The sequence below is a fragment of the Salmo salar genome, chromosome 13 (assembly GCF_965601325.2).
Source record: "Salmo salar chromosome 13, fSalSal1, whole genome shotgun sequence".
NCBI classification, from domain to species: Eukaryota; Metazoa; Chordata; class Actinopteri; order Salmoniformes; family Salmonidae; genus Salmo; species Salmo salar.
This window is the reverse complement of record NC_138303.1, coordinates 34,415,959-34,704,316: the sequence shown is the minus strand read 5'-3', so window position 1 is coordinate 34,704,316 and position 288,358 is coordinate 34,415,959. Positions and strand designations below refer to the sequence as shown.

General features: G+C 42.9%; 10 protein-coding genes across 17 annotated transcripts; 4 read left to right on the top strand and 6 right to left on the bottom strand.

The window, feature by feature from the left end:
• The first annotated feature begins 52,259 nt into the window (after positions 1-52,259).
• On the top strand, positions 52,260-81,444 carry LOC106566904 (pleckstrin homology domain-containing family G member 4B). Of its 2 annotated transcripts, none has more exons than XM_014135477.3 (24): positions 52,260-52,566; positions 62,919-63,116; positions 63,353-64,802; positions 68,267-68,455; positions 68,549-68,672; positions 68,807-68,900; positions 69,308-69,394; positions 69,513-69,629; positions 70,428-70,526; positions 70,631-70,782; positions 71,127-71,265; positions 71,424-71,546; positions 71,708-71,902; positions 72,078-73,027; positions 74,827-75,076; positions 75,230-75,319; positions 75,430-75,654; positions 75,835-76,005; positions 76,242-76,419; positions 76,645-76,761; positions 76,865-77,119; positions 78,914-79,161; positions 79,321-79,378; positions 79,481-81,444. In XM_014135477.3, exons 1-23 carry the CDS (start codon positions 52,564-52,566, stop codon positions 79,360-79,362), a joined length of 5,496 nt encoding a protein of 1,831 aa, XP_013990952.1. In that variant the 5' UTR covers positions 52,260-52,563; the 3' UTR covers positions 79,363-79,378; positions 79,481-81,444. The 2 variants fall into 2 exon arrangements, with proteins under 2 accessions (XP_013990952.1, XP_013990951.1); XM_014135476.3 differs by having other exon boundaries at positions 79,285-79,378.
• A 243-nt stretch (positions 81,445-81,687) lies between these two features.
• Positions 81,688-90,288, top strand: tgm2a (transglutaminase 2, C polypeptide A). The gene is made up of 13 exons (XM_014135480.3): positions 81,688-81,803; positions 82,173-82,355; positions 83,318-83,545; positions 83,640-83,758; positions 83,906-84,034; positions 84,148-84,325; positions 86,484-86,613; positions 86,709-86,812; positions 87,316-87,558; positions 87,648-87,923; positions 88,019-88,179; positions 89,387-89,523; positions 89,793-90,288. Exons 1-13 carry the CDS (start codon positions 81,794-81,796, stop codon positions 89,938-89,940), a joined length of 2,046 nt encoding a protein of 681 aa, XP_013990955.1. The 5' UTR covers positions 81,688-81,793; the 3' UTR covers positions 89,941-90,288.
• A 2,339-nt stretch (positions 90,289-92,627) lies between these two features.
• Positions 92,628-93,752, bottom strand: ct077 (CT077 protein). The gene is given in 1 exon segment (NM_001141455.2): positions 92,628-93,752. A coding segment is annotated over 1 exon segment (204 nt). The 5' UTR covers positions 93,676-93,752; the 3' UTR covers positions 92,628-93,471.
• Positions 93,753-94,480: 728 nt separating this feature from the next.
• LOC106566905 (TELO2-interacting protein 1 homolog) lies at positions 94,481-106,186 on the top strand. Its single transcript, XM_014135479.3, has 8 exons — positions 94,481-94,738; positions 95,070-97,397; positions 97,578-97,745; positions 98,096-98,241; positions 98,404-98,544; positions 100,419-100,623; positions 101,683-101,770; positions 101,953-106,186. The coding sequence occupies exons 2-8, from the start codon at positions 95,093-95,095 to the stop codon at positions 102,173-102,175; spliced, it is 3,276 nt and encodes a 1,091-aa protein (XP_013990954.2). The 5' UTR covers positions 94,481-94,738; positions 95,070-95,092; the 3' UTR covers positions 102,176-106,186.
• Positions 105,505-142,887, bottom strand: LOC106566903 (V-set and transmembrane domain-containing protein 2-like protein). Its single transcript, XM_014135475.3, has 4 exons — positions 142,541-142,887; positions 123,910-124,076; positions 120,101-120,145; positions 105,505-107,210 (listed from the first exon to the last, which is right to left on the bottom strand). Exons 1-4 carry the CDS (start codon positions 142,656-142,658, stop codon positions 106,815-106,817), a joined length of 726 nt encoding a protein of 241 aa, XP_013990950.1. The 5' UTR covers positions 142,659-142,887; the 3' UTR covers positions 105,505-106,814.
• An 8,055-nt stretch (positions 142,888-150,942) lies between these two features.
• Positions 150,943-187,885, bottom strand: LOC106566902 (beta-catenin-like protein 1). 2 transcript variants are annotated; one of them, XM_014135473.3, is made up of 16 exons: positions 187,731-187,885; positions 185,691-185,876; positions 183,104-183,210; positions 179,441-179,580; positions 179,147-179,244; positions 178,153-178,246; positions 177,379-177,470; positions 177,111-177,183; positions 176,595-176,653; positions 174,810-174,958; positions 171,994-172,175; positions 164,294-164,391; positions 163,821-163,901; positions 155,283-155,420; positions 153,887-153,959; positions 150,943-151,271 (listed from the first exon to the last, which is right to left on the bottom strand). In XM_014135473.3, the coding sequence occupies exons 1-16, from the start codon at positions 187,758-187,760 to the stop codon at positions 151,183-151,185; spliced, it is 1,689 nt and encodes a 562-aa protein (XP_013990948.1). In that variant the 5' UTR covers positions 187,761-187,885; the 3' UTR covers positions 150,943-151,182. The 2 variants fall into 2 exon arrangements, with proteins under 2 accessions (XP_013990948.1, XP_013990949.1); XM_014135474.3 differs by lacking the exon at positions 155,283-155,420.
• Positions 187,886-230,478: 42,593 nt separating this feature from the next.
• LOC106566900 (protein-glutamine gamma-glutamyltransferase 5) lies at positions 230,479-239,976 on the bottom strand. Of its 2 annotated transcripts, none has more exons than XM_014135471.3 (14): positions 239,608-239,976; positions 237,855-238,034; positions 237,455-237,688; positions 237,249-237,367; positions 237,008-237,136; positions 236,634-236,811; positions 236,376-236,511; positions 236,113-236,216; positions 235,748-235,987; positions 235,628-235,651; positions 233,476-233,685; positions 233,196-233,356; positions 232,009-232,148; positions 230,479-231,163 (listed from the first exon to the last, which is right to left on the bottom strand). In XM_014135471.3, exons 1-14 carry the CDS (start codon positions 239,642-239,644, stop codon positions 231,013-231,015), a joined length of 2,043 nt encoding a protein of 680 aa, XP_013990946.1. In that variant the 5' UTR covers positions 239,645-239,976; the 3' UTR covers positions 230,479-231,012. The 2 variants fall into 2 exon arrangements, with proteins under 2 accessions (XP_013990946.1, XP_082816130.1); XM_082960004.1 differs by lacking the exon at positions 239,608-239,976 and adding an exon at positions 239,041-239,568.
• Positions 239,977-240,088: 112 nt separating this feature from the next.
• On the bottom strand, positions 240,089-244,655 carry e2f1 (E2F transcription factor 1). The gene is made up of 7 exons (XM_014135472.3): positions 243,195-244,655; positions 242,917-243,019; positions 242,562-242,781; positions 242,220-242,372; positions 242,024-242,138; positions 241,653-241,881; positions 240,089-241,525 (listed from the first exon to the last, which is right to left on the bottom strand). The coding sequence occupies exons 1-7, from the start codon at positions 243,438-243,440 to the stop codon at positions 241,290-241,292; spliced, it is 1,302 nt and encodes a 433-aa protein (XP_013990947.1). The 5' UTR covers positions 243,441-244,655; the 3' UTR covers positions 240,089-241,289.
• A 392-nt stretch (positions 244,656-245,047) lies between these two features.
• On the top strand, positions 245,048-253,193 carry znf341 (zinc finger protein 341). Its single transcript, XM_014135469.3, has 15 exons — positions 245,048-245,132; positions 245,592-245,702; positions 245,871-246,061; positions 246,286-246,435; positions 247,814-248,029; positions 248,266-248,449; positions 248,577-248,670; positions 248,782-249,014; positions 249,190-249,398; positions 251,080-251,288; positions 251,467-251,563; positions 251,654-251,786; positions 251,879-251,990; positions 252,148-252,218; positions 252,354-253,193. The coding sequence occupies exons 1-15, from the start codon at positions 245,102-245,104 to the stop codon at positions 252,710-252,712; spliced, it is 2,400 nt and encodes a 799-aa protein (XP_013990944.1). The 5' UTR covers positions 245,048-245,101; the 3' UTR covers positions 252,713-253,193.
• On the bottom strand, positions 253,108-273,064 carry LOC106566898 (E3 ubiquitin-protein ligase Itchy). Of its 5 annotated transcripts, none has more exons than XM_014135463.3 (25): positions 272,888-273,062; positions 271,941-272,044; positions 268,230-268,316; positions 267,736-267,877; positions 266,450-266,574; positions 264,331-264,468; positions 264,143-264,185; positions 263,834-264,036; positions 263,439-263,649; positions 263,031-263,126; positions 262,692-262,875; positions 261,816-261,885; positions 261,612-261,696; positions 261,274-261,402; positions 260,597-260,669; positions 260,330-260,401; positions 260,165-260,253; positions 255,921-256,080; positions 255,675-255,808; positions 255,373-255,513; positions 255,179-255,299; positions 254,957-255,061; positions 254,736-254,832; positions 254,560-254,632; positions 253,108-254,469 (listed from the first exon to the last, which is right to left on the bottom strand). In XM_014135463.3, the coding sequence occupies exons 3-25, from the start codon at positions 268,297-268,299 to the stop codon at positions 254,370-254,372; spliced, it is 2,661 nt and encodes an 886-aa protein (XP_013990938.1). In that variant the 5' UTR covers positions 268,300-268,316; positions 271,941-272,044; positions 272,888-273,062; the 3' UTR covers positions 253,108-254,369. The 5 variants fall into 5 exon arrangements, with proteins under 5 accessions (XP_013990938.1, XP_013990943.1, XP_013990939.1 ...); XM_014135468.3 differs by having other exon boundaries at positions 263,439-263,646; XM_014135464.3 differs by having other exon boundaries at positions 268,230-268,312; positions 272,888-273,047.
• Positions 273,065-288,358: the final 15,294 nt, after the last annotated feature.

The window sequence follows — 288,358 nt, the reverse complement described above, 5'->3', positions numbered from 1 at the left end:
CTGTTTTTAATCTTTGCTTTGCTGTAATAAAGACTTTACACTTTTTTTCCCGTTAGAACAGCCTCTCTGGTATAATTTATTTAGTGTTTACACTGTTTCAAATTGTGGGAAAAATAATATTTATAATAATAATAACGCTCCTTTTGCTTGATCTCCTTCTGAATTGTTATTATTATGATCATAAGTAATGTCATTATCATTTGTAGGCTTAGTATAGCAGCCTTGTATAACCACCATCGAGCTGTAGGCCTAAGAGCACATCCTGTTTAGTCTTAATACCGTAACTTACTGAGGCCTATATTCAATACTTCTATAGGCTATTGTATCAATCACTCATTCGTTCATGTAATCACACAACATACGAGTCATTCATGATTAGTTTGAGGCTAGACTGTGATCTGTAAATGTCTACTACCCTTTTAAAAAAGTTGTTGAGTGAAATTAGCACTATCCAATTGGTAGTTACAGTCTTGTCCCATCGCTGCAACTCCAGTACGGACTCGGGAGAGGCGAAGAGCCATGTGTCCTCCGAAACACAACCCTGCCAAGCCACACTGCTTCTTGACACACCGCTCGCTTAACCAGGAAGCCAGCTGCACCAATGTGTCGGAGGAAATGCCGTACAACTTGCGACCAAAGTCAGCATGCATGTGCCCGGTCCGCCGCAAGGAGTCACTAGAGCATGATGTGACTAGGACATGCCGTCCAAACCCTCCCCTAACCCGGACGGCGTTGGGCCAATTGTGCGCCACCTCATGGGTCACCCGGTCGGGGCCGGCTGCGGCACAGCCCGGGATGGAACCCGGGATTGTGGTGACGCCTCGAGCACTGTGAGGCAGTGCCTTAGATCACTGCCCACTCGGGAGGCCCGAAATTAGCACTGTTTCTATTCGTTTTTTGCTACTGTCTGGTGAGGAAGTAGGCAATATGGAATACATTGGAGAAAGGGAGAATTAATGAGTAATCTGTTAATGGATGTACAAACGGAGGCCATCTTTAAAAGACATGGACAACGTCAGGGAATAAGCAGGTAAATGTAGAGCCTATCAATGACAAAAGTGGTGCAGAGAAATAACAATTATTTGGATAACATTAGATAGTAGATACATATGTTATGTACTGGACAGGGCTAGCAAGCTGTTTTCAAAACATTGGATCAACTTGAGCAATGAGATCTCAGCTTGCTAGATAGCAGAGCCAACCAAATATACACCTAAGCAAACATTACTTTTGTAAACTAATGTTAGCTTCAACTAATATGGCAAGTACACAGACCTTTTTCTCTGTAAATACAATGTTAGATCGAGTCTATGATATTAGCCAGAAGGCTCTGATGCTAGCTAGATAAACCAGTCAAGTCTATGGAAGAGACTAGCTAGCTACAGTAGCATCATCTTTGTAGTGGTTCTACTATGTTGAAACAATCATTTTCAAATGTTCTTAAATTTAGCTAACAAGCGCATTGCTGTAGCTTTTAAATTCTGTGAATTTAATTTAGTAATTTTAAACAATTTAATCCACATTTAACAAGATCTCCTCCCTGTTGCCAATGCCTGACAACGCATCGGAAAACGGCTCCCACGATACGAAGAGGAATTGGATATGAATAGGACTTGAAACGTTCGAGTTTGGAATGTGCTTAGTCCGCATTAGGTTGCCCAGCAGCTTAGCAGTAACAGTCACTGATTATGTCAGAGAGAGAGATGACAATAACATTCGTATATTCGCTCTGGCTATCTACTCTGATTTCAGAACACTCTCATCTGAGAAAAAAAAGCATCATTAAACTGTTGCCAGCAGCACAGTTACAGTCACCAACGCTCTGGATAACATGACAAAAAGCCTAACTAGCTCTGCTAGGGTGAGAAAAATGGTTACCATGGAGATTACCCGATTCACTGACTGAACTTCTAGTCAAAGAGATTGCATTTATTTTGGGAGATCGCAAAATAGAACTTCTACATTCAAGACAGGAGAAACAAATTGTTTCAGAAAATAAGAAAAGAAATAAAAGTAAATTTTTTCTCAATTTGTTTCTATTCCTACATTCTGAAACTCCCCAACGGGCTCGGCAAAGGCGAAGGTCGAGTCATGCGTCCTCTGAAACATGACCCACCAGTCCGCGCTCCTTAATAATCACCCGCCCGCTTAACCCAGAAGCCAGCTGCACCAATGTGTCGGAGGAAACACCGTTCAACTGACGATCAAAGTCAGCCTGCAGGCACCCGGCCCGCCACAAGGAGTCGCTAGAGCGTGATGAGCCAAGTAAAAAAAAAACGGCCTAACCCGGACGACGCGGGACCAATTGTGCACTGCCCTATGGGACTCCCGATCACAGCCAGTTGTGACACAGCCTGGCACCGAACCGAGGTCGGTAGTGACACCTCAAGCGCTGTGCCACTTGGGAGGCAAAATTAAGGAAGCTTTAAGGGAAAAGATGAGGGGGAAATTAACTTAAGATGTTTTATGCAACTGGGACTTAGTCTTTGCATTGGTGAGACTGAGGTTGGTGAATGTCAATTATTCATATTCTGTTTTCCTCCTCCCCCTATGAGCACCACAGTGGAACATAAATCAGCCAAGCCATCTTTTCATGCATAATTTGCTTGCACAAGTGTTTTTCACCTTACCATTGACTGACTTTACTTGGCTGTTCATCTTGGAAAATTGATAGCGATAGCCCATCGCAGCAATGTTTTTTTCTCTTCTCTTCGAATGTGATGAAATCCTGGTACATCAACCAGTTGCCATGGCGCCCTGGTAGCAGCCTAAGCACAGAGCTCCTGTAAATTTGTTCGTATTTAGTTCTTTTTAGGTGTTTTCAATTGTTGTTTTTTAATCAGCTCTTTTGTTTTTGATAACATCTGTTTTTTATTGCATATATCTGCTGTTTTTGAGCCATGAATTTGCAGACTGACTGACAGGTTAACACTTTGTGGCTTGGCTAGCTAGTAAAAAAAAAAATGCATCTGGACACAGTACGATCTATTTTGTTTCATCTGCCAATTCCAGATCTTTTGAGAACATAATTTGAGGAGTCGCCTGAAGCGTGAGAGGAATGGGATATAGAGGAATACAGCAATGCCGAGGCAGAGGGCTCGTAATGAGGACGACTGGCTACTATGGTGAACTTTGTGTGCTTTCTGGTGCTGCTGAGGAAACACCCAAGTGGCTGCTACACAGAGTGGAAGAATAGAAGTCCAGTGGCTATAAGACTACAAGATCATCAGCAGACTCCATCACCATCATCTACCATCCTCTGTCCAGCTCCTTTCGCTCAAGCCATGAACTGACCCTCTCTATCTTCAGAGGATGCAGCTTCCAAAGACTAAGCCTCTATTGGTTGACCTGTCATGATATAGGCCTATTGCTTTAGAAATGTCATCAATTATTATTCATTATTGTATAGTGTCCTTTATGAGATGTCATGCCATTTCTACATAATGGCCAGTCAGAGGTTACATGCCATTGGGGCTCATGAAACCTGATTAAATGTATATTACAATGAACACTCTATAACCATGGAAAGGGAGAGAGTCAAACCAAAGCCCATGGATCTCATATCGCAGAAGAAAATATTGTCACTTCGAGCAATTACTAATAAAACGTCGGTCCCTAAAGTCATGATATGGAATGATTGTGTTTCGCTGTACTCATCTTGACTAAGACAACTGCTTGAAAAACAACCGCCATTCTGGATTTAAGCTAGCTCCAGTTTCCCTAGTTAAAGCTCACTAGCAGTAGCATCATTGCTGTTGATGCCCTGCTGTCAGCAGATACTGTAGAACATTGGCAACCCAGTGACTAAGCAGAGAGAGAACCTTCAGCAGAGAGGGGTGTTTTAATTAGTCACTTCAGCCTGATGGAGTAGAAGCCTTCAAACCTCCAGTGGCTCCTCAACGTACAGTATTGTACTGTATGTGCATGGTGGGGGGAGCTTGTATGTTACATTCGCCTGAACCTGCAGTTATAACATTTGAATGGAAATGTTCAGCACATTTTTTCTTTATGTTTAAGTAATTTAGATAGCATTTTTACAGAAAAAGGTCTAACATACAGACATGCTATGACCTATTCACAGCAAATTCAACCCAACAATTTATTCAAACATAAATTTGCAAGGATAGCAGCAATATTTCACAGGGTTAAAACATGCATAAGCAGCGATTCCTTCTGAAATGTCATAGAGCGGGCATCCGCTTAGCAGTCGCAGGGCTATCACAGTTCACAGCTGCAGAGGTGACGCCACGGCAGGGCCTTGCCAGATTGAACACTGGCCCGCGCAATCAGGCTGGCTTAAAATATGTAACAACATTTTTTTTAAATCTATATTTTCGGCCTCCCGAGTGGCGCAGTGGTCTAAGGCACTGCATTGCAGTGCTAGCTGCGTCACTATAGAACCGGGTTCGATCCCGGGCTGTATCACAACCGGCCTTGATCGGGAGTCCCATAGGGCAGCGCACAATTGGCCCAGTGTCGTTCTGGGTTAGGGGAGGGTTTGGCCAGGGGGAATTTACTTGGGTCATCGCGCTCTAGCGACTCCTTGTGGCAGGCTAGATGCCTGCAGGCTGATCTTGATCATCAGTTGAACAGTGTTTACTCCGACACATTACGAAGCGTGGTTAGGCGGGTCAGGTTTTGGAGGACGCATGACCCGACCTTTGCCTCCCGAGCCCGTTGAGGAGTTGCAGCGATGAGACAAAACTGAAATTGGGGAGAAAAAGACTAAAATAAATTTAAAAAAAAATAATATTGTACAATATTTATTTCCCCTTTTCGTAGGCCTAGATTGTATTCAAGGCAAGGCCGTTTTTATTGATCTCAGGTTGTCAGTGTCGGCAGAGTAGGCCTACAGTTTCATTTTTGTAGTATGCATATAGCCTATTATTAAAGATTCTGATAATATCTCCAGAAATGTGAAGTGTCGTAGAATTGCATGAAATGTGTTTATAAAAGGCACATTTTTCCCCGGATCCTCCTAAACAATGTTCCTCTAGCTGGGGCTGAGCTGCTTCCCCGCCTATGATGTGTATTTCATTATGTTTGTTTACAGTCTTCCTGTTTTGTCAGCGGTGTTGTTGTAAGCAGTTGTAACTTGTGTAGTTTCTACTTGACAACCGGCCTAGTAACGGCTTGTTTGCCAAGGAAAAATGGTGGTGTTTCTTAGTCACAGTTATCTTGTGTTATGTGTTAAATGATGCAATGTGATTGCACAAATTTTCACTTTAATATGTCTGGGTAAGTTTGCTGTATTTTTGCTGGAAATGGTTGGCCCAGTAACTTTTACTCATGCCCAGCCACACAGGAATTTCTGCCTACACCTCTGCACAGCTGCCCAGAGCTCACTGAAGGCCTGCCTGCAGCAGCAGCTATGGTGGGCATCAGCGTAGAGCACCACCAAGCTGTCACACTGTGACACCCCTCAATATGCTCTGTGAGGATTGGTTGCCAACTCGATCTGCGGATGACTTATTATTCACTCCTCCAATGACAAAATGGGCTTTTAATTGCGGGAAGTCCTGTCGGGCAACAACAACGGCTCAGGCCTCAACCAACGCAAACTCATCCCATCGATCTACCTTGACTTCCCCTGGCCTCCTCTGACTGAGGTGAGTGAGCCAGATTACATTAAGACATCTACCAAGGGAAGGCTGTCCTGCAGTCCTTCTATACTGTCTCAATAGGTCTGTGTGTTGCCGTGTTAGATCTCATACAGGCTACAGTATGTTTCTCGAATGTTATGTTATGCTTCACCCACAATTGGGATTTGCTCTAAAGCTTTTTTGTTATTACATTTGCAAAATGTCAATAACAGTAAACCTCAGATAATTGAGCTGGAGTGCAAGGATTTGTCTCTTATAAAAACAGAACCACTTTTTCAACTACTCGATCAATTGGAGTAGAGATGGGACAGGATAGAGAGGGGGTAATAAAAAGAGAGAGATATTGTGCATTACTGAACCTATTTACATTGCTTTTGAGGATTTGGATTACCTGACAGTAATTAGGGGAAATTATAGCATATTGAACAGGCTATAGGCTTAGAGACAAACTGACATCAGGGAAAACTTCTGGGTACATAAGGATACATTACCTATATCCACACAAATTTGGACATTCTATTGATTTCCCGGAGTAAATTATGCTCCTTAGTTTGACAAGATGGTGTGGTATATACACTATACAGTACAAGCACCATACATTGAAATCAAAGGTGAATACCGTCACCATCCAAGTCTCAATCACCTCTATTAATGCGCATTATAAAACAGGTGGTTCGAGCCCTGAATGCTGATTGGCTCAAAGCCGTATACCAGGGGTATGACTAAACAATACTTTTTACTGTTCTAATTATGTTGGTAACCAGTTTATAATAGCAATAAAGCACCTCGGGGTTGTGGTATATGGCCAATATACCACGGCTAAGCGCTGTATCCAGGCATTCTGCGTTGTGTTGTACCTAAGAACAGCCCTTAGCTGTGATTTATTGGCCGTATACCACAACCCCTCGGGCCTTATTGCTTAATTATACTTTGTCCAATATCAATAATAAAAACGTCACTGTTAAATTGGATGGTATTAGCTGCAATACTAATTAACTGCACATAGTGTAGAGACGTGTAAATATCCATAGGCTACTTATTGTTCATACATTATTGTTACATACATTATTCGATCCCATGAACGTAAAGTTATGTGAAATGTAGCCAACTTAACTTAACATCAGATCACCCGCAGTCTGTCAGCCTATCCATGTATCTCGACTGCAAAATTGTAACACAATTCGGATATCTCACAACATTCCTCACAGAGGCGGCCAAACATTCAATAGCCTACCTTATTTCATCGTTGACTGTTCGATGTTAGATGGGTGTCGGTCGCACAAGATTTGATATTCTGTAATTCCGTTTTATCTGCAATATGAGTGATGAGAAGGAAAACGGTACTGGTCTAAAAGATCACGCAGGTTAGATTGGCGGTCCTTCTCATTCGAATCAACAATGTTTTCTGGTGCCCGCCGTATTGCCCCACTGCGTGTTGAAGGATAAACGACGCTAAATTGGAGCTCGCCGGCTCACGGTGGTAAATGCAGCACAGAGGCTCATTCACGTTTGCATTGGAGATGCAGTTCTGTGGCAGTTGGTGATGCTGCTGCTGCGCTGGTCGTTTGGTCCGCGCAGACATGGGATTAGAGGTGGGGGTGGGGGTGGGGGCAGTGGGCAACACAGGGCCCTGAAACAGAGCATTTCAAGAATCACTATCAGCTCAATCAATAGCAAGCTGTCCTTTACAACAACAATCTGCATTTTGACACGACAGTCATGGCAATCAATGTTGAAACAAAATACTGCATATATGTTTACTTAGCATGTACAACATAAAATATAGGGAGGTGGATGTCATTTTCTGAGCATTCTCAAATTCTAATGTGAATGTATGACCCTTAGATTAAAATAATCTGCATTGTCAGGGTTTATTTTAGCAAAAGCACACTTTGAAGTGTGTGTGTTTGGTATTCCTATCCTTGTGGGGACCAGAGGTCCTCACAAGGATATTAAAACAAGATGGGGACATTTGCCGGTCTGAAAAAGGAAAAGGTGTGTGTGTGTGTGTGAGAGAGAGAGTGTGAGAGAGAGTGGTGGGTAATAGAAAGGAGAGAGGGGGATATGTTTTACTAAAAACATTATAAATATTCAGTGATGATACATTTTGGATGGGCAGGGGCATTCCAGGTCCTGAAAGATAAACCAGGTTTTCTTTTTATTACTACTAGTTCTTTAATACCATCCTCAAGTCACATATCCATAAGAAAAAATCATAAACGGTATTTGCCCTGGTCTAACCACTTTCATCATGTTGCATTACAATAAAGTGCCAAACCCAGTTTCGTCCATCGGATTGCCAGATGGTGAAGCGTGATTCCTCACTCCAGATAACGCATTTCCACTGCTCCGGAGTCCAATGGTGATGAGCTTTACACCACTCCAGCCGACGCTTGGCATTGCTCATGGTGATCATATGCTTGTGTGCAGCTGCTCGGCCATGGTAACCCATTTCATGAAGCTCCCGATGAACAGTTATTGTGCTGACGTTGCTTCCAGCGCCGTTTGGAACTCGGTAGTGAGTGTTGTAACCGAGGACAGATGATTTTTACGTGCTTCAGCACTCAGCGATCCCGTTCTGTGAGCTTGTGTGGCCTACCACTTCGCTGCTGAGCTGTTCTTGGTCCTAGACATTTCCACTTCACAACAGCACTTACAGTTGACCGGGGCAGCTCTAGCAGGGCAGAAATTTTACAAACTCACTTGTTGGAAAGGTGGCATCCTATGATGGTGCCACGTTGAAAGTCACGGAGCTCTTCCGTATGGCCATTCTACTGCCAATGTTTGTAGAAGGAGACTGCATGGCTGTGTACTTGATTTTATACACCTGTCAGCAACGGGTGTGGCTGAAATAGCCAAATCCACTAATTGCAAGGGGTGTCCACATACTTTTGTATATATAGTGTATAGCTCAGCAATAATGTCATTTCTCCTTGAAGCAGCAGCAAATATATACTTTGCGAGATGAAGGGCTTCAATTGATTAAATATTGATTTGATTATGTGGTGATCATTTAAATGGCTAATTTCATAGAGCAACAACAGGCTTGCCTTAACCCTAAACCTAGCTTCATTTCCACATCCCGTTTCCACCCTAACCCTCAACTTTAACCCTAACCCTAGCTTCATGTCCACATCCATGTTCAACCCTAATCCTAGCTTCATGTCCACATCCATGTTCAGCCCTAACACTAGCTTAATGTCCACATCCATGTTCAACCCTAACACTAGCTTCATGTCCTCATCCATGTTCAAACTAACACTAGCTTAATGTCCTCATCCATGTTCAACCCTAACCCTCAACCTTAACCCTAACCCTAGCTTCATGTCCACATCCATGTTCAACCCTAACCCTCAACCTTAACCCTAACCCTAGCTTCATGTCCACATCCATGTTCAACCCTAACCCTAGCTTCATGTCCACATCCATGTTCAACCCTAACACTAGCTTCATGTCCTCATCCATGTTCAACCCTAACCCTCAACCTTAACCCTAACCCTAGCTTCATGTCCACATCCATGTTCAGCCCTAATCCTAGCTTCATGTCCACATCCATGTTCAGCCCTAACCCTAGCTTCATGTCCACATCCATGTTCAGCCCTAACACTAGCTTAATGTCCACATCCATGTTCAACCCTAACACTAGCTTCATGTCCTCATCCATGTTCAACCCTAACCCTCAACCTTAACCCTAACCCTAGCTTCGTGTCCACATCCATGTTCAACCCTAATCCTAGCTTCATGTCCACATCCATGTTCAGCCCTAACCCTAGCTTCATGTCCACATCCATGTTCAACCCTAACCCTAGCTTCATGTCCACATCCATGTTCAACCCTAACACTAGCTTCATGTCCACATCCATGTTCAAACCTAACGCTAGCTTCATGTCCACATCCATGTTCAACCCTAACACTAGCTTCATGTCCACATCCATGTTCAACCCTATCCCTAGCTTCATGTCCACATCCATGTTCAGCCCTAATCCTAGCTTCATGTCCACATCCATGTTCAACCCTAATCCTAGCTTCATGTCCACATCCATGTTCAACTCTAACCCTAGCTTCATGTCCACATCCATGTTCAGCCCTAACACTAGCCTCAACCCTAACCCTAGTCAGACAAACATTTGTTGTCGTTTCCAACTCAGTGACAGTCTCTATGGGCCATTCTTTTTACCATAATAACTTTTTATTTTCCCTCTATTTTAAGTCTATAAACTTTACCTTCCAATGGCCTGTATACAAATAATTTGTCACTTGTATAAGCAGGTAGTTTGTGTTTTTTTGTCAGGCATCTTGCTTTTTTGTAACCCTGGGGAATGCAATGTAAAAAATACTGTGTCGGTGAAATACTATCCCATGGTTCTTTATGTGATTGAATTTTCTACGATTTTAACTTTATTTATGAATCCTGACATAATTGAAATCCTGACACACACGGTTGGACAGTGTTAGCTTGCACCATTCGCCTGCAGTGTGATTAATTCCCAGTTTGAAATTGAACTGACAAACAACGACGATCTATCCTCTCCTGAGAAATGCCCTTTCGGCGGAACATTAAGGATGCTTGATTTGATAAGACCATGACTAACATCTTGGCATCTAGTCTGAGGGTAAATATGTAAATTGGCCAAGTAGCAGCCAATGGGTGAGTTATAAACTAAAGGGTGATTAGACAAAGTTTTGTCACGTCCCTTACAAAGACACACAATTAATTCTCCCTTTCAGCTTAGCTGAAGAAGAATTGTTGCAGAGAGGTGGAGAGGTAGACAGACACAAGCACAGCTGTAGCAGGATGCATGATTGTGTCAGCCACATCATGTCTCTGGTCACAGATCTGGTTATTGCTACATAGTCTCTGCTTGAGTCCAAAAAATGTAGATGTACAGCCCGTACATCATACAGTACAGCAGGGATGGGCAACTTTGATGGGGGTGGGGGCCACAGAAAATCTGAACTCATCATGAGGGGCCGCATGTCACGTCCTGACCCTTGTAAGATGTAATTTTCTATAGTAGAGTGGTCAGGGCGTGACAGGGGGTGGTTTTGGGTGGTTTTCTTGTTTTCTGTTTCTATGTTGTTTTTCTAGGTCTCTATTTCTATGTTGGGGTTGTTGGGATGATCTCCAATTAGAGGCAGCCGGTTCTCGTTGTCTCTAATTGGAGATTATATTTATGTAGGGGTTTTGCCATTTGGTTTTGTGGGTTGTTATTTTGAGTAGTGTGTTTTCTCTCTGCGTCACGGTTTGTTATTGTTATTTCAAGTATTTGGTGTATTGCATTACGTTTCACGGATTAATAAAGATGTGGAACTACAAACACGCTGCGCCTTGGTCCGATCCTTTAAACAGCCGTGACACCACAGTGGCTCGTTGGTCCGCGTACCCACATCCATACCCACACATGCAGCCAGTGCCGGCTCTAGCCTTTTGGGGACCGTAAGCAAAATAATGTCAACGTTTTTTGCCATAAAGTGGAGAGAAATATTTGCAGTTTTTAATATGATATCTGAGTGAGAGTGACTCACAAAATCAGCCCCCAGTCGGTAATTCAACCATGATTAAGTTTAGATAGCTGTCTAGACTAATTTACCAATCCAAAATGTTTTAGCTGACATGGGATAATTGAGTGACCATCAGTGACTGACATAACAAGAGAAAAGAAAAACTGCTGATGCACAACCAAATGTCCAAATTGCACCTTGTGTACTGTACTATTCTTTCTCTCAACAGTAAGTTGAGACCCTGACTGAGTTCCTAAAAACTCAACAAATGTTGTTGTTTTTTTATGGGGGGGGGGGGGGGGGGAGCATTTATCCACAGCCTACAGAAGGGGGGCCCCCAGCTGCCCATCTCTGCTGTAGAGTAATGCAATTAACATTTCAAAGTGCTGCAAGGATTAAGAGTAGGGGAGGGAGGGAGGGAGAGACGGTGCTCTGTAAGGTTTCAGCATCTAGTACAAACAGCATTGCACAGTGATCAGCAAGCTCTGTGCTGATTGGATGGGAAACCAAAAAATGGTTGACAGTTGACAAGCTATAGGGTAATCAGACTTGTCTTCTCCATTTCTCTCCACTGCTTTATTTTCCCAATTTGTGTGCACTGGGTCATGTGCAGAAACCCTGCTATTGATACCTTGGACTTGTGAAATAGACCAATTCCCTTTCACAATCTATTTCAGTGGATATACAAATAGGTAGTTGGCTTTGCATAGGAGCATATTGATTTTTTATCCAAGGCTGTGCTGTTTATCTGTTAGCAGATACTGTTTCTCCTCCGACTGAGGTGGCACTGGTTCACTGAATACTGGCATGACACACATCCACAATTCATGTGGAATTAAATTGTTATATGCCGCAGTGTATGACATCATTAGCAGTGTGCTACTGTAGGCTACCTACCTCCAAATACCGACTAAAGATGAACTAACCTTAGTGGTCAATCACCTACAGCTATCACAATGGTTCACACACGGAAGCAAGGCTGCTAGGCTGCTTTATAAAGACCTTACATTGAGCACAAAACTCAGCCCATTTGAGTGAGATATTGTGAAAGGAAATAGAGAAATTGTTTTTTGCACTGATTCCAGGAAGCTCTCCTTACAGCAGTACAACTCCAGCAGGAGTTGTACTGCTGTATGCAGCCAGTGCGGTCCTGACATGCGTATCAAGAGACAAGCAGACCTTGGCTAATTAGTTTAGTGCCAACAGCCTGTGTAAGTCAAAATATAGTCATACTTTGGTAGACTCAGGTGTTTGCAAAGTAAATGAGTCATTGTTGTGTTTTTCTTGCCAGGCCTTACTAACACAACGTTTGCTCAGTAATTGTATATAAATTTTTGCAGTTCAGCATAATTACGTTCATGGATGGGTAAGGAAGTACAGTAATTCATTGCAATTCCAGCATTTTTCCACTTCCAGGCATGTGCTCAACAAAAAAAGGGCACCCCCAAAAAAATGCACAGGGGAAAGCAGCACAATCTGATGAGTAAAGAATTTTGTTAGATCATTTTGAACTGGAATAAATGCTGCACTTCTTAACAATGGCAACACAATTCTACTAAGCTAACATATGGAATTGTTTTAAGATGGTCATACCATGGATCATTTAGCTACTTGATTTTGAATTTTAGGACCACTTTAGGTCTAATTATAATTGTATTTTTTATCATTGATAAAATATTGAATTTGGCCCATAGAATTACATTGAATAACACATTCATAAATGGCAAAAAAAAAGACAGTCCAAAAAAACAGCATAAGGAATAAGGTTTTGAAGTGTCTATCCTATACCTAGAAAATATAACAAAGCTCAGAAAATGTATTTGTTTAAATGAACACATATTTAAACCCCTTTTTTTAAAGAAATCTCAGGAAATACAGTACTGTGCAAAAGTTTTAGGCAGGTGTGAAAAAATGCTGTAAAGTAAGAATGCCTTCAAAAATAGACATGTTAATATATTATATTTATCAATTAACTAAAGGCAAAGTGAGTGAAACGAAGAAAAATCTACATCAAATCAATATTAGGTGTGACCAAGCTTTGTCTTCAAAACAGCATAAATCCTTCTAGGTATACCTGCACACCATTTTTTAAGGAACTCAGCAGGTAGGTTGGCCCAAACATCTTGGAGAACTAACCACAGGTCTTCTGTGGATTTAGGCAGCCTCATGTGCTTCTCTCTCTTCATGTAATCTTAGACAGACTCAATGATGTTGAGATCAGGGCTCTGTGGGGGCCATACTATCACTTCCAGGACTCCTTGTTATTCTTTACACTGAAGATAGTTCTTAAAAACCTCTTACATCTAGATGTTCCGCTAGCGGAACACCTGCTCCAATATCCAATGATGGGCGTGGCGCAATACAAAGTCCTCGAAAATCCGAAAACTTCAATTTTTCAAACATATGACTATTTTACACCATTTTAAAGATTAGACTCTCCTTTATCTAACCACACTGTCCGATTTCAAAAAGGCTTTACAGCGAAAGCAAAACATTAGATTATGTCAGCAGAGTACCCAGCCAGAAATAATCAGACACCCATTTTTCAAGCTAGCATATAATGTCACAAAAAAACTAAACCACAGCTAAATGCAGCACTAACCTTTGATGATCTTCATCAGATGACACTCCTAGGACATTATGTTATACAATATATGCATGTTTTGTTCAATCAAGTTCATATTTATATCAAAAAACAGCTTTTTACATTAGCATGTGACGTTCAGAACTAGCATACCCACCAAAACTTCAGGTGAATTTACTAAATTACTCACGATAAACGTTCACAAAAAACATAACAATTATTTTAAGAATTATAGATACAGAACTCCTTTATGCAATCGCTATGTCCGATTTTAAAATAGCTTTTCGGTGAAAGCACATTTTGCAATATTCTGAGTAGATAGCTCGCCATCACGGGCTAGCTATTTTGACACCCACCAAGTTTAGCCCTCACCAAACTCAGATTTACTATAAGAAAAATTGGCTTACCTTTGCTGTTCTTCGTCAGAATGCACTCCCGGGACTTCTACTTCAATAACAAATGTTGGTTTGGTTCCAAATAATCCATAGTTATATCCAAATAGCGGCGTTTTGTTGTGCGTTCAAGACACTATCCGAAGGGTGACGAAGGGTGACGCGCCCAACGCGTTTCGTGACGAAAAAATTCAAAATATTTCATTACCGTACTTCGAAGCATGTCAAACGCTGTTTAAAATCAATTTTCATGCAATTTTTCTAGTAAAAAAGCGATAATATTCCGACCGGGAGTCGTTGTTTTCATTCAAAGACTGAAAATAAAAACATGGAGTCTTCTCGTGCACGCGCCCCCAGTCTCATTGTTCTCAGATCGACCACTATCCAAATGCGCTACTGTTTTTCAGCCAGAGACAGCAGAGTCATCATTCACCGTTCTGCCGCCTTCTGAGAGCCTATGGGAGCTGTAGGAATTGTCACGTTTCAGCAGAGATCCTCAGTTTTCAATAAAGAGAGCGTAGAAGGCCAAGAAATGGTCAGAGAGGGCACTTCCTGTAAGGAATCTTCTCAGGTTTTGGCCTGCCAAATGAGTTCTGTTATACTTACAGACACCATTCAAACAGTTTTAGAAACTTTGGAGTGTTTTCTATCCAAAGCTATATGCATATTCTAGTTTCTGGGCAGGAGTAATAATCAGATTAAATCGGGTACGTTTTTTATCCGGCCGTGAAAAACTGCCCCCTATCCATAACAGGTTAATGACTTTCGCTATATGTTTGGGGTCGTAGTCATGCTGCAGAATACATTTGGGGTCAATCAGATGCCTCCCTGATGGTATTGCATGATGGATAAGCATCTGCATGTACTTCTCAGCATTAAGGAGACCATTCATTCTGACCAAATCCCCAACTCAATTTGCAGAAATGCAGCCCCAAACTTGCAAGGAACCTACACCATGTTTCACTGTTGCCTGCAGACACTCATTCGTGTACTCCTCTCCAGCCCTTCAGCGAACAAACTGCCTTCTGCTACAGCCAAATATTTCAAATATTTTGACTCATCAGTCCAGAGCACCTGCTGTCATTTTTCTGCACCCAGTTCCTGTGTTTTCGTGCATAGTTGAGTCGCTTGGCCTTGTTTCCACGTCGGAGGTATGGCTTTTTGGCCACAAGTCTTCCATGAAGGCCACGTCTGACCAGACTTCTCCAGACAGTAGATGGGTATACCAGGGTCCCACTGTTATCTGCCAATTCAGACCTTGCTGATGTAGTATAACTACCTTGTGTCTTGTTGCTGGGCTCAGTCTTGCCATGGTGTATGACATTTGACAGTAAACTGTCTTCAGCAACCTAACCTTGTTAGCTGAGTTTGGCTGTTCCTCAACCAGTTTTATTCCTCCTACACAGCTGTTTCTGTTTCAGTTAATGATTGTGTTTCAACCTACACATTGAATTGATGATCATTAGCACCTGTGTGGAATAATTGTTTAATCATACACCTGACTATATGCCTGCAAAATCCCTGACTTTGTGCAAGTGTACCTACAAAAATTGATGCTGTTTTGAAGGGTGGTCACACCAAATATGGATTTGATTAAGATGTTTCTTCTGTTCACTCACTTTGCATTTAGTTAATTGATAAATATAATCTATTAACATGTCTATTTTTGAAGGCATTCTTACTTTACAGCATTTTTTCACACCTGCCTAAAACTTTTGCACAGTACTAAATATATAAACAGTCGTGGCCAAAAGTTTTGAGAATGACACAAATATTAATTTCCACAAAGTTTGCTGCTTCAGTGTCTTTAGATATTTTTGTCAGATGTTACAGTGGAATACTGAAGTATAATTACAAGCATTTCATAAGTGTCAAAGGCTTTCATTAACAATTACATGAAGCTAATGCAAAGAGTCAATATTTGCAGTGTTGACCCTTCTTTTTCAAGACCTCTGCAATCTGCCCTGGCATGCTGTCAATTAACTTCTGGGCCATATCCTGACTGATGGCAGCCCATTCTTGCATAATCAATGCTTGGAGTTTGTCAGAATATGTGGGTTTTTGTTTGTCCACCCGCCTCTTGAGGATTGACCACAAGTTTTCAATGGGATTAAGGTCTGGGGAGTTTCCTGGCCATGGACTCAAAATATCGATGTTTTGTTCCCTGAGGCACTTAGTTATCACTTTTGCCTTATGGCAAGGTGATCCATCATGCTGGAAAAGGCCGTGTTCATCACCAAACTGTTCCTGGATGGTTGGGAGAAGTTGCTCTCGGAGGATGTGTTGGTACCATTCCTTATTCATGGCTGTGTTCTTAGGCAAAATTGTGAGTGAGCCCACTCCCTTGGCTGAGAAGCAACCCCACACATGAATGGTCTCAGGATGCTTTACTGTTGGCATGACACAGGACTGATGGTAGCGCTCCCCTTGTCTTCTCCGAACAAGCTTTTTTCCGGATGCTTTTTTCCGCAAGCTTTTTTCCCCAAAAAATCGGAAAGGGGATTCATCAGAGAAAATGACTTTACCCCAGTCCTCAGCAGTCCAATCCATGTACGTTTTTGCAGAATATCAGTCTGTCCCTGATGTTTTTCCTGGAGAGAAGTGGCTTCTTTGCTGCCCTTCTTGACACCAGGCCATCCTCCAAAAGTCTTCGCCTCACTGTGCGTGCAGATGCACTCACACCTGCCTGCTGCCATTCCTGAGCAAGCTCTGTACTGGTGGTGCCCCAATCCCGCAGCTGAATCAACTTTAGGAGACGGTCCTGGCGCTTGCTGGACCTTTTTCACAACAATTGAACCACTCTCCTTGAAATTCTTGATGATCCGATAAATGGTTGATTTAGGTGCTTACTGGCAGCAATATCCTTGCCTGTGAAGCCCTTTTTGTGCAAAGCAATGATGACGACACGTGTTTCCTTGCAGGTAACCATGATTGACAGAGGAAAAACAATGATTCCAAGCACCACCCTCCTTTTGAAGCTTCCAGTCTGTTATTCGAACTCAATCAGCATGACAGAGTGATCTCCAGCCTTGTCCTCGTCAACACTCACACCTGTGTTAACGAGAGAATCACTGACATGATGTCAGGTGGTCATTTTGTGGCAGGGCTGAAATGCAGTGGAAATGTTTTTTTGGGATTCAGTTCATTTGCATGGCAAAGAGGGACTTTGCCATTAATTGCAATTCATCTGATCACTCTTCATAACATTCTGGAGTATATGCAAATTGCCATCATACAAACTGAGGCAACAGATTTTGTGAAAATTAAATTTGTGTCATTCTCAAAACTTTTGGCCACGACTGTACACTATCGGTCAAAAGTTTTAGAACACCTACTCATTCAAGGGTTTTTCTCTATTTTTACTATTTTCTAGATTGTAGAATAAAAGAGAAAACATCAAAACTATGAAATAACACATGTACTGAAGTAAGCAAAAAATGTTAATCAAATCCCAAAATATTTTAACATATTTTACATTCTTCAAATAGCCACCCTTTGCTTCGATGACAGCTTTGTGCACTCTTGGCATTCTCTCAACCAGCTTCACCTGGAATGCTTTTCCAACAGTCTTGAAGGAGTTCCCACATATGCTGAGCACTTGGTGGCTGCTTTTCCCTCACTCTGCGGTCCAACTCATCCCAAACCACCTCAATTTAGTTAGGGTCGGGGGATTGTGGAGGCCAGGTCATCTGATACAGCTCTCCATCACTCTCCGTCTTGGTAAAATAGCCCTAGAGGTGTTGCGTCATTGTCCTGTTGAAAAACAAATGATAGTCCCACTAAGCCCAAGCCAGATGGGATGGTGTATCGCTGAAGAATGCTGTGGTAGCCATGCTGGTTAAATGTGTCATGAATTGTAAATTAATCACATACAGTGTCACCAGCAAAGCACACACCTCCTAACAACACCTCCTCCTCCGTGCTTTACGGTGGAAAATACACAGGCGGAGATAATCCGTTCACCCACAAATTTCCACCGGTCTAATGTCCATTGCTTGTCTTTCTTGGCCCAAGCAAGTTTCTTCCTTTCCTGTGGCGGTCCTCATGAGAGCCAGTTGCATCATAGCGCTTGATGGTTTTTGCGACTGCACTTGAAGAAACTTTCAAAGTTCTTGAAATTTTCCGTGTTGACTGACCTTCATGTCTTAAAGTAATGATGGACTGTCGTTTCTCTTTGCTTATTTGAGCTGTTCTTGCCATAATATGGACTTGGTCTTTTACCAAATAGGGCTACCTTCTGTATACCACCCCTACCTTGTCAAAACACACAACTAATTGGCTCAAACGCATTAAGAAGGAAAGAAATTCCAACTTTTAAGAAGGCACACCTGATAATTGAAATGCATTCCAGGTGATTACCTCATGAAGGTGGTTGAGAGAATGCCAAGAGTGTGCAAAGCTGTCATCAAGGCAAAGGGTGGCTACTTTGAAGAATCTCAAATATTTGTTTAACTCTATTTTGGTTACTACGTGATTCCATGTGTTATTTCATAGTTTTGATGTCTTCACTATTATTCTACAATGTAGAGAATAGTAAAACCCTTGAATGAGTAGGTATTCTTAAACTTTTGACTGGTAGTGTATATATTTTGGATGCATATTTAACCCCTTATTTTTGTTGCCACAAAGCTACCTCCATACTTCCCTTATTTGATATTGGTAGAGCAAAACGGAGAACACCATCGGATTGATTCGAAAGAGTTTATGAGAAGACCGATTTTCAGGATGTCTCATGATCTGACAAACACAGCTGTAGCTCGGCCACCTTCCATGGCAGATGCGGAAGGCCGACATCGACGGATGAGTTGAATTGAAATGCAGCCCATGCAAAAACAAGATATTTCTCTAGCTTAAACTGACAGATTTTCTTTTATTATGTTACTTAGATTGACGCACGGGTGTGATGGGGGCAATTAGACAAAACTATGAGAGTGAGGTTGGCAATGAGACAAAGTTCATTATTTGTTGCTAAATCAACTTAAAGTAACTACTGTACCAACCAAGTCAGAAAGTTGAGTCAACATTTGAGTTGATTTGACCGTGCAATTTTGAACTTTGTCTAATTGCCCCATCACTCTCATTCTTTTTTTCTATTTTTTATTTTTATTAGCTGAAGTAAGTACTGGCTATTTAAACAACTTTAAACCATGGATTACAGTTTATCCTGGCCCATTGACTTATTTTAGGGTAAGGAACCATCTGACTATAAGGTGGAAAAAAGTGAACTATCCCTTATTTTAATTTACAAATCAATTAATGCAAATAAGGCATTAATAAGGAGTTCTTATTAAACTGAATCAGATTTTTTTAAATGAGGTGAAAAGTTTATTTACTTTATTAAATAAATTCATGAATTGCATGAATTGACCCCAACCCCTAACTTTTCTATGTGCCCCTTGTCTTCTATTTGTTGCTTTCACCCCACAGATACCATCAATAGCGCTTCCCGGTTGCAACAAAGGGACAAGTAGGAATGGCATAAAACAGTAAAATGGCCAAATTGAGAAGCAAAAAAAAGAAAATTGTGTTTTTTTGTGTTATGTCATTTTAATTCTGATGTTTTATTACCATGACAACAAGTATCACTGAAATAATGCTCCTGTAACATACACTCACACAACAGTTTATTAGGTACACCACCCCGTTCACGAAAATTGATCGCTTCTACAGACAGAGAGTGACCTGGCTGTGGTTTGCTATAGAAAGCAGGCAGACAGGCATCAAGTCATTCAGTTACTGTTTGATTGAACTTTAATTTGGGCAAAGCGAGTGACCTAAGCAACTTTGAGGGTGGTATGATCGTCGGTGCCAGGTGTATCTTAGAAATGGCTGCATAGAGCATCTTTGGGGTGAGATGGAATGGGCTGTTCAGAGAATGAATGTACCACTGTCCAATCTGCAGCAAATGCATGATGCCATCATGTCAACATGGACCAACATCCCTGTGGAACGTTTCTGACACCTTGTAGAATGCCTAGAAAAATATATGCTGTTCTGGAGGCAAAGGGGGGTCCAAGCCAGTACTAGAAGGGTGTACCTAATAAAAAACAAAACATTTCAGGTCTCTCCAGAGATGTTCGATTGGGATCAAGTCCGGAGTCTGGCTGGGCCAACCAAAGACATTCAGAGACTTGTCCCGAAGCCACTCCTGCGTTGTCTAGGCTGTTTGCTTAGGGTCATTGTCCTGTTGGAAGGTGAACATTTACACCAGACTGAGGTCCTGAGCACTCTGGAGCAGGTTTTCATCAAGGATCTCTCTGTACTTTGCTCTGTTCATCTTTCCCTCGATCCTGACTAGTCTCCCAGTCCCTGTCGCTGAAAAGCATACCCCCAGCATGATGCTGCCACCACCATGCTTCACCGTAGGGATGGTGCCAGGTTTCCTCCAGATGTTACGCTTGGCATTCAGGCCAAAGAGTTCCATCTTGGTTTCATCAGACCAGAGAATCTTGTTTCTCTTGGTCTGAGAGTCTTTAGGTGCCTTTTGGCAAACTCCTAGTGGGATGTCATGTATCTTTTACTGAGGAGTGGCTTCCGTCTGGCCACTCTACCATAAAGGCCTGATTGGTAGAGTGGTGCAGAGATGGTTATCCTTCTGGAAGGTTCTCCCATCTCCACAGAGGAACTCTAGAGCACTGTCAGAGTGACCATCGGGTTCTTGGTCACCTCCCTGACCAAGGTCCTTCTCCCCCGATTGTTCAGTTCTAGAAGAGTCTTGGTGGTTCCAATCTTCTTCAATTAAAGAATGTTAGAGGCCACAGTGTTCTTGGGGACTTTCAATGCTGCAGAAACGTGTTGGTACCCTTCCCCAGATCTGTGCCTCGACACAATTCTGTCTTGGAACTCAACGGACAATTCCTTCGACCTCATGCCTTGTTTTTTGCACTGACATGCATTGTCAACTGTGGGACCTTATATAGACAGGTGTGTGCCTTTCCCAAATCATGTCCAATCTATTGAAATCATGTCAAATCATGTCCAATCTATTGAATTGACCACAGGTGGACTCCAATCAAGTTGTATTAACATCTCAAGGAGGATCAAAGGAAAAAGGATGCACCTGACTGTCACGATTCCCACCGACGGTGGCGCCCCCTCCTGCTCGGGTGGCGCTCGGCGGTCGTCGTCACGGGCCTATTAGCTGCCACCGATTCCCTTTTGCTTTTCCCTTTTTTTATTTTAGACACCTGTAGTCAATTAGCCATTAGAGGGGCTATTTAGTTTAGCTGGCCCGCTCCTTGTTGTGCAGGATTAATTGTTGTAATTCGACTGTCTTGTTCGTGTCGGCTTGGCATTGTCACACATTGTATTTATTCCCCTGTGTTTGGGAACTTTGTTTTTCCTTCAAAGTGTTATTAAAAACACCACTCCCTGTGCTCGTTGCTTCCTGCGCCTCATTCCTACAAACGCGACTACCAACGCCGTTACAGAATCCCGCACCCTCGTAAAGGCATGGAATCAGCGGGAGCAGCGGGCACTCCTCTGCCCTCGATGGAGGAACGCGTGCTCCACCACACGACAGTCCTACATCGCATCGGATCGGCAATGGACCAGATGATGGAGAGGATGGACCGATGGGAGAGAAGTGGTATCCTCTCTCCACCTCCACCTCCCCCGATACAGCCCTGTTCGCCTCCCACGATGTCTGGCTCTGGCGCGCTTCGTTTGGCGCTCCCGAGGGAGTACGATGGGGCGGCGGCTGGGTGCCAGGGGTTTTTGCTCCAGCTTGAGCTGTACCTGGCCACCGTCAGACCTGCTCCCATGGGGGAGGAGAGTGTGAGTGCCCTCGTTTCCTGCCTGACGGGCCGAGCTCTGGAGTGGGCTAATGCGGTCTGGAACGGTCCAGACTCGGCGAGGGACCACTACCCAGAGTTCACCCGCCGCTTTCGGGCCGTGTTCGACCACCCTCCGGAAGGAAGAGCGGCGGGTGAACGGCTGTTCCACCTCAGGCAGGAGACGAGGAGTGCTCAGGACTTCGCGCTGGAGTTCAGGACCTTGGCTGCTGGGGCGGGGTGGAACGACAGGACCCTCATAGACCACCTCCGCTGCAGTCTCCGGGCGGACGTCCACAGGGAGCTGGCCTGTCGGGACACAGCTCTGTCCCTGGATGAGCTGATAGACATGTCCATACGTCTGGACAATTTGCTGGCTGCCCGCGGGCGTTCGGAGAGGGTCCTGCCCGTTCCACCCCCGTGCACCCCCGCCCCTACCCCTATGGAGGTAGGGGGGCCATGCCAAGGGGCACCGGAGGAGCTGGCTCCTCCTGCACCAGCTGTGGTCGGAGAGGACACACGGCCGACTGGTGCTGGAGGAGCCAGTCTGGGAGTTGAGAGGGCAGGCAGAACACTTCTCGGTCACCTCAGGTGAGTCAGCACCAGATTCACCCAGAACCCCCTGTTGGTCACGTGTTTTTACCTGTTTTGTTTACAAAATGTTTTCCCTCTTCCCAGCATAGGGCGCTAGTCGATTCAGGCGCAGCTGGGAACTTTATGGACCGTGGACTTGCCATTAAGCTGGGCATTCCGCGGGTGCCGATAGATTCCCCTTTCCCCGTGCACTCCCTAGATAGCCGACCATTAGGGTCAGGGCTAGTCAGGGAGTCTACAGTGCCACTGGACATGGTAACGCAGGGGAATCATATGGAACGCATTAGTTTTTTCCTTATTGATTCGCCTGCGTTTCCGGTGGTGCTGGGGGTCCCCTGGCTGGCTGGTCACAATCCCTGTATTTCGTGGAAACAGGGGGTTCTCCAGAGGTGGTCAGAGGAGTGTTCAGGGAGGTGTCTAGGAGTTTCCATAGGTGCCACGTCGGTGGAAAGTCTAGACCAGGTGTCCACCGTGCGCATTCCCCCTGAATACGCCGATTTGGCGATCGCTTTTTGTAAAAAGAGGGCGACTAAATTACCACCTCATCGACAGGGGGATTGTGCGATAGATCTCCAGGTTAACGCTGCGCTTCCCAGGAGTCACGTGTACCCCTTGTCACAGGAGGAGACGGCGGCTATGGAGACATATGTCACGGAATCCCTGGGACAGGGGTACATTCAGCCCTCCATCTCACCCGCTTCCTCGAGTTTCTTTTTTGTGAAGAAAAAGGAGGGAGGTCTGCATCCGTGCATTGATTATAGAGGTCTAAATGCTATCACGGTGGGGTTTAGTTACCCACTACCTCTCATCGCTATGGCGGTGGAATCATTTCACGGAGCACAGTTCTTCACAAAACTGGATCTCAGGAGCGCGTATAATCTGGTGCGTATCAAGAAGGGAGACGAGTGGAAAACTGCCTTTAGTACCACATCAGGCCATTATGAGTACCTCGTCATGCCGTATGGGTTGAAAAATGTTCCAGACGTCTTTCAATCCTTTGTTGACGAAATTCTCAGGGACCTGCACGGGCAGGGCGTGATTGTCTATATCGATGACATTCTGATATATTCTGCCACCCGCTCCGCGCATGTGTCCCTGGTGCGCAAGGTGCTTGGTAGACTGCTGGAGCATGACCTATACGTTAAGGCTGAGAAGTGTGAGTTTTCCAAACGAGCCGTCTCCTTTCTGGGTTATCGCATTTCCACCACGGGGGTGGTGATGGAGTGTGACCGCGTTAAGGCCGTGCGTAATTGGCCAACTCCAACCACGGTGAAGGAGGTGCAGCGGTTCTTAGGCTTTGCCAATTACTACCGGAGGTTTATCCGGGGTTTTGGCCAGGTAGCGGCTCCCATTACCTCACTGCTGAAGGGGGGGCCGGTGCGTTTGCGATGGTCGACGGAGGCGGACAGAGCCTTCAAGAAGTTGAAGACGCTGTTCACCGACGCACCCGTGTTCCCGGACCCGTCTTTAGCGTTCATAGTGGAGGTGGACGCATCCGAGGCTGGGGTGGGTGCCGTGCTAGCAAAGCGCTCGGGTACGCCATCGAAACTCCGCCCCTGCGCTTTCTTTTCGAAGAAGCTCAGTTCGGCGGAGCGTAACTACGATGTGGGGGACAGGGAGTTGCTAGCGGTGGTCAAAGCCCTGAGGGTGTGGCGACACTGGCTTGAGGGGGCTAAGCACCCCTTTCTCATCTGGACCGACCACCGAAACCTGGAGTACATCCGGGCAGCGAGGAGACTGAATCCACGTCAGGCGAGGTGGGCCATGTTCTTCGCCCGGTTTAGGTTTACCATCTCCTATAGACTGGGTTCCCTGAATACTAAAGCCGACGCGCTGTCCCATCTCTATGACACGGAGGACCGGCCCATCGATCCAACTCCCATCATTCCAGAGTCTAGGCTGGTGGCACCAGTGGTATGGGAGGTGGACGCGGACATCGAGCGGGCATTGGTGTTGGAACCTGCGCCTGCACAGGTGCCCGTGGGGCGCATGTATGTGCCGCTCGGTGTTCGTGATCGTTTGATTCGGTGGGCGCACACGCTACCTACTGCGGGTCATCCTGGTGAGGCGAGGGCAGTGCGGAGTCTAAGGGGGAAGTACTGGTGGCCCACCTTGGCTAAGGACGTGAGGTCCTATGTCTCTTCCTGTTCGGTGTGTGCCCAGAGTAAGGCTCCTAGGCATCTACCGAGAGGGAAGTTACAGCCCCTCCCCGTTCCACAACGACCATGGTCGCACCTGTCCATCGACTTCTTGGCAGATCTTCCCCCCTCTCAGGGGAACACGGCAATTCTGGTGGTTGTGGATCGGTTCTCTAAGTCCTGCCGTCTCCTCCCATTGCCCGGTCTCCCTACGGCCCTGCAGACTGCGGAGGCCCTATTTACCCACGTCTTCCGGCACTACGGGGTGCCGGAGGACATTGTCTCTGATCGAGGTTCCCAGTTCACATCCAGGGTCTGGAGAGCGTTTATGGAGCGGCTGGGGGTCTCGGTCAGTTTGACCTCCGGTTATCACCCCGAGAGCAATGGGCAGGCTGAGAGGGTGAACCAGGAGGTGGGCAGGTTCCTGAGGTCGTATTGCCAGGACCGGCCAGGGGAGTGGGCGAGGTATATTCCCTGGGCTGAATTAGCCCAGAACTCACTTTGCCACTCCTCTACTAACATATCACCCTTTCAGTGTGTGTTAGGTTACCAGCCGGTCCTGGCACCATGGCACCGGAGCCAGACCCGAGGCTCCTGCGGTGGAGGACTGGGTCCAGCACTCCAAGAAGACCTGGAGAGCCGTCCAGGACTCACTAAAGGAGGCCAGTGCACGGCAGAAGAGGAGTGCTGACCGCCACCGCAGTGAGGAGCCCGTGTTCGCACCGGCAGACAGGGTCTGGCTCTCGACCCGGAACCTGCCCCTCCGCGTGCCCTGCCAGAAGCTGGGGCCGCAGTGTGTGGGGCCCTTCAAAGTCCTGAGGAGGATAAACGAGGTGTGTTATCGGTTGCAACTCCCTTCCTATTACCGTATTAACCCCTCGTTTCATGTGTCTCTCCTCAGGCCGGTGGTAGCTGGTCCCCTTCAAGAAGATGAGGTGCCGGAGGTCCCTCCGCCCCCTCTGGACATCGGGGGGCCTGCAGTACCTCGTGGACTGGGAGGGGTACGGCCCGGAGGAGAGGTGCTGGGTGCCGGTGGAGGACGTCCTGGACCCATCTATGTTGAGGGATTTCCACCACCTCCGTCCGGATCGCCCTGCGCCTCGCCCTCCGGGTCGACCTCGAGGCCGGTGTCGGCGCGGTGCGGGAGCCGCGCGTCAAGAGGGGGGTGCTGTCACGATTCCCACCGACGGTGGCGCCCCCTCCTGCTCGGGTGGCGCTCGGCGGTCGTCGTCACCGGCCTATTAGCTGCCACCGATTCCCTTTTGCTTTTCCCTTTTTTTATTTTAGACACCTGTGGTCAATTAGCCATTAGAGGGGCTATTTAGTTTAGCTGGCCCGCTCCTTGTTGTGCGGGATTAATTGTTGTAATTCGACTGTCTTATTCGTGTCGGCTTGGCATTGTCGCACATTGTATTTATTCCCCTGTGTTTGGGAACTTTGTTTTTCCTTCAAAGTGTTATTAAAAACACCACTCCCTGTGCTCGTTGCTTCCTGCGCCTCATTCCTACAAACGCGACTACCAATGCCGTTACACTGACCTCAATTTCGAGTTTCATAGCAAATGGTCTGCATACTTATGTAGATAAGGTATTTGTTTTTTTTCCACTTTGTGATTATGGAGTATTGGAGTATTGTGTGTAGTTTGCTGAGGAGGAAAAAAAAATTTTAGATCCATTTTAGAATAAGCCATAACAAAATTTTGAAAAAGTTAAGGGGTTGGAATACTTCCCGAAGGTACTGTATAACCATATATTGGCACATATATTTCCACCATACAATATATGCCCATATAAGTAATATATCTATAAGTAATATATCTATTGCCATTTATTACTTTTCCGTATGGGCACCCACACTAGGCATACAGTTGCAAGAAAAAGTATGTGAAGCTTTTGTAATTACCTGGATTTCTACATAAATTGGTAAAAACAAAAGTGATCTGATCTTCCTCTAAATCACAACAATAGACAAACAGATTGTGCTTCAACTAATAACACAAATTATTGTATTTTTGTTGTCTATATTGAATACTTAATTTAAACATTCACACTGTAGGTTGGAAAAAGTATGTGAACCCCTAGGCTAATGACTTCTCCAAAAGCTAATTGGAGTCAGGAGTCAGCTAACCCAGAGTCCAATCAATGAGACGAGATTGGATATGTTGGTTAGAGCTGCCCTGCAATATAAAAAACACTCAGAAAATGTGAGTTTGCTATTCACATGAAGCATTGCCTGTTGTGAACCATGCCTCGAACAAAAGAGATCTCAGAAGACCTAAGATTAAGAATTGTTGACTTGCATAAAGCTGGAAAGGGTTACAAAGTATCTCTAAAAGCCTTGTTGTTCATCAGTCCACAGTAAGACATATAGATATTTATCACTCTATCCTGGAAATATGATAACACTTTTGCTCAGTTTTTCTTTAATAGCTAACCCAACACTCAAGTATAGCTCCATGGTTGACATGTTTAAAAATGTACATCAGAGCCTTGATTCAGCTAGATATGAAGCACTCAGATTTACAACGGACGCGAGGAGCTTGCCATGCCAGTTGTGATAGTTGAGAATGTTTTTATTGTGATGAAATATACATGGCTCCAATCTCATGGCTGCAGGTCATACTGTCACCTGGAATATCCACATGCAGACACAATTTTCCAGGCAATATAGAGATTTGTCGAATCATGTTTGTCTACAGATTTGTAATTTTTTTTCAGGGTTGACATACAGTACTGAGGCTAGTACGGTGTACACTTAAATGTTAGACCAGTTTGTCAGCTTTGTGTGAAAAATGAGCAGCCAAATATTTTATTTTTCAATTATTAGTCCAAATATATTCCTGTAAATCTGAAACATTGATTCAACCCAACTACCCGTTATTTTGAGTTCAGTCCTGACTCGAGTTAGTTTCTCTAAACACAGTCCTGAGAGTGTGCCTGTTGGCGTGTATAACTCCGTTTTTCCTGTGGAGGGTTGGCATTAAAATGCAGAATGCTCCTCATGCAAGTGCCCCCAAGATGTCACGCCAATTATTTGTCTCTGTGGGAGCAGCCTATTTGTACAAGCTTTTCTTAAAATAAAAGCAGGAAGTCACAGCCTCTCTGTATTCTCTCCTGCTCCTGAGTGGACAGATAGTAGGGCCACGTGTCACCTCTCGCTGTGGGTCCTGCGGGGTCAGCGTACCAGATCCATGGCATGGTCATTGTGACATCACAGCCCACGTGAACCACAACTTATTTCTTCCATTCTCACCCCTGCAGAGTCATACATCAGTCACACCGTGGTCGTGAGCTTCACTGCTGCTCCATTTAGGCCTGTCTCAGAGAGATCTTTTACCACCTACTCAAGGCTCTGTTAAATATCAAGCCTCCCACTCCTCTGCCAGTGGGCAAATTTGACGTTTCCTCAGTTGACTGTACCTGTACTGGAGCTAAGCATGTAGTAGCAACATTCTGTACCCTTCCACAGTGACATCCCTTTACCTGTGACCTGGAGTAGCTCATTAACCCCAAACTATGAAAGCTGTGGTTTTATGGTTGATAGCACTGTCGTTTATGTGACACTTGTCACAATATATGATCCCCTATATTCAACTTTAAGACAGGAGTATACTAAGAAGGGTAACAGGGTCACAGCTAGATTATACAACCCACCGGAACATTAGACAAAGTAGAATGCTTGACTAATAGGTAGAAATGGGAAGCAATGGTATGCCAGGAGCAGCTGACGAGGATGTTAGGTAGGCAAGTTACATTTTGTCATGGATTCCAATGTAATGACCACTCAACAGTGAAGGAAAGACAAGGACAAGAGGACTGGAGAGGAGTGAGAGAGTCAGTTGGCGTGTCAGATAAAAGCAGTGAAGGAGAAAAAAGGAAACTAGAGAAGGCTGCAGGGGAAAGAGTGCAGTGGATAGGGGAGCCAGAATCCTAGGGAGAAAGGGAAAGAGATTAAAGTGAACAGATGATTATGTAAGAGATTGGTCGACAGGAGGAGACACAAATAATAGAGGAAAAGAGGCCATGGAGCATTTGGCCAGGCTGGGGAGCCCGGAGCACACAACATACAGGTCCTGACCGACTCTATAATCTGGCTTTCACTGATTGCTCTTCATATCAGAGTGGGACTATTTTAACCTAATTAACAGGCCTCATGTTTCATGATGACCGCCAGGGACAGTCACGGGTAGTGAGGCATGGTAACTGAGATAGACAGACACACTCTCCAGCTCACAAAAGTACAAGTTATTCCGTCTTTGACGGTCATAAAGAGATATTGAGTATGCACAAAAAATGAACAATCCTTCCAAGGAACTACTATAGGGGAGAGTGGGGAAAGTTGAGCCAAAGGGGTAAATTGAGCCACCCTTGTTTCTAGGAAAACAAAATAAACCATTTGACCAGATATTTAGGAAAAGGTCATCATTTCATGGAGTCTGTGAAGAAAGAAACCACATGGGAAAAGTGGTAAGCAAGTTAGGTAACATTTTTACCATGTCAAATTCATCTGTGTTAGAGGTTTCATGATGCCTGTATCTAAACCAAAGTAGATTGTTTTAAGATTGTTCTGTACATCAGTTGGGGTCTCTATCAGCTTCAATAGGAGGTCCTAAACCTAGCATGAAAGTTCATCCTTGTAGCTGTGTGGGTTAAACATGGGGTAGGTTGAACCAATGGCAAGTTGAGCAAAGTGTTTTCTTCCCAGGCATAATGCAAGGCATTATCATTGGGATATTAGGTAATAACAGGGCCTGGCCTATGTTAAAAGTGTTTAAAAAGTGTGTTAGGTGTTAAACCTGTGTTAAAAAAAATATATATTATTAAAATACAAAAAGTGATTGTGATTGTGTCGAATTGTGTTAGGGAAAGAAAGACGGACATCGTTTTTAAAAGGTAGTGCTAATATTTCATTCAGTACAGAAATGTGTAGGTGGCTTAATTTACCCTGTCCCGTGGCCCAACTTACCCCATACCAGGTGTAAATTGTGCCAAGATACCACTTTCTTTGGACAAGCTATATTTTTCAAAACTGTAATGTTTACATAATTCTGATTATTTCCAGGGATACACAACATCCTGAGATATATGTAGATATCTTAGAAATAATGCTATATTTCCCTTGACAGAGTGATGCTGAATGTAAAAAGTGGCTCAACTTACCTCACTCAGCCCTAGAAATGTAGTCTTGCCATGTCTGCAAGGATCAGTGTTTTTTTTATTATAGTGTGTTTTCATTTGTTTCTCATAAATTCATTTTTCCACCTCTTTTCCATCTGTCCTTGTGGTCTCTTTTATGTTGGGGCTGACCTGTGTGCTCTCTGTGTAGTTACAGTAAGTACCTAGAGCTGGTCTGTCTCAGTTTAGGGTTGACCCAGCAGCCAATGGTTCTGTCTCAGTTTGACCCAGCAGCCAATGGTTCTGTCTCAGTTTGACCCAGCAGCCAATGGTTCTGTCTCAGTTTGGGGTTGACCCAGCAGCCAATGGTTCTGTCTCAGTTTGACCCAGCAGCCAATGGTTCTGTCTCAGTTTGGGGTTGAACCAGCAGCCAATGGTTCTATCTCAAAAACAACATCAGTTGTGTAATCCTGGCACCACTGAGCCAGTAACACAGATGGCTCTGTGAAGCCAGCTCCAATATCTAATTCATGTTGGAAAAAATAAAGGGAAAGAAACGCTATAACAAAATGCTATAAAATCATAATTGAATTGAGGTATTTTAGATCCATGAAACAGATCCATTAAACAGCTTTTAGATCATGATCCAGACATGAGTCTTTCGGAAACACCTAGCTACACCTAGCTAGTCCTTCATGGACTGTTGTATTTCTGACCAGCACCTTTTCTATAGATTAGGCATGTGCAAGATTAGCTATGGCTTTAGCATGTTTATTTTAGAGTTTATCTTGTACCAGATACAGAAGAATACAGAAAAAGCTACTCTGTCCGTTAGCTAATATAATGGTTGCGCTGCAATATGATGTGTATCAGAGGTGGCTAATGAGCATGTGGTGGGGGAGGTCAGAGTTGGGTTTTGTTTGGTTTTTATTTATGTTCTCTCCACATCCACATCACCCTTAATCTTACCTGATGTACAAAACTGTACACACAATTCATTACATTAATTACCACATCAATCATCTGACAAAACAGCTTAACATCAACAGCCTAAACAAAAAACAAAGTAATCCATCATAAAAAGTAAAGTCATCAATCAGATAGTGAGTGACCGAGACGGTAGCCTTTTATGATTATACCGCCTAAGTGAGGGGGCTGGAGTTGGTTAATTTTGGGTCAGAAGGTCAAGTATTGACCTCATTGTGGAAACTTTTTAGTTTGGATTAGATATACATGTATTTTCCTGTGTCTAGTTTGTTGTCCAAACCTCCCATTGTTTCTAGCCTTGCTTGGTGAAAAGGACACAGGGTACCCAAACACTGGAAAGAATACACACACTAATTGATGTTCCTAACAATGGTGAAGTTGAACTTTCTTCACAATGTCAAGCATAGCTGGTCTTTGTCAGGCAAGCTTTTGTCAATTAAACCCCCAACCAGTTGTCTCATTTTGCCTATTGGCATAATGGCTAAATCAATGGGCTAAATCAATGGGCTAAATCTTCCCTAAAAGACTCTTGCCATCAAAGGCAGCCTCTGAAGAGACCCTCTATCCTCACCATATAAAAGGCAGGATATATATAGAAATATACCTCATTACTCAACCCCTTAATCTATTCTACACTATTTAAATGTATGTGACATTTTAATGCATTTCAACGTTCGATCCCATACATTGAGAGTAAAATTGTTGGTAGTTTTTGCCCTTTTTTCACCCCAATTTTGTGATATCCAATTGGTAGTACAGTCTTGTCCCATCACTGAAACTCCCGTACGGACTCCGGAGAGGCGTAGCTCGAGAGCCATGCATCCTCTGAAACATGACCCTGCCAAGCCGCACTGCTTCTTGGCACCAATGTGTCGGAGGAAACACCGTAAAACTGGCGACCGAAGTCAGTGTGCATGTGCCCGGCCCGCCACAAGGAGTTTCTAGAGCGCGATGGGACAAGGACATCCCGGCCGGTCAAACCCTTTGTAACGCCCTGGCCATAGAGAGGGTTTTTTTATAGAGAGGGCTCAAGCTGGGGAGTATCCCCGCCCGCAGTGGGAGATCGAGGCAGCGAAAGCTGAGAGGCGCTGGTATGAGGCAAGGGAGCGCAACAGGCACGAGAGGCAGCCCCAAAAAATGTTTTGGGGGGGGCACACGGGGAGTGTGGCAGAGTCAGGTTGGAGACCTGAGCCAACTCCCCGTGCTTACCGGAAGCAGCGTGGTACTGGTCAGGCACCGTGTTATGCTATGAAGCGCACGGTGTCTCCAGTGCGCACTCATAGCCCGGTGCGCTATAGGCCAGGCCTCCAGTGGGTCTCTCCAGCCTGGTCTATCCTGTGCCTCCTCCCAGGACCAGGCCTCCAGGGGGTCTCTCCAGCCTGGTCTATCCTGTGCCTCCTCCCAGGACCAGGCCTCCAGGGGGTCTCTCCAGCCTGGTCTATCCTGTGCCTCCTCCCAGGACCAGGCTGGTCGCCCGCTAGCCAGGCGCAGCCAGGGTCGCCCGCCAGCCGGGCGCAGCCAGGGTCGCCACCTAAATGGGCCAAGCCGAGGGTGGAGTGGGGTCCACGTCCCGCAACAGAGCCGCCGCCGTAGGAAGGCCCACCCGGACCCTCCCCTTTAGAGTCAGGTTTTGCGGCCGGAGTCCGCACCTTTGGGGGGGGTACTGTAACGCCCTGGCCATAGAGAGGGTTTTTTTGTTCTCTATTTTGGTTAGGCCAGGGTGTTACATGGGTGGGCGTTCTATGTTTATTTTTCTATGTTGGTTTGTTTCTTTGGTTTGGCAGTGTGTGGCTCTCAATCAGGAACAGCTGTAGATCGTTGTTGCTGATTGAGAGTCATACATAGGCAGCCTGTTTTTCCTTTGGGGTTTGTGGGTGATTGTTTTCTGTTTAGTGTTAATCCTGAGAGGACTGTTTGGCTGTCGTTTCTTTTCGTGTTTCGTTTGTAGTGTTCATTCATTTATTAAAATTCCTAATGATGAACACATCCTCCGCTGCACCTTGGTCTCATTGCGACGAAGCTGGGCCAATTGTGCGCCGCCTCATCGATTTCCCGGGCGTGGCCAGCTGCGACACAGACTGGGATCAAACCCGGGTCTGTAATGATGCCTTCAGCACTGCGATGCAGTGCCTTAGACCGCTGCGCCTCTCGGGAGGCAGAGTAAAATAATTTGTACATTTAATCTCATGTATTGAGAGAGAAAAATCTATAGCAAAACGTGTACAGTAGTCTTGTCCCAGTTAACAATATTCTGTGCTTTGTTATTTGGTCGTGATATGATTCAGTCTCCCATACTCCGCTCTCTTCTTTGAGCCCTTCATACTGTGTATACTGTAGATGAGCACAAACAGTTAACCTGCAGCTACAGGACCTAACATGGGAAAGGAGATGATAGGAGAGGGGAGGAGAGGATTGCTGAGCGATCGCAGCCCGACCGACCGGCTCCCCTGGGAGAGACATCCCAGCCGTGGAGGGTGGGCCTGATCTTCGAGTGATGCTAGCTCCAGTTGAGACAGCGGGGAAGAAGCTGTGCATTTCCGATCCCTTGCCTTATTTCTTCCTCTTGTGGTTCTTTGCACCTATTTGTGCCCACTGGGAGCAGGAAGCTATGGACAATGGGTGAGAAATGGAATTTAATGGTGCCCATTTCAGGGAAGGACACATTACTGCAGAGAACCTCATTATTCATATGCAGCATTACGTGCAGTTGTCCGTACTGGTTTTAGTAGTTATCATAAGCCTGTCCTGCAGAATGCATTGGATGTGTGTGTGTGCATGCGTGCGTGTGTACACAGATATTCTCATCCGTCTCTCTGACAATGACCTTCATTGGCTGTTAATCAACTATCATTTCACTGAGCCTGCTCCCTGCATAATCCATTGGGTGAGGTTAATGGTGAAAACATCTGGAAATATTTGGCTCATGCACCATACTCACTAGCTACAGTACATGTATTATATAACATTGTATAGTACTATATAATTATAATTCCTCACATAATACATGTAACAGCATTATATTGCTAACATAACATGCAGTAACATGTCATAGGTTAATATTACACATACAGTTGAAGTCGGAAGTTTACATACACCTCAGCCAAATACATTTTAACTCGGTTTTTCACAATTCCTGACATTTAATCCTACTGTCTTAGGTCAGTTAGGATCACCACTTTACTTTAAGAATGTGAAATGTCAGAATAATAGTAGAGAGAATGATTAATTTCAGCTTTTATTTCTTTCATCACACTCCCAGTGGGTCAGAAGTTTACATACACTCAATTAGTATTTGGTAGCATTGCTTTTAAATTGTTTAACTTGGGTCAAACGTTTCGGGTAGCCTTCCACAAGCTTCCCATAATAAGTTGGGGGAATTTTGGCCCATTCCTCCTGACAGAGTTGGTGTAACTGAATCAGGTTTGTAGGCATCTTTGCTCGCACACCCTTTTTCAGTTCTGCCCACAAATGTTCTATGGGATTGAGGTCAGAGATTTGTGATGGCCACTCCAACACCTTGACTTTGTTGTCCTTAAGCCATTTTGCCACAAATTTGGAAGTATGCTTGGGGTCATTGTCCATTTGGAAGACCCATTTGCGACCAAGCTTTAAATTCCTGATTGATGTCTTGAGATGTTGCTTCAATATATCCACATAATTTTCCAACTCATGATGCCATCTATTTTGTGAAGTGCACCAGTCCCCCGTGCTTCACAGTTGGGATGGTGTTCTTCGGCTTGTAAGCCTCCCCCTTTTTCCTCCAAACATAACGATGGTCATTATGGCCAAACAGTTATATTTTTGAATTATCAGACCAGAGGACATTTGTATGATCTTTGTCCCCATGTGCAGTTGCAAACCATAGTCTGGCTTTTTTATGGCGGTTTTGGAGCAGTGGCTTCTTCCTTGCTGAGCGGCCTTTCAGGTTATGTCGATATAGGACTCGTTTTACTGTGGATATAGATACTTTTGTCCCTGTTTCCTCCAGCATCGTCACATGGTCCTTTGCTGTTGTTCTGGGATTGATTTGCACTTTTCGCACCAAAGTACGTTCATCTCTAGGAGACAGAACGCGTCTCCTTCATGAGCGGTATGACGGCTGCGTGGTCCCGTGGTGTTTTTACTTGTGTACTATTGTTTGTACAGATGAACGTGGTACCTTCAGACGTTTGGAAATTTCTCCCAAGGATGAACCAGCCTTGTGGAGGTCTACAATGTTTTTCTGAGGTCTTGGCTAATTTCTTTTGATTTCCCCATGATGTCAAGCAAAGAGGCACTGAGTTTGAAGGTAGGCCTTGAGATACATCCACAGGTACACCTCCAATTGACTCAAATAATGTCAATTAGCCTATCAGAAGCTTCTAAAGCCATGACATAATTTTCTGGAATTTTCCATGCTGTTTAAAGGCAGTCAACTTAGTGTATGTAAACGTCTGACCCACTGGAATTGTGCTACAGTGAATTATAAGTGAAATAATATGTCTGTAAACAATTGTTGGAAAAATGACTTGTGTCATGCTCAAAGTAGATGTCCTAACCGACTTGCCAAAACTATAGTTTGTTAACAATAAATTTGTTGAGTGGTTGAAAAACAAGTTTTAATCACTCCAACGTAAGTGTATGTAAACTTCCGACTTCAACTGTACATGCAAAACTGAGCAGTGTTTAAAATGGCCTTTTAATATCAAGTTCTCTTTCAATGATGTCCTGAAAAAGCCATTTTTAATGAATCGTGTTTGATTGAGTTGTGTTGTGATTAGTGTAGTGTGTGTTTTCTGTGAAAACTTTTGTATCCATATTTCGAGGCCAAACGTTGACGATATACTGTAAATGTCAGTTGTCATAGGGAGACAGATTTTTCACATTTTCAAGCTCTGCTGCATGAAGAAAACATTCCTTTTCAGCAAAATATTCTGGAAAATGTCACACAGAAATGAATGCAATACTCTGTTGGATGATTGGTAAATATGAATTTATTAATTGGATAGTTGTGAATTCAGTAAAATTACATCTGGTGAGTTTGCTATTGCTAGAAACATCACCATACTGCTCTCCCGCTTAAAATATATTTTGGATGAATCATTTCACAAATGGACTTATTATGCTCTCATTTGTTGTTTTATAGTTTTCAATCAATCTACAGACACGGTATGGAGAAATGAACCACATGGCTACATGCTGACCTCAATATTGGCTGTTGCCTCTACACAGCAAATCATAGTTCTGTCAGCTCGCTACTATCTTTCTCTTTATCTCTTGGTCATTCTTTAGAATTGGAGGATGAAGAAGAATGCTGTACGTGTGTCTGTCTCAGGCCAGAGGGGAAAGTTTCACAACACAGTCATGAGTTGAATCACAGGATAAATGTCACAAAGCCAAGGATTCAATCATTTTCTATTTTTAGACTGTAGTCACAGAAAGTTAAGGTGAGGAAAATCTGTAGCATCCATAACAGGTTTACAAAAGTTGTGCAGGATCAGTGACTATGTAATACAACTGTCATAAAAGCTTTCAAGACTTGCAATAATGTCCCTCAGTTTGGACGACACACCTGTTAGGCCGAGGGATGTTTACACTACTAATTATCCCATTCAGGATAATAATAGTCTGAATGCATGAGTGGAGAAACTCAGTATGGTTGGTCATGCATATTGGACAGCTGTGTTATGACAGAAAAAGAACACTCAGTTCCAATTACGACATACACCGAGTGCACAAAACATTAGGAACACCTTCCAAATATTGAGTTGCTCCCTCTTTTGCCGTCAGAACAGCCTCAATTCGTTGGGGCATGGACTCTACAAGAGGTCGAAAGCATTCCACAGGGATTCTGGCCCATGTTGACGCCAATGCTTCCCACAGTTGTGTCAAGTTGGATGTCCTTTGGGTGGTGGACCATTCTTGATACACAGGGGAAACTGTTTTGCAGTTCTTGACACTCAAATCAGTGTGCCTGGCACCTACTACCATAACCCGTTCAAAGGCGCTTCAATCTTTTGTCTTGTGCCTCTTAATTGCACACACACAATCCATGTCTCAATTGTCTCAAGACTTAACAATCTTCGTTTAACCTGTCTTCTCCCCTTCATCTACACTAATTGAATTGGATTCAACAAGTGACATCAATAAGGGATCATAGCTTTCACCTGGATTCACCTGGTCAGTCTATGTCATGAAAAGAGCAGATGTTCTTAATGTTTTGTACACTGTGTACACTACATGCAGGTGCAGGAAGGAAGATAGCCAAACTGCATCGTCATCTCTTAAAACAGCTCATTCCACATTTTATTGGGTGACCAAAGTAACCACCAATTGCAGCATAGTTTGTGTATTTCGTTCAATTTTGACCAGACATGCAACCTTATATTGCCATCTGCTGTTTTTATATAGGACTGCAACACACAGTTTGAGAAACAGTTATATTTGGGACAATTTGAGAGACATTGGGATAAATAAATTGCAGTATTATATTGTATCTAAGTGAGGGGTTTGCAGCAGGTATCATTTTTAATCTATAAGACCAGATCATATTACTTGTATTTTAGGGCAATGTAGGTATTTTAATGTACAGAAATAATTTAACTGGCAAATCCAATAATTTAAGATTATTAAAGGTTACTGAAAAAATGGAAAGGGTCTGGGTGACCTCTACTAAACACTATGTACTGATTCAGGGATGTGTGAAGGACCACAGGGATGTCGGCAAGAACAGAATCAAAGATTACAGGGAAAATGTTTTTTATTGTTGCCACACAACAACGCACTTTCCATTTTGTGTGCTTATACAACAGGGTGTGTGGTTTCTAGGAGAAGAGACAAAAATGGAAATATAATTTATACACATGAAAGACTATACAAGGGAACTAGGGCTATATATACATTCACACTACTGCATCACAGAAGTTAAGCTAAATACAGTAAATAATCTTCTAAATGGCACACTATAAAGCTAAACATGCATAATATTGTCACCACTTCCACCGAAGTCGGTCCTTCTTCTTGTTCGGGCGGCATTCGGCGGTCGACGTCACTGGCCATCTAGCCATCGCCGATCCACTTTTAATTTTCCATTTGTTTTGTCTTTGTTTTACACACCTGGTTTCAATTCCCCAATTACATGTTCATTATTTAACCCTCTGTTTTCCCTATGGTTTTTGTGCGTGATTGTTTGTTGTATGTTCGGTCCGTTATTGTGGGCTCGGTATTACGACATGTTATTGGAATATTTGAGTAAAGTTACTTGTGTTACTCATCTCTGCTGTCCTGCGCCTGACTCCTCTGCACCAGCTACACCCAGACCACTACAGAATCACGCACCTCAAAAATGGAGTCAGCAGGAGCAGACAATCCCCCTTTGGCGGTCGAGGAGCGCGTCCAGCAGCATGCGACCATGTTGCAACGTCTCGGCACGGTCATGGATCGCGTGCTGAAGACGCAGGACCAATGGGAGACAGGAGCAGTTCTTCCAGCGCCTCCACCGGCATCACTACAACAGGCACCACTGTTCACCCCTCCTTCACCCGGTCCCAGTGGGATTCGGCTCGCGCATCCGAGGGAGTAAGATGAGACGGCTGCTGGATGCCAGGGGTTCCTAATCCAGCTGGAACTCTACCTGGCGACCGTCCACCTGGCTCCTTCGGGACGTGAGAGCGTGTCTGCCCTCGTCTCCTGTCTCTCAGGGAAAGCCCTGGAGTGGGCCAACGCCGTATGGGGGAAAAGAGAAGCGGTGTTGGACCATTACGCGGAGTTCACCCGCCTGAGGGTAGAGCGGCGGCTGAACGTCTGTTCCACCTGAGGCAGGGGACGAGGAGCGCACAGGAGTTCGCCTTGGACTTCCGGACCCTGGCCGCCAGAGCGCGATGGAACAACAGGGCCCTGATCGATCACTACCGGTGCAGTCTGCGCGAGGACGTCTGTCGGGAGTTGGCCTGCAGGGACACCACTCTCACGTTTGACCAGCTGGTGGACCTGTCCATCCAGCTGGATAACCTGCTGGCTACCCGCGGACGTCCGGATCGGGGCCTGTCAGTTCCATCTCCCAGCACCACCGCTCTGACGCCCATGGAGCTGGGAGGTGCTGCACTTAGGGCGACCAGAGGAGGGGCCGTTCCCTGTACCATCTGTGGCCGCAGAGGGCACACTGCTGGTCGGTGCTGGGGAGGTTCCTCTGGGAGTCGAGGCAGCAGGCAGGGCACTCTCATGTCACCCCAGGTGAGTCAGCTCCAGGCTCACTCAGAGCCCCCTGTTGCTCACATGTTTTTGTTTATACATTTTCCTGAGTTTTCCCCGCATTCCCAGCATAAGGCGCTCGTAGATTCAGGCTCAGCTGGGAATTGTATTGACAGAGCATTTGCCCATAGTTTAGGGATCCCCATTGTTCCTGTAGATATGTCCTTCCCTGTGCACGCCCTAGATAGTCAACCATTAGGGTCAGGGCTGATTAGGGAGGCTACCGCTCCACTGGGCATGGTTACGCAGGAGGGTCACAAGGAGAGAATTAGTCTTTTCCTTATTGATTCTCCTGCGTTTCCCGTGGTGCCGGGCCTACCCTGGTTGGCCTGTCATGACCCCACTATTTCGTGGCAACAGAGGGCTCTCAAGGGGTGGTCACGAAAGTGCTCGGGGAGGTGTTTAGGGGTTTCTGTCAGTGCTACTACGGTGGAAAGTCCAGACCAGGTCTCCACCGTGCGCATCCCCTCTGAATTTGCCGATTTGGCTCTCGCCTTCTGTAAGAAGAGGGCGACTCAATTACCACCCCATCGACGGCGGGATTGTGCGATAAATCTCCTGGTAGACGCAGCACTTCCCAGGAGTCACGTGTATCCCCTGTCACAGGAGGAGATGGCGGCTATGGAAACATATGTCTCCGAATCCCTGGGGCAGGGGTACATTCGGCCCTCCACTTCACTTGCCTCCTCGAGTTTCTTTTTTTGTGAAGAAGAAGGATGGAGGTCTGCGCCCGTGCATTGACTATCGGGGTATCAACCAAATCACTGTGAGGTACAGCTACCCGCTGCCTCTCATAGCCAGTCCGATAGAGTCAATGCACGGGGCGCGCTTCTTCACAAAATTGGATCTCAGGAGCGCTTTCAACCTGGTGCGTATCCGGGAGGGGGACGAGTGGAAGACGGCATTTAGTACCACCTCAGGGCACTATGAGTACCTCGTCATGCTGTACGGGTTGATGAATGCTCCATCAGTCTTCCAGGCCTTTGTAGACGAGATTTTCCGGGACCTGCACAGGCAGGGTGTAGTGGTGTATATCGACGACATTCTGATATACTCCGCTACATGCGCTGAGCATGTGTCCCTGGTGCGCAGGATGCTTGGTCGACTGTTGGAGCATGACCTGTATGTCAAGGCTGAGAAATGTCTGTTCTTCCAACAGTCCATCTTCTTCATAGGGTACCGCATTTCCACTTCAGGGGTGGAGATGGAGAGTGACCGCATTTCAGCCATGCGTAATTGGCCGACTCCCACCACGGTAAAGGAAGTGCAGCGGTTTCTAGGGTTTGCCAACTACTACCGGAGGTTTATCCGAGGCTATCGTCAGGTAGCGGCTCCCATTACCTCACTGTTGAAGGGGGGACCGGTGCGACTGCGGTGGTCGACTGAGGCGGACAGAGCAATTGGTCACCTGACGGCTCTGTTTACCTCGGCTCCCGCGCTGGCTCATCAGGATCCCTCTTTGGCATTCATAGTGGAGGTGGACGCGTCCGAGGCTGGGATAGGAGCTGTGCTCTCTCAGCCCTCGGGTACGCCACCAAAGCTCCGCCCCTGTGCTTTCTTTTCGAAGAAGCTCAGCCCGGCGGAGCGAAACTATGATGTGGGGGACCGGGAGCTGTTGGCTGTTGTCAAGGCTCTGAAGGTGTGGAGACATTGGCTTGAGGGGGCTAAACACACTTTTCTCATCTGGACTGACCACCGCAACCTGGAGTACATCCATGCGGCGAGGAGACTGAACCCTCGGCAGGCAAGGTGGGCCATGTTCTTTAACCGTTTTGTTTTCACCCTGTCCTACAGACCAGGTTCCCAGAATGCTAAGGCAGATGCACTGTCCCGGATGTATGACACAGAGGAGCGGTCCATAGATCACACTCCCATACTTCCGGCCTCTTGCCTGGTGGCACCGGTGATGTGGAAGCTGGACGCGGACATCGAGCGGGCGTTACGTACAGAGCCCACTCCCCTCCAGTGTCCAGCTGGGCGTCTGCCCGTTCCGTCTGCTGTCCGCGACCGTTTGATCTATTGGGCCCACACGTCACCCTCCTCTGGTCATCCTGGCATCGGTCGGACAGTGCGCTGTCTTAGTGGGAAGTACTGGTGGTCCACCTTGGCCAAGGACGTGAGGGTTTATGTTTCCCCCTGCTCGGTGTGAGCCCAGTGCAAGGCCCCTAGGCACCTGCCCAGAGGGAGGTGACTGTCAGAAAAGCATTCCTTCAAGACTGTCAGAAAAGCATTCCAGGTGAAGCTGGTTGAGAGAATGCCAAAAGTGTGCAAAGCTGTATCAAGGAAAAGGGTGGCTACTTTGAAAAATCTAAAGTCTACATTTTGATTTGTTTAACACTTTTTTTGTGTTATTTCATAGTTTTGATGCCTTCACTATTATTCTACAATGTAGAAAATAGTACAAATAAAGAAAAACCCTTGAATGAGCAGGTGTGTTAAAACTTTTGACTGGTACTGCAGGTAAAAAGGTTTTCCATGCAAAAGTGATTGCTTTTGATAAAAACACTTTATCTGCCTTCCCAATGAAGACTAGTTAGTAAATTCAAACCTTTATTTTATGGAAAAGAGACGTTGTATGTTTCTGGACAATCAACCATGTTGCCCTGTTGACAACATGACCGAGCGGCACAGACTACTGATTTGAGAAGGGTGCTCTTCCCTCCCCGCTTTTGCCCTATGACGTGACGGGCCATTGGTCGATTCAACCCGGGCCAGCGTAATAGATCTCCCTCAGTTACTGTATGTTGATGACTAACCTATGTTATGAGAAAATGTTATCTCTAATAAAATGTTCTTGTTCCCACGAGAAAGGCTTGACTGATATAAACAGTGTTGGAATGTGAAGCATCATCATACTGTACATGAGGGAAACTATGCTGCATGTAACTTAAAATAATACACAAAGGCAATAGAAATGCCGTAATCAACAAATCATGTTGGCTTAAGCTTTGGACATGCTGATCTACAGAAAAAATGTCATTTTTGGGATCCTTCAAGGATCTGAGATAATCTGTCATTGTCCTCAATCATATCCTATGTTTTGTATAAGATGATAACATATTTTACAACATTGTAGACCAATACAAACTGAACCAATAAAGCCAGGCAAAGGAAGGGAGAGCTTCAAGAGAAGAGAGATAATGTATAGTTAATTAGGAATACTAACCAATCCATGTTTGGCAGTGCATTGTTTATTTAGGGGAGAGACAGAACAGAATGCCCTTGTTTGGAATGGAGTGACCTAGGTTCAGAAACATAATCTTTTTGGAGAAAAAATTGCAACATTCTGAACCACTGAATTCCCACACTCATATCCTGTTCCATTAATAACTTAAACTCACTCACGCTATGCACGTTACCATGACTATAAGCATTTTCAGTTATATTTGAAAAGCTCTAAATTCAGCAGAAGGACACCAGTCACATTCAACAGCTGTATGTTTCAACAGGTCAGCTCTAGTACGATGATGATCTCACAAAACCGTTCCACGCACCTCGAAAAAGACGTTGGAGACACCATGGCACCAGACGGGTGGGCACCAATCGTGACCTGAACAACAGGGCCTGTCAGCCAATCATAATTGAAGAGCCTCGATGACCTTCCACACTTGCTACTGTGACTGCAAGCATTCCCGCGGCGCAGATGGAGACACACAGGCCTACGTCGGGTCTGTAGCCTACTGAGCAGCAGCAGAGATGTGTCTACCTGTCGATTAGGTTGCAGCAAGGTTTTCTTCCAAATCAAGCCTCTGGGATTGGTTATTAGTCTGTCGACCGCTCATGGAACTTGATGAATATGAAATGAAGAGCAACATAGACACGTTAAGGGCTGGTAAGAGTTTCACTCTAACATTTTGCTCACACAATTTTCTTCAGAATTGATCATGCATTCATTCAAAACGTTAGTCAGATCAATAAAAGCATATATCAGTGTAGGGTTTATATATACTGTACTAATGTGCTATTATAGGCCTAAATTACTCAAACCTATTGCAGGCTACTGGTCCAGAAAAGGTTTTGTATGTGGTTGTATTTTGTTTGGCAAAGTTTTTGTGAGAATGAAGATCAGTTGCAAGCAGGAGCTGTAGGATATAGCCTACTCAGGACAGAGTCTGCTGCTCAAACTTCAATGTTTACTGTTTGAGATTCGCACAGCGGTAAATAAAGGCATGTTTGCTTGTCACGTAAAGGAGTTACATTGAACACAAGGGGCCTTATTTAATTTTCTCAGGTTTAAAATTGACTCCTGTACAAACTGTCTACTCTACAAATCCCATGTCTCCTTTGTAAAAGGGTACAGAAATGGCCATCAATTCATTTTCTAGACACGTTCAGCATCACATCCATGTCTCAAGACTGAAGCATATTAATGATCATCACCTTTACATTGGCCTATAGAGGGCTATGGTACATAGAGTATTGTGTTAGTCCATCCCATGTGTCTTGGTCAGGTGGGATTTTAACTGGGAGAAATATGACTGTCACTGATGATGAAATGTTGAATAAATCATGATGACCATTGCCGCACACTTTTCATTATGCACTGTAAAAAAGTCTAGATGTTGCAACTAACTATTGTTAAGTAACTGGTTCCACTGCTTTTTTTTGTTTACTCAACTGTTTGGTCAAAGTGTTACCTTAATTTCATATTTTTAGTTGGCCCAAACTTAGCTCCAACATGAGAAAATGTAGGAAAAAATGCAGTCAATAAAAAATTCAACTACAAATTATTATTTTACACACAAAAAAAGGCGTTAGAACTAGTTACCTAATGCTTTTAACATACAATGTTTTCAATTAACATATTTCACAAACATGATTACATTGTGCATGCGTACAGTAATTAGTATTCAACATGTCCTCACCTGAGATTTGACCTCACAACCGCTTCGTTCACAGCATTCCAATCTTCCTGCTATGCCACTATTGCTACACTTTGTACATCAAAGTAAATCTCGTCTCTGTTAGAAGTGCACTCAAGAAAAACTATTTTATTGATCATAGTGATTAAGGAATAACATTAAAACAGAGTAATATGCCCCACCAACATAAGACAACTATACAGAAACCCCCCAAATTACTGAAAAAAGTCAATCAAATCAATGATGAGAGAATAGTCAGATGAACTGATAATTGATACAGACATGGTGGCATAGCAGGATGATTGGAATGCCATTACTAAAGAGGTTGTGAGTTCACATTTCAGGTTAGGACATGTTTAATAATGATTACTGTATAAATGAACAGACACAATTGAATTATGTTTGTCAGCGTGTGTCAAATATGTAAGTTGAGAAAATGTTAAAAGCGCTGTGTATATAACTAGTTCCACACCCTTTTTTTAGGTAAGATGCCAAAAATAATCATTTCTAGTTGACTGATCATATGAGACAAATTGAGCAAACACATCATTTTAAGTTGACAGAATTTTTGCCTACATTTTCTCATGTTGGAGCTGAGCTTGGGCCAACTAAAAACGTCCCTGGCTAAGGAAACAGTGCTGAGCAATTCCACAAAACTCTCCCATCATCCCACCCTCTGAGCTTACAGTAAATATGTTTCCTACATTTCTGATATCAAGCCAACTTGGCTGGATCAGTTGAAGAAGTTACATGCTAACTTTGAATGCTTGGATTCCATCTCTGGGAAATTACACGATAATGGAATTGTGCTCAGACTCAGATTTTTCACTTAAAATGTATGCCAAACAAAAAAGATTGATTTCAAAGTTAAACAAACCATCCAACTCTATGCACAAGGACTACTTTTAACAATTTACACAAAAACAAAAACATTTACTGGAAGAACTGTGCAGATGTAAAGTTTGGTTACAGAATGTCTGTAAAATCTCCCTCAGTTTTTGTGTGTCCACGTTTTCCAAAAACATAGTTAAATATCTGCTCCCAATGAAGATTCAACTATGTCTGCAGAAACAATGGAATGTGTCAGCTATTGATCTTTTGGTTATTGAACTACAGTAAGTGAAGTGGATTTACGGAATTGTAGTAACGGAAATTCATCATGGGTCCCTGATCTGTACTACACAGAAATGCCTAATTATGCATATGAATGTCATTCTCTTCATGGTGATGTATCCTAAATAGGTACACAAAGGTAGTAATATGCAATATGCCTTAATATCCAAAAAATATAGACTCTTAGCTTTTATTTGACACCCAATTTGACATGCTCCTATGAACTTAACATGTTGGTGCTCTACGTCAACGTCTATTCCACGTTGGTTTAACGTAATTTCATTGAAATGACAACCTTGATTCAACCAGTGTGTGCCCAGTGGGGACCCTCTGGCGGTGGTATTTAACACTATACTATTCACACCATTTGTTGGTCACCAGATAATTTGTAATCAATATTTACATAAATCATTTATAATTTAATCTCTTGCTATCCCCCACCAGAATACAGAGTAATACTAGGTCTTATATTCATCAGAAGCCCAGTAGAGGGAGCTACAATTTCCCTATAATCCATTACAACTAACACCAGAACTTTCCAGGTATGACAAAATTCGTGAGTTGCTTCACAAGCTCAGATGAAATATGATGATTCAATTCTTCCTTTCCATTTTCTTTCTATGTCTTACTTCTCTCCAGTGTTTCCCAATATCCCACTATACCACTTTCTCTGTTCCTTGCCAGCTGTTGCTGTCTGTATCTCTCCACTAGGACTGCCCCTGTGCAGCCGGTTATAAATAAGGACCCAAGGAGTGCATCCCAGCAGCAGAAAGACATTCAGCCGTTGTGTTGTTTAAGCAGCTGCACACTGTCAGTCCAATCGTTCTATTAGAGAAGGAGAAGAACAGCTAGGGGGGAGCTGGGGTGGAAAGGAGGAGGAGTGGAGGAGGTGGAGGGGCCAGTGTGAGTCAGGGAATAGACTTGTCCCTGGCAGGCTCCAGGGAGAACATGCTGGGAGAGCCAGACTGAATGTGTGAGGGGAAGAGACAACCAGTAGGCTTGGCAGTCTATATTATCCATGAAAAGGGTCATATTAGATTTAGTTTCAGGGTATGAGGTGGGTTGGGGTCAAAGTGATGGCTTATCACCAACAGATTCTCCAGTTAAAATGAGATTGGCTTGTCTATGGTGATTAATAGTAGAGAGGGCATCTTTAGAGATACTCTGGAGGACATGTATGAGTCAAAGACAAGGCTCCATGTGAATTAGCCTGAAGGACAGACACTGACGACTCAAGGTTACCCTGAGGTGAATTGTCCCCTAATGCAACATGGAGTCTTCATCCACCAGTAACCCCTGCTTAGATAAAGGGATGTTATATTAGGCATTTCAGCTGGATGTTGTGAGTGAAAATTGCCTAATGCCTCCCTTTCCCTCAGTACTGACCACATCTAAACTTTCTTGTAACTCACTATCGTTACATTCCTACTCATCAGTTTTGTAATTTATTGTCATCTAGAGATCTGTTGTGGTCTCTGAGTTTTTTTCCCCCGGCGGTTTACTCTTGATGCTTAAAAAAAAAAGAAAGTTCATGCACAGCTATGCGAGAACTTAAAAATGGGATGCAGCTGCTTTTAAGGCCAGACCGTTTGAAACAAATACAAACAGGAGGGTGATTTACGATGACAGGGTCAGGGTTCAGCCTAGGATCTCGGGTCAGAGGCTCACACAGCCTTTTAGATGAGTGCTAAAATAGACCTCTCCCACTGAGTCTATTTTTCTCACTCATCATATCTGTCATAGTGAAACAAGTGTTAATGTTAAAGTGCTTTGAGTTTCCTTATTAGGCCTCCATTGTAATTATTTAGCCACTGATTGCTTATTCAAGGCATTTTGTCTCCTATGTTAACTGCTTTATAGAATGATAATGAGGTGTTGGTTGCTTTAGATAAGTGTTTGGTTCTTACATGCCATTCATTCAATGGATTTTCAAGTCAAAAATAGTGAGGAGGTGCGAGGTCAGTTTGTTTCCATGTGACCAGCATTAACAACATTGCAACTGTAAACAGTCCATTCCACAGCCACTGAAGCTACTGTTGCAGAGACCTGCAGACTACTGACAGTGTTCTTTTTGTGGACTGTCTGTGACTGTTGACTCTACTTTTGCGTCACAGTGGAACTGTGGTCACCCGTGGGCTATCAGGTCAATGATACAAGGTCAACCAAGCCTTGGCCAACTAATGCATAAAGCCAGGGACAACTCCCCTGGCCATAACATGCTAACTCTGGTAAGTCCATATGCCAGAGATGTGGCATGACATTTTTCGTGTTGGCCAGGGGCCTAGCAGAGGATGATGTAGGGAGAGAGTTGAACAAGGACAGAGGACCATGCAGCAGTGTACTTTTCATCCTCACTTCCCCAGGGTTATGTGTTATAGTCAGAGCAATGCACTGCCCACCAGTACGAGCAACTAAGCAAAGAAGGCCAAGGGAAAGTGACTAACATGTGCTTATTACACACATATTACAGGCAACAGGAAAGCCTTGTGTAGATAGGACACATTGGCTGGTGACCGTCACAAGGTTGCTAGGTGAAATGCAACCATATGGGAGTATAATCATCACATGCTCATCCTCACTATAGATTAGGATGCTCTCTCTGAGGGTCAATTGACTTCATTGCCCCTTGGCCAGTCTGTGGGTTGTTTGATGGGATAATGGAGAATTACTATATGCTTTATGCCTGCAGGTACATTTAATAACGGCTCATTTCATTTTTGTGGAAGAATGGTTTACCAGGCCCTGGTAAGCACTTACATGTTGTCCACAAGGGAGAAGCTGTATCCTTTATTGAGTAGAAATGCTATCGTATGATAAGACCTGTGGAATGAACCTGCAAACTGGGAAGCATGTACTGCCCTACTAAGCAAAAAGGCAGTAACTGCTCATAGCGTGGAACTGAGAAAAATGGCTTTTATTTACCTTGGTTTCACAGTAACTTTATGCAGTTACTGCTAACATGACCCCAATTTTCTCTAAAACACAATACAATGGAGGCAGGATACTTGTCCACATGATTAAGCATGTATTTTATGTTGCAAAAATGACATTAACTCATTTTTGAACAAATGAGCAGTTACTGCCTTTTTGCATGGTAGGGCAGTGTAGATATATCCATCTCTTACATATACTGTAACCACATACACACATACGTCTTGTCCTTTGAATGTAATCTGTGTAGAGGAATGTGCTGGTTGGGGTCCTCTCTCCAATAGTCAGGGTTAGTATGAGCCTTCACTCTCCCCTCCCAGGTTTGCTTACTCAGCCAAACAGAACAGACATACTTTTCACTTTTTTAAGAAGTTACTCTCAGTGGCTGTGTGTTTTAAGGCTTTTCATCACACACCGCTGTCTCTTTGAACAGCTCCACCCCTCAGACCACAGTTAGGGCAAGGAAATGACCTGATATGTCTCCGTTTCTCTCCTATCTTCTCCTTTTCTCTCCTATCTTCTCTCTTCTCTTTTCTCCTTTTCTCTCCTCTCTTCTCTCTTCTCTTTTCTCCGTTTCTCTCCTATCTTCTATCTTCTCTTCTCTCCTTTTCTCTCCTATCTTCTCTCTTTTCTTTTCTCCTTTTCTCTCCTCTCTTCTCTCTTCTCTTTTCTCTCCTATCTTCTCTCTTCTCTTTTCTCCTTTTCTCTCCTATCTTCTCTCTTCTCTTTTCTCTCCTATCTCCTCTCTTCTCTTTTCTCCTTTTCTCTCCTATCTTCTCTCTTCTCTTCTCTCCTTTTCTCTCCTATCTTCTCTCTTCTCCTTTTCTCTCCTATCTTCTCTCTTCTCTTTTCTCCTTTTCTCTCCTATCTTCTCTCTTCTCTTTTCTCCTTTTCTCTCCTATCTTCTCTCTTCTCCTCCCTAGTGTGGCTTCCTGTCTGAGGTTTTGGTACATATTGTGACTGACTGTGTAACGGATTGGCCTGATAATGCGCCTGGTAGTCTAAACAAGATCTATCCACACAACAAACATTCCAATTTAAGGCAGGGGAAAATGGTCCAGTTAGTGCACACTAAGAAGGGGCTGAGGGAGGGAACGTCTGTCAGGCTGTAGTTTTAGATGGTTATCTAGTTAATATGTTTCTTCAAAGAACTACTATTTATCTCTCAACACACTGCTATTAAGTACAGGATGTATGGGCATACATTTGAGATATCTGTCTCTGTGTGCTCTGCAAATAGAGATATCTAAGAGCTGGTCCATGGGAGAGTGTGTTTGCACACAGATCTTTATACCGAGATAGTAGGGTAGCTGGGAGGGCAACAGCGACTGTCCAAGTCCACATACTGTAGATGTCATGTATCATTTTGGTCTTTGTCTGGACCTGCAAGTGCTCATCACCAGTAAGGATCCCCAGTCCGTTAGCAGTGGATCAATTACAGCAAATTCCTCAGCAGCGTAACTCTTTCACTCTTAAATGTCTCATAGGCTATCAGACATTGTCTTTCATTCTATCTTAGTGATGAAAATAGAATAGTTTCTACTGGTATCTATCTCTCACAGCTGTGATCGGAAATCCTGTTCAGATATTGTCCATTAGTTAATGTGCCAGGACTGGAGGGAAGCAAAAGTAATGAGGATATTAGTGGTCGATATTGCCACTCCTTTTTGCCATGTCTTCAATTTAGCCTACTAGAAAGTGTGTGCCCTCAGGCCGGAAGGGAAGCAAAAGTTATTCCACTACCTAAGAACAGTCTTTGCTCCAGAGTGGCGCAGTGGTCTAAGGCACTGCATCTCAGTGGTAGAGGTGTCACTACAGACGCTGGTTCGATTCCAGGCTGTATCACAACCGGCCAGTGATTGGGAGTCCCATAGGGCGGCACACAATTGGCCCTGCGTCGTTAGGGTTTGGCCGGGGTAGGCCGTCATTGTAAATACAAATTTGTTCTTAACTGACTTGCCTAGTTAAATAAATAAAATAAAAAATAATAGTAAAGCCCCCTTTACTGGCTCAAATAGCAGACCAATCAGCCTGTTACCAACCCTTAGTAAACTTTTGGAAAAAATTGTGTTTGACGAGATACAATGCTATTTTACAGTAAACAAATTGACAACAGACTTTCAGCACACTAAAAGGGAAGGACAATCAACAAGCACAGCACTTACACAAATTACTGATGATTGGCTGAGAGATATTGATGATGAAAAGATTGTGGAGGCAGTTTTTGACATTATTGATCATAGTCTGCTGCAGGAAAAACGTATGAGTTTTGGCTTTACACCCCCTGCTATGTTGTCGATAAAGAGTTGCCTGTCTAACAGAACACATAGGGTGTTCTTGGAAGCCTCTCCAACATCCAGGTAGAATCAGGAATTCCCCAGGGCAGCTGTTTAGGCCCCTTAATATTTTCAATCTTTACTAACGACATGCACTTGCTTGCGTAAAGCCAGTGTGTCTATGTATGCGGAGGACTCAACACTATACATGTCAGCTACTACAATGACAAAAATTACTGCAACACTTAACAAAGAGCTGCAGTTAGTTTCAGAATGGGTGGCAAGGAATAAGTTAGTCTAAAATATTTAAAAAACTAAAAGCATTGTATTTGGGACAAATCATTCACTAAACTCTAAACCTCAACTAAATCTTGTAATGAATAATGTGGAAATTGAGCAAGTTGAAGAGACTAAACTGCATGGAGCAACCGTGGATTGTAAACTGTCATGGTCAAAATATGTTGATACAACAGTAGCTAAAATGGGGAGAAGTCTGTCCTTAGTAAAGCGTTACTCTACTTTTTTTTAAACACTGTCAACAAGGCAGGTCCTACAGCCCCTAGTTTTGTCGCACCTGGACTACTGTTCAGTCGTGTGGTCAGGTGCCATAAAGAGGGACCTGACCATAAAGAGGGACCTGACCAAAGAGAACAAGGCAGCGCGGCTGGCCCTTAAATGTACATGGAGAGCTAACATTAATGATATGCATGTCAATCTCTCATGGCTCAAAGTGGAGGAGAGGGCCTCCCGAGTGGCACAGTGGTCTGTGTCACTAGAGATTCTGGGTTCGAGTCCAGGCTCTGTCACAACTGGCCGCGCCCGGGAGATCCATGGGGCGGCGCACAATTGGCCCAGCGTCGTCCAGTTTAGGGGAGGGTTTGGCCAGCAGGGATGTCCTTGTCCCATCACGCAATAGCGACTCCTGTGGCGGACTGGACACAGTCCACAGTCGCCAGGTGTATGGTGTTTTCTCCGACACACTGGCTTCCAGGTTAAGTGGGCATTGTGTCAAGAAGCAGTGCGGCTTGGTTGGGTTGTGTTTCGGAGGACGCACGGCTCTCGACCTTCGCCTCTCCCGAGTCCGTACGGGAGTTGCAGCGATGAGACAAGACTGTTATTACCAATTGGATACCATGAAATTGTGGAGAAAAAGAGGAGAGATTGACTTCATCACTACTTGTTTTTGTTAGAGGTGTTGACAAGCTGAATGCACCGAGGTGTCTGTTTAAACTACTAGCACACAGCTCAGACACTCCCGCAAGACATGCCACCAGAGGTCTTTTTACAATCCCCAAGTCCAGAACAGACCATGGGAGGTGCACAGTACTACATAGAGCCATGACTACATGGAACTCTATTCCACATCAGGTAACTGATGCAAGCAGTAGAATCCGATTTAAAAAAAAAACAGATATAAAAACACCTTATGGAACAGCGGGGACTGCGAAGAGACACACAAACAGGTATAGACACACGCATACACACACGGGCGCTAGCACACGCACTCTACACGCACGTACAATGTAATATTGCTGTATAGTGGTATCATACATTTTTTGTTGTGGATATGTGGTGGTGTGACAGTGTTATATGATGTACTGTTTTATATTTTGTTTTATGTGTAATATAAGTGTCTTAATGTGTTTGGACCCCAGGAAGAGTATTTGCTGCCTTGGCAGAAGATAATGGGGATCCCTAATAAAATACAAATACAAATGTGAGGTCAAGTTATCAGGTCAGAATGGAATTACCGATATTGAAGAAACCACAGCTTGTCCTCCTGAATGAAATTCTCTGTATCTATATCCACCATCTTCACATTCTCTCTGCTCACAGTGCCATAATAACAAGCCTATTTAGTTCATTTGCAGGACAAAAGAGGACAGGAATGTGGAATGGAAGCCAAAGGAATGGAAAAGTGGGAAAGGTGCATGTGTGAGAGAGAAAGAGGAAGAGAGAAGGGGATGGGGAGCGAGAAAGAAAGAGGGAGGGAGAGGTGAGATGGAAGTTGAGAGTAACCCCGAAGAAAAGTAAGAAAGAATCTTGAAGGGATTTCCTTCTGAGAGGGAAAACTTCTCCCCTCCCCTCTAACTCCCTCTCTCTCGTTCTCCCTCTCCCTTGCTCTTACATGATTGCATGAGTTGCTTGTGTCATGCTGCCCCCTCTCAAACTGTGGGCAGACAAACATAACACCAGAAGAGAGAAAGCAGACAGGGAGAGTTATTAGCAGCAGCAGAAGAACATTCGGGAGCTCCAAGATTTAAAAAAGATATATATATTTTATTCAAGTTTTCCTGTTTCTATAAGTATTGTCCTCTTCACTAAGCAATGAGAGACCATGTGGATACATTGGAGAATACTGTGGTCAGTTTGTCACCTTGTGAGACCCATCTGTCTAAGGATTATCCTCTTGACTGGACTCTGTACATCCCTGCTTAACTGGATAACCAACACACTGTAGGAAACATGGTACTGTAACTGCTGCTCAAAATGGCTTAATTTGACTGTATTTCATTCAATTTCATATGTGTGTAGTTTTTGTATTTTCTTTTTTGATAGGATTTTCATCATATTGGAAATCATTTAAAATATATATTTTTTAAATGGACATGCTTCAAATGTCTAAATTGGCCCCATAATCTCTGTCATTACAAACACACATGTAGGTCTTCCTGTTTGCACACCTAGCTAGCTACACAGCAAAATGCTTTGACTCAATGGGAGGGTTTCAGGTTACTGTGGATTCGCAATTTCCCAGTGATTTCACAAAACACTCACTGAATCTGTTGCCCTGCGTCTCCTCTTAGAGTCCAGCACATAGAATTGCACAAAGGATCCCTTTGGGAAAAAATAACTGAATTAATGTTTTGCTGTTTCAAGTGCTACTCAGGCTCTGGAGAGGGGATGGCTATATGTTTATATTCTTTATAGCTCAGGATGAGAGTACATTGGAGAGGTAGACTTAGGAACTGAAGTGACCATTATACCGGTATGTTTCCGTTGAATCACAACCTGAAAACAAGAGTTATTTCTTTAGCATTAAAAATGATGTACTGTCTTGCCTGGTTACCTCAGTAAGTTCTTAAACATTGAGGTCACTCATGGAACACTATACAATTCAAGCTCTCTATGTACTTGTTATCTCTGTGATCATGCGGGGGAGGGAAAACTGCCAGTTAGAATAAAACTATGTTCAGCTGTGACATAATTACAGGTAGGAGGATGAGTAAAGATGATGAAACTGATCCCCCACTTTTAATTAAATGTTTTTAAGCTCACTACTAATGCCAGACTACTGGTCTGCCACCAACTTCAAACCATTCTGCTAGACAAGGCATCATAATTAGTATTTGCATGCAATAAATGCCCCATTTGCTGAGCTTGTGAAACAACTAAATATAACGTCTGCTTCTCAGTGGCTCAGTGATGGTTGACAGTAGATCCACACAGATTAGGCCTGTGTTTATTTTCTCTCACTGTAATTTGGCATGTTCTCATGGAGGGCGTTAGCACGTTCTGATCTGAGGTGGTGAGTCAAGATGTTGAGATATTCTCTCAGAATAGATCTACTGGTGTGTAATTGAATGCCTGTCTGTAAATTCTGCTGTGTAATGCAGGATATTTGCCCTCAGCATTTTGTGGGTCCCCGGTCCATTTACGTCAGGGAACATGTATCATGACTTTGTTCAGGTGTTATCAAGGAGAGGTTATATTTCAATTCTGCCCTCTGTTTAATTACACTGGGTATACCAAACATTAGGAATTACATTCCTAATATTGAGTTGCACCCCAACCTCATTTTATCGTCAAAACAGCCTCAGTCAGGGCATGGACTCTACAAGGTGTCAAAAGCGTTCCACAGAGATGCTGGCCCGTGTTGACGCCAATGCTTCCCACATTTGTGTCAAGTTGGCAGGATGTCCTTTGGGTGGTGGACCATTCTTGATACACACGGGAAACTGTTAAACGGGAAAAAAGCAGCAGTGTTGCAGTTCTTGATACAAACCGGTGTGCCTGGCACCTAATAGCATATCCTGTTCACAGGCACTTAAATATTTTGTCTTGCACATTCACCCTCTGAATGGTACACATACACAATCCATGTCTCAATGGTCTCAAGGCTTAAAAGCCATCTTTAACCTGTCTCCTCCCCTTCATCTACACTGATTGAAGTGGATTTAACAAGTGACATCAATAAGGATTTATAGCTTTCACCTGGATTCACCTGTCTATGTCATGGAAAGGGCAGGTGTTCTTAATGTTTTGTATACTCACTGTACATAGCTTGCTTATCAGTTTAGTTCCATGATTATGGACACAAGCACCGTTTTTAAAGAGCCAATGTCAAAAAATACATTTATGGACATTTACCTGAACAGTTGAATTAGCATGTAAATGTGCAGCAGTCAGTCTCCTACACTCAGGGCAACCATTTATGGAACCCAAAAGGGACTAAACTGAGACAGATACTGATTAAGTATCTGTAGTGATACGACAGTGAGACCCTTCTATTAACTGGCCTGTAAATGAAAACAATGTTACAGTGACATTGATTTATTTAGATCACAGATATGAATCTCATTTCTGCAACACCACACCGGTACATTTACAGTAAGTAGTCTACATCTGGGCACAAAGCCCAGAAACCTCAGCTGATTGAGGTTACAAAGGAGGAAACTTGCTGGGTTTATCTTCACAGTTGGCTGTGTTAGTTTGCAGTTGGCTGTGTTAGTTTGCATTGTTTGCCATCTCTATAAGACTAAATGCTCACTATCACAGGGACTGTATAATGACCAACACTGTACTTTTCTTAATTATTCACATATTTTATTGAAGGAGTTGCCTTCTAAATACAACTACACTCTTAGAAAAAAGGGTTCCAAACGGGTTATTTGGCTGTCCTCGTAGGATAACCCTTCCCACTGGGCACATATGTCAATTCAACGTCTATTCCACATTGGTTAAATGTAATTTTATTGAAATGACGTGGAAACAACATTGATTCAACCATTGTGTGCTAAGTGAGTTTTTGGTTCCAGGTAGAACCCTTTTTGGTTCCAGGTACAACTCTTTTGGGTTCCATTTAGAACCTTCTGTGGAAAGGGTTTTACATGGAACCCAAAAGGGTTCTACCTGGAACCAAAGAGGGTTCTTCAAATGGTTGTCCTATGGGGACAGCCAAAGAACCGTTTTAGGTTCTAGATAGCACCTTTTTTTCTAAGAGTATACTGTGGCTTGATGTTGAAATCTCATCCTTTGGATGCATGGTAGGGACTTAGCTTCTCAACTGAACAGACTCATAGCATCTTGGTTGGTTACTGACAGGCAGCTCATCCCAACTAAACAATACACACTTTTGTCCTAATCTCCATTTTGGGGCATTCCTAAAAAGTCAGTATGTGTTTGTTGTTTAGTGGATGCCAGATCAAGATATAATTAAGGCTAACCAAAGCTGTCACACAGAACTAACACACCTAATAAAATGTTCAATAGAAACATGTGAAAAATGTACCAGACGTAGGATACGAAAGATTCACGGGATAGGATGCTACAACAACCCTCTATTGGTCCAGCTGCAAAAGGATGTCCAGTGTGCCATTCCTTTTAGGTATTTGTGATCTCTTAGATTCTGACTGTAATTGGCTAGTTTGGTAAACTGTGCCTGCCTGTCCTGGGGGACCACTGAGAATGATGTGTGTTGTTTGGACAGTCATCCTGGGGGTGGCTTACAGGTCAGTGTTATCTCCTGATGCCCAACAGAAAGCTGCCCCTCAGACATTACAAAGATAGTCTGGTCTAGGAGAGTCTAAACATTATCTCCACCCAATTTGTTGAACGTTAAAAATAAAAACTGACGTAAACACAGGAAATTGAGCTTTTGCCTATCTGAAGTTAAATTTGTGTCAGAAATTGCTCAGATGCTCTGCCAAATAACATTATCCATGAACGTATTACAGAGACATTTTGTATACAAGATAATTCATACTGAAATACTTTAGGATACTTAAAAGGCGTCTTGGCCACTGGCTTAGAAGGAGTTGTTTGGGTTGGCTGTTTAGTGAAGAGAAATGTTCAACTCTGAAATATAAGAATGTACTCTACCTCCACTGGGATATCCTAATGCAATAAACTGCAATTTGAAACGACCCATTTATTTTAGAAATGGGATGTGTATTTATTTAGTGCCCAGTGTTAGACCTACCTCAGCAGAATGTCAGCACTCAGTAGTAGACCGTTAGGCAGGCTTGCTGTTTATACCTTCGGGTGTTCTCTTGTTGCTCAGACATAACAGTTACAATGAATCATGGCAGTGCTAGCCCTGCTAATGCCACTTTCCCACATTGCAGACCCTCGGCTGCTCTTCTCTTTTTTTAAATTTCCAACGACCAATGAATGACCTGTCATGCTTTCCTTAGGGCTTGTTATCATGCCTTGATAAGTAACCTGCCCTGCAGTGCTATTTTAAGTGTGGAGATCAACTCATTCAACCATAGTATGACGTAACACAAGGGCTTTATTCAGAGGCCCGTAAAGGTGCTTGAAAAATGTTTTCAGGTCAGGTCAGCCACAGACCCGGTTTTCTATTGACCCAACATCAGGCCCTGCATCTCATACAGTTGAAGTCGGAAGTTTACACACACCTGAGCCAAATACATTTAAACTCAGTTTTTCACATTTCCTGACATTTAATCCTAGTAAAAATTCCCTGTCTTAGGCCAGTTAGGATCAATCAATCAATCAAATGTATTTATAAAGCCCTTCTTACATCAGCTGATGTCACAAAGTGCTGTACAGAAACACAGCCTAAAACCCCAAACAGCATCACCACTTTATTTTAAGAATGTGAAATGCAAGAATAATAGTAGAAAATTATTTATTTCAGCTTTTATTTCTTTCATCACATTCCCAGTGGGTCAGACGTTTACATACACTCAATTAGTATTTGGTAGCATTGCCTATAAATTGCTTAACTTAGGTCAAACATTTCGGGTGGCCTTCCATAAGCTTCCCAAAATAAATTGGGTGAATTTTGTCCCATTCCTCCTGACAGAGCTGGTGTAACTGAGTCAGGTTTGTAGGCCTCCTTGCTCGCACATGCTTTTTCTGTTCTGTCCAAACATTTTCTATGGGAATGAGGTCAGGGCTTTGTGATGGCCACTCCAATATCTTGACTTTGTTGTCCTTAACCATTTTGCCACAACTTTAAAGGTATGCTTGGGGTCATTGTCCATTTGGAAGACCCATTTGCGACCAAGCTTTAACTTCCTGACTGATGTCTTGAGATGTTGCTTAAATATATCCACATAATTTTCCTACCTCATGATGCCATCTATTTTGTGAAGTGCACCAGTCCCTCCTGCAGCAAAGCACCCCCACAACATGATGCTGCCACCCCCGTGCTTCACGGTTGGGATGGTGTTCTTCGGCTTGCAAGCATCCTCATTTTTCCTCCAAACATAACGATGGTCATTATGGCCAATCAGTTCTATTTTTGTTTCATCAGACCAGAGGACATTTCTCCAAGAAGTGCAATCTTTGTCCCCATGTGCAGTTGCAAACCGTAGTCTGACTTTTTTATGCCGATTTTGGAGCAGTGGCTTCTTCCTTGCTGAGCGGCCTTTCAGGTTATGTCGATATCGTTTTACTGTGGATATAGATACTTTTGTACCCTTTTCCTCCAGCATCTTCATAAGGTCCTTTGTTGTTGTTCTGGGATTGATTTACACTTTTCTCACCAAAGTACGTTAATCTCTAGGAGACAGAACGCATCTTGCGTGGTCCCATGGTGTTTATACTTGCGTACTATTGTTTGTACAGATGAACGTGGTACCTTCAGGCGTTTGGAAATGCTCCCAAGGATGAACCAGACTTGTGGAGGTCTAAAAAAAAAATCTGAGGTCTTGGCTGATTTCTTTTAATATTCCCAAGATGTCAAGCAAAGAGGCACTGAGTTTGAAGGTAGGCCTTGAAATACAACCACAGGTACACCTCCAATTGACTCAAATGATGTCAATTAGCATATCAGAAGCTTCTAAAGCCGTGATATCATTTTCTGGAATTTTCCAAGCTGTTTAAAGGCACAGTCAACTTATGTAAACTTCTGACCAACTGGAATTGTGATGCAGTGAATTATAAGTGAAATAATATGTCTGTAAACAATTGTTGGAAAAATGACTTGTGTCATGCACACAGTTGAGGTCTTAACCGACTTGCCAAAACTATAGTTTGTTAACAAGAAATTTGGAGTGGTTGAAAAACGAGTTTTAATGACTCCAACCAAAGTGTATGTAAACTTCCAACTTCAACGGTATGAAAAATTCAGACTATGAAGAACAAAACACATCTTTCATAGAAACTCCCTAGATCATGTAGCAGGTGTTTCTATCTTCTTCAGGGGCAACAGAGCTTTTCCAAGACAATGATCCAACATTCATAAGATGAATATCCCAAGTGTTTCCCAGCTAAAGTACATCATCAATTGTAAATAATCATGAGCCCACCGCTGTTGGCTCATTGATGTGTACCCAAAGGGTGTGTGTCTGAGGCTCTGAGCTGTGGCCCAGTCATGCGAGAAGTGTAATGACCGTTGTCTTTGGAGAGATCAAGAGGGAGTGTCCATGTTATATGCAGAACTTGTCCCTAAAGCCTTTCCAGAGCCTTGGGAGAGGCTTTTAGAGGAGGTCTAGTATCTCAAAGCTAATGGTACTTTACCAAAGTTACTGGAAAATCTTCAGTAATTTCGGTACTTAACAGAAGATCTATTGCAATCTATCGCAACTTTGGTAATTTATACTTGAATAACTTTTTTTAAAGTATTAATATATACAGTAGTATACATTTTTTTATACCTGTGTCCATATTGTCCATGAGTTTCTAGTAGAAAGACCATATGGTTCTCTTCCAACTTTTTACTTTTTTCAAAACTTCCATCAGTTTGATGCCAAAACATTGACAACAAATACATACTGACATAGTAAAATAAATAAAGGTGTGTAAATAAATATATAAAGAGTATTTCATGCTAAAACCCTCATATTAAACACCAACGGTATTCACTAAGTTGATATTTAGGATAATATTTTACAGCTTTGTCAATTACATGTTTTAAATCATCGTAATTAGTTATTTCATATATTTTACATGTGATAAGGCCACGCAGAGGGCCAAAGATAATTACAGACACCTGTAAAAAAGGTCCGCTAGATGTTTTGTGATTACAAAAAATCCTTGAAAGATACCAAAATTCTGGTAGTTTACAGGTAAACTTTGAAGGTTTCCAGTAATATGTCCTGCCTTTGCAACCCTAGTCAGACTGTTACATAAAAGTGTACAAATCGAGCAGTCAGAGTACAGATTGGGTTGCTGGGTGCAGAGGTTAGTGAAAGGGTAGGTTTTTCTCCTGACCACCTGTCACGTCCTGACCAGCAGAGGGCGTAATTGTATTAGTTTTGGTCAGGACGTGGCAGAGTTTTGTGTTATGTGTTAGTTAATTGGGGTTGGACTCCCAATTGAAGGCAGGTGTGTTGAGTTGCCTTTGATTGGGAGTCCTATATAGTAGTGTGTGTTTTTCCTTGGGGTTGTGGGTATTTGTTTCTGTTCAGTGTGTTATGCTGTCAGTACTGTTTGGCTGTCGGTTGTTTCTTGTTTTGTAAATTGTATAGTGTTCGCTCTTTATTAAATGATGATGAACACTAACTCCGCTGCACCTTGGTCCATTCCTGAAGACAGCCCTCACACCACCATAGACTAGCAGATGTTCTAACTGAGAGCTGGATGGGAAGTAGTCTAGTTAGCCAGATGAGGTCTGAGGGGATTGGTCTGGTCACATCCTGATACGCCCAGACTTTCTCTCCACCTCCACACCACAGCTGGGATACATTGAGTTATGTGGAGTGATCAGTGGAATGATCACAGTGGTATTTCTCTATTCAAAACAAACTGAACAGAGATGCAAGCAGGCAACATATTTTCCCATTGAGGAAACAGATGTAGCCTATTGTTGATAAAATCGCTTCATCTTTACATTTTGCATATTTATTGAAATGCCTACTCTTTGTGGAAATATAATTGAACAATCAAGAGGGTGGTGTCTAGTAACATTTGCCAGTCATTATATCCCTGCAATTATATTGAAACCAGGCTATGTAACTTGGCAAGGCATTGTAACCACATTGCACCAGAAACCATATAACAATGTTTTCTCCTACAGAGGCTATCTATTGAGATTAGAAACACGCACATGTACATTTACCTCCCACAGCCGACACATGGCCTTCACAAAGCTAAATTAAGCAGGGCCTAAAAGTGGGTGATGGGCCAGTCTGATGAGATCAGAGAGAATGTGAAACCATAAACCAGGCCTCTTTTCTAGTTGAGACCCCCGGTCTGTTTATGGATAATTGGTATCTGCCTATATGATTCTTAGGCTGCTTAATGTCTCCTGTGATACTGTAGCCACCCTGACATCCACAGCAACTTTGCCCTCGTGTTGTCAACATCTGTCTCTGGTGAACGGTTATTGGCTTGTGCTGTATGAAGGAAGAAAAAAAAGGTGGGGTCTGACATCTTATTGGAAAAATACTGAAGGATGCCAGGATCAAAGGATAGCAGACAATGGTGACTGTGTATTTTATGACCTTAAGGGATGCAGTGCTGCTTTTAGATGTTCAAATCAGCGATATATGACACCGTAGCCATCAGAAAGTATTCACACCTGTCACAGTATCTAACAAAGGTGGCGCCCCTCCTCGGTCGGGCGGCACTCGGCGGTCGTCGTCGCCGGCCTATTAGCTGCCACCGATCGTTGTTTCTGTGTCTTTTGGTTTTGTCTGTCTATCTCGCACCTGTTTTGTGTTTGTCATTAGTGGGGGGTTATTTAGTGTGTATTTTCAGTTGGGGTTCTCGTGCGGGATTGTTTATTGTCCACTCAGGACAGTTGTGATTGTAAATTGTTATTGTCTATTATTATTGCCGGGCTGCGCCCCGTGCGCTTTTTTTTCCAGTGCGCTTATTTTGGGAAGGTGTTTTTCCCCTGGCAGACTTCGCCACGCGCCTGGTGCCCTACGGCTATTGCGTGTTACTAATATTATTAAAACACCGTTGCTCCGGCCCTCTGTCTCCTGCTCCTGATTCCACATCTCCACTGGTCCTAGACAGCCGTGACAACACCCCTTGACTTTTTCCACATTTTGTTATGTTACAGCCTGAATTTAAAATTGATTCAATTGAGATGATTTGTCACTGGCCTACACACAATACCCCATAATGTCAAAGTAGAATTGTGTTTTTACCCCATTTTTACAAATTAATAAAAAATGAAAAGCTGAAATGTGTTGAGTCTATAAGTATTCAAACTATTTGTTATGGCAAGCCTAAATAAGTTCACAAGTAAAAATGTGCTTAACACGTCACATAATAAATTGCATGGACTCACTCTGTGTGCAATAATAGTGTTTAACAGGATTTTTGAATGACTACCTGATTTCTGTACCACACACATACAATTATCTAAAGGTCCCTCAGTTGAGCAGAGAATTCCAAACACAGATTCAACCACAAAGACTAGGGAGGTCTTCCAATGCCTAGCAAAGAAGGGCACCTATTGGTAGATGGGTAAAAAAAGCAGACAAATCCCTTTGAGCACGGTGAAGTTATTAATTACACTTTAGATGGTGTATCAATGCACCCAGTCACTACAAAGACACAGGCGTCCTTCCTAACTCAGTTGTCAGAGAGGAAGGAAACCACTCAGAGATTTCACCATGAGGCCAATAGTGACTTTAAAACAGTTAAAACAGAGTTTAATGGCTGTGATATGAGAAAACTGAGGATGGATCAACAACATTGTAGTTACTCTACAATACTAACCTAATTGACATAGTGAAAAGAAGGAAGCCTGTACAGAATTTAATATTCCAAAACATCCATCCTGTTTGCAATAAGGCACTAAAGTAATACTGAAGAAAATGCGGCAAAGCAATTCAATTTTTGTCCATAATATAAAGTGCTATGTTTGGGGCAAATCCAATACAACACATTACTGCGTACCACTCTCCATATTTTCAAGCATAGTGGTGACTGCATCATGTTATGGCATGCTTGGAATCATTAAGGAATGGGGAATTTTTCAGGATAAAAAAGAAACAGAATGGAGCTAAGTACAGGCAAAATCCTAGAGGAAAACCTGGTTCAGTCTGCTTTCCACCAGACATTGGCAGATGAATTCACATTTCAGCATGACAATAACCTAAAACACGATGCCAAATCTACACTGGAGTTGCTTACCAAGAAGACAGTGAATGTTCCTGAGTGGCCGAGTTACAGTTTTAACTTAAATCTACTGGAAAATCTATGACAAGACCTAAAAATGGTCTACAACCCATTTGACAGAGCTTGAAGATTTTTGAAAAGAATAATGGGCAAATGTTTCACAATCCAGGTGTGGAAAGAGACTCGCAGCTTTAATCGCTGCCAAAGGTGCGTCTACAAAGTATTGACCCAGGGGTGTGAATACTAAATGAGACATTGCAAAATTGTATGAAAACAGGTTTCCACTTTGTCATTATGGTGTATTGTGTGTAGATGGGTTAGAGAAAAAAATTAATGTAATCATTTTTTAATTCAGGCTGTAACACAACAAAATGTGGAATAAGTCAAGGGCTATGAATACTTTCTGAATGTACTGTATGTGGGAGAAAAAAAACTCCTGCCTGTATCTAATCTTTATCTTTAGCTTTTCCTGGTCATTTTCTTTGTTATTGTTGAATATTTACATTTTTGTTTGTGCTGACCTTTATTTGTGCTATCTCTTATGTTAATAGAACACTGAGTCTCTGGACAGGTCCATCCAGAACACTCTCTCAGCCCTCTTTCCCCCCTTTGAGGCCACAGCCCCCACCGTCCTGAGCCAGCTCTTCCAGGTAATAGAGGAACGTTTCCGTGGAGACGCCCTCCAGTGTCTACTGGACTTCCTCATCCCGGCCAAACACATCCTTGAGAGTGTTCAGCAGGCTGCCTGTGTGAGTCAACAACCTCAGAGCTATACTTATCAGCACAGATGCACAGCTATACAAAAAAATACATACCGTGACAGTTTACCATACACACCTACAGGCTCAAATAACGACCACCTATGCAAAACAAAGTTAGCTCAATTACAAAGTTTGCAACTGCCTTCAACTCCTCTCTGTCTTGTACTGCTAATTGAAAAGACAAATTAAATGGTAAAAAAATGTCTGTCATTTTCTCCCGTTAGGCCCAGTACTCTGATGTGGTGTTCTGCTGTGAGGGCTGGCCTCTGTGCCTGCATGAGAAAGTGGTGATTCAGCTGGCCCCGATCAACCCCCTATTTCTGTGCCCAGGGGACTTCTACTTGCAGGTTGCTCCCTTCTCTGAGCAGGCCGCCCGCATCGTGGTCCGGAGCCTGCTGGAGGACGGACAGGGTCAGGTGGTGGAGGTGGAGGTGGAGGAGACACCCATCCCTGAGACCTCCTACCCCTGCATCTTCTCTGAGGACTGGCTAGGGGAGCTCAACCAAGGCCGCCACGGTACTCCACTTAGCCACTGTGTCCTCTCCACAGACCAGGGCACGGTGAAGGTGCCATGGGCGCAGGTCACTCTCCCTGAGTTTGTGGATAAACCCAGAACTATGGCCTCATCATCTCTTTCCCCGGCTGCTGTTCAACAGGAGGTAGTGGCAGGGCCCAGGCCCTCATTGGTCCTGCCTCACCCTGCACCTGCGTACTCTGTGGAGACTAGGATCTCTCCTGCTAAACATGGCATTGCGGTGTCGCTGCGTCTGGTGGACAGTAATTGCTCCCGGCTGGTTAAGGTGGATCAGGATGGGCCTATGGCTAAGCCCATAGGCTGGGTGTCTCCCAACACATGGGACAGCCGCAGCAACAACACCTCTGAGGTTGAGGGGGAATACGTGGACTTGGTGGAGTTCACAAACAAGAAAGAAGCATTGCTCCTCAGTGGGGCCCACAGTCACAAACACCCCAGAGCGCTCATGTCTAGGCCTGTTCCACTTAACAGTCCTGGTGTCCCTCTGGCTCCAGCCCTGCCCCTGTCCTTGGCCCAAGCCCTGGCCCCCAACCAGCCCCTCAAGGAACCCTTACCCTGCGGCCGGACCATCCGGTCCTCCGAGGAGCCCCCCTGCACCCCTTGCATGAGGAGGAGAATGGGCCAGGTGTCCAAAGCACAGGAGCTCAGGTGCCGGTACAGGGAGTCTTACCATTCAGCACTTCAGAACCCTGTTACCTTTGAGAGAGACAATACACTGAATACACTGGCGGTTCTGGAGGAGGCTGGTCCATGTGAGGGGAGGCTGGGACTAGAGGGTAAAGAACTATGTCCTGGTGTCTCCCAGCAGTGCTGCCATCCAGACCCAGGACATCATGACCAGATTCCTCCTGTTAGCACTGTTACCTGTAGGGAGTCGGGAGAAAGTAACACTATATCCAGTGGAATTTTACAAGGCCTGAGTGACACTATAGAGAACAATGGGAGATGTCCCTCTTCTCTGTCGACTACTGTTGTGGACACATCAGAGAAGTGTGAAGTAGTGATACAAGGAAGAAAAATTAGGAGGGATATTGTCTCGTCTGCAGAGAAGATTCCCAGCTTACATGTAGTGCAATGTAAAAACGCCACAGCTTTTGGACTGGTTTCCCCAAAGATGAACAGGCGGAGACTGCCCAAAGGTAAGAGATCTACAGCATGAAATTTGTTTCTTATTCTGTAATATATAAAGGTGATTTTTTTTAAACACAATTGTTTAAAAAATAAATGGCGCTGGAGGAGATGGCTGCCGTTTTACGGGCTCTTAAGTGCTATTGTGTGTGTTTTTTCGCGTTATTTGTAACTTATTTTGTACATAATGTTGCTGCTACCGTCTCTTATGAATCAAAAGAGCTTCTGGAAATCAGAACAGTGATTACTCACATCGTACTGGATGAAGATTTTTTCTTTAAAACCTCTTAAGGATCCGCCCCTTTTTTTCAATTTTCACCTAAAATGACATACCCAAATCTAACTGCCTGTAGTTCAGGCCCTGAAGCAGGGATATGCATATCTTGGTACCATTTGAAAGGAAACACTTTGAAATTTGTGGAAATGTGAAAGGAATGTAGGAGAATATAACACAATAGATGTGCAAAAGAGCAGAAAAACAAAAACAAATATGGGGATGAGGTAGGTAGTTGGTTGGATGGATGGGCTATTTACAGATGGGCTGTGTACAGTGATTGGTAAGCTTGTAAGGATCATACGGCGAGTGGGTAATCTGCCTTTACCATCAGTCCTATTAGCCAATGTACAATGTTTGGATAACAAAATAGATGAGCTACGATCACGAATATCCTACCAACGGGACATTAGAAACTGTAATATCTTGTGTTTCACCGAGTCATGGCTGAACGACGAAATGGATGAAATACAGCTGCCAGGGTTTACGCAGCATCCGCAAGATAGACCAGCTGCCTCCTGTAAGTCAAGGGGTGGCAGCCTGTGTATATTTGTAAACAACAGCTGGTGCACGAAATCTAATACTAAGGAAGTCTCAAGGTTTTGCTCACCTGAGGTAGAGTATCTCATGACAAGCTGTAGACCACACTATTTACCGAGACAGTTTTCATCTATAATTTTCGTAGCTGTCTATTTACCACCACAAATCGATGCTGACACTGTCCACACTCAATGAGCTGTATAAGGCCATAAGCAAACAGGAAAACGCTCATTCAGAGGGGGCGCTCCTAGTGGCCGCAGACTTTAATGGGAAACTTAACCGTTTTACCTCATTTCTACCAGCATGTTAAATGTGCAACTAGAGGGAAAGAACTCTGGACCACCTTTACTCCACACAAAGAGACGCTTTCAAAGCTCTCCTTCACCCTCCATTTGGCAAATCTGACCACAATTCTATCCTCCTGATTCCTGCTTACAAGCAAAAACTAAAAGCTGGAAGCACCAATGACTCGGTCAATAAAGAAGTAGTCAGATGACGCAGATGCTAAGCTACAGGACTGTTTTGCTAGCACAGACTGGAATACGTTTCGGGATTCTTCCAATGGCATTGAGAAGTACACCACATCAGTCACTGGCTTCATCAATAAGTGCATCGATGACATCGTCCCCACAGTGACCGTACCTACCCCAACCAGAAGCCATGGATTACAGGCAACATCCGCTCTGAGTTAAAGGGTAGAGCTGCCGCTTTCAAGGAGTGGGACTCTAACCTGGACGATTATAACAAATCCCTCTACGCTCTCAGATGAACCATCAAACAGGCAAAGCATCAATACAGGACTAAGATTGAAATGTACTACACCGGCTTCAACACTCGTCGGATGTGACAGGGCTTGCAAACTATAACAGACTACAAAGGGAAGCACAGCTGCGAGCTGCCCATTGACACGAGCTTACCAGCCGAGCTAAATCACGTCTATGCTCGCTTCGAGGCAAGCAACACTGAAGCATGCATGAGAGCATCAGTTGTTCCAGATGACTGTGTGATCACGCTCTCCGTAGCCGATGTGAGTAAGGCTTTTAAACAGGTCACATTCACAAGGCCGCGGGATCAGACAGATTACAAGGACGTGTACTCCGAGCTTGCGCTGACCAACTGGCAAGTGTCTTCGCTGACATTTTCAACCTGTAGCACTCACGTCTGTAGTCATGAAGTGCTTTGAAATGCTTGTCATGGCTCATATCAACACCATTATCCCAGAAACCCTAAACCCACTGCAATTTGTATACCGCCCAAACAGATCCACAGATGATGCCAACTCTATTGCACTCCACACTGCCCTTTCCCACCTGGACAAAAGGAACACCTATGTGAGAATGCTATTCATTGACTACAGCTCAGCGTTCAACACCCTAGTGCCCTCAAAGCTAATCTCTTAACTACGGACCCTAGGATCCTGGACTTCCTGACAGGTCGCTCCTAGGTGGTAAGGGTAGGTAACAACACATTTGCCCTGCTGATCCTCAACATGGGGGCCCCTCAGGGGTGTGTGCTCAGTCCCCTCCTGTACTCTGTGTTCACCCATGACTGGCACGACTCCAACACCATCATTAAGTTTGCCGACGACACAACAGTGGTAGGCCTGATCACCGACAACGATGAGACAGCCTATAGGGAGGAGGTCAGAGACCTGGCCGTGAGGTGCCAGGAAAACAACCTCTCCCTCAACGTGATCAAGACACAAGAGATGATTGTGGACTATAGGAAAAGGAGGACCGAGCACGCCCCCATTCTCATTGACGGGGCTGTAATGGAGCAGGTTGAGAGATTCATGTTTCTTGGTGTCCATATCACCAACAAACTATCATGGTCCAAACACACCAAGACAGTCGTGAAGAGGACACGACAAAGCCTATTCCCCCTCAGGAGACTGAAAAGATTTGGCATGGGTCCTCAGATCCTCAAAAAGTTATACAGATTCACCATCGAGAACATCCTGACTGGTTGCATCACTGCCTGGTATGGCAACTGCTCGACCTCCGACTGCAAGGCACTACAGAGGGCAGTGCGAACGGCCCAGCACATCACTGGGGCCAAGCTTCCTGCCATCCAAGACCTCTATACCAGGCGGTGTCAGAGGAAGGCCCTAAAAATTGTGAAAGACTCCAGCCACTCTCGTCATAGACTGTTCTTACATTTACATTTACATTTAAGTCATTTAGCAGACGCTCTTATCCAGAGTGACTTACAAATTGGTGCATTCACCTTATGATATCCAGTGGAACAGTTCTCTCTGCTACCGCATGGCAAGCGGTATCGGAGCACCAAGTCTAGGTCCAAAAGGCTTCTTAACAGCTTCTACCCCCAAGCCATAAGACTCCTGAACAGCTAATCGAATGGCTACCCGGACTATTTGCATGGTCCCCCCCCCCCCACCCCCTCTTTTACGCTGCTGCTACTCTCTGGTTATTATCTATGCATAGTCACTTTAACTATACCTACATGTACATATTACCTCAATTATTTTTGACTCATCTATTTTTTACTGAACACTTATTTTTCTTAAAACTGCATTGTTGGTTAAGGGCTTGTAAGTAAGCATTTCACTGTAAGCTTTTCACCTGTTGTATACGGCGCATGTGACAAATCAAATTTGATTTGATTTATTACATCCCTCTGTACCATTCTTCCTCTCTAAAGATGTCTCCCAGGCTTGCCAACCCTCCATGTCTGTTAGAAACGGACAACAGACCACTCCACCGGCCCCTCTCCCTGAGACAACCCAGCAGCCCCCGGGTCACTATGCTGTGCCCAGGTCTAAGGTCCAGGCACCAGACTCAGCAGAACCTAACACTCACCCCCTCCAGATGGGAATAGCATGTCTTACTGGTATGGAACCCTTACATAGTTTGCCTTAGAGACAGAGATGGATGACATCTCTGTTCAGTGAAAGATCCTCATGTTCCCCTCTCCCATATTTAGGAGGCAGAGACAGGACAGGTCGGTTGGTGGTTGAGGTGTACGGAGACCAGGAAGGATGGAGATCTCCTTCAGTGTCTAGTCTAGAACTCTGCAAACTGCTGCTCTACCTCCACTCTGTAATCAGGTATATTGTGCATTGTGCATTGTGGTTCAGGCTACAGAGGTTTTTAACCTCAATGGGTTTTACCTGGTTAAAAAAAGGTTAAATAAAATATAAAATAAAAAATAATTCATTGTTTTCATCTTCATATTTTCTAGGAGAGAACTAAGAGAACTTGGACTGACACTAGTTATTGATGCTCGGCAGAATCCACCTCCATCACAGTTCAATAAGGCCTTGCTGATGCTTCAGGTATGAAAGCCTTGTCATCTTCCAGGTCATATTGGGATCTGCACTACACAAAATCACATCAAGAGGATAGCAACTGGCTAAAAATGATACTGAACTCAACTAAACTTTTCCCTCTGTTTATTATTTTCCTCACTCCCCTGACTTGTGCTCAGCTTTACCTGCAGGTCACAGGAGGTTGGTGGCACCTTAATTGGGGAGGACAGGCTCGTAGTAATGGCTGGAGCGGAATAGGTGGAATGGTATCAAATACATCAAACACATGGTTTGATGCCATTCCATTCCCTCTGTTCCACCCATTATTATGAGCCATCCTCCCTTCAGCAGCCTCCACTGCTGCAGGTATAGGCTAATGCATTTACTGATAACTATTTATTGCTGTGAGGTCTCATATTTTGAGTATGTTACAGGAGCAGATTCCCCATGCAGTACACAGTGTCCTTATCCTGGTGGAGAAAGAGGGCTGCCATCGCCCAGAGAAATGTCCTGGACAACAGGTCAGATCTGATCCAAGGGTTTCCTCTAATGATTTCCATCAAGCTTATCATTTCATGAACAGTTACTGTATTTATTCTGGGAGAATTGCTGTCTGATATCACTGACTGTCACTGACAGATTGATGTAGTGACATCACTGAAGGCGTTGCACAAGCTGGTGGAGGGGAGCCAGTTGACCTACGGCCTAGAGGGCACCCTGCCCTACAGCCACCAGGACTGGCTGCAGCTCCATCAGGTAAACACCTAGAGGACACCCTGCCCTACAGCCACCAGGACTGGCTGCAGCTCCATCAGGTAAACCCCTAGTGGACACCCTGCCCTACATTCACCAGGACTGGCTGCAGCTCCATCAGTTAGACCCCTAGAGGGCACCCTGCCCTACAGCCACCAGGACTGGCTGCAGCTCCATCAGGTAAACGCCTAGAGGACACCCTGCCCTACAGCCACCAGGACTGGCTGCAGCTCCGTCAGGTAAACCCCTAGTGGACACCCTGCCCTACAGCCACCAGGACTGGCTGCAGCTCCGTCAGGTAAACCCCTAGTGGACACCCTGCCCTACAGCCACCAGGACTGGCTGCAGCTCCGTCAGGTAAACCCCTAGTGGACACCCTGCCCTACATTCCCCAGGACTGGCTGCAGCTCCATCAGTTAGACCCCTAGAGGGCACTCTGCCCAACAGCCACCAGGACTGGCTGCAGCTCCATCAGGTAAATGCCTAGAGGACACCCTGCCTTACAGCCACCAGGACTGGCTGCAGCTCCGTCAGGTAAACCCCTAGTGGACACCCTGCCCTACAGCCACCAGGACTGGCTGCAGCTCCGTCAGGTAAACCCCTAGACGACACCCTGCCCTACATTCACCAGGTCTGGCTGCAGCTCCATCAGTTAGACCCCTAGAGGGCACCCTGCCCTACATTCACAAGGACTGGTTGCAGCTCCATCATGTGGGACAGTTAGAGCAATAGACAGACACTAGAGAACTCTTGTTTGTTGTTGTGCTTTGATGTCTGATGAACAGTGCATTTGTCTTTCAGAAACTTCATCCCTTCATGTCAGATCTCCAGGAGGCTTCAGGTTTGCTACTGAAGGCCATCAGAAAACTAGAGGGAGGTTGTAAGATTGACAAAGTGCAGGTAATGAGTTTAACCTTGACTTTGACGACACTGTATTACTGAAAACATGTTGGATTGGACTGAGGTTCTTATTATGCTGAAACCCTTCTCTCCATGTGTGGCAGGATGTACAGAGGTGTATTCTAGAACAGAGAACGCTGATGAAGGATGTTCTGGAGGACAGCCGGTTGGTCGCTCTGCAAAGGGAGGGCGGAGCCATGCTGGCCAGGCTGAGGAGGGAGAGTGACCTCAGATACTCTCACTGTGAGGATTACAGGTATACTTAAAATATAGATATATTTTACCGTTATTTAACTGGGCAAGTCAGTTAAAACTAATTCTTATTTACAATGATGGCCTACCCCGGCCAAACCCGGATGACGCTGGGCCAATTGTGTGCCGCCCTATGGTACTCCCAAATACAGCCGGATGTGATACAGCCTGGATTCGAACCAGGGACTGCAGTGACACCTCCTGCACTGAGATGCAGTGCCTTAGAATGGTGTGCCACTCGGGAGACCACTACCTGTCACTGTTTAGTATGGCTGGGCCAATTGAGAGGCTCCTTCACAAAATTAATATCAATGTATTATTTCCTTGACCTCTGACCTCTCTGTACAGTGATGCTGTAGACTCTGTGACCTGTATGTACAACCATGTAGAGGAGCAAGCCCATATGCTGGTGCAAAGATCCAACATGTCCCTGGAGCACCTTGAATACCTGCTCCAAATCAGAGAAATGGAGGGCCACTTCTCTAAGGTACATTCAGAGGCTCCTCATATACATACTGTATACCCGTTATGTAAGGTTCATCCAGGGGCTGTTCTTGTAAGAACGATTGCATGATGATAACTAACTGACTATATGACTACGCCATGTTTTGGGGGTATAACATTTTTATAATCCTCCTCATGTAGATCAGGGAATGGTTTGATGCCGAAGGGGAACGGCAGTTGCTGGAGGCAGAATCTGTGGAGGACTCCAGAGAAAAGGTTGCACATACTCTCCAGAGTTTCAGAGCATTCCTCTCTGAAGCCAATGTAAGTTGGACTTTCTCCATTCATTCTCTCTCCACCACACCACGGCAAAGTGTTGACACTGTTTCATACTTGTTTCATTGGAATCTACTTGGACAAGGGGGAATGGAAGTGCCCATGAAAGTCATTTTTTGTTGTTTAATTTGTCTGTTACTATCTTTTAGGAGCAGAAGCACCAGGCTATGGTCCTGGTGAAAGAGGCAGCGAAGATCCAGGGCCCATCTCCATACCCTGAGACTGAGGTGTTCAGGACCATGGTGTGCACTTTCAAGTCTGGCCTGGCTGACTCCCTCTCACGGGCAGAGAGGTGCTCCAGTGAGCTGGAGACTATGGTCTCTGTGTGCAGCTTCTGTGAACAGGTTGGTGGGATGGGTTTTTCCACAATTGCTGTTTACATCTCATATACTGTATAGCATATCATATTGATGTTGTCATGTTGTAGGAATATAGGAAAAAGTAATGAAGCTTGAATGACTATCGCCTCTCAATGCCTCTTTCAGGTTTTTGAATAGGTATTCTGTCTCTTTCTTCCAGGCTACTGAACTGGCCAAAGACTGCAGACAATACCTGGGCCAGGAGCAGGTTGGCAGACACCCAGAGACGGATGATATCTCTACACTCCAGATGTACCAGGAGAGCTTTGTCCAGTTCTCCCCAGATCGCTTCCAGGAGGTGAAGGCCCAGGCGTGTGCTCTGAGGGGCTCCAGGGGCATGCGGGTGTGGAACGTAGCCTGGCTCAAGTGTCAGGAGGTTAGGCAGCAACTGGAGGAGAGACTACAGGATGTGGAGAGGGCCTTGTGGAACACAGGCTCCTGGTATGAACAACGTAGACATGGTGAGGATCAGGCCACAGCTCAGACAGTGACTCATCATGATAGAGCTCTGTTACTGCCCAGACCTGGTCCACCACACTGGTACAATCCCCCAACAGGCTCTATGGTGGAAAGGTATCATGGGAACTTGGAGAGCAGGAACAACTCTGTGACCTGCTGTAATATCAACTTCAAGCCTCAGAATAGCAGACCTTGTAAAGGGTCAAAGGCCACCACCGTGCAGGCCTCTCCCCGTATCAAATCCATTAGGAGAGCGGAGAGGGAGCCCAGCAGGAGAGAGGCTTGTCGAGGGAGGAGAAGAGAGGCCGCCACCCTTGCAGACTCACAGACGGTGGGCTGTGAGTGGTTCCCATGGAAACGTGGGGGCCTGGGCCGGTCCATGAGCGAGGACTCGTGTGCGACCACCATGTCCAGTCAGTCTGAGGCTCGGGTCCAGACACCGTCCTGCTCCCACGGGCAACCCTCCTGCCGGATCCTGCAGGCTGCTCAGAAGTTCCAGATCTCACGGCATGGCAGCTTCTGCTCAGCAGAGTCCTGTAGTGGCCAAGAGGGGGCAGAGAAGGCCTCTTCAAGGAATACTAGCTCATCAGTGAGAAGGTGTGAGGGAACAACATCTCTGGCAAGTCCAGAGGAGAACGCTGGCAGTGTTATGTGAGTTACTAATTGAGCAAGACCTTCACCTTAGAACGACTCAATGTATTTTTATCCTTCTGTGCTTTTTCTGTCTCTAAGCTTGCACTGAAGTGGCACAGGTACATTACAGACATGCATTATTTTTTCAGAGGACTGAACATGAGAGCTTGTGTTTGGCTGTGTTGTTGGTGTAACTTTATACAGTGAGGAGAACAAGTATTTGATACACTGCCGATTTTGCAGGTTTTCCTACTTACAGAGCATGTAGAGGTCTGTAATTTTTATCATAGGTACACTTCAACTGTGAGAGATGGAATCTAAAACAAATCCAGAAAATCACATTGTATGATTTTTAAGTAATTCATTTGCATTTTATTGCATGACATAAGTATTTGATACATCAGAAAAGCAGAACTTAATATTTGGTACAGAAACCTTTGTTTGCAATTACAGAGATCATACGTTTCCTGTAGTTCTTGACCAGGTTTGCACACACTGCAGCAGGGATTTTGGCCCACTCCTCCATACAGACCTTCTCCAGATCCTTCAGGTTTCGGGGCTGTCGCTGGGCAATACGGACTTTCAGCTCCCTCCAAAGATTTTCTATTGGGTTCAGGTCTGGAGACTGGCTAGGCCACTCCAGGACCTTGAGATGCTTCTTACAGAGCCACTCCTTAGTTGCCCTGGCTGTGTGTTTCGGATCATTGTCATGCTGGAAGACCCAGCCACGACCCATCTTCAATGCTCTTACTGAGTGAAGGAGGTTGTTGGCCAAGATCTCGCGATACATGGCCCCATCCATCCTCCCCTCAATACGGTGCAGTTGTCCTGTCCCCTTTGCAGAAAAGCATCCCCAAAGAATAATGTTTCCACCTCCATACTTCATGGTTGGGATGGTGTTCTTGGGGTTGTACTCATCCTTCTTCTTCCTCCAAACACGGCGAGAGGAGTTTAGACCAAAAAGCTCTGTTTTTGTCTCATCAGACCACATGACCTTCTCCCATTCCTCCTCTGGATCATCCAGATGGTCATTGGCAAACTTCAGACGGGCCTGGACATGCGCTGGCTTGAGCAGGGGGACCTTGCGTGCGTTGCAGGATTTTAATCCATGACGGCGTAGTGTGTTACTAATGGTTTTCTTTGAGACTGTGGTCCCAGCTCTCTTCAGGTCATTGACCAGGTCCTGCTGTGTAGTTCTGGGCTGATCCCTCACCTTCCTCATGATCATTGATGCCCCACGAGGTGAGATCTTGCATGGAGCACCAGACCGAGGGTGATTGACCGTCATCTTGAACTTCTTCCATTTTCTAATAATTGCGCCACCAGTTGTTGCCTTCTCACCAAGCTGCTTGCCTATTGTCCTGTAGCCCATCCCAGCCTTGTGCAGGTCTACAATTTTACCCCTGATGTCCTTACACAGCTCTCTGGTCTTGGCCATTGTGGAGAGGTTGGAGTCTGTTTGATTGAGTGTGTGGACAGGTGTCTTTTATACAGGTAAGGAGTTCAAACAGGTGCAGTTAATACAAGTAATGAGTGGAGAACAGGAGGGCTTCTTAAAGAAAAACAAACAGGTCTGTGAGAGCCGGAATTCTTAATGGTTGGTAGGTGATCAAATACTTATGTCATGCAATAAAATGCAAATGAATTACTTAAAAATCATACAATGTGATTTTCTGGATTTTTGTTGTAGATTCCGTCTCTCACAGTTGAAGTGTACCTATGATAAAAATTACAGACCTCTACATGCTTTGTAAGTAGGAAAACCTGCAAAATCGGCAGTGTATCAAATACTTGTTCTCCCCACTGTATCTCTGAAGGAAGCTGCAGAGGATCATGGAGGAGCTGCTGTTAACAGAGAGGGAGTATGTGCGTTCCCTGGGCTACATCCTGATGCATTACCTCCCCCTACTGGAGAGGACTGACGTGCCCCAGGACCTGCGGGGCAAACGTGGAGTGATATTTGGAAACCTGGAGAAGCTGTATGACTTCCACGGCCATTTCTTCCTCAGGGAGCTGGAGGCCTGTCAGACAGAACCCTTAGGAGTGGCTCGTTGCTTCCTAAGACACGTGAGTTACAGTTCACCTGCTCATGTCTCTTAATTCACATTTTCTACATGTTAAGCTTGAGTTCTATAACTCTGTTGATTTGTTGAATTTGCTACTGAAGTTGATACCTTGAATATTCCTGTTGTGACTGTAAACTCTCCCCCCTATATGCAGAGAGAAAGTTTAGGCCTTTATGCTCTCTACAGTAAGAACAAGCCTCAGTCAGATGCCTTAATCCTTCACCATCGCCATGACATCTTTAAGGTGAGGCACTCCCATCAATGCTCAATGTCAAAGATCAATGGTCAATTCCTATCAATGCTCTCTCCATCCCTCCTGTGACCAATTTTCTGTGCCATCTCCTCCCACTCCAGAGGAAGCAGCAGGAGCTGGGGGACCACATGGACCTGTCCTCCTACCTGCTGAGGCCCATCCAGAGGATCAGTAAGTACAGCCTGCTGCTGCAGGACATGCTGGGGGTATGTGGGCCTCAGAGAGACAGGGACAGGGAAGAGCTCCAGGCTGCAGCCGATGTGATCCGCTTCCAGATGCGTCATGGCAATGACCTCCTCACCATGGACGCCATCCAGGACTGTGACGTAAGTTTACCAACGAAATCATAACAATCTCCAAAATAATGTGTAACTTATGAACAGCTGTCTAAATGTGAGGGAAATGTGGGCGTATAAGGGGAAAATGATCGCCTATTACTGTATAAACAGTATCAAGGATTTTCAGGAAAAACATGGATGTCTTTTTCTCCATTCCTACCCCTCCAGGTGAACCTGAAGGAGCAGGGCCAGCTGATTCGCCAGGATGAGTTTATCGTGTTCTTCAGGAAGAAGAAGTGCTTCCGTCATATCTTCCTCTTCCAGGATCTCATTCTCTTCAGCAAAACCAAGAAGACAGACGTGGGCAATGATGTGTACATCTACAAACAGTCTTTCAAAGTGTGTATACAATATAAATAACTTTTTTACATGAACAACCGTAAAGGACCCCATTTTCAGAATAAATATTTTTTATTGTTTTCATTGTTCAACATAAATAATGCAATCTTACCGGCCTTTATGTTTGCGAAACAAAGACCAAATCATCCAGCCCTTATGTTGAAATTGCTAACAGAAATCAGTATTTATTTAGTCTTTCTTTCTTTAGTCTTTCTTTCACTTCTGTTTTTGTCTAGACGTCTGATATCGGGATGACACATAACTCTGGAGAGAGTGGTCTGTGTTTTGAGATCTGGATCCGTAGGAGGAAGTCCCAGGACACGTACACTCTGAAGGCTGACAGGGCAGAGGTGAAAAGGTCTTGGACCAGAGACCTGGAGCAGATTCTCTGGGAACAAGCTGCCTACAGCAGAGGTTAATCCTCCATTCTGTATATGCCCTGTCAATCGCTATTCATTGGCTTTTATCAACTGTCTACTTGAAATGGGATTTTTAAGTCATAGACTTTATTTGTTTGTTCCTCTAGCCGACCTCTGTCTGTAATTATTGATCTATGTTCTTTGGGGGGTGCAATTGTGAACAAATACATCTTACTGATGTTTTGGTAAAATGTGTTAGAGTGTGTTTGGTGTGTTGTAGACCTGCGGATGCAGGAGAGGGTGTTCAATGGGATGGGGAGGAAACCTTTCATGGACATCCAGCCTAGTGAGGCAGCAATCTGTGACAGGGCTGTCAACTGTGTCCTGGTAGGAAGAGGTACTGTATAAAGTCCACAGGCAAGTCCCAAGTCCCATACTCATGAACTAACAACACAATGCGTAATGTACTCACTGACTGAATTGTCTCTTTCCTTTGTCAGCCCCGGTGCCGTCTTGTCTACAAACAGATCTTGAATATCTCCGGCCCAACTCCATTGGTTCAGGCAGTAGTGCCTCTACCTCCTGCAGCCACTCATCTTCCTCCTCTGGACGAGGTTCTTTACCTCCGGTTGGTTACCCTGGCAACCAGACACAAGGTGGGGAGGCCAATCATATTGTTTATTCTTTCCCGGCGACTGTGACGGAAGAGGACCTCAGTAATCATCATAATCACCAGAAACAAAACCTTCATCTCAGTGAGTTTTCTTGTTCTTGGATGGTACATGATGACTACAGACTAAAACTAACAGACATACAGTACTTTACTCTTGATACAGTGGCTTGCGAAAGTATTCACCCACCTTGGAATTTTTCCTATTTTGTTGCCTTATAACCTGGAATTAAAATAGATTTTTTGGGGGGTTTGTATCATTTCATTTACACAACATGCCTACCACTTTGAAGATGCAAAATATTTTTTCTTGTACAACAAGAAATAACACAAAAAATGTGAAAACTTGAGAGTGCATAACTATTCACCCCTCCAAAGTCAATACTTTGTAGAGCCACCTTTTGCAGCAATTATAGTTGCAAGTCTCTTGGGGTATGTCTCTATAAGCTTGGCACATCTAGCCACTGGGATTTTTGCCCATTCTTCAAGGCAACACTACTCCAGCTCCTTCAAGTTGGATGGGTTATGCTGGTGTACAGCAATCTTTAAGTCATACCACATATTCTCAATTGGATTGAGGTCTGGGCTTTGACTAGGTCATTCCAATACATTTAAATGTTTCCCCTTAAACCACTCGAGTGCTGCTTTAGCAGTATGCTTAGGGTCATTGTCCTGCTGGAAGGTGAACCTCTGTCCCAGTCTCAAATCTCTGGAAGACTGAAACAGGTTTCCCTCAAGAATTTCCCTGTATTTAGCACAATCCATCATTCCTTCAATTCTGACCAGTTTCCAAGTCCCTGTCGATGAAAAACATCCCCACAGCATGATGCTGCTACCACCATGCTTCACTGTGGGGATGATGTTATCGGGGTGATGAGAAGTGTTGGGTTTGCGCCAGACATAGCATCTTCCTTGATGGCCAAAAAGCTCAATTTTAGTCTCATCAGACCAGAGTACCTTCTTCTATATGTTTGGGGAGTCTCCTACATGCCTTTTGGCGAACACCAAACATGTTTGCTTATTTTTTTCTTTAAGCAATGGCTTTATCTTCTGTCCACTCTTCCGTAAAGCCCATCTCTGTGGAGTGTACGGCTAAAAGTGGTCCTATGTACAGATACTCCAATCTCCACTGTGGAGCTTTGCAGCTCTTTCAGGGTTATCTTTGGTCTCTTTGTTGCCTCTCTGATTAATGTCTTCCTTGCCTGGTCTGTTAGTTTTGGTGGGCGGCCCTCTCTTGGCAGGTTTGTTGTGGTGCCATATTCTTTCCATTTTTTAATAATGGATTTAATGATGCTCCGTGGGATGTTCAAAGTTTCAGATATTTTTTTATAACCCAACCCTGATCTGTTCTTCTCCACAACTTTGTCCCTGACCTGTTTGGAAAGCTCCTTGGTCTTCATGGTGCCCGCTTGCTTGGTGGTGCTCCTTACTTAGTGGTGTTGCAGACCCTGGGGCTTTTCAGAACAGGTGTATATATACTGAAATCATGTGACAGATCATGTGACACTTAGATTGCACACAGGGGGAATTTATTTAACAAATGATGTGACTTCTGAAGGTAATTGGTTGCACCAGATCTTATTCAGGGGCTTCGTAGCAACTGGGATGAATACATATGCACGCACCACTTTTCCGTTTTTATTTTAATTATATTTTTATTTTTTAAGTAATTCATTTCATTTCACTTCATCAATTTGGACTATTTTGTGTATGTCCGTTACATGAAATCCAAATAAAAATCTATTTAAATTACAGGTTGTTATACAACAAAATAGGAAAAACACCAAGGGGATGAATACTTTTGCAAGGCACTATATGTGCAAGCATGTGTCAAACCTGAGTGATGCCATATCTACATACCTTTCTGTTGATATTCCAGTGGGCTGCACAGATTCGTCAGGTGAGAGTACCAGTGTGTTCATAAGCTTGGAACGCAGCTGCCTCTCTGCTATTGGTGGAGAGGTGGAGGACTCGTCATCTGTCACGTCCCAGAGTTCCCAGTCCCATGTCAGCCAGAGAACAGCAGCACCCAGCCTCAGAAAGAACAGCTCACCTGCTACCATCAGGAAGAAGCCCTCCATCTCTCCCAAACCACCAGTGCTGGCTGCTCCTCAGAGCCTACAAAAGGTGTGGTGAAATGATGTGATCAAGCCAGTAATTGGATCTAATTGTAAACCTTCATATAAATTACACTGCACATTTTCAAATGTATGAATTTAGTTACATTATGTATATTCCATCTCTATGAAGATCAAAGAAAACCGACGGCCAGTACTTTCTTCACAGGGCAAAGAAATGGTTGCTATAGGAAAATCAACAGAAGTTTAACCTGTGGATTCAACGGGTGAGTTGAAACCAAATACAGTACTTTTCATTGCCATATACGGGGCATAGCTGTGCAATGTAGTCATTTAACTTATTATGGGATTGATTTTCTTCCTGATAGTTTCATCCAGTCAGATTGATGGTGCAGCCTACTGAGAACGTCCTGTGGATCTCTGAGGAGTGATGATGGAGTGCTGTCAAGCTGACCATCCTGGCACGAAGAAGGTTCGAATTAAAAACGCTTTTGATAACAGATACAGTAGACCTCTAGTTGACAAGCACTGGAGAGAAAGTCACTTTTGTTTTTAAAGAGCTACCGTATCTGGAATAGTCTAGCTGAAATATCCTGAAAATGAACACCTGATGGACTGTGATTAAAGGGTGTCCACTCATCTGATAAAACTACTTGAACAACCTTTATCAGCTACTGCTTTAACTGAATGACTATGCGTTTGACATCATTGGCTCATAGAACTGACTTCCTTTTTTCTTGTAATATGATTGAAATCTCAGCTATGAATTTCAATGTTGCAAATTTCTTTGGAGCTGATCACATCCTTCCCATGTGATGTTGACTCTCTTGATTACCACATTTTTACACACATTTAACACTGTTTATAATAACAATGTAGACATTGTCAAACTCAAACAACTGGCGAAAGAAACAACAGTCTTGTCCCCATCAGTTTTCTCTGCAGGTTCAGGGCAACTTGTCAGTGGCATGCTTAGACATGATTTGCTGTCCAGACAGGTAAATAGATTTGGGATCAATTATCCAGGGTCAAAATAAGCCCACTGACAGGTGGGAAAGCAGAGAAGCAGCAATATACATAGGCCGGGATTCAATCCAAAAGGCGGATTTGGACAATGCACCATTTAAGGGAATTTCGGATTGAGCCAACATATGCAGCGTTTACCGTGAATGTGGTCTCTGTGAACACGGGAATATTGCTTTTCAAACATGCATTGCGGAGAAATTGCGATCAGATTAAACCCCGGCCTTAATCTATTTTTTCCATTTGGACAGAAAGCTCTGTGAATATAATCTCTGGAAAGTGCAAACACCACTAACTGGCAATTATGTGAGGGTCCGTCTGGCATCATCAGAAGCCACCAACTTCTGACTGACTATTATCCGGTTCAGTCAACATTTTATTTTACAATACTGTCATTATAAAATATGTACATTATTGACTTCTTTCTTTTCTTTTATTAGAAAAATGAATGAGCAACTTTGCTTCCTTTTTAAATGTTAATATGGTGTGACATTCTTTGAAACCACTGTTACCAATGTTAGTTTTGTTCATTGTCCACATTTCCCTTTTTCTTTCTTTTTTCTTTTTTTTTAATGTTTTTTTATATCCTGCTCAATGCAATGATTCTCACTGCAAAGCTATTTTTTATAGGATCAATGCCATTTTTTGTAGACAATTGAGGACTTTGCCTGTATTTCTCCAGCAGCTAGTTTGAACTGCAACTCACCCTTATGTTGTGCAATTAGAAGAAATGGGAACAACTTCGTTCACTGGAAAATGAAACTTGCCACCTCAAAAGGTCATAGGTCATGACTAAACCTTGTGACCTGACTGACCGAGCATAGTCCTTTTGGTCAGCACATAGCTATCGGTTAAACTGTCTGTATCAGATAATTAACAACACTGTTGTGTAGGCAAGTGATTCCCAACTCCGGTCCTCCAGTACCTCCAACTACAGACATTTTTTTAGCACACCTGATTTAGCTTGTCAACTAATGATCAGACCCTCAATGAGTTGAATCAGTTACTGTATGTTTGTCCGGGGCTACAACACAAATGTGTGCTGTTGGTGGTATTCCAGGACCAGAGTTGGGAACCAGTGGTGTAGGCTACCCTGCTGAACTGAACGCTCCTCTACCAGCTCCCCTCCACTGTCCTGAAAAGTCAAACATGGGTCAACTGCAATGTCAGTGCACATAACATGAGTATAAAAATGACGCATTGAGATATTATTTATTTAAATGTGGGTTGTCATTTAATTATAACCTCTGTCTATGATATTAATATATGTTACAAAAAACAATAATGACATAAAAGGTTTATGCAAAAATGTGTTTGTTGTTATTTTATCTGAAGATTAGTAGAAAACTATTGTAAAGTATTTATAGACCACCATGCAAGTGTCAGGTCTGTGTGAGTCATTGTTACATATAGCACGCTATACCATAGGCTGAATTTACAAACCTACAGTTTACAATTCCATCTTTATGTAATGCAAGCCACATTTAATAATTTGGGGGAAGGAACAACGTGACTATAACAGCTTTAAGGGGGATGTGGCCTGACAGACAACGTGGTCATGTTACACATGCTACAAATATCCCTGAGCTGACATTACAGCCATCATAAAGCATGCGTTCTAACGGCCCGACCAGGAACACCCGGCATTATCTAAAGTAATGGATCAAGGTAAAATAACAATGTTTCTTTAGTGTGTATCTATGTTGTATAGATAAATCAAAATGTACTGTGGTTCTTCAACGTCTTTGTCTGTGTTTTACTCATGGAAGCCCTCCAAGTTTGACAGGTTGGTGGACAGGTTGTTAAACAATTGAAATGACATATTTTGGCTAAGAAATACTATCAGCAGAAAATAAGCTTGACATTTGGGAACCTGTTGCTGATTAACATAGATGAATAAGTAATATAAGAGTTTGAAAGGGATACAAATCACTGCTTGTTAGTAATCCACATTTTTACCTGTTATACTATACATTATTACTTAGGAAAATGGTCTTGATGAGATTGAAATGTGTTTTTAATTGACTTATTTCACAGCCTTGGATATAGAGCGATGCGATTTGGAGAGTAGGATCAACAATACTACCCACCACACTGACCAGAATGGGCTTGACCGGCTGATAGTTAGAAGGGGCCTGCCCTTTACCATCACTTTGCACCTCAGATCTGGGAGTCAGTTCCAAGCAGGCGTCAGCACCTTCAGGCTCATAGTAGAGAATGGTACAGTACTGTGGACACAATACAAAGACCTCATTAGGATTGGAACATTCAGTATATTGTCAGCAAAGCTGTATGTATATGAATTTATATTCATGTATATGAATTTACATTTACAGTGGGGTCTGAAATTATTGACACCCTTGATAAAGACGAGCAAAAATGATATAATAAATCTTTCTAATATTTCAAGTTGCCCATTTTAATTTATAGGATTCATATTAAAATTAGCAATGGCCATCTCAGTCTCCGGACTCTCCGAACCCATTGAACACCTTTGGTTTGAATTGAAGAGGGCAGTCCATAAGAGCAGACGAAGGATATCAAGGATCTGGAAAGATTCTGTAATAAAGTCTTAAAGGATTCAGTTGATAAAGTCCTCAAACCTTCCCAATGTGTTCTCCAACTCATAAAACAATTTAGAAACAGGCTCAGTGCCATTATCCCCGCAAGGTGAGGTATTGAAAGGGATTGAAAACTAGGGTGTCAATAATTTTTACACCGACCTTTTTGAGAAAAAAAGTATTTATTGTTAAACAAAATCTCTTTCTCTCAGCAATTCTCTCAGCAGTCTTAGTATAAAATCATATAATTTCCCAATTTATTTTAGCATACAATACAGCTCAGTATTTGTATGATTTATTATATCATTTTTGCTCGTCTTTATCAAGGGTGTCAATCATTTCGGACCCCACTGTAAATGTAAATTCATATACATTAATGTAAATTCACATACATACAGTTTTGCTGACAAAATACTGAATTTTCAAGCAAGGATTCTCCAACTATCTGTCAAATCCTCTTTCTTGTGCTTTTTGAGGTGAAATGACACAAGTGTCAATAATTTCAGACCCTACTGAATGTCTACGGCATCGAGGGGAATCATCTCTTCGGTTTCTTATTTTCCTCAGTGTCTACAGGTGACTTGTCCTAAAGGCATAATTCTAATTTATGTCTTTCAACAGGGCCGTTACCTAAAGAGCAATCAGGCACCAAGTCTACCTTCAGCCTGACTGACTCCGCATCAAAGACAGCCTGGAGTGCGTCCACTACTAGTCCTCCTGGGAATGTAGTCTCTCTGTCTGTGTCCTCCCCTCCTGATGTCCCCATTGGACTGTACTCCTTGACCTTGGACCAGGGCCAGAAAGTCAAACTGGGGGAGTTTGTACTGCTGTTCAATCCCTGGTGTGCCAGTAAGTCAGAGTGTTTCTTTGCACTATCATTAGACCAGGGAGCTCTGTAACAGATCTCGTCTGTAATCTGCTTGTCTATTTTTCTTGGCTACAGAGGATGCAGTATACATGGAGGAAGAGAGAGATAGGCAGGAGTATGTGTTATCCCAGGCTGGTCTCATCTACAAAGGCACAACAAAACGAATCAAAGCTTCCCCATGGACATTTGGCCAGGTATGTTGTGGTGCTTCCACAGAATAATACATTATATAATGTACATGTAGCATGCATAATTGGAATCTGAATTAGTTGAACTATGTACAGTATGACAAGCCAGGATGAATGTATATTTATCCCTGTCTTCCGGTTCTCCCTCTGTAGTTTGAGCCTGGGATGCTGGACATCTGTCTGAAACTTCTGGATGAGAATCCTAAATACTCGTCAGATGCCGATGCAGACTGTTCTGGAAGGAGAAACCCAGTTTATGTGACTAGGGTGATCAGTGCCATGGTAAGTGTGAGCACTGAAGTACCAGGATATGGCTGTGCTCAGACTAAACATCAGGCACTATTGACTGCAATACATCAATATAAGAAAGTTATGATTTTATCCTTGTGTGTCAGATCAACAGTAATGATGACAAAGGTGTGCTAGTGGGGAACTGGTCAGGTGACTATGATGATGGCGTGAGACCCTCTCACTGGACAGACAGTGTTGCCATACTACATCAGTGGGCTGATAACTGCTGCCAGAGGGTTCGCTATGGCCAGTGTTGGGTGTTTGCTGCAGTAGCATGCACAGGTAAAAGAAAAATAACTTTGTTCAGTTCCATTGTTTATGGGATTTTTTCAATGGCGAAGCAACAAATTCAGTACCAGTCAAAAATAGGGCTATATTCTGTATACCACCACTACCTTGTCACAACACAACCGATTGGCTCAAATGCATTAACCTCTATGGGCTAGGCGGGACGAATTCGTCCCACCTACGTAACAGCCACTTGAAGCCTGTGGCGCGATTTTCAAAACCTTAAAAATCCTATTACTTCAATTTCTCAAACATATGACTATTTTACAGCTATTTAAAGACAAGACTCTCGTTAATCTAACCACACTGTCCGATTTCAAAAAGGCTTTCCAACGAAAGCAAAACATTAGATTATGTCAGCAGAGTACCAAGCCAGAAATAATCAGACACCCATTTTTCAAGCTAGCATATAATGTCACAAAAACCCAGAAGACAGCTAAATGCAGCACTCACCTTTGATGATCTTCATCAGATGACAACCCTAGGACATTATGTTATACAATACAGGCATGTTTTGTTCAATCAAGTTCATATTTATATCAAAAACCAGCTTTTTACATTAGCATGTGACGTTCAGAACTAGCATACCCCCCGCAAACTTCCGGGGAATTCGCTAACATTTTACTAAATTACTCACGATAAACGTTCACAAAAAGCATAACAATTATTTTAAGAATTACAGATACAGACCTCCTCTATGCACTCGATATGTCCGATTTTAAAATAGCTTTTTGGTGAAAGCACATTTTGCAATATTCTAAGTACATAGCCCAGGCATCACGGGCTAGCTATTTAGACACCCGGCAAGTTTAGCACTCACCATAATCATATTTACTATTATAAAAGTTTGATTACCTTTTGTTGTCTTCGTCAGAATGCACTCCCAGGACTGCTACTTCAATAACAAATGTTGGTTTGGTCCAAAATAATCCATCGTTATATCCGAATAGCGGCGTTTTGTTCGTGCGTTCCAGACACTATCCGAAATGGTAAAGAAGGGTCGCGTGCATGGCGCAATTCGTGACAAAAAAATTCTAAATATTCCATTACCGTACTTCGAAGCATGTCAACCGCTGTTTAAAATCAATTTTTACGCCATTTTTCTCGTAGAAAAGCGATAATATTCCGACAGGGAATCTCCTTTTCGGCAAACAGAGGAAAAAAGGCGGGGACGGTCGGGTCATGCGCCTAAGCCCAGAGTCCCTTGATCGGCCACTTGAGAAAGGCGATAATGTGTTTCAGCCTGGGGCTGGGATGACGACATTCAGGTTTTTCCCGGGCTCTGAGCGCCTATGGACGACGTAGGAAGTGTCACGTTAGAGCAGAGATCCTTAGTAAAAGATAGAGATGGAAAAGAAGTTCAAGAAATGGTCAGACAGGCCACTTCCTGTAAAGGAATCTCTCAGGTTTTGACCTGCCATTTGAGTTCTGTTATACTCACAGACACCATTCAAACAGTTTTAGAAACTTTAGGGTGTTTTCTATCCATATGTAATAAGTATATGCATATTCTAGTTACTGGGTAGGAGTGGTAACCAGATTAAATCGGGTATGTTTTTTATCCAGCCGTGTCAATACTGCCCCCTAGCCCTAACAGGTTTTAAGAAGGAAAGAAATTCCACAAATGAACTTTTAACAAGGCACACTTTTTAATTGAAATGCATTCCAGGTCAACTACCTCATGAAGTTGGTTGAGAGAATGCCAAGAGTGTGCAAAGCTGTCATCAAGGTAAAGGGTAGCTACTTTGAAGAATCTAAAATCTAAAATCTATTTTGATTTGTTTAACACTTTTTTGGTTACTACATAATTCCATATGTGTTATTTCATAGTTTTGATGTCTTCACTATTATTCTACAATGTAGAAAATAGCAAAAATAAAGAAAAACCCTTGAATGAGTAGGTGTGTCCAAACTTTTGACTGGTACTGTACATAAAATAGTGAATGTATATATTTGTCTTGAAGCTGCAAGTACTAGAATACATATTTTGTCTGGTTATGAGGCAAGCCCTTTAACAAGATTATTTATAGTGCATGGCTTCAATGGAAACTGTCAGGACTGTAATCTGCAGCTACTTGTAATATCTTCAATGCCTTTCTTTAAGTGCCAAGTGATAGGAAGGTGCTGATGTGTGACTTCTTCTGTCCACAAGTTTCTCGTGCTCTGGGTATCCCGTGTCGAGTGGTTACTAACTTTGGATCCGCTCATGACACGAACAGCAACCTACTGATTGAGTTCCTGTATGATGAGGATGGAAATGATATATCTGATGATTCAGTATGGTGAGAATAATACTATAAGCGCTACTGAAACAAAAATGCTCTATATGATTGTGAAACAATGTTACAATGTACCTGTATTATACACTTTGTCTCAGGAACTTCCACGTGTGGGTAGATAATTGGATGGCTCGTCCTGATCTTGATGCAGGCTATGATGGCTGGCAAGCAAGTGACCCCACACCACAAGAAAAGAGTGAAGGTGATCCTGCAAATGTTAATGCACAAAAGTTATATTTCAAGTCAGACATCACTGTGTGTATGAAAATGCTTCATAGATTAAGCTAGTACTATTATCACGGCCAAAGCAAGTAATGAATTAATTCACACTCTAAGCACAGGCCTCTTAGGTGTCTTAGAATGCGATACTATCTGTGTGATATGCCTGTTACTAGGTATTAATCCACTCAGCTGGGAGTATCTAGGTCACTTGTTACACTATCTACATCAACTCATTTAATGTAAGGTGCAACCAGTTAAGATGCATGGTAGTCTGATGTAGGCCTATCTTCACAGATATCCAGAGACAATTGTTGAAAGGGAAACGTTTTATGATGTGTTACTTTGTCTGGCATGTACTCTCACAGCAATTTTCAATGCGCGGTAACATGATCACATTTTAAGTTTGAACTCAGTTGACAGCTTGTCAAGGAGGCAGTGCAGTACAACAACCCACTCCATGTCCTTGGTTATTCTATCTGACAGGAGTGTTCTGCTGTGGCCCTGTCCCTCTGAAAGCCATTAAAGAGGGGGAACTAAACCTGAAGTACGACGCCCCGTTTGTGTTTGCTGAGGTCAACGCTGACGTGGTTGAGTATGTGAAGCTGACCAATGGCAGGATGGTAAAGATGGGGGGATCGTCCATGGAGGTGGGGCACTTTATTAGCACCAAGGCTGTGGGCAGTGACGAGAGGCACGACATCACACACCTATACAAGCACCCTGAAGGTAGGCCACATGTCTGCAGGACACATAACATCAGACTAGTCTTTGTAAATCTGTGCTAGAGCTGCATTATAACTTCTGGTGGCTTTCAGGTTCTTTGCAAGAGAGAGAGGTCTATGAGAGAGCCAAGCATCACAATGAGCTCCAGCAGAAAGGACAGGAACCAGGCCTGAAGGTGAAGATCAAGGTGTCCCCTGACATGGACATTGGGGCGGATTTTGATGTGTTTGCAGTCATCGCAAACAACACAGAGGCTGACAAGACGTGTCGTGTTATGTTTTATGCCCGAATTGTGTCCTATGATGGCAAACCAGGTGCCAATTGTGGATTTATTGAAGACTTAACCATGGAGGTTCCCACTGGAAAAGGTCAGGTTTCATTCGTTTTACTTCGTGCCATCTACAGTATTAGCCAGAAACATGGAATGTATGTTTTCCTGACCCTGCTGTCTTCTGATCTGTAGAGAAGCGCCTTCCCTTAAGACTGGAGTATGTTGACTATGGTGACACCATAACGTCAGATAGGCTGATTCAATTGGTTCTTATTGTCATCGAATCAAGTCCCAGGGAATTCCACAAGGCAAAGAGGACCATTGTGCTGGAGAACCCAGATATAGCCATTAAGGTATTGGTTATTTTCTTTACCAATTCTTTGTAGAAATTGGGATGTTAAATCAAATCATTCAAAATGTTTCCTTTCCTCAGATAAAGTTGATTACTTTTAGTGTAATATTTACATTACCGTTCAAAAGTTTGGGGTCACTTAGAAATGTCCTTCTTTTTGAAAAAAAAGCAAAAAAAGTGTCAATTAAAATAACATCAAATTGATCAGAAATACAGTGTAGACATTGTTAATGTTGTAAATGACTATTGTAGCTGGAAACAGCAGATTTTTTATGGAATATCTACATAGGCGCAGAGGCCCATTATCAGCAACCATCACTCCTGTGTTTCAATGGCACGTTGTGTTACCTAATCCAAGTTTATAATTTTAAAAGGCTAATTGATCATTAGAAAAACCTTTCGCAATTATGTTAGCACAGCTGAAAACTGTTGTTCTAATTAAAGAAGCAATAAAACTGGCCATTAGACTAGCTGAGCATCTGAAGCATCAGCATTTGTGGGTTCAATTACAGGCTCAAAATGCCCAGGAACAAAGAACTATCTTCTGAAACTCATCAGTCTATTCTTGTTCTGAGAAATGAAGGCTATTCCATGCGAGAAATTGCCAAGAAACTGAAGATATCGTACAACGCTGTGTACTACTCCCTTCACAGAACAGCACACACTGGCTCTAACCAGAATAGAAAGAGGAGTGGGAGGCCCTGGTGCACAACTGAGCAAGAGGACAATTACATTAGAGTGTCTAGTTTGAGAAGCAGACGCCTCACAAGTCTTCAACTGGCAATTTCATTAAATAATACCAACAAAACACCAGTCTCAACGTCAACAGTGAAGAGGCGACTCCGGGATCCTGGCCTTCTAGGCTGAGTTGCGAAGAAAAAGCCATATCTCAGACTGGCCAATAAAAATAAAAGATTAAGATGGGCAAAAGAACGGACACTGGACAGAGGAACTATGCCTAGAAGGCCAGCATCTGTACGCCTATGTAGATATTCCATAAAAAAATCTGCCGTTTCCAGCTACATTAGTCATTTACAACATTAACAATGTCTACACTGTATTTCTGATCACTTTGATGTTATTTTAATGAACAAAAATGTGCTTTTCTTTCAAAAACAAGGACATTTCTAAGTGACCCCAAACTTTTGAACGGTAGTGTAGGTATTCAGAGAGGGTATAATCAGCATGTCTAACATGTTCTCCTGCAGCTCTTGGGAGAACCCAGAGTAAACCAGAAGCTGTCTGCACAAATCTCACTAGAGAACCCTCTACCAGAACCCCTGCAGAACTGCTTCTTCAGTGTGATGGGAGCCGGCCTCACAGATGGAAAAATCCTCATACAGAAGTATACAAACAGTGCTGACACACTGGATCTGTTCAATATTAGCTTGATAGCTTTTTTAACCACTAGTCAGCAAACAATCTCCAAATATGGAAGTACAGTACAGTTGTAGTACGCATGATTGTAAACTCACTTCAAGGTCACATATCCTTCTCACATTGAAAAATACTAGAGCTCCTCTCATATAGCCTACGAGTAAACTCGGCTCTCTGCCTACGTCACTGTATCCATTCCCTCTCATGACCTTCCTGTTCTCTCCATTCTCCCTGCAGTGTTGGAACGGTGGGTCCAAAACAAGAGGCCAAGTACACAGTGGAATTCTCACCTACTAGCATCGGGTCCAGGACCCTAACGGTAGACTTCGACAGTGACAAGCTGAGCAACATCAAGGGATACTTGAACATTGAGATAAAGGAATGAATAATATAACAGCCAATGACACTAATGCCATGATTTGTTTTTAAAAGAGATTTGCCACATTTCAATTGCACTGCCTTGCGGTATTTGATGACATTTGTACATTTGCATGCTGGAGCACTTAGATGAGCATTTGTAATTATTCACGAAATACAAATATTTGATTTGTTTCACAGAAATGTGAATGACCTTTTTACATCATTTGTAAATGCTGTGAAACTCCATTGTTTTACATCAGATAGCAACAAATCTGTCTGAACTGAATCAGAGACAAGTGTTGTGTAAAGCCACCTGTCGGAAGACACTGGTAAAAATATAAACAGACTCAGTGTATCAATGTCACATTATAAACCAGTCTGGACAGCTTTTTTTCCAATTGTTCAATTTTATTTGTATCCATGGATTTGTTTTATTACTGAAAAACTACCGCTTTAATACATCATCTGCAAAACATCATTAGTTGGGGCAGATGTCCTATTACATTCTGTAACATTGGCAAGCACTTATCTCCCAGGATCCATAATCCAAACTAAAGAGATCACAGAAATCAGATTGTCAACCATTGTCAACCATTGTAAAACTGAGTTAACGATTGACACCTGAGGAAGGAAGGACTGCAGCAGTGACAGAATTAACCATGAAGCAGTTCAGATTCTGCTACTCTGTCAAGTCTGAATAATTGGAGGCCAAGCATAGTCCTGAAAAGCATCAGTCTGCTAGTTAGTTTGACACTTGTACCAAGTGATGCAATCATCTGGGAAAGAGCAGAACTCATCAAAGACCATTTTATGGACACGTGTAAGTCAGTGTCTCCATCTGCCCCAAGTTTGCTCTAATAACTTCTATCAACCACATGTCTGAGGGCTAAAATATTTCACATTGGATTGAGAAAAACTACCGCATGGTTGTAATGGTATGGACTGACGATTGGTATGCATGACAATTCAAAACATGTTTGATGACAGACCTGAAAAGAAGGATACTGTTCGGTGTTGAGCTGGAATTATGGAAGATGAAAATAATGTCACAACCAAAATATAACCTACATAGAAAAACACCCCCCCCCCCCCCCCAACATTACAAAATCAACCAACTTTAAAGCCATTAAAATAAATGAGATGCATCTCTTCACAAAGATCTAGTGGGTGTGTGAGCCACCATCCCACCATACGAGCACAAAAACAACGCAGAAAAATGGGGATTGGCTGATGGCCAACACTTCTCTTCTTTCCAACGCAGAATCAGTTAGCTGGCGTTCGACTGGCATTCAGAATAAAAACAAACAGGAGATATTTGTCCAAGCTGGTGGAACGGAATCGTCAACAACCATTGTCTCTCCCACCAGGGATGTCCCCAAGCTTCCACTGTCCCTCTGAGTCTCTCCCTAGGGTTCAGTAGGTTCAACAGTGTGTGCCCTGGCAAGAGGTAGAGTGTGGCAGGGAGCTCAGTCGGTGGAGAACAGGTCTCCAGCAGAGGGTAGAGGGGCCAGACCTCCCGTCACATTGGGCAGCAGAGAGAGGTCAGGCAGGCTCTGGATGTGGGACTTGAGGTCCTTGCGCACCTGGGTGACCCGTGCCAGCTTCTGTTTGAACTCCTGCAATACAAAGAATGCTACTGATGTCAAATGGTACACAGTTCAGATGGGTTCACTGCATACTTCTTCTAAAGAAGCCAAGTAAATTACAAAGCTGCTGTAATTTGATAATGGGAACATAAATATTTCCACATTCTAATTGCTTGTTTGTAACAAGAGAAAAGTAAAACAGTGATTTAGATGGTTTAGACATGCCTCCAGTTTCTTCTCCCTCTCGGTGAGGGCTTCCTTCTGGCTACCGATGTACTCTGTCAGCATGCGCGCCAGCTGCCTCCTGTCCTCCAGCTCAGCAGCCAGACGTCCGTTATACTCAGCCAGCAGTAGACAGGCCTCGTCCACCGTCTTGGACAGTTTATCAGCTGCCTCCTTATCTATAGGGACAGGGTGAGTCAAGTCAAACAGGGTGGAATGTTGCCTTAAGGACAATATCGAAAACTATTTAATTCACCAAATTTAAGTTTGAAAAAAAATAATCCCTAGGCCTACAATACACATTGAGTTTGGAGATAGGCGGGGACAAAAGTTCACCTGTGCTCCAGATAGCATGAAGACTCCCTCAGGACTTACCAGTGATCTTCTCCAGCAGGGACACATCCTGCACCTCCTGTGGCAGAGAGGCGATCTTCTGGCGCACAGCAGCATCACCCGAGGCAGCATTCTCTAGGTCCTGCAGGGCTTTGACCAGCTCCTCCGTCTGAGGGGAGAATGGGGGAAGAAGTGAAGGGTGTGTGAATACCAAAACTCTGGGTATCAATCTCCAATTTTCAATCTGGAGAATGTTTCTAAAACACAATTCACAACCAAAGTACAAAAACGAGAATTTTCCAAATCATGAGTCCATTGGACATCTATGGATCACTGACACCTAGTGGAGAGTTGGGAGATAATTACAACTAGTGTGAAAAGCTGTCACATTGCAGTGTAATAAGCAAAGCACTAGTGAATGGGCTAAAGACATATGGCGTTGTGTTAGTTCTGTCTACCAGCTGTGGCCCTGAGATGTCTGAATCCTGTGGGGACATGTGGCCCCTGTAGTCATCATCTTCTTCCTCTTCTTCCAGCTCCTGGATTTTCTGATAGGTCCGTTTAGGGGCCTTCTTCTCTTCTGTAAGAAATACCACAGATTTATACAAAAACAACCAATTGGAAGTTGATGTTGCGTGGGAATTCTGACATCCAAATACACACATATACACACACACATATATATAGGAAACATGCTGTCACCAGTAAGTAATTTAGTAAAGCTGAACTGCTACATCAGTGATAACCTAGGGGACTGACTGTACCTGTGGGTTGGTGTTGGGGGCTGTTAGAGTCTTCGATGGCGAGCTTCAGCTGCTGGATGAACTCTACCTTGTAGAGGCTGCGCTCCTGCCAGATAGTGAGCAGCCTGTCCATGGGCCTTCTACAGCCATCATCAGCCTCTCTGAGGGAGAGAGAGAGAAAAAGAGTGATTCATCATGATATTCAACTCTCCCTAGCCAAGCAACTCAATAACTTATTTGATTCTCTTGGTTATGGTCTTGTTATACTGCTGTAGCAGTAGCAGTGTACTCCACTTACCAATGTTTAGAAGTAGGTTAATGTCTTACTGATGTAGCTAGGCCAACCCTCCAATGCAAACATGGTATACTAAAACATAGGCCTGCAGCACAAGTCTCTTTACGGTACATTTCAGTGCAAGAGAAAAGTTTAGCTCTGAAACTGTATCATCCCAGACCACATACCTTGCAACATGAGAGCAAGCATCAACAAGGACCGTCTCAAAGTCTTTGGCGAACTCTGGACCTTTCTTCTTGCTGTTTTGAATCACGTCATTGGCAAGATAAAGGAAAGTCAACTTCCTGCTGCTTTTTGCTGATAGACAAATACAGAAAGTAGACAAACTAAATAAGTGTTTGGCATACTTCAAGTGACATTAACGTTTCCGTGTGTAACTAGCTGTGGTAGACAATATTGTCGAGGTGGCAACATTCATAAGTTCTCTCACCTTTCTTCAGTTCTCTGTGCCATACTTTGACGATGAGCGACGAGTGTTTGCGATGATGAATGATCCACAGAGACAGCGTCTGAACGCTCTGCTGAGAGTTGCTGAGCTCCGAAAGCTTCTTCTCCAACGCAGACTCAGAAAATGATGACATGATGTGCCCAGAGGTCTCTCTTTGATATGCCTCACCCCACAACTGTTTCTTGGACGTTAACTAAGGAAACTAGCAATGTCATCAAAAACAAAGTTCCAGCCAGTTAGCCATGCAACCTGCTAATGTTATGCATGAAACACCCTAACGTTAACTACCCAAACGTCTGTTTGTCCATGCTTCTCGAGTCTTCCTTAATTTAACTACCTACAAAAACGTGTTAAATTATGCAATCGCCTTTACATTAATGAGTTCGCAATCTAGTAAACGTGTTTACCTCGCTATCTAACGTTAACGTTATAGTATCTATTTACAAATAGCCATCTAGAAAGTCCTAGCTAGATAGCGTTAGCCTAGCGAGTTAGCTAACCTATTCACTGGCTTTGTTTTCTCTCTAGCTACTCTAGGATACTAGTTGCAAGTTCATTACCAATACATCCATTCACAGTCTAGTAAACGTGCCGTTTCAATACACATACATGTCGCTATACCGTCACTCCGTCAGCCAGCTGTCTTTCTAAAAGTCTCTGGATCTCTTCAAAGATGGCCGCTTGACCTTTCACCCGACACAGTCACACGGTACAAAATCTGTTCAAAAAACGTTGCAGAGCAACTGATGAAATTAGATCATTACTTGAAATATTATAAAATTATTGTCACGTGTAGCTATATTAAACGACATACAATTGCATGCAAATTAGCTAGCTAAATCAACCGCTGTCGGTCAAGTATCATCCTGCTTAGCTGGGGGGGAAACGACAAAGATACAATCGTACCGTTTCCTTTAGCCAGTTTTGCAGGTAAAAAAATTGAAGTGCAGCGAAGTAAACTTTGACCCCAAAATATGTTTAAATATAATTAATTTACAAGTATTAACTGCACCAAAGCAAGCAAGCTAGCTAACAAGCATGGTAAACACAGCTTTGCGACGCAGGATAATGACGTAGCTACAGGGAAAAGTGACGCTTGTGTGACAGCCAGCTAGGACAGTCTTCATTCAGTTTCAGTGCTGTATCTCGAAAGGAATTCGTCTCAGATGTCCGTCACAAAATATTTACTAACAAAGGTAAGCTAATTTGAAGCTTACTTTGTTAGGTTACTCTTGCTTTGGCATTTAAGCATTCCATTAGATAGCTATCTTTCTGTCTATCTAACGTTAACGTTACCTTTAGCAAGGATGGCCAGGCAAAGTTCTGTTTTGGGGTGACTAGCAAAGGACCAAAGTTAGGCCTATAAGATGAACATTTAGGTAACTGAAAGATATACCTCTAAGCTATTATTCTGATAGTCAAAATAATTTTAATGCATTGAGCATGCCTACTGCTAAACAGCATCCCACTACTGCATCCCAAAACAGTTTATGATCAGATGACCAATATCATCATTCTCTCTTTCAGTGAGTGACATCTATCTTCAAAGAATGGACCATCAGATTGACGACCCAAAGCTTGCTTTTGCTTACCTCCGTCCAGCCTGTGTGCTCCTGACTCGTGAGCCCACGGTGGGCAATGTGGAAACCCTGAGCACACAGCTGAGGCATGTAAATCATGGAACTCTGCAGCAGCTGCAGGACTATGTCCTTTTTCCTCTCCGCTTCATCCTGAAAATCCCTGGCCCCACGCGGGATGGCTTGATCCAAGCTGTGGCCGAGGCCATGGGATATGTCCTGGAGAACACCTGTGTACGGAGCTGGGAGACGCTGAGGGACCTTCTCTCAGAGCTCTGCCTCTGCCTCTGCTCCCCCACGGACCCAGGGAAGCCAGCACCTACCTCAGAGGAGCTGAGAGCTGCAGTACTGAGGTGCCTGGACGCTCTGCTCCATGCAGCCTATGGTGACGTGGTCTTCAAGCTGTTTGAGCCCATCATGCTGCCTGGCCTTGGGGCTGCTATCTCCCTGCTGCTGGCACTGGGAGAGCAGGAGAAGTCCCGCACCGTGCAGGCTGCTGCTCTGAAATGCCTGCAGGCCCTGACCCTCCAGTGTGACTGTTCTATGGACCATGTGTTGGTGGGTCAGAAGGAGAGGCGTATCCTAGGCAGCACCATGGCTTCTTTCTTACCTGGGATCACCATCGCTGTGAGCCGTGTGATCACTGGCGATATGAGACATGGACATGCTGTCACAGTTAGGGCCATTAAGGTGTGGTTCAAGACAGTGGGATTGGTGATGGCTGACGACCAGCTTCAGAACACAGGGACTGGGGAGAGACAGCTGTGGGAACTGGGGAGAGTATGGGAGCTGGTAGTGCAGAGAACTCCGGACTGGGTGCGAAACACATCTGGGAGGCTGGCCTTACTTTTAAAAAAGATAATCTCCTGCACCTCAGCTCATCAGCACTGGAGAGTGAGGCTTGAGATGGTGAACTTCTCAGACCACCTCCTGGCCAACTGTAACTCCTCCCTGGGTGAGTGTGTGGGCCCCCTCCTGGAGGCTCTGGTGGGGGCTGTGAACGATGAGGAGCCCACTGTGAGGGAGAGGTGTGAGGCTGCCCTGAGGGAGGTGGCAGAGAGGCATCAGAGCTCAGATAGTAACAACCAAGCCTTTACTGACGTGCTGTCAGAGAACCTCCACTCCCTGGCCACCTCGCTGCCGCGCCTCATGAGGACGTCTGATGACCAGCGTAAGGTGTTTGTCCTCAATGTGTTCCTGGGCTACCTCAAAATCCTGGGCCCCAAGGTGATAGTGGTACTCAACTCGGCGGCCCACCTCCAGCGGGTGTCCAAGGCCCTGATGCAGGTGTTGGAGTTAGACGTGATGGACGTACGCATCGTGGAGGAGCGGAGCTCTGCCGTAACTGTGGAGACGGGGCCCAGACCACATGGGGCACATGCTCAGAGGAAGCACTTCCTCTACTTCACAGACGAAAGAATCTTCTCCCTGCTCAAGGAGATCTGCAGGGTGTTAGGTTACTATGGGAACGTCTATCTCCTAGTAGATCACTTCATGGATCTGTACAAGGAGTCGTCGGTCTACAGGAAGCAAGCTGCAATGGTGCTGAATGAGGTGATCACAGGGGCAGCAGGCATCGGTGTGGCAGGAGGCCAGGAGAGGCAGGGAGTGCCCAATCAGGAGGACCTGAAAGCAGTAGTAGAATCCATCATAGAGGAGTACATCTGCCTGAGCCACTGGCACCTGCCAACCCTTATTGGTGAGGAGTCAGACAAAGGGGAACAGGAGCAGCAAACTCAGTTTAGTCTCTTCTCCATATCTAATGAGGTTGAAGGGAAAGGGAATCCCCTCCAGTTGGTCCAAGCAGTCCACAAGAGCTCCACAATCCACGAGCTGAACAGCAACATCTGGCAGATCTGCATTCAATTGGAGGGGATAGGCTGCTTCGCCCAGGCCTTGGGGATGGACTTCCATCTCATTCTGATGACATCACTGTACCCGGTTCTGGAGAAGGCCGGGGATGAAACCCTGTTGATCAGCCAGGCAGCGCTGGATGCCATGTGGGACATCAGCCTGGCCTGTGGATACGCCTCCCTGAAGGAGCTGATCAATGAGAACTCAGATTACCTGCTGAACGACGTGTCTTTGAACCTCCAGAGGCTGGGCGTCCACCCCCACGCCCCCAGGGTCCTCACCGTCATGTTCAGTCACTCCGACCCCAGCCTGCTGCCTCTGGTGGGGGACATAGTCCAGGACGTGCTGCTGGCTCTGGACATGAGCTACGACGAGACGTCCCCTCTGTTCTGCACTGTGCTGCACTCACTTATGAAGGCTCTAGGTAAAGTTTCCACATCGACTTAAATGTTTTCCCTAGTTTATAACATTGTTATCACCATGTCATGGCATGCTTTTGAATTGGAGAACTCAGAGGAAATTGAAACGCAGGACACAAAATGACAACCTTTAGCTAACACAGCCTAAGTAACACAATTTTAATCATGTTGCTTTTCCACTACAGCGAGGTGGTTCCCCTCTAGTGTTGCGGGAACAAGTGACGCTTTGGGAACCAAGAAGGTGTGGCGTGAGCAGGACCAGCTGAATGTGCGGCAGTTTCTCCTGGACTACCACAAACAGAAGGAGCTGGCAGTGGGCATCGGGGCAGAGGAGGAGGGCACAGAGCACCCAGGTTAGTTAGGGCTCTCTCTCTGACTGCCACACTATTCCCCTGAAAACAACATTCTCACATTAATGATGCACAACATTAGCGCTGTGCTTGGTGAAGGTTCTCAACACTACTGTGCCGTGTCAGACCTGAATAAGTTTGACTCGTGCTGTTTTCCTCATAGCTGGGTCTGAGTCATTGCACTGCTTTTTAGGCATCGGGACGATTTTGTGTGGTGTGCTGCTGTGACAGTTAGCCATGTTTAAAAAATGTCAATTGAAAACTGTGCAGCAGAAATCAGAACCCATCAGTGTTATGAGTCACTGGGTTTCTAGCACTGAATTGAAACGTGTATTATTATCATTTTAATTCAGAGCTACCGCCAAGCATGGACTGTGAAGAGGATATGGATGGTCCTGATGTGAAAGTTGAGCTTCCAGCCCACATCACCATAGCTAAAGACGTCATGGAGCGCTGCATTCACCTGCTCTCAGACCCCAGCCTGAGACTCAGACTCAAGGTAGTCCTCTAGATTGTTTTGAATTCTAAGATGCGTAGCTTGAAAACTAAAGACCAGAGAGTTCAATAAAATACAAGCCTCTGCCACATGTTGCTGTCACGTGTGCTCACTATCGCCAATTCTGTGAGTCCTGACCCAGGTTTTTGGTTTGGTTTTTTGCAGGTCCTGGATGTGTTGGAGCTGTGTGTGTGTGTGCTAAGTCAGAAGGAGAATGAGCTACTGCCCATGGCCCACCGCTGCTGGCCTGCCCTGCTGCTCAGACTTACCGCTGATGACCCATTAGCTGTCCTCCGAGCCTTCAGGGTGTCTATTTCACTACTGCTCCCACCTTCACTCAGTTAAATAATAATAATTTCCTGTTTACATAATACATAGTTGATTACATAATTAGGAAAAAGTACACATGGGAATTAATTTGTCAGTCAGGTCCATAAGTATTTGGACAGTGACACAATTTGAATCATTTTGGCTCTGTACGCCACCACAATGGATTTGAAAGGAAACACCCAAGATGTGCTTTAAGTGTAGACTTTCATCTTTAATTTAAGGTTTTGTCAAAATTATTGTATGAACTGTGTAGGAATTACAGCCATTTTTATACATAGCACCCCCCCCAAACTAACATAATCATAAATTAAATTGTGAGCTTTAATATTTGGTTGCAAATCCTTTGCAGTCAATGACTGCCTGAAGTCTGGAACCCATAGACATCACCAGATGCTGGTTTCTTCCCTGGTGAAGCTCTGCCAGGCCTTTACTGCAGCTGTCTTCACTTCCTGCTTGTTCTTGGGGCGTTTTGCCTTCAGTTTCAGGTCAGGTGATTGACTTGGCCGTTGCAGAACATTCCACTTCTTCGTCTTAAAAAATGATTGCGTTGCTTTCGCAGTATGTTCGGGTCATTGTCAATCTGCACTGTGAAGTGCCGTCCAATGAGTTTTGTAGCATTTGGCTGAATCTGAGCAGATAAAATAGCCCTAAACATTTCAGAATTCATCCTGCTGCCTTTGTCACCGTGCTTCACAGATGAGGTGGTATGCTTCGGATCATGTGCAGTTCCTTCCCTTTTCCATTCTCTTCTCTTCCCATCATTCTGGTACAAGTTGATCTTTGTCTCATCTGTCCATAGGATGTTGTTCCTGAACTGTACAGGCTTTTTTAGATGTTTTTTGGCAAACTAATCTGGTCTTCCTGTTTTTGAGGCTTACCAATGGTTTACATTTTGTGGTAAACCCTCTGTATTTACTCTGGTGAAGTGTTATCTTGATTGTTGACTTTGACACAGATAGGCCTACCTCCTGGAGGGTGTCCTTGATCTGGCCAACTGTTGTGAAGGGGTTTTTCTTCACCAGGGAAAGAATTGTTTTCCGTGGTCTTCCGGGACTTTTGGTGTTCCTGAGCTCACCAGTGCGTTCTTTCTTTTTAAGAATGTCCCAAATAGTTGATTTGGCCACACCTAATGTTTTTGCTATCTCTCTGATGGATTTGTTTTGATTTGTCAGCCTAATGATGGCTTGCTTCACTGGCAGTGACAGCTCTTTGGACTTCATATTGAGGGTTAACAGCAACAGATTCCAAATGCCACTCTTGAAATCAACTCTAGGCCTTTTATCTGCTTCCTTTTTTTATTTAAACCAGACAAGTCAGTTAAGAACAAATTCTTATTTACAGTGACGGCCTACACCGGCCAAACCCAGACGACGCTGGGTCAATTGTGCGCCACCCTATGGGACTCCCAATCACGGCCGGTTGTGATACAGCCTGGAGTCGAACCAGGGTGTCTGTAGTGACGCCTCCAGCACTGAGATGCAGTGCCTTAGACCACTGCGCCACTCGGGAACCGCGAGTGTAAATGAACTAATGAGGGAAGAACACAGACCTGCTCATGGAACAGCTGAGAAGCCAATTGTCCAGTTACTTTTGGTCCCTTAAAAAGAGGGCGACCACATATAAAAAGTGCTGTAATTCCTACACCGTTCACCCGATTTGTAATACTCAAATTAAAGCTGAAAGTCTGCACTTTCAGCTCATATTCATTATTTAATTTCAACTCCAATATGCTGTGGTAGACAGCTAAAATAATTAGAACTTGGTCAATGTTCAAATATTTATGGACCTGACTGTATACATATGATTCACCTAGAACAGTTGGTATTTATAATGATGTATTTTCTCTTTAGGTTCTGTGCACATTGGGGGAAACCTGCAGAGATTTCCTGAGGAAGAGGGTGTCTAAAGAGGTGATCCCCAAGCTGACTGCCTGGCTGTCCAAACAGGCGCCAGTTAGTGCCAGGGCTGGCCCAGTCTACAGCCACACCCTGGCCTACAAGTTACAGCTGGCTGTGCTGCAGGGCCTGGGGGCTCTCTGCCTTCATCTGGACCTAGGTAGGCAGGCCACCAACACCCTCCCTTCTTTAGTCTAGGTGACACAGCTTTATTTTCATAATTCTTTAGGGAATGTTAAATCGGTAACGCTTTTTGGCCACTAGGTGTCACTATTGCACTGTTTTGGAATTACACTGGTGTATCTGTAGACTGCATTAAAAGGTGTATGTTCATGTACATTTCCCCAACCAAGCTCCCAAGGGAGACAGACATTGCTGCTGCCTTAGTCAAGGGATATCGAGACACACAAGGCAGGGCCAGCATGACACCCACCATTTGGATACACCTCACCTAGCTGAGCCGATTCATGGTCTTCTCTGTCCTTGGTCTGTGAAGACGCTACCTCCCTTTACATCAGCCCCAGAGGAATACAGCTGAGTCGGTTTAAGTTGAGACACAGAGAGACAGAGGCTGCAGCAGCAGAAATAGTCGAACACACTGGTAAACATCAGCTCCACCTCACCGCTGGGGCATCTCCAGAAAGGCAATTATTGGCCATAGAGAAATTCTCCCAATGTGATACGCTTTTAAGTTTATTTACCCCAATAGAGAAACACCTGGGCTGGCCTCTCCCTCAGTATTTATTTTCTGTGTTCACCTCTTGATTCCACAGAAAAGAGGGGGATAGGTATACTGGGTAAAATAATTCTGAAATAATCCCATTTATCTTTTCAAATATGCACCAATGTTTTCTGACACAACGAGCAGGCTGGTTTTTCACCCGTCTGGGTTGAATTGCCAAATAAGAAAAGCTTTAGCAAGAAGCGAGAAAGCTTATTTTGAAATGAGGTTTGAATGGCGGCCCAGTTAGGAGCTTAGGGAATACGTGTCTGGGGTCGGGGGAATGGGGAGGGGACTACTACAAAGTGATGGAGTTGCCATGGTTATGAAAGGTACTGAGAGTGGGGAGTGGATGTGTGAAATCCGGAGATGGAGGCAGGCTGCTGTGAAATTCCCAGGTCATTTGAGTTTTTTTTTTCCCTCAACACTATCTCTATTTCCTTTTTTCTTTTCCCATTTTTTTCTTTTCCTTCTGGTATATCTGAGTTGTATTTGCAGGGGACTCAGATATGGATGCTGTAACTGAATCCTGCCTGCCCTACCTCAGCTGCAGACAGCCACCCAAACTGCAAGAGGCCTGTCTGAGGTATATTTGTATTGCAATAATAAATCTAGCAGTACAATTAAAAACCCGTTTTTATCTGGTACCATCTCCTTATCATATCTGTATATTGTGATTTATCCCGTATAATTTATGACCTTATGTTTTAGAGTTAGCTTTCTATTATCATTTTATTCAGTTGAATGTGCTATCTCTATTCTGTGCAGTGTCTTCCTCCGCCTAATAGAAGTGGATCCTGATGCCTTCTGGTTGACTCTGAACGAGCTGTACTGTCCCTGCTCCTACAACCCGCCCCACCCTGACCTGAAACCTGTGGAGCTGAGTGGGATGGGCCTCCCGAGGAATGAATACACAGATAATGTCTTGAAACTCCTGGAGGACTTTGGCTTGCCTGAGGACACACAGCCAGCAGGGATCCATATCCAGTGAGCTGCACTGATGAACAGTACCCCAGTCATCCACCCGTCTGTCCCCAAGCAGAGAAAGGAACACTACACTGACGACAGCCTCAGGAGAGCATAGCTTGACCTAGTCTTCCCCGAACCTCTTTTTTTGCAGACTTCTTCCTCTATTTTAACAGTGACTTTGAAACACCAAAATGTTAAGTGCTGATTCTGTTCTGTTGTGTTCGGTAAGGGTGTACATATTCCAATGTGCTCCAAAGGGATGGACAAAAGACCAGTATTTTGAATGTAAAGAAAAAAAGAAGTAATTAATAGTCCTCTTTTTAATAAACAATTATATATTTTTTTTTTATTATAACAGAAATGTATTTTTCCTGACCTCTTTGTTGTAACTGCTTAGCCTTTCATCCAAGTAGCTGTAGCAATCTATGCCATAATTGAACTTTTCTACCGTAAGTAGAATTTCATTTGCCTGCAATCCCGTCTTTTTAAAAATGTAATTAAATTATTTTTTTTATTTCACCTTTATTTAACCAGGTAGGCCAGTTGAGAACAAGTTCTCATTTACAGCTGCGACCTGGCCAAGATAAAGCAAAGCAGTGCGACAAAAACAACAACACAGTTACACATGGGATAAAGAAAAGTACAGTCGTTAACACAATAGAAAAATCTATATACAGTGTGTGCAAATGGAGTAAATAGGCAATAAATAGGCAGTAGTAGCGAAGTAATTACAATTTAGCAAAAAAACACAAGTGATAGATGTGCAGATGATGATGTGCATGTAGAAATACTGGTGTGCAAAAAAAAGTTAATAAAAACAATATGGGGATGGGCTATTTACAGATGGGTTATGTACAACTGCAGCGATTGGTAAGCTGCTCAGGTAGCTGATGCTTAAAGTTAGTGAGGGAGATATAAGTCTCCAACTTCAGCGATTTTTGCAATTCGTTCCAGTCATTGGCAGCAGAGAACTGGAAGGAAAGGCGGCCAATGAAGTGTTGGCTTTGGGGATGACCAGTGAGATATACCTGCTGGAGCGCGTGCTATGGGTGGGTGTTGCTATGGTGACCAGTGAGCTGAGATAAGACGGAGCTTTACCTAGCAAACACTTATAGATGACCTGAGCCAGTGGGTTTGGCGATTAATATCTAGCGAGGTCAAGCCGACGAGAGCATACAGGTCGCAGTGGTGGGTGGTATATGGGGCTTTGGTGACAAAACGGATGGCACTGTGATAGACTGCATCCAGTTTGCTGAGTAGAGTGTTGGAGGCTATTTTGTAAATGACATCTCCGAAGTCGAGGATTGGTAGGATGGTCAGTTTTACGAGGGTATGTTTGGCAGCATGAGTGAAGGAGGCTTTGTTGAGAAATAGGAAGCTGATTCTAGATTTAATTTTGGAATGGAGATGCTTAATGTGAGTCTGGAAGGATAGTTTACAGTCTAGCCAGACATTTGTAGTTGTCCACATATTCTAAGTCAGAACCGTCCAGAGTAGTGATGCTAGTCGGGCGGGCGGGTGCGGGCAGCGATCGTTTGAAAAGCATGCATTTAGTTTTACTAGCGTTTAAGAGCAGTTAGAGGCCATGGAAGGAGTGTTGTATGGCATTGAAGCTCGTTTGGAGGTTTGTTAACACAGTGTCCAAAGAAGGGCCAGATGTATACAGAATGGTGTCGTCTGCGTAGAGGCGGATCAAGGAAACACCCGCAGAAAGAGCGACATCGTTGATGTATACAGAGAAAAGAGTCGGCCCTAGAATTGAGCCCTGTGGTACCCCCATAGAGACTGCCAGAGGTCCGGACAACAGGCCCACCGATTTGACACACTGAACTCTATCTAAGAAGTAGTTGGTGAACCTGGCGAGGCAGTCATTTGAGAAACCAAGGCTGTTGAGTATGCCAATAAGAATACTGTGATTGACAGAGTCGAAAGCCTTGGCCAGGTCGATGAAGACGGCTGCACAGTACTGTCTTTTATCGATGGCGGTTATGATATCGTTTAGTACCTTGAGCGTGGCTGAGGTGCACCCGTGACCAGCTCGGAAACCGGATTGCACAGCGGAGAAGGTACGGTGGGATTCGAAATGGTCAGTGATCTGTTTGTTAACTTGGCGTTCGAAGACTTTAGAATGGCAGGGCAGGATGGATATAGGTCTGTAACAGTTTGCGTCTAGAGTGTCACCCCCCTTGACAGTGATGCGGGGTGGTCGTTTGACCGCGGACCCATAACGAATGCAGGCAATGAGGCAGTGATCAATGAGATCCTGATTTGAAAACAGCAGAGGTGTATTTGGAGGGCAAGTTGGTCAGGATAATATCTATGAGGGTGCCCATGTTTGCGGATTTAGGGTTGTACCTTGTGGGTTCCTTGATAATTTGTATGAGATTGAGGGCATCTAGCTTAGATTGTAGGTCGTTCGGGGTGTTAAGCATATCCCAGTTTAGGTCACCTAACAGAACGACTTCAGCTTCACATCTTGGTTCCATTTTTCCTTTGATAACCAGAGGTCATGGTCATTCCACACAAACCTCCCGTTGATTCACACAAAACAGATCCGCTACTTGCTGCACAAACGCCTGATTGAAAGTCCTAGCGTGATTTTGATTACAACTTGAAGTCCACTGAGGGTTGAAGTGTAGGTTAGAGCCCTGGCTTGTTTGTCAGGTCTTGTTAAGACTGAGGGGTCTGGAAGCCTCTCCGTGACATAATGAATGTGCGTGCCGGGGAGACAGGAACAGGTTTGCCACATGTGCTTTGCGTTGGCGAGGGAGTGCTTTATCTCCACCATACTTTGCTATTTATCCAGCTGCCAACGCTGACAATAGCGCCATTACTCATCAGCCATGGAGGCCCTGCCTGGCAGCCCATACAGACACAGCCAGGGACGGGATGAAGCGATTTCCCTACAACCAGTCTTGATAATTTCATGCAGCAAGGGTTCATATTCTGTTAATCATCAAATCATCTGACAGTCTGATTAGGCAGGTACTGTTTGGCACACCTTAGAGTAATGCAGTTCAGAGATTACATACTGTAAGACTCAATTTGTTGATTACTCAGGATGCATGGGTGTGAGGAAGGAGACTGGCAAGAGGAAATTTATGACTGCCTTATGAGTTGACTGTGATGGAGTATTCTGGCTTTGAATAATAATGTCTCTACAATGGCAGCATACAAATCAGTGTGTGTTAGCATATAAATAATTGCAAGGTCAGATGCTGACTTTTCATGATGAATGTAATACAAACATATTTTCCATCATCAACGTCTCAAGCCCATACATACTAGAGGTCCTAAATAATGAAGTTACTCTGAAGGCAGTTTGCATTCAAGTCACAATAAATAGGTAAATAAGTTCATGTACAATTTATTTAATTTGATAAAGGCATACATTTAGTGCGAGACCAACAACCTAGAAGAAATTCTAAAATATACATTTTTATAATGATTTCTTACAAAACATTAAAGCAAAGTTAAGAGCTAGAAACAGTTCCTTTATCCATATCTTTCACAATGCCACATTCAGTCTGTAGGGTAAGCACAAAACACCATAAACAGGTTTTATTTGATAAACATTGGTTTAGCTCTGGTTGACTGGAAATCATACTTAAGAGGAAATTCTTCCACAAACAAAGCAGCTTTAGTGACCAAATTATATTTCTCCATGAAGTTACCCATAGAGAGACAGCAAATGAACTGCTCAGAAAAATAAACAAATGTTCTCTATCTTACTTTGGCTAGATCAAATGCAACATAGAAACGAAGAGTAACTTAAGATATTAACAAACCAAAATGAATTAACAAAGCAACAAGTTAACTGTCCAACTTAAAACTATTTCCTCATGGATGGTTGAAAAACATTCTAAGAAAACATGATGAACATGCACTCACATTGTCATTTTATACAGTAATCTATAGAGTGTGGACCATCTAGAGTAGGGGTGTCAAACATACAGCCCGGATCCGGCCCGCAAGGTGGTCCAGTCCGGCCTGCGGTGGTTTTAAAGATCTTACTTTTTTTGGGGGGGGGGGGGACAAACTCAATATACTTTAAAATGACTAAAACCAAATCAAACTGTGTAGAAATTATAATGGATCTACATTCATACAGTTTCTTGACTGGGTCCAGCTCGCTGATAACCACAGAAATAAAAGCTAGAGAGTCAGGGAGCGTTGTAAATTCCCAAAACTATGGATAGAGGTCTGTTTTTAGCTAATTTTGACGGCGAGGAAATATAACCAATTTTCAGTGCTGCCCTCTGGACCTCGTTGAAAATGGAATGCGGTCCCCGGGGAAAAATGACTTTGACACCCCTGATCTAGAGGGTTGTGATATAGAAAGAGGGGGCTGGGACTGGGAGTGGAGCTGAGGTGTTTTTGGTGGGACATTGTTGTGTTAGGGCAGTGTAAGGGGAGATGAGAGAGGCCAAGGTATAGGACTAGGGTGGCACCAGAGTCCATTTGGTGTGTGCATGTTGGGCAGGGGTATGCAGCAGGGGAAGCGGTGTGTACAGAGACTTTAGTTTAATCATGTATGTTACAGCTGGGGTGGTTGAATCAAAAGTCTCTACACACTGTGGTCCTCCAGGACTTGACTTGCCCATCTGGGGTGTAGGACAAGGTTGGAGCTTGGAGCTGAGGCCCGGAGCAGGTTAGGGAGGTTATGGGTGAGCTGTGAGGCCTAGAGGACAGCTGTCAGTGCAGTCAGTAGCGCTGTCATCCTCAACAGACCTCTTCCTCAGCTCCCTGCCAGTGCCTGTTGGTTTGTGGTGGCTGTGGTGGGCTGCTGGCGAGTGCTTGCCATGCTCCGGCTGGTGGCCGCTGCCTGCCAGAACCTTGGTGTCCTTGGTTTGGAAGTTGGCCCCGTGGTGGCGCAGTGCCGGGTTATGGTTGCTCTCTGGCTCCACCTGCAGATAGGCCCTCACCTTGTGGTGGCGGGCATTGCTATCAGTGTCGCTGAAGTCAATCACGCGGCACTCGTACGTGCCCTCGTCAGACGGCTTCACGTTGGACAGACGCAACTTGTGGGAGATGTTGCTCCCAGCAACCTTTACCACCTGCAATAGACAAAGAAAATATATTGGTCTATTATTTCCAAGAGTGAAATGATACATTTGGATTACTGACAGGAAATTACATTTACATTTTAGTAATTTAGCAGACACTCTTATCCAGAGCAACTTACAGTAGTGAATGCATACATTTCATACATTTTTTCTTTATTTTTATTTTTTTATATTTTTTTGTACTGGCCCCCTGTGGGAATCGAACCCACCACCCTGGCGTTGCACACACCATGCTTTACCAACTGAGCCACAGGGAAGGCCAATATGCTCACTTCAACCCTAATTTGCCAGCCAGATACATTTCTCCTTCCACTCTGAAGATTCTAAGTGTCTATATCTGTTGTTAATAATTTTCCTAGAAAACAAACATCCTTGTGCATCCCCACCACTTCCCCCTCTGTCCCTGCATCGTGTGTGTGTGTGTGTGTGTGTGTGTGTGAGAGAGAGAGAGAGAGAGAGAGACAGCCAAGCTGTCTGATCCGAATGAGGCTGGCAGCCGGCTCTGTAATGAGATGCTAGCTGCGTTGCCACAGATGCACCACAGTACACACTTACAGAGCAGATGCCCCTCCTCCTCCCCAAGCCCTGTACTGCTGGCAGCCCCACCGAGCCCAGTCAGGAGCACAGCCACCCGGCCACTGCACTAAACAAAGCCGCCTGGTAACCAAACAGATTGAGTGGGGATGTGAGGAGGCACACACACAAATTACATGTACACACACAGTCAGACCTTCGTTCCCATGTTGCAGAGAGATCTGTTCCATTTGTTCGCTAAAACAAATGAGGAGTTGCTCTGGGCCTGCATACATACAGAACATGCCTTTACTTGTTAAGGGTCTAATAGTTCAGTGGCTTATAAAACCTGTAGAAAATATATTTTTTGTGTCAGATCTTAGATAACACGAAGTGATCACATACTGTGGGAAAGTCAATGGTTGTGACACACCAGGTTATAAATACAGTTTTCTATATATCAGCTTCCTCCCACACAGGTAGTGTAGCCAAGGCTGATGATTAGTCTGTGGTTGTGTATCTCTGTTATCAGCCCAGAGTCCTCTAAGCTCAGAGAGAAAATCACACAATCACATTCAGCCTTGAGAATAAAACCAATAAAACTGACCAAAATAATTTTGGTGGAGTATAGTTAGTAGGTCTGCATGGTTTAGTATAATCTCAGCATCTTTGATTTTACATCAATAGAATATGAAAATGATCTGGTTGATGCCATCAGCTGTATTTGTGGGGAAACATGAAAGGCTAATATCCATCCATGTCTGCTGGAACCAATGACTCTGGGCTGGAACCCTCCGTACCGTTTTACCGGCTGAGCGACTCCGTACCGTTTTACCGGCTGAGCGACTCCGTACCGTTTTACCGGCTGAGCGACTCCGTACCGTTTTACCGGCTGAGCGACTCCGTACCGTTTTACCAGCTGAGCGACTCCGTACCGGTTTACCGGCTGAGCGACTCCGTACCGTTTTACCGGCTGAGCGACTCCGTACCGTTTTACCGGCTGAGTGATGGCCCAGTGGTGTCCTCCTTTACACCACAGCTGTTGGTTTCATTATGGCTAGTCAGCAGCAGCTAGCCAGCCAACAGGGACATTAACCAGTGAGGAAACCTCAGATCAGAGATAGGCTTCATCTTCTCCTGGAGACAAGAGAGTAGAGGGACACGCACAGCAAGCTGAAGAACCGCTATGCGAGCACAGAACTAGCTGTTAACAAATCATTACCCTCAGCCAGGCTGGTGGCATAAAGGCACTACCAGGGCGGATGAGCTATCAAAAGTTCTACTGACTCCCCAATCATTCTCCAGCAAGGAGCACACAGTCTCTCCTTTTTTAATCCTTGTGTTGTCTTAAGGGTAAAAAATGACCTGCCACTATGTTTAACAGCAGAGAAACCCCCCTAAATTATATATTTTTCAACTTGAAATGTGACGACTTTTCCTAGAGTGACCCCAACATTAGAAAAAGTGAAACATTGCCTTTGTTCATATTTCCATGAAAGCTGTACTTCACCAGGGTACAAGATTGTCTTAGGGTCATTTTTGACCCGGCAGTTATAAAATTATTTACACACCACAAAAACCAGAAAGACACACACACACACGCACACGCACACACGTACGCATGCACGCAGGCACACACACACAAAAAATGATAAATTGAGATTGTGTGTGCTACTGATTGAACTCAGCCAGCAGCTCCTGAAGAGGAAGATCACTATGGTTGGTACAGTTAGAAAGAACAAGCCTGAGCTCCCCCCTGCACTCCTCGCAACAAGGGGGAGAGAGGCCTTCTCATCAAAGTTTGCCTTCACCCCCACCACCCCTCAAGTTTCTTACCTCCCAAAGAGGAACAAGAATGTGGTCCTCCTGAGCACACTGCACAAAACCTCTGAGATCAGTGATCATGAGGACAGGAAGCCAGCCATCATCCTGGACTACAACCACAACAAAGGAGGCGTGGACAACCTGGACAAGGTGATTGGAACTTACAGCTGCAGGAGTATGACTGCCTGCTGGCCCCTGGTCATCTTCCATAACATCATTGATGTGTCCTCATACAATGCCTTCGTGATATGGAACAACATCAACCCTACCTGGATGCCTGATAAGCGGAACAAGAGGAGGGTGTTCCTGGAGCAGCTGGGAAAGGCACTTGTAACCCCACACATTCAAAGAAGGAAGTGCCTCTCCCGCAGAACAGCCTCGGCAGTGCTTGTGAAAGCTGTACAGGGGGCTGAATCTTGTCCTGATCCACATGAGGCTGCAGCTGGGGCAGGCAAGAGGAGACAATGCCAATTCTGCCCCCAAAGAAGCACTGTAAAACAAATACTATGTGCTACACATGTGAGAAATACATCTGCAAAGTCCATGCACACACACTTGCATACTGTCCTACATGTGCTAATTAGAGTTGATTGATTTATGTTCTTCACGTTTTTGTTACGTATCTATTATCTTATTTTATTCTTATTTATTGTTGTTGTTTATACACCTTGTGGGTGGGGGCAATGGTTCAAAAAATGGGAGAAGACTAGTATTTTGTAGTTGAATTCCTCATTGTACAATATAAGAATATATCACTATGTTGCCAAAAAATGTCAAGACTGTTATTGTTTCCCTTCAATAAAATGCATTCCAAACTACTTTCTGCACATTTCTGCTACTTTCTTAGGCTATACAAGTGCTATCTCTTGCTAAAAAATGTATGTTTACACCTATACAGTACCTTTAGCAATAATAATAATAATAATAATAATAAACCTCTACTTTAGTAAAGAAAACAATTATGACAGGTGTGTTGTAATACAAATGAGTGGTGTCACAGATTAAATGCAGTCTTTCTGCATTGTGAAGAGGGAAAACCCAGATATTCACAAAGTTTGTGATGAATGACAGGTTGTTTCTTCATGCAAAATAGATTTGGGGTTTAAAATTAAATTAAGCTGCTTTATTTTAGGGGTTTAGTGAAGGCGGGTCATTGTTTACCCTTAGGACAAGGGGAGTATACAGAATGTTAAGACTACACAAGGGTTAAATTAAGACATCAGAGCGCACTGCAGTCGTGAAGTTGGGCGCAGTCATGCTTTAATGAGAGAAGACAAGAAGACATCACACCATCTTACTGCAGCCTCAGTCTTTCTATAGAACTGAAACACATAACTGTAGCAGAAGTAAGTGAAGAGTTTATTTCCAAAACGCTATAAATACATTTTTAGAAATCTTGGTAAATGAGCTTTTATTGTTTATAGGACTTATGAAAGAGATTGGTGTGTTTTTTCTCTCACAATCTAATCATGGCATTGGGTTTGTTCACTATATAATCATCCATGATTTACCAAATTATATTTTGAAAGGAAGCAACATTTTTTAAGCACGTTTTCTTTTCAGTCTCTTCCATCTCCACTGAATGATGTTAGCTGTAAGGATTTCTTTCCTGATAATAATAATCTAAAATTAAGAAATATACAGAAAGTCCCGTCTGAAGGCCAATTTACAGAGGAGGAATTTCTTGAGGCAATTAAATTCTTTCAGTGTGTAAAAACACCAGGGCTTGACAGTATACCAGTAGAGGTATATCAGACCTTTTTTGATGAACTCAAAGATCCATTATTAGCATGTTTTAACTACTTCTATAAAAATGGTAGACTATCAGGTCTACCATTTTATCAGGCAAGAATGTCTGATTTCAATACTACTGAAACAGGACCCACAAGGTATGTATAAAGATCAAGTCCATTTAAAAAACTGGAGACCTCTTACACCACAATGTTGTGATGCCAAAATCCTGGCGAAATGCATAGCACATAGAATTAAAAAGGTTTTACCAGATATTTCTTACATGGACGATATATTGGAGATAATATACGAAAATATCTTGAAACAATAGAACATTACGAAACATCATAGATACCAGGCCTGGTCTGCATAGCAGATTTTGAAAATGATTTTGATAAAGTACGACTAGAAATTATATATAAATGCCTGGACTATTTTAATTTTGGTGAATCTCTTATACAATGGGTTAAAGTAATGTCCAGGCATCTGCTATGCAGACCAGGCCTGGTATCTATGATGTTTCATAATGTTCTTTTGCCAGACTACGGTTTGCAACTGCACATGGGGACAAAGATCGTACTTTTTGGAGAAATGTCCTCTGGTCTGATGAAACAAAAATAGAACTTTGGCCATCGTTATGTTTGGAGGAAAAGGGGGGACGCTTGCAAGTCGAAGAACACCATCCCAACCATGAAGCACGGGGGTGGCAGCATCATGTTGTGGGGGTGCTTTGCTGCAGGTGCACTTCACAAAATAGATGGCATCATGAGGAAGGAATATTATGTGGATATATTGCGGCAACATCTCAAGACATCAGTCAGGAAGTTAAAGCTTGGTCGCAAATGGGTCTTTCAAATGGACAATGACCCCAAGCATTCTTCCAAAGTTGTGGCAAAATGGCTTAAGGACAACAAAGTCAAGGTGTTGGAGAGGCCATCACAAAGCCCTGACCTCAATCCTATAGAACATTTGTGGGCAGAACTGAAAAAGCATGTGCGAGCAAGGAGGCCTACAAACCTGACTCAGTTACACCAGCTCTGTCAGGAGGAATGGGCCAAAATTCACCCAACTTATTGTGGGAAGCTTGTGGAAGGCTACCCGAAACGTTTGACCCAAGTTTAAAGGCAATGCTACCAAATACTAATTGAGTGTATGTAAACTTCTGACCCACTGGGAATGTGATGAAAGAAATAAAAGCTGAAATAAATCATTCTGTCTATTCTCTGACTTTTCACATTCTTAAAATAAAGTGGTGATCCTAACTGACCTAAGACAGGGAATATTTAATTAATTGAAAATGAAATTCTGTTTAAAGTATCGCCCTTTCTTAAACAAGCCATACAAAGCTGGTTACAATTTACATTTTATCCTCCAGAAAAGAGAACACATATTACAACAAATATTATGGTTAAACTCAAATATACTGATTGATAAAAAAAACATTGTTTATGGAAGAAAATGTAATTTTTTTAATATTATATTTATTAACGATAATATGGTTAGGAATGCTGGAGTTATGTCACATATGCAACTATCAAAAATATACGGGAATGTTTGCTCAATCCAAAATTACAACCAACTGATTGAAACATTACCGCAAAAATGGAGGAGGCAAGTGGAAGAGGGAGAATGTAGGAAACTTGCTTGTCTGCCATATATTAAATATAAAAATGGTCTGAAAAGGATTGGCATAAATAGAAAAATATACAATTTTTATTTGAGGACAAAAATGTTAGCAGCTGTGCCATACAGGTTGCAAAATAGATTTTAGATGTACCGATTCCATGGCACATGGTATATGAACTGATACAAAAACAACAGTTTATTCAACAATTTAACAGAATGCTATATATATACGGGGCATACAACAATCTCAGCTCTGCAGATTTTGCTGCAAAGAGATATAATCATTCAGGGGCGCAACTTTCACTGCGCACTGGGGGAACATTCTGAAATTGCATTTTTGTCCCCTCAGTTGTATAATTGCAATGTGATACAAAACGTGGCACCTGTGTGCTTTAGGACCATGTGGACGCCTCAGAGCGGTCGGGTAGGCTGTTTTCTGGTTTTGGCCGGCTGGATTTAGGACCACATGCGGACAGGTTGTGTGAAGGCAAAGCTTCTGAAAGGCTGATGAATAGGACCAGCACGGGAGAGTTGATCAGAGGCCGCTGCGGTCTGTGTTGCGTTTTTTTCTCCGAGTTGTTTCAACAGAAGTACATTTGATGATGTACCATTGAACCATTAGCTAGAGCTAGCCAAAAGTTGGCTAACGTTATCTAACTAGCTAGCTCACTAACTATAGCTATTATTTTTGCCTCAATCACACTAGACCTGAATCAAACGATGAAACAGCGGAAAAACGATTGAAATTATATTCTGACGTTTTTTCAGAATAATGTGAGTTTTATTAGTCAGTACAGCAATGTAATGTTAATCATTTGTCAGTTTCCCTAGCTAATTCCCTACATTTTACACTGACATGGTATTAACAGCTCTACAGGCTTCACTGTCATGGCGCACAATCAGTACACAACACTATGCTCAACATGTCTTAATTATTATTTATTTTTTTCACCTTTATTTAACCAGGTAGGCCAGTTGAGAACAAGTTCTCATTTTCAACTGCGATCTGGCAAAGATAAGGCAAAGCAGTGCAACAAAAAACAACAACACAGAGTTTACGTGTGGGATAAACAAAAGTACAGTCAATAACACAATAGAAAAATCTATATACAGTGTGTGCAAATGGAGTAAGGAGGTAAGGCAATAAATAGGCCACAGTCGCAAAGTAATTACAATCTAGCAAATTAACACTGGAGTGATAGATGTGCAGGTGATGATATGCAAGTAAAAATACTGGTGTGCAAAAGAGCAAACAAAAGTAAATAAAAACAATATGGGGATGAGATAGGTAGATGGATGGGCTATTTATAGATGGGCTGTGTGTAAGGGCTGTCGTCGCAAGAAAACCAAGATGCAGCGGAGGTTGTGGATTCATTATGAATATTTAATAAAATGAACCACTATAAACAAAACATAAAACAGCAACGATAGCAAACAGTCCTGTCTGGTCAAAAACGAACGAGACAGAAAACAATCACCCACAAAACCCAAAGGAAAAATAGGCTACTTATGTGTGACTCCCAATCAGCAACAACGAACTTCAGCTGTGCCTGATTGGGAGCCACACACGGCCCAAAACAAAGAAATACAAAAACATAGTAAAATGAACATAGAACGCCCACCCAATGTAACACCCTGGCCTAACCAAAAATAAAGAACAAAAACCCCTCTCTATGGCCAGGGCATTACACTGTGTACAGCTGCAGCGATCAGTAAGCTGCTCAGATAGCTGATGCTTGAAGTTAGTGAGGGAGATATAAGTCTCCAACTTCAGTGATTTTGCAATTCGTTCCAGTCATTGGCAGCAGAGAACTGGAGGGAAAGGCGGCCAAAGAGGTGATGGCTTTGGGGAAGACCAGTGAGATATACCTGCTGGAATGCATGCTACAGGTGGGTGTTGCTATGGTGACCAGTGAGCTGAGATTTTGTAAATGACATTGCCGAAGTCGAGGATTGGTAGGATAGTCAGTTTTAGGGTATGTTTGGCAGCGTGAGTGAAGGAGGCTTTATTGCGAAATAGAAAGCCGATTCTAGATTTAATTTTGAATTGGAGATGCTTAATATGAGCCTGGAAGGAGAGTTTACAGTCTAGCCAGACACCTAGGTATGTGTAGTTGTCCACATATTCTAAGTCAGAACCGTCCAGAGTAGGGATGCTAGTCGGGCGGGTGAGTGCGGGCAGCGATCGGTTGAAGAGCAGTTGGAGGCCATGGAAGGAGAGTTGTATGGCATTGAAGCTCGTTTGGAGGTTTGTTAACACAGTGTCCAAAGAAGGGCCAGATGTATACAGAATGGTGTCGTCTGTGTAGAGGTGGATCAAGGAATCACCCACAGCAAGAGCGACATCGTTGATATATACAGAGAAAACAGTAGGTCCGAGAATTGAACCCTGTGGTAACCCCATAGAGACTGCCAGAGGTCCAGACAACAGGCCCTCCGATTTGACACACTGAACTCTATCTGAGAAGTTGTTGGTGAACCAGGCGAGGCAGTCATTTGAGAAACCAAGCCTGTTGATTCTTCCGATAAGAATACTGTGATTGACAGAGTCGAAAGCCTTGGCCAGGTCGATGAATACGGCTGCACAGTACTGTCTTTTATCGATGGCGGTTATGATATAATTTAGTACCTTGAGTGTGGCTGAGGTGCATTTGTGACCAGCTCGGAAACCGGATTGCACAGCAGAGAAGTTACAGTGGGATTCGAAATGGACAGTGATTTGTTTATTAACTTGGCTTTCGAAGACTTTAGAAAGGGCAGGGCAGGATGGATATAGGTCTGTAACAGTTTGGGTCTAGAGTGTCACCCCCTTTTGAAGAGGGGGATGACCGCGGCAGCTTTCCAATCTTTATGAATCTTGGACGATATGAAAGAGAGGTTGAACAGACTAGTAATAGGGGTTGCAACAATGGCGGCCGATCATTTTAGAAAGAGAGGGTCCAGATTGTCTAGCCCAGCTGATTTGTACGGTTCCAGGTTTTGCAGCTCTTTCAGAACATCAGCTATCTGGATTTGGGTGAAGGAAAAGCTGGGGAGGCTTAGGCAAGTAGCTGCGGGAGGTACGGAGCTGTTGGCCGGGGTTGGGGTAGCCAGGAGTAAAGCATGGCCAGCCGTAGAGAAATGTGATTATCGTGAATTTATCGGTGGTGACAGTGTTTCCTAGCCTCAGTGCAGTGGGCAGCTGGGAGGAGGTGCTCTTATTCTCCATGGACTTTACAGTGTCCCAAAACTTTTTGGAGTTAGAGATACAGGATGCAAATTTCTGTTTGACAAAGCTAGCCTTTGCTTTCCTAACTGACTGTGTGTATTGGTTCCTGACTTCCCTGAAGAGTTGCATATTGCGGGGGCTATTCGATGCTAATGCAGTACGCCACAGGATGTTTTTGTGCTGGTCGAGGGCAGTCAGGTCTGGAGTGAACCAAGGGCTATATCTGTTCTTAGTTCTACATTTTTTTAAAGGGGCATGCTTATTTAAGATGGTGAGGACTTTTAAAGAACAACCAGGCATCCTCTACTGACGGGATGAGGTCAATATCCTTCCAGGATACCCGGGCCAGGTTGATTAGAAAGGCCTGCCCGTAGAAGTGTTTAGGGAGCGTTTGACAGTGATGAGGGGTGGTCGTTTGACTGCGGACCCATAACGGATGCAGGCAATGAGGCAGTGATCGCTGAGATCCTGATTGAAAACAGCAGAGGTGTATTTGGAGGGCAAGTTGGTCAGGATAATATCTATGAGGGTGCCCATGTTTACAGATTTAGGGTTGTACCTGGTGGGTACCTTGTTAATTTGTGTGAGATTGAGGGCATCTAGCTTAGATTGTAGGACGGCTGGGGTGTTAAGCATATCCCAGTTTAGGTCACCTAACAGAATGAAATCTGAAGATTGATGGGGGGCAATCAATTCATATATGGTGACCAGGGCACAGCTGGGGGCTGAGGGGGGTCTATAACAGGCGGCAACATTGAGAGACTTACTTCTGGAGAGATTAATTAAAAAAAATTGAAGCTCGAACTATTTGGGAATAGACCTGGAAAGTATGACAGAACTTTGCAGGCTATCTCTGCAGTAGATTGCAACTCCTCCCCCTTTGGCAGTTCTATCTTGACAGAAAATGTTGTAGTTGGGGATGGAAATTTCAGAATTTTTGGTGGCCTTCCTAAGCCAGGATTCAGACATGGCAAGGACATCAGGGTTGGCTGAGTGTGCTAAAGCAGTGAGTAAAACAAACTTAGGGAGGAGGCTTCTGATGTTAACATGCATGAAACCAAGGCTTTTACAGTTACAGAAGTCAACAAATGAGAGCGCCTGGGGACACACAGGGACTGGCTTAACCTCTACATCACCCGAGGAACAGAGGAGGAGTAGGATGAGGGTACGGCTAAAGGCTATCAGAACTGGTCGTCTAGTATGTTGGGAACAGAGAATAAAAGGAGCAGATTTCCGGGCATGGTAGGATAGATTCAGGGCATAATGTACAGACATGGGTATGGTAGGATGTGAGTACAGTGCAGGTAAACCTAGCCACTGAGCGACGATAAGAGAGGTTTCATCTCTGGAGGCACTAGTTATGCTAGGTGAGGTCGCCGCATGTGTGGGAGGTGGGACAAAAGAGCTGTCTAAGGCATGTTGAGCGGGACTAGGGGCTCCGCAGTAAAATAAAACAATGATAACTACCCTAAACAGCAGTATACAAGGCATATTGACAGAGAGAGACATAAAGCGAGGCATTAAGCAATCACAGGTGTTGATTGGGAGAGCTAGTTAAGACAACAACGGATAAGACAACAACAGCTAATCAGCTAAGACAACAACAACAACAGGTAAAATGGTGATGAATGGGCAGAGAGGGTCAGTTAACTACACACAGGGCCTGAGTTCGAGGCTGGGGCCGACAGATAAACAAAATAAATAAAATGGAGTACCGTGATTAATGAACAGTCCAGCAGGCATCAGCTATGTAGCCAAGTGATCATAGGGTCCAGTGAATAGCAATTGATGAAACAGGGAAGCCGCTAGGTAGTCGTTACTACGCTAGCCGGGAGATGCGCCTGGCTCGAGGCTAACTGGTGCTAGCTTCGGGAAAAGGGCTTAACCGACATCCGGCAAAGGCCGGTTGAGGGCACATCGGACAGAATTACGTTGGCAGACCAGTCGTGATGGATCGGCGGGGCTCCGTGTCGACAAAGGGTCCAGGCCAAATTGGCAAAAGAGGTATTGTAGCTGGAGTAATTTAATTTGCTAGCCGAGAGATGCACCTGGCCCGAGGCTAACTGGTGCTAGCTTCGGGACAAGAGCGTTAGCCACCATAGCCACTCCGGTGTGCCCGGTGCAAAGGTCCAGAGCTTACAGCAGGAATCTGGTGATGTAGTGTCGTCTAGTCGTGTTGGTGAAGAGTCCGGGAGGCATCAGCTGGGTAGCCGAGTGATCATAGGGTCCACTGAGCAGGCTGGGAGATGGGCTTGGCTCAAGGCTAGCTTCGGGGCTGGGCCACTCTGTAGCAGCTAGCAAGCTGCGATGATCCGGAGTAATGGTCCAGAGCTTACGGCAGGAATCCGGTGATGTAGTGGAGAAAAGCAGTCCAATATGCTCAGGGTTGATATCGGGCTGTGCAGACTGGCAGGTATTATCCAGGCTAAAAGCGTCTGGTTTCTGAGCTAAAGGTAAAGGCTGCTAGCAGTGGCTAGCAATTACTAAATAGCTAGTAGCTAATTAGCTGGTTAGCTGCTGATGGCTAGCTGCTGATGGAGGTTCTAGCTATAAGGTCTAAAAATAGCAGATCCGGATCACATTGGGTGAGGCGCGTTGCCGGAAGGTATATTTAATTTAAAAATGGAAAAAGAGATTGAAATATATACAAAAAAATACGAAAAAAATGTAAAACTTACACGGGACAACAACAAACACATCCGCACTGCTACGCCATCTTGGAATTGCAGGATCAGATGGTGACAGGTGTTCCAGCAGGGTCAGACAGCCAGGGAAGACCAGTCTACAGAGCTCAGGTGAATTTTGCACTATATTATAACAACCAGTGAAAGGATACAATGTTCCACCTTGAGTTGATGGGTAGGCTACAGTCTGGGATCTGGGAGTGATGGTCATTTCAATTATTGAACCATTGATTCTATTCTTGGATAATACTAATGTATAAATGTACACCAAGGTAATTCTTTGTCATGCCTCATCTGAGCAGGATCAGATGATGACAGGGGTCTCAGCAGGGTCAGATGGTGACAGGGGTCTCAGCAGGATCAGATGGTAACAGGGGTCTCAGCAGGGTCAGGCAGCCAGGGGAGACCAGTCTGTGACGGAGCTGTGGTGAACTTTTGCAGATACAACCCTTTATTCTTTCTGTGCAGCAAACACTGGACAAGGAAGAAGCTTCAAAGATTGAAACTATTTTAAGGCAGTCTGACAAACCTCTAAAGTTGATTTCCAAACTGTATCAAGGGTTGATGGAGGCTTTTCCCGATGACACAAAACATGTAACACAAAAATATGAGGAAGACCTGCGAGACGCTATTGATGATGATGAATGGATACAGATATGTTAGAATGCCCAGTCATGTTCATATAATCTCAGACATAAATTACTGCAGTTTAAGACCATCCATAGAACGTACTATATATGCCAGTTAAACTGAATATCATGCACACAGAAATGTAATTCCTCTGCTGGAGGTGTAAAACACAAAAGGGGACATATTTGCATATGTTATGGTCTTGTGAAGGCTGGCTGAATTCTGGCAAAGAGTATGTTATATTATCTCAGCATTCTCTCCATTTTTGTTTCCTTGGAAATGTTGATACTGAAGACTGTTATCAGAAGAAACTGTGTAACTTAGCATTTATAGCGGCTAAGAAATGCTTTGCCATTAATTGGAAGGTTGGTTATCCTCCCACAATGTCACAATGGATGGCAAAAATGTCAAGTTAAGTATCACTAGACTTGATTCATTACAAGATTAAAGGTATACTGTGGAACTTTCATAAGGTCTGTATTCTTGAAAAAAAGCTGACATTCAGCTTCCACAGCCCCCAATAAATGTCAATACTTATTGCATTGTTTCTTTGGTAATGAGGCCTCTATTGGACACTAGATTGCCAACAACACAAATACAAAAGTGCAAAAGAGAAGCCAGACAGGCAGGAAATATAACATATAATGCAGCAAGCAAAGACTCACACTTATTTTGGTAGCATCCTTTGACATCTCATCCTGGGGTACAACCTGTAGGAAAGAGATTTCAAAGAATAAGAAACTTTGGAAATACTTGTATTTCTTTATTTTATTCCCCACTGCCTTACATCGATGATGAGTCCACTTACAGGTAATTTAACCAAAGAGCAGAACATAGATAATGGGCCTAATAATGCCTACTTTACAGGTAATTGCATCCAAAATGTACAGCTGTACTCAAAATTCCGTACGGTATGTGGAGATTTTTTATTTATTTATTTCACCTTTATTTTTCCAGGTAGGCTAGTTGAGAACAAGTTCTCATTTGCAACTGCGACCTGGCCAAGATAAAGTGTAGCAATTCGACACATACAACAACACAGAGTTACACATGGAATAAACAAAACATACAGTCAATAATACAGTAGAACAAAAGAAAACAAAAAGTCTATATACAGTGAGTGCAAATGAGGTAAGTTAAGACAATAAATAGGCCATGGTGACGAAGTAATTACAATATAGCAATTAAATACTGGAATGATAGAGGTGCAGAAGATGAATGTGCAAGTAGAGATACTGGGGTGCAAAGGAGCGGGATAAATAAATAAATACAGTATGGGGATGATGTAGGTAGATAGATGGGCTATATACAGATGGGCTATGTACAGGTGCAGTGATCTGTGAGCTACTCTGACAGCTGGTGCTTAAAGCTAGTGAGGGAGATATGAGTCTCCAGCTTCAGAGATTTTTGCAGTTCGTTCCAGTCATTGGCAGCAGAGAACTGGAAGGAAAGACGACTAAAGGAGGAATTGGCGGTGACCAGTGAGATATACCTGCAGGAGCGCGTGTTACGGGTGGGTGCTGCTATCGTGACCAGTGAGCTGAGATAAGGCGGTGCTTTACCTAACAGAGACTTGTAGATAACCTGTAACCAGTGGGTTTGGCGACGAGTATGAAGCGAGGGCCAACCAACGAGAGCGTACAGGTCGCAATGGTGGGTAGTGTATGGGGCTTTGGTGACAAAACGGATGGCACTGTGATAGACTGCATCCAGTTTGTTGAGTAGAGTGTTGGAGGCTATTTTATAGATGACATCACTGAAGTCAAGGATTGGTAGGGTGGTCAGTTTTACGAGGGTGTGTTTGGCACCATGAGTGAAGGATGCTTTGTTGCGATATAGGAAGCCTATTCTAGATGTAATTTTGGATTGAAGATGCTTAATGTGAGCCTGGAAAGAGAGTTTACAGTCTAACCAGACACCCAGGTATTTGTTGTTGTCCACGTATTCTAAGTCAGAGCCGTCCAGAGTAGTGATGCTGGACGGGCGAACAGGTGCGGGTAGTGATCGATTGAAGAGCATGCATTTAGTTTTACCTGCGTTTAAGAGCAGTTGGAGGCCACGGAAGGAGAGTTGTATGGCATTGAAGCTCGTCTGGAGGTTAGTTAACACAGTGTCCAAAGAGGGGCCAGAAGTATACAGAATGGTGTCGTCTGCATAGAGGTGGATCAGAGAATCACCAGCAGCAAGAGCAACATCATTGATGTATACAGAGAAGAGAGTCGGCCTGAGAATTGAACCCTGTGGCACCCCCATAGAGACTGCCAGAGGTCCGGACAACAGGCCCTCCGATTTGACACACTAAACTCTATCAGAGAAGTAGTTGGTAAACCAGGCGGGGCAATCATTTGAGAAACCAAGGCTATCGAGTCTGCCAATAAGAATGTGGTGATTGACAGAGTCGAAAGCCTTGGCCCGGTCGATGATGACGGCTGCACAGTAATGTCTCTTATCGATGGCGGTTATGATGTCGTTTAGTACCTTGAGCGTGGCTGAGGTGCACCCATAACCAGCTCTGAAATCAGATTGCATAGCGGAGAAGGTACAGTGGGATTCGAAATGGTCGGTAATCTGTTTGTTAACTTGGCTTTCGAAGACCTTAGAAAGACAGGGTAGGATAGATATTGGTCTGTAGCAGTTTGGGTCTAGAGTGTCACCCCCTTTGAAGAGGGGGATGACCGCGGCAACTTTCCAATCTTTGGGAATCTCAGACGATACGAAAGAGAGGTTAAACAGGCTAGTAATAGGGGTTGCAACAATTTAGGCAGATAATTTTAGAAAGAGAGGGTCCAGATTGTCTAGCCTGGCTGATTTGTAGGGGTCCAGATTTTGCAGCTCTTTCAGGACATCAGCTATCTGGATTTGGGTGAAGGAGAAATGGTGGGGGCTTTGGCGGGTTGCTGTGGAGGGTGCCGGGCAGTTGACCGGGGTAGGGGTAGCCAGGTGGAAAGCATGGCCAGCTGTAGAGAAATGCTTATTGAAATTCACAATTATAGTGGATTTATCGGTGGTAACAGTGTTTCCTAGCCTCAGAGCAGTGGGCAGCTGGGAGGAGGTGCTCTTATTCTCCATGGACTTTACAGTGTCCCAGAACTTTTTTGAGTTAGTACTACAGGATGCAAATTTGTGTTTGAAAAAGCTAGCCTTAGCTTTTCTAACTGCCTGTGTATATTTGTTCCTAATTCACCACAATAGAGATTCACCACTCTATTAAGAGGAATAGATTGAGAGGTGAAACCTGGGTCGGGGCATTTTGAGAAGGAATAGTTTCACCATATTAAGACGAGAGTTCAGTTCATGTAATAGGATTGAACTTAAAATGAGGGACAGACATAAATGAATCACTAAACAATAAATAATAATAATCTCCAGAAATGACTTTGTTAAAGCAACAAAATAACTAGGGCTTTACAATGGGGGTGACATTTTTTTGAAATGTTGGGGTTTAGTGGGGTAAAATATACCTAGAAGACACAGAGGGACATGTCAAAATGCTGAATTTAGCACTTCAGCAAGTTTTTATTCATATAAAAACATTTGATTTATTGAATTCTCCATGTAGTCTATATTAAACGGCAACATATTAAATATAACAGTCTTTTAAAATTCCATATTGGTGCACAATTTCTACTTAAAATATCAAAGGGACGCAAAGGGCACTCTTTTCGTGGAACCACCCACCTGTGTTTCCCCCAAGGCACCAATCTCCACAATCTTAGTATTCCCCACAATTGTAATATGAATTCGAAAAACAAAAAAAATATGCTATACATTTCAACCTGTGCCTATATTATCATGTAGGCATGATTCATCAAGAAAATGAGGGTTCACTACAGCACAGCCTGTACAGTATTCTAGGTCAGTAGCACCACCTGCCCTACGCTCCAGCAATGGGATGGAAGCATGGTGTAACACAGCCAGTCCTCAGGGACACTTCATGAATAATGAATCAGAGTGAGAGGAAGTTTCTTTACATTTCTCCCTTTTCCAATTAAAAAGTGTCGGAAAACACAGCAGGAGGACTGGAAAACATTCTGTGTGTCCTCATGGAAAACCTGCTCTGCTTTACCCAGCTCAGGTGCATTTTCCCATGAGATGGTTCCTCACCCTCCTCTTCTGTTCCTGTGCCTCTGGGGCACCTGGGGAACCTGCTGCTATTTCTACCTACTGCAGTGATTAATGTGTGGTTTATTACCTTGCTGCTCACCTCACTCAGTTTATTCCTGTGTACTTTATTAGTTGGTACTGATTCTGACTTGTATAGCTGTGCCTCGATGGCAAACTCTAAGGATTGGGATTTAGTCAGGAGTTTGTGCACTGTATTCTAATGCTATGCTTGCTATTTCCATTTCTGTTTGCAATGTGGGAGAATAAGAAGACTTTGTTCCATCTTCTGCCTCAAACCTTTGATCACTGATCACAGAACACCTCACCAACAACATTCTGTCAGCAGTGACAGAGTGAGCAGTCTAGCTACCTGATTGGAGGTCCAGGGCTGTTTCTCTGTCCAGTCTCTGTGGTTCCTGATATACCACCACTGGATCTCAAGGGAGTAGGAGGGGCCTGCCCCCCGGAAGGAGCATGCCATCTCCACGTCCTGGCCACTCTGTGCTGTGATGTCATGGGGGACCTCTGTGAACACAGCTGTATGGAGAAAAAAGCAAAGTTAACAGTTGGCTTTAAAAACGATGACTCAGTCCTCTCTGAAGACAATACGGGTGGTGTTTGCTCTTACTGCAATTGATTTACAGTGATGATAATACACTGTGATTGTAAATGGTCTCTAATAGAATATTGAGTTAACCCTAGTAATAGTGTGCATAAATCGTTATTTAAAAAAAAATAACACAACACAATCTAGAAATACTTATTTTCTAAGCAACTATGAGGAATACAATCATAAATCCTCATTTACCAGTTGAAACATTTCCATTTTGATGAGTATCATTTGTTGGCCTGATGTAATAAGGAGCATCCAGACACTGCACTTGATTCATTTATGAATTAGCTTTTTCCTATTATTGATAAACATGCACCTGTTAAGAAACTGACTGTTAGAACTGTTAAGGCTCCATGGATTGATGAGGCATTGAAAAACTGTGTGGTTGAAAGACATGGGGCAAAAGGAGTGGCTAATAAGTCTGGCTGCACATCTGACTGGCTGACTTACTACAAATTAAGAAATTATGTGACTGAACTCAACAAAAATAAGAATAATCTGTATTATGAAGCCAATATCAATTATATAAAGAATGATGGAAAAAAGCTTTTGAGTACTTTAAATGAGATTATGGGCAGAAAGACAAATTATTTAATCGAATCAGCTGGCTTAGTCATCACAAAACCATGTGATGTTGCCAATTATTTTAATGCTTACTTCATTTGCAAAGTGGGCAAACAACAAACCTCAGCTGAATCTGGTAATAAATGATGTGGCTGTTGAACAAATTGAGGAGACTAAATTATTTGGCGCTACCTTAGATTGTAAACTGTCAAGGTCAAAACATATAGATTCAATGGTTGTAAAGATGGGGAGAGGTCTGTCCACACTCTAAACAGCAAGTCCTGCAGACTCTAGTTTTTTCTCTCTAGTTTTCCCGTTATGTGGTCAAGTGCTGCAAAGAAAGACCTCGTTAAGCTGCAGCTGGCCCAGAACAGAGCGGCATGCCTTGCTCTTCATTGTAATCAGAGGGCTGATATAAATACTATGCATGACAGTCTGTCTTGGCTAAGAGCTGAGGAGAGACTGACTGCATCACTTCTTCTTTTTATAAGAAACATTAATGTGTTGAAAATTCTAAATTGTTTGCATAGTGAACTTACACACAGCTTTTCACAAGTCCCCAAATACAGAACAAATTCAAGACAGTGTACAGTATTATATAGAGCCATTATTGCATGGAACTCCCTTCCATTTCATTTTGCTCAAATGAACAGCAAACCGGGTTTCAAAAACAGATAAAGCAACAACTCACAATACAATGCCTCTCCCCTATTTGACCTAGATATTTTGTGTGTATGTATTGATAAGTAGGCTACGTGTGCCATTATTAAATGTATGCAGTTCTGTCCTTGAGCTGTTCTTGTCTATGAATGTCATGTTTCATGTTTTGTGTGGGCCCCAGGAAGAGTAGTTTCTGCTTTAGCAGCAGCTAATGGGGATCCTAATAAAATACCTAAAATACCAATCATTGTGCTCACCTGGCTTGCTCTTTAGTTAGCCTACTTATACAAAGTTTGTAATATTTTGTTTTATTAATGTACCACTCTGCTTGTTTACTAAAGAAGGCATTACTGCTAAAACAGCTCCCCTGTTTTTGTTTTTCAGTTAAAATATGTACTGAAGGTTTGAGCTACAACAGACAGCTTGACAGATTTTCTAAAGTAGTTCTGATGAGCAATGTCACAACTGGAGAGTGAAGCCTTGCTGAAGAGCTGGCAAACTAAAGAGGATTGGGTGTATCTCTCTCCAGCATAAAACCACACTCAATAGGTTATGCAAAACTAGTGTTTACTAAACCAACACTCACAAACTAGATGTGAATGTGTTCACAAACACATAGTGTGAATATGCAGTTTAACAAAAATGTATCAAGTTTAGCCTGTCATAATGTAAGCTGGCATTGAATGTTTACTCTTGTCCAAACATGGATATCAGTAACCTAGAGTGAGGGAAAAATGTATTTGATCCCCTGCTGATTTTGTACGTTTGCCCACTGACAAAGAAATGATCAGTCTATAATTTTAATGGTAGGTTTATTTGAACAGTGAGAGACAGAATAACAACAAAAATATCCAGAAAAACGCATGTCAAAAATGTTATAAAATGATTTGCATTTTAATGAGAGAAATACGTTTTTGACCCCTCTGCAAAACATGACTTAGTACTTGGTGGCAAAACCCTTGTTGGCAATCACAGAGGTCAGACGTTTCTTGTAGTTGGCCACCAGGTTTTCACACATCTCAGGAGGGATTTTGTCCCACTCCTCTTTGCAGATCTTCCCCAAGTCATTAAGGTCCCCAAGCCTTCAGCTTCCTCCACAGATTTTCTATGGGATTTAGGTCTGGAGACTGGCTAGGCCACTCCAGGACCTTAATGTGCTTCTTCTTGAGCCACTCCTTTGTTGCCTTGGCCGTGTGTTTTGGGTCATTGTCATGCTGGAATACCCATCCACGACCCATTTTCAATGCCCTGGCTGAGGGAAGGAGGTTCTCATCCAAGATTTGACGGAACATGGCCCCATCCATCGTCCCTTTGATGCGGTGAAGTTGTCCTGTCCCCTTAGCAGAAAAACACCCCCAAAGCATAATGTTTCCACCTCCATGTTTGACGGTGGGGATGGTGTTCTTGGGGTCATAGGCAGCATTCCTCCTCCTCCAAAAACGGCGAGTTGAGTTAATGCCAAAGAGCTCCATTTTGGTCTCATCTGACCACAACACTTTAACCCAGTTGTCCTTTGAATCATTCAGATGTTCATTGGCAAACTTCAGACGGACATGTATATGTGCTTTCTTGAGTAGGGGGACCTTGCGGGCACTGCAGGATTTCAGTCCTTCATGGCGTAGTGTGTTACCAATTGTTTTCTTGGTGACTATGGTCCCAGCTGCCTTGAGATCATTGACAAGATCCTCCTGTGTAGTTCTGGGCTGATTCCTCACCGTTCTCATGATCATTGCAACTCCACGAGGTGAGATCTTGCATGGAGCCCCAGGCCGAGGGAGATTGACAGTTCTTTTGTGTTTCTTCCATTTGCGAATAATCACACCAACTGTTGTCACCTTCTCACCAAGCTGCTTGGCGATGGTCTTGTAGCCCATTCCAGCCTTGTGTAGGTCTACAATCTTGTCCCTGACATCCTTGGAGAGCTCTTTGGTCTTGGCCAGGGTGGAGAGATTGGAATCTGATTGATTGATAGCTTCTGTGGACAGGTGTCTTTTATACAGGTAACAAGCTGAGATTAGGAGCACTCCCTTTAAGAGTGTGCTCCTAATCTCAGCTCGTTACCTGTATAAAAGACACCTGGGAGCCAGAAATCTTTCTGATTAAGAGGGGGTCAAATACTTATTTCCCTCATTAAAATGCAAATCAATTTATAACATTTTTGACATGTGTTTTTCTGAATTTTTTGTTGTTGTTATTCTGTCTCTCACTGTTCAAATAAACCTCCCATTAAAATTATAGACTGATAATTTCTTTGTCAGTTGGCAAACGTACAAAATCAGCAGGGGATCAAATACTTTTTTCCCTCACTGTATGTCTAAATAGTTTAGCACATTCTGAGGTTAGAATATCTTAATTTTCCCACTTTATTCACATGGAAGCAGAGCTAGAGTTGGGCTTCATCCCAGACACCTGCCTGGGTGGGAGGAGAGCAAGGAAGCTGCCTGGGCTGAGCTGGATCCTCTCCATGTATAACACAGGCTGAAATCCCTCACATGGGTAAACTAGCCTCAGTAGAATGAAGACATCAGCTCTTCTGATCCCAGCACATCCGTTTATTAACTGGGCCCAAATCCTCTTAAACGCTCCCTTAAACACATTTTTAATTTGCTTCTAATCCCGTTCATGGCGACGGAAGCTCACAGGGAGCAACCACACGTCCCCACGGGTGTATTGGTGGTGCTCACACCGATGAAGTCTGTCTAAATCTGGTGAGAAGTGTCTTTCTTCAGATTCACAACGAAGTCAGCATGGCAAACCATTGCAGGTTAACCTCCAAGATGTTCTTCCCAAAAAAATACAGGTGATATCACCAAAACCAAACATTTTAGATCAGGGATGTCAAACTCATTCCACGGAGGGCTGAGTGTCTGCAGGTTTTTGGTTTTCCTTTCAATTAAGACCTAGACAACCAGGTGAGGGGAGTTTCTTACTAATTAGTGACTTGAATTAATCAATCAAGGACAAGGGAGGAGCGAAAACCGGCAGTCACTCGGCCTTCTGTGAAATGAGTTTGACACATGTTTTAGATAATTTAAAAAAGTGTGTCTTTCCTGCAATTCCTGACTACTTATTCTTAAAGCAAATATCATTTATATACATTAGAAAACCACTGGGATTTGTCGGATCAGAATTGGTGCTTACCAGAAAACACTACCCATAAAAACGTCATCAACCTTGAGAAAATCAACTGGCTGGAGAATGAGAGAGAGAGTGAACAGCATTGTGTGAGCTACAGAGAGAGAGAGAGGTGGCCATGGTGCTGAAAGTCTAGTGCTGCTGCCAGCTTATTACTAGCTCCCAGGTGGTAGGCTTATTCAATCTCCACTAGAATACCGGAGAACATAGAAACAATAAACTAATTCCGTTTCTTCCTAAAATTTCGATCTATCTTTCTTTTTATTCCACCGCTCTCAGGCCTGAGTTTAATAGCCTCTGTAAATCTCTGGGCCAACTGTGCATACTGAGAAAGCAATGTCTCCCGCTCCAAGCCCCAAGTCATATCTCCTTGTAAATCGATCAAATCCCTTTGAATTTAATTTGCCAGACACAAAACACACTTTGTATTGATTCACCTTTATGGTAGGAAGTGGAGCCTACAGCTTTCTTGTATTCAAAGCAGTGATGTAAACTGTCATTAAATGGATAGGCTCTCTGTGTTCTTTTTTGACGTTGATCATGTTTATTTTTGATTTAGTACAGACGTAGGATCTTAAAATAATCCTGCAGCAACAGGAAATGTGAATTATTATGTGAATTATAATTAATGCCCGTTTTTGTAGGATTCATTCATTTTCCATAAGGGAAACTTCCAGAATCTTTTTAAACCTCAAATACACTACAAGTTTTACATTTCCTGCATTGCTGGAAAGTTCTCCTGCAACAGGTTGATCAAATGAAGATCCTACATCTGTATGAATCGTGCCAAGTGGGTTTAGAGGAAATATATGTGGGAATGATTGACAATACAACAGTCTGTGGATATTTATCTTATTAATGCCTACATGACAATATTGACTTACAAACAATGCTAATTCAAAGATGGCCTGTGTAATCACTAGCACCCTGTCTGCACATCTTAATTAGAGGCCTCAAAGGACTTTGGAAGTTGGATATGAAATGTCTGGAGGAATCATAATCTTCACAATAACACAATAGTGTAAATAGACTTAGACAATCACTACAATCAATGCTGACAAAACTGCAACAGAAAGACAGACATGACAGATGAACAAAGGCCCACCCACAATGCAGAGAAATGGATAAGAAAGAAGGAACCTTTGAGGCTCTGGAAAGCCTGGGAGGGCTCTTGTCATCATCTTCCTTTGAAATGTGGAGTTAGTTAATGAAACCCTGATAAAAGCTAGCTGGAGGTGCTTCTTCATGCTATTGTGTTAATCCAGACTACCTTAAAACTTCAGATTATTTTGTAAGATATACTGTAGCTAATGACAGATAAAAATAGAGATTCACCACATATCCTCACTGCATGAGACCTTTTCTTGAATCTCATTGATTTCTTTGTGGAATCTTGAATAAATGGCCAAAAGGAAGGGTGGATTGCAGCCCACACTGTACTGTAAACAGAGAGATGGAGATATATTTGATTGTACAGTATAAAAATGACTGACTGTGGCTGGGATGGGAAATAAACCATATCATATATTCTCTTGAGATCATATGAGCGAGGCAAGCAGTCTGGTAACTTGCTTATTGGAATCTACAGCAGCAGCTTATACTCAGGAGGAGAAATTCCGCTCAAGCCTCCAAATAAAACATTATTCCAAGTTGCAGTCTGATAGTCACACTGCACAGCACAGACAACATCAAGCCATTACACAACATAAACATCATTTGCATTCTCCTTCTCTGATCCATATTCTGGGCTGGAAGTTGCTGTACCGCAATGACTCATCTAGAGTTCCACTCTCACCCCCATGAAATTACACTGCAACAGTCTTCCCCTCTCTCTCGCAGTTTTTAAATATCTCATAACACCGCAACCACAGGAGTCCACCTCTGAATATAAATGCTTCTGTTCTGTAATGTTGAGTTTGAAAGCCTTGAAATCATCCTGCACTAATTTTGGTGGTTAGACACTGTGGTGGGAAAAGTACCCAATTATCATACTTGAGTAAAATTAAAGATACCGTAATAGAAAATGACTCAAGTAAAAGTGAAAGTCACCCAGAAAAATACTACCTAAGTAAAAGTCTAAAAGTATTTGCTTTTAAATATACTTAAATACCGAAAGTAAATGTAATTGCAAAAATATACTTAAGTATCAAAAGTAAAAGTATAAATCATTACACATTCCTTAAAACAAGCAAATCAGAAGGCACAATGTTTTATTTACAGATAGCCAGGGGCAGGCACACTATAACACGCAGACATCATTTACAAATTAAGCATTTCTGTTTAGTGAGCCCTCCAGGTCAGAAGCCCTCCAGGTCAGAAGCAGTAGAGATGACCATGGATGTTCTCTTGATAAGTGTGTGAATTGGACCATTTTCCTGTCCTGTGAAGCATTCAAAATGTAACGAGTACTTTTGGGTGTCAAGGAAAATTATGGAGAATAAAGTACATTATTTTCTTTAGAAATGTAGTGAAGTAAAAGTAAAAGTAGTCAAAAATATAAATAGTAAAGTAAAGTACAGATAATCCCCCAAAAAAGTATTTTTACTTAAGTACTTTACACCACTGGTTAGACAACAGTAGACAAAGGTTGGTAGTTCCCCCTCTTACAATGTAGCTAGCTCTGGGGAACAGCAGTAATCACTGGGAATGAAAGCAGGAACACAAGAAAGAGAGAGAGAAACAGAAAGAGAGAGAAAAGAGAGAGAGAGATAGAAAGAGAGAGAGATAAATAGAGAGTGTGTGAGAGAGAGAGAGAGAGAGAGAGAGAGAGAGAGAGAGAGAGAAAAAATAAATAAAGCAGTATATCAACAGCTCAAACAATCACTCCAGAAACAAAGGGCTAAGCACAATGGAGCCACACTGGCTTCGAATAACCAACTCCTGCATCAAGAATACTGATGCCAAAACTTCAGCACTGTCTTCCATTTAATCCACCACTACCATTCACAGCCTTGCCTTGGGCATCTCTCCAACTTGATCTCACTAGAGCTCATTTTGTGCAATCCCTGCTGTTTTGGCTCAAAATCAAAGTTCAAAGAATATCCCCTGCCACAGAAAAGAATGTAAAAAGTGACTGAAGTTTCAGCTAAGTTTATCAGAGGTTCTCTAGACAGAGCTCATCGGTTCATATTGTAATGGTAAATAACATTGGGCAATGGACTCAGGACAATGGTGATGCGTATTAGTGATCTCTGTTATGTGTGGTCAATAAATTCCATGCGGTAGCATCCATATAGCTCTTGTTCCAGCCATCATCCACAGGGCTGAGGATTTCAAAATGTTTCATCACTAACAGTGTTAGCTCCATGTAAAGCCCCCCCTTGCAGCCCAAAACCCCAGCTCTCAAAACCATTATGATCCATGCTGGGGGTCTGCCTCTGTCGCTTAGAGCTCCTGCTGCTGTGAGATGATGTATGAGGATATTGTTCCATACAGCACAGCATGTCTGGTATCTGTAAGGCAATCTAGTGATATGAATCATGTTATCATCAGCCTCCTCTTAAGATGTCAGTGGTATGCAGTACAGGGGGAGCTCTAATGAACTACACATCTCTACTGATCTGGAGGCAGATACTCAAGGATTGTACATGGCACTTTTGAAAATAGAATGCAGATGCGGGAAGAGAGGGTGAATAGAGGGAAGGGAAGGTGAGTGGGATGCCAGAGCGTTCACAAAGGGAGAGAGAGACGGAGAGAGAAACACACCAGGGGTGAAGATGGTGTCAGTAGAGAGAGAGAGAGAGGAGAACGAGAGAAGAGAGAAGAAAAGAAAAGGGATAGTCATTTGAAGAGGAACTAAGAGGAACTCGAGATAGTGGAGAATAGTGACATTTAAAAAGAAGACATCTTAAGGGCCCTGGGAATGGAAATACATTTACAAAGAACACAGAATGCACTCTACGCACAAAGTAGTGTATTTATTTTATAGCCTCGTCTTGATTCTTTTAACAAGAAATATCTATTCAAATTTCAGTATCTATAAACACATATGTAGTCACTGCAGCTTTAAACCCCTGGATGAAAAATAGCATGAAAACAAGTTATGAGAGTGATGTGCAATGATGCGCTCTCCTTCCCTAGATGATAGCTGGCCTAGCAGATTCATTAACCTCTGCAGTTGCCCCCACAGACCCAGGCCTTTGATTCCTCACTTATCACTGGCAGGCCAGCCAGCTCCATCCACTCCACTGAAATAATTGCCTCTTCTTACGATGCTCGCTTAATATACTGTAAATAGCAGCGGTCATGTTTCAAAGACACCTATAAGCTTCTTGAAGACACAGTATACAGACAGTGGCTAACTATCCAAAGGTCATCTGGCTGTTGGTTTGTTTATGCTGTGATGTAACGCATATAGCCCATTTTGAAATTAGTCTTTAGTGAACGTCTTTTGCTTTCGTTCTTATGAAGTGAAATTCTCTGTAGATATTTCTGTTGGTAATGAATAGTCTACATGGTTAGGCCTAGTAATTTTCCAGGAAAAGGGTATTGTAAATATTTTGGAGAACAGTGGAAGCTGAGGTAACTGAAATTAAAATATGATTAGCCCTCGTTTGAGTCGATCAATTTTTCCATTAGCAATTTCGACACAAGACAGAGTTCGGATTTATGCAGCTGATTACAAAAAGTCAATAAAGTGACAATCTGAAAAACAGCTGTCAAACATTATCATACATGAACCTTGTGAAGCCTCTGTTCTCAGGACAAAGCTGAAGTCATTGGTGATTTAGGCCTACAGTATATAACACCACAATAAAAGATGTGTAATGTATTTTACAGAGCTTAATAAAGCAGGAATTTGGGTCACAACCAGTAGTTACTATAACAAGCATAAAAGCTCTAAATGATTATGGCCTGGGAGGTTTAACATGATCTAGTGGAAATGCCAAGGCTTTATAATCCAGTCACCTGTATGCTACTTCCAACACATCTAACAGTCAAAATAGCATCATTCAGAATGATCACACAATAATTCCATGACATTGTTCACTTCAGCGATTTACAGAAGGGTGTTTATTGGTTATTGTTGTGCATACAAAGCATTTTTCTTGTTACAGCATTTGGGAGAAATTGGTAAGAATATCATCATTATCTAAATGTCTTAAAAACCAACACTGCAAAAACTCTCCAGTGGGAGAATGTGTTAAACACTCAGTCACTGTTTCATAGAATTTCTGGCTGAGCTAAAAGGTCAGAAAAATATTCAACTAGGTTAAACACTGTACCAAATGAGTGATATTACTGTCGTACAAAAAAGAAAGGTCACATGACAGACAAACACTGAGCCCCATGCTGAGCTGCCTGCATAACAATACACAAGCAGTATCCTGTGAGACAGGGGGCCTTTGAGTCCATTGACGTATGCAACTTGTGTCTCCTCCGTGGCACTGTTTCCACTGTGTTTCATCCGTCACGAAGGAGAGCGATTTAAATAGCCTCCCCCACAACAATCAATGAATTCAGAGGCAAATACCTCACCTCAGAGATGGGACCATCAATAATCACAACAGTACTTCCTAGGGAAAGCATACAGTAGCTATCCAGAAGCTCTATCTGGACTCAGTAAACATGGATTCAAAATGCAGTTATAACAATACAGCCACACACAATAGCCTACACAGCCAGTTAAAGGTGTGAAATCCACTGAAACCCTTTGAACCTTCAAGTAAAAAAAAGAAAGGAACATAGAAAACAAAAAGGAGCATATTTTTGCCTGTCCTCTTTAAATCTCCCCAGCCAGCTAGCTAGCCAGCAGCCATCCAAGCCAGCTCTCTGGGGCCAGATACAAATGGTGTGATGCAGCGCTACGAGAGATATCAGCGTTTGGTATCTAATCTTCTCGCCCTCCTAATGCACCCAGGAGTCTCTCTCTCCAGCAGCTCAGACTGAGAGGAGAGCTCAGAAAGCCAGCCAGGGCCAGGATAGGAGAGCAGGAGAGGAGAGGAGCTGGATGTCTGCCCGACAGTGCTACTGAAATTCACCTCCACTTAAATCGGCTTCTCCTCCTCAGGCGTTCCTAAGGAGAAGCTCATGGGGCAACCTGACACCGAAAATAAGAAATAAACAGGGCCTTTTTGGAGAACATGTAGTCAGGGATTTAACAAAAAGCCATGCTGTCTTTTTTTCATCTCCCTTCACTTGTGGTGACTTTGATGAATGATGTAACTCACTGCTTATGTTTAGCGCTCATCTGAAATAAAGGGAATCTGACAGAAGCAAGCTGGCCGGCCCACTGCGGACTGCAAGTCGGAAGTCCTGTATAGACAGGAAAGACTTGGAACATTCTGTGTAATCTAATACAATAGCAAAAGGTGATTTGCTGTTTCCAAAAGGTAAACACAAGATCGGGAGCGATTTTGTCAAATTGTTACATGTTTGCAACCTGATAATTAACATGATTTATCAATAAAAATTAAAAGTGCACTGAAAACCTGGATTCTTACTTTATCCATTGCAGAGTTGTTCTTATTACTCTGTCCTAGCTTACCATGAACTCCATATTTGTCACGGTTGTCGTAGGAGGGAGCGGACCAAAGTGCAGCGTGTGTGTCGTTCCACATTTTATTTTCACTGTGAAACTATGCAATACATAATAAATAAACTGAATAACAAAACAACAAACCGTGACACAGAGGTGAAACATACACTAACTCAAAGACAATCTCCCACAAACCCAGGTGGGAAAAACACCTACTTAAGAATGATCTCCAATTAGAGACAACGGTGACCAGCTGCCTCTAATTGGAGATCATCCCAAACAAAACCCTAGAACATGAGAACATAGAAAGACTAAACTAGAAAAAAAACCTGTCACACCCTGACCTACTCTACCATTGAAAATAACAGCTTTCTATGGTCAGGACGTGACAATATTTGATGAACTAGCCTATTTAATGGCTGCTACACAGGAGGCTGGCTCAAAATAATCACTGGAATAGAGTGAATGGAGTGGTATCAAAATATTAAGGGGTATTAAATACCATTCTATTCATTCCGTTCCAGCCATTATGAGCCCGTCCTCCCCAATTAAGGTGCCACCAGCCACCTATGGCTGAATACCAGTCAATATCCTTCACATAAGAACAGAAAACCAGATAAATATAATATGCCCGTCCCACTTTCTCATACCACCCATTTCATCCATTTAAAATATAACACTTCTGAGAACTCTGAGACTTTCTCTTTTTCATTGAAAAGTACAGAACACCGGCTTTCAACAGTCTCTCTCAATGCCACATCAGTGGAGCCTTTGACAGCATGACTGTAGAGAGAGAGCAGCAATGACTTTGACGTGCCATATTAAAAAGAAAAACAGCCATGAAAAGTGTCACATTTGATAGGCCGCAACACATCAACCGTCTGCAGAAAAGTCCCCAGATAGGGTAACAACACCCTAAAAAAAAAGAAAAACATAAGCTCATTTCTTTGGCCGCTAATCAAAAGTGGCTCTGTGAATACGATGTCCTGATAATACTTTATCTGCAGTAGAATGTATCATCTCTTGTAGCTAAATGTATTGTCCTTCTAAATGTTATCCTCCAGGCCGTCAACTGAAGTGATGACTTCAATCACATCTAACTGGGGACAAAAGCTTGCTCTTAACTATCCATCACTGTAACCAACACTACTAATACATCAGTGTACTCAGATGGCTTAATGTCATGGTATTGCATAATTGTGTATATGATAGCCAGATGACGATCTAATTAGCAACATCTCTTTTTGCTATATTTGTGAACATATCATTGTAATAGGCCCGCCGTCCTTGGCCAAAGCACCAATCTAACAGCAAAGTAACTGGATAGAGACAGAACCATTGCTGAAGGGAGCATTAGCTCTGAGCAGGAGGTGTGTGCAGTCAAGCAATACAAAACCACAGAAAAATGTAATTTACCATTCTATATTACTGATAGGTGCAAGCTATCCAGCCCACTAGCCTTTTGAAATACCAAGTTGCCCTTAAAATATTACTGGCAGAAATTAGAGGGACGGGTAAAAGACAGAAACATTGAATATGAAAGACAGACAGGAGCTCTGCATTGCTGGCAGGCAGCAGCAAAGATGCTAATGGTTGGGTTGTAAACAATCCTGTGAATAACATGCAACACGCGTGCAGATATCAATTCCCTGTTGTCAAATTGCCTTTCGTACTAAATTTCTCTCAGTTATTCCAACCTTTCTACACTTGCTTATTGTGTAAAACACAACCTTGTAGATCATTAAAACCAAGAAAATACCATGGAACACACTATAAATACAAAGAGAAACAGAGTGAGTCTCCTGTGTATTACCATCACCCCCTCTGGCTGAGCCAGCCCATTCCCAGAATGAGATGATTGAACAGTGCTGCTGGGTCTCCATTCACCCACTGTGTGTGAACCAGCCGCTCCACAGCAGCATAATTAGGGCTGGTCACTGGCGAGAAAGAGAAACGGTATAATGGATGTCCCTGTCTCAACATGGCCCCAGGCCAGCCTTCTAATTGAGCCAGGCCTCTGATATGGTGGAAGGGATCATGATGGCTAGTTAACGTTGTATTTCCACACTGATAACATTGTTTTTCAACACACTGTGTAGGCTACCAGATTGCAGTATTATTCAAACTAGCCCACATGCGTTCAGTAGCAACATACTGTAAGCCTATTGAAAAGCAGTAACATAAATATGTTTTTACTGGTGTGACCAAAATCCATCTCATGTTTACAAAATAATCAAATTAATCTGCCTGATTACAACAACAAAAAAGTATAATCATAACTGGTAAACAAAGTTGTTTTTCTCCAAGCCCTTGAATGTTGTCTAATGCTGATAATGGGAGTAATAATTTGTTGGTGCCCATGTGACACTGATGTCAATCCATATTAGTCATCAAGGTTGAACAAAGTAGTTGCCGTGGTGAAGTTTCTAACTCAGTGCATATGTCTGTTATTAACTGATCACTTCAGACCTAATACTGACAAAAAGTATAATACCTGTTTTCAAGGACAAGCCACATGTAAAGAAAAAACATAAATAGAAAAGGTTTTATTCTTTTTAACATGTGGCCTGTCCTTAAAAACAAAGATGTATTATACTTCAAACATTTACTCAAGCTGCTGTCTTCATTGGTTCGTTTCGGGACACCCATGGGAGCATGCAAGCTATTTGGAGAAGCAAATCTCAGTTCGACTCCACTAAAGCAAATCAACATGACTCCACTACTCACGCTGACTGCCAACATATGAGCCCTGCCAAGTCCTCTCCAGGAGGTCTGCGATAGCCACCACAGCAGTCATGTGTCTAATGTGAGATAAGCTTGCTCACTCTTCCAACCAGAGCCCAGAAGGATCCCTCCATCCAGTCGTCTTATGATCAAGGCTGGAGGAAATATAGAGGAAATATGGTTTGTTCTCTGTGGGGAGAGCCAGGGAGAATTGGTGACTCCCAGAGACACTGGCATGAAAGGGACAGAGACTGTGACTCTGTATTGCCAGTCAAAAGGCACATCTATTCGTCTCCAAAGTGCTCTGGGGATATGTTTGGCCAGAGACATAAGGACATAAAAGGGAAATGACAAGGAAAAGACTGGTTCACTTTGAGGCGCTTATACTCCACAAGAGCCATCAGAACTGAATACACAGAGAGAAAACACATTGCATGACTGCTGGCTGAACCTACAGTTTGTAATGGGCTGCGTTTGTAGAGAGAGGAAAAGGAAATGGAGAGAAAGAGAGAGTGAGAAATGGTAAGGAGGTTGTATCAGGAGGCCTGATAGGAAGAGGCCTGTATCTGAAGCCTAGTGGTTAAGAGCATGGGCCAGTAAACAAAAGGTTGCTGGTTCGAATCTCTGAGCCTACTAAATGAAACATCTGTTGATGTGCTCTTGAGCAGGGCACTTAACCCTAAACGCTCCTGTAAGTTGCTCTGTATAAGAGTGTCTGCTAAATGACAAAAAATCTAATGTAAATGGTACTTTATGCTACTGGAACCTTTTGGTCAACAGGGCTTCCCTGAATTACCCACTGCTAGAAGAAATGTCAGTATATAGAACCAAAAATAGTTAAATGGTTCGCTTCATATATGGCCCTCAAAAAGCTTCTATACAACTGCAAAGCATATTTTTTGTGTAGTGTAGTTACAGGCTCATCTAAACATCTAACATATATTACACCCACTCAACAATAGTATGGGCCGCTATATAACAAACAGCCACCTAACGTCCATGTCCTCTCTCTGCTCTCTGCTCTCTGCTCTAGGCCTACAGTCAGTCCTGCTTCAGCCTTAGCAGTTTCTGTTGACTATTCATTATGCCAGGCTCACGCTGAGCAGGAGAGGCTGACAGGCTGGTCTCTGGCCTGCTCTCAGTGGTGGGAGCCTGGCTGGGCTGGGCTGGCAGCAGCTTCTCTCCCTACCATGCACAGCCAGGAGGAATCATCTTGGGACAGATGTCCCTCTGGTGGGAAGGGTACTAAGGCCTTAACCAGACTAGGTTACCCTGAGACCAGGCAAGATAAGCTGCTCTGAATGGCACACTTCCTCTCCACTCCCTATTTTATGAAAAGGACATTTGAAAAATTTGCCTTGATGTCATATGTTATTCAATAACCTATCGGTTAAATCATATTACCGGTATATTCATAATCTGTACACTGTTGGCTCTCAGTGTCTCAGTCTCTATGTGGGAGTTGCAGGATGTGGTTGTTTTCTCTCCTCTTTAGCACTTAATTGATTAATTAATGTCATTTGATTGGCTAGATACAGTGCATTCGTAAAGTTTTCAGACCCCTTGACTTTTTCCAAACTTTGTTTCGTTATAGCCTTGTTCTAAAATGGAATAAATTGTTTTTTTCCCTCATCAATCTACACACAATAGCCCATAATGACAAAGCAAAAACAGGTTTTTAAGAAATGTTTGCAAATGTATAAAATAAAAATGAAATATCTCATTTACATAAGTATTCAGACCCTTTACTCAGTACTTTGTTGAAGCACCTTTGGCAGGGATTACAGCCTAGTGTCCTCTTGGGTATGACGCTATAAGCTTGGTACATCTGTATTTGGGGAGTTTCTCCCATTCTTCTCTGCAGATCATCTCAAGCTCTGTCAGGTTGGATGGGGAGCGTCGCTGCACAGCTATTTTAAGGTCTCTTCAGAGATGTTCAATCGGGTTCAAGTCCGGCTCTGGCTGGGCCACTCAAGGACATTCAGACTTGTCCCGAAGCCACTCCTGTGTTGTCTTGGCTGTGTGCTTAGGGTTGTTGTCCTGTTGGAAGGTGAACCTTCGCTTCAGTCTGAGGTCCTGAGCAATCTGGAGCAGGTTTTCATCAAGATTTCTCTGTACTTTCCCTCGATCCTGACTAGTCTCCCAGTCCCTGCCACTGAAAAACATCCCCACAGCATGATGCTGCCACCACCATGCTTCACCGTAGGTTTCCTCCAGACATGACACTTGGCATTCAGGCCAAAGAGTTCAATCTTTATTTCATCAGAACAGATAATCTTGTTTCTCATGGTCTGAGAATCCTTTAGGTGCTTTTTGGCAAACTCCATGCTAGCTGTCATGTGCCTTTTACTGAGGAGTGGCTTCTGTCTGGCCACTCTACCATAAAGGCCTGATTTGCTGAGTGCTGCAGAGATTGTTGTCCTACTGGAAGCTTCTTCCATCTCCACAGAGGAACTCTGGAGCTCCCACCGGGTTCTTGGTCTCCTCCCTGAGCAAGGCCCTTCTCCAGCCGATTGCTCAGATTGGCCGGGCGGTGGTTCCAAACTTCTTGCATTTAAGAATAATGGAGGCCATTGTGTTCTTGGGTACCTTCAACGCTGCAGAAATGTTATGGTACCCTTCCCCAGATCTGTGCCTCGACACAATCCTGTCTCGGAGCTCTATGGACTATTCCTTCATCCTCATGGCTTGGTTTTTGCTCTGACATGCACTGTCAACTTTGTGACCTGATAGACAGGTGTGTGCCTTTCCAATCAATTGAATTTGCCACAGGTGGATTCCAATCAAGTTGTAGAAACATCTCAAGGATGATTAATGGAAACAGGATGTACCTGAGTTCAATTTTGAGTCTCATATCAAAGGGTCTGAATACTTATGTAAATAAGGTATTTCTGTTTTTATTAGCAAAAATGTCTAAAAAAAAAAGTTTTTCGCTTTGTCATTATGGGCTATTGTGTGTAGATTGATGAGAATTTTTTTTATTTAATCCATTTTAGAATAAGGCTGTAACGTAACAAAATGTGGAAAACGTGAAGGGCTCTGAATACTTTCTGAACGCACTGTAAAAATCCCTCTGCATAACAGTTGGTGATGCAGACTGCAGCATTCAGAAAATCTGTAGTGAATTACAAATAATGGATCATGTCAACTGACACAATGACTGCAGGGACATTATATTATAATATTTTGCCCACCTTGTAGCCTTTCAGGGCCAGTTTACCTGCTCTATGCTATCCCTGTTGCCACTAATTTAGGTCAGAAGCAGTGGGAGATTCATGCATCTGTAGAGGTGATGGCAAGCGGTGGATGGACAGTCGGCTGTCTGTAACAGTGTGACCTGCATGTAAGCCTGGTCTGTCTGGTTCCAGCCCACTGGCAAGAGGTTTACCCACACACCCTGGAGGAGCAGGTAATGAGGTTTCACACCCTGATACAAATGTAAGCTTTATTTCTGCACATTCATTTTGGACACCAAGGTGCTTCCCATTTTCAAACTGGTTTACTCTGATAGTTTTATCAGGGCAACATATTCCCCGTCTTAAGCTTTTCCATGGTGGACTAACGAGCCCTGGTGAGGCCATGTTCCTCTGCAGTTTTCCTCCTCTGCTTTTCCTTAGATTAAAAGTTAATGAGTCATCAGAGAGATCTCACTTCCGTCACTGATCACACAACCCAACATCACACTCTACTTCACACAACCCAACCACAGAAATGATACCATGCATGTTATCATACCAATATCTGCTAGTAATACCAGTGGGCATAATAGTGATGGTAGAAATAGTGCTGGCAGAAGTAAGAATCTGGTGTTACACTTTGTTCCGGGGTATCATCAGTATCTTGCTCAAGGGCATGGAGGCACTTAGCCTCACACGCAATCTACTCTTCTCGACAGTCCATTTTTCTACCCATGCCAAACTTCTGCCCACACATCTGCTGAGCTGACAACCAAGCAGCTGGAATCTCAAACAGATGATGATGAACCCAGACAATACATGTTTATCTGAATGATGCAACTAACTGTAAAATAGACTGCAGGAAGCCTGAGAGAATGTTGGTGCATCATAAGAGAGGATGTGTCTCTAGTAGAGATGTTTTAGTCCTCCAGTTAGTAACAGAATGTTGACCATTGTAGCCTATTATTGGACTACCCACTGCTTAAATGGCACTTGTTATCCACTAAATTCTGAAAAAGATGAGTATTGTGTCAGAATATAGGCTTGATGTATTCAATTACCACCTGCAGTGGTTCTTTCAACAGTTAATTTTCAGAAGCTGATCATTACATTGTTGTAACTATACAATTATGAGGCCAAAATCAAAGCAACCCAGCTGACATAGCTTAGTTGAAACAAATAGATGGCTTCCACACACATTTCATTTTCAATAACAATGTCATTCAGCAATATGGAGAGTTGCACCAACACGAGGTATTTTCATCATAATATTTCTGCCCCCACTATTGTCCTGCTATGACGTAAATAGGATTGTCAATGTGCTAAGTATTAACTTTTATTTCACAGAAAACGGTATCTACAGATTTGTACATAAACAAATAAAAAAAGTTAAATAACTGTGCATATAGAACATGAATTAGCTGCAGGGCTTGACTACCGGTAATATATTAATCCCTCATCCTTCTACCTCAGGTGTTCCCTTTATAAAGAAAAACACCTTTGCATCAGTTGCCTCCACCCTGATCGTAGGCTACTCTCCCTCTATACCCGCAGTATCTTCGTGATGTTTACTGTCAATTGTTCCTTTCCGCATGTTGCACACTAATATCTTTAGAATTGAACCAAATAAAACATTAGGACAGAAACGTACCGTTCCCGGAGATGTGGTTCTCTACCTCTGCACGTCCAGCTTGCCTTGTGGAGGCACTAAGTTGGATGTAGAGTCCCATGTAATGTAAAGTCCCTACTATTACCCCAAAGGCTCCCATCTCTTTTGTTTGAGATTCCGTATTCTTTGCCTCTCTCTCACATTAGGTGTACTAAGTTTACAAGATAAAATCCAGCCAACGTGTTGTATAGATAGACCCCGATTTGAAACAAAAGCGCAGATCGCAGATATGCAGCGGTTTGATGGTACTGCGACCCTCTAGTGCAAGTCGCTGATACCTCGCTTCAGCTCGGTCGGCTCTGGATGCGGCGGAGGGAGATTTCTCCTTACACAGAAAGGGGAGTGAGTGCCTTGCAATGGGGAATATCAATTAGGCGGAATGATCTGAGCGAGTTATTTATTCATTAAACTTTTACAAGATGGTCCTTCTTAAAGCTGTAGGACCATCCATCTTTGACAAACTATATCTATCTGTCTGCATTTATAGCTTTCAAAAACCAAAACAAATTAAGACAACTGATGCAACACATAAATGAACATGTTCAATTAACCCTGGCAGGATATCAACAGGTGGAGAATTTATGAATGTCTTTGCCTACATCAGTCACATGTTGCTAATCACGATTCCAATAACTGGAGTTTTCTTTATTGGCTAAGTGTCCAAAAAAAATTGCTATCACTGGTGCAACTAGGCTTTGGGTGTCAATCAATTTTGGAAGTCTGCATGCTGTTTGGTTTGGCGCTGATATGATCAACCTAAAGCCATTAGATAGAGTGACATAAACATCTGATCACCACTTCAGCTATAATCACACATTCGATGCGCCTGTAAAAGTCATGCATAGTTAATGTATTCATCTCCACCTGACAGTTAAGATAGAATTTGAGAAAGAGGTATATTGAGGACAATTCATAGCTTTGGGGGGAAATATTTTCCTGATCGTAAAGCCTAACATAGGCTATTGTCTCCGGTTTGGTCGTAAAAGCACACAGACGCATCACAGCCATTTCAGGGACCAAGGACACAGCACTGCACAGCTAGCACAATCAGCCCCATGGACAGTGCCAAACTGACAGGATGCGCTCTTCGCCCTGGATGCACAGTTGCACACAGCACATAGTGGACAGACTGTGGGATATACAGTGGACAGGCTGTGGGATATACAGTGGACAGACTGTGGGATATACAGTGGACAGGCTGTGGGATATACAGTGGACAGACTGTGGGATATACAGTGGACAGACTGTGGGATATACAGTGGACAGACTGTGGGATATACAGTGGACAGACTGTAGGATATACAGTGGACAGACTGTGGGATATACAGTGGACAGACTGTGGGATATACAGTGGACAGACTGTAGGATATACAGTGGACAGACTGTGGGATATAGAGTGCCTTAAGAAAGTATTAATACCCCTCAACTTATTCCACATTTTGTTGTGTTACAGCCCGAATTCAAAATTGATTAAAAATAATGTTTTCCCTCAGCCATCTACACACAATACCCCATAATTACAAAGTGGAAACATGCTTTTTGGATTATTTTCCAAATTGCTTGATAATTAAATACAGAAATATCTCATGTACATAAGTATTCACACCCCTGAGTCAATACTTTGTAGAAGCACCTTTGGCAGCGATTACAGCTGTTTTCCACACCTGTATTGTTCAAAATTTGCCCATTATTCTTTTCAGAATTCTTCAAGCTTTGTCAAATTGGTTGTTGGTCATTGCTAGACAACCATTTTCAGGTCTTGCCATAGATTTTCAAGTAGATTTAAGTCAAACTGTAACTTGGCCACTCAGGAACATTCACTGTCTTCCTGGTAAGCAACTCCAGTGTAGATTTGGCCTTGTGTTTTAGGTTATTGTCCTGCTGAAAGGTGAATTCATCTCCCAGTGTCTGGTGGAAAGCAGACTGAAGCAGGTTTTCCTCTAGGATTTTGCCTGTACTTAGCTCCATTCTGTTTCTTTTTTTATCCTGAAAAACTCCCTATTCCTTAAATGATTACAAGCATAACATGATGCAGCCACCACAATGCCTGAAAATATGGAGAGAGGTACTCAGTAATGTGTTGTATTGGATTTGTCCCAAACATTAGACTTTGTATTCAGGAGAAAAAGCTTATTGCATTGCCACATATTTTGACGTATTAATTTAGTGCCTTGTTGGAAACGGGATGCATGTTTTGGAATATTTTAATTCTGTTCAGGCTTCCTTTAGCGTTGTTTAAGTTTGTTGAATTTTTTTTTGTGTTGTTTAAGTTTTCTATCACAGCCATTAAACTCTAACTGTTTTAAATCACCATTGGCTTCATGGTGAAATCCCTGAGTGGTTTCCTTCCTCTCCGGCAACTGAGTTAGGAAGGACGCCTGTATCTTTATAGTGACTGGATGTATTGATACGGCATCCAAAGTGTAATTAATAACTTCACCATGCTCAAATGGATATTCAATGTCTGTTTTATTTGTTACCCCTCTACCAATAGGTGCTCTTCTTTGCGAGGCAATGGAAAACCTCCCTGGTCTTTGTGGTTGAATCTGTGTTTGAAATTCACTGCTCGACTAAGGTACCTTACAGATAATTGTATGTGTGGGGTACAGAGATGAGGTAGTCATTCAAAAATATTGTTAACCACTATTACTTCACATAGGACTTGTTAAGCACATTTTTACTCTGAACTTATTTAGGCTTGCCTAAACAAAATGATTGAATACTTGACTCAAGACATGTCAGCTTCTATTTTTTTATTACATTTGTAAAATTGTCCAAAAACATAATTCCACTTTGACATTATGGGGTATGGTGTGTAGGCCAGTGACCCAAAAATATATTCAGGGAGTAACGCAACAAAATGTGGAAAAATCCATTGGGAACGGAATTTGGATGAGGACTTTTATCATAATCACCACAATTATCTTCTTCATAGCATTAATAACCACATAATTAATAATTCACTCTGTTGCAGCCACACATGTACTCTCATATTTATTAACTTAAATGTCTTGTGTTTAGAGATGGATACATGTGATAAGTTACATCTATTTTGTTTTATGAGCTGTTCAAGGAAAACAGGCTAGAACAAACATTTTCAGAATTGAAGAACACTGCTAAAGGAATCCAATTAGGAAGATCATGTGGCTAATAATGGACATTCACAGTGACCACTGCATGAGATATATCATTACAACCTTCATGGTAAAGGAGCTAAGGGCCTGATATTAAATCTTCCACCAGAAACACATTTTTCAATAACATTGAAATTGCAGTTTGTCTTCCCACTTACATCATGTACACTGCAAGGAACCAGGGAGAAGAATCACAGCACACGGTGTTCAATTCAATCACTTGGAAAAGACAATTATTCTACTTCCTCTCAGCTGTGAAATTGCTGTACAACCACTGTTAACATGGTGGTGTCATAATCACTGATAAGAGATGCGTGGGGTACCTTCCTGCCAATACAATATGCAAATGACAATTCTCTCGTTATAAGCGATATTAGAGCGCAGCTTGCAGAGCAGCTGTTACGCTGTTGGAGAACGGCCTCCTTTGCCTCATCCCTGCCGCGACGACGCCACTGCAACGTGAGACATGAGTGATTGGCATGGCAAGATTGCTCCCACATGTTCTAGGATAAGCATTGCTATGGTGATGATGTCATTGAGCCTCTGCTCGAGCCTGGGCCGGTGGCTCGCACTCATTTGCATGTTAAGTTTGATGCTGTGGCAGAGCATCAATAAAAATGCACTCCCTCATGACACCCTTGAAGGCATATGGTCTCTTCTAATGCATCACACATACAAACACAAAAAAATGCAGGATTCATTGAAATTACTTTACGATTCTAGTTACCAAGGAGATCACCATCCGCGGGGACACACATTCCGAACGCTCACCTCCCCACAATTCCCAACCAACTCCGGTACTCCAGTTCTCTATTCATTTGAATGTGTTGACAGTTGGAGAAATTGCTTGAGCTGCGCTGAGAATTCGAAAAGTATGAAAGCCAACGGTCCAATATTCTAGAACACTGCAAGTTTTGGACTATGATAAACTGTTTAGATTGAACGTCTGCGAGCAATATGAAGCATTCCATTTCTAAAACAACTGAATATTAAATTATGTCAACATCTGCAGTGAGCAAAGTGGCAACAGGGCCATGAGGCATAAACATAAACAAGAGTAAACAAAGGTATGGCACAGAAAGCTGCACTATTTAAAGTTCCAAGGCATCTGATTTGATCTCAATATCAAATGATTTCTGGTATACAACTAAGTACCTTACTGTGATTGTTTTCAATTAAAATGGTCAAAAATAAGTAAAAATAGCTTCTTAGCTTAATGCAATTTCGCAAACAAGAATTTTGATAGGACTGGGAGTGGTCTGAGAGGGGTCTAATGGGAGGGATGTGTAACCTGTAAAGAACTGTTATCCCTTACAAAAAAAATGTTTTTTTTCCCCCAACAAACTTCCTGCCAGTTTGTGGCAAATTTGATGCAAACTAAATAGTATACCACATAATGTTCCCAGAAGTTTGCAAATGCTTGTCACTAGTGGTGAAACTGAGGCAAACCTTTGGCAACAATGATATTTATTGCCACTAGCGGCAAACAGTTCACCAGAGGTTAGTGGCCAACAGTTCACAATGCAGATAGCCCGGTTAGCCAATGTGCGGGGACACTGGTTGGTCTGGCCAATTGAGGTAGTATGTACATGAATGTATAGTTAAAGTGACTATGCATATACGATAAACAGAGAGTAGCAGCAGCGTAAAAGAGGGGGGGGGGGGGGGGGGGGGGCACACAATGCAATAGTCCGGGTAGCCATTTGATTACCTGTTCAGGAGTCTTATGGCTTGGGGGTAAAAACTGTTGAGAAGCCTTTTTGTCCTAGACTTGGCACTCCGGTACCGCTTCCCATGTGGTAGCAGAGAGAACAGTCTATGAATGCGGTGGCTGGGGTGTTTGACCATTTTTAGGGCCTTCCTCTGACACCGCCTGGTGTAGAAGTCCTGGATGGCAGGCAGCTTAGCCCCAGCGATGTACTGGGCCGTGCGCACTACCCTCTGTAGTGCCTTGCGGTCGGAGGCCGAGCAATTGCCGTACCAGGCAGTGATGCAACCAGTCAGGATGCTCTCGATGTTGCAGCTATAGAACCTTTTGAGGATCTCAGGACCCATGCCAAATCTTTTTAGTTTCCTGAGGGGGAATAGGCTTTGTCATGCCCTCTTCACAACTGTCTTGGTGTGTTTGGACCATTCTAGTTTCTTGGTGATGTGGACACCAAGGAACTTGAAGCTCTCAACCTGCTCCACCACAACCCCGTCGATGAGGATGGGGGCGTGCTCGGTCCTCCTTTTCCTGTAGTCCACAATCATCTCCTTAGTCTTGGTTATGTTGAGGGATAGGTTGTTATCCTGGCACCACCCGGCCAGGTCTCTGACCTCCTCCCTGTAGGCTGTCTCATCATTGTCGGTAATCAGGCCTACCACTGTAGTGTCGTCTGCAAACTTAATGGTGTTGGAGTCGTGCCTGGCCATGCAGTCGTGGGTGAACAGGGAGTACAGGAGGGGACTGAGCACGCACCCCTGGGGGGCTCCAGTGTTGAGGATCAGCGTGGCAGATGTGTTGCTACCTACCCTCACCACCTGGGGGCGGCACGTCAGGAAGTCCAGGATTCAGTTGCAGAGGGAGGTGTTTAGTCCCAGGATCCTTGGCATAGTATTGAGCTTAGAGGGTACTATGGTGTTGAACGCTGAGCTTTGGTCAATGAATAGCATTCTCACATAGGTGTTCCTTTTGTCCAGGTGGGACAGGGCAATGTGGAGTGCAATAGAGATTGCATAATCTGTGGATCTGTTTGGGAGGTATGCAAATTGGAGTGGGTCTAGGGTTTCTGGGATAATGGTGTTCATGTGAGCCCTTACCAGCCTTTCAAAACACTTCATTGCTACGGACGTGAGTGCTTTGGGTCTGTAGTCATTTAGGCAGGTTGCCTTCGTGTTCTTGGGCACAGGGATTATGGTGGTCTGCTTGAAACATGTTGGTATTACAGACACAATCAGGGACATGTTGAAAATGTCAGTGAAGACACCTGCCAGTTGGTCAGCACATGCCCGGAGCACACGTCCTCGTAATCCGTCTGGCCCCAAAGCCTTGTGAATGTTGACCTGTTTAAAGGTCTTTCTCACGTCGGCTACGGAGAGCGTGATCACACAGTTGTCCGGAACAGCTGATGCTCTCATACATGCCTCAGTGTTGCTTGCCTCGAAGCGAGCATAGAAGTGATTTAGCTCGTCTGGTAGGCTCGTGTCACTGGGAAGCTTGCGGCTATCCTTCCCTTTGTAGTCTAATAGTTTACAAGCCCTGCCACATAAGACGAGCGTCGGAGCCGGTGTAGTACGATTCAATCTTAGCCCTGTATTGATGCTTTGCCTGTTTGATGGTTCATCAGAGGGCATAGTGGGATTTCTTACAAGCTTCCAGGTTAGAGTCCCGCACCTTGAAGGCGGCAGCTCTACCCTTTAGCTCAGTGCGAGTGTTGCCTGTAATCCATGGCTTCTGGTTGGGCTATGTACGTACATTCACTGTAGGGACGACATCCTCGATGCACTTATTGATAAAGCCAGTGACTGATGTGTACTCCTCAATGTCATCGGAAGAATCCCGGAACATGTTCCTGTCTGTGATAGCAAAACAGTCCTGTAGTTTAGCATCTGCTTCATCTGACCACTTTTTTAAAGACCGAGTCACTGGTGCTTCCCGCTTTAATTTTTGCTTGTAAGCAGGAATCAGGAGGATAGAATTCTGGTCGGATTTACCAAATGGAGGTCAAGGGAGAGCTTTGTACGCGTCTCTGTGTGTGGAGTACAGGTGATCTATAATTTTTTTCTCTCTTGTTGCACATTTAACATGTTGATAGAAAATAGGCAGAACTGATTTAAGTTTCCCTGCATTAAAGTCTCCGGCCACCAGGAGCGCCGCCTCTGGGTGAGCGGTTTCCTGTTTGCTTATTTCCTTATACAGCTGACTGAGTGCGGTCTTCGTGCCAGCATCCATCTGTGGTGGTAAATAAACAGCCACGAAAAGTATAGCTGATAACTCTCTAGGCAAGTAGTGTGGTCTGCAATTTATCACAAGATACTCTACTTCAGGCGAGAAAAATCTAGAGACTTCCTTAGATTTTGCGCACCAGCTGTTTACAAATATGCACAGACCGCCCCCCCCTCGTCTTACCGGAGTGTGCTGTTCTATCTTGCTGGTGCAGCGTATATCCCACTAGCTGAATATCCATGTCATCATTCAGCCACGATTCCGTGAAAGATAAGATATTACAGATTGAATCTCATCTAATTTATTGTCCAATGATTGCACGTTGGCGAGTAATATTGACGGTAACGGCAGCTTTCCTACTCGTCTTCTGCGGATCCGAACCTGGCACCCCGCTCTGTGTCCTCTGTACCTGCGTCTCTTCCTCTTGCAAATAACTGGGATGTTGGCCTTGTCGGGTGTTCGGAGAATGTCCTGCTGTTGAAGAAAAAAATCTTAGTCTAATCCGAGGTGAGTGATCGCTGTCCTGATATCCAGAAGCTCTTTTCTGCCGTAAGATACGGTTGCAGAAACATTATGTACAAAATAAGTTACAAATAACGCGAAAAAAACACATAATAGCACAATTGGTTGGGCGCCCGTAAAACTGCTGCCATTTCTTCCGGCGCCATTTAAAAAAAATCTGTGGCAATGGTTTACCAGAAGTTGACAACACAAGGATTCTCACTAACTCATGAATAAACCAGAGCGCACATCACAGAATCTGCTTACCAAGCACATTTCAGTTTCTACTAAGAGCTGCGAATAAGGCCTACCCGCCCCATTCCATTGGGATTGCCGAGGAAGTCATATGAACAGACATGGTGCAGTATGATACCAGCACCTTTGTCACCCTGGGAATCCCAGGCATCAGACCACATTACCACTATCTGTAGGGTGTCACGCTGTGATTTCACAACCCAACTGCGGCAGTCCTTCTGTGTAGAGGCATACTGTATATTCAGACATCCTCCCATTAAATATGTATGCTTGAGATATAAATACCATTCTAGTCTTACCAGATGATGACAAAAGGCCTGAGAGTAGTTGTCTATGCTTCTTTTAGGTTGTGCGTCATGCCCTTGGCCTACACGGTCTTCCCTCAACCTCTCTTACTGCTAACACAACCCTGCCAACAGCAACAAAGTGGGAAATAATTAAACATAATTCACCTGCACAGAAAACAATGTGACAGGAATTTATTTAATTACTTAAGCATTTCTATCTCAAAAGAAGGATGGAAATGAGGTGTAAATGGGGATTTTAAAAAAATCACAAAAACAATCTTATCCAGATGGGATTTTATTACAAAATACACAAATCAAACAACACAAACATGTGAGTCTGAAAGAGTTGCAGCTTAAGATTGCACATCTTTGTTATTATATTTTGAGTCACTATAGTCCAGCACACAGAGAGAGCAGTCAATACAGCTTCGTTGCACCTGCTGGACACTGGTATCTTCTGTCTGAGTGTGTGGAGACCCTCTGTCCTGGTCAGGTACTCCTCCCAGGGATTGGTTAGGTTTAGAAGTTCTCCAGCAGGTCCATAATCCTCTTCTGCTCACTCTCTTTGAACTCCTCACTCTTCCCGTCCCCAATGTTTTCAGCATACTCTGAAAAAGACAAATCCCCAAGTTTAGTCTGGCTGACTATGAGCTCTTCACACAGTCTTCTTTTGAATCAAACCACTCCATGGGCATGGTTCCTGTAATCCACACAAATCAAAGGAATGGGAATTGAAACCTAGGAGGATGTTCCTGAATGACAATGACATAACCGCTCTTTTCCTCTCTCTCACGCCCACACAAGAAAACATGCATGAACACACAGTTTTCCCATACGCGTGTTAAATAACCCATGGCTTAGTGCCGAGGCCAGAATACAAAAAAGGAGATATATATAGAAAAGGCTGCAGTCTGTAACCTAAAAATCTAGGATATAGATTTTTCTAAAACTGAATCTCCAACCCTATGTTCTAGCCTGTAGATCCAGTGTTGCGCTCTAGCAGTGCAGTACGTTTATTCCTACATCCCCTGACTTACACCTCGTCTCTCAAGGGTACATACTTCAGCCTATATTCCCTGCCAACTCACACTAGACTCTTCTTTAACTGAGGCAAACTCGCTGTGGAACGCCAGGCAGTCACACAGGTGTAGCCTCTGAAAGCAGCAGTCTATTTGTGAGTCTAATGTGGAGGAGAGTGTGCTGTCAGAAGCCCAGCGCAGGTAGCCCCTCTTGCAGGATTACCAGTAAAGCCTGTGGACCCTTGAGAGAGGAGATCAAAAACAAAGTTTCTCTTTTAAATGCCAGAGAATAAAAGAGTTTCTGACAATGGCCTGAGGCAAGGGGAAAAACATGCCTTCAATAGACTGCTGGGGTGAATCATAAGGAGTTCACACAGAGGATTCATCTCCTCCTGAGATTCAGTAACCATGACCAGAAATTTAAGAGACTCACACACTTTCTAACACAGAGCGGCGCTCTGAATCTCATATTCATGATGACTGATAGTAAAACTATACACAGTGGTATGAAGCAGTAACAAAAAACAAGACTCCAAATATTTTCTTGAAGTCCTACATCATACCCTGCTCATTCAGCCCGAATGTGTGTGAGCCAGCAGGGTTCCACAAATGACCCACACAATCCCAATATCCCCTAGAATTATCCTCAAGAAGACAGGCCCACTCTCCAAAATCATGGGCTGGCATTCTAAGGCGCTCTTCCTGTCACTGTGGCGACCAGGCTGAGGGGAATATGGCGTGACAAACGCTGCTACCATTTGCTGGGTCACCGAATAGGGCTTCCTGCTCGATCGCAAATGTTGCACTTAATTTTCGAGCCAGTCTCACTGTCGACAAGTAGGTTAATCATTAAGGATCTCAGCCTGCAAACTTACAGAATGGAGAAACCTTTGAAATGAACCGCTCCTGACACTTCAGCTGTCAACTCTGATGTGTCACCGATGAGGCTATGAGCTGAAGATAACAGGGAGTGCAGACTGCTGCAGTGCTTGTCAAGACACTCCGAAGAACTTCAATGCTTCATTTCTCCCAAGAATAACACCTTCAATCTGTAGGTTGTAGTCTTATGCAAGACTTCAAAACCTCAGACTGCACCGGTTGGGAGGGTATGGCAGTCCCACACACACACAGGATCATTATGCTTCTGGATGGCATCGTCCACCACACGTGACTTCACGGGTTGGGCCCTTTTACTGAGCAGCTGTCAATCGGAGCTAATTTAGAAAGCTACATTACATTCTTAATTCCCCAACACAGTTTCATTGATACCTTGGTTCCACAGAACCTCCCACTCTGAGCTGAGGGTCAAGAGGCCACATCTGGTGGGAGCCCGTCAGACAATAAGGTCATTTCCCCTGGCCTGACCAGACCGCTGAGGCTGCTGGAGTGTAGAGGCCTGGACAGACAACCTATATCATCTGGAGCAGACCGAATGTAATATACCTAGTGTATCATTCAACAGAAGTAATAACAATCTAGTATCACAATTTATTCTCAAGCTCCATATTATCCATAGAACGGGTGTGAGATAATAGGCAGCAATAAAAAAAATCCCTAGATTTGGTCATCTCAAACCCATCAGCGGTCCACTCTAGACAGCCTTCACTTTCATTCTAAAAGATCGGGGTCAAGTTCAGAGCCATTGACATCCTCTCTGAATGTATTTAACCTGTTCATGCTGCCAAAGCCATGTCCAATGCAGGAGTCAGCCTTTTAAAATGGGGGAGATCAGGGATGAGCTTCCCACTAATTGGCACCCACACAGTGTCAGCCTCACACAGACACAGACGACACAGACGAGGGTAGCTGAGCATGAATGTAAAGTAAGTAGTAACTGTTGGCTTTCGAGGGAGACAGGGGACATGGGGCTAGTGCTGCACATCAACATGAGACTCACTAGCATGTCCAAGCTGTGACATGATGGATGTCTCTATTTACATCACTACATGTCATCAGGGCTGAGAGCCATACCGTCCACAGCTTCCTGGTCTTAGTTGACAATGACAGAGGTTAATAAATAACTCAAAATACAAATCACATGAATATATAAACTAAAAACCAAATAGTACAAATGTATTTATGCCTTTTAGGTAAAGAAGGAAAGGGTGAGGCTGGTAAATAGGCTAGGTGTTGTATGGCTTCGGAGTAGATCCATGTCAGTGCTAGTCTCTCTGCGTCGAGCAGGGTATGGCGTGGACCCTCACCTCTCATGATGTGCCGCACCACTTTGACAGAGCCTCCCCTCAGGTTCAGGATCTGATGCACCCTCTGCTGCAGCTGAGAGGAAAAAGGACAAAGGGTCATGACTGAATCACTGATAATGCTAGCATACTGTACACTTTGCCTCTTTGTGACATTGTACAGTTACTATATCACTCAGAAGTTAAGCTAAAAAAAAGATAGTGTGTTGACACCTTCAAATTACTGGATTCAGCTATTTCAACCACACCTGTTGCTGACAGGTGTTTAAAAATCGAGCACACAGACATGCAATCTCCATAAACAAACATTTGCACATCCTATGACGTTGTACCATCATAGGATACCACCTTTGCAACAAGTCAGTTCCTTCAAATTTCTGCCCTGGTCAACTAAGTGCTGTTATTGTGAAGTGGAAATGTCTAGGGTCAACAACGGCTCAGCCATGAAGCGGTAGGCCACACAACGGGCCGCTGAAGCGTGTAGCTCGCAAAAATTGTCTGTCCTCGGTTGCAACACTTACTACAGTTTTCCAAACTGCCTCTGGAAGCAACGTCAGCACAAGAACTGTTCGGCGGGAGCTTCATGAAATGGGTTTCCATGGCAGAGCAGCCGCACACAAGCATAAAAATCGCCAAACGCAATGCCAAGCGCCGGCTGGAGTGATGTAAAGCTCGCCGTCATTGGACTCAGGAGCAATGGAAACAAGTTCTCTGGAGTGATTAATCACACTTCTTCATCTGGCAGTACGACGGACGAATCTGGGTTTGGCAGATGCCAGGAGAAAGCTACCTGCCCGAATGCATAGCGCCAACTGTAAAGTTTGGTGGAGGAGGAAAAATGTTCTGGGGCTGTTCATGGATCGGGCTAGGCCCCTTTGTTCCAGTGAAGGGAAATCTTAACGCTACAGCATACAACATTGTAGATGATTCTGTTTCAGCATTACAATGCCCCTGTGCACAAAGCGAGGTCCATACAGAAATGGTTTGCTGAGATCGGTGTGGAATAACTTCACTGGCCTGCACAGTCCTGACCTCAACCCCATCAAACACCTTTGGGATGAATTGGAAGGCCGACTGCGAACCAGGCATAATCGCCTAACATCGGTGCCCGACCTTACTAATGCTCTGCTGAATAGAAGCAAGTCCCCGCAGCAACGTTCCAACATCTAGTGGAAAGCCTTCCCAGAAGAGTGGAGGCTGTTATAGCAGCAAAGGGGGACCAACTCCATATTATTGCCCATGGTTTTGGAATGAGATGTTTGACGAGCAGGTGTCCACACACTTTTGGTTGTGCAGTGTACCTACAAGGTACCAAATACAAGTAGCTGAATCTTCATATATATACTGTACATACAGTAGGTATTTTTCATATTTAATGTAAATCAGCCCATGGCCCTACCTGGGATATCCCTGAGTTGCTGATCTCCACCATGATATAACAGAGCAACTGGAGGACAAACAGCCCAGCATCCAGCCTCCGTAGGTAGAACTCATCCTCCATCACATCATCCAGAATCTCACCACGTTTAACCATGTCCTGTGACACACATGGATAAAAACAGAATTTAAAAAAAGAATATTCAAGTGTTATTTGTCAACCTTTCCAAATCCAATCTCTTTATTGATCAAGTCAACACACATATCAATTGATTTAAGAGTTAAGTGGCCAGGGGGTCTGCTCTGCTGCCTGCATGCACAGCTGCATAGTTATCAATCTTAACAAAGCTGTCCATATGCCAATAACGTATGGCTGTCAAAACACAACGGCCACATTAATCATCATGAGCCATGCAACCGGACCAAGAAGAAGGGGCTTCTAGCATGTGGTGCCTAACTCCTAACCATGACGACTTGACACCTGAGAAGAACTGCAACAGAACTCTGATGTGCATGTTAGCTCTCACCCCAGGTGGAGAACATGACAGTTGGCATTCTTTACTGGATATAATTGCACCAATAGACATCAGCCTCCCCCTCAGGACTAAATCTATTTTCAAGGGATATTCTGGCATCAGAGAGGGAGGCATATTGCTGGCATGCACACAGCAGCAGTCAGTGTGCTCTAGTAGTCATACACAAGGGCATCCAACAGGAATATTAATCCGTGCTCTATATATGAGCAAACAAACAAGATCCTTTAAAAAGAGGTTTGTGATGAAAACAAACTGCTCTTCAAATGTGGATCCAGAGGGCAGTACCGTGTGCTTGACATTCAGATTCAAATACTGACGCCTGTCAGTTGACTTTAATTTGAAAGCATTACAACATTGAAGGGCTCAATTTCTTTAAATAAATCATATCAAGACACATTCAAGCTAGGCTAATTTATGACGTTAAAATATCTTTAGTATGCTTCTATCAAAGACTATTTTGGGACTTGTAAGCATTTTCAACTCTAGCCTATTTAGATGTAAAACAATAGACCTACCCATGATTGAAAACAATGTTTAAAAAGACATCTGGGGATATAGCTGGTGCAGCTTTCAGAACAAAACTCCTGCCTGTTCTGAGACGGTCCTCTCATATAGGCTACTGCATCAGACCAAGTGGATAAACTGTCTGTATATGCTAATGTATAGCGAACCCTAGGGACAAAGGGACTGGCAAACATACCAGCTAGTCTGTCCTCATTACTCTGAAAATAATTGGAGTGGAGAAAAACTTTTTCAAAGGAAACCTGGACGACTTAATCAAGGAATGAGGCCTGACAACCAACCACCAAGGAGAAAGTAATGAGGACCGATTTTCAGTCTCTTCTCCATTCCACATCCTGGTCCAGTACAGGTGTTAATATGACAACAGCAAAATGGAACAAATGCTGGCTCCATGCTTTTCCTCTGGTGGAATGCAAAGAATTAAAGTTACTTCTTTGTCAGCACTTTCCCTGAGCTTACTGTAGCCCTCCGTACGCCAGAGGGCTTACCGAATCAGTTTACTTGTGTGGTGTAAGAGTAGGTGATACAATTTGAACAGGGAGAGATGCTGATTTTCACTTTTGATAGTTGCACAGATTAACATTTGGCTTTTCAGAACTCAAATGGCATTTCTCTATTTTGATCCTAACCTAGGTAATAGAATCCCAGAAATACAGGCAACCACCTACACACACACACACACAAACGTACACACTTTAAGCCATCACAAGGATCAATAAGACTCCAGTGGTTGGCTGGGAGATGATGCTACGCAATAGGCCCTTTCAGGCCTGATCCCTACCCAGCTCCCATCAATCCCACAGCCCTCCTACACATAGAGGCTGAGGTAATGGATGTCTGAGCAATAGCTCCATTCTCTTAATGAGGCTGGAGCAGGTAAGGGGAGGAAGACAGGAAGCAGGGAGAGAGAGGAGCAAAAATAACCAACGCATTGAAACCAACCACCAACACTTACAATTGGAAGAAAGGTAAACTACATGACCAAAAGTATGTGAACACCTGACATCAGACATGTCATTCCAAAATCATGGGCATTAATATGGAGTTGGTCCCCCCTTTGCTGCTATAACAGCCTCCAATCTTCTGGGAAGGCTTTTCACTAGATGTTGTAACATTGCTGCAGGAACTTGCTTCCATTCAGCCACAAGAGCGTTAGTGAGGTCGGTCACTGATGTTGGGCGATTAGGCCTGGCTCGCAGTCGGCATTCCAATTTATCCCAAAAGGTGTTCAATGGGGTTGAGATCAGGGCTCTGTGCAAGTTCTTCCACACCGATCACAGCAAACCATTTCTGTATGGACCAAACTTTGTTCACGGGGGCATGGTCATGCTGAAACAGAAAAGGGCCTTCCCCAAACTGTTGCCACAAAGTTGGAAGAACAGAATAATCTAGAATGTAATTTGGGGCTGACCCCAATTAGTCAACTGGTGGATTGTTTGGTCGTTAGGCTGTTGTTCGACCGAGATTATTTCAGTCAAGCAGTAACAAATAGATAGCACAGGAGGTCGGTGGCACCTTAACTGAGGAGAACAGGCTCGTTCTAATGACTGGAACCAAATGTTTAACAATGCGAAGGGCTCTGTACAGCTCCGCATTGACATGATTGGTTGATGGTAGGTGAGGGCGGAACATCCTGTAGAAATAACAAACTCACTTCCTTGACAACAGATCTGCACTGCTTCGCAAAGCATGAATGCCCTGACTTCTGCTGAGGCCATATCACCGTAAATGCTGCATGGCCATGGATTGACCATGTGCCCAGATGCACTTCTCTCTCCTGAACGCGCACACTCCCGCCAATTTGCACACATTCATTGTATGAATTGTTTGCGTTTGATTGTTGGTGTATATCAATTTCCCATTACCTATATCACCAGTAGTACATATACTGTTATAAATTATAAGAATTAATCTACAATGTTTGTTACTTTGGTTACGGTAATTTCTGTTAATGCATTCAATATTATTATTCCAGTCTTCCCGTTATCATTGTCGGACTGGACAGGTTGTGCACTCTGCAAACAACATATGCTACATTTGTGAGAAACAAGTTTTGATTTATTTCATTCGATTTATGAGTTTTGTCAATTTAGTCATTGTCTTTTATTTGGAGAACTTCTGTCAATGTTGAGTAAGGGAATGCAGGCATATAAATGTGCCCATTTGGGGATCTGATACTATTTCTGGTTGGCTTAATGACCTGTGGAGCTTCTCAAAGCAATGTTGTTTATTTCACCTCAAACAGCAAACAAATGAAGGTGGTTTTTTACATCTATTGACAATTACAATAGTTCCTCAATGTATTTGAAAAATCTTTCCAACTCTCTCCCTTGGATAACCACTCAACGTGAAAGGGAAAATGTCATGCTCTGATGAAGTGGAAACGTCATAAAATATTACCTGATTACTTCATATCAGTGCTTGACTTGGACTGAAATAGTTGCCGGTACTCATTTTGGTTGCCAGTACCGTTTATATTTTAGGGGCAGGAGCTCCATAATATTTTTTGAGCTAATATGCTAAGAGGAAGAGGATTTCAAGCAGTAGAACATTTGAGGTGCTGGGACTCAGCTCCAGTGAGCTCCTGCCCAAGTCAAGCACTGCTTCTTATCCCTTGTGCAAAGCCTACAGCTGTGTCTGTCCCGAGCTCACTGGCATGGGAAACTGAGGGCCCAGAATATACAACGCTGCAAGTTCGCTATCACAAGCATTGGGCTGGACCCACATATGTTATTAACAGTTGATAAAATGTTTCAAGTTCATTGAAGACAGGCCATGTGTAGCCAATGTGATGTACAGGATATTTCATTTTTGAAATCAGGATATTTTCTACCTGCAGACTGCAATGTTTTTATTTCCTGGCTTTATGTATGCTATTTTTACATAGTTGGCAACGGCAAAATAAGTTAGTTTTTAGGTTTGTATTATTTTCAATTAGATTTGGGTAGTATTTTCATTAACCACATGACAATGCTTCAGACATGAAAACACTATTATAATTGAAACTTTCACAAAAACGTGCATATGAAAACCTTAAAAGGCATGCAGATCGGTAGAAATGGTAAGATAAATTGGCATTCCACATGAGAAAGGTCTCCGCCGACTCCTTTAGCCAATTACCGGCTACTTCAGGAGAGTAATGGCAGAACCTGTGAAAGCCAGCAGGAGTGGGAGGAGAACAGTTGGGTCAGATTTTTTCTTCTTATCTATAACTCTGGCGCCCTCGAGGCATTTGTCTAATTTCATCAAACCGTAAACTTAAAGCATCAGACAAGCTCAATGCATATAGTTGATTTTATTTTTAAAAAAACACAGGTTGTGTCTATATGGAAAAATATACACGTCATTTTTTTTGGACCAATCGATTGGTCAAAAGAAAAGACAAATTTTGGTCGACCAACATTGATTTTTGTTTTTTTGCTGGAGTCAACCCTAATGTATGCTGTAGCGATAAGATGTCCCTTCACCGGAACTCAGGAACCTCGCCCGAACCATGAAAAACAGCCCCAGACCATTATTTCTCCTCCACCAAACTTTACAGTTGGCACTATGCAGTCGGGCAGGTAGCGTTTTCATGGCATCCACCAAACCCAGATTTGTCCGTTGGACTGACAGATGGTGAAGCGCGATTCATCACTCCAGAGAACGCTTTTCCACTGCTCCAGAGTCCGGCGAGCTTTACACCACTCCAGCCGACGCTTGAAATTGCGCATGGTAATCTTAGGCTTGAGTGCAGCTGCTCGGCCATGGAAACGCATTTCATGAAGCTCCCGACGAACAGTTCTTGTGCAGACGTTGCTTCCAGAGGCCGTTTGGAACTCGGTAGTGACTGTTGCAACCGAGGACAGATGATTTTTTTACACACTACGCGCTTAAGCACTTGGTGGTACCATTCTGTGACCATGTGTGGCCTACCACTTTGCGGCTGAGCCGTTGTTGCTCCTAGACGTTTCCACTTCACAATAACAACACTTACAGTTGACCGGGGCAGCTCTAGCAGGGCAGAAACTTGAACTGACTTGTTGGAAAGGTGGCATCCTATGACGGTGCCAGGTTGAAAGTCACTTAGCTCTTCAGTACGGGCTATTCTACTGCCAATGTTTGTCTAAGGAGATTGCATGGCTGTGTACTCAATTTTATAAAACTGTCAGCAACGGCTGTGGCTGAAATAGCCGAATCCACTAATTTGAAGGGATGTCCACATACTTTTGTATATATAGTGCATGCTAGGCTATAGACAAGGTTGGGAAAGGCAAGAGAAAGGCTCATTTCTGGACGCTTTGAAATACTTTCTCCTTTGAAATCCTTTCAACATTGATGCATCCAGTGACAGTGCCTTGCAAAAGTATTCATTCCCCTTGCGTTTTTCCTATTTTGTTGCATTACAACCTGTAATTTAAATTGATTTTTATTTGGATTTCATGTAATGGACAGACACAAAATTTGGTGAAGTGAGAAAAAAAAATCACTTATTTCTAAAAAAAAAAAAAAACTGAAAAGTGGTGCGTGCATATGCATGTCACCCCCTTTTCTATGAAGCCTCTAAATAAGATCTGGTGCAACCAATTACCTTCAGAAGTCACATAGTTAAATAAAGTCCACCTGTGTGCAATCTAAGTGTCATGATCTCAGTACATACATACATAACATTACATTACATTACATACATACATACATACATACATACATAGCTGTTCTGAAAGGCCCCAGAGCCCGTAATACCACTAAGCAAGGGGCACCATGAAGACCCAAGGAGCTCTCCAAACAAATCTGGGACAAAGTTGTGGAGAAGTACAGATCAGGGTTGGGTTATAAAAAAAGATCTGAAACTTTGAACATCCCATTACATCCATTATTAAAAAATGGAAAGAATATGGCACCACAACAAACCTGCCAAGAGAGGGCCACCCACCAAAACTCACAGACCAGGCAAGGAGGGCATTAATCAGAGAGGCAACAAAGAGAACAAAGATAACCCTGAAGGAGCTGCAAAGCTCCACAGCGGAGATTGGAGTATCTGTCCATAGGACCACTTTTAGCCGTACACTCCACAGAGATGGGCTATACAGAAGAGTGGCCAGAAAAAACATTGCTTAAAGAAAATAATAAGCAAACACATTTGGTGTTCGCCAAAAGGCATGTGGGTGACTCCCCAAACATATGGAAGAAGGTACTCTGGTCAGATGAGAATAAAATTGAGCTTTTTGGCCATCAAGGAAAACGCTATGTATGGCGCAAACCCAACACATCTCATCACCCCGAGAACATCCCTACAGTGAAGCATGGTGGTGGCAGCATCATGCTGTGGGGATGTTTTTCATTGGCAGGGACTTGGAAACTGGTCAGAATTGAAGGATGGCGCTAAATACAGGGACATTCTTGAGGGAAATCGGTTTCAGTCTTCCAGAGATTTGAAACTGGGACGGAGGTTCACCTTCCAGCAGGACAATGACCCTAAGCATACTGCTAAAGCAACACGAGTGGTTTAATGGGAAACATTTAGATGTTTTGAAATGGCCTAGTCAAAGCCCAGACCTCAATCCAATTGAGAATCTGTGGTATGACTTAAAGATTGCTGTACAAAAGTGGAACCCATCCAACTTGAAGGAGCTGGAGCAGTTTTGCCTTGAAGAAGGGGCAAAAATCCCAGTGGGTAGATGTGCCAAGCTTATAGAGATATACCCCAAGAGACTTGCAGCTGTGATTGCTGCAAAAGGTGGCTCTACAAAGTATTGACTTTGGGGGGGGTGAATAGTTATGCACACTCAAGTTCTGTTTTTTTGTCTTATTTCTTGTTTGTTTCACAATAAAAAATATTTTACATCTTCAAAGTGGTAGGCATGTTTAAATCAAATGATACAAACCCCCAAAACAATCTATTTTAATTCTAGGCTGTATTGGAACAAAATAGGAAAAATGCCAAGGGGGTGAATACTTTCGCAAGTCACTGTATGAATGCTGTTTGCGTGCAGAATGTGCAGCCCTGTATGTCTATAGCATGACCACTAGGATAGTGTGGCTACTAGAGGAGCTGCAGGTAGTTGGACTACTCCTCGTTCCCTGCCTGCAGTCAGCAGAGACCTGACTAACCTGACAGGGGCTACAGCAGTAATTACTTGTCGGCGCTAATCAATTTCACAGCAACTTAGCACCGTCTTCTCTCTGATATCATCTCTCTGCCTCGGCCTGCCTCGAAAGCAGAAATGAGAGAGAGGGCGGGGAGGGAGAGAGAGTGGGTGGGTGGGTGGACGAGGGGGCAGATGTGGGGACTAATTCCCAGTGCCTTAACACAACCTTTAAATAGAAGATGAGATTAGTTTAATCATATGCAAACAACTGAGATTTCCATGTTCTCAGTACTGCACTGAGGAATTTTGCCATATTGTGGTCGGTCTCAGACATGTTTTACTTTAATCAATTTCCAAGAGCATCATTATTATCACCAAGAAAGAGGGATGAGGGAGGGGAAATAAGCAGCTTATTAAATTCAGGTCCGGAGGACTCCTCTGATGACGAGAAGTATTCTCCTGTGGAGTAGAAAAGCAAAACATTTTGCTTACCCTAAAAAAAGAACACCTGAACGAGAGTGGACTAATAAAAACAGAACTGCTGACGGCAGCCAGTTGTACAAAGGAAGTGGAAGGGGCACAGGACACAGCAGGAAATGGAATCTTTATAGATAAAAGACATGAGAGAAGATCCCAGCCAGGACTGAAATAAGATACTTAAAGTATTAGTTACCTACGTTTCTTCAATCTGTAACGAAACTAAATACATTCTCATTTTGAACAATGTACTAGGGCTATCCATGTGCATCAAGATAGTGAAGACAGAAAATGTGTTCGTTGGGTGTCACTTGGTCATACTTGCACTCAAAAGTAATGGAGAATGTCAAGCCGTGTCAAGCTGTCACCCTTTAATTTACAATTTCAAATCAATGGGGGTCAAATAAAATAATTTCTCATCAGATATGAATCTTAAAGCTATCTCCCTCTTAAAACTCTACCTTCTCCTGTCCTCTCTCTCCTGCTGGAGAAGATAATTATCTTATCTGACTCTTTCCATCTGGCTGAGGGAGCACAGCACAGTCTGGGCCTCACACATTCTCTGGGATCACAGGGTATCAGACTCAAACACTGCCTTGCTTACCTGTGGCTGATCGGATCTCATTGGGCATCTCTGCCTGTAACAATGGAGGGGGATTCCAGCCACAAAAAGCAAGCAGACATAACCCTCACACAGCAACATATTCTGAGTGGGTCCACGCAGCAGAAGCTGGGGAGTTTAACATAGATAATGACATTATATTTGGGCATTGGATTTAAATCAAGGATTCCAGCCTCTCTCCAAGCTATCCCCAAGTCCTGAAGTTGTGAAAATTACAAGTCTATCTAAAATGACTCTTCTTATCTGGACACTTATCTGCCTTTGTTTCAGAATTGTCAGTCGAGGTTAGAATGCAGGCTGTTGGTAGCGGAGGGGGGTAGGGGTAGGACCCTTACGTGTTTCTCTCCTTCAATCCTCTTGTCAGCCAGCTGAACAGCTTCCAGGTACTTAAAATGCAGCTCCATCAGTCTATCAACCTGTAGGACAGAGGGAGAAGACATCAGACACCATTACAAGGAACTATGCATACAAAATCCCCAGGTAGGGAGAAAATAGAATTCAGACAGTCAGAGGCAGGCATGTAGTATGTCTACGACCGTGTCTGTAGAACCACTCAGGTAGACTGTTGTCTCGATCACTGGTGGTGAGGTTAATAACTCTTCCCACCACAGTATCAATATTTCAGTCAATAACAGTGACCAATCACAGGCTGATCAACACAAGCTCACACCTGTACCAGGGGGCTTCTATTCTAGAACTTAACATGCAAAACCCGAACAATGGGGCACATTTTTCCTTATGCACTTTTACGAAATATTGCAGATTTTTTTTTTATATCTGCACAGTGGTGGATCTGTGAAGATCTCACCTTCTCACAGTCGTTCTCTGTGAACTTGCTGAGGAGCCTCGTCCTCTGCTGGGCTTTCAGGTTCCGCAGGCAGGAAGCTATGATGGAACACACGTGTTCTGCAAAGAGAAAATAACAATATCACTTCCACTGTGGCTTCATCAAGGTAGCTCAGCTTCATGAGGGGTTTGAAGTAGCCTAGTGTTATTGCTAATCTTATACTGTACGTAAAAATACTATGCATTTTCAGAATTCATAGGAGCAACAGACTATTGTAAAACTGATTATATTCCAAGATCAGGTTACAGTGTGGCAGTGGCAGGAATTGAAAAATATAATGATTAGGACTGATGATAATTTGCTATTAGTATGCAGAGATAAGCATGGAAAATCTTAGCAGGGAAAAAATACAAAGTAATGAAATTTAAAAATCAATTTTCATTAAAGGCTGGCTGTAATGCTCCACAACCGTTATGCTTGTCATTGAATATAATTTTCTGATGATAAAAGCCCTTATGTAGAGGGTGTGTGGCCATTTAATGAGCCTGGGCTCCAAAACCTCTGGTTAATTGACAAAATTAGTAAAAGGCAATTGGTCCTACGAGTGCTATTGTTAACCTAATAACCAAAACACACACTTCACAGAACATTTACTCTACCCCAGTGACACACCAATTTTGTTCCAGCTTACACCTGCATCTGACATTTAGACCTAAATCTGACAAAATAATATACTTGTGAATCAGCCATACACAAAATACTAAAACAAAAGACGGAAAAGTAACAGTTACATGCTGATATGAAACTGTAATTTGACAATTAATAAGAGGTCAATTTCTAAGTTCAATTTATCCTGGAAGTTGCTAAGCAACAAGCACAAGACTTGATTCTATTTTGGTTTAAGACTCATCTTCAGGAAGGTGCTCAATACTGCTCTCCAATATGCCACTTATCAACACATTTTGTAAGAGAGATAAATGCCATACAATGCAAGCCCACAACTCTATTCACTAGTTTTATAATTAACTGTTTGTGTTTATTATGATCGGTTTTACCATCTTAAGCTAATGTCAACAAGTGGACTGTCTACACAATGAGGGGAATACAACTTCCGGGGACATTAGTTTGTCAACATAAGCCGAGTGGTGATTGTTGTCAGCACCTTGACACCACCGTGGGATGTTATTGATCGCTACTGGGCACTCTACACAAACAGGTGCACAAGATCGATGCTGATTAAGACATACCCTTGTCATCCAGTGAGGGGGTGTCGTTAGACTACTGATGGCATGGGAGTTGCTGTCACTTCTCAAGCTTTAGGAGCTACACCATACTGATCAGAAATCTTCATCTTTTTTTAATGAAAATGAACAGCCAAATAACTGAGCAAGGCAAGTATTCAGGACCAAAGAAATACATTTCAATGGAAAAATATCACCCACCCTCTTATTATAAACTCATATTTTGGCAATCACAGTGATAGGCCTATTTTCCCCACTAAATACTGTACAATAAGAGGGACATCAAATTCAGGAAGTAAACAAACAGAGCAGCAGCATGTTCATCAAACAGCACCACAGAAAGGAAGTGCTGTCTCAGCTCTCCCCATCTCCAGAGGACCAGTGTCACATGGGCACAGTGGGGGTGTGGTGGCTGGGTGGGTAAATTAGGACATCATTAAAGCTAGTATAAGAAGTGCCTCTGGTGAAGGACTGGGACCACTGCTAAGACTCCCTGGGCTGAGCTGCAGAAGAAGTACTAGTCTGCAGTCGGTGGCAGTTCAACTCAAAGTCTGAGTGTGTTACAGTACCACTTGGACTGTGTCTTAAATGCCACCCTATTCCTTACATAGTTCAATACTTTTAACAAAAGCCATGGGCCCTGGTCATAAGTAGTGCACTATATAAGGTATAGGTTTCCATTTCAGATGCAGCCCTGGCCTTTACCCTAGGCCAGACCTACTCCTCTCTGTTATCAGGATAGGAGGATGAGGTCTGTGAATGAGTGTCTTCACTATGGCACACTACAGAGCCCCTCAATGAGAAAAGCCATTAGCCACAGGACCATGGTCGCAGTGTGACATTCCAAAGCCTGATTATTACACCCCAAGTGATAGAAGGCTTCAGCTTGAACACCTAGCAGTAATAACAGCTCCATTAAATGTATGTAACTTATATTATGAATTTCTGCTGATAAATAGCCTATTGCAGGTTTTAGGCCTACTTACGGCATGTAATCCTATTGTAAACTGTTTGATTTTGAAAGGTTACAGTAAATTGCACAAAGCAAAACCTTGCCACCCGTCAGGCCACTTTCTGTACCCACACTTGGATGGTTCCACGTGGTTGGTGCAACTTGAGGGGTTGTTCGTCTAAATGCTTTCAAAGAGGGTCTTCATTATTTGAAAAAATTATAAATATGGTCCGTAAGATAACATAACTGGAGTCGAAATAAAAGGAATGGGTGAACGTGCTTAATTTTTTAAATACAGTATGGTTGATTAACTGTATTGTTAATGATTTATCCAACTCTCTCCGTATCACGATTCTATAAAACATCCGGCAGACCAATGTAATTTCAGTGAAGAACTTGTGGGGTGGACACAAAACTTTTTTTTTTTTTTACCGCTACCAGTTAACTTCAGATGAGTCCCATGATGGTTTGGACGCTACAGAAGTTGGCACATCAGACGCGTCAACGGAGAACACCATCGTATTCGTGAGAGTCTCATCTTTCCAGAGTGGTCATATTAGTTTGTAGTCCAAACTGTTGGGTTGGAACAGACATTTTCATGAGAAGAACGATTTCAGGATGTCTCATGGTTGACAAACACCGCTGTAGCTTGGCCACTTTCCACCATAGATGTTGAAGGACGACAGAGATCTCAATCCACCGCATCTGCCCATGTTAGACTGACAGATATTGATGGGGATATTTGTATTTATTATTGGCCTCCCGAGTGGCGCAGTTGTCTAAGGCACTGCATCTCAGTGTAAGAGATGTAACTACCCCCAAAAAACAAAATCAAATCAAAGTTAATTTGTCACGTGCGCCGAATAAAACAGGTACACCTTACAGTGAAACGCTTACTTACAGGCTTTAACCAATAGCGCAAAAAAGGTATTAGGTGAACAATAGGTAAGTAAAGAAATAAAACAACAGTAAAAAGACAGGCTATATACAGAGGCTACATACAGACACCGGTTAGTCAGGCTGATTGAGGTAGTATGTACACGTGTATATATATATATATATATATATATATATATATATATATATATATATATATATATATATATATATATATATATATATATATATATATATATATATATATACACATATATATATATATATACACACATACATACATATATACACATATATATATACATTTACGCTACTGCTACAGAGAGTAGCAGTAGCGTAAAAGAGGGGTTGGCGGGTGGTGGGACAATGCAGATAGTCCGGTTAGCCAATGTGCGGGAGCACTGGTTGGTCGGCCCAATTGAGGTAGTATGTACATGAATGTATAGCTAAAGTGACTATGCATATGATAAACAGAGCGTAGCATCAGCGTAAAAGAGGGGTTGTCTGGGGGCACACAATGCAAATAGTCCGGGTAGCCATTTGATTACTTGTTCAGGAGTCTTATAGCTTGGGGGAAAAAACGGTTGAGAAGTCTTTTTGTCCTAGACTTGGCACTCCGGTACCGCTTGCCATGCGGTAGCAGAGAGAACAGTCTATGACTGGGGTGGCTGGGGTGTTTGACCATTTTTAGGGCCTTCCTCTGACACCGCCTGGTGTAGAGGTCCTGGATGGCAGGCAGCTTAGCCCCAGTGATATACTGGGCCGTACGCACTACCCTCTGCAGTGCCTTGCGGTCAGAGGCCGAGCAATTGCCGTACCAGGCAGTGATGCAACCAGTCAGGATGCTCTAGATGTTGCAGCTGTAGAACCTTTTGAGGATCTCAGGACCCATGCCAAATCTTTTTAGTTTCCTGAGGGGGAATAGGCTTTGTCGTGCCCTCTTCACGACTGTCTTGGTGTGTTTGGACAATTCTACTTTGTTGATGTGGACACCAAGGAACTTGAAGCTCTCAACCTGCTCCACTACAGCCCTGTCAATGAGAATGGGGGCGTGCTCGGTCCTCTTTTTCCTGTAGTCCACAATCATCTCCTTAGTCTTGGTTACATTGAGGGATAGGTTTTCATTCTGGCACCATCTGGTCAGGTCTCTGACCTCCTCCCTATAGGCTCTTGTCGTTGTCGGTGATCAGGCCTACCACTGTTGTGTCGTCTGCAAACTTAAATGATGGTGTTGGAGTCGTGCCTGGCCATGCAGTCGTGGGTGAACAGGAAGTACAGGAGGGGACTGAGCACGCACCCCAAATGTCAGTTAATCGCCAAGCTCTAGTTAATGGACTCATGCAACTAAACTAAAACACAATGGTATATCAAATACAGGCACGCTGTGTTCCAGAATTACACATAATAACAACGGTTTAACCCCATTCGCTCAATAAAGGTAGGCCACATTAAGGCCAACTGTTCATTAGACGTGACCTAGAAAAATGATGCAGATCCTCCCGTTTGAATACAACATCTATTAGCCTTATCAAAAGGCATATCACAACAACACATAGCATACTATAGACTGCAATGTTGGTCTCAGGTCTCCCAATTGATAGAGGTGCAGCATGATTGCTACTGCTGCTGGTTTGTCATAGGCTGACCACACAGCAAGCTAGCTAAATAGGACAAATTAGCTGGCAAGTGTAAGCTAACTAGCTAAATTGCCATGAATGTTTAATGTTTTTTGACCTGTTCCCAAAGTATGTAATTGGTTCAAAGTTTGTGTTGATATTTTAACCTGTGTGTCGTGATCGCGTTTGGTGTGGGGGGACAAAATACATTTATACACGATCATGCGCGCAGCCGGTTTGTGTTTCGTGTCAAGAGAGTTGCTCAATGCAGCAGTGTGCTTGACCAGCTCTAACTGCCTCTCCTCCTTGGTGAATGATGAGAGGAAATGCACGTTGAACTCATCATCAACTTAAAAAAAGACATGCTACACCGCCACCCCACTCCCTCTACCCCCATGCCAATCCATAGTGCCCCAACTTCCATAAATCAGCAGCAGGAGAGAACACAATGCTTTCCATATCACAGCCCCTGCAGCAGAGTGGGGGACAAGTGAAAAACATTAATGAGGAAATAATACCAATCTCTGGGAGAGCTAGCGTAGCGTCGGCTGTGAACAGTCTCAGTATAGCGTGGTGATCAGATTCATGGGTGAGAAGCTCCACGTACCAGAGACTTTCTGTTCCAGTCCAAGAGAACCAGAACAAGGTGACGTAATTTGACAAAGAAATGGTCCACGTTACCATGATTATTATTACCATGATCAACACCTATTGAAAATATAATCTACAAAGAAAAGCTGCTACACGTCAACCTGGATCAGCCATTACAGTTAGAATCTGTAGCGGTGATATTGCCACGTCCGTTTATGATATTACAACAAGGGTGTCGGACATCATTGCACTCGCGATTTAACAGCAGAGTATGTACTACATTTTATTTGTGTTACCTTAATGCTGGAGCTCCTCTGTCGTTTAATAAAAAATGTTAAACAATAACAAATGCGCCTGGGGCGGCCAGCGGCGATTTTTCACCTAGTGCAGATCTCAGCTTTAAGTTAACATGCAAATAGCAAAAGAGGGCCACGCTGCAATTGAGCTCAGAGGAGCAGTAGAGGTTAAGGGTGACAGGTCCTGACAGCTCGCCGCTGGGGAGAGATTGAACCAGAACCAGCCGTGCCCTGAGAAAAGCAATCAACCCTTAAGAGTAGACCACAGGCACCTCTGCAAAGTACAGGCTCTCATCTATACTGTCTGAGGATCCCACTATACCTGACTAGAATAGTCCAGGGGAAGAAATCACTGACATGGTTGGGCTGTACGTCATAAGTTATTTTGATTGTCGACATCCATGTGATGCCTTCACTATGGCTCCTATCACTGCTGGGTATCAGCAACAATAAAATGGATTGACCAAGTTTCAAATCAGGATTGAGACTACTGGTAGATTAAAACCAGTGTGATATTGTGCACTGATCACAATAATTGTTAACTAGACCTATCACCTAAAACAAAGTGATCTCCTAAAAACACATCTACTACACCTATTCTTCTAATGTCATTTCAGTATGACATGAAAACGGGAATAATAGAGACATTAAAGAAACACTCCAAGGCATTAGCTCAACATCCAAGGAAAACAAAAACAGACTATAAAGGGCTGCGGTCAAAACTATTGTGCTGCTGGATGTAAATGAGCTGTTTACTTCTGTTCTACCACACTGTGTGCATCATTAGCTTGCTAAATATAGTCTGCCACCGTCTGTACATCTAGAATCTCATTCAATCTATGCACAACATTAGGACATGGAAATGAATACACATCTAAAAAGGTAGGCTATTGGCTATCTGCAATATTTTCTTATAACATCTTCTCTTGATTATCTTATGTATGCAAATGTTGTCTGACAATTCTTAGCCATTGAGCCTCAGTATAATTTCAGAGGCGATTTCATGGGGATCAATCTCTCTGTATATGATAGAGAGAAAGCGCTTTGGAGAGTGCTTTGCCTCTTAATTACTTACTCTCATTTGTAGCCGCTGATAATTAATTAATCTATGAATGCATTGTGTTATTCTTGAGAACCAATTTTCCCATCCGTTTTTCAATTACAGCAAAGGAGGAGCCACTCTCGGTCTAATTACTGTCACATGCTATATGACACATCCTATGGTCATGTGGAAATCATATGCCCTCAAAACAATAGCAATTTAATAAGCATTCTAAAATGTCACTGCTAAATTATGAAAAAGCGGCGACTTTCAAAATGTTGCAAGTGCTAAATAGTGCTTACACTACTTTATAATTGGTTGTCACTCAAAATAATAAATAAAACACAAATGATGTAAGGACACATCTTAGTCCATAAATTACGCTATGCATTAGGGACACGCCTAGGCATGTGAAAAGGGTTATTATAGTCCAAGGGTACGTTACTAGCGGTAGTCCACTGTTCTATAGCCTAGATGTCCTCCTGCCTCAGCATACAATTACTCTAAACATTAAAAGCGGGACACAGCAGTGTAACCATACTTCATGGCTGGCTGGCTTGGCTGTGACTAGTGGGAGGTTCATCAGTGGGAGCACCAGGGGGATAAGCTTTAGCAGGCCCTGTTATCTCGGGCTATTCTGCAGGTCTCAGGTTAATTCATTCTGTCCCCAGATGAAGGGGACAGACAAAGGAAGCCAATTTGTTCACCTTGGGTGGGCTGTCAGGACATATGAAATATAATTAGAGAGAGAGATGTTTTCCTGTTGGTTGACCAACTCATCAAAAGGGGGAGAGTGGCTGATAAGCACTGATAAGCATCTTATTTCACAACGCAAGTGTGGTTTCTGAGAATAAAATCAAACAAATGAACCAAAGCTATATTGATAACAAATCGACAGACTAAAAAGCCATGAAACAAACCTGATTCGATCTCCTGCCATGGTAAATTGTGTTTTGGGTACTCAGTGGGACAGTTGTAAGCTTTTGCAGATTTTGCTGAGGAAATATCTACTGTAATGTAACTTCAGACAAACAATCATTTATTGTTTCCAATGGAAATTTGGAGTGTATATAGAAATTAGTAAACCTTCATGTTCTTTGTCTACTCTCCCAGCTTTCTTCATCTTTTTAGGGGTCTTCATGAACAGGGGGAAAATGGTCCTCAGGCCCAGGATGTCCACAAACTTGTGGCAGTTATCAGAACCCTCTGGGCCAATCATGCCGTGGTCTAAGACCTTCAGAGCGCTGGTCCGAGACATTTTCTTTTCCCTGGGAAGTGTACAAAAAAAAAAAAAAACATTTCAGAAGGGCACAACAGCTAGCTCACAGCATGTTCATGATGGTCTTTTGCCAGGCACACAGACTTAGTGACCTAGCAACATGGAGTCCCTCTCCCCTATCTAAATCTATTGGCAGTCCTTTAAAGATAACGTTGTGTTATGAGGAGTTTCTGCAGCTTATGAGGTAGTACATTTTTTTGACAAAGTTAAACCGTTTTAAGAATGCAGAGGCAATTATAAAGATGCCTTCAACCGTGTTCCTAAGCTCATATTGCAAACCCCTTGATAAAGCATAACCTCTACAAAAATAGAGAAAAGTATTGAAGCAGAGGTGCAGAACTTATGATTCTGTGAATCTCAAGGGAAGTGAAAAGAGAGAGTTACACGTTCCTCCCTAGATAACCCATTCTGAAAGCTTTCTCCTGCGGATGATATAAAAGTGAGTTTTGCATTGCAATAATTATACTGAACAAAAATATGAATGCAACATGTAAAGTGTTGGTCCCATGTTTCATGAACTGAAATAAATGATCACAGAAATGTTCCATATGCACAAAAAGCTTCTCTTTTTTTTTACATCCCCGTTAGTGACCATTTCTCCTTTGCCAAGATAATCCATCCACCTGACAGGTGTGGCATATCAAGACTATTATTAAACAGCATGATCATTACACAGGTGCACCCTGTGCTGGGGACATAAAACGCCACTGTAAAATGTACAGTTCTGTCACACAATGCCACAGATGTCAAGTTTTGAAGGAGCATGCAATTGGCATCCTGACTGCAAGAATGTCCACCAGAGCTGTTGACAGAGAATTGAATGTTCATTTCTCTACCATAAGCCGCCTCCAGTACATCCAACCGGCCTCACAACTGTAGAACATGTGCAAGCAGTTTGCTGATGTTAATGTTGCAATTTGAATGCTGTGACAAAATCATGAGGCACATGTTTATTAAGGTATCTGTGACCAACAGATGCACATCTGTACTCCCAGTCATGTGAAATCCATAAATCCATGTTCCGCTTATACTTTTGTTCAGTATAGATGTCGATTTTTGTCTAAATCTGTCTGTCTGCCAGGCGTTGGCATGATGATAAGAGCTTGGGCATGGAGGGTTTCATAAATGCGTGTAACGTCTATTTATTGCTCTTTAAGGTCAATGTCGTGGTGCTTCAGCGCCGTGTCGACTGATTGACTGGACTGGCAGCTGAGCAGAGTCAGAGACGTGCTTTGTGTAAAAAGACACTCAACCCTGTCAATGTACATACAGTGCATTCGGAAAGTATTCAGACCCTTTCACTTATCCCACATTTTGTTACGTTACAGCCTTACTCTAAAATGGATTAAATACACATTTTTCCTCAATCTACACACAATACCCAATTATGACAAAGCGAAAACTAGTTTAGAAATTGTTGCAAATGTTTTCAAAATAAACATAAATACCATATTTACAGAAGTATTCAGACCCTTTGCTATGAGACTGGAAATTGAGCTCAGGTACATCCTGTTTCCATTAATCATCCTTGAGATGTTTCTACAACTTGATTGAGTCAATTGATTGAACATTATTTGGAAAGGCACACACCTGTCTATATAAGGTCCCACAGATGACAGTCCACGTCAGAGCAAAAACCATGCCATGAGGTTGAAAGAATTGTCTGTGGAGCTCCGAGACAGGATTGTGTCGAGGCACAGATCAAGTTTGAACTCTTTGGCCTGAATTCCAAGTGTCACATCAGGAGTAAACCTGGCACCATCCCTACAGTGAAGCATGGTGGTGGCAGCATCATGCTGTGGTGATGTTTTTCAGAGGCAGGGACTGGGAGACTAGTCAGGATCGAGGGAAAGATGAACAGAGCAAAGTACAGAGTGATCCTTGATGAAAACCTGCTCCAGAGTGCTCAGGACCATGGAAGGTGAACCTTCGCCCTAGTCTAACAGGACAACGACCCTAAGCACACAGCCAAGACAATGCAGGAGTAGCTTTGGGACAAGTCTCTGAATGTCATTGAGTGGCCCAGCCAGAGCCCGGACTTGAACCCAGTCGAACATCTCTGGAGAGACCTGAAAATAGCTGAGCAGTGACGCTCCCTATCCAACCTGACAGAGCTTGAGAGGATCTGCAGAGAAGGATGGGAGAAACTCCCCAAATAAAGGTGTGCCAAGCTTGTAGTGTCATACCCAAGAAGACTCATGGCTTTACTTTCAACAAAGTTAAGGGTCTGAATACTTGTGTAAATGTGATAGTCATTTATTTTTAATACATTAGCAATAATTTCTAAAAACCTGTTTTCACTTTGTCATTATGGGGTATTGTGTGTAGATTGAGGAAAAACATTTATTTAATCCGTTTTAGAATAAGGCTGTAACGTAACAAATTGTGGAAAAAGTGAAGAGGTCTGAATTCTTTCTGAATGCACTGTAAATCCCTACTTGGATATCAGATCACCAGTGACCAGTGTGAATTGAAAGGAGGGTTTAAAAAAAGGCCTAGAGACAAGCACCTCCTTTGAGGAGGTACTTAGATGGTTTGTTTCAACCAACAGCTTAGGACATTCAATTACTGAAATATTCAAAACGGAGCTGTGTGTGGAGGCGTTCAACATCAAGGTCTTTACCTAAGCATGAGGTTCATGAGCTGCAGACCCTCTCCCCTGAGAAAGCGGTCCCGATTGGCAGCCAGCATCAGACAGGAGCACAGGGCATCAAACAGGTTCTCCATCATCTCCTGCTCCTCTGCCGTGGCTGGGTTGTGGCGCTTGAACACCTGAAGTAGAATGACACCCACAGTTCATCACCAGGGTTGGGTAGGTTACTTTCTAAATGTAATCCGTTAGTTATTAGTTACCTGTCCAACACTTATCAGTAACGTAACACTTTGATTACCCAAACTGAGTAATGTAATCTGATTACTTAGTTAATTTTAGATGACTTCCCCTTAAGAGGCATTAGGAGAAGACAAAATTTTTAATTACCAATTGAAAAACATCTATTGTAGGATAAATAGATGTTAGGGGTTTACACAGCTGGCCATAAATGGATGTTGCATTTTACTTTATAGGTTGGTTAGGTACTAATCCATTGCTTTCTACAACAGACAATAATAGTAATAATACGATTATGCTCTCTCTTTACATTACAAACCAAAGTCTGTCAGATTTCTAGTCATTCCAACTAATATAATATCCCTTGATCTTCAAAAACAGGACTTGGAAATATGAGCATAAGCCAAAAACGAAGGATTTATTAGCCTATGCTGTTGTTTATGATTTTGTTGTCATGCAGGATTGGGCTCATTGTTTTGAGTTGAAAAATAAATGCTGCTCTCATGGAATGGCATGCTTTTGAGCACTACCGAAAAGTCCCTTTTGCATGTGAGAAATTAATGACATATGCTGCATTTGCTATAGGCCTATTGTTTACGCTTTTGTTGGAGACACTTTGATATCATGATAATTTGCAGCTGTCAATCAAAAGTGTGTGAGTTTGAGCATATGTCCATTAGGCTTATAGAATATTTTTTTGGAATCAGCACAAATTTGATTGAGCAACAAAAGCCCCACTCGTGGTCTTCTTAACTTTAACTTGTCTTTGACTGTATGGAGCACAATACCACGGAGGAGTTTATAAGGGAGGAACTCTGATTTGAATGTCATTGAGCAAACAGAAAGTTGAACAAGTTGAATTTGAAAGTAATCATCTAGTTTTCAAAAATATCTGTAATTTTATTACAATATCTATGCCGGTAATGGATTACATGTAATCCATTACTCCCCAACCTTGTCTATCACCAGGGAATTGACATGGCCAGAAATTACTTTGAACTGTGATGCTGGTAAATTCAGTATAAATGCAATAAATGATGTACTGGTTTGGCTCATTGGCAGACTTTAATCAGTGTAACTGTAATTCATTTTTGGCTGTGTATGATAAACCTCACAAAGACAGAACAGTATTCAACCAAATGCATTTTGGGTGCAGTGCCCTCGGAACTAAGGACACACTGAAACCTTTCAACCGGCATCGCCAACAAAGTGGAGAGAATTACGAAGCAAAGCAGAAAATCTGTCTAGCATCAAGTTACACTTCAAAATCGTATTCATTTGCATTAGACAGCATTATACTGGAGACCTTGAATATCTCAAATATTATAATACTTTGCCAAAAGAATCCAGCACATAAGGCTAATATAACTGAGGTTGTGTTCATGTGAGGATGAAGTGGGTATGGATAGATCACTACTGTAACGAACACACCATTTTTATGAGCTGCTGAAACTTAAACAGTGTGATGTAAGGTGTGTGTGCGAGAGAGAAACGATGATGAATCAGAGAGAGAGAAGGAGCAGGAGGAGCAGTAGAAAATGTGAACAGACAGGTTGGTAAAATCCCTAGGAGTCTTACAGAGAGCTGCTGCAGTAAAACGTCAATCCCATCCAGCTCCCCCAAGAGCTCCCTGGTGCCTGGAGGTAGGTTGGTAGGTGTAGAGAGAGCGTGAGAGAAAGAGAAACGTAAAATATTGTGGACATAAACATTGACAAACATAGTTAGAGCGGGACGGTGGGAGAAGGTGAATCGATCGAGGCAGCACAACCAACCCAGGCAGCTAAACTCACTCAGAGGGGGAGACCGAGAAGAAAATTAGATAGGACAGAATATCAATGTGGCCCAGTGAATTATTGTTCTGGACAGAGTGCCTGACTGTCATCCAGCAGCACTACAAGGCCTTCTGAACCTAGCCACTCAGAAACTAACAAAAGTGTACTTTAACCGGTCATGTTACTCTACTATTTTGGTCCACAGACAGAGTAAACATGCCAACCACCTCTGCGTCTATGTTTATTCGACAATAACACATTTGACTAGAGCAGTTTTCATCACTTTGTACAGCAAGTAGAGGAGAAAGGGCTGTAAATTTACTGTCATTGTTTTGAAGCAAGATAGCCAAGATTTCACTGCAGTACAGCTTGTTAGCATCGAATGGAATCTTTGCCTGAAAGAGAGAAAGGGTGGGGGTGATGAATGCCAAAATCAGTGACAGCATGAGCAATTGAAAGCCTATATACTGTACTGTAGGTACAGGTCTAGAACAGACATTTTCAATGAGACATATCGAACCAGCCTGCAAAAACCTCTACATAAAGCATCAATAAACCATGGATTGTGTCATTTTCAGTCATATCCTCACCTTTATTCTCTTTAGCAACCACTGCATGAGTCCTTGCTGAGCTGCTTCTGTGCACAGGCCAGGCCTGAACTCTGCCATGTTCTCAATGATGGCTGATGGAGAGTGATGGGAGAGAAGAGAGGTGAATGAGACTTTCAGATTATGACAGCACCTGGCTGAGAAGTATAGAGGTCTCAGATTCCTGTGCTAATATTTGCATTATAAAGCCGTCTGAGACACCTTATATCTCAATCAGCCAGGAGAAGGTCGGCAAAACCCCAGAGGAGGAGAGAGAGAGAAGTAAAGATGGGGGGAGGGGGGCAGAGAGACGACAGAAGGACAAGGAGAGGGAGCGATAGAGGCCTGCTGGAGAAGAGGGAAGCCTTTATCACTAATTCCAGCTGAGCAGACAGCAGACACCATCCTGGAGGACATGAGCCTCTGAACCCCAACCATGAAGCAGACAAAAGGCTTAATCAAGCCTGGAGAGCTGCCTTGATAAGAAGCCATCAAAACACTAGGAGCACTGAGCCCAAATGTAATGATTAAATAATCGGAACATTACATTTACATTTAAGTCATTTAGCAGACGCTCTTATCCAGAGCGACTTACATGTTTGGAACATGTTTCTTCTATGTGAATAGAGTGGAGGGCATCCCACTGATTCACAAACCGTTAGGACATGATATGACAAACAGATTTTCAGACTATGGGCTACAACTGCTCCACACCAGCATTTACAAACATTCAAATAATCCCCATATTTTGTCCAATCATTCTGCAGTGGGACTTACCTAACGTGTTGTAGACTCCATCTGCCTCCTCCTTCACCTGCTCATCCAGCCTCTCCATGTTCTGCACCAGAAGGGCCACAACCTGTCCCTCCAGCTACAGTTAGAGAAGAAGACAGGCTGTTTCATCACAGCATTATGGAATACTGTGTGGTGAGTGACAACAATAAAGGCTCATGCCTAATTTCCATTGCTAACTTATAAGTCACATAAGACCAGAGTGATTTGACCTTTGCCTCCGTGGTCTTTCTAAATGTCAGCCGACATTATGATGGGGTACTCAACCTTTTCCAGAAAACCGCCAATAACCTTGCTGCTGTCAAAGTGAGTGCAAAGGGATGGCTAAGGCTTCCGCATGCTTCGTTTGGAAACGAACGAGTGTGCTCGCATACGCCCATAAAAGACCTTAGCTTGAAAGACCAGGCAAAAGTAATGTTTGTCCATCTTGAGAGGCCGTAGCCAGTATACACTTCCTTAAAATAGTCCGAATTAATCTAAGACAACTCAAGAAATCTGTCATTAATTTTGCAGTTTTTGCAGAGATCTTAGTCGCGCAATTTTACATTAAGATGTTCGGTGCAGTATTTCGAGTGAAAAAATATGCATGAAAACGAGTCATCCATCGTTGAATGACAAACACTTTATTGAAGGATCCCTACCACTGACTGACGAAGGGGCGTAGACTTCAGCTCCGAACTTTGGCTCGCCTCAAGATTTTTCTTTGGAACGAACAGCCGAAAAAACCCTTGCCAAAGACCAGAACTAACACAAACGTCCCAAAATGTTGTTATAATATATGCACAAGCTGTTTTGGATGGGAAGCATGCGGACGCCTTAAGACAGACCATTTTCACTAAGGCAATGGACATTAGCTGGGATTGAATCTGCTTTTTATCTATTGAGTTTATCACCATCAATATGGTTGTAGGGGGGATGAGAAATAACACAAAATGGCAGCTAGCCATGACTTGATTGTATACAAACAAAATGGACTCACCAAAGAGTCTATGAGTACTTCCGCGCCCTCCTCACTTTCATGAAGTGTGTCGATGTCCGTCAGCTCTTGTAACAAATCAACCACTGCAATGGCGATATGTAGGAGAGGCTAAGGATTTTTACAGTGGGTATTAATATGTTGGATTTTTTCAAGGTTTAGTTTTGAATAATTAGTAGCCTTATTCAAGGTAAAATGCATAGAATAGCATTTGTCAATGGTTTAACAAGTGCAGGTAAATTAACTGAATTTAACAGTGAATGATGCCCAGTAAGCCATCTCTGAAGGAAAGGATATCTGTGTTATCGTGGCTGAGTAAGCCCAGCAGGGAATGGACAGCATTGAGCTCCACCAAGAGGTGGTAGAGATCAGGCATGGTGGCGATGACATGCATCTCCTGGATGATGTCGTTCAGATCCAGCTCTGTTTCCATGAACCTGAGCAGAGGCATAATAAAGTATGTCAGAAATGGAAAATAAGTCCAGACTTGTTGAATGCAATGTCATGTAATTAAAGACGGGACCTTTTTAAGACAAAAGCATGAATACTTCATGTATAACTAGGGCTGGCACGATTACCGTATAAACGTGAAACCGACGGTTATGGATGAAGACCGTCATGAAAATAACCATCATAACTGTTTTAACAAAAGAGTCTTCGGTGCCTAGGCAACACCCCCCCTCCCTGCAGTCTGGGTTGAAGATGACTAAGGGTGCGTTTGTAAATTCACTCTGGAGTGTGAGTGCGCTCACAGTGCACTCTGGGGGTTCGTATATTCAGAGCGTTGTCAGATTATCTGTGTGTAAATTCAGTGTATTACGCTCTTGGATTGTTCAGAGCGCACACTGGACGCTCTGGCCTAGGGGGGAAAGTATGCAAGCATTCTGACCTAACGGCAGTCAAGCACCCAAGTTAACTGGCTAAAGATGGCTAGCTACTGCCAGACACAAATGAGAGTACACCTCACTGACTATTTTACTCGCCCTAGTAGAGCTGGTTGGACTGTTGTCCTGTTATCTAGAGCGTTGGGGATTGTAACTGTGCTGCTAGCAACAATTTATTTAAGTTTTTTTGTCTGACGTTTACTGATACCTGTCAAATTCAATTGGTGTTGTGCGTTCGTAAATTCAGCAGTTATTCTGCACTCTGTCACACAAGAGAGTGCTCTGAAATCGGAGTAGATAGCCAAAGCAAATTTACAAACACACCCAAAGGTTAAGACAAGAGGATTCTAATATCGCTCAGCAAGGAAGAAGCCACTGCTCCAAAACCACCATAAAAAGCCAGACCACGGTTTGCAATTGCACATGGACAAAGATCGTACTTTTTGGAGAAATGTCCTCTGGTCTGATGAAACAAAAATAGAACTGTTTGGCCATAATGACCATAGTTATATTTGGAGGAAAAAGGGGGAGGCTTGGAAGCTGAAGAACACCATCCCAACCGTGAAGCACGGTTGTGGCGGCATCATGTTAGCATCATCTTGTGGAATGTGCTTTGCTGCTGGAGGGACTGGTGCACTTCACTAAATAGATGGCATCATGAGGTAGGAAAATTATGTGGATATATTGAAGCAACATCTCAAGACATCAGTCAAGGAAGTTAAAGTTTGGTCGCAAATGGGTCTTCCAAATGGACAATGACCCCAAGCATACTTCCAAAGTTGTGGCAAAATGGCTTAAGGACAACAAAGTCAAGGTATTGGAGTGGCCATCACAAAGCCCTGACCTCAAACCTATAGAAAATTTGTGGGCAGAACTGAAAAAGCGTGTGCGAGCAAGGAGGCCTACAAACCTGACTCAGTTACACCAACTCAGTCAGGAGGAACGGGCCAAAACTCAGTCAATTTATTGTGGGAAGCTTGTGGAAGGCTATGCGAAATGTTCGACCCAAGTTAAACAATTTAAAAGGCAATAAACTCAATTAGTATTTGGTAGCATGTAAACTTGTGACCCACTGGGAATGTGACGAAAGAAATTAAAGCTGAAATAAATCACTCCACTATTATTCTGACTTTTCACATTCTTGGTAGGGTCCCATGTACTATTGTTTGTACAGTTGAACGTGGTACCTTCAGGCAATTAGAAATTGCTCCCAAGGAAGAACGAGACTTGTGGATGTCTACAATTTATTTTTAGCATTTTTTTTAGCATCTTCACAAGGTCCTTTGCTGTTGTTCTGGGATTGATTTGCACTTTTCGCACCAAAGTACATTCATCTCTAGGAGACAGAACGCATCTCCTTCCTGAGCGGTATGACAGCTGCGTGGTCCCATGGTGTTTATACTTGCGTACTATTGTTTGTACAGATGAATGTGGTACCTTCAAGTGTTTGGAAATTGCTCCCAAAAATGAACCAGACTTGTGGAGGTCTACAATTTCGGCAGTCGGCAGATTTCTTTAGATTTTCCCATGATGTCAAGCAAGAGGCACCGAGTTTGAAGGTAGGCCTTGAAATACATCGACAGGTACACCTCCAATTGACTCAAATGATGTCAATTAGCCTATCAGAAGCTTCTAAAGCCAGGACATCCTTTTCTGGAATTTTCCAAGCAGTTTAAAGGCACAGTCAACTTAGTGTATCTAAACTTCTGACCCACTGGAATTGTGATACAGTCAATTATAAGTGAAATAATCTGTCTAAACAATTGTTGGAAAAACAACTTGTGATGCACAAATAGATGTCCTAAACAACTTGCCAAAACTATAGTTTGTTAACAAGAAATGTGTATAGTGGTTGAAAAACGAGTTTTAAATGACTCCGACTGTGTGTGCGCACACACAACCAGTCAAACGTTAGGACACATTCCAGGGTTTTTCTTTATTCATATTATTTTCTACATTGTAGAATAATAGTGAAGACATCAAAACTATGAAATAACACATGGAATCATGTAGTAATCCCAATTGGGTTGAGGTCGGGTGATTGTGGAGGCCAGGTCATCTGGTGCAGCACTCCATCACTCCCCTTCTTGGTCAAATAGCCCTTACACAGCCTGGAGGTGTGTTGGGTCATTGTCCTGTTGAAAAACAAATGATAGTCCCACTAAGCCCAAACCAGATGGGATGGCGTATCGCTGCAGAATGCTGGTTAAGTGTGCCTTGAATTGTAAATAAATCACAGACAGGGTCAACAGCAAAGCACCCCCACACATCCTCCATGATTCACGGTGGGAACCACACATGCAGAGATCATCCGTTCACCTACTCTGCATCTCAAAGAATTTGGAGTCATCAGACGAAAGGACAGATTTCCACCTGTCTAATCTCCATTGCTCGTGTTTCATAGCCCAAGCAAGTCTCTTCTTATTGGAGTCCTTTAGTAGTGGTTTCTTTGCAGCAATTCGACCATGAAGGCCTGATTCACGCAGTCTCCTCTGAACAGTTGATGTTGAGATGTGTCAGTTACTTGAACTCTGTGAAGCATTTATTTGGGTTGCAATCTGAGGTGCAGTTAACTCTGAAGAACTTGTCATCTGCAGTAGAGGTAACTCTGGGTCTTCCTTTCCTGTGGCGGTCCTCATGAGAGCCAGTTTCATCATAGCCCTTGATGGTTTTTGCAACTGCCCATGAAGAAACTTTCAAAGTTCTTGAAATTTTCTGGATTAAATGAACTTCATCTCTTAAAGTCATTTCTCTTTGCTTATTTGAGCTGTTCTTGCCATAATATGGACTTGTTATTTGACCAAATAGGGCTCTCTTCTTCCTACCTTGTCACAACACTACTGATTGGCTCAAACACATTAAGGAAAGAAAATCAAATCTACTTTTAACAAGGCACACCTGTTAATTGAAATGCATTCCAGGTGACTACCTCATGAAGCTGGTTGAGAGAATGCCAAGAGTGTGCAAAGCTGTCATCAAGGCAACGGGTGACTACTTTGAAGAATCTCAAATATAAAGTCATCCTAAGTTCCATGGCCGTCACAGCCTTACGTATAAATGTCCCTCATTAACTCACCTCCCCGGGGTGTCCGGGAACTTTATCCTCAGCTCTTGGTTTTTGTAAGACCTTTTTTCAAAGGTCAGGATCATTTTCTTCACCGAACTCTCATCCACTGGTTCACCCTGAAAACAGAGTGCCCTTTTGTGAAAAGTGTAACCAAGACAACAAAAAAGTATTCCCCCATAAGCAAACATGAAAACTCATCCAGAGGCGGCACTCCTAGTGGCAGGGGACTTTAATGCAGGGAAACTTAAATCCGTTTTACCTCATTTCTACCAGCATGTTAAATGTGCAACCAGAGGGGGAAAAAAAACTCTAGACCACCTTTACTCATCATACAGAGACGCGTACAAAGCTCTCCCTCGCCCTCCATTTGGCAAATCTGACCATAATTCTATCCTCCCGATTCCTGCTTTCAAGCAAAAATGAAAGCAGGAAGCACCAGTGACTTGATCAATAAAAGTGGTCAGATGAAGCAGATGCTAAGCTACAGGACCGTTTTGCTAGCACAGACTGGAACATGTTCCGGGATTTTTCCGATGGCATTGAGGAGTACACATCAGTCATTGGCTTCATCAATAAGTGCATCGATGACGTCGTCCCCACAGTGACTGTACGTACATACCCAACCAGAAGCCATGGATTACAGGCAACATCTACACTGAGCTAAAAGCTAGAGCTGCTGCTTTCAAGGTGCGGGACTCTAACCCGGAAGCTTATAAGAAATCCCACTATGCCCTCCAACGAACCATCAAACAGGCAAGCATCAATACAGGACCAAGATCAAATGTGGCTGGGCTTGCAAGCTATTACAGACTACAAAGGGACGCACAGGCAAGAGCTGCCCAGTGACACGAGCATACCAGACGGGCTAAACAACTTCTACGCTCACTTCGAGGCAAATTACACTGAAACATGCATGAGAGCACCAGCTGTTCCGGAAGACTGTGATCACGCTCTCCGAAGCCGATGTGAGTGAGACCTTTAAACAGGCTCAACATTCACAAGGCCAGACGGATTTCCAGGACGTGTACTGCAAGCATGCGCTGACCAACTAGCAAGTGTCTTCACTGACATTTTCAACCTCTCCCTGCCCGAGTCTGTAAAACCAAACATGTTTTAAGCAGACTACCATAGTCCCTGTGCCCAAGAACACTAAGGTATCCTGCCTAAACAACTACCAACCCGTAGCACTCACATCTGTAGCCATGGAGTGCTTTGAAAGGCTGGTCATGGCTCACAACACCATTATCCCAGAAACACTAAACCCACTCCAATTTGCAAATGCCCTATGTGAGCGCCATTCATTGACTACAGCTCAGCAGTCAACACCATAGTGCCCTCAAAGCTCATCAATAAGCTAAGGACCCTGGGACTAAACACCTCTCTCTGCAACTAGATCCTGGACTTCTTGACGGGCCGCCCCAGGTGGTAAGGGTAGGTAACAACACACCCGCCACGCTGATCCTCAACACAGGGGCCCTTCAGGGGTGCGTGCTTAGTCCCGTCCAGTACTCCCTGTTCACTCGTGATGGCACGGCCAGGCACGACTTCAACACCATCATTAAGTTTGCCGATGACACAACAGTGGTAGGCCTGATCACCGACAACGACGAGACAGCCTATAGGGAGGTGGTCAGAGACCTGGCCGTGTGGTGCCAGGATAACAACCTCTCCCTCAACGTGATCAAGACAAAGGAGATGATTGTGGACTACAGGAAAAGGAAGACCGAGCACGCCCCCATTCTCATCGACAGGTCTGCAGTCGCGCAAGTTGAGAGCTTCAAGTTCCTTGGTGTCCACATCACCAACAAACTAACATGGTCCAAAGACACCAAGACAGTCATGAAGAGGGTACGACAAAACCTATTCCCCCTCAGGAGACTGAAAAGATTTGGCATGGATCCTCAGAAGGTTCTATAGCTGCACCATCGAGAGCATTCTGACTGGTTGCATCACTGCCTGGTATGGCAACTACTCGGCCTCCGACCGCAAGGCACTACAGAGGGTAGTGTGTACGGCCCAGTACATCACTGGGGCCAAGCTTCCTGCCATCCAGGACCTCTACACCAGGCGGTGTCAGAGGAAGGCCCTAAAAATTGTCAAAGACTCCATCCACCCTAGTCAGACTGTTCTCTCTGCTACCGCACGGCACCGGAGCGCCAAGTCTAGGTCCAAGAGGCTTCTAAACAGCTTCTACCCCCAAGCCATAAGACTCCTGAACATCTAATCAAGTGGCTACCCAGACTATTTGCATTGCTGCCCCCTCTTTTACACCATTGTTACTCTGTTATTATCTATGCATAGTAACTTTAATAACTCTACCTACATGTACATATTACCTCAATTACCTCCACTAACTGGTGCCCCCGCACATTGACTCATTACCAGTACCCCCTGTACATAGTCTCGCTATTGTTATTTTACTGCTGCTCTTTAATTACTTGTTCCTCTTATTTCTTATTCTTATTTTTTAAACTCCATTGTTGGTTAAGGGCTTGTAAGTAAGCATTTTACTGTAAGGTCTACACCTGTTGTATTCGGCGCATATGACTAATGCAATTTGATTTGATTGATTTTATGTCAGTAAAACTTTGCCCACCTCTTGGTCATCTGCGTCCTCATCATCATCCATGAGTTTCTCCAGTATTCTCTTCCTGTCACCACTCGAGTCCTCACCATCATCTCTCTCCAGGCATCTGGCCAGTTCTCTGCCAACCTTCTTGCTTCTGTGGTCATCATCATCATCATCATCATCATCCCGCAGACGCTTTGCCCCCCTGTCAGGCTACAATGAAGATCACACCATCAACACCATGTTGAGCAGGTACATCAAAACAGGGATGTCAAGTCATAAGGCTTTGCAATGTATCCAAGCAAACAGTTAATAATGGAGCAAATGCATTCATCTTTACATGCAATAGCACTTGATTTTCTGATACACCCTATGGCCAAAAGTATGTGGACAAATTCAAATGTGTGTATTCCACACCCATTGCTGACAGGTGTATAAAATTGACCACACAGCCATGCAATCTCCATAGAAAACATTGGCCTTACTGAAGAGCTCAGTGACTTTCAATGTGGTACCGTCATTGGATGCCACCTTTCAAACAACGGCTCTGCCGAGAAGTGGTCAGCCACACAAGCTCACAGAACAGAACTGCCGAATTCTAAAGCACGTAAAAATAGTCTGTCCTCGGTTGCAACACTCACTACCGCGTTCCAAACTGCCTCTGGAAGCAACGTCAGCACAAGAACTGTATGTCGGGAGCGTCACAAAATGGGTTTCCGTGGCCGTTCAGCTGCACACAAGCCGAAGATCACCACGTGCAATGCCAAGCGTCAGCAGGAGTGGTTTAAAGCTCACCGCCATTGGACTCTGGAGCAGTGGAAATGAGTTCTCTGGCGTGATGAATCGCGCTTCACCATCTGGCAGTCCGACGGACGAATCTGGGTTTGGCGGATGCCAGGAGAACACTACAGTGCCTTGCAAAAGTATTCACCCCTTGGCGGTTTTTCTATTTTGTTGCATTACAACCTGTAATTTAAATGGATTTTTATTTGGATTTCATGTAATGGATAGACACAAAATAGTCCAAATTGAAATGAAAAAATAAATACAAAAATGCTAAGGGGGGGTGAATACTTTCACAAGCCACTGTACCTGCCCCAATGCATAGTGCCAACTGTAAAGTTTTGGTGGAGGAGGAATAATGGTCTGGGGCTGCTTGTTCATAATTCAGGCCCCTTAGTTCCAGTGAAGGGAAATCTTAACGCTACGGCACGCAATGACATTTTAGACGATTCTGTGCTTCCAACTTTGTGGCAACAGTTTGGGGAAGGCCCTTTCCTGTTTCAGCATGACAATGCCCCTGTGCACAAAGCGAGGTACATACAGAAATGGATTGTTGAGATCAGTGTGGAAGAATTTGACTGGCATGCGCAGAGCCCTGACCTCAACCCTATACAACACCTTTGGGATGAATTGGAAAGCCGACAGCAAGCCAGGCCTAATCGCCCAACATCAGTGCCCGACCTCTCTAATGATCTTGTGGCTGAATGGAAGCAAGTTCCTGCAGCAATGTTCCACCATCTAGTGGAAAGCCTTCCCAGAAGAGTGGAGGCTGTTATAGCAGGAAAGGGGGGACCAACTCCATATTAATGCCCATTATTTTGAAATGGGATGTTCGACGAGCAGGTGTCCACATACTGTTGGCCATGTAGTGTGCTAAAGAAATTACATTCCACGAAAGAAACATTACTTTAGCTAACAAGGCTGAGCCACAGATAGAAAAAAGAGCAAATATCTTCAGCTGAGCTAGGCAAGCGTTTGTATCACAAGGTAGCTAGCTTAGCTAGATACTGTAGTTAGTTAGCTACAGTAACTTGTTAACTTTATGTGCTAACGTTAGTTAGGCTAACTTGACATCAGTTAGCCAACTCTTTAAATTTGTCACAACATTAACTAGCTAAGGGAACTTGGTTTATTCGCTAATTACAAATCATTTTAGCCAGTTAGCTACCGTTGCAGGGCTAGAGTCAAAGACGCTGTTTACAGCACCCTTATTTTGCTAGCTAACTAACGTTACCGGTAAGTTAGCTAGCTGGGATATAAGGATATGTCTAACCAGCTAATTACCTGATAATTCAGTAGCTCGCCTACGTCCATGACGAAATATTAAGTTTCGGGCAAACGTTACAGTTATCAACAATGAATAGTGGCTATGTCAGCCTCGCAATGTCCCGCTACAAACTTAAAACAGCAACTGTTACCGTAAAGCACTTCGTTGTCGTAATATTCTGAAGAGGAGCCTTGCTTTGGGGAACTGTGATGGGGACTTGACATTCCAAAGGCCTTAGCTGTAGGTCCCCATAAATTAAGAGGCAACACGTTTTCCTGTTTACTTTACAAGTTGCACAGATACTATAGAGTGACGTTGAATTTACATTTATTGTTATACGATAATTATGCAGGTGGTAACTTTTACAGGACTTCTTTATTTTATTTTCAGGATTTGTTTCCTGAACCATATCTGCAGTTTGCAGCATTGTAATTACATAATCATAATACTGTTATTAATTAAACAATTATTACAGAGCAACTATGGCATGATGCAACACACGCACACACACAGTCACACACAAATACACATACACACTCTATACAGCCTTGAAAGTCCTCTAACAGAAAGTCTGTAAAAAAAAAAATAAGAGAGAAATAAAGATTCAGCGCAAGGCTGCATGTGAGACAAGCAGAAAACCACTTTTTCAATCTGCATCATTCGGGATTTATGAGTGTTGTCTGGCAGGGGCCTCCATGTTGTCACCCTTCACTGTGACCAGCGATCTGTGACAGTAGTGCAATAGCAACAACATCCAAACAGGAGGCCATTGTAAACCAGTCAAGCTTGCGATGCTAGCAACACAAGGGAAAAGAGAGGAGACGGGCAGTAAAATTCTAAGTTCGAAAACACAAGCACTTTGGCAAGGCAAAATACTCACACTTCATGACACTGTTACAATTGATGGAAAATATGGTTGTTCTTACCAATCCAGTGAAGATGACCCTACTGTATAAAAGCCAAGCAGGGTGTTGATAAACAGGTGTTGATAAACAAAGAAGGATAAAAGTGTTAGTGGCTATTGTCAAAGGTCAGCAGTGTCTCCAAAACCTCCTGCTATGTAGGTAATTAAATGTTGCTGGAGGTGACATCTCTCATAACCTTGGCAGCCGTGACTGATGAGCAGTGTGTGGTAATGCTAAATGTAATGTAGGCTTTTTCCATTTCAAGGAGTCCACAATTGTTATTTTAATGTTCTCCATGTTCTCTATATTACTTTGTCCTGTCTGGGTGTTTTGCTTGGTTGAAACTTTCCTGCAAAGACATAAGAGAACATTGTTACTGTTATTATGAAGACAAAGTTGGAGAAAGAACCCATGATTAATGGTACTGCATTACAAACCAGGCCCAAGGCACTTGGGCCTGGAAACCATTGGAACATCTATTAAACCTGTAAAATTAATGTTTGGCTCAAAATAATTATCCAGAGACTTAATTACCAACGATTTTTATGGCCCTCTGGTTGTTGTAGTTTTTCTATTACCTCCCTCCTAAAGCAATAAAACAAGGCCAGCTGTGGTGCTATTAAAAACTCTCTATCCTCCTCCAGACTTAGAACTTGATTAACTGCAGTCAAAACCTTGTTTAATCTTTAATACACAGATACAATATCAACTATTGTTTTAAAGACGTTAACCTGTTCCTTAACACAAAGATGGTCAAGGAAACCGTATGGGAAAGCCTATAACTGAGCTTTATTATATTAAAGGTATACTCAGTGAAAATGAAATTGCCACAAGCAGCACCGCAGATATTGAGATGAGCAAGATGCAAGACTTCACTCTCGCACAGTCACACATCTGTGCATGTGCATGGGTTCGCTTCACACTGTTACAGCGTGGGAGCCACAGGACAAAACAGAGGAGAAGTTGAGCCTCGCGTTTCAATGCTCTTAGTTGATATGGAAATTGACCCACTATGCAATTTACTTTCTGCATCTACGTCATATCTCTGAGTCTTCCTTTAATCAACATAAGATGTGGTTACTGGTTACAGTTTCCTCTACTTTGTCCTTGTTGCATTCAAATCAACATGCAGGAGCATATTCCTAATAGTGGCTTTGACAACAATGTTAATCAACAACCATCTGCAAGGGGATCCCCTGACAGAAGGAAAGCCTTATCAGAACGTGATGTCTGCCTCAAAATGTGTTCATATTCAGCTCCTCTGCACAACAAAGACATGACGCACATTGGATGTGAATACAAGTACTAGTAGAGGAGGCTGGTGAAGGAAGGACATTTCATAAAAATGAATGGAATGAAGTGAATGGAATGTTATCAAACAGATGGAAACCAGGTGTTTGATGTGTTTGAGACCATTCCATTAATTCTGTTCCAGACAATATTTGCCTGTCCTCCTCATTTAAAGTGCCACCAGCCACCACTGCAAGTATTATATAGGAATATGTAAACTTAAGGTTAAAAAAAAATGACCTTGTCAGTACCATTAGGGATGCATGCCTGAGAAGTCAATGAAAGGCGGGTACTGTAAAACATAAAACAGAAGATGTCACAGATGACAGGTTTCCTCATGTCTGTCCAGCTGCAGTGCAGTCATCATGTGAGCAATGACTTTCAAGGACCATTTACCCCAAAGTTTTTTTAAATCAATCAACTCTTGTTTCCTCCTGCTGAACCCCAAAGCCACCATGAATCTCCCCTTAAATTAAATTAACTTGTACCATGAACCCTGAAGATGCTGGGCTTTTCACACAGTGTCTGCTCACTGTGTTAATGACGTCTCTTCCCCCCAATGTATTTGGGCTGTGCCGCTGGATCCTTTCCATTGAATTCCATCCGTTTCCTTTCATTCGGAGCAATATAATTTCACACAAGCTGTGAGAGCTGATTACGCTAATCTGCAGAGGTCGCCAGTGATTGCATCGCAGCAGAGCAGCTACGCTGAGTGTGCCGGGCTCCACACTGTGACTTCATTATTTAACATCAGGGGGATATGGTGGCCTGACTTTGTGAAATACAAAGCATTGTTTGAACTATGAGTCAGATGGTGCAATCAAATGAATTGCATAATTCCTTCTGAGATATTTCCACCACACACGTTTCCCTCCCCAAAACAATTGGTGTTCATAAGTGTTGTACCTAGTTAAATAAAGGTTAAAACATTTTTAATTTTTTATAATAAATGTGGGCCTATACAAGTGTAGAATCTTAATTTGATAACTTTCCTGCAATGCATTTGAGGTTTAAAAAGGCTTCTGAAATTAGTAATTTCCACATTAAAATTTCAGACTTTATTTTTTCCTTACGAAAAATGTATCAGCCCCTACATACAGTGCCTTGCAAAGTATTCACCCGCCTTGGCGCTTTTTATATTTTGTTGCATTACAACCTGTAATTTAAATAGATTTTTATTTGGATTTCATGTATTGGATAGACACAAACTAGTCCTAATTGGTGAAGTGAAAAAAAAAATACACTTGTTTCAAAGAATTCTAAAAAATAAAAAACAGAAAAGTGGTGAGTACATATGTATTCACCCCCTTTGCTATGAAGCCCCTAAATAAGATCTGGTGCAACCAATTACCTTCAGAAGTTACATAATTTGTTAAATAAAGTCCAAATGAATAGTTATGCAAGCTCAAGTTTTCAGTTGTTTTGTCTTATTTCTTGTTTGTTTCACAATAAAAAATATTTAGCATCTTCAAAGTGGTAGGCATGTTGTGTAAATCAAATGATCATTAATATTTTTTTTAATCTATTTTAATTCCAGGTTGTAAGGCAACAAAACAGAAAAAATGCCAACGGGGGTGAATACTTTTGCAAGCCACTGTAAATGTCCATTAGTTATAATTCACATAATAATTGACATTTCCTGTAGATGCAGGATTATTTTCCTGGTGTAGCAAACTGGCTCAAATTAAGATCCTATATCTGTACCTGTTAGTTTGTGACAGTATTCAGGGTGTGTCAATCGAGAGATCAAGGGGTCTTAAAACATAGGGGGAAAAGTGTATCAATGATACAGAATCAATAAATACAGACAAGACTAGAATCTGGCCTTGTGCTAAAATATGTTTGCCAGCTATACTGTAAACATACAGAGGTTGGATATTTAAGTGAGGTGTATAGGGTTGGGGGGTTTGCCTTAATAGAACAATCTTAATCTGGAGCCTATGTTGAATGTAGGAATCTCCTTATCATCTCAGTGGTTGCAAAAAGTCTGAAATAATTCTACATTGAAAGCAAATCAGTCTCAGCAAATTTGAATAAGTGAAACTTCCTGTCCATTCAAATTTGTTTTGATGAACATGGATGAATCGGAAGTGACAGATGCATGCTTGTTTGGTGCTTTCTAGATAAGGATAGACAAGCTTTTATTGTCACCACACAACATTTTTTTGCGATCCAGAGCAGGTTAGGAGCTGCAGGATTCCTGTGTCTAACACAGCAGTGTTGGCTGGCTTGCGGTAACACAGGGGAAAGCTAATGAATTTTATCTTGGAACGAATATGTTCACTGCGATGCTACGGAGGCCTGTGCTTTGGTTGATCACTAAAGGACCAGGTGCAGTGCTTGGGGCAGCCAACGTGCACACACACACACACACACACACACACACACACACACACACACACACACACACACACACACACACACACACACACACACACACACACACACACACACACACACACACACACACACACACACACACACACACACACACTCACATACTCACTCACATACTCACTCACATACAGGCACCTAAAGACATATACAGGATACAAAAATTGTGTGTACAAAACATCTCAGAACCTCTTGCATGAAGTTACATTCACACACACACTTCAGTTTTGTGGTAATTTCAGGCACAAGTGATGCTTATAAATCACATTTTCATAGTCTTCAATATTCTCTATGAATAATTCAGACAACTCCTGATGAATCCAAAGCATTCAGGGACTGAGCGGCAGACATGAGAGGACGTCTGTATCCATTAGTGCCTCTCAGAACCAGAACTTGCATACCTCACCATAAATTTTGATAGAGGGATACGTACTGTAACATGTTTTGAAAAAGCTTAAAGGTAGAGCAGCACCACAGATATTGAGATAAGCGAGATGCAAGACGTTTGACTCACATATTCACATACAGTATCTGCGCATGTGCACGGGTTCCCTTCATGCTGTTCACAGCATGGTAACCAGGCCACCAAAACAGCGGAGAAGTTGAGCCTCACACTTCTACGCTCTTAGTGGTTGTGGAAATTGACCCACTATACTGTTTAGCCTACTTTCTGCCATGTCATTATAGAGGTAAGGTACCATCTATTGAAAATACCTATGATAGCCCTGAATACCTTATGTATTTCAAATAATTACTCCATACATTTTCCGTGACTTCCAAAAGTACTAGTTAAATTTTGAATGCCCTGCAGGACAGAAAAATGTGCCAATTCACACACTTATCAAGAGAACATACCTGGTCATCCCTACTGCCTCTGATCTGGCGGACTCACTTTATCACAAATGCTTTGTTTGTGAATTATGTCTGAGTGTTGGAGTGTGCCCCTGGCTATCCGTAAAATAATAAAACAAGAAAATCGTGCCGTCTGGTTTGCTTAATATAAGGAATGTGAAATTATTTATACTTTTACTGTCACGTCCTGGCCAGTATAAGGGTTAATTGTCATTGTAGTTTGGTCAGGACGTGGCAGAGGGTATTCGTTTTATGTGGTTCGGAGTGGTGTGTTTGTTGAAGGGGCATTTGATTTAAGTATTCCGGGGTTTTTGGGCACTGTTTGATTTTCATGTATTCTATGTTTAGTCTAGTGTGTCTGTTTCTATGTTTGGTTAATTGGGGTTGGGACTCTCAGTTGAAGGCAGGTGTTGTCTATTTGCCTTTGATTGAGAGTCCCATATATTAGGGTGTGTTTGTCATTTGTGGGAGATTGTTCTGTGTTTAGCCTTACCAGACTGTTTTGTTGATCGGTCGTTCTTTTGTTATTTTTGTGTTCATTTTGAATTTATTAAAATGTCAAGATGAGCATACACATACCTGCTGCGTTTTGGTCTCATCACTACGACAACTGTGACATTTATTTTTTATTTTGATACTTACATTTACTTTTGATACTAAAGTATATTTAAAATCAAATACTTTTAGACTTTTACTCAAGTAGTATTTTACTGGGTGACTTTCCCTTTTACTTGAGTCATTTTCTATTAAGGTATCTTTAGTTTTAATCAAGTATGATATTTGGGACTTTTTACACCACTGATTTTATCTTACATTAGTCTCTCATGACAGCCTTAATGGAGTCAAGTATAGCTGATTTGGTTGTGGATGCAAAAAATATATATACTGAACAAAAATATAAACGCAACATGCAACAATTTCAAAGATTTTACTACGTTACAGTTCATATAAAGAAATCATTCAATTGAAATTTGTATTTATTTATTTTATTTCACCTTTATTTAACCAGGTAGGCAAGTTGAGAACAAGTTCTCATTTACAATTGCGACCTGGCCAAGATAAAGCAAAGCAGTTCGACAACATACAAAAACACAAGAGTTACACATGGAGTAAAACAACATACAATCAATGATGCAGTAGAAAAAAAAAAGACTATATACAATGTGAGCAAATGATGTGAGATAAGGGAGGTAAAGGCAAAAAAATGCCATGGTGGCAAAGTAAATAAAGTATAGCAAGAAAAACACTGGAATGGTAGATTTGTAGTTTGAAGAAAGTTCAGAGATAAAATATAAATAATATGGTGCAAAGGAGCAAAATAAATAAAATAAATAAATACAGTAGGGGAAGAGGTAGTAGTTTGGGCTAAATTATAGATGGGCTATGTACAGGTGCAGTGATCTGTGAGCTGCTCTGACAGCTGGTGCTTAAAGCTAGTGAGGGAGATAAGTGTTTCCAGTTTCAGAGATTTTTGTAGTTCGTTCCAGTCATTGGCAGCAGAGAACTGGAAGGAGAGACGATCAAAGGAGGAGTTGGCTTTAGGGGTGACCAGAGAGATATACCTGCTGGAGCGCGTGCTACAGGTGGGTGCTGCTATGGTGACCAGTGAGCGGAGATAAGGGGGGACTTTACCTAGCAGGGTCTTGTAGATGACCTGGAGCCAATGTGTTTGGCGACGATTATGAAGCGAAGGCCAGCCAACGAGAGCGTACAGGTCGCAGTGGTGGGTAGTATATGGGGCTTTGGTGACAAAACGGATGGCACTGTGATAGACTGCATCCAGCTTGTTGAGTAGGGTATTGGAAGCTATTTTGTAAATGACATCGCCGAAGTCGAGGATTGGTAGGATGGTCAGTTTTACGAGGGTATGTTTGGCAGCATGAGTGAAGGATGCTTTGTTGCGAAATAGGAAGCCAATTCGAGATTTCACTTTGGATTGGAGATGATTGATGTGAGTCTGGAAGGAGAGTTTACAGTCTAACCAGACACCTAGGTATTTGTAGTTGTCCACAAATTCTAAGTTAGAACCGTCCAGAGAAGTGATGCTGGACAGGCGGGCAGGTGCAGGCAGCGATCGGTTGAAGAGCATGCATTTAGTTTTACTTGTGTTTAGGAGCAGTTGGAGACCACGGAAGGAGAGTTGAATGGCATTGAAGCTCGTCTGGAGGGTTGTTAACACAGTGTCCAAAGAAGGGCCAGAAGTGTACAGAATGGTGTCGTCTGCGTAGAGGGGGATCAGAGATTCACCAGCAGCAAGAGCGACATCATTTATGTATACAGAGAAAAGAGTTGGCCCAAGAATTGAACCCTGTGGTACCCCCATAGAGACTGCCAGAGGTCCAGACAGTAGGCCCTCCGATTTGACACACTGAACTCTGTCAGAGAAGTAGTTGGTGAACCAGGCGACGCAATCGTTTGAGAAACCAAGGCTTCTGAGTCTGCCGATGAGGATGTGGTGATTAACAGAGTCAAAAGCTTTGACCAGGTCAATGAATACGGCAGCACAGTATTGTTTCTTATCGATGGCGGTTACGATGTCGTTTAGGACCTTGAGCGTGGCTGAGGTGCACCCATGACCAGCTCTGAAACCAGATTGCATAGCGGAGAGGGTGCGGTGGGATTCGAAATGGTCGGTAATCTGTTTGTTGACTTGGCTTTCGAAGACCTTAGAAAGGCAGGGTAGGATGGATATAGGTCTGTAGCAATTTGGGTCAAGAGTGTCACCTCCTTTGAAGAGGGGGATGACAGCAGCTGCTTTCCAATCTATGGGAATCTCAGACGACACGAAAGAGAGGTTGAACAGGCTAGTAATAGGGGTTGCAATAATTTCGGCAGATAATTTTAGAAAGAAAGGGTCCAGATTGTCAAGCCCAATAAGCCCAATGAAATAAGTTCATTAGGCCCTAATCTATGTATTTCCTATGACTGGGAATACAGATATGCATCTTTTAGTCACATATACCTTAAATAAAAGGTAGGGGCATGGATCAGTATCTGGTGGGACCACCATTTGCCTCATGCAGCGCGACACATATCCTTTACATAGAGTTGACCAGGCTGTGGATTGTGGCCTGTGGAATGTTGTCCTACTCCTCTTCAATGGCTGTGTGAAGTAGCTGGGCGGGAACTGGAAGATGCTGTTCTACACGTCGATCCAGAGAATTCCAAACACGCTCAATCAATGACATGTCTGGTGAGAATGCAGGCCGTAGAAGAACTTGGACATTTTCAGCTTCCAGGAATTGTGTACAGATCCTTGCAACATGGGGCCATATATTGGGCTCCCGAGTGGCACGGTGGTCTAAGGTCCTCCATCTCAGTGCAAAAGGTGTCACTACAGTCCCTGGTTCGAATCCAGACTGTGTCACATCCGGCCGTGATTGGGAGTCCCGGGTCTGGCCACGGTACGCCGTCATTGTAAATAAGAATTTGTTCTTAAATGACTTGCCTAGTTAAGTAAATAAAAGGTTACATATTATGGTGGCGAACTAATGGCACGACAATGGGCCTCAGGATCTTGCCACGGTATCTCTATGCATCAGCGGAGACTGCTGAGAGGGGGGACAGCTCATAATAATGGCTGGAACGGAGTGAATAGAATGGCATCAAACCATATGTTTGATGTATTTGATACCATTCCACTGATTCCGCTCCAGTCATTACCACGAGCCCGTTCTCCCCAATTAATGTGCCACCAGCCTCCTGTGCTGTGCATTCAAATTGCAATAGAGAAAATGCAATTGTGTTCGTTGTCTGTAGCTTATGCCTGCCCATAGCATAATCCCACTGCCACCAATCTGTTTACAACCTTGATATCAGCAAACCTCTCAACCACACAACGCCATACACGTGGTCTGCGGTTCTCAGGCCGGTTGAACGTACTGCCAAATTCTCTAAAACAAATTTGTGTAATATGCCTGTGTGTAGCTGGTGTAGAGGAGTCAGGCGCAGGACAGCAGATATGAGTAATAAACGTAATTTATTCAAGGAATCAATAATACAACGCAATAATCTAGCCCACAATAACGGACCGTATTACATACAAACAATCACTGACAAACAAACATGGGGGAACAGAAGGGTTAAATAATCTGGGGGAAGCTGTAACCTGTAGCATATCTCGTTCAGTCTCCTCAGGACTTTGAATGGCCCCACAAACTGCTGGCCCAGCTTCTGGCAGGGCAGGCGGAGGGCAGGTTTCGGGTCGAGAGCCAGACCCTATCCCCCGGTGCGAACACTGGGGCCTCACTGCGGTGGCGGTCGGCGCTCGCCTTCTGCCGCTTCGCGGCCGGTTGCAGGTGCACATGAGCGGCGTCCCAGGTCTCCTCCAAGCGCTTAAACCATTCGTCCACCGCAGGAGCCTCGATCTGGCTCTGATGCTAAGGTGCCAGAACCGACTGATACCCCAGTACGCACTGGAAGGGGGAGAGGTTAGTGGAGGAGTGGCGGAGTGGGTTTTGGGCCATCTCTGCCCAGGGGATGAACGCCGCTCACTCCCCCGGCAGGTCCTGGCAATATGACCGCAGAAACCTACCCACATCCTGGTTTACTCTCTCAACCTGCCCGTTACTCTCGGGGTGAAAACCTGAGGTGAGGCTGACCGAGACCCCCAGATGTTCCATGAACGCCCTCCTGGACGTGAACTGGGGACCCCAATCAGAGACTATGTCCTCAGGCACCCCGTAGTGCCGGAAGACGTGAGTGAACAGGGCCTCCGCAGTCTGTAGGGTCGTAGCGAGACCGGGCAAAGGGATGAGACGGCAGGACTTAGAAAACCGATCCACAACGACCATGATCATGGTGTTGCCCTGTGAGGGAGGAAGATCCGTGAGGAAGTCCACCGACAGGTGCGACCACAGCCGTTGTGGAACGGGTAGGGGTTGTAACTTCCCTATGAGCAGGTGCCTGGGAGCCTTGCACTGGGCGCACACCGAGCAGAAGGAAACATAAACCCTCACAAGCCGCCGTCTCCTCCTGTGACAGAGGATACACGTGACTCCTGGGAAGTGCTGCGTCTACCAGGAGATTTAATAAGATTATTTCTTTCTTTCAGATCTAGGATGTGTTGTTTAAGTGTTCCCTTTATTTTTTTGAGCAGTATATTTTTGTTCAGTTTATATAAAAAATGTTTTTACTGTTACATACACTGGATAGGTGCAGTGAAATGTGTTGTTTTACAGGGTCAGGCAGAGTAGCACAGCTCCTCTGGAGCAAATTAGGGTTAAGTGCCTTGTTCAAGGGCACATAGACAGATTTGTCAGCTTCTCGACTCGGGTATTCAAACCAGCGACCTTTCTGTTCCTGACCCAATGCTCTAACTACTTGACTACCTGCCACCCTATTAATCTAACAGTAAATGATTGTGTTGAGACTGAAAGCACTCCCTTATATAGTAAGTAAGCTAATTCAACAGATGTGAGAGGTCAGGGGCGAACACAGTGCTAACAGCTGCAGGGCCCAGGGAGCAGGTTTGAGGTGGATGGCAGGCCTGGATACATGGGAATCACACGGGAGCAGAGCTGAGAAAGTCAGGTGTGAGACCTTGATAAGAGCCAGAATTACATTTTAATTAAAAGTAACACTAATGGAGGCAGATAACACAAAAAGGTCAAAAAGTCACTTAAAAGTTAAGATTTTATGGCATTTTTAAAGCATCACCGGCGTTATAAATGAAATAACATGAATCTTTGGCGAATCTAAACAAAGTCAGCAAGGTGTCCTCTTTGTTGACGTGAGCCTTGAGGTGACCTCCCCTCCTCTGAGAGCACGATCCAGGCAGCTTGAAATCAAATGTTGACAGAGAATTGCAAACCCTATCAGAATGCTGAAGTGAGGGCCATGGTGACCAGACCACTGTGGTTTACTGCCTCCCGTCATGGGGCTTTGAAGAGTGCATGACCTTCATGTAAATTAACCCACATCTCATTAGCTCTCCACAGGCGTATGGAGGGAGGAAGAGCAGGTGTAGGTGGACATATTAGGACATACAGTACCAGTCAAAGGTTTGGACACAACTACTCATTTAATTATTTTTCTTTATTTTTTACATTGTAGAATAATAGTGAAGACATCACAACTATGAATGAACACATATGGAATCAAAATATATTTTATTTTTTCGATTCTTCAAAGTAGCCACCCTTTGCTTTGATGACAGCTTTGCATACTCTTGGCATTCTCTCAACCAGCATCAACTGGAACGCTTTTCCATCAGTTTTGAAGGAGTTCCCACATATGCTGAGCACTTGTTGGCTGCTTTTCCTTCACTCTGCGGTCCAACTCATCCCAAACCATCTCAAGTGGGTTGAGGTCGGGTGATTGTGGAGGCCAGGTCATCTGCTACAGCACTCCATCACTCTCCTTACTGGTCAAATAGCGCTTACACAGCCTGGAGGTGTGTTGGGTCATCGTGCTGTTGAAAAACAAATATTAGTCCCACAAAGCGCAAACCAGATGGGATGGCGTATTGCTGCAGAATGCTGTGGTAGCCATGCTGGTTAAGTGTGCCTTGAATTCTAAATAAATCAAATCAAATCAAATTTGATTGGTTACATACACATGGTTAGCAGATGTTATTGCGAGTGTAGTGAAATGCTTATGCTTCTAGATCCGACAGTGCAGCAGTATCTAACAGGTAATATCTAACAATTCCACAACAAAACCTAATATCTAACAAATTTCACAAAACCTAATACACACAATCTAGTAAAGGAATGGGATAAGAATATATAAATATAAAATATATGGATGTGCAGTGACAGAGTGGCTAAGATGCAATAGATAGTATAGAATAGATAGTGTAGGATACAGTATATACATATGAGATAAGTAACGCGAGATATGTAAACATTATTAAATTGGCATTATTAAAGTGACTAGTGTTCCATTTATTAAAGTGTCCAATGATATCAAGTCTGTAGGTAGGCAGCCGCCTCTTTGTGCTAGTGATGGCTGTTTAACTATCTGATGGCCTTGACATAGAAACTGTTTTTCAATCTCTCTGTCCCAGCTTTGATGCACTTGTACTGACCTCGCCTTCTGGATGGAAGCAGGGTGAACAGGCAGTGGCACGGGTGGTTATTGTCCTTGATGGTCTTTTTTGCCTTCCTGTGACATCGGGTGTTGTAGGTGTCCTGGAGGGCAGGTAGTTTGCCCCCGGTGATGTGTTGTGCAGACTGCACCACCCTCTGAAGAGCCTTGCGGTTTTGGGCAGTGCAGTTGCCGTACCAGGCGGTGATACAGCCCGACAGGATGCTCTCGATTGTGCACCTATAAAAGTTAGTAAGGGTTTTCGGTGACAAGCCACATTTTTTCAGCCTCCTTAGGTTGAAGAGGCGCTGTTGCGCCTTCTTCACCACACTGTCTGTGTGCGTGGACCATTTCAGTTTGTCGGTGATATGTACGCCGAGGAACTTGAAGCTTTCCACCTTCTCCACTGCTGTCCCGTCGATGTGGATAGGGGGGTGCTCCCTTTGCTATTTCCTGAAGTCCACCATCATCTCATTTGTTTTGCTGACATTGAGTGAGAGGTTATTTTCCTGACACCACATTCCGAGGGCCCTCACCACCTCCCTGTAGGCTGTCTCATCGTTGTTGGTAATCAAGCCTACCTATATTGTGACGTCTGCAAACTTGATGATTAAGTTGGAGGCGTGCATGGCCACGCAGTCGTGGGTGAACAGGGAGTACAGGAGGGGGCTGAGAACGCAACCTTGTGGGGCCCTAGTGTTGAGGATCAGCGGAGTGGAGATGTTGTTTTCTACCCTCACCACCTGGGAGTGGCCCGTCAGGAAGTCCAGGACCCAGTTGTACAGGGCGGGGCCGAGACCCAGGGACTCAAGCTTAATGATTAGTTTGGAGGGTACTATGGTGTTGAATGCTGAGCTGTAGTCAATGAACAGCATTCTTACATAGGTATTCCTCTTGTCCAGATGGGATAGGGCAGTGTGCAGTGTGATGGCGATTGCATCGTGTGGGGTCCTATTGGGGCGGTAAGCAAATTGAAGTGGGTCTAGGGTGACCGGTAGGGTGGAGGTGATATGATCCTTGACTAGTCTCTCAAAGCACTTCATGATGACAGAAGTGAGTGCTACGGGGCGATAGTCATTTAGTTCAGTTACCTTGGCTTTATTGGGAACAGGAACAATGGTGGCAATCTTGAAGCACATGGGGACAGCAGACTGGGATAAGGATTGATTGAATATGTCTGTAAACACAGCCGCCAGCTGGTCTGCGCATGCTCTGAGGATGCGGCTAGGGATGCCGTCTGGGCTGGCAGCCTTGCAAGGGTTAACACGTTTAAATGTTTTACTCACGTTGGCCACGGAGAAGGAGAACCCACAGTCTTTGGTAGCGGGCCGCGTCGGTGGCACTATATTGTCCTCAAAGTGTGCAAAGAAGTTGTTTAATTTGTCTGGAAGCAAGATGTCGATGTCCACGACAGGCCTGGTGTTCTTTTTGTAATCCGTGATTGTCTGTAGACTCTGCCACATACATCTCGTGTTTGAGCCGTTGCATTGTGACTCCACTTTGTCTCTATACTGACACTTTGCTTGTTTGATTGCTTTACGGAGGGAATAACTACACTGTTTGTATTCGGCCATATTCCCAGTTGCCTTGCCATGATTAAATGCGGTGGTACGTCCTTTCAGTTTTGCGCGAATGCTGTAATCAATCCACAGTTTCTGGTTAGGGAAAGCTTTAATAGTCACAGTGGGTACAACATCTCCTATACATTTCCTTAAAAACTCGCTCACAGAGTCAGCATATACGTCAATGTTATTCTCTGAGGCTACCCGGAACATATCCCAGTCCATGTGATCGAAGCAATCTTGAAGCGTGGAATCCGATTGGTCGGACCAGCATTGGATAGACCTAAGCACGGCGCTTCCTGTTTTAGTTTCTACCTATAGTAGGGGAGCAACAAGATGGAGTCATGGTCAGATTTGCCAAAAGGAGGGCGGGGTAGGGCCTTGTTTGCATCACGGAAGTTAGAGTAGCAATGGTCGAGCGTGTTGCTCACTCATGCACTGCAATCGATATGCTGATAGAAATTAGGTACCCTTGTTCTCAAATTAGCTTTGTTAAATCCCCAGCTACAATACATGTAGCCTCAGGATATATGGTTTCCAATTTGCATAAAGTCCAGTGAAGTTCCTTGATGGCTGTCTTGGTATCCGATTGCGGGAGGATATACACGGCTGTGACGATAGGAGAGTTCTCTTGGGAGATAATATGGTCAACATTTGATTGTGAAGAATTCTAGGTAAGGTGAACAAAAGGACTTGAGTTCTTGTATATTGTTACAATTACACAATGAGTCGTTAATCATGAAACATACACCCCCACCCTCCTTCTTACCGGAGAGATGTTTATTCCTGTCGGCACGATGCACTGACAATTCCGTTGGCTGTACTGACACTGACAGCATGTCCCAAGCTCGTCATGTTTCTGTGAAACAGAGTATGTTACAATCCTGGATATCTCTTTGGAAAGCAACTCTTGCCCTGATTTTGCCAGCTTTGTTAACTAGGGACTAGACATTAGCGAGTAATATACTCGGGAGCGGTGGGTGGTGTGCACGCATCCGAAGCCTCACTAGAAGACCACTCCGGCACCCTCTCCTCCGGCGGCATTGTTTTGGGTTGGCCTCTGGAATCAGTTCAAATGCCCTGGGAGGTGCAGACAAAGGATCCGCTTTGGGAAAGTTGTATCCCTGGTCGTAATGCTGGTTGTGCTGGTAAGTTGGCGTCTCTCTGATATCCAATAGTTCTTCCCAGCTGTATGTAATAACACTTAAGGTTTTCTGGGCTGACAATGTAAGAAATAAGACATTAAAAAAACAAAATACTGCACAGTTTCCTAAGGACTAGAAGCAAAGCTTCCATCTCTTATTTCCCTCATTAAAATGCAAATCAATTTATAACATTTTTGACATGCGTTTTTCTTGATTTTTTTGTTGTTATTCTGTCTCTCACTGTTCAAATAAACCTACCATTAAAATTATAGACTGATCATTTCTTTGTCAGTGGACAAACGTACAAAATCAGCAGGGGATCAAATACTTTTTTCCCTCACTGTACAAGGAGTACCGGTACCGTGTCAATGTGCTGGGTGTATGAGATAGTTGAGGTAATTGAGGTAATATGTACATGTATGTATTGGTAAAAGTGACTACGCGATCGGATAGATAATAAACAGGGTAGCAGCGTATGTGAAGAGAGTGAAGGAGTGTAAAACTGTGTGTGTGTGTGTGTGTGTGTGTGTGTGTGTGTGTGTGTGTGTGTGTGGTGTCAATATGCATGTATGTGTGTTTTGTGTGTGTGTGTGTGTGTGTGTGTGTGTGTGTGTGTGTGTGTGTGTGTGTGTGTGTGGTGTCAATATGCATGTATGTGTGTTTTGTGTGTGTGTGTGTGTGTGTGTGTGTGTGTGTGTTGGAGTGTCAGTGTAGTATGTGTGAGTGTGCAGGTAGAGTCCAGTTAAGAGAGAGAGTCAGTGCAAATAAAAAGAGGGTCAATGCAATAATCAGGGTGGCCATTTGATTAACTGTTCTACGGGGCAAGTCATTTACACAGGTTACCTTGGCGTTCTTGGGCACAGGGACTGGTGGTCTGCTTGAAAATGTACTGCAGGTATTTCAGACTGGGTCAGGGAGAGGTTGAACATGTCAGTGAAGACACTTGCCAGCTGGTCAGCGCATGCTCTGAGTACGTGTCCTGGTAATCCCTCTATTACATGGGTTGTTGCTGTTCGGACTACAGCGTCTCTGACTCTTCATTCAGGTATGACTATATTATGTCCTCTATGGGTCGGGAATTGGAATATTAAATTGTATCTGTATTATAAATGCTGCCTGCATTTTCAGCCTTAGACATTTTAAAATACCAAAATTTGTTTACCAACTGAAATGACTGAGCAATTGCCTTGCAATACTGATGAAGTAAGGAGATTGGAAATTGGAAGGTTAATGAGATTTTCATAAAGTGTCCGTCTAGTGGTTTGAGCCAAGATTAAATTGACACACTATGATTAAAATTAATTGACCTGTGAAATGACTGTGTCCCTCAACAGTCAGGATTGATGAATATGGGGGGGGAATAGAGATGGTGCGAGGATAAAGCAGAGACATGGCGGTTGGCTGAAAAGCTTTCAACTCCTCACCAATCACCTAATGGGAGTGAGAAAGCAAGTGCATCAAGGGCACAGGAGGGACATAGATGCTCCCATGCATCATGGAACAACCCAAGACATTACAGTTACCAACTGTGAATAGGTATGGAGGTCCCTGACATGGCATGGCTAGGATGACCCTAGTGGTTGAAGCTAGCAAAAAGTAAAGAATCCTAAAATCGGACCTCTTCAAAGGGACTCGAGACATCAAGTACAAGTATCCAGGCTGTATCACATCCGGCCGTGATTGGGAGTCCCATAGAGCGGCGCACAATTGTCCCAGCATCATCCGGGTTTGGCCGGGGTAGGCCGCCATTGTAAATAAGAATTTGTTCTTCACTGACTTGCCTAGTTAAGTCCCTTGTTCCACAATGTGACAAGGGACTGTAGAGGACATAGGAAGAAATCCAACAATTTCTCAAAAAAGTCCTGAAAAAAGTCCCACTGTAAAACAGTCAGAAAATGGTTGTGATAGACAAACAACACGGCAGAACGGTCAGAGCTGGGGACAGACTAGCATTGTCATAAAGGACAACAACAAAATAATACTTTTTAAACATAACAAGGAATGTGACAGCAGGAACTATAGGCCAGTAAGTGGGACATTATGGAATGGATTGCATTACAGCTGGAGTTTTATGCTTGAAATGGCTTTACTGCATGTCGAGGATTGTCATGGTGTGGTGGATGGTAAGGACTGACAAGAGGTCAATGTTTGTTTGATCCCATTCTCTCTCTCTCTCTCTCTCTCTCTCTCTCTCTCTCTCTCTCTCTCTCTCTCTCTCTCTCTCTCTCCCTCCCTCTCTCCCTCTCTCCCTCTCATTAATTTATTCAACCAGATGTGCCAAAGCAACATTTACCCTGTGGACAACAAGTTGTAGCGACAAGCTACAGGATATTATTCACATCCAGACAATTATTATTTGTACGGTGCAACCTTTGCCACTACGACTTGTTATTATGCATATCACTTTTTTTCCCCAGTTGGTGGTGACATTGCATAAAGTGAAACGTAGCATGAAAATATAATTAATATGCAAATCAGTCATGAAAATGACTGCTGTAGACATGCAGTATCGTCTCTGTCACATACCATCCTTTGGTTTGGTTGAAATTCAAATCCCCAGTTGGGATACTGGTGTGACTGTGCACCTCAGACAAATCTTCAAAGGGAATACTATTCATATCAACAGGTAAAAAAAAAAAAATACAGAGTTACATTTTTTATAAATTAGTGAAAACGATGAAAATGAAAATCATGCATAATATTCTACCAGGCACAAAAAAGTTGAGCCAACATTGTTCCAATGTTATTCCTCCATTTCTGAATGCATCACATTGGGTCAAGGTTTTCATTTAATTAAAAAAGTTATCAACACAAAGTACAGTGTTCTAACATCAATTTCACTATAGGTTTAATGCATGAATCTCCAAAATGATTTGACATAAAATGGAAACCAGAGCAAGGGTAGATGATGATCAGTTGTTGGCCATGTACTGTGTACTATATTTACACATAACAGGAACCTTGCTGTGGTCACTGGTCTCTTCAGTTCAGTGGGGCTCTAGCTCCATGCAGCACTCCAATGCAACAAGGCAAAAGGCTGGGTTGTTGTTGCTATAGTAACATCTGCACAGACCAAAAGTCAGACAGAAACCATTTTCCATCCAGTTTTTATGCGAGTAAAGTCAAAATCATGACAGCTGAAATGAAAGTTTTGGTGCAATTTTAAATTCGGACATAATTTGTTTGTTCGACATGGTGGGTCCTTTATCTGTTTGTAAAATTAATTATAAGAGAAATGTGTTGGAAATGCCTTTATGTGCATATATTGATATAATAACCACTAAGTAAACTTGGATTCATGGATGATATGGTGTGTGGTCCTCCAACTACGACTCGGGAAAGCATGGAGTTTATTAGGCTACAGATAAAATAAGTTATGATGAACTTCACAGGGTGGTGAAAGTGCACGGTGATGAGCTTGATGCTCCTTTCCAATAAATAGCGAGGGTCTCATTCTGGTGACATCATGATCGATGATTGACTGCTGTTTGACAAATACAAATATTCTCCCTCTTATCCATAATAATCTCATCATGTAGGCTAGCCTACATCTGCGAGCTGTTGGCTAGAGCACACCCACAGAATTCAGTTCAACATCTAGTTTTGATTTACATTTGGTTGAGTTGTCAACTAACGTGAATTAAATATGAAATCAATCAAAAATGTCACCCTGTCATTGGATTTACATTAAAAGTTGAGTGAAAAAAGGCAAAATTCCCTTACACTGATGACTTTTTGCAAATCTAATCAGTTTTCTATGTTGTTCCAACATCATCACATTACATTTTTAGTTGAAATGACATGGAATCAACTTTGATTCAACAAGTTTTTGCCCAGTGGGATGTGCCAAGACCAGAGTAGGCACATTTGCTATTTAAAGCAACAGTTTTTGTGACAAACTATTGGTCTAGTTGAAAATGCGTTGGAAACACATTGAACTTTAGCTTTGTATTCGGTACATGAAAACATGAACGAAAAAGTATATGTTGTGTGCACTACATCATAACACACTGTTTTTTTTTATCCGCAACATGTCAGTTTGGTGGAAACACACCACTGATTGGAAAATGTGCATATTTTCTTTATGCAGATTTTTTAATGGTCGCATAATAAATTGTCGCCAATTGGAAACCTAGCTACTGATACTGTAAGGGGTGCGTAACTGGTGGCAGTGAAGTCAGACGTAGGAAAGCAGAACTAGGAAATAACCGGAGCAGTTTAATTCCCCAAAAAAACAACGGCATAAAGACATAAGGAACATGGGTACAAAACCCGACGAGCACCAGAAACCATGTGCACAAGCACTTACAACAAACAATCCCACACAAAGACATGGGGGGAAACAAAGGGTTAAATATACAACAAGTAATTGAGGGGATTGAAACCAGGTGTGAGGAAAACAAGACAAAACCAATGGAAAATGAAAAGTGGATCGATGATGGCTAGAAGACCGGCAACGCCGAGCGCCGCCCGAACAAGGAGAGGACCCGACTTTGGTGGAAGTCGTGACAGATACAGAGATATGTTTTGCATGTTAGCTTTCTTCTTCTGATTCTAAAGTGACAAAATTGACCACAATTTAATGCAAATGCAATGGAAAATCACATCAAACACTTATCATCAAAACAGTATCATGCTTTTAAAACATTGTTTTATCTTATTGTGATTGATCAATTTGAAGAAAGAAGTTCAAGAAAAGGTTGAAACTGAGTGGAAAACATGATCGTTGTGGATGTTTTGTCAATGCCAAACACAATGAGTGTGGGTAATTACACTGGGCCCTGTGTTCATTCAAAGCATTTAAGACATTGCATGTAGAACACACAAACGCATATTACAGCTTATACAGACACATAGGCCTATATATGAGCCCAAGCCCGAAAACAACTGAATTAAAATAATGATTGTGCAGTTATACAATACATAGCCTAATAGCCTGCTGCATATTACACAAATCATTTATCATTGAAGGATTCAGGGAATGTCTTACTGACACCATCATATATGGAGTGAAGAAATGATTTTCTACTTCAGTGCTTTTCGATTCGAGAAATGTGCGCTGCTTTAAAAATGATATCAGATAAATCATTCAGTATTGGTTGAAGTCTGGAGAGCTATATCATATCAAATCAAGTCAAATTGTATTAGTCACATGCCACGAATACAACAGCCCCTAACCAACAATGCAGTTAAAAGAAATACGGATAAGAATAAGAAATAAAAGTAACAAGTGATTAAAGAGTAGCAGTAAAATAACAATAGTGAGACTATATACAGGGGGGTACCGGTACAGAGTCAATGTGCGGGGGCACCGGTTAGTTGAGGTAATATGTACATGTAGGTAGAGTTATATTCCTACCTATGTCAGTATGATTTAAACAGGGATTAAATGTGCTCATTTTGCTTCATCTTACTTTATAGGCCTGTCTATTGTTTTTATGGTGTTGCTATAAACCTTGGTTAAAAATGTCATTCAATATCATTTTCAGTTTGTATAGTTTTATAGCACTACACTGTACTTAATTCAGGCAGCATACCGTTTTAAATGTATACTGAACAACAATATAAATGCAACATGCAACCATTTCAAAGATCTTACTGAGTTACAGTTCATATAAGGAAATCAGCTAAACAAAATAAATTCATTAGGCCCTAATCAATGGATTTCACAAGACTGGGAATACAGATATGCTGGTCACAGATACCTTTAAAAAAAGGGCCTCACAATAGGCGTCAAGATCTCTTCAAGGTATTTCTGTGCATTGAAATTTCCATTGATTAAAATGAAAATGTGTTCATTGTCCGTAGCTTATGCCTGTCCATACCCTAACCCCACTGCCACCATGAGGCACTCTGTTCACAACGTTGACATCAGCAAACCGCTTGCCGACACAACGCCATACACGTGGTCTGCGGTTGGGAAGCCAGTTGGATGTACTGCCAAATTCTCTTAAAACAACGTAGATTATGGTAAAGAAATTAAGATTCAATTCTCTGGTAACAGCTCTGGTGGACATTCCTAGATTCTGCATGCCAATTGCACACCCCCTCAAAACTTGAGTCATCTGTGGCATTGTGTTGTGTGACAAAACTGCACATTTTAGACAGGCCTTTTATTGTCCCCAGCACAAGGTGCACATGTGTAATGATCATTCTGTTTAATCATCTTCTTGATATGCCACACCTGTCAGATGGATTATCTTACTAACAGGCATGTAAACAAATTTGTGCACAACATTTGAGAGAAATAAGCTTTTTGTGCGTATGGAACATTTCTGGGATCTTTTATTTCAGCTCATGAAACATGGGACCACCACTATACATGTTGAGTTTATATTTTTGTTCAGTGTGGTATCAACAAACAAAAAAGTATTAACTGTACATCAGTAGATCATAATCCCTTCCCAAGGAAGTACATTACATGACCAAAAGTATGTGGACACCTGCTCTTTGAACATCTCATTCCAAAATCACGGGCATTATTATGGAGTTGGTCCCCCCTTTGCTGCTATAATAGCCTCCACTCTTCTGGGAAGGCTTTCCACTAGATATTGGAACATTGCTGCGGTACCTTGCTTCCATTTAGCCACAAGAGCATTAGTGAGGACGAGCGTTGATGTTGGTCGATGAAGCCTGGCTCGCAGACGGCATTCCAATTCATCCCAAAGGTGTTCGATGGGGTTGAGGTCAGGGCTCTGCGCAGGCCAATCAAGTTCTTCCACATTGATCTCAACAAACCATTTCTGTATGGACCTCGCTTTGTGCATAGGGGCATTGTCACTTTGTTGCCACGAAGTTGGAAGCACAGAATTTTCTAGAATGTCTTGTATGCTGTAGAGTTAATATTTCCTTCAGTGGAACTAAGGGGCCTAGCCGAACCATGAAAAACAGCCTCAGACCATTATTATTTTTCCACCAAACTTTACAGTTGGCACTATGCATTGGGGCAGGTAGCGTTCTCCTGGCATCCGCCAAACCCAGATTCGTCCGTCGGACTGCCAGTTGGCGAAACATGATTAATCACTCCAGAGAACGCGTTTCCACTGCTCCAGAGTCCAATGGCGGCAAGCTTTACACCACTCCAGCCAACGCTTGGCATTGTGCATGGTGATCTTAGGCTTGCATGCAGCTGCTCGGCCATGGAAACCCATTTATGAACACTTCTTGTGCTGACGTTGCTTCCAGAGTAGTGATGGGTTGTTCGCGAACGAGTCGGCTCTTGTAGGTGAACGTTGGGAGCCGGCTCGCATATCAGAAGAGCCGAATCTATTTATAAAAATATAAAAAAATTATGATTTCAATAAACAAAAGATTTAAATGAATAGAATTAACTAATTCAAAGAACAAAAAAAATAATAAAATAATGTAGGTCTAAATGCTCAAGCGCGCACACATTCGTTGACTGTCTGCTCAGACTAACAGCCTCACTTGTTGTTCCTGTCAATCAGACACGCAGTGTCAACCAATGAACCAAATATGGGTGAGGGAGGGCTGAGCCAACTCACTCACAGTGACACACTTAGCAACTGAGGAGAGAGAGGAAGGACAGCTGTGAAAACAACAGCTGGAAAATGAGTCGGAAGCACAGTAGCATTTGGATGCATTTTAATAATGTAGACAATGTTAGATCACAGTGTAGAATTTGCCAAAACAAAATGTCATATAAAGCCGGTTCTACGCACAACCTACACCAGCAGATGCGAACTGTGCATCCAACTGTGAAGCTAGCTTCGAGAAACTAGCGTGCCTGCTAGAGAAACTGGTTGTGAATTGTTACATTTATATGCACTTTGTTTATATACATTAAAAAAAGTTATACTTTAAATGCACATGTGTAATAGCATCCTTCTTTTTTACATTAATTTCCATTTGTGGGATGTTGCAGTTTTGCAAATTGTTATTTATTTTTCTTTGATATGGTGCAATATTCTATTATGCTGTTCAGATTGTATTAGTTTTGAATGGTTAGATTTAAATGCACTTTGTTTATATACATTAAAAAGTTATACTTTAAATGCAAATGTTTAATAGCATTCTTTTTCATAACAAACCAAATACATTGTGGTTAAGGTAGAGTATGATTTCATTTAATAATTTAATTAGAATTGTTTTAACACCAATCATAGTCAAACTATTGCAAACTGTTTGACTTGAAAAAATACAAAACATATTTTTTAAAGAGTCGTTTGGGAACCGAGCAGAAATTTGACGAACTGACTTGTTGGAAAGATGGTGTCCTATGACGTTGGCACATTGAAAGTCACTGAGCTCTTCAGTGAGGCCATTCTACTGCCAATGTTTGTCTATGGATATTGCATGGCTGTGTGCTTGATTTTATACACCTGTCAGCAACGGGTGTGGCTGAAATAGCCGAATACACTAATTTGAAGGGGTGTCCACATACTTTTGTATATATAGCGTATCTCTTTCATCCAGGTGACCTTTAAATTAAGTCACTTGTACATGGAAGATGAGGTTGCTATGGTCACTAAATTGAATTACACTTTATGCACCCATTTGCATTGTCCTTTCACTTTCTCCCTGCTGGTATTGTCACCGGCACAATACAAATTCCACCTCAAAACACCAGCAGTGAAGAAATCATATTGCCCTCTGCAGGAAAGCCTTATTGGATGAGCATACAGTATGAACAGAGATACCAAGGTACGGTAGTCATGCACTAGTGGATGACTGGAAGCATTCAGGAGTAGTTCAGCAGACATTTTTTGAGAAGATGATTTGCAACACAACATGACACATTTATCCCCAGTGGCATTGGCGATGTACCTGAATATGTGAAATTGTTAGTGTCCTGTCCTCACAATGCCAAAATGATAATAGGGGAACCTTGTGTCAGACAAAACCCTTCAAAGAACACCAGCACTCACTGTAAGATTCTTAGTCAGTGCGATTCACAGAAAATTATAAACAACAACCACAATGGCAGGGCATGAGCTGAAAATGGGTTTAGTGGATTGGACCAGCAGCATAAAGTCCCATATAAAACGTACCCCCCTTTGCAGAGGTATCTGCTGGGTAGCCTAACTCCTCTGAGTGTGTACATAGTGGCAGCTTTGCAGGAGGAGAGGGGAATGATGGGAACACAGGGCCCAGTGTAATTACCCACACTCTACTATTGGACATGTGTTACACTGATAAGCCCTCTGTTCATTTATCTCTCTTAAAAATCAGTTGGCCTTCAGAAAGTTGGCTTGAGGGCTTGGCATGGACAAGATGCCTGGATTGGCATCACACTGAGCACAAACTGGTCTTTCATTCCATGGATCCCCTCTTATTCTTTCTTCCTCTCTTTCTGTTTCCATTCAGCGTTTCCATAGTTAAGTAATATGACTGCTGATTTCAAGGTCATCTGCAGCAACCGCTAGAGTTATCCTATTGCCTAGGGAAATGCTGTATATTTCTAGCTCACTGCAGCTAGGCCAACATACAAGTATATGTGTTGTCATTAGGTATTCAGATAATGTAATTTGTCTGACAGAAAAGCGCGAGTTGGAAGAACAGAGAGAGTCAAGCTAAATGAAAGAGCTTTGTTGTGGATGTTTCTGGGCCTTCTAAGCTCTGTAGCTAAATTTCAAATGCATACTAATCTCTGCCATTATGAATTCCATGTGAAATGTTGATGAACACAAAACAATTCTCAAAAGTACCTCAGCTTGAGAATCAATGCAGAAAGGGATAGAGGGATAGAGAGATGGCCAGCCTCCCAACAAGGCAGTCAAAGTCCATTCTCCTTAGAGCTATGGCAAACAATTACTTTGGTTCCACTTACTCTTGACACGTTCCCTAAATGTGATAAATTGCAGTAGTGGGTGGAAATAACGTTCTAAACTTCATTAGATACATTTTGTTTTGTTTCCCCCAAACTTTAAAACATAATGAATTGATTCCAAGTTCTCTCTGCTCTTAATCACTGTACTTTTTGGATGCTTTTAAATTAAAGATGTGGCTGAGGGTGCATTGATTTATTTCCCGTAAGATTCTAAGCAGAATGAGCCAACCCACACCTCTCTCTCTTTCTCTAACTCTTTCTATCTCTCTCTAACACACACGCATGCAAGCATGCACACAAGCACACACACACACACCCTTGTGTTTTTTCTTTCAATAGATGCATATAACATACTAACACCTGAAAAACAGTGTAACGATTTCAGGCAGATTACTATAGAAAGGGGTTTCTTTCAGAGCTGCAGTGCACTGCGTGTTGAGTGTGACGTACTGACTAAAGTGATTCTGACAGTAGCGAAGCACATGGCAAAAGCATGAAAAGTGAAAGTGTTGATGCCTCATTGTTCATGCACAGTGGAAAACACTGCTCCTGCTCATTCACATGCATGAGCTTATCTGCCTTTGTTGAGACAGCAGCCCACAAGGATTCTCCTGAAATCAATTTACCAAGCCTGGGCCAAGGCGCTGATCAACAATTTAGAGACCATCGATTTAAGGGCTGCAGGGACTGGTTAACTGGTATATTAGGAGTCTTCGTGCTAGGCCGGTTCAATACCCCATATAGAGAAGGTATAGATTATCAACATCTCCAGATGCCGAGCAAGAGAAGAAAAGGAGCATCAAATATCTCCCGGGGGTATTTTAATCAGGGTTTGTTAGTGAATGCTGATTGCTATTGCACAACAAAAATGCCTCTATGAACAATTGTGTGATGAATTTTGACCTTCTGCTTATCAAACCAATATGACGGAGATATCCCTTTTCAAACCGAGAGCTACTTCATTCCCTGCATGGCTTTGACTCTTTGCTTTGACTCTCTTGCTTTCCTCTCTGCCTGTGTGAGGGAGGGTTGCCATGCAACAGCCTTATAAAACAGAGATCATGCAGTAACGCTACCTGGCATTAATCAGCATACTCACTGAGCCATAAATCATCATCAGCCATGCATTACAGCGCCTTGAGACAGCCCTTCTTTACACCTACCTGAGAGACTATTAGACCTAAGCCCATTGGCTATGCATGCAGGCCCTTTGCTTAGCTGCACACTCTCAGGGAAAAGTGTGAATCAAAAACAACACATAGATTCTGAATTGAATAGTCAATGTGCTTGGAGGTCATGTGGAGCACAATACTATATAGATGTAGGATCTACATTTGAACCAGTTTGCTACAGCAGGAATATAATCCTGCAGCAACAGGAAATGTGAATTATTCATGTAGATTATAATTAATGGACATTTTTTGTAGGGTTGTTAAAAAATTTTGTAAGGGAAAATAAAGTCTGACATTTCTAAGTGTAAATTACAAACTTCAGAAGCCTTTTTAAACCTTAAATACACTACAGGTTTACATTTCCTGCATTGCAGGAAAGTTCTCCTGCAACAAGGTGATCAAATGAAGATCCTACATTGGTAGCAGCCACGCTTATCTCTTTACCCTGATCGGCTAATTCACCAACCTGACCACTTTTCCCTGTCTCTCCCCTGCCTCCTCTTTGTGTAATATTGATCATTCGTGGCCCCATTGGTTCTTAAGTAAGGGTTTGTGGAGGCACAGGTGACTGTAAACCTTATCTGAATCCCACAGCTGTGTCCCCATCGCCAGCTGGATCATCTGTCGACAGGAATTTAGTTGGGGGTGTTTAAAATTAGATTTAACATCTATCATTTCCCTGGGCTGAATGGGTTTGTGTCAGCGCATGGCAGGGGCAATCCTTCACCGGGCGTCCGTCTGTCCCGGCTCAATAGCCCATCAGTCAAGCCTGCGAGAGCAGCAAGGTGACAGAAAGGGCCAGCTGTGAGAGGAGGGGCACGGGAGATAAAATATCACCACGGGACAAACCACAAACAATTTGAGAAATAAAACACAAAAGATGCCTCTGGACAAGTGAAGCAAATGTCAAAGATATCAAACGATTCCCTTTAGAACTCTCAGGAGAATCCACAGAAAGGATCCTGACAGGTGTCTGTGGTCAATGGCTAGGTTGAAGATGGCAGGTTAGGACAAGTTGCTAACTAGTATAGCTGGTCCCAGAGCCATATCTGGTCCCAGAGCCATATCTGGACTTGTTGTTGCATGGAGTTATGGGAATTAGAATTAGAATCATCTTGTCTTAACCTTTGTCATCTTCAACCTAGGTCAATGAGAAACAGGAAGGGAGATAAAGGATGTTATATGTCTGTTCTACAAGGCCTCAGCCCTCAGCCAAGAGATACATCACAGTAAAGGTAAAGCTTGTCTTAACCCTAATCCCAAGGGATCATTTTTCTTATCAAGCCACCTCTCCTGGTCCAGTTAAAAGGCAGATCCCACCGCTTCCTATTCTTAAAGTCATCAGAATAGTAATCAACTTTGAATAGGATGGTTTTGTAAATCAGTGAGTTAACCATGCGTCTGTGTATGATCACAGATAGTATATAATAAATATTAAAAGCCATGACTTTTCCCTGAAAGGTACATTTATTGATACAATGGGGAAACAAGCAGAATTCAATATTTTAAATTCAAGAAAATCTGAACTACCGGTAAGATCTAGTCACTTCCTGTAAATCCTTCTAGCAGGTTCCACATGTTATGACCGCTTTGTCTTTGCTCCCCTCTCTCTCTCTCTGCTGTACTCACAGAGGTGATAGATAAGAGAAGACTAGCGAGTATTTGAACAGTTGAAACTACTGCAGTATATAGAGGTCTGACAGTATGTCAAAGCTGAGAAATGGATTATACAGAACTTGTAACTTAAATTAAATGTATGAATCTAGCAGCAGATCTCTTCAGAATATCATTATGAAAAAGGTTGCAGTGGTCTTTTGGTCCATCAGAAATATATATATTTTTTATATCAATAGATGATTACTGTATATTATGTGCTATTTTTTAACAATTATGTATTTCAATGGCCTCAGAAAATTGATTCACTTGTGCATGTAACTAATTTAATGTTGGCCTATACTGTATTTGTTAAATTGAATCTATCATAATCTGTCAACAAACACTATGTAACCAACATTAAGTTCCCTCTGCAGTGGATAGTGAGGACATCTCTCCAGTTTACACAATATGATCTAGCGTTATTTCACTCTCGTTGTTGCATATTCTTGATTTACAATCTGTGTATGTGCTTGTGTATCTGTGTGTGTGTAAGTGTGTGTGTGTTTGCCTGTATGTGTGAGTGCCAGCCTGTCTCTGGCTGTACATGCATCTCCTACAGCATCTGTGAGCTAGGTTTTTCCAATCCGTTGCTATGGAACATACATAGGATCAGCCTATTTTAACCTCAAGCAGCTTATTGGCTTTGTCTTGAGAGATGTGGCAGATCTGGCAGGTTGTTGACATGGAGCTCAACATGCAGAATGAGTCCATGCCTCAGTTCTACTGAAGCCATGGGCTTTGTTCGAATCACCTGTGAGAATATAGTGATTTTCTTGAGCATACATTCTGCAGGGGTTGGCACTTCAAAATGCCTTTTACACTACTAATGAGTTCATACGCATGTGGTCCTGGACTAAAACATTGCCAATAGATGTGATTAATGCATGATCGTTTAATGGCTAATTGCAGCTAATAAGTAGTCATTAGATCTTAGTTATAAGGCCATCTATTGTCAGAGAGTGTGAACATTAATCACCATGGTCAATAGATTAACTAGAAACTTCAATATCTATAAAACATTTCACGAAGGTACAATCACCTTCGGAACAGCTTGAGTTATTGAACTCAAGTAATTATGATCCCCTTGAAATGTCACCATGGCTATGGAGTCAAATGTTTATCTTTTTCCCCATATTTTGACCTCATCTATGTAACTTGTCCAGAAAATGATAGCATGAGGTCCCCTTTGTGATAACCTACTGTGAGACCAGTTAGGATAGGAAAACATGGATACATCTGTTTTTCTGTCAGTACAGTACCTGGATGTGTCACTCTCCACACAGGGCAACAATGTCACTGGTAGCTAACCGCTCCCTCATTACTATGGTAAAACTTACATGAAAGGCAGACGGATGACCGACATACTCACGTTCAATTTTGCCTATATTTTGATTTGACACAAACATGCGCAGACGAACACACACACCAGCACTATCCATCTTCATATGTTCCTGACAAGCAGTTTACCTTTGGATCCATGTCAACAGCGTACAAGCAGAGTTGGCAAACGATGACCTTATGTTCTACAACAGAGACAGGGATGATTGATGACCTCAGCATGTGAGCAATACCTGTAACATGCTCTGTAAAATCCAACAAGCCATCCATCTACATCTACATTATTCCAAAAGCCTCCCACTAAGTTGCCAGACATGCTTTGCACTTTAATATTTTACTCCAGTACTTTGTGTGGTTCTTTATTACTTGGTGAATGAACCAAATCGTACATTTCATTTGGTTGTAACATTTCAGTGGTTAGAGTGGACAGTATGTTGATTGAAACTGTTAAACCTCTATAGTGGTATTACACAACCTGAAACACTTGGGATGATCATGCTGATTTAAGCTGATTTACCCCCATTTCATGGCTTTCAGCAACAGTTACTACTGCTCCCAGCTGATGTTTGAAAGCCTGAGGTCCACACATATAAAATTGTTTTCACTGTGATATACTCCCTGCAGTTTGAGCTTGTGCTGCATAGGGAATGGGCAGGAATTGATGATGATATTTTATGTCCATTGATTTCAGAAGAGAGATTTATATAAAGTATAATGTCTATTGATAACAATGGATTGTTAGCCAGGGTTATGGGCTGGGCTGGTCCCACTCTCACTCCAGTAAAAACAAACTATTACTCTAGAGGGCCTAAATCAATGTCTCATTCATTCTCCTTTTGGTATTATTCTGCTGCAAACAAATAAGAAAGTAAATTCAAAGATGGCAGAAAGCGCTCCATACTTTGACTTTTGTTTTAGTCTGTCAACTCAGAAATGAATGACATTCTAAAAAAAAAACGACATCCAAAGCAAAAGCAACTTTATGGATGTACATCTACAACTATTTCACACAACAGCAAAATAACCTTTGAATATTGTAGACAAGTCTACTTGTGACAATCCACCAAATTCCCGGGGTGTTGAAAGACAGCAGTGAAGTAAGTGTACACAGAAGCATTGTGGTCCAAAGATGCTTAATCCACTGCAGCTACTGACTACAAGGAGTCTTAAAAGGGACGAATTGTGAGAGACAGACAAATGTGTGTGTTGGTGTTACTTGGGCTGTTGTAATGAACTAGGACGTGATTTGGATTGGGCGTTTACACTATAAGACTATACATTAGTATGCAAACAAAAGAAGATAATGTAATATACTTGCCTAGTTAAATAAAGGTTCAATAAAAAATAGACAATGAAAATATGTGAAGTAGATATATCTAATGTGAATACTCCCATGGGCAAAACCCATGGTGTCTGTTGGATGAATAGTAGGAATCAAAAACAATCAGGGAAAATCTGGAGTAGAATGGGTAATGCCAACAGTGATTTCCAGCTCAAAGAGGAATTGATATAGAATAATTCAACTATCCTCCAGGCGGCTAGCTGGAATGAAGAGAAACTCCACTCTCTCTGTGAATTGGTTATTAAGACCAAACAGCATGGAGGCATCAACAGGCTGGACAACACAGAGGAATATTAATGGAACACAAAAGTGGAACATCAAACTTCCAATATCATATCTGACACAGTAGACAGAGCAAATATCAGCTATTCCCCTTCTGAAGCAGAGGAAAACAACTCTCAGAAAGAGAGAACAAAACAAAAACATATAAATCACCAAAGGGAAGTAAATGAATCCAAATAAAGTATATCATTTTTCTAATTTACATAACCTCTGAAATGAACTTTTTCTTCTCTCTTCTTTGTGTATGGCACGTTCATTCTCTCTGCTAGTAACTCCTGGCAGAACATTCAACGTTACATTTCCTCTTCTGGCTGCTATCAGGGCATTTAGCTTGAAATTAAAGGGAATGAATTCTGAGTCCAAAATAAATGTGCTCCTCTGATGAGGTTGGAGTTCGTCCAAGCCACTGAGATAAAATGCTTTTACACTTATTTCCCCATCTCCTGCTTATTATTGTTCAAGATTCATGACTCATTCTCTGCGGAAAGGGAACTGTGCCAAAAGGAGCTTACTGGAGGAAATCCGACTTTTACAATTGGCTATAGTCACAAAATCACATTTTATTTCCAGCTTTCACACATTTCCATTTTTTTATAGTAGTATAGCTCAGTCCCTAATTCTCCAAGTAATCTTTGTCCATTGAAAATACAGATCTACAGTAGTAGCATACATCCAGTAAATTGTTTCTTTCGGTGATATCCTATGACGTTCTATAATGATAAAGACTATCCATTCCTGCCGTTTCAGTGTAGCTCACCTCAACAGAAGAAATCGCATCTGTTTGCTAACTCTGTCATCATCTACAGTAAACTACAACACATTTGGTGACATGTACAGTATATTCTGACTGTCACGTTCTGACCCGTATGAGGGTTATTTTGTTAGTGTAGGCTGGTCAGGACGTGGCAGAGGGTATTTGGTTTATGTGGTTCGGGGTATGTGTATTATGTAGAGGGTAGTTGATTTATGTATTCCGGGGTTTTTTGGTCACTGCTCTGTTAGTCTATGTTCTTTCTAGTTAGTCTGTTTCTATGTTTAGTTAATTGGGGTGTGGACTCTCAATTGAAGGCAGGTGTTGTCTAGTTGCCTTTGATTGAGAGTCATATATTAGGGTGTGTTTGTAAGTTGTGGGAGGTTGTCACTTGAACTGCTGTCGTTTGCCTTCAAGTCTGTATTCGTCGGCCATCGTTTTGTTTTGTTTGTATAAGTGTTTTCATTAAAGTTAATTATGAGCACTCAACCCACTGCGCCTTGGTCAATTCCTGACGACCGTCATTACAGAACCTCCCACCAAATCCGGACCAAGCAGCGAAGGAAGGAGCAACAGGGGGACTTAGTGGAGCAAAGGGAATTTGAGTTGGACCAACGGGAGAAATGGACATGGGAACAGATTATGACCGGAGAGGGCCCATGGAAAAAATGGAGCGAAGACCGGGAACGCTACAGGGGAACACGACTGGCTATTAAGCCGGAGAGGTAGCCCCAATAATTTTTTGGGGGGTGGCACACGGGTAGTTTGGCAGGGCCAGGATTGAGCCGCAAGCCAAATCCCCGTGCTTATTGGGGGCAGCCTAGTATTAGTCAGGTCCCGTGCGTTGGAGTGAGGTGCACGGCGTTGAGGCCTAGTATTCACAGGCCGGTGTGCGCAGTACCTGCGCCCCGCATTTGTCAGGGGAAAGCGGGCATCCAGCCAGGAATGGTGGAGCCAGTAATGCGCTCGAGACCGCCAGTGCGCCTTCACGGTCCAATATATCCTGTTCCCCCTCCACGCACTAGCCCTAAGGTGTGTGTTTCAAAGCTGGCATATCAAGTACCAGCACCACGCACCAGGCTTCCAGTGCGTCAACCCAGTCCAGTACGTCCTGTTCCCGCTCCACGCACTAGCCCTAAGGTGTGTGTTTCCAGGCTGGCATATCAAGTACCAGCACCACGCACCAGGCTTCCAGTGTGTCAGCCCAGTCCAACCCGTCCTGTTCCCGCTCCACGCACTAGCCCTAAGGTGTGTGTTTCCAGGCTGGCATATCCAGTACCAGCACCACGCACCAGGCTTCCAGTGCGTCAGCCCAGTCCAACCCGTCCTGTTCCCGCTCCACGCACTAGCCCTAAGGTGTGTGTTTCCAGGCTGGCATATCCAGTACCAGTACCAGCACCACGCACCAGGCTTCCAGTGCGTCAGCCCAGTCCAACCCGTCCTGTTCCCGCTCCACGCACTAGCCCTAAGGTGTGTGTTTCCAGGCTGGCATATCCAGTACCAGCACCACGCACCAGGCTTCCAGTGCGTCAGCCCAGTCCAGTACGTCCTGTTCCCGCTCCACGCATTAGCCCTAAGGTGTGTGTTTCCAGGCTGGCATATCCAGTACCAGCACCACGCACCAGGCTTCCAGTGCATCAGCCCAGTCCAACCCGTCCTGTTCCCGCTCCACGCACTAGCCCTAAGGTGTGTGTTTCCAGTCTGGCATATCCAGTACCAGCACCACGCATCAGGCTTCCAGTGCGTCAGCCCAGTCCAGTACGTCCTGTTCCCGCTCCACGCACTAGCCCTAAGGTGTGTGTTTCCAGGCTGGCATATCCAGTACCAGCACCACGCACCAGGCTTCCAGTGCGTCAGCGCAGTCCAGTACGTCCTGTTCCCGCTCCACGCACTAGCCCTAAGGTGCGTGTCTCCAGTATGGTACCTCCATTACCAGCACCACGCACCAGGCTTCAGTGCGTCAGCCCAGTCCAGCACGTCCTGTCCATGTTCCTCGTACTAGCCATGTGGTGCGTGTCCTTAGTCTGGCACGTCCTAAGCCAGCCCCACGCATCAGGCCTTACGGCAACAGTGCCTCGTCCAGAACTTCCGGCAACAGTGCCTCGTCCAGAGCTTCCGGCGACAGTGCCCTGGAGAGAGACGGCCCACTGTTCGGAACCAGGTGAGACGGCCCACTGTTCAGAGCCGAGTGAGTCTGGCTACAGTCCAGAACTTCCGGCGACGGTGCCTCGTCCAGAACTTCCGGCGACGGTGCCTCGTCCAGAACTTCCGGCGACGGTGCCTCGTCCAGAACTTCTGGCGACGGTGCCTCGTCCAGAACTTCCGGCGACGGTGCCTCGTCCAGAACTTCCGGCGACGGTGCCTCGTCCAGAACTTCCGGCGACGGTGCCTCGTCCAGAACTTCCGGCGACGGTGCCCCGGAGAGAGACGGCCCACTGTTCAGAGCTGAGTGAGTCTAGCTACAGTCCAGAACCAAGTGAGTCTGTCTACAGTCCAGAGCTCCTAGAGTCGTCCTACAGTCCAGAGCTCCTAGAGTCGTCCTACAGTCCAGAGCTCCTAGAGTCGTCCTACAGTCCAGAGCTTCTAGAGTCGTCCTACAGTCCAGGGGTGAGCCAGGGGTGGAGTGGGGTCTGCGTCCGGCTCCTGAGCCACCTCCTGAGGGGGGAGTATTGGGCCACCCTCCCTTCCCTCCCATGTACTTTTGGGGATCTATTAGTGTTTTGGGGGTTATTTGTTGTTGGGTTTTTTTGTGTGTGAGGTGCATCCGGGGTCTGCACCTTTGGGGGGGGGGGGGGGGGGGGTAATGTCACGTTCTGACCCGTATGAGGGTTATTTTGTTAGTGTAGGCTGGTCAGGACGTGGCAGAGGGTATTTGGTTTATGTGGTTCGGGGTATGTGTATTATGTAGAGGGTAGTTGATTTATGTATTCCGGGGTTTTTTGGTCACTGCTCTGTTAGTCTATGTTCTTTCTAGTTAGTCTGTTTCTATGTTTAGTTAATTGGGGTGTGGACTCTCAATTGAAGGCAGATGTTGTCTAGTTGCCTTTGATTGAGAGTCCTATATATTAGGGTGTGTTTGTTTGTAAGTTGTGGGAGGTTGTCACTTGAACTGCTGTCGTTTGCCTTCAAGTCTGTATTCGTCGTCCATCGTTTTGTTTTGTTTGTATAAGTGTTTTCATTAAAGTTAATTATGAGCACTCAACCCGCTGCGCCTTGGTCCATTCCTGACGACCGTCGTTACACTGACAATGATATAGATTTACCTCTAGAAGAGGCAGATAGTCTTGCCAAGGCTCAGTGCAGTCAAAAATGAGATTTTACTGTGTTTTAAATATATTTCCACACTATGAGGTTGGAATAACACTGTGAAATTGTGAAAATGATGATAATGCCCTTTTAGTGTAAAAGCTGTTTAAAAAGACTGCGTGAAATTTTGGTGGGGGGGGGGAGTTTTGTCCTTCCATGGTGACATCACCATGTGGTAAATTAGTTAATAGGCCAATAAGAAAGTAAGTTCCAAACCTCTCTGCCAATAACAGTTAATATTCAGTTTTCCCCTCCCCACTCAGACCACTCCCAGACAGTCATAGCAAAATTCTTGCTTGAGAAATTGCTCTTTGCTAAAAAGCTATTTTTGTTTCTTAAAAAAAAACATTTTAATAAAACCAATCACAATTCAATACTAAATTGTTAACCAAAAATGATTTGTTATTGAGATTCAAAAAAAAGGGCTGCATCGAACCTTTAAATACTCATTCAACTTTCCAGACGAGCTGTCGCTGTGCAAATGGATGTCATAACCCCAGGGGTACGGGACTGATATACTGTAAACACTCATCAGGCACTGTTTGGCTCACCTGTATAGTCTCTTTGTGATTCATAATCTATATATATATTAAAAGAGCCGGGGAATTAATTACACGGCATGGCATGCTGCTCCATTTGTACAGGTGCTGCTTATCCTAAAGCTCCCCGATATTCTACTCTTGTAAAATGTATTACACTGTACTTACTTCTGTAGGAAACAGTGTGGTATTATTAGAATATTAATGAAATGTAGGGAACTTCATATAGAAAGGCTCGATCAAATGCTCAATAGCCTACATGAGCCAAGATTGTCGATTTTCAAAAAATTGATTTCTTAAACTGATTTCAACTCCTGAAAAGATCATGCTTGTATTTTAACTAATGATTAGCTACCCATATTAGTTTTGATTAAATTGTTCATTTCTGGATGCACTTATGCCTTGTGTATGTATCCTGTTTTGTCTTCATCATACAAAATGGTCTCAACTCACAGCCCACTTACTGTAATTAATAGGGGTTGATCATGGTCGGTTGGCCAAGTTCTGTGTTAGCTCTCGTTCTGCCAACCCTGCCATATTCATCATCCGCTGGTCTAATTGACTGATTAAACCCTAACAAGCATGCTGACTCACAAATGGCTAACTTGCATGACACAGATGGGAAAGATTCAAGTTTTATATTTCTCTACTTCTCCTTACAGTTCTAACAAGGCGGTAGCAGGTATGCTGGCTGCAATATTGGATTGGATCACGTGACATACTGTATGTCTTCGCACGTGCTGCTATTCTACGGCATGGAGCATGACAGTGTGGAATGACATGACCCTCTAACATGTCCTGCTGTGGCTCTACAGAGAAGTAATAGCTTTAACATGTTGTTATTCAGGGCAGGACTAGGTGGGCTAGACAGAGGTCAATAACAGTTTGTGGCAAGTATTGATTTCGCCGTAAACATGGTGACATTTCATTTCAGGGGTATCATATTTTTCTGATACAGGCACTAAAACTCCAGATGCAATTCATGTCAATGCAGGTGACCATCCCAATCCTTTCCTCTTACAAAGAAACACAGAGACCTGGGCAAATTCATCAATTAATTGTTCCTTTGGTATTTTCAGGAAACCAGTGAGAACAATTGCATTTGTTGCCTGGCTCTCCATCCTGCCTCTGATGTACAGAATGTGGTAATAAAATACCCATTTCCACAGAGGTCCCCCCAGACCAGCCACCACAGCTCTTCAGGTGTAGTTATGGGGGCCACAAAAACCCTGCAGTAGCACTACAATCCAACTTCACCAGATACCAGAGATTCAAGAAGAGAATGTGGTTAGTCAACAACAGTAGCCTTTAAAACAGAAATAATGTAACGCGCCATTTAGAGGCTTTGGAGAGTGGAACGACAACTATAGGATAGTTAATAAGAGCAGACAGAGGTAGCACAGAAGCAGCTATGTACAACGCGTCTTTATTCTCTTGAAGCACCCACCATCTCCATCAGTTCACATGACAGACAGGAATTTATAGACACAGGTCAGGCATTACTGATGAACATCTGATTCTCATTGTTACAATAGCATACTGAATAAATACAAAAACAAGGTCCAAGAGAGATAAACTAAAAACTCACTGCAGGAACAATAGCCCACCTCTGCCCAGCAGACTGCACCATGGACACAGTAAACATGCTCAATAAAACAAAGCAAGTACAACAGAACACAGATCTCTTCTAGGCCCAGCTACTTCTCATTCAATCTGCACCTATTAGAACAGCCCCCAGCAAATCCACTCACATTACCTAGCCTGGCCTGGAGCCCAAACTGTTTGTCTAGGGGTAATTGCAATGACCAGAGGCGACCCTCTTTTGGCTTATGAAAGAATGCAGGTTTAGTAGGTATCGGTAGCAATGGAAATATCCTCACTCACCTCTCCAGCGCATGCAGAGACCATAATGAAAAACACAGAGATCAGTGGTGTGAGAAGAAACAACGCAAAGGCAATGATACAATTGCACAGCTAAATAAATGGATTGTTTCACCAATGCGTGGCGCCTTTGGCACATTAGGCAATGTTAGTAATGAGCTATTGAAGCTGTGACCTCGGGAGCAAACCCATTAATGGGTGAAGATGGATGGGTCACTAGTAGATTAATTATCAGTCATCAAAATCTGATTAATCCCAGATCTCTTACTCATGGCTGTTAGAGGACTATTATTACCACCCATGCAATAGCTTGAATAATTTCTCCCTGACTTCCCCATTATATGTCCATATTTGCAATAGGTAACACATCATTTGGCAGTGAACCTCTGCAAAGGCTTCAATAAAACTGTTTTTGGAAAGATAAGGCATACTTCAATCATACACTAGGCGACAGAATAATGAAAAGTGAAGAGATATAGCACTCTTTTTTTATCCCAAACTATGAAACTTAGCACCCTCTCTGCTTGTCCATTAGAGTTGTTGGACGGACATTTGACTTTGCAGCTGCGTCATTGTTCATTTTAATAAAAGAAATGATCTATTTGCTCTCTCACATTGTTTCCCCCCACTCCTCTGTGAAGTTCAACAACTTTACCTCTAGCCTACACAGTACCTCTTAAATCAAATTTGGTGTGACGCTCTTAAAAGCGGCAGAGGGAGGGAGAGAGAAGCCGTTAATAATTTATGATAGCCTCAGCTTTTTAAAGCACCGGAGCGGTCCTGCTCCCCAGACATTTAATTTGTCTGAAAATCAGCAACTGTGCAGTCTGATTATTGCTCGTGTCTGCCAATGTGACTGCATGTAAAAGCCTTCCACGGCACCAAAAGAGAGTTTGCAAGGACGTTCTATATTTCAGTCAAACAATATGTAGGTAAGTATTGTTTTAATAGTCATCTTCTGATCCACCAGCCCCTTACTCACCATTTGGGTTCCCCTGAGGTTGTATTTAAAAAGCTACATCTCAGGATCTTCATGTGTGATCTAGGTGTTACAGCTTGATGTTGACCAAAGAAGGCCCAGTAGTGTTTATTTTTATCAAGACACTCTCAGCACTGGTCAAATATCACGAGAAATAACTGAGGCAGATTAAATTAACTTTAGCAAAAATCATGCTTATTGTGTTCTATGATACAGCAGAACATTTGTCAAAGCAATGGCAGCATTCAAAGAACCACAAACATCATAACTTGTCATATTCACACAGAAGGGATACAAGGCAAACACACACAGCTACAAGGGGGTGACATGAATTTAGAGGAACTTCAATGCTTCCATCTAGTGATGACTCAAGATCATAACAGGTAGGCCTATTTCACAATAGGTGAGAGTGGGGTAAGTTGAGCCATTTTTACATTCAGCATCACTCTGTACAGGGAAATATATTATTATTTCCAAGATATCTACATATATTTCAGGATGTTGTGTATCCCTGGAAATAATCAGAATTAATGTAAACATTACAGTTTTGAAAATATTGCTTGTCCAAAGAAAGTGGCATCTTGGCACAATTTACACCTGGTATGGGGTAAGTTGGGCCACGGGACAGGGTAAATTAAGCCACTGTCACAGTATCCACAGAAGGTGGCGCCCCTCCCCGGTCGGGCGGTGCTCGGCGGTCGTCGTCGCCGGCCTACTAGCTGCCACCGATCTATGTTTCTGTCTTGTTTGGTTTTGTCTGTCTAGGTCTGCACCTGTTCCTTGTTTGTAATTAGTGTGGGGGAATTTAGTTTGTCGTTTTTGTTCAGGTATTCGTGCGGGATTGTTTTGTGTCTTTACGAAGGGCTGTTCGTATTTACGCTGCCTGTTAGTTCAGCGTTTTGGTGGAGCTGTCTATTTATTATTGCCGGGTTGCGCCCAGTTCGCTTTATTGTTTTGGAGCTGTGCTCCTGTCGGGTGTTTAGGCGCACCCAGTATTACGACTGCCTATTTTTCCATACGGTGTTAATAAACATCTGTGTTTTTGGACCTCCGTCTCCTGCCCTTGACTCTGACCCTTCCTGCTACACTGATAGCCGTGACAGCCACCTACAAATTTATGTACTGAATAAAATATTAGCACTACCTTTTAAAACCATGTCTATCTTTATTTCCCAAACACAATTCAACACCATCGCGTTTTGTCTTTAATAATTTTAAGCATAATTTAACACAGGCTTAACTCATAACAAACACTTTTACAAAAATAATATATATACTTTTAACAAAGGCCAGGCCCTGTTCTTACCTCATATGCCAGCCATAATTCTTTGCATTACGCCTGGGAAGAAAACAATTCAATTTGCTCAACTTGCCATTGGCTCAAATTACGACATGGCCATTGAATCAACTTACCCCAAGGCAAACATTTGAACTATATTAGCCCGCACACCTGAAAGGAAGCGCTTTCATGCTAGGTTTAGGACCTCATATTGAAGCTTATTGAGACCCCAAATGATGTACAGAACAATCTTAAAATAATCTACTTTGGTTTATTACAGGGGCTGAGTCACTGGCTTACTGGTGTTCTTCCATGCCGTCCCTGGGAGGGGTGCGTCACTTGAGTGGGTTGAGTCACTGACGTGGTCTTCCTGTCTGGGTTGGCGCGCCCCCCCCCCCGGGTTGTGCCGTGGCGGAGATCTTTGTGGGCTATACTCGGCCTTGTCTCGGGATGGTAAGTTGGTGGTTGGTGGTTGGAGATATCCCTCCAGTGGTGTGGGGGCTGTGCTTTGGCAAAGTGGGTGGGGTTATATCCTACCTGTTTGGCCCTGTCCGGGGGTTTCATCGGATGGGGCTACAGTGTCTCCTGACCCCTCCTGCCTCAGCCTTTAGTATTTATGCTGCAGTAGTTTATGTGTCGGGGGCTAGGGTCAGTCTGTCACATCTGGAGTATTTCTCTTGTCTTTTCCGGTGTCCTGTGTGAATTTAAATATGCTCTCTCTAATTCTCTCTTTCTTTCTTTCTCTCTCTCGGAGGACCTGAGCCCTAGCACCATGCCTCAGGACTACCTGGCTTGATGACTCCTTGCTGTCCCCAGTTCACCTGGCCGTGCTGCTGCTCCAGTTCCAACTGTTCTGCCTGCGGCTATGGAACCCTGACCTGTTCACCGGACGTGCTACCTGTCCCAGACCTGCTGTTTACAACTCTCTAGAGACAGCAGGAGCGGTAGAGATACTCTCAAAGATCGGCTATGAAAAAGCCAACTGACACTTACTCGTGTTAGTGACTTGTTGCACCCTCGACAACTACTATGATTATTATTATTTGACCATGCTGGTCATTTATGAACATTTGAACATCTTGGCCATGTGCTGTTATAATCTCCACCCGGCACAGCCAGAAGAGGACTGGCCACCCCTCATAGCCTGGTTCCTCTCTAGGTTTCTTCCTAGGTTTTGGCCTTTCTAGGGAGTTTTTCCTAGCCACCGTGCTTCTACACCTGCATTGCTTGCTGTTTGGGGTTTTAGGCTGGGTTTCTGTATAGCACTTTGAGATATCAGCCGATGTAAGAAGGGCTATATAAATAAATTTGATTTGAGTTTAGATACAAGCATCATGAAACCTCTTAACACAATAAAATATTTTGACTTGGTGAAAAGCAGTTTTATTCCATGGTTCTTCCTTCACAGACTTCATGTACTGATGACCTCTACCTAAATATTTGATCATATTATTAATTTTGTGTATGGTTTCCTAGAAACAAGAGTGGCTCAACATAGCCCACTCTCCCCTACACACAACCCAAGTCCTCTATAAGCTGATCTGTATCCCTGGTCCTTATAGGCTTGTTGAAGAGCACTGTCAAAATGTCCAATACACTCACCACCTACAAGAGCATGCCAGTGAGTTCCTCCTGCTGGAGAGCTGAATTTACAGTGCCTTCAAAAACTATTCACACCACTTCACTTTTTTCCTCGTTTTGTGATGTTACAGCCTGAATTTAAAATTGATTAAATTGAGATTGGCCTACACACGATACCCCATAATGTCAAAGTTAAATGATGTTTTTCATTAAAAGTGTCTTGAGTCAATAAGTATTCAACCCCTTTGTTATGGTAAGCCTAAATAAGTTCAGGAGTAAAAATTTGCTTAACAAGTCACATAAAAAGTTGCATGGACTCACTTTGCGTACAATAATAGTGTCTGACATGATTTTTGAATGACTACCTCATCTCTGTACCCCCACTCGTACAATTATCTGTAAGGTCCCTCAGCTGAGCAATGAATTCAAACACAGATTCAACCACAAAGCAGGGAGGTTTTACAATACCTCGCAAAGAAGGGCACCGATTGGTAGATGGGTAAAACAAAAAAGCAGACACCCTTTGAGCATGATGAAGTTATTACTTATACTTTGGACACACCCAGACACTACAAAGATACCGGGGTCCTTCCTAACTCAGTTGCCAGAGAGGAAGGAAACCTCTCAGGGATTTCACCATGAAGCCAATAGTGACTTAAAAACAGTTACAGAGTTATTAAATGGCTGTGATAGAAAACTGAGGATGAATCAACAACATTGTAGTTACTACACAATACTAACCTAACTGACAGAGTGAAAATAAGAAAGCCTGTGCAGAAAATATTCCAAAACATGCATCCTGTCTGCAACAAGGCACTAAAGTAATACTGCACAAAATGCGGCAAAGCAATTAACCTTGTCCTGAATACAAAAAGTGTTATGTTTGGGGCAAATCCAATACAACACATTACTGAGTACCACTCTCCATATTTTCATACATAGTGGTTGCTGCTTCATGTTATGGGTATGCCTGTAATCGTTAAGGACTGGTGAGTTTTTCAGGATAAAAAATAAACGGAATGGAGCTAAGTGTAACAGTGTAGGTTCTGTCCAGAAAACCTAGTTCAGTCTACTTTCCACTAGACTCTGGAAGATAAATTCACCTTTCAGCAGGACAATAACCTAAAACACGAGGCCAAATATACACTGGAGTTGCTTACCAAGAAGACAGTGAATGTTCCTGAGTGGCCGAGATGCTGACCTTCTAGGCAGAGCTCCTCTGTGCAGTGTCTGTGTTCTTTTGCCCATCTTAATCTTTTCTTTTTATTGGCCAGTCTGAGATATGGCTTTTTCTTTGCAACTCTGCCTAGAAGGCCAGCATCCCGGAGTCGCCTCTTCACTGTTGAGACTGGTGTTTTGCGAGTACTATTTAATGAAGCTGCCAGTTGAGGACTTGTGAGGCGTCTGTTTCTCAAACTAGACACTCTAATGTACTTGCCCTCTTGCTCAGTTGTGCACCGGGGCCTCCCACTCCTCTTTCTATTCTGGTTAGAGCCAGTTTGCACTGTTCTGTGAAGGGAGTAGTACACAGCATTGTACGAGATCTTCAGTTTCTTGGCAATTTCTTGCATGGAATAGCCTTCATTTCTCAGAACAAGAATAGACTGATGAGTTTCAGAAGAAAGTACTTTGTTTCTGGCCATTTTGAGCCTGTAATCGAACCCACAAATGCTGATGCTCCAGATACTCAACTAGTCTAAAGGCCAGTTTTATTACTTCTTTAATCAGAACAGTTTTCAGTTGTGCTAACATAATTGCAAAAGGGTTTTCTAATGATCAGTTAGCCTTTTAAAAGGATACATTTGGATTAGCTAACACAATGTGCCATTGGAACACAGGAGTGATGGTTGCTGATAATGGGCCTCTGTACGCATATGTAGATATTCCATAGAAAATCAGCCGTTTCCAGCTACAATAGTCATTTACAACATTAACAATGTCTACACTGTATTTCTGATCAATTTAATGTTATTTAATGGACAAAAAATGTGCTTTTCTTTCAAAAACAAGGATATTTCTAAGTGACCCCAAACCTTTGAACGGTAGTGTATATATTGGTTGTGTAAACATTTTTGCAGATATTATAGCATGTGCAGCAAAATGCTCCTGTTTCTAGCTTAAGCTACAACTGTGCAGTAATACCTAACAATACAAAAAGAAATTAAGAAATAGAACGAGCATTTTAATATTAATTTACCAAAGGCAGAGAAATACAAAAAGTGAGCTTTATGCAAAAACAGAGACTTTCTGGAAGCTTCTGATGGCTGTGGGACTGTTGTTGTAAGCCAGGCTTGCCTGCAACAGTTTGGTGCCGGTTGTGATGGGGGTGAAAGAAACCTTTTTCTCAATGGTCTGTCCTGGCTGCAGGAGGTACACCCTACGAGGAACAAAATAGTATTAGAGAATAGCTGGAGTAAAGAATGACAAGGAATGACTGGATGAAATTAATCCAGGATGTCACGATAAGAGCTTTGAACTCCCCTATTCCTTCTACTGTTGCTAAGACCCTATAGAGAGGTAAACTGACAACTTCACGACAACTTCACGAAAACGATGTGTGCGCTTCCATATGGCAGAAGTCAGCGTGTTCTGGTTAGCCAGATTTCTAGCAAGAATGACTAGAAACTGTCATGTGGAGAATCGTAAATGGCTCGTTTCATCTTGTTTTTGATAACATGTCTTGTTTTGAGGTGTTTTGACTGATTTCATGTCAATGCAAATATGGCAAAAAAAAATCACTAGCTAGCTAACCAACATCTGTAACGATGTATTTGAGAGAGGTGCTCATTGTGCAAATGTATTTATGTTTTCAATAAACATTGGAGGCGAAATATAGCTTACATGTTCTCAACAATCTACCCCAACCCCATCAGTTTTTCCCCCATAGTTTAGCACACATCGATTATGTTGCTAAACAACCTCCCTGTCTAAGACAGGCATTACAACCTGTGTGACCTTTTTAGTGAGAGGTCAGATCTCATGATGCAACCAGTTACATTCCATTCCATGAAACTGTCAATCAAGAAGAGCATACCTGGTGACATAGCAAGACCACATTCTTACACTACTTCCTCAAGCCACAAGAACAACAGGTTTTTCATTGTCATTCAAACAAAGAAAGTGTTAAATGTGTTCCAAATAGCTCAGACAGAGCTTATTTGTTTTTATCTGAATAGTTCAGAATATAATCAGTCTTTTGGTCTTCCGGTGGCGATCACTTACTTTGTCTGGTCTTTGCCCTCCATCAAGCCTGAGCCTTCCACTGTCAGCACAGCACTGCTCAAGGGCATAGCGAAACCATTAGTGAAAGAAACCAGGGCACTGTGCTCCTTCTTTTGCTGAATGTTATCCCCTCCAATGACCTGTGGAATAAAAGCACTTCAGGAACCCTGGGAGGTACGTCAAAGCCAGAGTTATCACAATAAAGACTAACCATCAGATCCTCCTCTCCACCCTCTCCGAGTTGGGCATCTCCGGCGCGGCCCACGCTTGGATTGCGTCCTACCTGACAGGTCGCTCCTACCAGGTGGCGTGGCGAGAATCTGTCTCCGCACCATGCGCTCTCACCACTGGTGTCCCCCAGGGCTCTGTTCTAGGCCCTCTCCTATTCTCGCTATACACCAAGTCACTTGGCTCTGTCATATCCTCACATGGTCTCTCCTATCATTGCTATGCAGACGACACACAATTAATCTTCTCCTTTCCCCCTTCTGATAACCAGGCGGCGAATCGCATCTCTGCATGTCTGTCAGACATATCAGTGTGGATGACGGATCACCAGCTCAAGCTGAACCTCGGCAAGACGGAGCTGCTCTTCCTCCCGGGGAAGGACTGACCGTTCCATGATCTCGCCATCACGGTTGACAACTCCCTTGTGTCCTCCTCCCAGAGTGCTAAGAACCTTGGCGTGATCCTGGACAACACCCTGTCGTTCTCCACTAACATCAAGGCGGTGACCCGATCCTGTAGGTTCATGCTCTACAACATTCGCAGAGTACGACCCTGCCTCACACAGGAAGCGGCGCAGGTCCTAATCCAGGGACTTGTCATCTCCCGTCTGGATTACTGCAACTCGCTGTTGGCTGGGCTCCCTGCCTGTGCCATTAAACCCCTACAACTCATCCAGAACGCCGCAGCCCGTCTGGTGTTCAACCTTCCCAAGTTCTCTCACGTCACCCCGCTCCTCCGCTCTCTCCACTGGCTTCCAGTTGAAGCTCGCATCCGCTACAAGATAAAGTAATCCTTCTAACCCCCCCCCCCCCCCCCCCCCCCCCTTAAAAGATTTAGATGCACTATTGTAAAGTGGTTGTTCCACTGGATATCATAAGGTGAATGCACCATTTTGTAAGTCTGCTAAATGACTTAAATGTAATGTAAATGTAGATAAGTTGTTAGAGAGCAACCTGTACCTCTATAGAGATCTGTGGGGCGGTGATGTTGAACTCTTCTGACGCTAGGACTCGCTCTTTGGTCCGTTCATCCTTTATGACCACCGCCACATTCAGCAAGCCCTCACCAACAAGCATGTTCTCATACTCAGAGTATGGGATCTGGTGATGAACTGACAGAACTAGAAGAAGCACAGTAACAATGTAATCACAGTGTCGAGCATATAGGGTGTCTAAATTGAAACAGATTATGAAATATTTATCTTGGAGAAGGGACAAGGGAGATGTTGTGACTCATTACCTGCACATGGTGCAATATGAAGCTGCTTATCTGCCTCCCAAAATGTGCCTTGTGGGCTACCGTTGTATTCTTTGGTTTGAGCATTGACATGTTCTTTCAGAACCTTGGGGACGTTCGCCCTGTTTGTGACTGTGATGAAGAAGCAAATGTTCTCCCCCATCGTTGGCACTTTCTCAATCTTCAGGGAAACCTCCAAACTCTGAACTGTTGCTACGGATAGAGAAAAGGCCAGGTGTGATAAGATAGAGACTACTCTGAACTGCTACGGATAGAGAAAAGGCCAGGTGTGATAAGATAGAGACTACTCTGAACTGTTGCTACGGATAGAGAAAAGGCCAGGTGTGATAAGATAGAGACTACTCTGAACTGCTACGGATAGAGAAAAGGCCAGGTGTGATAAGATAGAGACTACTCTGAACTGTTGCTACGGATAGAGAAAAGGCCAGGTGTGATAAGATAGAGACTACTCTGAACTGCTACGGATAGAGAAAAGGCCAGGTGTGATAAGATAGAGACTACTCTGAACTGTTGCTACGGATAGAGAAAAGGCCAGGTGTGATAAGATAGAGACTACTCTGAACTGCTACGGATAGAGAAAAGGCCAGGTGTGATAAGATAGAGACTACTCTGAACTGCTACGGATAGAGAAAAGGCCAGGTGTGATAAGATAGAGACTACTCTGAACTGCTACGGATAGAGAAAAGGCCAGGTGTGATAAGATAGAGACTACTCTGAACTGCTACGGATAGAGAAAAGGCCAGGTGTGATAAGATAGAGACTACTCTGAACTGCTACGGATAGAGAAAAGGCCAGGTGTGATAAGATAGAGACTACTCTGAACTGCTACGGATAGAGAAAAGGCCAGGTGTGATAAGATAGAGACTACTCTGAACTGCTACGGATAGAGAAAAGGCCAGGTGTGATAAGATAGAGACTACTCTGAACTGCTACGGATAGAGAAAAGGCCAGGTGTGATAAGATAGAGACTACTCTGAACTGCTACGGATAGAGAAAAGGCCAGGTGTGATAAGATAGAGACTACTCTGAACTGCTACGGATAGAGAAAAGGCCAGGTGTGATAAGATAGAGACTACTCTGAACTGTTGCTACGGATAGAGAAAAGGCCAGGTGTGATAAGATAGAGACTACTCTGAACTGCTACGGATAGAGAAAAGGCCAGGTGTGATAAGATAGAGACTACTCTGAACTGTTGCTACGGATAGAGAAAAGGCCAGGTGTGATAAGATAGAGACTACTCTGAACTGCTACGGATAGAGAAAAGGCCAGGTGTGATAAGATAGAGACTACTCTGAACTGCTACGGATAGAGAAAAGGCCAGGTGTGATAAGATAGAGACTACTCTGAACTGCTACGGATAGAGAAAAGGCCAGGTGTGATAAGATAGAGACTACTCTGAACTGCTACGGATAGAGAAAAGGCCAGGTGTGATAAGATAGAGACTACTCTGAACTGCTACGGATAGAGAAAAGGCCAGGTGTGATAAGATAGAGACTACTCTGAACTGCTACGGATAGAGAAAAGGCCAGGTGTGATAAGATAGAGACTACTCTGAACTGCTACGGATAGAGAAAAGGCCAGGTGTGATAAGATAGAGACTACTCTGAACTGCTACGGATAGAGAAAAGGCCAGGTGTGATAAGATAGAGACTACTCTGAACTGCTACGGATAGAGAAAAGGCCAGGTGTGATAAGATAGAGACTACTCTGAACTGCTACGGATAGAGAAAAGGCCAGGTGTGATAAGATAGAGACTACTCTGAACTGTTGCTACGGATAGAGAAAAGGCCAGGTGTGATAAGATAGAGACTACTCTGAACTGCTACGGATAGAGAAAAGGCCAGGTGTGATAAGATAGAGACTACTCTGAACTGCTACGGATAGAGAAAAGGCCAGGTGTGATAAGATAGAGACTACTCTGAACTGCTACGGATAGAGAAAAGGCCAGGTGTGATAAGATAGAGACTACTCTGAACTGCTACGGATAGAGAAAAGGCCAGGTGTGATAAGATAGAGACTACTCTGAACTGCTACGGATAGAGAAAAGGCCAGGTATGATAAGAAACATCAACAACAAAAAATGTCATACATAACAATTTGTTTTTTTTAAGATTATGGAAAAACTAAAACCAACCTCTTTCACATGTTGCATGGGTACCTGAAAAAAAGACAAGTCTGTCAGACATTTGCATCTTGACAGCAGAATAACGTTTCTATAGTTGTGTGTGATTTCATGATGTTAGCGCAGTCTTACTTTCATTACACTTGTAAGCACAGGTGAGGCTCTGGGGTCCATCAGAGCCCACGTTCTTAGTGAGGATGTGAGATCCGACCCTCTGTGTGTCCACACTCCTCCCCAACACTAGCCCATCCCTCACTATCACCGTGACAACGTCCGCATTGACCGACGCATATATGAATGGAGCGTCGTACAAGGCATCATAACGTTTCTTTCTGATGCCTTTCACTGGACACGGACCACAGCAGAATATTCCTGTAAAGTGTTGCAGATGTTATCATTCTATTCACTTAAAGGCATGTCAGAACAATTGGCGGATCTGATCAATAGGCAAACATTTGACGATCAGATATTTCAGAGAATAGAATGAGGTATTTGACCTCCACTTTTCTCCTGGGGAGTTGGATCCAATACCTGCCACCCATCAAACCCTGGGCCCAGGTCTGGTCGTGACATCCAGCATTCAACCCACACATGGAAGTTCCTGGAAATAGACACAGAAATCTATTTATTTATTTAGGACATAAACGATTGCACAAAATACTATCAATTGTTATGAAACCATCTTAGATGACTGAGAGAAAACAAAGTGTTGTTTGTTGCAGATCAAAACATATGACATGTAGAGATATTGAACACCAACCATATGCTGTCCTTGGACATGCTGATTTTTTCCCCGGTATTGGTGTAATATTCCTCGATGACCAGGCTTCCATTGGTGTCATGGGCGGAGTTAAAGATTGTGACAACTCTTGAAGGGATCCCCAAAACTCTCATAACTGAAAAAAGAAAAAAAGCACAGAAAGACAACTCAAGACAATGATATTTACTGTTGTATATTGCTACTGGAACGACCTCTAATGGTGAATAATTTTAAAATGGATAGTCAAATGTCAGTTACCTGTACACATGACTGAGGCAAAGACCCAGCACTGGCCGTACCGTACAGGGCTGAAATTGGATCGGCCCCAGAGCTTTAAGATGTCTGCGCTGCCCGTCCATTGCGTCGGGTTAAATCCATATTTAAAGTTTCCTGACCAGTTCCCCTTCAAGACACCTCGATCATCTTCACAATTGACCTGGTTATAAACAGTTATAAACACAGACACTAAACAAAAAAAATAGGAGGGCATCACACAAAGTCATTGTGAGTGTGTGTGTCATAGATAGAGGGTGGTGTGGTGAGAACACACTCAGGTATTTTGAACATAACTGACTAGTATCTGCGGATATTTGAGGTCTTGTAACTATCAAAGTGCATAAGAGTTTACACACCATGGCACACACAACTCTGCTGATGTAGACAGGGTCTGCACGGAGGAGGTAATCTCCCTGCTTGTCTTTGCTGTGCTGTGGGCTGACCTGGAGGATGTTAAGGCAAATCTCCAGTATCCCCTGTTCATACTACACACAGGAGGAAGAGGAGATGGTGGGGATCAGGTTACTACTGTAGGTTCCTCAAGGAGACACAATGATTAACAATAAATGAAGGTTGGTTTTCTTTGCAGCTACTTACCTGGCCAAATGACCATGGTCTTGATATGACATTGTGAGGAGTGCCCATGTACAAAATTCCAAAGTCATTTTTAACGTACTCATTTCTCTGGTCTTCAAAAGGGATGTACACTGCATCATCTGAAAAATACAAAATCCCAGTCAATGATGATAACAGTAGTGGTCATCATCATCATCATCACCACCACCACGACCACATGAACCTACACTGAAGCCAGGGGTTGCACAGCAGGACAAAGCTTCCTATGGCGATGCTGCGTTGCCCATCAAGACACACAATGTGGACTTGGAGGTCGTAGAGTCCCACAGGAGCCTTAGCAGGGGAGCAGACGTGGACAGTAACCGACTGAGAATGCCTCTCCCCTGGGTGGATATGGGCACTCCACCGAGAAATAGACTCATCCTTCGACAACATGACAGGGATTTCAACAGACAGCCCACCTATACAGCAGAACAGTCAGAAAAGGTGAGAAATAGCCACAGGCAATAACTGACAGAAAAAATATTTTCATCATATGTCCTGAACAGGTTTTAACAGAGAGGCGATAACAAATAACTGCTAGGAAAAGCGTAAAGAGTTCACATCAAATATTGGCCTGTAGCCTACCTAGCAGGGCAGTAAAGATGAGTGTCTCCATCTGTGGGTTGAACACTCTTCCATGTAACAGCATGGTGACTTTGAAAGGCCTCCCGCGCCGTACCACCAGGTGCCTGGAGCTCAGGCCCAGTGTCTGGTGGGCCGTGTGGTTGTCATGGACCTCCAGATTGACATGCTTCAGCCTCAGATCTGCTCCGGGGAATAAACAGAGTGACACCAAGAAGATGAGGGACGCAGACAAACAGTTTCTCTTATCAAACAGCATAGACATGTACACTCTGCAAGAAAACACACCGCTGGAGGGCAATGTGAGAGGGGTATGCACTGTATATTTGCAAGTGGAACAGAGTGTCCGTGTTTGTGGGAGAAAGATTATAGGCCACACTACACTGCACTTTTGATAGCTATTCCAACTTAAGACATCTTGTGACAAATGTCACATACTTCTCTGAAAACATTTAGCTGCCTATAATTATAAAGGCCATTTAATGAATAACCTTCAGGCCTGTCGGAAATGTTTCTGGTATAGTTCATTTATTAGCATCTCTCAATAAGAAGAGATAGTGATGTTACCTCAAATAACAGCTGATACCTCCTTAAACAAATATTATTATTATGTGTTTTTTTAAACAGTTGCTCAATCATACTGTTGCTGAATGGCTATGACAACATTGTATGACAGGAATGCAGTACAGCCCAATCTAACAAGGAATTGTGTGTATCTGTCTGTGCTGTGTGCAATCGGAATCAATGGACAGTAGTGTTGCTCCTACAATATGCCAATGCCAGCCCAATTTCCTTGTAACAATTACATTTAATTGCTATCTCATGGATTTGTTATTTGTATATTGCCAAATGCTAATACGTGAAATAAAAACAATGGCATAACAATGACATAAAGAAAATATATTACTAAATATTCAAAAGCATGGTTCCCTTATTGAACAGGATTTAACAGACTCAAAAGTGAATTAAACAAAAAGCATGGATTTATGAGGATACATTTGATAAAGCACACCACACTATCAATATATGCATTTATTTATCTACTTTAAACTAAAGTTTCTGAACATATGAGAAAGACAAGTAGTATAGGTGCACAGCAGGAAAATCAAAGGCAGAGTGTATTCAAGGTTTAAAGTAACTGTCCAGTGAAAATCTCACTTTTAAAAGTTAATGGTCTGTTAACTCATACCTAAATAATGCTGTTGACTCGTCCTATACTCGTATTTGTGGCCAAAGCATAAATGGGAGAGAAAAAAACCCTTTAAAAAACCCACTTCAAACTTGTATCTCAAAGAGAACGTTTAAAAAATGCTTGCTATTTCCTCATAGAGTATGATGTCATTCTCCTGAGGAGGATGAGCTGGCCAATCAGCAGCCGACTTGCATTTTTAATGACTGGTATGCGTCCACACCATTCTGTTGGGGTACGCCTACACCAATCCAACACAGAAAAGCTGCTTTTTGACATACTTATTTAGCATTTTTTGAAAGGAAATCTATTTCACTTATATTGTAAGTAATAGGTAATATTTCATAGACATTTGGAAACACTGGACAGTTAGTTTATAAACGCTTCAACATTTTGTAATTTCCACTTAAAAATGTCAGACTTGATTTGCCCTAATGAAAAATGTATCCTCGACAAAAATGTTAATGAATTATAATCCACATTTCCTGTTGCTGCAGGATTATTTTCCTGTTGTGAGAAACTGGTCAAATTAAGACAGTATATCTGTTAGTAAAAAAACAAACAGACCTGTTTGCTGCTGGTGTGTGTATCGCATGGTGAGCATGTCTTAATTCCCCTAGTTGTTTGAAAGTTCCAGGGACAGACTGCTCCTCCTAGAGTGAGAACCGGTCTGTGATGAGAGAGAACTATGTGCCGAGACACTGTAGGCAAATGAGACATGACCTGCTACAATCTTGGGAGGGGACAATGGCAGGGGACCAACATAGCATAGCATAAGTTAACAGGTACTGCACATCCCCTCATATGGATAAACATTATCTTTATCAACTCTTAGAGACATTGTTCCACTAGAAAATTAACAAATAACAGTCAACCGATGTTTGATTCATTGCCTTGTGTGTTACTGATGTACATTTATGACAAGCCATGTAGGAATGCTTGGGATGTAGTCTTATCAGTACCTCTGCTTCGCCTCACTGAACTTCAGTCATATTTTACTTTACATACCTATTCTTAGCAGAACTTGCTTTTAACACATTTTGTAGGGTCAAATCAAAATGTTTTTATTCTTTAAAAAACAAAAGTTGAGGCAAAGTACATGTTTGAAACCATTTGTTAGATTGGTACAAGTAATTATTTTTACCACGGAATTTATGGCAAAAATGTTCATGTTCTAACATTGTTATAAAACAAAGCGCAGAACAATGTGATTTTGACTGCAGCATCAGTTTCCTTGTTTCCCTTACGCGTTGTTAGCACAGTGGCTGAATTGTCAAGAACAGTAGCCTGACGGCCCACCCAAATAGTAGTAATCCACAACTTGCAGTTAAGAAATTCAAATCTAACACTTTCATAAACGCCTCAATTTTACACACAGCATAACACCTGAATTCAATCCATACACCAGACATCCTGATTGTTTTGTTTTTTTATAAGGCACTACATGAGTCTTGCAGAAAAGAGTTGTGACGAGGTTCATGATAATGACAAAATAAACAAAACATCTCACATTAAAAAATAATTATTAGTTCAGCTGCCATTTCAAGAGAATCGAATTGAAGGCTGAGACAGTCCGACCATTAATGTGTGTGCCCCTTGTAATTAGCTTATGGAAGGGTTTTTAATAGGCACCCACAGGTCAGAGAAATAAATAACCCCATGAGGGGAAATAAAACAATCTTGGGAATATAAACAGAGTACACCAAACATTAGGAACACCTTCCCAATTTTGCTTTAACCTAGATTCACCTATGTCACGGAAAGAGCAGGTGCTCTTAATGTTTTGTGCACTCAGTGTATATCCTGCCATTACCATTTGCCAACATACTGCATGACTTTTTAAAATGCATCTGAAACACAACTCTTACTGTAAAAGTCTGACTGTTCCTTACACCTGAGACTATGGCTAAAATGTCTAATATAACAAATTCATTATTAGCTTAACATGCTAATATTCCAGCTGATAATCACATCCATATCCCACAAATACACCTGCACAAACCACTTGGGGGGGGGGGGGGGGGGGGGGGGGGAAGCTGTACAAAAACATGATTTGTATATAAATAAATTAAATAGCCAACTAAAACTAAATTATTTTGCTAGGCAACTTAAGTGCTAGTACGGTCTGTGCTGTACAATTCTGTATTTTAACCACTTGGGTATGCTTCTTTGTTCTGAGATGGTATGGGGTGTTCCCATAGAAACAGAACCTCATTCTAGTTCTTTGGGTTTTCCTTTCCACCACATTGTCAGAACTCCAGTGGGGTCAGGTCGCCAAAGTCACAGTCAAACAGTTCGCTGATGCCCTCGTGCTCCTCTAGACCAAAGTGGTAGTCCTGGCTCTGTGGAGGGGACAGGTTGATGAAGCCATCCAGTGGGTTCCCAAAGCACTCCCCACCGAGGAAGTCAGAGGACGGCAGGGGTGAAAGGTCAAAGTCCGGCAGCACTCCCAGGTTGGGGAACGGGTCGCCTTCCAGGAATGCTTCTGAAAGACAGAAATAAAGGGAATGCACTTTTAGTAGCCATTGGGGAATGTTAATGGATTTCTTGGAGAAATCTCAGACATTCCTGAATCTCAGGGTGACAGTGTGACACTAGTGAGAGGAGCTTACCCGCTTCACGACATAATGGCAGAGGGGAGGAGTTCTGTTGGGACGCAGCTGTTGATGTAATTTCCTGTGTGGTGCTGCACTGTGGTTGTTCTGCATGCTGGGGCATTGTCTGGTCTGTGGCTTTAGAGGGGCTGATGCCTGTCACTGGGCTGCAGACACCAGAACTGTCCTCTGGACACAGGAAGACGTCGATGGGACCCCGAGTGCTCTTCAGGGAGACCTGATAGCCCTGCCAGAAGACGACAAAAGAATAACAGAAGACAAATCAACATTTGTGGTTGAAGTTTAAACCACATTAACTGGAATACAGTATTTGGTCCAGAAAAAGAGGGTTGAGCAAGTGTCCATTGTTATTTTACCCTCCCACATACCTCACTGGGCTCTGAGACTTGCATCTGGGTCTCTGGAGGGGCTCTGATTACCATCACCAGCTGGTCAGGAGAGTCAAAAGACTTCCGCAGATCCTGGCACATCACATAACCCAGCGTGCCATTATGTTAAAGAAAAACACTGCCCTATAATGCATATTCAAACACATACAGTAAAAAAAACAAGACAAAAGGATATTCCTTGTTCTGGGTATCCTCAGTGAGGAGTCTCAGCTGAAGGTTACACTTGGTAATGAGCTCATCCAGTTTCTCCTCCGCCTGTGTGAAGTCAGACACCTCTTTCTGTAGTTCCTGGTAACGGGAAACAGACGCTCCATCAATGCGGTTCCCCCTGTGACAAACAGAATGACCTCATAGTTAGGATAATTGAAAAAAGTTTTTCTAATACAAATATCCTGTGGAATCATTGATGTATGCATTGACTCATATCTGTAGAGGCCAGCACAATAAGGATTGTAAGCCAGAAAGGCCAGAACACATATTGTCATACTGCATGTACAGTACAAGAGTTCAGACTTACAGCCATTGTATGTTGTTCTTTGATTTCTTGGAGATGAGCTGGATACCCTCCAGGACATTGGTGATGTCATAGATGCGCCTCTTCTGCACTTCCAGGACCTGCGAGGCCCAGTTGAGGTCCACCACCCCATCGGGAGACTGGGCTAGAAGGTCCAAGAAGCGCTTGGTGGTCAGGTTCAGAGACGTGTCATAGCGAGACTTCTCTGTCGAAAGCTTTGGAACTGACAAAGAAAGGGAGACAGGAATGAAAATACTTGTATGTATATTACCTTTGGCCAAAATTATAAGTTACAACTGAATTAACATTAATAGTTATATTTATTTAAATTGTGAATGTAAAACAGGGGGTCTTGTACCTCTAGGAGGTGCTGGTGTGGATGTTGGGGCTCTCCCAAGAGAAGGGGGGCGAGAGGTGCTCACATATTGGTGATCACTGTCCAAGTCCAGCTTCCTCTTCACCTGAAGCACAATTTATTAAGGGGGGGGGGGGGGGGGGGGGGACAAGGTAAAAAGTTAGTATGGATGCATTCAGATAATTATTTCTCAGACACACTTTCTGTAGTCAGCGTACAGGGATAACCTCATTCTAGTCACACTCCGGCCAACACCCATATCAAAATGGTCAGTTAACTACCGGTGGTCGTCCCAAAGTTGGCCGTCGCTGGTCCTGGGCCACATCTGCAGGGCCTTGGGGGGTGGCGAACAGAAGAATCTCTCCAGTGTTGCTGGGGACTGCAGAGTTGAAGCCCACATTGCTGGGAGTGGAGATGATGACTATTTGGTGGTCCTCTGAGAGGCCAATACTCCCAGCATTCAGAAGAGACTCAAAGTCTACCAATAGATCCTCCGACGTCTGACCTGACAGGAGCGTCTCTGACATCGCACACACAACTGGGGTGCTCTAGTCCCCTAGATCGTGTTGGGGCAGAATTCAAGTCCAATGGCTTGGTATGGTAGTATTAGCACCTTTTGACATATGTCATCTCTAATGTATGTGCATAAGTGTAAACGTATTGAAAGAGTTGGCTTTCAAATACTGAGGTTAAACATATCTAATATTAACAGTATCTTGCTGACAATCAAGCTTCCACAAAGCTGACTCATTCGAAAATGTATTGTCAAATATAGGGCGTGATTCCTACTAATTAGCCAGCTATAAAATAACGTTGAGAGAGTGTTTGAGGTTCCTGGCAGCTTCAGTCTAATATACAGTAGTTAGTCTGAAACCATACAATACAGCAACACTTATGGTATATTGATAGTTGAAAAAAGTGTAATGAACAAGCACCAACGTTAGCTAGCGTGCTAACTCGCTGCGAAGTTTTTCTAACTAACGTTAGGTATTTTCATCTTTCCAATGAGTGCGGCGAGGCCACATCTAGCAACTCCTTCCCTTTGTCCATTGTTGTTAGCTAACTAGTTATTTACTGTAGCTAACGTTGATGTTTGGAGCAAGTTGTAAACATAATGATAATAATTTGCTTACTGTGTTGCTAGCGAACAGAGTTAATTGAAAACTGTATCCAACGACCTAGAAAAGTTGAGCGAGTTAGTTAACTAGCTGGCTTGCTAGTATTGTTAGCCAAGAAATTGGGTTGTGTTCGCTTCAGGGTTAACTTTGAACACAACTCAGTTTCATACGAAACTCACAAGCAAAACATCAGCTACAACAAGTCAACAATCCAAATAGTTATTACTCTTCCTAACAAAACTGCACTAGCCAGAACGTCTAGTTTCCCTTGGAAGAATAAATAACCGGATTTATATAATGCGTTCTTTCAAATTACAAAATTTGGGCAAGTTAGCATGCTAGCGAGACACAGTACTAGCAAACTCAGTTCTTCACCCACTCGTTTTGGTCAACACACCCAGGAAGCAATACCGCAAAACTGAAATAATGACACATATTCACACAAAAAAAATCTACATATCCGATAAACGAATCATAAGGATCGTTTCAATGAACACCTTGACTATAATCCATGCACAAAATGTATCATCTGAGCCCCAAATCAACTATGATATTTTGTGCTATTATCCCAGCTGATCAGAACAAGAGTTGAGGTTTACCCGCCAAATCCTTTAGCCGCGAAATTGGCATGTGCATGAATATCACGATTTCAATTGGCTGAGTGAATGCGCTCCGCTAAAGTCAGAATATCCTAGACTTGTCATTGGTTCCATGAAGTGCCACTCTGTGTGATACGACGCTTTTCGTTGTTTTGAATGGGAAAATATGTTTTTGGCAGATAAAATGTGAGAAAGTGTATATTGGACTATATCCTAACTCATTTGATTCACTTTATTCTTTGGTAACTATTTTGTGATGCAAATCAAGAGGGGTGCAGGAGTTACCGCCGAGTTACCATAGCCATTGACATCTGACTTGGGATCAGCTTGTCCTACCCAAATCCCAAAGTAAAAAGACAAGACAAATTCTGTTGGAACTGGTCCTGAACCAGCTGTTGGGAATCCGCCCACCTAACTTTGTTGGACACGCAGTCGTATTAATTGAGCGCCTACACACAGAAGAACTACAAGATGGCGCAGGCTATATTTGAAGTCCTGGAAGGTATCAATACATTTGATCATATTCACACCTTTATTTTAGCAACATGCTAGTGGGTTTTAAGACAACGTTTCTAGCAACAGTGCGGTTACTTTATGTTATCTAGGAGGTGAAGTTACGTAATTGTGGTATGATAAAGCCTTTATAATCGATGCCAGACAGCTAGCTAGTTATTATTTCGTTGAGCGAATTTTTATAATCTTGCATACATTCTTTAGATTTGCTTGTGGTAATACATTGCTTTTCCCTTGGTTTGGTAATTCGTTGAGAATAAACAACTGCCACTTGAGCTAGCGAGCATTTACCACCACCAGAAAATGGCAGGAATCGGCAGTCTTGTAGTCGGAAAGAGCAGTGGCGCACCAGTCCTATCACGCATTTTGATTTGTTCATGTCGTACTATGATATATATACCCCATGATTTGCACCGTTCTGACCCCCAGTTATATTATTCTGTTCCAGGGATGGACAACCAGACAGTCCTGGCTGTCCAGTCTCTGTTGGATGGCCAGGGAGGTGTCCCTGACCCAAACAGTCAGAACGTCTCAGGCTCATCTACCATTCAGTCAATGGGTGTGCGCTTCTCTCCACTTCCCCTTTATCCTCTTGATCAGTGCATGACTGCATTGTGTTGATCATAGAGAGGAACTACTTTAACACACATCAAACATGCATTCTGCATCTCCATTTATTGCCATTGAAATACTTGAGTGTTGATATATCCCCAATTGTTCTCTACAGACGACGAAGACGTTTTTCTTTGTGGGAAGTGCAAGAAACAGTTCAATTCATTGCATGCCTTCATGACCCACAAGAGAGAGCATTGCCAGTCCAATGCCCCCTCCCTGTCTACAGTATCACTGGCATCTAGTAATGCCTACACCCGTGTGCCCTCCATTAGCTCTGTGCCACAGACCCCCGCCAACAGACAGGTGGGTACTTATGTTTGTTATTGTTAGCTGAGATGTTTATTACTTAGTCTCTTCCCAAAGTGGAGTACCATGAGTGAGAAACTAGTTACTTATCTCCTGTACTTAGCTACTGTATGGGCCAGTGCGTAGTACCATCACATCCTCTCTAGAACAATAATTTGCTTGCATTGTAAATGCTGGCTAATGCAGTCTTCCTTTTTTCTTTGTTTTGCCATCCACATCAGGTATCCACATACATTACAGTGCCTCCATCTCCTCTTACTCACACACTTGTCCAAGGCAATGTTTTAGTGAGTGATGATGTTCTGATGTCTGCCATCTCCGCCTTCACGTCCATTGACCAACCCATGGCAGCTTTGCAGCCCCCTATTCAGGTAAGTGGTGTTCATATAATTAAGATTCTTCTGGCTGTATTCACTATATACAGTTGAAGTCTGAAGTTTACATACACCTTAGCCAAATACATTTAAACTCAGTTTTTCACAATTCCTGACATTTAATCCTAGTAAAAATTCCCTGTCTTAGGTCAGTTAAAATCACCACTTTATTTTAAGAATGTGAAATGTCAGAATAATAGTAGAGTGTTTTATTTCAGCTTTTATTTCTTTCATCACATTCCCAGTGGGTCAGAAGTTTACATACACTCAATTAGTATTTGGTAGCATTGCCTTTAAATTGTTTAACTTGGGTCAAACGTTTTGGGTAGCCATCCACTAGCTTCCCACAATAAGTTGGGTGAATTTTGGCCCATTCAGAGCTGGTGTAACTGAGTCAGCTTTGTAGGCCTCCTTGCTCACACACGCTTTTTCAGTTCTACCCACAAATGTTCTGTGGGATTGAGGTCAGGGCTTTGTGATGGCCACTCCAATACCTTGACTTTGTTGTCCTTAAGCCATTTTGCCACAACTTTGGAAGTATGCTTGGGGTCATTGTCCATTTGGAAGACCCATTTGCGACCAAGCTTTAACTTCCTGACTGATGTCTTGATGTTGCTTCAATATATCCACATCATTGCCACCCCCGTGCTTCACGGTTGAGATGATGTTCTTCGGCTTGCAAGCCTCCCCCTTTTTCCTCCAAACATAACAATGGTCATTATGGCCAAACAGTTCTATTTTTGTTTCATCAGACTAGAGGACATTTCTCCAAAAAGTATGATCTTTGTCCCCATGTGCAGTTGCAATCCGTTGTCTGGCTTTTTTATGGCGGTTTTGAATCAGTGGTTTCTTCCTTGCTGAGCGGCCTTTCAGGTTACGTCAATATAGGACTCGTTTTACTGTGGACGTCTATAATATTTTTTCCGAGGTCTTGGCTGATTTCTTTTGATTTTCCCATGATGTCAAGCAGAGAGGCACTGAGTTTGAAGGTCGGCCTTGAAATACATCCACAGGTACACCTCCAATTGACTCAAATGATGTCAATTAGCCTATCAGAATCTTCTAAAGCCATGACATCCTTTTCTGGAATTTTCCAAGCTGTTTAAAGGCACAGTCAACTTAGTGTATGTAAACTTCTGACCACTGGAATTGTGAAACAGTGAATTATTATAAGTGAAATAATCTGTCTGTAAAAAATTGTTGGAAAAATTGCTTGTGTCATGCACAAAGTAGATGTCCTAACCGACTTGCCAAAACTATAGTTTGTTAACAAGAAATTTGAGGAGTGGTTGAAAAATGAGTTTTAATGACTCCAACCTAAGTGTATGTAAACTTCTGACTTCAACTGTAAATCTAGTTTACTTTCCCTTCTCAGAGTAACCTGAGTATGCACACAGGTGCATCCTACCTCCAGCACCATCAGCAGTCCTCCCACTCTCTCCCACCTGGACAGTCTCAGCCTCTGTCCTCCCAGGTGCTGTCCAGTATCAGCAACTCAGTGGTCCAGGTCTACAGCACAATGCCTCAAATGTCTGTGAGTGGTAGTGCAGAGATTCACACCCTGGGCTTGCAGCCGTTCCAATCTGTACAGGTGAGCTTTTACTAATGCAATCTGTACTTTGCACAGAATGAGGAGGATGACAGACTTGTTTATTTCCATGTCTGTACTCTGCAGTGTTTGGGCAACATCCTAAAGATGTTGGACCATTAGTTCAAGTGTTATACATGGCCAGGTTGCAGTTGTAAATGAGAACTTGTTCTCAACAGGCCTACCTGGTTAAATAAAGGTGAAATAATAAAATAAAATGTATTATTTATGCCCCACAGGTCCCCAGTCAGTGTGTGGAGAGCCAGTCATTCAACACTCCTCCAGTATACAGTCCTGGGAAGCAAGGCACCAAGACCAAAACCTGCAGCATCAATGCAAACCTAACTGAGCTTGAAGAGTTTGACAAGGTGATCATTCCTAAACAACCCAGAAATGGCAAGAAAGGCCAGGATGGAGCAGCAGGTATGATTTTGAGAAACAAATGTCAATATACATATAGGTCTATATCCTAAGAAATTATTCTTTATATTACATGTTTCTCATTATTGGCTAAATAAAATGTTGTCCGTTCTATGCGTTGGCTTTTCAGCAGAACAAATGAAAGGAAAGTCCCAGAAGCTGAAGTGCAATTTCTGTGACAAAGTCTTCTCCAAAAACTTTGATCTCCAGCAACATATCAGAAGGTGAGTTTCACAAATCGAGTTCACCAAACAGAAAAGCACTATCCATATGCATTGAATCTACCCAGGATAAGAATATCACGTTTTATATTATAGTCTTGGATGTCTCCACAGTCATACAGGGGAGAAGCCTTTCCAGTGCATTGTATGCGGCCGGGCCTTTGCCCAGAAGTCTAATGTGAAAAAGCACATGCAGACACACAAAGTGTGGCCTTCGGGAGTGGCCAATTCAGTGTCCAGGCTGCCCATCACAGTCAAGGTGGTACCACTGTGTGCAGAGGAGGTCATGGAGCAACAGGAAGAACAGGAGGAACAACAACAACAGAATGAAGAGGAGGAGCAGCCAGGTAATCATCTCACTGTCTAATCATGATCATTTCTCTATAGGCCACTAAGACCTTTTAAGGATGACATTGTGCCAATAAGTAATGATTACCAAAATCCAAAGTCAATGAAATATGTAATCTATAAGGGCTTAAGTATGTATTATAAATGTAGATTGTGTACTGAATGTGTGTCCAGAAGCCCCAGGTGAGCCTGAGGAGAGAGACTGTGACTCCCAGACTGATGTGGACAGCTTGGGAGATGGTGACTGCAAGCAGAAAGGCCAGCAGGCCCAGACCAAGCAGATTATCCTGATCGACAGCTCCTACCAGTGCCAGTTCTGTGCCGGCAAGTTCAGCACCTACTTCCAGCTCAAATCTCACATGACCCAGCACAAGGGGGAGCAGGTGAGTCCACATGGCCAGAGGGAAGGATCTACCGGGAACAATAATGAAGCATTCATGCACAAGCCTTATTATGCACAGGGGCAATCAGTGCTAATATTATTTGGCAAACTTTTTTTGTCCTCCGATGCACAGTTATTCAAATATGAATCTCTCCATATCCCAGTCTGCTGTCCCCACTTGCTTCAAAATATTCACCATTGTTGCTGTACCAAAGAAAGCGAAGGTAACTGAACTAAATGACTATCGCCCCGTAGCACTCACTTCTGTCATCATGAGGTGCTTTGAGATGCTACTTGACCATATCACCACCTTACCTGACACCCTAGAGCATATCGCCCCAACGTATCCACGGCCGATGCAATCGCCATTGCGCTGCCCTATCCCACCCGGACAAGATAAATACTTATGTAAGAATGCTGTTAATCGACTAAAGCTCAGCCTTCAACACCATAGTGCTCATCACTAAGCTCAGGGCCATGGGTCTGAACCACTCCCTGTGCAACTAGATCCTGGACTTCCTGACGGGCTGATCCCAAGTGGTGAAGGTAGGCAACAACTCCTCCACCACGCTGATCCTCAACACGGGAGCCCCACTGGGTGTGCTTAGCCCCTTCTACTCCCTGTTCACCCATGACTGCGTGGCCACGCACGTCTCCAACTCAATCATCAAGTTTGCTGAGAACACAATAGTGGTAGGCCTGATTACCAACAACGATGAGACAGCCTACAGGGAGGTGGTGAGAGCCCTGGTGGAGTGGTGCAAGGAAAATAACCTCTCCCTCAATGTCAACAAAACGAAGGAGCTGATCGTGGACTACAGGAGACAGCAGAGAGAGCACGCCCCATTCCACATCGACGGGCCGCAGTGGAGAGGGTCAAAAGCTTCAGGTTCCTTGGCGTGCTGACAACCTGAAATGGTCCCTTCACACAGACAGCATAGTGAAGAATGTACAACACTGCCTCTTCAACCTCAGGAGGCTGAAGAAATTCAGGCTTGGCCCCTAAGACCCTTACAAACTTCTACAGATGCGTCTTTGAAGCTATCTTGTTGGGCTGTATCACCGCCTGGTACAGAAATTGCACCGTCCTCAACCGCAGGGCTCTCCAGAGGGTGGTGCGGTCAGCTTAATGCATCATTGAGGGCACACTGCCTGCCCTCCAGGACATCTACAGCACCGGTGTCACAGGAAGGCCAAGAAGATCATCAAGGACCTCAGCCACCCGAGCCACGGCCTGTTCACCCCACTACCATCTAGAAGGTGGAGACATTACAGGTGCATCAAAGCTGGGCCCAAGAGACTGAGAAAGGTTCTATCTCCAGGCCATCAGACTGCTAAAGAGTCACCACATGCTGGCCTCCACCCAGTATCCGGTACTCAGTGCTGCACCTTAAAAACTGCTGCCCAATGTACATAGTCATGAACACTGGTGACTTTTTAATAATGTTTACATACTGTATTGTAGTCATGGCTCATCCTATATAACTTATTTTAAAACATTTCTGGATTGTGTATTATTTTTTTTTTAATTGCTAGGTATTACTGCACTGTTGGAGCTTGAAACCGGCAATAACATCTGCAGATCTGTGTACGCTACCAGTAAACTTTGATTTGTGTCAGATGTCTTAGAAGTTCTGTTCTCACCACTCATCCTTCTAATGTTCCTTCCCGCTGTGTTTCAGGTATATAAGTGTGTGGTGAAGACCTGTTCCCAGACGTTCCAGAAGCTGGATCTGTTCCTGGAGCACATCCGGACGCACCAGGAGCAGCTCACCTACCGCTGCCACCTGTGTGGCAAGGTGTTCCCCTCGCTGTTTGAGCTGGGGGTGCACCAGTACTCCCACTGCTTCTGTCCCCAGCAGAACCCACGCAAGGAGACTACTTTCTATAGGTCAGCTTCACCATCTCCACTCTTTTAATTAGGCCATCCTAATGCTTACAAAGTTCAGTCAGTGGGTTTGTTTAAAACATTTTTATTTTCAGTGTGATCACAACTTCTCTCTGTGTTTTATGACCTTTTAGTTTGACCCCATGGTGAGTGATTTCACAAGTGTTTCTATCACACTCAGGTGCATGAAATGCCAAAGCCGGTACGCCACACAAGAGGCCTTGGAGCAGCATTTATTAACTGCCTCCCATAACTTCCCCTGCCCACATTGCCAAAAGGTATGGTCTAGAAAAAATTGTCATTCACTGCTAGGTTAGCATCTACTTTCCATGCAGTTAGACTCTAAAGAATGCTTTTCATTTTGTCAGGTTTTTCCTTGTGAGAGGTATTTCCGACGACACCTGCCCACACATGGTATCGGAGGGAGGTTCAAATGTCAGATATGTAAAAAGTTCTTCAAAACCGAGCACTACCTCAAACTGCACACTCGTATCCACTCAGGTGAGGCATGCAGACACATTAGGCCATGATGTAGATAACTTTCACTCGATTTTCTCTGCTGTGCTTATGGCAACACTGTCATTTCATTGCAGGAGAAAAGCCATACAAATGTTCAGTTTGTGAGGCCATGTTCAACAGGAAGGACAAGGTGAAGAGGCACATGCTCATTCATGAGCCCTTTAAGAAATACAAATGTCCATTTAGGTAAGTGAGACTTCTGTTCCAACAGGTCATAAGTGAGGCTATTTGGAAAGCTGAGCCACAAAGGATTCCAACACAAGCTGGGGATAACTTTGACGTCAATGTAACTAAGCTCTGCTTTATTTATTGGTGTATTCAAAGCATTGTTTTGTTCTTTCAGGACACATGTTGGCTGCACTAAAGAGTTTAACAGACCAGACAAGCTGAAGGCACACATATTGTCTCATTCTGGTGAGTGTTTCCTGTCTGTTGTTGTAAATGATTAATAGTCACAGCTGTAGACATAAACCTTGTTGCAGGTCTTGACAGCCATTTTAAAGTTAGGGTTCAAAACAATAGAGCCATACCCTTTTCTGTCATCCCAAGGTATTAAGCCCTATAAATGTGGGTACTGCCAGAAAGCTTTCAGCAGACGAGCCCACATGCTGGAGCACCAACGCTCGCACACAGACAACTATCGTTTCCGCTGTGCCACCTGCAACAAGGGCTTCACGCGACAGAAGTACTACAGAGACCACAAGTGCCCCGTGGCTGCAGCGGAGAAGGACGGGGCGGAGAAGAGAGTGAAGAGGCAGGGACACAGGGAGGGGAACCAGGAGTCGGAACATAGCAGGGAAGAGGTGGATGAAAGGGAGGAAGAAGAGAGGATTGTGGACCCTCAGGCAGTGGAGGATCAGTTGGAGGGAGGAGAGGCAGAGCAGGAGGAACACTTTGGAGACTGCTGAGTGACACTGGCTGTTTCCAGCAGAGCACCCATGTTTAGAGACAATGGATTGTGGCCTGAGTTACATTCAAGCCAAATCTTGATATTGTCCTGAGACTACCTCTGCATGTGGAAGGGATTTGAATCTCACCATATCCCTCCAATTAAAGTGTTTATGTTTTATATTAAAACATTGAAGCTTGGCACTTTTTCCTGTTAATGATTGTTATTCAGAACAGTGAGTTGCCTCATCCGTGACCAGACAACAGGTGATAATGTTTTCATCCTTATGAAAGCACTTTCAGTTTAAAAGGTATTTTTTCACCTGCCACATGTACAGTCAATCCATTGTGGACATTCCTGACTATCCTAGGTACTGATTCTATTTTGTGAAACATTTTATGTAATGTATGAATCTTAAGGCATGCACTTGATGTTTATTGAATAAATTAAGCTGCATCTATTCAAAATGGATAGCCATGACTTTAAGCAGTTTCACTCTACATGATTGGGACATTGTTTTCATTTGACACATCCAAAGGAAACCCGTCTTAAACTTAAATGTACATAAATCAAAACAGCATTTCACCATAAACCCCTTTTTATAAAAGGAAATTCATTTGTTATTAACAATTTACAACATGGTTTCATATACAGGGATAGCAGTTACGTTGCATAAGGATACATCTGGAGACAAAAATAAAAAGGAGCTGGCTTTTTATTTACACATTTACTTCCCTGGGATTTCCATTCATAATCTTCCAGGGAAAAAAAGATGTATTCCATTGCTTTTGCCACAGCCAGAAAAACATCTCCCATTAATATAAAAATCGATAAATTCGTATGCTAAAAATCTCCCAGACTATTAAAAGCTACATGTATATCTAGTCTCCAATGTGGTTAAATCTCATATCACCGAAGACAAACATTTCACACTTCTCATTCCCCAGAATACTTAAAAATAAAATAATCATTTGATCATGTCACAATGCCCTATAAAACTAGGGCCATAGTAGATCCATGTACTCTTGTACCATAAATATAGGGGCCAATATTGTCCCTTGCAATATTTTATTGATTCACAGATAAATGCTAAGGAGCTTTGAACAGAAGGACTGTTCTATTTTGAAGCATGTGCAGTGCAACTTCTGGATCTGGCCATTGCCTGATCAGAGGTCTTCATTTTCCTCAAAGTCAGCGTTAGGATTGTCAGAAATAGTGGTGGGTCAATCAAAAGATGATGGGACCGATGCTTTGATATCCCTGTCCCATATATAATGTTATTGAGGGTGGGTTTCCAGCGTTCATGCATGATGTGGGGGACATTCTGAGAGAAGGGAGCAGCTTACTGTTGTGGATCGATACCCTCAAATATTCTTCCAGTATTTCAGAGCAAGTTTTCTCCCTTCAACAGCACGCAGTGTTTCCCCTAGGATTTGTTTCAGCAGAGGTGGCAGAGTTTGCAGGGGGGTGGTGGTGGTGAATGGAGTCTTCCTGGGGCTTACACCTATACAGCCACATCATTTTTAATTTTTTTTTAAATGCAGGAGGTAGCGTCGGTGCGCCACTGCTAAATGCATATAGGGGAAACACTGGCAAGCACACACAAAAACACGCTGGTCTTCAAGAGGCTCCCTGACAAATGAAGACCACACTCTATCTATTGATCCGTTGCTGGATCACTCCTGCCCAAAGCCCTCAGTCTCTTCAATCGCAAACATCAATTTCTCCTTCAGCTGCTCATAGCTTTTGTAAGGAGGCAGATCCAATCGATTGAAGCTAGAGAAGGGGAAAATAGAGGCAGGTTAGATATCTGTCGAGTGAAGCCTTTACTCTGTTCTAACCTTGACTCTTCCATACAGTACTCACCAGGTGTGACTTCTGGGTAGCCAGTTCTCCTTTCCCACCTTCTCGATGCAGAACTTCTGAGGGCCATTGCTCCCTACAAAAACAAATATGTAAGTCACTAACCCATCTACTTAGAAGTAAAAATAGCAAAATGTTATATTTCATGAACTTTTACCCTTACAGGTTAAATTCCTTACCCAATAGGTCAGCAAAGCCTCCGACAGGAAGGCGGCAGGTGCCTGTAACGAACTGGAGGAGCCTCATCCGCTTCTCATTGTCCATCTCTTTGATGAGCTGGAAGGCAAGTCCAAGAGAGTACAGTATGTTCATAGATGTTCTTTGTTGCATGAATGTAATGATACTGAGGAGATGTGGCACTTGACTGTAGCTCTGGTGAGGAGAGATTTGTAACACTGACCTGCCAGAACCAGAGGACCTGCTTGCTGCTGCGTGCATAGTGTCTGTAGATGGTGTTCCTCTGCCAGTCTGCCAGGTCGATCTCCTGCATCCCACACAGCATGACCTGCAGGAAGTTGACAAGTAACAATTGGCTCACTGGTACATGTGAGTTGGAACAACAGCTGTCATCTTTACCAGAGTGAACCTGGTGTAAATAAGTAGGCCAAACTAAGACTAGTACCTCAAGTTCTTTGGCATCAAAGTACTGCAGGTACTGCTGTGGGAGGACCTCGTTGAAGCCCTCAAAGAAGGCCTGGGTCTGCTCCTCCACACCTCTGGACAACCTCCACTCTGCTACAAGCCTGGGACAGAAACACAGACCATCAAGGCACCACACACCAGGAGGGGAGGGGGGGGCAATATGCTGAGACAGACCTGATATACTCCTCCTTGTTCTCCTCAGTGACCAGGACCTCTCCTCCGTCCGGCTTGAGCTCATGAGTGGTGATTTCACCCAGAATCTCTTTGTCCACAGAGAAGTACATCTCCAGGCCACACTCCTCAATGTCGTTCTCCCTGAAGTGCACAACAGATGACAAAGACACGTATCAGTGACCCAAAATGGAAAACTAATGTTATCAAGAAAAATGGGGCCATGAAATGAAGTGTTCATTACAGCCACCAAAACATTAAACAAACAATATTTATTTTTAGTACAGCTTCCTCAGAAGACTCACTTAATCCAGATGAGAGAATTGTAGAATTCTGGGTCAATGGACTCTAGATCTTTCAGTGCCCATGGCTTGTTCAGCATGCGCTTGTAGAACGGTAGCGAAAAGCCTGTGTCAATGAACTTCCCATGGAAAAGAGCCTGCGAAAAGAGATCAGGAGGTTAACATTTAAAAATACAGAACTGCATCAGCAGATCTTTGCATTCGCAAATGTCACATTGCAGTTGAAAAACAGTGACTAAAAATAATCACCATGGCGATGAAGCGTCCGATGAATTTGAAGTACTTGAGGTGATCAGGGTTGATGTTGGAGGCAGGGTTGATCTGTAAGCAGTAGTTGTCCTTCCCAGCATACTCAAACAGGCAATACATGGGGTTCAGCACCTCGTGAGACAGCAGGAAGAACCACTCCCTACAAAGAGAGAAATATATATTTCATAACACAAAACCTCTCTGCAAGGATCTAGTTAACACCACACTTCATAACTGGGTCAAATATCAACTTGAAGACAAACAAACACTTATCTATGATGTTTTAAAAGGTAATTCAAGTAGCTGAACCTTAGACCAGGGGGCACAGAAGGTTCCTTCACCACTACAATAACTTCGGTGGCGTCTCCTCAGAGGACCATTTCATAAAAAAAGTGAAACAAAGATGCACTATGCAGAAATCGCTCCGCCATTTTCTGGTTGCTAAAATTCTAAAAAAAGTTGACTTAATTTCAGTTTGTGTGACAAAACAAGTATAGTGTAGAGCTTTCAAACTCAACTCTGGACCACGAAGCCATTTCCACTGCGTTTTTTCATTGTTCCTCTCTAATCAGGGACTAATTTAGACCTGGGATACCAGGTGTGTGCAATTAATGATCACATGAACAGAAATACAGCAGCTCCGGACCTCGTAGGGTAAGAGTTGAGTACCCCTGGTGTAGAGAATAATTAAACAGCTGTGAAATATCTTTTCGCATAACAAAAAATGTTGTATTTTCAGCTGTTTGAAGCTGGTGTACAAAACCGAAAGTAAGACGCAAAAACAAACCTTCAAAACGGGAAGCATAGAAATAGCACACAGAACAGATCTACTGCTTCTTAGACATGTTTTCAATGAGAATTACAGATCTATAACTAACTTCTGTGAATTTTGTCAGGTTGCCCAACAAGTTACATATTGCAGCTTTAAAAAGTAATTTTTTAGATAAAAAAGATACTAAATATATTCATGTCACCACATAACTGATTAAAACACAGTTCTGCAATGGTCTACAGTAGCCTCAACAGCAGTAGGGTAGCACCATGGTTTAGCCAGTGCTACCCCTGGGTACATTGACTTCAATACAAAACCTAAGAGGCTCATGGTTCTCACCCCCGTCTATAGACTTACACAGTAATTATGACGACTTCCGGAGGACATCCCCCAACCTATCAGAGCTCTTGCAGCATGAACTGACATGTCCATCGAATCAAAGGATCAGAGAATTAATCTAGTACTGAAAGCATAAGCTACAGCTAGCTAGCACTGAAGTGCATAACATGTGAAAAAAAAAAAGAGAATAGTGGAACAGTTTTGAACAAATTCATTTCTTAAAAAGTTAACAGCAGAGAGAATTTGTAGTGTTAGATTTTTAGTTGCACTTTCAGTTACGCTAGCTAATGCAGCTAATTTTGCCTACTCAACAACCTGACTCAAACAGAAAGGAATGATATTCATGTTAGCTAGCTGGCTACGGCTATCCAACACTTCCAATTCAAGGTAAGCTTTCGGTTTTATACTGTAAATGTGCAAAACTGCTTGCTGTATGAACACTACTGCGTGATAGTAAACCCACAATCCAAGTGTACAAACACATTAGCTACTAGAACTATGTTGACAGCAAATACGGTGACATCGATGTAGGTTGTGTGTAACGGTTATTGTATGAAGGTTTGGCTTGGAGAGTTCTTTTTTTGCCTGGTCACAGACAGCTATTGTGTTGTGCACTGAAGTCCACAAGCGAAGGGAAAATGTTTTAATGGCTGCTATGAAAGGGAACTGTGGGTGCGGGTGATCAGGGGTGTATTCATTCCGCCAATTCTGTTTCAAAACATTTCTTAAAGAAGCAAATGGAACAAAAAGTGGATGGACTAGGGCTGTTACGGTGACCGTATTACCGCCACACCAGCGGTCACGAGTCATGACGGCAGTCATATTCCACGTGACTTATAAGTCACGTTAATTAGGCTTCTCCAAGCTCTGATGGTCATTAGTATCCAACCAAACTTGCTAACTGCCTGGTACTCAGCACTCTATTGTCTCTCTAATCAATCTGACATCAATGAAAATGTTTCAAAAATATAATCAAACACATGAGAGCCTATGAGCTCATGTTGCGCAACATCTTAGGCTATGCATTTGCGTGAGAATTGTGATGGCCTCTTAAAAAGAGGAAGATCCCATCAGCTCTCTATAGTCTAGGCCTACTATATTTATTTCTCAACTTTCCTAATATTAAGCACATTGCTTCTCTTTACAACAGGAGTATAGCCCACCTGGCAGGCATGCAAATGAACCCTGCCCGTTTCGAGACAGATGCATGATAATGATCCATTCTAAATTAAAACAAATTTCACACATATACTAAATAATATATGTAAAGACAAGACTAAACAAGAATAGTCTGATGGGTGACAATATTAGCCTATCACTTGTTAATTATATTATCATTTGTGAATGATGCCCAGCTTGTTTTGCAGTAAGGAAAGAAACAGCGCAAACCTTTTCAAAATCATAGTCGCACACCTCATGTAGCCTAGCCCATTGGCTTATATGTTTTGATAAGGTTTGTATCACAACAAGTGGCCAAATAACTTCTTAAAATGAAGCACATTAATTCGCTTTACAATGGGTGTAGAGCCTAACTGGCATACACAGTTTGTGAGTTTCAAGATTAGAGAAGATAATTTCCCCCATAAAAATGCACTTTTATATTAAAAGCATTACATGCATAATTGCATTTGCGGTCACTTTTGAGAATGGTGTTTTCCCGCTAACTGATTGTATTTTAGAACAGTCACACCTATAGCCTACTGCCATGTGCGCATTGCTGTGCTTATAATGTGAAGAAATAACCTAATAGTTTATCGACATTTTAAGCTAAACATTCTGATTGATTGTGTCTGCCTCATTGCTTGAAAAAGTTTTTGGGATGCTAATGGTTGTATTAATTTCGGAACTATCGCATCCCACAACTGTCCCAGACTATGTTTGGAATATTTATTTCTCACACAGAATAGGTCAACTTTCGTGCTATAGGGGACAGTAGACTGACATAGGCTAGTGCTTCTGCTGTTCGTTAGGCCTACTCATCTTGTTGAACAGGTCTTCCAATAACTTCAATATGCGCCTCGGAATTGGATAAGGACGTACGCAGTTGCCTCCCCGATGTGTCCATCTTCACTTGTAGCCTGTGAGAAAGACCCGACCACGTGACGGCATTGGCTAATAAGAATTGAGCGACAGTATCTGAGAGAGCCATATGAGTGAGAGGTGCTTCGGCGCACGCAGTCGGGAGAAAGGAATTAGAATATATTCAGCCCAAGGGCACAACAGCCACAAAAGGCATGGATTTTTTTTAGGGGACACTACAGCCACACAAAGCAGATGCCGCCGTGAAACTCGAGGCATTATTAAGTAACTCTAAATTAAGCATATAGGAGGACCCGTTTCTTTGTTAACCGCTCAACACAGAATAGCCGCATGTGTACACTCCCTCAAATCGTTTAGAGGAATAAAATAGAAAGGATATTTTCTCCATGTTCAATTGTATTCTTCAAACTATAAAATAATGCCACAGAATTCTAAGAAAACCTTGTCTGCTAAATGAACTAGTGAAACCCACAGCCATATGGCATAGCCAGATCAGGGCCTAACATAAGGACAACTCAAGAGTCTGCTTTTCTGTTCCTCTGAAATAGACTACATTTTCTTCATATGTTTCTTTAGACCCTTCCAAAATAAATAATGGATTTATTGTGATTGTGTAGTAGGCTATATAACATGGATTCATTTGACTTTTAAAATGTAGATAGTTTGTAGTCTGCATCAGTGTGTGGAAGCCAGAAGATAAATATGTTTGTTAAGTAACGGTCGATTACCATGAGACCAGCAGTTATTTGCTTGGCAATCACCGTCACCATGATTACTCCAGTTTGTCTCTCTACCTGTGCACTGTCATTGTAAACTTGAATTCGTAGGTTATAGCAACGTCATGATGGGTATAAGGAAAATCTAGTATCATGTAGTAGCCTAAGCCTATCACTGTTACATTGAACTGGGTGAATGGAATATGAATGAGACAGTCATCCAATATGCTGTAATAGAAATAAGGCCATGCTCATAAAAAAATTAAAAAAGTCCTAACCTAATCTTAAACGACACGGAACGCCACTGAATGACTTATTATTTATTGGGGTGCAATAACTGCATGGGAGCACTTGAAAAGAGTACATTATAACTTTACCTTGCCACCCCTCCATAATCAAGACCTTCTTCCCCAGGGAATATGATCCATAGTCTCCTGCGGAGGTCCTGTGCATTGAAGCTCATTATCTACAATGGAAAGTGAAATTAATATAGACAACATAGGTCAGTGTCAACATGCTCATTTGGGAGGATGTTTACTCACTTGTTGGAACGAGTCCTCAAACAGGGTTTTGCGGGTGACAGTGATCTTGATGTGCTGAGGCATTGACAATTGCTGGACAAGAAGAAGAGGAAATCATAAGTGATTTTGAAGCATGTGATCGATCCCCCCCCCAAACGCGTCAACAAAAATAGCGGGTCATCATTTTCATTTAATTATGTTACTGTGCGTTGGAATTCATGTTGTTCTGTTGACCATATAAACAATGTCACCGTTTAACCACTCAAACTCAGAAGGCATGAGACCTACCTGGCACCAGAATCTGAAATACTGGACTTTGGCTTTAAAGTCTCGAACGTAAGTTATCTGGGGCCCATTTTCACTGTTGGAGAGAGAGAGAGAGAAGGAAAAGGCACATTCAGTCACGCATCATGGACCAAATACTGAATCAACTTTGTCAGATTACATGGCTTTTACTATAGTGTATTAGAACTACACAAGAATGTCAAACCATAGACCCCAGACAGTCAGAAAATGTTGTTTTCACTACTCTGTGCAGACTAAACTGATCATGATAAATGTTTAAGCCAAAGCAGGCTACAGGTGAGACGTCTGAAACAGCATTCCTGTGAAAGGCACCAAACAGGTTATTCCTGTTAGTTGGGGAATAGAGCACAGCCAGAGCATAGTCACTGTTAAACAGAGAGCAGTCATGTTGACAGTACACCAATATCGTCACTCAGGTGTGGCTCAGAATACTGAAAGATACACAGACAGTATATTATCTGTTCAGCCCATATTAGTCACCCTAATTTGACGTTTTGGGTACAAAAAGAAAGCGTTATTATTAGCAACAGTTCCATCACTGGAGTCAAACTAGTGCCTATGAAACAGACCCGTGTTTGCTACATAGAGCCTGGTTTTAGTCTAAAATGATGTTTAGTCAGAGAGGTAGTCTGATAAGTGACTGTAAAGTTGGGACGTACAGTGAGGATTTTCCAGTGCGAGGGTCGATGTACGTAGTGGCTCTCCTGTTGTGGTCCACAAAGTATGGGATGCCGTCGACTGTAAACCTCATCTCCCAGCCCTCTGGAAGAGGCTTCTCATTCAGCAGCCTGAGGGAGAGGGAGTGTCAACATAATACAGGGACATACAGTAGGATACAGATCTACACAATTCCAGTGTATGGGCATGTGGAGAGTACTAGATCCAGGGGCCGCGCTAATCTTACCCTGTTCTAGATGTTACAGGCTAGCACCCACTGATGTTAAAAGTAGCTGTTAGGATACATCTGTACTAAGAGTAGTACAGATTAACTTCTCACCCCTGAGTGCGAGGGTCCTCCCACTGTGTAGTCCGTGTGGTGTGTTGAACAAAGTACACTCTCCCGTTGCTGTCAGTTCTTTTCTCTGAGAATGTAAATGGGATGAAACAGAACAGTAAAATCATCAATTCATTCAAAAGTCTAAAAAACAGATTCATCTGTGACCTTTTCATGTGAGATGTGAGGTAGTGAGTGAGATCTTACCCCATCCATGTGGAAGCGGGCCCAGGGGATCAAACTGCTTATTCTCAGTGGCTGGAACCTGGTCCTGGAGCTTCAGTGCACAAGATAAAGATAATAATTACCAAACAAAGTTAAAAATCAACTGATAAAGAGTGGTTAAATATCCCCAACTGAAAAAAGACAAACTGTTTACAGCCCAAGATGTAAAACAGAGTTAAGAGAAGCAAAAAAAAAAAAAAAAAAAATCAAATAAAGATGATTATATTGTCACATACACCAGATAAGTGCAGTGAACCTTTCCGGTTACTGGCCAAACTCTCTAACCGCTAGGTTAACTGCATGGACCATCTTAGAGAGAAGCTGATAAGGCTGACACCCAAATACTATAAAAGATTGTGTGGGCACTACACTAAGGCCCAATTAAGTACATTTCAGAGTTATAATATAATTTTCCTACAACAGCTCTGTATGGCTTGCCAGCTAGCTAAATAAAGCGAGGGGTGAGGTAAACTGTCCCTCTAGTTCCTTTGTTCCAAATAGACTTCCTGTAATTACCCAATCCATTTGAAGGCATTATCATTTCACACAGTGCAAATAGCAGCTGACTGAGGTAGTTAGCACAATGACTGGAAGTCTATGGATACCCATAGACTTCGTCATTGCAATAATGCTAGTCAGCATTGGCTTGCGAAACTCTCTTACTTCCTTCATACTGGACACACTGGACATAAAAATTGTATCCACGAGTTCATCTGACTCTGGGGAATTAAAGGGCCTCATTGCCAAAATCTCAAAGTATCCCATTAAACTCATCACCTGTTGAGTGTTTCACACCGGTTCAGTACTGTTATTGTAGGAGCTGAGCACTTGGTTTGACCAGTCAGAGTTCCCACTTACCCCATTCACTCCAAATATGAAGCGCTGGTTGAACTGCTGCATGGCACCCTGTAGCTGGTTGCGTTGGTGCTGCCACTGTTCATAGTTCCGCACCGTCTCCATAGTGGGCCGTTGCCATGTGGTAGTTCTGGTGATGTGGTCTACAAAGTAGACCCTGCCCATGGGGTCCACTCGCCGCTCCCACCTACATACAGGGCAAAGAGGAACAGGGGAGACTATATAAAGAGCTTTGGCATTTAGTATCCTCTAGTAACAGACACACTATTCTCTGCTTGTCTTGTGAACTGGTGTAAATACGTGGATTGGAAAAAGACACAGGATATGTAAGGGGGGAGTTACCCAGAAGGTAGAGGCTCAGGCCGCTCCCATGCCGTTCTCTTTTCCACATGATCTACGAAATACAGCCTTCCGTTCTGATCCACCCTCTGCTCCCATCTTCACAGGTACATGTGATTCAAAGAAAATTAAAACATTTACAACATCAGTCAGCCAACTACAAAATTAAAAAAATTAAAGTCAAGGCAGGTAGGGTAGAGTTAAATTATAAAAATTATGAGACTATGTAACCCTGGAGCAATAACAATAGATCATTGCAGTCATGACAACAGCCAAAGCCACATTCTAATCTCTTGAGTTTAACAAAGCATAACAGTAAGATGATCCTGAGGGTGGAGTTGTATTGACACCACAAACTGATTAACAGTGTGTTTCTGCCTACCAGATCACCATGGACGGTTTGACCCTTACCCAGGTGGCAATGGGCCTGCGGCGACAGCGGGGGCTCTGGGGGGGCCTGGGGTTACACTGTCTGCTTGGCTGGCTGCTATTGCTTGGCTCTGGTCGTGTGTAGGGGGTGGAGCGTTGGGGTCTGGTACTGCAGGTGCAGTTGTACTGACTGGGGTCTCTGAGCTGGGGCCATCGCTTTCTTCAGTTGGAATGGATCCATTAGAGGATGCTGCTGTGAACCAGTGAATGAGAAAAGAAAATTGAGTGAGTTTGAGAAAACAAAACCACCTAGTCATTTTCCGCCATTATCTGACAAACACTTTAATTGTGGACTTATAAAGCAAAATATTATACCAATAAATCCCCAGGAGCATTGCTGTTGGTCTTAAGATGGGTTATGAGTTTGACCGCCTCACCTGGAGAGGAGGTTGGTCTGCGCGGGGTGGGTGGAGGGGGTCGGGAGGGCCTGGGGGGGCGTAGAGGATTACCCCTGGAGCCCCCTGCTGACAGAGCGGGAGACCCTTTGCAAGACCCTGTGCCATTCACTGTGACCGCACAACCATTTGGGGAAGCTCTGTGCTCCAAACCATCCACTGAAGGAGAGCTGTCTCTACTCCGCCTGCCACAATATCAACTATTAACTTTGGAGCACTGACAAGACAGTGTCCATATACAAATATAAGCAAGAGTATCATTACCACAGTAACCATGAATAATATGCTTACTTCACATCATCCCCGTTCTGTTGCGATTCTCCATTCGATGTACCTGAGATCCAGAAACACAGAGTTGGGAACTGGATGTACTGAGGGGAAGCTGGAGCTTATTTTCTGGGCAGGATGGGAAAACCATAGCTCTCCTTACAAATCAATACAGATAACACTGTGGATAACATCACACAGAGCAGACTCACTTTGGGTGTTAGCCTCGGCAGCAGAGGCAAACATCTCTGGGTCCACTTGCATGCCATCCAGACAGACAGACAGGTCCCCCACGACATCAGTCTGGTCTCTGTCTGCACTCAGCTGCAGCGTCTGCACCACCTCAGAGACTGGGGGGGAAAAAACATGGAACAAAAGCATTGGTTATGTAACAAAAGCCCTCATTCCACTCAGCTCCTCGCCTGTCAAAAGCAGTTATCAGCCCTTTGAATCATCCTTATCTGCCACTTTACACCAGGACTCGAACGAGTTTGGGACATGAGGGACAGTACTGCATGGATAGTACACCACAAAGACTATGACCAATGTTTCTCTTTGTCATCACCTTCAACAAACTAGTGGATGGAAACAGTAATGAGAGAGAATCCCCGTAAAAGGCAAGAAGACCAACCAATCAAAATAGAGGAGTTCTGTTAGCAAATATACAGCCATAAGAAACAGAGTAATTATCCTACTTCAAACCAAAGTTATTATTTAGCAGCTCGCTAAGAAGGACTTGCGCCCCCCCCCCCTTAGCCGACGTGAGTAAAACATTTAAACGTGTTAACCCTCGCAAGGCTGCTGACCCAGACGGCATCCCTAGCCACATCCTCAAGAGTATGTGCAGACCAGCTGGCTGGTGTGTTTACGGACATATTCAATCGCTCCCTATCCCAGTCTGTTGTCCCCACTTGCTTCAAGATGTTCACCATTGTTCCTGTAACCAAGAGAGCAAAGGAAACTGAACTAAATGACTATCACCCCACAGCATTCACTTCTGTCATCATGAAGTGCTTTCGAGAGACTAGTCAAAGACCATATCATCTCTACCTTACCTGCCACCCTAGACCCACTTCAGTTTGCTTACTGCCGCAATATGTCCACAGACGACCCAATCGCCGCCACACTGCCCTATCCCATCTGGACAAAAGGAATATCTAAAGAATGCTGTTCATTGACTACAGCTCAGCATTCAACACCATAGTACCCTCCAAGCTCATTATCAAGCTGGAGGCCCTGGGTCTCAACCCCGCCCTGTGCAATTGGGTCTTGGACTTTGACGGGCCACCCCCAGGTGGTGAATGTAGGAAACAACATCTCCACTTCGCTGACCCTCAACACTGGGGTCCCACAAGGGTGCGTGCTCAGCTCTCTCCTGTGCTTCCTGTTCACCCACGACTGCGTGGCCATGCACGCCTCCAACTCAATCATCAAGTTTGCAGACAACAACAGTAGTGGGCTTGATTACCAATAACGACGAGACGGCCTACAGGGAGGAGGTGAGGGCCCTCGGAGTGTGGTGTCAGGAAAATAACCTCACACTCAACGTCAACAAAACAAAGGAGATGATCGTGGACTTCAGTAAACAGCAGAGGGAGCACCCCCCTATCCACATCGAAGGGATAGCATTGGAGAAGGTGGAAAGTTTTAAGTTCCTTGGCATACACATCACAGACAAACTGAAATGGTCCACCCACATCCAGAAGGCCAGGTCAGTACAAGTGCATCAAAGCTGGGACCAAGAGACTGAAAAACAGCTTCTATCTCAAGACCATCAGACTGCTAAACAGCAATCACTAACTCAGAGCCTGCTGCCTACATTGAGACCAATCAATGGCCACTTTAATAAATGGATCACTAATCACTTTAAACAAAGCCACTTTAAATAATGGCACTTAATGCTTACATATCTTACATTACTCAGATCACATGTATATACTGTATTTTATACCATCTATTGCACCTTGCCTATGTCGCTCGGCCACCGCTCATTCATATAGTTAGTTATATGTACATATTCTCTTTCACCCCTTTAGATGTGTGTGTATTAGGTAGTTGTTGGGGAATTGTTAGATTACTTGTTAGATATTACTGCACTGTCAGAACTAGAAGCACAAGCATTTTGCTACACTCGCATTAACATCTGCTAACCATGTGTATGTGACCAATAACATTTGATTTGAAAATTGGCAGTGGACTGAATTTACTCTTTATGAAGGGAAAGTGATGCCTGTGCTGTGTGTGAGAGATAACTAGCACACAGACACAGTACAGGCCTTCATCACATAGCCAAGCAAGGTATGCATAACATGATACAAGGAAGGAACTCACTTTTCATGTCGTTGGCTTTGAGTGTTTCGCTGACCTCCAGAGTTGCCATGCCTAACAATATGTCCGACTTCAAGGTCTGGTGACTCCATACTCGGAAGATTAGCTTGCTAAAAGGAGTGACAATTCTATTGACAAGATGAAAGACAGACAATGACTATGAGTTAATTCACTGTAAATATAGAAGATATTGTAGGTGAGGCAATATATGAAAGTGTCTAAGATGATCGTCTATGATGAACATCTAATGTTATTTTTCTAAATTTCTTGTATTTTTTGTTGCCTTAAAGCACTTTGAAATTCTTTATGTAATGAATAGCGCTATAAAGGCTGAATATATTACTATTATGATTATTATTTCATTTGAAGAAATGTTTCAACAGTGTTAGCAGGGAGACTAGAAGCAAGTGTCCATGCCTACTATAACAGCTGCTAGTTAAATCCTGAATGCTTGCAGGAAAATACAGTTGGGGAAGCCCATCAGCTTACTACACCATAGTATGACTGCTCTGAACACACCACACCAAGACATACTGAAACAGGAGAGTGGCCCACTCTAAATTAAGAAGGGCCAGTAGAGTAAGAGTCCAGAGCTATATAATGAAGGGATTGATTGTGTGGATGTGTTGGCACTTGGCACTACTACAGGTAACTGCCAAAATAATGGAAACACTTTAGTAAATGAGGAACACAAAGTATATTGAAAGCAGGTGCTTCCACACAGGTGTGGTTCCTGAGTTAATTAAGCAATGAACGTCCCATCATGCTTAGGGTCATGTATAAAAATGCTGGACAGGCCATTATTTTGGCAACCATTGCTACGTCCCCAGGAGGTGACATCCACAGGGCACGAGTGGTCACTGAATGGTTTGATGAGAATGAAAATAATGCAAACCATATGCTATGGCCGTCTCAGTCACCAGATCTTAACCCAATTGAACACTAACGGGAGATTCTGGAGCGGTGCCCGAGACAGCGTTTTCCACCACCACCAACAAAACACCAAATGATGGAATTTCTCGTGAAAGAATGGTGTGGCATTCCTCCAATAGAGTTCCAGACACTTGTAGAAGTTATGTCAAGGTGCATTGAAGCTGTTCTGGCTCGTGGTGCCCAACATCCTATTAAGACACTATGTTGGTGTTTCCTTTATATTGGCAGTTACCTGTATATCATGAGTGGATCTTCAGTAAACCCTGTACACTTGCGTAAAGAATTTGTACTCAAATTAAGAGGAAGGTTCCTTGTTCTCAACACTGACTGTCACCAAGAACACAACGACAACTTACACTGTGAGCGGCTGCTTCCATTTGGGACTGTGGGTGTTGTTGCATTTCTCTGTCTTTTTGGACTGTCCATCAACGGCCACTTCAACATATGGACTGGGGCCAAACCAATTCTTCCTGTTTTCTTTCAGTTTTGCTGACAGCACTGAGGGGATGTAAAAAGTGTTGTCAATTAGGGCAGAGCTAGAAGTTAGACTGTCTGGTAGGAGTTAGTTTGATAGTACTTCGGGTCAATTCTGTTTTTATGAGGGTAGACAAAATAAACAGTCCACACCCTTAAAAACATAATTTACTATGGACTAAAACCTTATACTACAATACAAAACATGGCTATGCAACGGACTTTAATACAAAAAAAAAAAGGGAAATATAAAATCAGACACTATACGTGCATCCTAATTCTCCAAATGTCACCTTTTAATTTCCATTCTGAAGAAATCCAAAATATGACACGAATAGACTACGTATTATGAAAATTACAGAGATCATGAACAAACCCATAATTTGCAGTTGTGCCTTCATGGGGTAGCCATTCCCAGGGCCTGGTTTAGCAATGCTGGAGGCCATGACATAGGGCTGGCTACCTGCAACAAACACACATTCAGTAAACCATTCAGTCAATGGCCCAAAGCACATTCTGTACAATTCCAAAATAACTTCTACTTCTAGAAATTATATTTTTATTCAATGCATTGTGACAAATGCTTTACAATGTTATAGACAGAGGACTATCTTTACAGGCGTAATGGAACAAGAACATAAAATATCATGGTCAGCATTACATAAGTTAACCACCCAGCGACTAAAACATATTGACCTCTTTTGAATGGTAATAAAATGATATTGCTATAAAGCACAAAAGATTATTCTGGTACCAGGCATTATCCGACTAGTCCTCGCTACAAGATCAGAGTCTGGGTGTCCAACTTATCCAGCTGAGTTAAGAAAAAATTAAAATGGATGAATAAATAATTAATATACAAAACAGTAACTAGATGTGTGATTGATACTATGATTCCTAACAACAAATAACTCTGCAGTCTGGGTTTACTTACACCTATTGACATCTACAGAGAATTCGAGCAGTATTCAGACCACGTCCCCTTTTCCAAAAAATTTTACGTTACAGCCTTATTCTAAAATGTTTTTTCCCCCTCAATCTACACACAATACCCAATAATGACAAAGTGAAAACATTTTTTTTTTTAAATGTTCGCAAATGTATTAAAAATAAAAAACAGAAACATCTTATTTACATAAGTATTCAGACCCTTTGCTATGAAACTAGAAATTGAGCTCAGGTGCATCCCGCTTCCACTGATCATCTTTGAGGTGTTTCTACAACTTGATTAGAGTCCACAAAAAATGTAAAAATGTCTGCAGCATTGAAGGTCCATTGTCTGCAGCATTGAAGGTCCCCAAGAACAACGTGTTCTCCATCAATTTTAAATGGAAGTTTTTAACCACCAAGACTCTTCCTAGAGCTGGCCCCCAACAAAACTGAGCAATCGGGGGAGAAGGGCCTTGGTCATGGAGGTGACCAAGAACCTGATGGTCACTGACAGAGCTCCAGAATTCCTCTGTGAAAATGGGAAAACCTTCCAGATGGACAACCATCTTATGCAGCACATCCCCAAATCAGGCCTTTATGGTAGAGTGGCCAGAGGGAAGCCACTCCTCAGTAAAAGGTACATGACAGCCCACTTGGAGTTGGCAAAAGTCACCTAAAGGACTCTCAGACCATGAGAAACAAGATTCTCTGGTCTGATGAAACAGAGATTGAACCCTGACCTGAATGCCAAGCATCACGTCTGGAGAATACCTGGCACCATCTCTACGGTGAAGCATGGTGGTGGCAGCATCATGCTGTGGTGATGTTTTTCAGCGCCAGGGACTGGGAGACTAGACAGGATCGAGGGAAAGATGAACAGAGCAAAGTACAGAGAGATCCTTGATGAAAACCTGCTCCAGAGCACTCAGGACCTCAGACTGGGGCGAAGGTTCACCTTCCAACAGGACAACGACCCTAAGCACACAGCCAAGACAACACAGGAGTGGCTTCAGGACAAGTCTCTGAACGTTCTTGAGTGGCCCAGCCAGAGCCTGGACTTGAAAACAATCGAACATCTCTGGAGAGACCTGAAAACAGCTGTACAACGATACTCCCCATCCAACCTGACAGAGCTTGAGAGGATCTGCAGAGAAGAATAGGAGAAACTCCCCAAATACTGGTGTGTCAGGCTTGTAGTGTCACACCCAAGAAGACTCAAGGATGTAATCACTGTCAAAGGTGCTTCAACAAAGTACCGAGTACAGAATTCTCAAATGTCTAAAAAACTGTTTTTGCTTTGTCATTATAGGGTATTGTGTGTATATTGATTAGAGGTCGACCGATTATGATTTTTCAACACGATACCGATTATTGGAGGGACAAAAAAAGCAGATACCGATTAATTGGGCGATTTTTAAATATATATTTGTAATAATGACAATTACAACAATACTGAATGAACACTTATTTTAACTTAATATAATACGTCAATAAAATCAATTTAGTCTCAAATAAATAATGAAACATGTTCAATTTGGTTCAAATAATGCAAAAACAAAGTGTTGGACAAGAAAGTAAAAGTGTAATATGTGCCATGTAAAAAAGCTAACGTTTAAGTTCCTTGCTCAGAACATATGAAAGCCGGGGGTTCCTTTTAACATGAGTGTTCAATATTCCCAGGTAAGAAGTTTTAGGTTGTAGTTATTATAGGACTCTCTCTCTATATACCATTTGTATTTCATATACCTTTGACTATTGGATGTTCTAATAGGTACTTTAGTTGTGCCAGCATAATCTCAGGAGTTGATAGGCTTGAAGTCATAAACAGCGCAATGCTTGAAGCACAGCGAAGAGATGCTGGCAAACTCAGGAAAGTGCTGTTTGAATAAATGCGTACGAGCCTGCTGCTGCCTACCACCGCTCAGTCAGAATGCTCTACCAAATCATAGACTTAATTATAATATAATAACACACAGAAATACGAGCCGTAGGTAATTAATATGGTCAAATCCGGAAACTATCATTTCGAAAACAAAACGTTTACTCTTTCAGTGAAATACGGAACCGTTCTGTATTTTATCTAACGGGTGGCATCCCTAAGTGTAAATATTGCTGTTACATTGCACAACCTTCAATGTTATGTCATAATTATGTAAAATTCTGGCAAATTAATTACGGTCTTAGTTAGGAAGAAATGGTCTTCACACAGTTCGCAACGAGCCAGGCGGCCCAAACTGCTGCATATACCCTGACTCTGCTTGCACAGAATGCAAGAGAAGTGACACAATTTCCCTAGTTAAAAGAAATTCATGTTAGCAGGCAATACTAACTAAATATGCAGGTTTAAAAATATATACTTGTGTATTGATTTTAAGAATGGCATGTGTGTTTATGGTTAGGTACACATTGGTGCGACGACAGTGCTTTTTTCGCGAATGGGCTTGTTAAAAATCACCCGTTTGGCAAAGTAGGCTTTGATTCAATGATAAATGAACAGGCACCGCATCGATTATATGCAACGCAGGACAAGCTAGATAAACTAGTAATATCATCAACCATGTGTAGTTAACTAGTGATTATGTTAAGATATAAAAAACAATCTAAGGTAAGATTAATGCTAGCTAGCACCTTACCTTGGCTCCTTGCTGCACTCGCATAACAGGTAGTCAGCCTGCCACGCAGTCTCCTCGTGGAGTGCAATGTAATCGGCCATAATCAGTGTCCAAAAATGCTGATTATCGATTGTTATGAAAACTTGAAATCAGCCCTAATTAATCGGCCATTCCGATTAATCGGTCGACCTCTAATATTGATGAGGGAAAAAACTATTGAATCCATTTTAGAATAAGTATGTAACATAACCAAATGTCAAAAAAGTCAAGGGGTCTGAATATTTTCTGAATGCACTGTATTGCTCTCTGGAAAATGCCACGAGAGAATATTAAACATGTGAAAATAGCACCAGGAAGCATAGCCTAGTCTTCTTTTCTGGTTTGTGGTTACTTCACTGTGCATAATGTATGTTTCCCCGCCTACCTCCCCTGTGCAAATGAGAGAAAGAGCTCCGGATAAACTTTCACTTTGACTGTACCCAGAGTTAATAATTTATCAGTACTGATTCTGTGGATTACAGAGAAAGGATCTGTGTGTTACTCACAGTGATGGACTGCTTTGCAAGCCAGCTAAATGACTCACAACAAGTCAGGAGCTCATCAGTTGAGACAAGGAAGAAAGATTCACCATCAGCCAATGACTGCGTTTCTGTGAAAGTGTCAGATATTCCATAAACTAATCAAAAGTGAATAACATATGCTATTACACTTACACCACAGAACTGACACAAATCTACTGATATACCCACAGGCAAGTTTCACTTTTAAAAACATGGAATGGTTACAGAGGAACATTAAAAAAGGAAGGGCTCTGAATCTGAAGAATATAACTTATAAATGCTCTATGAACTTAATACTACTGTCTTACCCATCATAACCAACAGTGCATTTGTGCGAGATTAACTACATTTACCCAGCCCCACCAATCAGCTCACAAAACAAAGTGGAAAGGTCAGGCTGGTGAAATGACAGAGTATGCAGTTATTTACACAAATGTGACCAGATGACCGCAAGAGATACCCAACTGCATCTTACTCAACAACAATATTAGGGCTGGACAGCATAAACACAGATAATGATGGCTGAAATGTGTTTTCCATCGTTAGGATTTGACGTTATCGTCAGGCGCATGACATTGGCAAAAGGCTTAGTGACGACCTGTTTGATTGACAAGGAAGGAGGCTAACGTTAACTTAGCTAGCTGAGTAGCTAGCTCTGTCTCAAAATTAGTGAAATGACAACCTTGAAACTCCAAAATCTGATAGCTAACTAAATGTTATTTACATATGCTGCATTCAACTCCGGGATGCAGAGTTTGTATTCAATATTTTTGAAACTGTGTTGTTGTTTACGTGTTAAATGTCATCTGGCAACTGATCGCAAAAAAGAAAAAAAAGCTAGCTAGCTCGTGTCATGGCTGGCTAGCCCATTGGAAGAGTGAGTTTGCAAAATATTGTGGTTGAGGACTTTCCACCTCGGTCCTTTCGCTTACCCGAATCCAAGGGCAGAAGAAGTTCAAGACGTGACGTTCCAGGCAACTTTCCCCAATATCCCTATCTGTTTTGGGTTATTTTGCGGTTTCACTTCAAGAAAGAAACTTCCACCATCTTCGTAATCGTCTCACGTGACCAAAACCATATCTATTGGAGGACGTAAATACCAGCGAGAAATGAATAGAAACGTACAACGCTCCACCCGGAAAGACTGTCGACCAATCGCGTTCACGGTGGCATGCAGCGTCACGCGGTTGCTACGATAATCGTCAGGCAATCCCTTCTTAAAAGTCAGGGTATGAGTCGAGAAACCTGCCTATTTTCCTCGACAGTACGTAATGTCACGACTTCAAAGCTATACGATATTACAGAGAACAAGTTTATTATCTCACATTTGGGAAAACATTTGTAATGTTGTACATGTTGTTCACGTTATTCATACTGATGTTGGGTTTTTCAACTAGCACCCAATTGACTCCCATTCACTTCTTGAAGGACTGCTCTCCTTGTTCTATAATCACCCAGAATGCACCTCGCGTCCCAATGACAACGCGTGGGCAACACAATGAGCGTCATGTCGCATTCATGTGTCAGTCGGAACTGGAAAATGTGGATATGTCCGACTCCGACTTCCTAACTGCTTGTAATTAGTTATCCACGTGCCGCGTTAAACAAATCAGAAAGTCTGAAATGTTCGAGTTTCATAGTACCAACTACTATATGAACGTGGCATTTATACGATTCCAATGGAGTTCCCATCGCCTCAAAAAAAAAAAAAGGTTTTTTATTAACAACAAATCAATACAGAAAGTACATGGGGGAACACGAGTATATAAAACATTATATACAAAGGACAATTGGGCTAGGGGGTACAATTTCACATTACACAAGGACCTTAAGGGACATACATACACTTATAATTCTAACAGCTTTTTTGTTAGTAGAGTATTTCATTGTCTTAAAATATAGTTACATTTCTTTTTGTAAGGTAAGAAAATGTGGTGTTTTGTTTGTAAATGTGCATTTGTGAATATGAAATTTGGCCAAAAGATTAAATTAATTACATAGAAATAAGTTGAAACACATTTATTGTAGATAAAGCATCCAAGCAGTACATCTCTCCAAAATAGTGTAAAATTTTCATAAATGTGTTCAATTATACATCTACTAATGTCTTGCCACAGTTTCCTTACATGAATACAATGCCAAAAAAACAAAAGATACAATTTGAGTTTGTTTTTCTTATACTTCCTCCTGTAGTCGTTGGCAGGATAATATCTATGAATAATTTAAAAGGAATCTTCCTTAATTTTGTTAACAAGTAGGTATGTGTGTGGGAACATCCAAACTTTTTCCCAACAGATATTATCAATAAAACCGTTCCAATAGGGCATGACATAAGGTATAGATACAACATCCTTCTGAAACAAGGTTCGTATCGCTCTGTTGTTGATATTATTTCGGAACCAATATTCTAAAAACAAAGAAGTATTTTTATACAATATATCCCGATTATTCCATCTATAATATCTGTGTGGAGAAACATTATGCTTATAAATTAAGGACCATGACAAGAAAACCTGCTGATGAAAAGCAGAAAGTTTCACTGGAACTTTGTCAATATTATAATTGCAAACCAACATGAAGTTAAGGCCACCAAAAGTAGAGAAGACATGATGAGGAAAAAAAATCCACATAGAAGTGGGTCTTCTTAGGAATTGTTTTATCCAATTGATCTTAAAAGTATTATTTAAGGTAGTAAAGTCCAGACAATTCAGCCCACCATTCCCATAAGTGTTCATTATAACAGTTTTCCTAATGTAATGGGTACGGTTTCTCCACAGAAAGTTGAAAAGCATCTGGTCTATCTCCTTGCTTATTGTACTGTCAAGATATAAAGATAGAGCGCCATATGTTAGTCTAGAGATACCTTCAGCCTTGGTTATTAGGACTCTTCCTTTTAAAGATAAGTCCCTCTGTAGCCATTGATTTAGCTTCTTCTGGGTTTTCTTAATAAGAGGGTTAAAATTTAGTAAGCCTCTAGACTTCTGATCCTTTGTAATGGTTATGCCTAAATATGTAAGTTCTTCATTTACTGGAATATCATAATATGAAGGTGTCACACAATCTTTAACATTTATTAATGTTAAGATATAGACCATACGCTTTGTAAGGATTGTCTCACATTGATTGATATGGGAATTTGGTTAGCATCTTTCAGAAAAAGTGTAGTATCGTCAGCCAGCTGGCTTATAATAATTTCTTTACCAGCTATGGAAATACCTTGTACAGGACTATTATTTAAAGAATTTCTAAGAAGTTGGGTGATTAATAAAAACAGGTACGGAGAGATAGGACAACCTTGCCTAATTCCTCTCTTTAACTTAAATCTAGGTGACGTGCCTTATTTCAATTTGATAGAGCTGTTACCATTTGTATAGAGAGTCTTAATAGCCTTACAGAAAAAATCCCCAAAGCCAAGCCTCTCAAGGGAGTGGAAGAGGAACTGATGCTCTACCGTGTCAAATGCCTTATAAAAATCTAAAAATAATATGAAGCTATCCTCGGTTATTAGGTCTGAGTAGTCACGTATGTCTAATACAAGTCTGACATTGTTAGAAATATGTCTGTTCCTCATAAAGCCTGGACGGTGTGTTACAGATACAGGTATCCTGTGTATGTATCCTGTGTGTGTATTTCTTTTCTCTCCTTCTCCCCTCACAGGTGGCAATCATCATTTCCCAATCAGTCATCAGTCAGTCGCGAATCAGAAGACACCTGCTCCTTTTCCATTACCCTATCACATCCCTTTCCCTTGGTTTAAAAAGCCAGTCAGTTGTTTTCTCTGAAACTCAATCTCTCTGAATCGCGCTCCCTCTGTAAAGCTATAGCTCTCTTTTGTTTTTGAACCTACATGTCACTTTGTCCGGTATCCTGTGAGTATTGTATTGTTGTGGTGTTTGTTTGATGGTGGGAAAAGGGGATACCAAGACAAGTTGCCCATGGGCATACACTACCCATAGGAATACTTTGTCTAAGTACCCTAGTTAGAACTGGGTGGACCACCCACTGTATTTTTGGTTGGTTAGCTGGCGGTTGTTGAAACAGGTAGACTATCTTAAGGGTGTTTTTGGATTTGTTTCTTTCCTTGGGTCCAGCTCAGCCCCTTTTCCCACACCCCCCTTTACCGTGTGTTTAAAAATAAACCCTGATAGTTTGATGGTAGATTTTAAGTTGTCTTTTTTTTTCGTTTTTTTTTTCTCACTGTTCCTTTTCACTATTATAATATGCATGAGTTATGTTACGGGTCTCGTTTCCATCCCCCCCTAGACTGCAGGGCCAAAGGAATTCGTAACACTGTTTCATCAATGATTGCATCCAGGACCTCTTTAATTCTTTTTGCAAGTAGTAAGGCTAATATCTTAGTCATTATTATGAAGACAAATTGGATGCCAGTTATCAATGAGTAGAACTTATTTTTTAGGCTTAGATATCAGTGTTATTAACCCCTGATTCATTGTAGGAGGGAGAACATTGTTTTTAATACTGTCTAAAAATACTTGAAATAGGAAGGGAGCTACTTGTTCAGAAAATAATTTGTAAAGTTCTGATGTAATTCCAACACCTGGTGATTTATTGTTCTTTAGATGTTTGATAGACTCATCTCTTCAACTTTGATGGGTTCATCACACTGTTTAGATTCTATATCACTGATGGAGAACATTATTCAGCGAGTCATAAAAACATCTGGATTCCTGACAGTACGTAGAGCTATACAATTTTCTGTAAAAATTGCTAGAGTATTTAGCGACTAATTTTTGGTCATCTGTAATGACACCAATGTGTAACTTATGGATAGTGTTATTTTTAGAGTGAAATTTCTCAAGTCTAAAGAAATGGGATGAATTCTGTTCTCCCTCAATCCATTTTTTTCCTAGATCTAATAAAGGCTCCTTCTGCTTTTAATCTATATATTATCCAGTTTATTTTGTAACTCAATTAGTTCCGTCTTCTCCTCCCCTGAGAGGCCGTCTGGGGACCTCTGAGAAAGGGAAGCTATCTTAATGATACCTTTTCCTCCTCAGCTCTTCTGGTCTTAGCAAGATTACTACCATATGTTCTAAAGTATTTGGACACCTCAAATTTAAAGGGCTCCCAGTTCTTGCAATACGATTTTTATTCACAAGCCCTTTCCCGAAAGTGTGAAAGCAGATCTTTAACCTCAAACTTAGCTATATCATTATTTAATAATGAGCTATTTAGCTTCCAGTAGGATGCTCTACCAAGGTTAGTATCAGGGGTAAATATTTTGATATGAATGTAAATGGCCTTATGGTCTGAGGGGTAGTACAAATATTTGTAGGAGCACACTCTATCAATACATTTGGATATCAGCCAAAAATCTATTCTAGATTGTCTGGAACCTGTTTTGTTACTCCAAGTGAACGATCTTTCGGCCGGAAACCTCTCTCCGTAAATAAGTAAAATCTAACTTTTCCATAAGTATTAAACTCAAATTCTGATTGGTTGGCCTACCTGGGGGCCATCTATCAGTTGAATTATCTATACTAATGTTAAAATCCCCTCCTAATAATGACAAATTTTGATAACCAATGAAGTTGTTTCTCTACAGATTCAAGCAACTCATCATTCTCATGTTTGGTGTTGTACCTGTAGAAGTTTACAGTAATGAGCGTAATGTCATTGGAACTGATCACGAGACAAATAGTGACCAAAGGGGTCACATTCTGAGTGTAGAACATTGCCACGAAAGGTATTTTTCATTGTAGAGACACCAGCAGAGCGTTCAGATCCATGGGAAAGCCAAATCCCATGGCTCTATCCCCTCAGTCCTCAAATTAAGTGGACAGTTCTGATGTTTCATGACGTCTGACGAGTATACACTTGCAGGGCAAGGGGCGAGGGAGCAGTGATGCCAACTTAACAATTTTGTTGCTAGATTTAGAGTACCCTGGCAACTGTTTTTTCAAACGGCACCTAGCAACAAATTTAGCTACTTAAAAATGTATTTGAACTTTTAGCAACTTTTTGAAAAGTGACTCAAATGCTAAAATGCATGCATTTTCCCTCTAAATGACTAAATTATTTTCTGTCAGTCACAACACATGTGCCTGGCTGCACAAGTGCATTGTGAGTGACGTCAGCAGCAGGCACTCAGCTCGTGCACAGGCAGCAGGCCAGCAGCAAATTGCAAATCATTGTTGTCTGACTGCAGCAGTAGTATGCGTTCGAGACAAACCCAATGAATATAGTTGGTCACAAATGTTTGGTCTTGAACAGAACTTACATCAATCATGTCTCAATCAAAATTGTACAGAAAAGAGTCTGTTCCTGATTTTAAAGGGTGGCTGAAGACAGTAATTGAGGATGATTGTCAGGCATACTGTGCGTACTGCAAATCAGACATGCAAAGCATATAAATAAAAACCTCAACGCAGTCTACATTACCACAGTTGGTTAAAAAAGTGGATAACTGCAGAAGCGCAGAAGCTACTATGGCAATGGCCGCTGCAGAGCATTGTTCGCTGCAAGCATGCGACCATTTAGGTATGGCTTGCAAAGCTGCCTTTTCAGATTCTGTGGCAGCCACAAACTTCCAAATGCACCGCACAAAGTGCACAGAAATGATTAGGGGATGTCAGTGTTTTAATACCTGGGTGTGGTGATTCGGTATTTCAGTACAAAAAAAAATAACAGTTTTTGTCCACATTTTTTGGGCTGGTTGAATTGGAGGGGGGCGATGCCAGATCAATAGCAAAGGCGGTAGTTGAATGAGTTGAGTTTCTTGAAGTGTAACTTTAAAAAATAGTATCTTCAGGGTATTGGCACTGATTTCATTTAGCAGACGCTCTTATCCAGAGCGACTTACAGTAGTGAATGCATACATTTCATACATTTTTTTTCTGTGCTGGCCCCCCGTGGGAATCGAACCCACAACCCTGGTGTTGCAAACACCATGCTCTACCAACTGAGCTACAGGGAAGGCTATGATAATGCGTCTGTGATGACTGGGGTGGACATGATTTTAAAGAAAGAATGTGCATTGCCCAATTTGGTACTCATCCGCTGTGTGCCATTCTTTACAATTGGCTGTCTGTGCAGCATCCAAAGAAACCATCCCTAGGAGTGTTGAGTACTTAATCAGGGAAACCTACAACTGGTTTTCAATTTCCCCAAAACGGCACAAGGTGTACAAAGCAATGTATGCCACCATTAATTGTGTCCAGAAACCCCTGCAGATCAAAGTGTGTGCCACACGTTGGCTATCGATTGAGCCTGCGGTAACTCGTATATTGAGCCAGTGGGAAGAACTGAAACTCCACTTTGAGTTGACCAAGGCCAGTGAGTGTTGCTACATGGCGGATGTGCTCCACGCCATGTACATGGACGAGACCAACTATGTCTACCTGACATTCTTGAAATCGATACTGTCCGATGTACAAGTTGCAGTGAAGTCATTTGAGGGAGAGCAAACAGTTCCTGTCAAGCTTTTGGACCATCTGGTACACCTCTTAACATCAATTTGCAGCAGAGTAGTCAACCCTATGGCAAAATTGATGTTCTGAAGGATGCCATTGATGGACATCTCAGTCCATCACCATACCTTCGGTACCTTTTCGCGAGCACGGTGTACCAACTCAGTCTTGTGCCAGAGGACAAAAAGGTAATTCGGAGACGGTGCATCAACTACATTGTTGCTTGCAGCTCCTTGCTTAAAGCAACAAAGGCTCCCAGACAACCTTGAAGCCTTGCGAAACATGGCCTTGTTCAGTGTTAAGGAAATACTAAAGCACAATAAAGGCACCACTGAAATTATTAAAGTAACTGAGCTACTGGGATACCAGCCCCAAACAATTGATAAAATTGTTTCCCAATGGAGAAACATCCATCTGTTTAGGTGGGACTCAACTGAAAATACAGTCGAGTTTTGGAGTGAAGTCAATAACTACACGGACTCGTCCGGGTCAAATCCATTTGAAGAACTGTGCAAAGCTGCACTCGCTGCCCTCTCCTTGCCACACTCAAATGCGGAGGTTGAACGGCTGTTCAGTCAAATGAGTGTGGTCAAGTCAAAGTTAAGAAATAGAATGTCACTGCACACTCAACTCCAAACTCCTGGTGTGGTACGGACTGAAGCTGGCTGGTGATACCTGTTACCAGCATAAACTACCAAGTGAAGTTGTGCAGCAGTTTGGCACCACAGCAGCTGGTGGCAGTGTGTAGTGCAGTGTGCGAAAACAGTGGCAATATCTGGAGGAAACCATTGAGCAGCACAACAACCTGGGGAGAGATGCCTAGCGCATACATCATTATTTGGGTTAAGTTGCTTGTTCAATAAGATAGCATATATACCTTGTTATTAGCCAGTACCTGTAATTGTTGATCAGTTAGGTAGCATGTTAACTACCAAAACGCTGCTTAAAACTATAATTGTTCAGAATGTGTAGGTTTCCTAGTTAAAAAGAAAATAAATCAAATGTAATTGTTCAATAATTTAATGTGTTGTGTTTAAAAATGTGATCATATAAAATGTGTTGTGTTTATATTACTTTTACAAATAAAAATATGATAATATACAAACAAATCTAAACTAACAAATGTCAAATCATAGAGATGGCCAGTCAATTTGAGAAACGTTATTGCGTGTTCTACGTAATGACACCACAACGTCATTCAGAAACTTTTAGCAACCAATCGACCTGCCTCGAGCAACTTCCCCAGAAAATTAGTTGGCAACACTGAGGGAGGAAGGAATGATTTTTAAATGGACCGCCCTTGCCCGGAAATTCGTCGTTCATCCCGAGATGATTGTGTTTTCAGCCACCGGTAGCTTGTGGGTGCTTTATATGGCCTACAGTCAATTATGATTGCATGTCTACTTATATTAACTATATAATTATTAATATACACCTACTGTATGGTAGCTAGCAATTTAATTAGCTAACTAACGTTTGCCCGTCTAGCTACTTCTGAAGAAGGAAAAAATTGTATTTCTACAATTTTCCAAAAGCTAACCAAACAAAAGCATCATTACTTTTATGAGAAGTGTTTGTGCATAAGTAGCACAATTTCTAATTTACTTACATTCGTATTTACTTACAAGTGTAAGTAAACACGAATGTATGTTGACTCCATTTTGACGTTGAGTTTTTACGTTTTGCCGGACTTTTCTTAGCGGATGAACAATCATCGCAGGCCCCGAGGTGAACATAATTGTACACTCGCTAACTCCATTAAACGGGGGCTGAAGGGTAGAGGTCGACCGATTTATGATTTTTCAACGCCAATACCGATTATTGGAGGACCAAAAAAAGCCGCTGCCGATTAATCTGACTTTAAAAAATATATATATTTTATTTGTAATAATGACAATTACAACAATTACTGAATGAACATTTATTTTAACTTAATATAATACATACATTTAGCCTCAAATAAATAATGAAACATGTTCAATTTGGTTTAAATAATGCAAAAACAAAGTGTTGGAGAAGAAAGTAAAAGTGCAATATGTGCCATGTAAGAAAGCTAACGTTTAAGTTCCTTGCTCAGAACATGAGAACATATGAAAGCTGGTGGTTCCTTTTAACATGAGTCTTCAATATTCCCAGGTAAGATGTTTTAGGTTGTAGTTATTATAGGACTATTTCTCTATACGATTTGTATTTCATATACCTTTGACTATTGGATGTTCTTATAGGCACTATAGTATTGCCAGTGTAACAGTATAGCTTCCGTCCCTCTCCTCGCTCCTACCTGGGCTCGAACCAGGAACACATCGACAACAGCCACCCTCAAAGCAGCGTTACCCATGCAGAGCAAGGGTAACAACTACTCCAAGTCTCAGAGCGAGTGACGTTTGAAACGCTATTAGCGCGCACCCGGCTAACTAGCTAGCCATTTCACATCGGTTACACCAGCCTAATCTTGGGAGTTGATAGGCTTGAAGTCATAAACAGCGCAGTGCATTGCGAAGGGCTTCTGGCAAAACGCACGAAAGTGCGTATTTTGAATGAATGCTTACGAGCTTGCTGCTGCCTACCACCGCTCAGTCAGACTGCTCTATTAAATCAGACTTAATTATAACACACAGAAACACCAGCCGTAGGTCATTAATATGGTCGAATCTGGAAACTATCATCTCGAAAACAAAACGTTATTCCTGTTACATTGCACAACCTTCAGTGTTATGTCATAACGTAAAATTCTGGCAAATTAGTTCGCAACGAGCCAGGCGGCCCAAACTGCTGCATATACCCTGACTCTGTTTGCAAGAAGTGACACATTTTCCCTAGTTAAAAGAAATTCATGTTAGCAGGAAATATTAACTAAATATGCAGGTTTAGAAATATATACTTGTGTATTGATTTTAAGAAAGGCATTGATGTTTATGGTTGGAGCAACGTGTACCTAAGCGATTATATGCAACGCAGGACAGGCTAGATAAACTAGTAATATCATCAACCATGTGTAGTTAACTAGTGATTATGATTGATTGTTTTTTATAAGTTTAATGCTAGCTAGCAACTTACCTTGGCTTCTATCTGCATTCGCGTAACCTCGTGGAGTGCAATGTAAAGCAGGTGGTTAGCGCGTTGGACTAGTTAACCGTAAGGTTACAAGATTGAATCCCCGAGCTGACAAGGTAAAAATCTGTCTTTCTGCCCCTTAACAAGGCAGTTAACCCACCGTTCCTAGGCCATCATTGAAAATAAGAATGTGTTCTTAACTGACTTGCCACGTTAAATTCGGTCAAATCGGCATCCAAAAATACCGATTTTCCGATTGTTATGAAAACTTGAAATCGGCCATTCCGATTAATCGGTCGACCTCTACTGAAGGGCTTACGTTGCAAACTTCCCTTGCTTGGCTAATCATTTGGACCGATGACAAATAAGGCCGCGGGGCTACCCCCAATGGCTGAGGGTTTAGGGCCGAGGGCTTTCTACTTTGAAACGCAACCCTAGCAAGAATAAGGCCGTCATCGCGGCCATTTTCTTTCAAAATAAAAGGTCCCAAATTGAAGATGCTGGAAAATAATACAAACGGTCAATTTTTATTTTGTCTAACAATATGAAGAAAGGAGTAAAGTGAATAGCATTTATAGCACAAATAATATCATAGCGTTGACATTATTGTTGACAGCATTAAAAGTAATGATTACTAGATGCAGCGGGTACGTGAATGCTCATCTTTATTTTATGACGTACACTATACAAAAAACGAACGACGGCTAAACAGTAACGCAGGCTAAACATAGCAGTGCACAAACAACCTCCCACAATTCCCATAACAAACACACCCCTATACATAGGACCTTCAATCAGAGGCAACGAGGAACAGCTGCCTCCAATTGAAGGCTCAATAAACTAAACATAGAAATAGATTAGACTGAACAAGAAATACACTAACATAAACCAAAACCCCGGAATACTCTAAACAAACACCCCTCTACATAAAACAAATACCCCCTGCCACGTCCTGACCAAACTATAATAACCAATAACCCCTTTACTGGTCAGGACGTGACAATAACAAAGTATTATTTATGATGCTACAATTAATAGTAATAACAATATTAATAATATTATAATTATAATAATCAACTTTAGAAAACACTTGAATCCCATTGTTAATTATCCCATTTCTATTGCACAATGTTCAGTACGTTTTTCATATGGACATACTGCACCATAATACACAATTTCCTGTACATTGTGTCACCGTAAAAGTGGTGTCCATTATACTCAGGAGCACTTCTAGTTTCAAAATCTACAGAGCGGACCTTATAGTGTGGCCCATCAGAACCAATTGGATTTAATTTCATATTGGACATGCATATTGCACCGTACAAAACTCTGTACATTGTCTCACAGTTAAAGAGGAGTCCATTCTATCAGGACTCAGGAGCACTTCTTGTTTACACCCAGAGGAGCACCGCTGCTCATTTGGCGGACCTTATAGTATGGCCCATCAGATTAAATCCAATCGGTTTTCATATTGGACATGCATATTGCACAGTATATACTTTCCTGTACGTTGTGTCGCTGTAAAAAGGGGGTCCATTCTACTCAGGAGCACTTCAGCTTTCCAAATCCAGAGTTTACACACCCAGCAGTGTCGCTGCTCATTTTGCGGCCATATTTCACATCGGACATGCATATTGCACCATACACAATTTTCTGTATATTATGTTGCAGTTAAAGGGGGTCCATTCTACTCAGGAGCACCTGTAGTTTCCAAATCCACAAGAGTTTACACCCCAAAGGTTGTCATTGCTATTATTGTTGTCCTTTAAGAGTTGGAAATCAGCTTACATCCAGATATTTACATTTTAGATAGCTCAGTTTTATTTATACACATACATGTGCCACAATGTAACACTTTGGCAGTTTGCAATAAAACTGAATTGCAGTGCAGCTTACACAGTGGTGTAAAGTACTTAAATGAAAATACATTGAAGTACTACTTAAGTCATTTTTGGGGGTATCTGTACTTTACTATTTATGTTTTTGAGAACTTTTACTTCACTACATAAAGAAAATAATAATTAATGCACGTTCAAGAGAAAATCCCTGGTTGTCCCTACTGCCTCTGATCTGGCGGACTGACTAAACACAAATGCTTCGTTTGTAAATGATGTTGGAGTGTGCCCCTGGCTATCTGTAAATAAAAAAACAAGAAAATTGTGCCATCTGTTTGCTTAATATAGGGAATTTGAAATGACTATATTTGAACATTTACTTTTGATACTTAAGTATATTTGAAACCAAATACTTTTACTCAAGTAGTATTTTACTGGGTGACTTTCACTTTACTTGAGTAATTTTCTATTAAGGTATCGTTACTTTTACTCAAGTATGACATTTGGGTACTTTTTCCACCACTGAGCTTACATAAGATAAATAAGAAAATGAACATGGTTAAAAGAGAAACGTATTCAAGAAAACGTTTCACTTTGAACAGCTACCCCATCTAGTGTCTGTTTAAAAGCCTGACTAACAATGGATATGGCCTTTTTGTAGTGTTCAGTGTTACACTGAGAATAACAAGCATTAGGACCACTTTCCTAATATTGAGTTATAACCCCCCCCCTTTTGCCCTCAGAACTGCCTCAATTCGTCGGGGCATGGACTCTACAAGGTGTCGAAAGCGTTCCTCAGGGATGCTGACCCATTTTAAATCCAATGGTTCCCACAGTTGTGTCAAGTTGGCTGGATGTCCTTTGAGGGGTGGACCATTCTTGATACACACAGGAAACTGTTGAGCGTGAAAAACCCAGCACCATTGCGGTAAAACCAGTGCGCCTGGCACTTACTACTATACCCCGTTCAAAGGCACTTGCATTTTTTGTCTTGCCCATTCATCCACTGAATAGCACACATACACACTCCATTGTCTAAAGGCTTAAACATTTTTTTTAACCTGTCTCCTCCCCTTTATCTACACTGACTGAAGTGGATTTAACAAGTGACATCAATAAAGGATCATAGATTCAGCTGGATTCACCTAGTCAGTCCATGTCAAGGAAAGAGCAGGTGTCCTTAATGCTTTGTATGCTCAGTGTACATATTGCACTGTACGCAATTCCTGCTATTATAGTGGCCCTTAATCTGTGGAAAAGTAATAAACTGGTAATCAATGCATAGAGCTTCAATGAGTTGCTGATGAAGATGAATGCAAAATGTAGGTAAGTTATAACACATGGAAACAGAAATAACATCAACGCTAGTTTTTATTTGATGCTACTTTGAAATACCTATTTTCCAGAGGGAAGTTAAAAAACAGAAACCCATTTAAGCCAAAGTTGGAGAAACTAAAATAACGTCCCAGATCGTTTTTAAGACAATCGAGCAAGTTCCTGGAAATACACGTCATTAACAATAACTTAACTCTTTACACTGAAATGTGATTTAGAATACCTATAAAAAGTGACTTGCATGTATAAAAAAAAAAAAAAAAAAAAAACATTTAACAGCCAAACCTACAATAATAAAATGTAGGAACTAGAACTTATTAATCAGGGCCGGTCCAGCGTGCTCTTAAGGACCCACAGGGTATGTAAGCCCTGTTCTACCACATGTTTCTACTAATAAACTGATTAGTAGAATCAGGTGTGGTAGAACGGGGCTTGAACATGAAGCCATCCTGATATAATTGATAATTAATAAATCTGCATACCAACATGGTCTCTTTTTTTTGTTTTCTTGAGTAAGGCAGCTCCAAAATGCAGGTGTTTCAGCCTAGCTTAGTGCTTTCTGTGGTGATGGGGCAAGCCAGCAGGAAATATTGGCTCAGTGTTCAGTCACTCATGGGGACACTACGTCACCACCAAGTCTAAGGGTAGAGCTAGTGTAACGGTTGTCGTCGGGAATGGAGGACCAAAACGCAGCAGGAATGTGGATGGTGATCTTATTTATTTTAAAATCAAGTGAACACCAAAATAACAAAAACGAAGCACTCACGAACAACAAAACAGTCTTGTCATGCTCACACAGGCAAAACAAGAAACAATCTCCCACAAACACTTAACCAAACACATACCCATATATAGGACTCTCAATCAGAGGCAACTAGAAAACACCTGCCTCCAATTGAGTCCCCCAATAAACTAGACATAGAAATACTAGAGACCACATAGAAATACAAACATAGAACATTACCCAGAAATAATAAATCAAACGCCCTACTAAATAAACCACCACCCCGAACCACATAAAACAAATACCCTCTGCCACGTCCTGACCAAACTACCATAACAAATAACCCTTATACTGGTCAGGACGTGACAGCTAGACAATTCAAGCCCCTTGGATGCTGCCATAGAGTTACATTATAAGTGCCCATCCAAGAAGACTCAAGGTCATTGGCCACAGATAAAAGGACATCAAATCACATATCTACAGTAGCTTTGATTGGACTGATGTCAACATCATACTTTCAAAATCTTAGATAGCAGTCATCATCATGAAATGAGTCGACAATCTACTGTCGACAATCATATGAAGAGAAATTATAGATAAAACGTATTGGTGCTCATCGGCCATTGGACATAAACATTACACAACAAGTTGGAAATCGCAAATTCAACAATGAGTGGATTGGAAGAAATCAGTGGCTAGCAATCATTAGCCTGCTATACAGGGGAATGTCTGTGTGGTCCCAAGTCTAAGATTAAGGGTCTCTTTTCCTAGTTTAAAATTATAAACATTCAACATAGGCCATGCTGTCAATTAAGCATTATTTGTGCCGCGCTCAAAACGACTTAACTCGGAACTGCAAAATCGGACTTTGTTGAGTTCAAGACAACTGGGAACTCGGGAAAAACGAGCTACGTCTGGGAAAATATGTTTTGAACTTTCATCCAACTCGGAATTGTAAATCCTGAACTTGGGCCTCTTTCTAGAGCTACGACATGAAGATCACTGATGTCATTATGAACAAATAGTTATATTGACTTCATCCTTCCTAGCTCGCTCATTAATGTCTTAATCAAAATGTACGGATTTCCTCTTATCTGCTTTTTGTCCCCTTATGCCATAGTTTGTACATCTCAATTGTCAGTAGAAACCACATTTGTTTAAGCTAGTCAGCCATATCAGCTATGTTTTTTAAAAGGAAGTAAATGAGGCTGAATGAACTGTTTCGCTGCCAGACAAGGCTCTGCTGATAGCCAGGTGTAGCAGTGGTAAGGTGTTGGGACTGCTGTTGGGATGCTGCTGTTGGGACAGCTTTATGTAGACCCAAACAGTTTGTGGGCACTATTTGTCACCTTTATAGTAAAATTAATGTATTGTTTAGTGTAGTGGCTTTGCAGGCGTACGTCCCACTTTTTTTTTTTTTTGCCCCATCAAGATTTACATGCTAAAATCGACACTGCATATGGCAACTCTGCAGGTGTAGCAGTTTTAAGAGGTGCATTTAAAGGGAAGGTCATCAGTAGTAAGACTCACCACTCTGGACCTTGGTTAATTTTAACAGTGAATTTGAACAGTGAAATGTTTTTATTAGGGAATATCTTTGCACCCAACAACAAACAAAACAATGTGATATTATTTCAAGAATTTGAAGAAGAGATTAATAGAGTTAAAGGTGTATTTCAGGATATCAAATTATCTTAGGTGGAGATTTTAATTCTGTATCTCAAATCAAATCAAATTGTATTTGTCACATGCACCGAATACAACAGGTGTAGACCTTACAGTGAAATGCATACTTACAAGCCCTTAACCAACAATGCAGTTTTAAGAAAAAAAAAGTGTTAAGTAAAAAATTGAAAATAAAAGTAACAAATAATTAAACAGCAGCAGTAAAATAACAATAGCGAGGCTATATACAGGGGGTACCGGTACAGAGTCAATGTGCGGGGGCAACGGTTAGTCGAGGTAATTGAGGTAATATGTACAGTAGGTAGCGTAAAAGTGACTATGCATAGATAATAAACAGAG

What these genes read in the sequence shown, in the direction of transcription:
- LOC106566904 (XM_014135476.3), top strand. An exon ending in TGTGCAGCTTCTGTGAACAG is followed by an intron (nt 71,903 to 72,077) that starts GTTGGTGGGATG and finishes TCTTTCTTCCAG; the next exon opens with GCTACTGAACTGGCCAAAGA. An exon ending in CTCGTTGCTTCCTAAGACAC is followed by an intron (nt 75,077 to 75,229) that starts GTGAGTTACAGT and finishes CCCTATATGCAG; the next exon opens with AGAGAAAGTTTAGGCCTTTA.
- tgm2a (XM_014135480.3), top strand. An exon ending in CAGGCTCATAGTAGAGAATG is followed by an intron (nt 82,356 to 83,317) that starts GTACAGTACTGT and finishes GTCTTTCAACAG; the next exon opens with GGCCGTTACCTAAAGAGCAA. An exon ending in CCTATACAAGCACCCTGAAG is followed by an intron (nt 87,559 to 87,647) that starts GTAGGCCACATG and finishes GGTGGCTTTCAG; the next exon opens with GTTCTTTGCAAGAGAGAGAG.
- LOC106566905 (XM_014135479.3), top strand. Translation starts at nt 95,093, where the DNA reads ATGGACCATCAGATTGACGACCCAAAGCTTGCTTTTGCTTACCTCCGT. An exon ending in GGAGGGCACAGAGCACCCAG is followed by an intron (nt 97,746 to 98,095) that starts GTTAGTTAGGGC and finishes ATTTTAATTCAG; the next exon opens with AGCTACCGCCAAGCATGGAC. An exon ending in CTGCAAGAGGCCTGTCTGAG is followed by an intron (nt 101,771 to 101,952) that starts GTATATTTGTAT and finishes TATTCTGTGCAG; the next exon opens with TGTCTTCCTCCGCCTAATAG.
- LOC106566903 (XM_014135475.3), bottom strand. Translation starts at nt 142,658, where the DNA reads ATGGGAGCCTTTGGGGTAATAGTAGGGACTTTACATTACATGGGACTC. An exon ending in GAACCACATCTCCGGGAACG is followed by an intron (nt 124,077 to 142,540) that starts GTACGTTTCTGT and finishes TTCTCCATACAG; the next exon opens with CTGTGTTCACAGAGGTCCCC. An exon ending in AGCCCTGGACCTCCAATCAG is followed by an intron (nt 120,146 to 123,909) that starts GTAGCTAGACTG and finishes TCTTTCCTACAG; the next exon opens with GTTGTACCCCAGGATGAGAT.
- LOC106566902 (XM_014135473.3), bottom strand. Translation starts at nt 187,760, where the DNA reads ATGGACGTAGGCGAGCTACTGAATTATCAG. An exon ending in AGTAGACAAAGAACATGAAG is followed by an intron (nt 164,392 to 171,993) that starts GTTTACTAATTT and finishes TTCTCTTTGCAG; the next exon opens with AACACGTGTGTTCCATCATA. An exon ending in GCAACTCAGGGATATCCCAG is followed by an intron (nt 153,960 to 155,282) that starts GTAGGGCCATGG and finishes TTTTCCTCTCAG; the next exon opens with CTGCAGCAGAGGGTGCATCA.
- LOC106566900 (XM_014135471.3), bottom strand. Translation starts at nt 239,644, where the DNA reads ATGCTCACCATGCGATACACACACCAGCAGCAAACAG. An exon ending in TGCCTCAGTCATGTGTACAG is followed by an intron (nt 236,512 to 236,633) that starts GTAACTGACATT and finishes TTCTTTTTTCAG; the next exon opens with TTATGAGAGTTTTGGGGATC. An exon ending in GAGGGCAAAGACCAGACAAA is followed by an intron (nt 231,164 to 232,008) that starts GTAAGTGATCGC and finishes TGTTCCTCGTAG; the next exon opens with GGTGTACCTCCTGCAGCCAG.
- e2f1 (XM_014135472.3), bottom strand. Translation starts at nt 243,440, where the DNA reads ATGTCAGAGACGCTCCTGTCAGGTCAGACGTCGGAGGATCTATTGGTA. An exon ending in CACACCAGCACCTCCTAGAG is followed by an intron (nt 242,782 to 242,916) that starts GTACAAGACCCC and finishes TTTCTTTGTCAG; the next exon opens with TTCCAAAGCTTTCGACAGAG. An exon ending in GCCATTATGTCGTGAAGCGG is followed by an intron (nt 241,526 to 241,652) that starts GTAAGCTCCTCT and finishes TCTGTCTTTCAG; the next exon opens with AAGCATTCCTGGAAGGCGAC.
- znf341 (XM_014135469.3), top strand. Translation starts at nt 245,102, where the DNA reads ATGGCGCAGGCTATATTTGAAGTCCTGGAAG. An exon ending in GCACACTCGTATCCACTCAG is followed by an intron (nt 251,787 to 251,878) that starts GTGAGGCATGCA and finishes ATTTCATTGCAG; the next exon opens with GAGAAAAGCCATACAAATGT. An exon ending in ACACATATTGTCTCATTCTG is followed by an intron (nt 252,219 to 252,353) that starts GTGAGTGTTTCC and finishes TGTCATCCCAAG; the next exon opens with GTATTAAGCCCTATAAATGT.
- LOC106566898 (XM_014135466.3), bottom strand. Translation starts at nt 268,299, where the DNA reads ATGGCCTCCAGCATTGCTAAACCAGGCCCTGGGAATGGCTACCCCATG. An exon ending in TCATATTTGGAGTGAATGGG is followed by an intron (nt 261,886 to 262,691) that starts GTAAGTGGGAAC and finishes TGTGCACTGAAG; the next exon opens with CTCCAGGACCAGGTTCCAGC. An exon ending in GAGGACCCTCGCACTCAGGG is followed by an intron (nt 261,403 to 261,611) that starts GTGAGAAGTTAA and finishes CCTCTCCCTCAG; the next exon opens with GCTGCTGAATGAGAAGCCTC.